Source organism: Pogona vitticeps, chromosome 2 (assembly GCF_051106095.1).
Source record: "Pogona vitticeps strain Pit_001003342236 chromosome 2, PviZW2.1, whole genome shotgun sequence".
NCBI lineage: Eukaryota > Metazoa > Chordata > Lepidosauria > Squamata > Agamidae > Pogona > Pogona vitticeps.
This window is the reverse complement of record NC_135784.1, coordinates 293689019-293977376: the sequence shown is the minus strand read 5'-3', so window position 1 is coordinate 293977376 and position 288358 is coordinate 293689019. Positions and strand designations below refer to the sequence as shown.

Sequence of the window (288358 nt, the reverse complement as noted above, 5' to 3'; positions counted from 1 at the left end):
AAGAAATCAGAGATACAAAAACAAGAGGAACTCATTGAGAAAATATGGGAAGTGGCAGAAATGGATATTCTATCAGAAGTGTTGAAAGACCGTCCAATACAAAAGGCAACTGAATGATGGGATTGATTATATAAATAGCTTGAGTCACCAGATAGTGCTTGAATAACATAGAATTAAACTAAGATGTAACTGTAAGTTGAAACCTGGAGGGCAATCAAATTGTAGAAAGGCGAAAAGTCGACTTGATATCGCAACATGAACAAACAGATTGGATGACAGTACATTTTGTGTTCTCCTTCCCCCTCTTTTCCCCCCATATCCCCCTCTACCTTATCCCTAATTTAAAAAAAAAACATTAAAAAAAGAAGATGACGATCACAGAAATTCCATGTAACACGTTTGTTCTTGAGTGACCATAATCTTGGGATTTTCACTGCTTCCTAAAATCTCTCAGGCTCTAGTTTGTATCTGTAAACCGCCATGATGTTTCTGGTATAAAGATCTCTAAACCAGATCCTGTGCTTATTTGTTCAGATGTAGGTTTCGTCCAGTTCAGTCAAATGTCTTGTTAAATAAGCACCCAGAAGAGTACAGTCTTGTACCTTTTTTACAGTAAGGCTGATGTTTTTCATACATTCCTTTTATTTTGTGATTTGTGTTGATACAGACTATGACTGAGGAATGGTACCCACCCGAAGAGATCAGAGCTAATAAACCTCCACCCAGTAACATCATATTGGGTCATGTGATTTACAGATTGATGGGATTGTTCTATCCTCCAGAGCCTGAGCCACCTCCACCTGTATTTTCTCCATTTCCCATCAAGGGATGTATTTTGGGAAAACTCTTTAGTGGCAAAAGCACTTGTTTAAAGTTCTTAGAAAAAGGTAGGACTTCCCCCCCCCCCTCCGTTTTTGTCTAATTTTTCATGGTTTCTCGTTTCTCGGGTTTTTTTTTTTAGAAATGTGTTTTGTTGATTGCAAATATTAGTGGAGCCAACCCTGCAAAATGTGATCTGCTTATAATCCAAAGAAAATTAAACATGCTTAGATGCTATTGAGAAGAACAGAACTAAAATGTTGGATGGATCCATAATGCCACTCCCTAGAAGCTTCTACTACTTCTTATCGTGCTGAATTGTACTGCTCTCCCACCAGTCACTACTGTGAATGCCTGGAGATCCATAGGGGTAGTACAGTGGTGCCCCGCATAATGAGCGCTTCGTTTAACTACGAATCCACATAGTGATTTTTTTTGCGATCGTTTTTGCGATTGCATTGCAATGTTTTAAATGGTAAAACATCGCTTTGTGATGATCAGTAAGCTGTTTCGCTTACTGATTTTCGCATAGCGATGTATTTAGAACAGCTGATCGGCGGTTCCAAAATGGCCACCGGGTAAATAAAATGGCCGCCTGCTGTGTTTTTGCCTGGATTCCTCGCTTACTGGGCAGCGAAAATGGCGGCCGTATGGAGGATCTTCGCATAACGGTGAGTTTGTTGCCCATAGGAACGCATTAAACATGTTTTAATGCATTCCTATGGGCTTTTTTGTTCCGCATAGCGACAAATCCGTACAGTGGCGATTTTTCCGGAACGGATTATTGTCGCCATGCGGGGCACCACTGTATAAGATGTGAGTGCAAAGGTTCAGTGCTGCTTCATATACTGAGCTAGTGCAGGTCTGTCTCTGTTTCATTTATTTCATCTACCAGTAGCTTTCTAACATATCAGACAAGAGTCATTCCCAACTATACCTCTTTTTAAATTATTGTTAATACTGGCAATGCTGGCATTTAATCTTGGGACCCCATGATAGTTTTGGGTTCCCTATTTCAAAGCAGCTAGCTTAGGACACAACAGAAACTTGTCCATCAAAGCCAGCAGGTGTTCCTCGAGAGTATCTTAATGCGTTTTCCATAAAATAAGATAATGTCAGTTTCAAAACAATCAGTAGTACTCTTTTGTGCTTCTTTCAACTATACACTTATGACAGCCTGATTTTCTCTGTTTTAGCTTGCAATATCCAAGCACTGTCGATTGATGCACTGATTGTAGAGGCTATCAAAGCCTTTCATGAGAACGAAATGGCGAGTGAAAGCACTGTGATTCAAAGCTGCAAAATAGAAGTGCCTTCCTTGAATCAAATTGCTGTAAGTCTTAAAAAATTATTTGTAATGAATTGCAGCCCATTCCTATGAGTGCAGCCAGATACCTAATTCACTGAGATATTAAACCATAGTTAAAATTCTCTAGTTTGCTGGGTCTGGACGACACACCATACTTTCCCCCTTTGTGCAAACTCAGTAAGGAGTTCTGAAGTGTTCACTTCTAATTTCAGTTGATCATGGTCCAGTACTACATCCAAACTTTGGTCTTAACTATGGTTTATTGAAACATGTCAGCTTCAAAAACTATGGTTTGATGCTGGCTTTTTAAAGTTAAACCAAAGTTAAGAGTATGTACAGTATGTTGGGTCTGGACATTCATTCATTCATTCATTCATTCATTCATTCATTCATTCATTCATTCATTCATTCATTTTTATTTTTACCCCACCTTTTTCCTTAAAAAGGACCATCATTAAAAGACAATATTTAAAGCTAAAAACAGTAAGTATACAAATACTTAAAAGGGCCAATCAAATATCACTCTAAACATTGGTAAGCAAACAATACCAAAACCACATTCAAAGCAGTAGGGCATAATGCTCCATTTAAAAACCCCGCTCGGGCTGCCGGTCACTGAAAGAAAGCTTGCCTGAAGAGAAAGGTCTTTGTCCGCTTGTGGAAGGCCAGCAAAGATGGGGCCAGCCTTGCCTCCTGTGGGAGGGAGTTCCAAAGTCCGGAGCAGCAACCGAGAAGGCCCTCTCCTGTGTCCCCATCAAATGTACCTGTGAAGATGGTGAGACCAAGAGAAAGGCCTCTCCTGATGATCAAGTTGCATAATCAGAGCAAGTTGGAGTTAATCAAAAGTAGAAGCAAAAAGTATTGAACTCCACAAGTGCAAGGACAAGAAGGAAGAAGGGGGATGAGTGAAGTCAGGGATGGAACGTACCTCTTGAGAGCATAATAAACGAATTTATCATTATGTTTAAACATATGCCAATAAAGGTCTTCTTCTTCTTCTTCTTCTTCTTCTAAATGCATGCATTCATTTGTTTTGTCATATGGCTGTCTCTGATGAAGCTGATTTTGCACCTTTTTGTAGTGTTCTAAAAACCTGCTTCACTCAAGATGATGGGATAAAAGGAATGTGTATGTAAGGGACATTGATGGCTCTTTCAGCTTTTTACTGCTTTTATATCTTGGGTGAGAGGAACCTGTCAACCATTTGCTAGATCTCTTGAAGACAGAAGTAAGCAAGGTGGTACCTACAGAGGTTTTGAACTATGATTCCCATCACCCTAGAACCATGTTCTCTTCCAGCTATTGCTGATGGGAATGATAATCCAAAGGTTAGAGGTAGCTACTGCTCTCTAAGGTATGTCTTCTTTATGTCTGAGCAACAAGTTCTTCCCTGTTTTGAAAAAATGTAAAGAAGGCACACCTTAGACCTATATGTTGAAAATCAGTGCTCTACTGGATTCTGCCTCTGACTTCCCCATAAACAACAAAAAGTCTTATGCCACCTAAAGACTAGCAGGTTTTGCTCAGCATAAGCTCATTTTACCTGCAGCCGACTTCAGCAGATGCACAGTCTTTGGAGGGAACTCCAAAACACGAAGAGATTTTCGGGTACCTTTCCATTGTCTTGCAGCCACACTCTCTGTCCACACTTTCAGACCTTTATGAAAAGAAAACCCCAAAAGGAATAATTGTTTCATAAAAATCTACCTGGACCTTGAATAAAGGCTGGAAAGGCTGAGTAGCTGTGGATCACAAGTCAAAAAGCAGGATTTTTGACAATACGCCCCTTGGCCACTTTGTAACTCAAGTAAATACAAGGAGTCTGTATCCCTCTAGTGAGAGCCTCAAATTTCTTCTTGGTTCAATCCAGCAGGCATCTTGTTACAGTACATTCCTAAAAATGCTGCATAATATGCAATGCTCTGAAGTAAGGCTCCAAAACTTACTTCTGTTTCACAGCAGGAAAGCAATATGCTAATCGTTTGTTTGCTTCCTTACCTGTTTGTTTGTTGGATTGAAAAGGTCCTGAGGGAGGCTTCTAGGGCTTCAATTGTAGCGGTAAAAGCTCACTACGACACAGCAGAAATGAACCTCAACTTGCTACCTGCAGAGGAGCCAAAAGGTAATGAAATCAATGCGTTTACTTCAGAATTCTAATGTGAGGCCATGGCTGGTCTAAAGTGAAGGAGCAAAAGCAGGCTGGAAACCGACCAAGGTTGGCAGACCCTTGGGTTGCACCTGCAGTGAACTAGTATGAAGGACAAATGCTTTCCAAATTTTCTTCATCTGCGTTTGTGCAAAGAACTTGAAACTTCAGACTGTAGATGTGTTTCCAAAGTACAGTGGTGCCTCGCTTAACGATGTTAATTCGTTCCAGCGAAATCACTGTAGAGCAAAAATATCATTAAGCGAAATAAAAAAGCCCATTGAAACGCATTGAAAACCCCTCAATGCGTTCCAATGGGCTGAAAACTCACCATCCAGCGAAAATCCTCCATAGGGACGGCCATTTTCGCTGCCTGTAAAGCAAGGAATCCATCCAAAAACACAGCAGGGAGCCATTTTAAGCAGCTGGTGGCCATTTTGAAACCCGACAATCAGCTGTTTTTAATCGTAAAGCGAAAATCGGTTCCCGAAGCAGGGAACCGATCATCGTTAAACGAAAAAAAACCCATTTAAAACATTGTTTTTCGATCACAAAAGCGATCGCAAAAACCTAATCGTCAAGCGATTTCGTTGTAGAGCGGGGTAATCGTAAGTGAGGCACCACTGTACAGATTTAGTGCGGAGTGCTGTGGCAGTCGCTGCTTGTTACAGCTTAGAGTTGGCCTATCTTGCAGTCTCTGTTTCTGAATTATCAATTGATCCCAAGTAGGCTTCAGTTTGCTTTGTCATTTTCCTCCGCATTCGGGCTCAGATGGAAGGTTCCATGCTGCCAAACCTGACTGAGATGAATCCCATACTTCTGATATGGACTTCAGCCCACTTGTGTGCCCTCTCTACTGTGGCTGACTGTGGTAATACTATGTGCCCATGTGGGATGGGGTCAGTTCCCTTCATTCTCAGCAGGTTATCTTTTAGGATTTTTGTGGGGAGGGGGAAGAAGAACTTTAGGGAAGAGGCATGTCTGGCCTACAAACCTAATCTGATCCACCAGGGTCACCAAAATGCCTCACAGACTTTCCCATGTCAGACCCTCTCTTTAACTCCTCAGTCCTTCAGAAGGTAAAATGGGACTGGTGGGGGCCACGGGTCTCCAGGGAACAAACCATCATTGCTCCCACCTCACTTTCTCAGAAAAGGACCTCAAGGATCTGTATCTCAAGGTTGTTCGATAAGAAATCCATATGATGCCCTGAAAATTAACATTTTAACTTATTTGTCTGTGTGCAGGATTCAAAATTGCATAGAGCAAGTCAACTCCCATTTAGAGTAGCACAAAAGATGGATCTCTACAATATGTCTGAGCAGCAAATGCTATATCTAAAAACTCTGTATGGAACACAAGCTTCACATACACGTTCCACATTAATTGCTGGGAAATAACAGTATGCACAACCAAGTATTAGTTTTATCATGTATTGTTGACACATGGGCTGATTTGGGTGGTGAAATTGAAGGTAACTTTCTTCATAGCCGTGATGTACAGTACCTCTAATGGTCATGAACCTTTGCATGGTATGGAGAATTATATTTCAGTATGGATAAAGTGTTAATACTAATAGAAATATGATTGCTGTTTTTTGCTGTTCCTAGAAGCAGAAAAATCAGGCTCTATTCAGCTAAATGACCAAGAAGAGATGGGTGACTCTGAAGATGAATTATCCAACGTATGCCATTGGATCTTAATTTCCTTCTGTGTAGCTGCTAAGGTTGAGCTTGACCAAAACATGAGACTTGGAGGTGGATAGTAGAGACATTATTGTCAGTGGTACATCCACCCATCTATCTGAGTGGAGTTGTTTCATTTTTTTTGTACCGTTATCATCTCTGCTGAATCAAGTGTTTCTGATGGTTGAAAGACTGTCCCGTAACTGATACAGCAGATTTGTTTTTCCATTGCTCTGGAAAATAGCTTTTAAGAGTGGTTTCAGTTTACTACTAATAATTCATGGAGTCCCTTTCATGGAAGAAAGGTCAGATACCAATTAAATAACTAAAAATCAAGTGAACAGAACCCTGAGAATTTCACCTAAACCTTAGGAAGAATTTCTTATTGATACAAGCTGCTTTGGTGTAGAACAGACTCCCTTCCAAATGGTGAATTTGTTAGATGTTTTTAAATAAATGGAGTGATTGCATTTCGGTGATGCTGTAACAGTGGATTTCATACTTTGTACTAGAAGGCCTTTGAAGTCTCTGTCAACTCTTGTGACTCTAGCTTGTGGAAGTTTTTGAAGTACTGTATGACAAATATCTGCAAAACCATTTATTTAAAAAGTGCATTAGTTTCCCTATAAATGGAGTATCTGTAAGAGAAAAAACACATTATATCTGTGGTCTTAAAAGTGATTCGTTTTAATTAATTTATCCTCTCTTTTAGCTGCTTGACTATTGTGTAGACAATATTTTCCCAACAAAAAAAAAATCTGCTTATATACCGCCCCATAGCATTTAAAGCACTCTTTGGGCAGTTTACAAGTTAAGTATGCAGGCTATAGATTGCCCCCCGCCCCGAAGTGAATATTCAATGTACTGACCTCAGAAAGATGGAAGGCTGAGTGAACCTTAAGCTGGCTACCTGGGATTGAACCCTGGGTTGTGAGCAGAGTTTTGTCTGCAGTACAGCAGTTTAACCACTGCACCATGAGGCTCTTGTGTATTCCAGCAGAATACATGTTTTGCATAGGTCAAGGCCCAGTCCTTTGTAGAGCAGATGTACCAGCAAGAATTTTCATGTTCATGAAGCTTTTCTAAATTTTGAAAAATTCAGATGTTGATAATTGTGGCCCCAAACAGCAGCTTTTCCAAGTGGTAGTTAGAGTTCAGTGTGGAAGAAAATAGAAACCCCAGCACAAATGGAAGGCATAGAGAACCCTCTGGTTCAGACTTGGGCCATGACAGAAGGCTAATGAATGCCTCTTTTCCTGCATGCTGCAGTTCCTACCGAATTTATGGCCCTCTTCAGCCATTAAAGAGAAATCAACTACACAAACAATATAAATCCTAAGGAAAGAGCGTTCACTGTCATGGCCATCTGTTTGTGGTTAATGCCTTTCCTAAGAAATGCTATCGGTTGCCCTTGTTATGTACATTTATGTTTAATGCTAAGATCTTTTGGCAGACATTTAATCTTTTATTTGCCACTTTTATTATCAATTTTAGTATTATTGACTTTTCAAAGAACGTGACATTTTAATGTTGAAATATTGGAATCAGTTATTTATTTACTGATTGTTTGAGGCTTCCTATAGTTTTAAAATGTCCCAAAGGTGTTTTTGTCAGCTGTGTGGTTTATCAAATAATGCCAGAAACCTGTTTGCAGTCCCAGAGTGTAACATCCAGTGAACATAGTGCTCTGGCTTGCAGTTGCTTGAACTGGAAATACCCAATGTGAAGCAATGGGTCTTCTGATTGCAAAAGATGGAGTGAATAGCACAACTACTGGTGCAGTGGATCGTTGCATGAATAAAGAGAAATGAAATGAAGAGGATTTTGCCCAACTTAAAAATAAGTAGCATTACATGCTTTTTAGCCCTTAGTTCTCAAGAATCAACTTCTAATCTTAAGCTTGTCTCTATGTTTGTTTCATTGAAGTGTTGCTTTATTGAAGTTAGACCTTCTGACAGATAGGGGAGTGTATGCCTGTTTAATTAAATTATTTGATATTTCCTATGTTCACCTGTCCCTTTTTCCTTTTAATTCCCCCCTGCCTATAAATTTCCCAGCTTTCTATTCGTGCTCAGCTTGGTGCAGGAGCAGAGATGCTGCTGAAGAGAGGAAAAAGTATTCCAGATGAATTATTAGTTGGCATCATGGTGGAAGCTATTAGGTATGAAGAAGACAAGTCTGAATAACTGTACTTGGATGTGATTAAGTGTGATGCTTGGTTAAGGTTTTCTCATCATTACTCATGATGACAGCCAAATTATTTTGGCAATAGATCTTCATTAATATAACAAGAGCTACTTGTGGTGGGTATAATCAGATAATTTGCATCTGAGGGTGGAAATCATGACACCACGGCCAATATTTTTAGACAATTTAGTTTTCATGATCCCCTAAAAGGAACACCTGTACTGTATTCAAAAGCATGAGAAAGAAACAGATGTTTTCAGGATCCTGTAGATAGAGTTGTAGCATGATAAGCAGGTTCTGTGAAAGCCCTGCCATTCTTAGAAAATAATATAAAAATCTGCCCTGGCCCCTGATCTGCAGCTGTTTTCCATGCATGGGCACATATGTTGCCCTCATACAAAGCAGACAGTAATGCAAGGAATTGCTGAAGCAGGTGTGCCTGTTGCTACCTAGAAATACAGAAGCTATTTAAGAGACTGTATTGGGTAGGAAGAATAACACTCTTAGCATGCCAAAATCTTGAAATTTTTGAAGGAGTCGCTGTGTTAGTTTGTGCAAGATTATCAGGAAAAAAAAAACCAGCAAGAGACAAAACATTGTGGCACCTTAAAGACTTACGGTTACATTTACATCTTTTTTCCTGCACTGTCCATAAATATTGGTGCATAACTCTGAAGAAGTGGGATTTCATCCACAAAAGCTTGTAGTTTGTTCAAATTTTTATTGGTCTATTAAAAGTATTAACTACTCTTGCGTGCAAGCTTTCGTAGATTAAGTCTGCTTCCTCAGGCATAAGAGTGGGACTAGTTAACTGTCATATTTATACATGGTCTCATGACCAGATGAGGATAACAGATAGCAAACAAGGTGACAGTGGTTTGTTAGTAAAGAAACAGACGATTGTGAATAATGTCAGTTATTGGTCTACAAAGTAGCAATAGCATAGCTGACACAAGTAGCAAACAGAGCTAACATGTAGATATGGCACTGGGGGATTAGAAAAAGAAAGAAAAGGAAAGCTAATTATGTGCGTATGTGAAAACCAGAGGCCCGGGCATGAGAAAGGCGCATCTTTGCTCACTTTTGGTTTGATTTTGGTTTCCTTTGGGTTTAGTTTTACCCTTGCTTTAGCGAAATGCTACTTCTTTGGGTCTTTTTATTTTAGTGTTCTATATTCCACTGAAACTTTAAAAATATTTGATATTCCCTATTTTAACATGGAAGAAGAGTTGTGGAAAATAATAAACAGAGCTGACACAATGCTTAGTGAACCTTCCAAATATGGTTAATATTTTGTTTCTCCTGTTTGCTTGTGTGTGTGTGTGTGTGTGTTTTTCCTTCCCTTTAGCCGATTGCCATCAGAAAAAGGTTGGATCATGGATGGATTTCCGATGACACTGAATCAGGCCAAACTGCTTGAAAAGGCTTTGACGGGGCGAGACCCAGACCAAGCAGAAGCTAATGCTAAAAACTTGCGAAAACCTGCCTTGGTTGTAGACCCAGCAGCTCCAAAAGAGCCCCCTGTCCATCTCCCAGGGCTCGATTTTTCTATTTTATTAGATGTTTCAGACTCGGCTGTGCTGGATCGGGTGGCAAGTCTGAGATGTAAGTTTAATGTTCAACGCATGTAGTACAGAAGGAGTCCTTGTAGACAAGAATCACCGGTAGACTCTGGAAAGGGGCAGATGGGTAAGAAGGTATGGCAGGGACTAGGAGAGAGTGAGAAATTTGCATCCATTTATTTTAAACTTAGACTATACTAAAATTGTGAAATTTCTTCATACTTAGGAGGGAAAGAATTTTTTTTAAAAAAATTAACACAGGAAATACCAGAATGAATAGGCTTGTTGGTCCAGATTCAGAGTCTGAATAGTACTTAGTTCTCAAATGCCGCAATCTTGATTCGTTCAAGTGGGTTAGTGCTGAATTAGTATTATAGACCCATTTCATTCTGGGTAGTCTTCAGCGACTACACAGTAGGCAGATGCAACATGTTCCTTTCCATGCTGGGAAACTGCATTTCTTGCAGAGTTTAAGAGATCCGGGGGGGGGGGGGGAGAGAAAAATCCTTTCAGTTTGTTTATGAAGTCTTGCCACCATTTATACATTTTTCTTAGAAATTCTTTCCTCAAGGAAGAACTTTGCAAAAAAAAAAAAAAGTAAATGCAGAAGAAAGCAGAACTGGCCAAATTCCTCATCCCTAGCATAAACCTCCTGCAGGCACATCGGCATTTTGCCTTTCTTCTTATTTTTTAAATAGCGCAAAAAACCTCTTGAGAGTTCTTGGGAAAAGCTAATTACAAAAATGCCCTCTAGCGAGGCTGTAATTAATATCAGATCTCATTCAAACCTTGAAAACAGTGTTATAAAAGGGTTCTTCCTGGATAGATCCTTATTTTGATATTTTGCATCCAACAGCTGACTTCTTTCAAATTGCGCAAGAAAAAGGTGAGCAACTGTCAGGAGTTGAACTCCACAGAAGAGAAAAAGTAGAGTCAGTGAGAGGTCAAATGCAGCACCGGTGAGTAAAAAGCAACTGATTGAATAACTTCAGTATGGTAGGTTACAGTGGTTAGAGTGTCAGACTCTTTTTGAGGAAATCCTGTTGGAGAAATTAACAATGTAGCATGCAGCCTAACACTGGGTTTCACCGCCTAGCATTAGTATGTCTTGCCGCTAACCTATTAGCAAAGTCCTTCTTCACAGGCTTGAGACAAGCCCCTGTCCCCTCTTCCTTTTTGTTGTTTCTTCTTCTCCTTTACTCTTCTCTGGCCCTGTGGACAGTGTGGTGAATTCAGCCTCCCACATAGTTGTGGCTGCAATTTCTTTCTTATTCTTTTCTTTATTCCTCTGATGGTAACCAAAGTTCCACAACTGTAAGTAAGGATGTTTTTCTTTTCTATTTTAAGTACTTGTAGAGTGATTTTCATATCTAAAGAGCTAGTCGCTGTGAGAACAGAGAGGCTGGGATTTTTAGCTATTTTCCTTCACAGTTTCCCTGTACTGCAGCTTTTTTTTGGGGGGGGGGGACACGTTATGCTCTGCTAACTAAAAGGAATTAACCAAAATTCTTCCAATAATTCCTTCTTCAGCTATGCAACTAACTGAATGACTTTAGGCTAATGACTGTCTTGCAGCCTAACGCCATAATAACAAAAAGAAGAAAATGGCAGGGGCCATGAACTCCTTTCAGGAAAGGCATGATTACACTATGCAAGATTCCCCTCCCCTGTTCATCAAACAACCTCCCCCGCAATGACCAGATAGGCGGGGTATGAATGAATGAATGAATGAATGAATGAATGAATGAATGAATGAATGAATAAATAAATAAATAAATAAATAAATAAATAAATAAATAAATAAATAAATAAATAAATAAATAAATAAATAGACCTTATATTGAGTACAAAGATGAAGGGAGAATAAATGGAGAACGAAACCTGTCCTACTTTGTTGTGAAGGTACTTAGAATTTTACAAAATGGCTGAAGTGTAGGTCTTTCATGGGTTTTTTCTCTTCTAATTTTTCAACCTTTCAAGTGCTAAACTGCTTGATCAAGCAAACAAAATGTTTAGACAGGTTTAGCACCTCCCATGTGGCAAAAGTTGTCCAGTAGTTCATCTCTCTTAGGGACTTCCAAAGGAACTGAATGGTGTGAAATGTAGTCTGAGAAAAAGAAGGACTCCACCACACAATTCTTAAATAAACGGTGGTGGTTTCTGTCACAAAATAAGGTGGTGGCCACCACAGTACAAGATCTGAGATAGATATTAAACAGATTCATGGAGAATAAAGCTGTCAATCACTGTTATGGATGGAAAGAGTACTAAATGCCTCATTCTTGTGGATCTTGGCTGTGTCAATGTGGCAAGAAACCTGAACAAGGAATTTTAAACCTCAGTGAGGTTTGTTGTCAAGTGTGAGGCAAAGAGCTGTCTCCCTCCACCACTCCAGCATCTCTGTCATGTGCGTAAAATATCTCTGGTGTCCTTTCCCTTTAAGAAGCAAAGCATTCACACTGACAGCACAGAAAGCCTGGCCAGTTGTTAAGAAAGATGTGAATAACCCATTTAATACTTCTAACTCTTAAAATAACGTCACAATCTTTCCCATTTTGGCCACTTGTTGCAATATGCACAACATGTGAATACCCTAATTTTGGATGGATGGGAGGAGTTGGGAATTTTACATAAATATGTTGTGGGTATTTTTTGTTTCGTGTTTTTTGTGCATAACATTATTCTTGCTGACTCAAGAACTAAAGCCTCAAGAAATGTCTTTCAAGACTTGCTGATGGAGTGAAGAATGTTCCAGTGCCTCGTCCTTATCCACAAAGATGGGGCATGACAAGATTTGTGCTCTGTCCATTACCGTCTGGAGTGTTAGAAGCAAGGTGGTGTCATTCTCATTTTGAGGGCTGCTTTCCAGAGCCATCTGGCTCCCCACTTTTGAAATAAAATGGTGGACTAAATAGGCTTTTGGTCTGATCTAGTAGATCTCTTCTAAAGTTTCTATCATGTCAGCACAGTCAATATACCTGTTTATTCAGTTCTTATTTGGATTGTGAGTTCCTTCTTGATATTTGACCTGTGCATTTTTCTGGTTACACAGAATTGTAGGTTTCCTGGAGGCATGGCCCAAATTGGAAGCCTGGTATTCAGAGCAGCAAAATATACTGATAAAGATCAATGCAGAGACAGAGGAGGATCTTTTGTGTCAAAGAGTGAAAGACATTTTAGTGGAACAACTTGTTAAAATTGAGAATCTGAGTAAGTCAGTCACATCATTACTTGTTTCAGGTGCAAATATATGCATTCCAGTAGTCTGGCTACATCTTTAAAGAACAACAAATAAATAAATAAACGTGACTCACTATCACCATATGACCATTTCTTCCTTTTCTAGAGTTTTTGGATAATACTAAGTTGTAACTTGATCCTATGCTTACAAGAACCAGGTCCAGAATCTGGCTTTCCATAAAATCATACAGTTGGAATGGAGCATAGAAATAGTCTCTCTGCAATCCATTTGTAGAACAGCTGTGACAGACAACCATTCAAAACAATGGAGAGTCCACCAGCCACTAAGTGATTAGTGTTCCCGTATTTCAATTTAACGGCGTTCCGTGTCTAGTCGTGCTGGCCACGTGACCACGAAAGATTGTCTTCAGACAAACGCTAGCTCTTTGGTTTGGAAACAGAGATGGGCACTGCACGCTAGAGTCAGACACGACTGGACAAATTGTCAAGGGGAACCTTTACCTTATTTCAATATAATTCTCTTTTTTAATATATAAGTTGTGCCCCTTTATAATTCTAGAAGTTAGGTATATGCATGCTTTTCAACTTTGAGGGCCACCTTCCTATTTTTCCCTTTTTCATCTTTCTAAGTGATTGCTTCTCTTATTTGTCTTTTTTCAATTTTTGTTTCTGTCTCTCTAAACATTCTGCCATCTTTTGTGTCCTCTGAAACCATTTTATGCATTTGATTTATCTCATAGATCTTTATACACTTGGTCTATCTGCAATAGATCTTCCAGGCTATTTTTAATTAATTCTGCTGATTTTCTCCCCTTATCTTCCTTTAAAACTCTCCTTCAAGGTTAAAATTGTTTCTCCTAGGTTTTCCCCATTAATTTCCTCCGGTCCCTCTTTTGATTGGCATACACCAGCCACCACCCTTTCATTTCCTTGTTCATTATTCTCTGTCTCCTGTTGACTATAATTCTTCTTCAACTGCTCCTTGAATAATTTTGCCTCTTCATTGTGGGATCTCACTATTTCTCAGATTGCTTGAAGGGTAGATTTTCTTTCCTCCCAAAATTGTCCTTGTTGTGTCATTATGTTCCAGCTGTCAAAAAATTGTATTCCGAGTTAAAATTGCCCAGATGCTTCAAGTAATCATTCCAGTTCCATTAACCTTGAATCCAGTCTCAGACGTAGAGAGTTCTCCCCGCCTAAAGACTCACGGTCCCATCCAGTTCAGCACCCAGGATACAGTTTATAAGTTCCGCTTTGGCTAGACTAGGCATTCTAAGGTTAATTTATCTGTAGCTCAGTTCCATCTTCAAAGAGAACAGGAATTCCAAATAACTATAAAATGTTCAAGGTCATTGATTCTAGGCTTTTTGCCAGTGCCTTAGATAATTGTTACACATAGCATAAGCAGGTTTTGTTTCCCAGAGTTGTTGCCTGTAATGTTTCCAGAAAAAAGATTCTTAGGTTTACAACGACAAATTAATACTGAACGTCTTTCTTTTAAGCATAGTTGAATGTCTAATTAATGTCCAATTTATTTTCCTTGCGTCTCCCTGTGTCTTCTCCTCTCACCAGCTTCTCCGCAGCTCAATTGGTGATGAAGACTTATGAGACACTATTTCTGCCATTGGAATTGTCTCATCCAGGGATAGTAAATGAATACCGTTAAAAATGTTTCTTACTCAGTGGTAACACAATGTTAATTAGGCTGATTTATTGCTTCTTCATTCCCGGCTGCCAATGACTTGCAACCAAGCTAGTTCAGCTGCTTGTTTCCGACTGCTGGTTGATTGGGGAGTTTCCCCGATCAAACGTGGGTAACCGTCATTCCCCCGTAATCAACAGGCTTTCCCCCCATTTCACGACTTCTTCGGGGTGATTTTTAACCCCCTGGGGGGTCCCAAACAGGTTGGAATTCAGCCCAGCAGATGGAGCTCCATCCTCTTGCTGCTGTCTTGTCACAGCATCAAGCCAGAAGTCCTCAAAAATTGTCTTTTCCTGATGTTAACCGCCATAGTATACATTTTTCAATGTTGTAAACCATCTTGGTTCCTTTTCAAGGAGGCAGGTGCGATGAAAATGTTTTAAGTAAATAAATAATGGATGAGGATGAGATCCTGAATGAAGTGGGCTATCGTCCAGAAAAGATGATGCTGTGATAAAGGTCCTAATTCCTACATTTTACTTTTTATTTTATTTTATTTTTTTATTTTTTATTTTTTTTTTTGCTTATTGCAGTCATACATCAGTTCCTGCAAGGTAGTTTCTTCATCATGATCTCCGTGAATGCACACTAATGGGCAGTCTTCAGTGCTTGCACAAATCTTCGGAACCTTCTAGAGCTAAAAAATCAGGAGATTGTTAGAGGCTGCACCCTCCCACATTGCCTGTTCGTGCCTCTAACAGTCCTCCCTCCGTTCCTTTTTTTTGCCACCACTTAAGATGTATCTAGGCACTTTATGGCCTCAAGGGGCCCTTTTAAAAAGTGCCACAGCTGCAACAACAAACTCCCCATGACAGATGGACACTCCTTTTGCCTTTTTTGGCTTGGGAAGCAGCACAAGCCTCAATCTTGCCAGTACTGCTGTGGATCCACAAAGGCTGCCCTTTGGCACCTACTGGACTGTCCAAAAGTTCACCTCTGGAAAGCCTCCCTTCAGGCCCCCAGTAATATGGTTTCATCTCGGGATGCACAACGGCTCCAACTCCTCAGCCCACTCTCTCATCATCCTTTTGTAAGCCATCCGAATCAAAGTCTGTGAAACCGAAGGATTCGGCTCCAAAGATCTCAGTCCCAAAAACTCTCCTTCGAAGTTGTCGAAGAAAAAGCATGCAGCTGACTCCAAACCGGCATCGCCAAAGCCTTTGCAATAGTGGGCTCTCCCAAAATTGACACCTTCCCGGGATGGAGCCTAGCTGCATGCCGCCCTGCCTCACCCCAGGTCATTATGGAGACAATCTCTCTTCCATCTGATGACAACATTCCTCAAGCAGGAGATCATTCTCCTTCCCGTATATTCAGTCAGTCCCTGGACTGGGCCCGGAACCCTCCACTAGGTCAAGCACAACTGCCTTCCTCTCCAGATTCCTCCTCATCTCACTCTTCCTCTCCTTGCCACTTGGTTATTTGCCCACCCACACTGGTATGATCCTACCCTGAGGCTCCACCAGCCTGGGCCTCAGCTCCATATCTGAATCACTGGTACTGAGCTTACCAACTGGAGAAAGCTTTTAGAGACTTCCTAGTGGTGGCAGGGGAACTGAGGGAAGACTATTAGAGACTACCCATTAGTGTGAATTCACAGAGATCCACTCGAAGAACCATAGTTGCAGTAAGTAACCTGCCTTCTCTGTTGTACTGATAAAATTGCTGTATATAATAGACATCCACGGGGGAGAATTCTCTGTTGAAGGAAAACAGCACAAGTGCTTTTGCAAGGATCTGGAATAGTGCTTTTATTAGTGCATTGTAACTGTGGCTTTTCTGTCATCCTGGGAGATAATCCTGAAATGGTCTTCTGGCAACATGAATCCTCCAGATATATGGCCTTGTTGATTGATCTCTATGTATTTTACTACTGATTTTACACTGAAGGAAAAGAAAAGGAAAAGAGAGAAGCTGAGAAACTGCAAGAGGCTATCCCACCATTGCCAGAAGAGGCTCCTGTGGTTACCCCAGAGAAGGTGGAGGAAGTTGCCATTGCTCCTCCTGTAGAAATACAGGTATCACCTTCTCCATCACCAGATGCTGATGGATCTAAAGGTCGGTGAAGCATAAGTACATTTGGAGATGGGTGTATACACATTTGGTGGGTAAAGGGACTAGTTTTCTGCTTCCAGGGCCTGTCAAAAATGTGGAAAAATGAAGTAAAGTGGAAAAAATATTGGAAATGTCCAGAATTTCACTTCTGGTTTTTTTTTTTAAATGAATGGAGGGGGGTACAAACACTGGAGGAGGGGTGACTCTTATTTGAAAGCAAATCATTGCATCAAGAGGCTTCAAAAATGACAATTCTCCTTCTTTGCTGGAGAAAAATCAGGGTTACATGCCGAGGGATCCAGTGATTTTTAAAAAAGCCTTATAGGCCATCTGCGGCCTCAGGGTCATGCTTCAGTCATCTATACTGGCTTAAGCTCAGGAATTATAACTAGAGCTCAAATTTTTCTAGGTGACAAACTGGAATTCATTCCTTAATTTTCTAGGCACCAGAACTTGGAACATCTCTTTTACTTCTCAGTAGTTCTTGTTATCTTAGGGGGGGAAACCCACAACAGTAAAAAAAAAATCAAAAGACCCAAACCCCTCAAAGATTCGGATTCACCCGGAGTCTTTCGAAATTGGGGGAGTTTATGTGTAAATCCTTTCCCCAGTACTTTCCATTTATTGATAAACTGATGACCTAGCTCTAACTGACCAGCTAAGAAATATACCTTAACATTTAACGGGTGCATCTTGATTTCTTCTACAGAATCTCCTCCAGCAGAGACACCTGTTAAAGGTAAAAAAAGAAAGAAAGACAAAGGAGCTAAAGAAAAAGAAGGTAAACCAGGTAACGTAGAATGTTATTTTATTTTTTTAGCACTGTTTCCCAGGTAACCACAAAATAAAAGCTTTTACTTTCATTTTTACACTCCTCTGTAAAAATAGGATTGGCAAAGTTTTTATGAGATGGGTGAGGATGCTTGCCAAAAGTAAGCCAGGGCATTCTACTGAAGATGCTTACATTGGCTTCTTCTTTTCCAAGCCCCCCCCCCCAATCATAAACCAAGTGACAAATGTCAATTAATAAGAACACAGCTTGTGATCCACTATCCCACTGTGGGTGCCAGTTGGGCATCATCACCCTTTTCTTGATGCCTGCCCAGGGCTTCAAAATGGAGTGAGTACCATAGGCCTAGCAAACCATGTTATATCACTGGCAGGATTAAAGAGAGCTTAGGGAATCACAGGTTGGGCTAGGCATGCTGTTTAGGGATGGGCATGAACCTCAGTTTGGAGGTTCGTGCCAGTTCATTTGCAGGTCACCATAGGTGTTGCCCGTTCCCTTCCTCCACCTCCCCAGATGGATCCCCACTTACCAGCTGGCCCATGCTCCTCTGTTCCTCCTCTTCGGCTGTTTGACCAGTCCCTGCCAGGAGCACAGGCTTCCCTGCCCTGCCTACTCAGACAAGGAGGCAGGACAGGCAAACCTATGCTCCTGCCAGGGACTGGTTGAGCAGCTAAAGAAAAGGAGGAGAGGAGCGCACTCCAACCGATGGCCAGGAAGGCAGGGGATGGGAATGTGTGGCACCTATGGTGCCCTGTGTATGAACTGGCACGAACCCCCAAATCAAGGTTCATGCCCATCTCTAGTAATGTTTTAAAAATGGTTTTCTTTCACATTTTTAACATATTAACCGCTTTTGCAAAGTCAAAATGTTTTGCAGAACCCTTGGCATTCAGTGTGAGTTGGATTGAGCCTGCGGAGACTCAACAGGGACTTTGACAAACTCCCGTAGTCATGCAGGAGGAGCATGGGAGTGTACATGTTTGCCATGACAAGTTGTTGCAGCATCTGGTTTGGGTCAGAGCAAGAGATAAGCTGTGGAGCCGGGAGGCAGAATAAAGGAAATGAAGTCTATGGGGAAGCTTACCGGTTGTTTGCTGTGTACACAGCCAGTCTTTGCAGAGCAGTCATAATTATTCCTATGGGAAAGGATGAGTCAAAGGCTCTTTTGCTGCTGCTACCCATGGGTGCGAGGCAATCTATGAATTGGAACGTTGGGAAGGAGGTCACAAGCCTTCGAAAAGTTGTACACCACAGTTGGGCAGGGTAGTTCTCTTAAATAATAATGAATAAAACATCTGTTTTTAAAAGACTCACTCTCTAGGTCAGGATATTTTAAAATTCTGCTGGTATTTCAGCCTGCAGTCCAAGATTATCCTTAGAACAGCGGTTATGTCTGATGAATGTTTCTATTTGGGGTTACAACCACCACACTTATAAACAAAGTGAGAACATTTTTATAATAATAATCTGAGAACTACAGAGCTCGAAGGAACCTTGTGGCTCATTGAGTCCAACCCCTGTCAAGGAGGCACACTAGAGAATCGAACTCTCAATGTCCGGCTCCGTAGCCAGATACCTAAACCGCAGAGCTATCTAGCAGTTCTACCATGAGTGGGTAGGATGCCCATATTTGCTTGCTTCCCCACCTGCTAACTTGAGGCTAGGCCAAGGCTCAAATGCCTGAATAACAGAGTACCAAGACTAGGCTCCATGCTTTGGTGTACTAAGCTAGGGGATGCAAAAAAACCATCATCATGACAGCATCTGCACATGAATGGCTTAGAAACAAATCCGAAGCTTGCTCGCTAGTGGGGAGAATGGAGGACTGGAAGCTGAATCAAGTAAGAGCTCTTCCAAATTGGGCAAAGGTTTTTCTCCTCTTTTTCTGGGCCGTTCTGTGTTAGTAGCAAAGGAGCACTAGATCTTACTGAGATTCCCATCCAAACCTGCACTTTTCAAAGTCACTCATTCTCTCTTAAGGAAATCCTGAAATTTTTTAAAAATTATTTTTTGAAAATCAATTTCTGCTACAGCTTCCCTGCTAGGGCTGTGTTTTTATACCTAATTGGAACCTTAATGACAAACTTTGGACCAGGAAGTCTGACCATGGAATGAATTTCCACCCATTCACTTCTCTGAAACCACTTCCTTCCTAAGAAATCCTTATAATATTATGTTAAAAAAACCAATTACTTGCTGGAGCTTCTTTTTGGGTGCTTTTGTTTTGTTTCACACCTAATAATTGACTGTTTCTGACAGAGAACCTCGAAATGAATAGCAAGAAATGCCACAGCACTAAACTCATCCCCTCGAAACAAACTTATCCTCATCACCATCTTTATCTACAGAGAACAGGCCATTATACAATTTAATAAAAAATACATTAACATTACTAAAAATGCAAGCTTATAAAGGTACTAATTGTTGAGGGTGTACAAAAATGTAAGTAGTTTTATGTGGTCTAATGGACATCGTCATATTCAAGAATTTCAGCACATCTTAGAGCTGTGAAGCAAACTGATGAAAAGAGATGAAGAAAAACATTTAGGGAGGACTAAATAATGAGATATTCAAGATCTTTCTTACCCTCCTGGGGAAAAATGCAGTAAAAAAATCTATGCAAAATAGACTTCACCTTGGAGGTGCTGCAGGGGCAGCATCTCACAATATGTTCATTGAGATCTAATTGTATCTGTCATCTAATAAATTAGAGGGAAGAACATTAAACTCCACCAAGAAAAAGGCCTTCCTGTATTTAGGAAAAGTTACTGACCCTAAGTAAGGCATTCCATGTTTCTGAAGAAGCCAAGTGGTTAAAGCTCTCTTTGGGCAGTTTGCAATATAATTATGCAGACTACATCTTGTGCTCCCCTGCCCCATGAGCTGGGCATTCAATATAGCAACTTCAGAAGGATGGAAGGCTGAGTTAACCTCGAGCTGGTTACCTGAGCTTGTCTAGATTGAACTCAAGTTGTGGGCAAAGTCTTGACTGCAGTATTGCAGCCACTGAACCACAAGGCATATCGGCCCCATTGACTTAAAATTAGCTGCCATTAATTTCTTTGAGAAACTGTATGGTATAAATTACATTTGGAAATGAATAAGTAATAAAGGCACCTAGCTGGAATTGTGTGTAAAATCAACCCTGAATGTGTTGACTTAACATGAGTGTGAATTCAGAAGGAACTTTTGTATATGGTCAGTAGCAGAAGTGGTGTGTAACAATTTCTGCTTCATTCTCAGGGCTGCCCTTAAACTTGTTTTTAGAATAAAAGGCTAGCTATGGGAAATAAAATAAAAATGAAATACAATTGCAGTTGGTATTGTGCAGTAAAATATTAACCACTATAATAAACCCCAGTCAACGAGCTGATAGTAAAGGATTGTGCAATTTGTAGTCCTAAACACCTGTCAAGCAAAAGGTTCACTTTTCCTGCAAACACATGTCGGTACTACACTGAAAAAAATACAGCTGCCCAATAAAGCAGGGTGTTCAAGGAAATCAACCAAGGTTCATTGATCATAACCTGTTGAGATAATCCTAGGTAAAATGTTTTCTTCGTACTAATGATATATTCACATTTAAGGCACTCCGCGAGGAAAAGGACAGGGGAAGTCTCTGTCACCTTCACCTGAAGATGTATTGCCTCCTGCTCCTGTAGAACCACCTCCAATTAAACCGGGATCAAGTGAATGGGTTTACATAGATGAACCACTTCCCCAAGTAGGTCATTCCAAAATCCAGTCCTTCCTTCTTTCCTTCTGTTCTGAGCCCTTTGCTTGTTTGCCTTCCATTTTTAGCAGAAAACATGTAAGATTTTTTTTGAGTTCTTGAGTTCTTGTTCTTGAGAAAAGCCTCAGTTTCGTGACGGACACTGTTAGGAGGCTCTTCCATGCCAAGAATTCCCTACCCAAAGAAATTTTCCTGGTGGCAGCTGTTATTTTGTTGCAGTGAAACCAACAACAACAACAAAAAGTCTTGTGATACCTTCAAGTTTTATTTGCCATAAACCTTCATGGACTGTAGCCCACTTCTTCAGATGCTGCATCTCATGAAGATTGCACCCGATAATGTGGGCAGCACTCTACAAAACTTCAGTCAAATAAAGCCTGTGAATCTTTCAGGTGCCATGACACTCTTTGTTATACCATCTTCCCACACCAACAACTCTTACGAGACTGTGACTTTGTGTTAAGTATCCCTGCACACCTTAGCTGGCATGCATTATCAAAGAGACAGGTTGTTCAGATCTGTCTATCCTCTTTCTAAAAATGAGTGAATATTTTGTACCGTTTTTTCCACATAAGAATTTATCTCTAAATTTCAAGTGGAAAAGGAAAAAAAGATGTGGTTTTAAGACCAGACTATTGAGGCTAAGGGTTTGAGTCTTGGTTTGATTTCTTATGTATTGAACTAAGATTGTCATGGTGAACTAGAGTGGTCACTCACCCCACCCCAAAAGACACACCTTTAGCATCTATATGTGCTAGGCAAATAGAAGATGTTGGAATGTTTCTACATTTGCATTTAGCTGGTGAAAATGAGGGAGCATTTCAGTTCAGTTAGAAATTTCTTCGTATTCAGGGCTGGAAAAGCCTGAGGTTGAATCATTCAAATGCAGAAGAAAGAAAAGCTGACAGATTTTCTAGCTTCTTCACTCTCACATCTAGTGATACTTAAAATGTGCTGCCTAAAGTTTCTGTTTTAATTTAACTTGTGGCATGGCCCTTTTTAAAAAGAGGCCCTCAGACAGGATTAGAGAAAGTGCCTGAAACAAATGACATGAGAGAGGAAGGAAGTTGTCATAAAGAAGGGTTAATTAGCCAAAAAAAAAGATGAAATAAAAATGAGATTGTAGCAGTTGAAGGACATGTTAAAGTGAAGTCATGCTGGTAAAAGGTATGGGTATGGGTTTTGAGAAGAGAGTTTGTAAAATCGCAAGGAATGTGAGAGGTTTTATGAGTTTTTTGCCTGCATGTTCCACTCTTTTATCTTCAACAATAATAGAATTCATGCAAGTTAGGCTGAGGGATAATGACTGGCCCAAAGTCACCCAATGAACATCTTGACTGAGTTGGGATATGAACTGGATTTGAGTGCAGTGCTTTGGCAACCCAGAAGATGATTTCAAAGAAGGGAACTGAGAGCTTATGTACATGGCTAGGGTGGAGCGAGCTAAATCGGATTGCTAGGAAGTCTGGTGCGCCATTGGGTTGCAGGTATGGCCACTTGGGGGCAGTAGGCTGGTTATCTCAAGCAAAGTGCCTGGGTAGTAAGGCCCTAAGAGGAGACAAAATATAATGTAAGACCTTCATTTATTCTCTTTGCTGCTCCTTTTCCTTGAACATGTTAGTGAAGTAGCCTAATTGGTAGATATTAGATACTTAACATCCATTTCTTTTAAAAAAATATTTAACAGGAAGTGCCTGAATTTTTAGTTCCTTATTGGGAAACGGTGGAGAAGACATATGTGAAGAACATCAAGGCTACACTTGGACACCTCAGAGCTGAACAGCACGTTATCATTTATCACCTGTCAGATATAAGGTGAAGTGAATGGGATTTCATGGCATGAAATTCCTCATGCAATTCCTACTGCCTTCCTCTGTTGAATAAACCTTTGACTACTTTTCTTTTGACCGTTGACAGAAAACATTTCAAGGAATTCTTGAAACGCCCTGATCACAAGCAAGAGTTTGTAATTCAGTGGCAAGCCGATTATAACTCTGTGGCTGATGACCTGTGGGATGATGATGAAACAAAAGAAGAACTGCACCAAAGAGTTACTGTAAGTAGAAGTAAACATTGGGAGATAAATTGTTGCATTTTGTCTTTCTCCTAAAACGAACAGGGCGGAGAGAACAGCATCGTTGACTGTAATTCCCAAACAATTTATTTTGAAGTAAAGCCATTGATGCCTTTTCTGACTTAGCCCATGTCCAGAAAAAAAAATGCGCAGCAGTAAGAGTAGTCCTGCTTCAAATGTCCAGTAAGAAAGGAATTATTTAAGCCAGAGGTTGAGCAAAGCATGGCCTGCCAGATGTGGTTGGACTGCAACTTCCAACATTCCTCACCACAAGGGAACAATGCACCATTTTCCTATGGTTGACGGAGCTTGCATGGGAAAGTACAAAAGTCTAAGTAATAACACAAGAGTAGGAGGATTTATCCAGGAATTGAGATTAAGGGAGGGTAGTTTTAGGGAGATAAGAAGTGTGTCTTCTTATGACGCAGGGAGTGTTAATCTGGTTGGTGATGCACCATATTGGTTTATATTATATTTACCCTTTCCCTTGATTCCTAAAATGTTCAGATAGAAAAATTAAAATGTATAAAACAGAATAAACATAAACATATAAGCAACCCAGAATTCTTCTGCAAAGGTAAAAGGTATTTAAGCAGAATAGTGGGCAATTTAAAAGAAGGCAGAGTGGGGTTATTTGTTTCGTACCAACAATGCACCAAAGACTACACCAAATGACCTTGTCTGGGAGGGCATTCCAGAGCAGGACACATTTCTCCCATGCAGCCATGCCCTCATTCTTATTTGAGAGGGGCACGAAGAGGAGCCTTTGATGGAAAGCTCAATAGCAGAGTAAATAATTTGCAAAAGCAAAAAGAAAAGGAAACAGCTCCCACAGCAAATCAGCAGCAACATCTGCATTTTTCTTGGTTTCTACTTAGAATGTTACTGGACTCTATTAATAAGTTTCTCTGATCTGATGCATTGATTTCTTTTGTATCTGCCACTTCTAATCATTCAGTTGATACACTTGTTGGTTCATTCAGTCACATAGTTCGACAGAAAGTACTTTTTTGAAGAACAAAACACAAATTTTGCTCAGTAATTGAAAAGAAGCAGTGAGATAATGATACCTTATACATTTGTTGGCCAAAATTTTGTCCAGTGTGTGCTTTGGGGAACTGCAGAAGTTGCTGTAGCTAATGGCAGCTGATTGACAAGGTTTCAGGCTATTGGGCATGCAACCAACAGATGACCAGCATCTCATCAGTCAGCTGTGGCCACTTCCACAATTCTTCTTGCATTGTGCATGAATGTCATATAGGATTCCAGCAATGGTCAAACAAAGGTATCAGAGTTCACCTTACAAATATTGAGAGACCCACCATGGTACTTCGACTAATATGAAATTAATATTTTATACCCAGTTTACTTGCTAAATTCCTCCTTTTGTGGTACAATTTAATGAGAAACTTCAAGTCCCAATAGATTATTTGTTTCCAGAGAGAGGGTGAGGCAAGGAATGCTTTTTTATTCCATTGAGATTTCTGCACTTTGTGTACCATTTCTCTGCAGCAGTGTGCATAAATCTAGTTTCCTTTCCCTTTGAAAAGCAAAGCACACATAAACATAGTAAACACAGAAGAGTTGGCCGGTTCTTAAAACGGATGCAATTAACCCATCCAGTGCTTATGATGCTTACCAGTTCACACAACAAAGCATCCGTGATTGTAATTCTGAGGAATTTGTACAAATTCTACAAGTTGTAATAATTGTATGAGAAATCCATCTGTGCTGTCCTCTGAAGATGCCGGCCACAGAGACTGGCGAAACGTTAGGAAAAACAACCTTCAGAACACGGCCAAAGAGTCCAAAAAACCCACAACAACCATTAGATCCCGGCCATGAAAGCCTTCACAAATACAATAAATCCCTAATTTATTTGACCCCGTAATCACTATGATCCTCTATGTATCAATGCAATTGTTGTTTTTATTATTTAAGTTCAAATTTCCAACCAATAAAACAATGTATGTTTTCCCCCCTCTCTATTGGAGAATGCCAACAGTACATGGATTTAACTGCTTTCTGGTATAGGAGTGTTCAGAGAATTTAAGGAGATACACTTTCCTCTTGGGGGTGATGTAGTGTAATGGGAAGGCTCTCCAGATTCAATCCTATTTGAAGCGCCCGGGCTATGAAGGGGTGCAACTCAGTCGTAGAGCCCATGCTTTGCATTCAAAAGATTCCTGGTTTGATCTTAGTCATCTTCTGATATTGTTTGAAATGCAGTCTTGCTTCTTGTATTCTTATGAACCTTATCAACCTAAATTCAAATGTGTTTAGCTGTTTGGTTTTAATTAATGAAGGTACAAACAGTACACATTTCACATTCTCAGAGACTGTCTTGTTACACAAATTGAACGGTCCAGCCCTGCATTAAGAAATGGCTTTGGAGCTAAATCTAGTGAACGCTGGTTTTTGATAAGTCCTCAAAAGAAGCCTGGATAGTGCTAGCAATTTGTCTAGATTTCACAGTTGTAACTACAAGTTGGAAAAGTTACTTTTTCCTCATAGTCTCTGGGATTTCTAAAATATCCCATTTATATCTTGCTGAATAATATCTGGCCAAAACACGAGTCTAAGTTAAACTTGAGGTGAAAGAGAACGAACACTAGAATCCAGCCTGCACCTTGGTTTATACAAAGCTTATCTCTGAAGGCACACAGCTTATGTGGCTGCTGACCACAACACCTGTTTAAGGTGCTGGAGGGTGGGAAATTTGTGGTATCCTTCTGTCTAGGAGCTTGGTGAGTCAGATGATGGAAGAATGAGTGATCTAAAAGGAGCAAAACATGATGTTTGGTTTTGGATGAGGGAGCCAAGTTTCCACATTGTGGTGTTGGATGGCACCCATTCTTCTAAAGCGTCTCTTTCTGAGCCTGTCATAAACCACTGAATTGCAAGAAACTGAAATAAAACTCTCATCCATTAATATCTGAATGGAAAAATAAACTGTACCAGTGTTCAGTGTGTGACTTTTCAGGTTATATACTGTAAAGGAAGAGAGATAACAGTGCATAATCTTTCCCCCAAATCCCATGACCTTTTGCTATTGTTGGGTTTACTGTTACCATATGGCGAAGTCTCTTTTTATGATCATTTATATGGACTGAACCTGTATTTTTACCTTCCCTCTGTCCAGTTCTTGCCACTGGGTTAATTCAGAAGTGCATTTAGAAGTATAGACTCCATACTGCCGGAGGGACTAAGTTAAAAAGTCACCATGTGGCAATGGGGAAATATAGCAACCCATTTACAAAATGCCCAAATCACTTTGCCAAGCATAAGAGAAAATAATCACTGGAAATACTGGTTGCTATATTTAACATTCCATGACTAGTCAAGCAATCACAACTTATATTTTCTAAGCTAGTTGGCTGAACATATATTTGTGTCTTCAGGTACAAATAATTTATTTTACAAGTTTGAAAATAACAATGGCGGGGGGAGCAAAAAACCCCCAAGTATTTAAACAAGAATTGCCAGTGCCACAGATATTGATAATAACATTATAATATAATTTGTTGCAAAACTTTGAAAAGGAGTTTTAAATTAGAAGATGAATACATTTTAGTTTCCCAATAAAAGCCATGTTTGGAAGTAAAGCAGAGTGAATGAATGCATGCATGCATTTTGGAGTACAGTAGATATTTATATTATGTAACTGATGCTTAGCACATAAAGGATGAACTATAATAATTAGTTGCAACAAGAGTAGGCCCATTGAATCAATGGGACCAGGTGTGTGAACTCCTCTGTAAGTTCCTTTGACTTAATGCACTAGTCTACTTGCAACTTACTGTTGAATTTTAGCCTATAGGTGAGGACATGAATGTTTCTGTATATGGCCATTGCTGATTCTGAAACTCTCACTGCCAGTATTTTTGACATCTAAATTCTCTCCAATCTTACTTTTGACATTCCACATCCAGTCCTGCACACTTTTTATATTCCTCATCCCCTTTATTATATAATGTGCTAAGGAGAAGTGGGCTGTGATGCATGAAAGCTCATGTTATAACAATCTGTTGGTTTAAAGAGTGCCACAGGACTCTTTTAACAATTTGGAATTAAGTCAAAAGCAAGATTTTACCTTCTTGTGTACCATGGGAACAAAACCCTTGTTTGCATTGTCTAGAGATCTATTTTCACTATATCGTATATTTTGTTTGCACATGTACATGTTTTTATCTTGTTTTCAAACGCAAGACTCCATGCAATGGTTTACATTAATTTAGATATGAATATTTAACTTCATATTTGTGTTCTGTGGTCAAGATTCAAAAAAATAATAATTTGTGGGGTGAATAGCCATGGGGATAGTGATATCACTGAACTAGGCACTGCTTTAAAATAAAAACGATGAGTATTATCATTTGAAAATGATTTCATTTTGATTGTTTTCTAGATTTAGAAAATGTCTTAATAGGAAACAATCACAATGTTCTCATATAATGTTCAGCTTACATGGTAGCCTCTAGGTATGTTGAATTCTCTTTGTCTCTATAGGTGTTAGAACTGATGAAAAGGGAAGGTTTGTTGAAGAGAATACCATTTAGCCTTTTTTCTTGCACCGCCACCCAGACTTCAGTGGTCACTGCCTTTGGCAAGTTGAGAGTGCTGGTCCAGGCTTTGCTGCTCTACTGTCTTGTCAGGAAGATTTAGTGGAAGGATGAGTGAGCAGCCAAGTAGCATCGCTCTGCTAATGATAGATGGTCCATGGAGAAATCGTGGGTCAGAGGTTTTGCTCTTCAAGCATGGCTCTTCATGAGGCTGCTGGGCAGGGTCATCAGAGGGTGTGGGGCATCGTGTCACCAGTACGCTGATGACACACAGCTCTACATCTCTTTTACTCCATCTTCAGTGGATGCCGTCCAGTCCCTCCAGTGCTGCCTGGACACCGTACTGGAATGGATGCAGTCAAATGGATTGAGGCTGAACCCGGACAAGACGGAGGTCTTGAGGGTGGGTGGCCCTCCCGTCAGTGGCATAGGTGACTCCCTTTCTTTTGGAGGGACGACCCTTGCCACAAAGAGTGAGGTCCGCAGCTTGGGGATACATCTGGACCCGGCGCTAACCATGGAAACCCAGGTGGCGTCCGTGGTCCGTTCTGCCTATTTTCATCTATGGCGGATTGCCCAGCTGCGACCATATCTTGATCGGGGGGCCCTCACTACTCTAGTCCACGCGCTCGGAATCTCGAGACTAGACCATTGTAATGCACTCTACGTGGGGCTGCCTTTGAGGCTCATGCGGAAACTCCAGATGGTCCAGAATGCACCAGCCAGGCTTATTAGTGGGGTGAGAATACGCCAACATCTCTCCCCCACTCTGGCTGCGCTGCACTGGTTACCTATTCATTTCCGCATTGACTTCAAAGTATTAATGATTACATATAAAGCCCTAAACGGTTTGGGACCTCAATATTTGGCAGATCGCCTCCTCCCACCCAGATCTACCCGAGTCACCCGACATAGCCAGCAGGGACGGCTGAGGGGACTGACGCCGAGGGAGGCCCGGAAGGAGAAAACAAGAAACCGGGCCTTCTCGGCGGTTGCCCCTCGGCTGTGGAACACACTCCCCACGGAAATCCAGCTGGCACCCTCGCTGGGGTTTTTCAAAAGCCAATTAAAAACTTGGTTGTTTAAACAGGCCTACCCCCCAGTCAATTAAGTCATTTTCCTTTTCTCTTTCTCTATCTTTTTTTCTTTTTTCTTTTTTGTATACCACCATCTTGGAAACCTTTTGTTTAGAACTAATTAGTATAAATGCATTTTATATGTTTTTTAACTTGTTTTAACTGATGTAAGCCGCTCCGAGTAGATGTTGTCTAGAGGGGCGGGGTAAAAATCAAATAAATAAATAAATAAATAAATTATTTCAGCTTCCTTAAAGACAGCAGAAGCTACTGGTTTGGTAGAAATGGAAATAGTCCCTTTCAGAGAGTTGAAACAGCAACCTAAATATCTCAGAGATGTTTAACTGTAGTTTGTATCTCAAGGTGTGTGTTTTTAGGGAGTGAGATGTGTCTGACAATGGGATACCTTTGTTTTTCACCTTTTTAGGACTTGAGAGATCGTCTGTGGGATATTTGTGAAAATAGGAGGGAAGAAGCTGAGCAAGAGCGTTGCGAAATCATGAGCAATGGATGGCTGCCAGACCGGATGGGGCTGCTGATGAACCATATTTTTTCACTTATGCAGGTCTAGAATTTTGTGTGTGTGTGTGTGCGTGTGCGTGTGGTGTGTGTGTGCGTGTGCGTGTGCGTGTGCGTGTGGTGTGTGTGTGTGTGTGTGTGTGTGTGTGTGTGTGTGTGTGTGTGTGTGTGTGTGTGTGTGTGTGTGTGTGTGTGTGTGTTCTAAAAAGGAACCAAGGGGCCAAATACTTGGATCTAGATCTTGGCATCACTGTGGTTTGCAAATTCCTGACTGAAGCTAGAAGTGACTTAGTAAATTTCTATAGCCATATAGCTACAGTATCCTCCTCTGCTTTCTTGCATCAGTGAGGTTTATCCTGCTGCTGTGATGCTTGCGATTTGCAGTCTTGTTATATTCTTGGACCCTGATTGAGTTGCAGCGAATTTGTCTGCGTTCATGCATCCTGAGACTAAGGCTGGCCATTGACCATTTAAATCTGCACTGCTCTGTGAGCAGAAGCCTATAACAATTCGCATTAGGTTGTGCAAGGTAACAAGGGGTGTTGCACCTTCTACATTATTCCTGAACTCGCTGGTTTGGCAGGGGGCATACAAAGTCTAGCCTGAAGAGTGCATGCATCCCCAGCAACGCTTCCCCAACATCTCCAATTTATTATTATTATTTTTCATTTTAAAACGGTCTCTCATCTCTTGTTTTTTGTCCTCCCGCTACGCCCCGCCAGCTGATTTAAGACCTCAGGAGATCTTTATTCTAAACTGGAAATGACTGCCCTGTTGCTTTGCTTTTCCTCTGCTCCAGTTCACTTTGTTTTTGTCCTCTCTTGCTCTGTCTCTATTTTGCTTTTGCTTGACCTTGTCTGGATCCCAAGGCTGTCTAACTTGGCAGTGCTCAGGTCTGACACTGAGCTAGAGAGGACCCGGCCTGAATCTTTGATCTAGTGATCGTTCTGCACAATTGCTCTTTTACACTATGGTGCCCTCCTCCACTTTTTGAGACTGTGGTTTTATGAATTTTCCCATGAATGCACAGGGCCGTTTTGGTGTTTCAGTTGTATATTTAGAGGCTTCTGTTCTAATAATAAATCAAAAAGGATGACAGGTGCATAGTGTTTCTTGTCTATACTCTAAATGGGTAGATCTTTTGAACCTGGAAAAACCTGCTTCATGCAACTGTTGCTTTACATTTAAGGTTATTTATAGACCAAGTAAGGAGTATTGAATATATTTTTGACTTAGGATCATACCAGAAATTGCAGGTCTATTTCCCAAACATTTGCTTGGTTTAATCATAGCTAGTCACCGTCTTTGCACCCAAATTTGACAACATTGTTTGAACTACAAGTTCCAGAATTTGCCAGGCAATATGTCCAGTAGCTGCTGGCTCGTGGATGCTGGACTCTGTAGTTTTCAAAGGTAAATTTTGCTTCCACTAGTGGTGACCTTGACTACTACTAATTAGGCTTTATTCTTAATATGAATTGTAAGTCATTATACAAGTGTTTAACAGTAAATTCTAGTTAGCAGTAACCAGCATAAACCATAGTTACCATGGTACAACCAGCACTTCAGGCTGATAATGGGAGAGACAAAGAGAATTCTAAACCATCTCAACAGCATCCACCCAAATATATAATTCACCATGGAAAAAGAAATAGAGGGCCAACTCCCTTTCTTAGATGTCACGGTCCTACGTAAAACTGTCCTCCTATTGAGACACAAAGTCGACAGAAAACCCACCCACACAGACCGGTACCTACACAAAAACTCCAACCACCATCCACGACAAAAAAGAGGCATAATCAAAACACTGTTAGACCGTGTAAATCAGAACTGTGAAGCTCAATTTCTCAGCACCAAACTCAACCATCTGAATTGAGCCCTACAGGCGAATGGCTATTCCAAGAATGAAATCAAAAGAGCCATCAAACAAAACAACAACAACACCAAACTGAAGAAGAAAAATAGGCACCCACAAATAAAGTATTTCTGCCATATATCAAAGGGGTCACGGACCACATGGGGAAACTTTTGAAAAAACACAACTTACAAACAGTATTCAGACCCACTACAAAAATACAACAAATGTTACCGTCAGCAAAGGACAAAAGGGACCCCCTCACCACTGCAGGAGTATGCCAGTTATCTTGCAGTTGTGGACAGGTATATTGTAACCACAAAACTCAGCATTCACACCAGAATCAAAGTACATGAGAGACATTGCAGACTAACACAACCGGAAAAATTGGCAGTAACTGAACATGTCCTAAAACAAGCTGGACATGAAATTCTATTTCAAAATACTGAAGTACTGGACAGCACCAGCAATCATTATGTTAGATTGCACAAGGAAGCCATTAAAATCCACAAACACCAGCAGAGCTTCAACAGAAACAAAGAAAGTTTGAAACTCAACAAGGCCTGGCTCCCAGCACTGAAAAATACAGCCTGCAAAAAAGATCAACGAACTCTACCCAGCCACAAGGACCAGTGATTACTGCACGCAAAAGACCAGCTAACAACACCCATCAATCACAGTGACAGATCATCTCTCCCCCCTTATCACAGCAATACCTCCACAACAAAAACACGCTGAGCACCATAATCACCCAATCTCCTGAAAAGGACAAAAGCTGTTCCTACAGCTATAAATACTCAACTATCCAACAAGCTGCAACAGAGCACAGACAGTGTTCTGATTCCTGTCCTCTGAAGATGCGGGCCACAGAGACTGGCAAAACGTTAGGAAGAACAACCTTCAGAACATGGCCAAAGAGTTTGAAAAACCCACAGCAACCATCAAAGACAATTGGCTTTTGAAATGGAAATCAAGGTCCTGAGTACAATCTGATGGCTAACCTTTTAAGGAACCCCAAAGAAAAAAAGCCATGTGGTTCTAGTGTTAAATCTAAAATCAAGGTTGGGTCATACCTTTATTGGGCCACAAACGTTTTCAGGCTAGCTTTTGAATTTTCTAGGAGTCTTAAACAGGTTGGGCACCGCAGAAAACTGGGGAGTAGGGGAAGTTCCAAAATTATTTTCATCAGATGTTAACGCCAGATTCTTCTAGTTTAAATGGAAGTTCCAAAGTGAAGATTGCAGCCTTGGAGAATCAGCTTGAAGCATCAGGTTCCACTGCATGAGATGGAAATGTCCATCTGCAATCACTGCATTATGTCAAAGCATACAAGCTTCTATTTGGCTGGAGAGAGGCATCCAGATGCATAGCAATCCTCATATCAGAAAAGTTGGAGATTAATTAGTTTACACAGTAGGTTGGAGCCAAATTAAGAGTCAGTTGGAGCCAAATTAAGAGTATTACCCAGTAGTTAGAGAGAGATGTATTCCTCAGAGATGTGCAGTCCTTGAGTTAAAGTACATCTGGTTGGAGATCCTATCTGCTCAGCTATTTAGGTGTCTTCTGTAATAATCATAATATTAAAAAAACAGTCTGATCTTTGTGCTAAATCCAAAAAGCAAAACAGAAGCAAGATCCAAAAAAAGTAATAAAGTCTTCCAAAGAGTACATATTCAGATTCTCACCAGTCTCTAGGAGGTCTGCAACAGCTATGGTGCAGGCAGAACTCTATATTGCTCTGGCATGGGTAACCATAGCATTAAGGGGCCGCTCTTCATTAATGTTCAAGAGGACAGTGAGACTTGCTGGCACGTTTACAACCCAAAGCAATAGCCTTCCATACATTTTGTAGTAAAGCACATGTGGTGGGCTGCCATGTCTTCTAGAGGAATAGAAATGGAGTTGCTGCTGTACCATCTCTATCCAGTTTAAATTGAGGCATAAGCACCTTATGTCCTAAAATTATTTTAAGATTGGAGGCATTTGTGAATCCATTCCCCCTTAATATATGTATAGCTATTTGATGCCTTAGGAATTACTTCGTGTATCACCTCTTAAGGTTGCATCAAACACTTGATTGAAATGTTTGTTCCTCTTATATATGTGTGTGTGTGTATAACACAGGCTGAAGCAGACCGTTTCCAGGATACCAAGAGACTTCTGCATGACTATTATAGAGGAATGGAAGGCAAAATTCCAACAGAGACCAGCACTGAATTTACCAGGATACCCTTGATAGAACTAGTTGAAAAAGAAACATCTGGGGAAGAGGGCAAAACTAGCAGGTGATGTGAAAAACTACTCTGCTCCATCCCCTCCTTTTCTCTCTTTCTTAATCTGTCTCTCACACATTCTCCTTCCACATAGTCTGCCTTCCCCAACTTGGTATCCTCAGACAACTTGTGCAACCATTCCCATAAACCCATATGGGTTGTGATATTATGCAACATGTAACCCAACACATCTGAAGGGCACCAAAATGAAGATTAATATACTGTATACGAATAACATTAATTAGCAGGGGAAGCTGAAAAAACAAAGATATAGCTCTTATACATATCTCTGGATAAACTATGAATGTCAACACCCATCGCACTTGTGTTCATGGTCCATAGATGTTTGCTTGTGTGTGCATCTTGCACAACCACAGAATACATACATGTAATTGTGAATACATAGACAGTACACAGACACCAGAATATGTACCTTTCAGTCACATATTCTCACAAAAACAATCTTACACCACCGCCCCCCCCTTTCTCCCCTGCCTTCCTTTCCTGTTATCTGACTGCTGCTACTCCATCAGAGGCACTGTTGTTAGGCTATCACTGCATCCGTGAAGCTTTGGGAACACAACTTTAATAAAGCTTTGCATTCTTTAGCTTGTAGACTCCATACAACTGGTGCGTGGCAGGGCTCAGCCGTGATGGGTTTTCTGAGGACACCAGAGGGAATTATTTTGGTTGATCAGCTGGAACTGGGAACAGACCACTTTCAGCTAATTAGATTTGTAGTGGATCATGACTAGGTTCAGTGAAGCTAATTCTGTAACGAAGTCAGAGAAACGAGGTTCCGTGAATGCTTTGGAACCTTTTGGAAACCACTTCTTCCCAATTGGTTCCAGTAGAAATGGAGAGAAGAACTGCTGGATAGCTCAGGAGCTTAGGTCTCTGGTTGTGAAGCCAGGGGTTGGGAGTTCAATTCCCCACTGCGCCTCCTTGAGATGGGCTGGACTTGGTGATCCATAGGGTCTCTTCCAGCTCTGCAGTTCAAAGGTTATTATTAATTTAGATTCCAAGAGGACCAAATGGGGGAGGAAGCAACCACTGGTAAGTCAGAGAGTATCAGAAGGATAATCCTTCCTCTGTATCCAGTTGTCAAGTCACAGCCCATGTGCTGCTATCGGGAATATTCCCCAGAGGCATGAAAGAAGCTTGTGGATGGAACCCAATGAGTGGCAAAGACTGTTTTGACTGCTGTTTTCTGCAGGGTTTAATAGTTCTCTACCAGCAGAAGAGGACCTCTCTTTTGTTTCTTCATCTGCCATATTTGTGCCTCTGGTATCTACACAAAGGTGCTCAAGTTCACAGATAGATTGTCAGAAGTAAAGATTATTGAACTTCTAAGATTATCTATAGGGACATGCACTCCAGCACAACCCCAAGCATTTACTTTTGGGGACTGGGCTGGAGTGATTCCCCAGCAGATGGAAGGGTGCTTTAGAGCAGTGGTTCTTAACCTTTTTGAAGGAATCACCCCCTTGAGCCATTGAGGAAGTTATCATGGCCCCCCCTCCGGCGGTGGCGCAATGGCAGTGCAGGAGGGGGCAGTGGCGGCAGCACCGGATCCACTGCCTGCACCAGCTGCTCTGGATCCGCCTGCCGGATCCGCTGCCAGCACTGCGGCTGCAGCCGCCTTCTCAAGTTTGGCTTGCTCCATCACCCCTGTATTGCCCCCCTTCTGTTCCTTCACCCCCGCATCGCCCCTTTTTGTTCCATCACCCCCCTGAAAAATGAAATCGCCCACTGCGGGTCGATATCGCACAGGTTAAGAACCACTGTTTTAGAGCCTCGTGGCACAGTGGTTAAACTGCTGCCAAAACTGTGCTCACAACCTGGGGTTCAATCCCAGGTAGCCGGCTCAAGGTTGACTCAGCCTTCTACCAAGGTCAGTAAAATTAGTACCCAGCTCACTGGGGGGGGGGGGGGCAATGTGTAGCCTGCATAATTAACTTGTAAACCGCCCAGAAAGTGCTTGAAGCACTATGGGATGATATATAAGCAGCCCGCTTTGCTTTAAGGAACATGACTCTTATTGAAGCAACACTCTGGTGTGATCAGACACATGCTTTTGCAGCTGTCTGATATCATCCTGGGTCTGTAATAAAAATACATATGTGAAGTTTGAGACACGGATAAGTAAAGTTATGTATTTCTCTCCCTCTCTAATTTTTTTTTTGGAAGAATCCCTATGATTGCACACAGATCTCCTTCTCCAGAAGTCAACAGGGAAAGGATCAAAGCAATTCCAGTTAAATTCAAGGAAGATCTCTTTTCTGAGAGTGCCATATTTAATTTTGGTCCAGACGAGAAACTGATCACTGAGACGTGGCACAATATTGTAACAGCAATATCTAATATGGTAAGGAAAGCCTTGGCTATCAAGTCAATTAAAATAGAGACCTACAAGCTATGTATGCCTAGGTTGGAAGTTTTCTATTTTTAAAGCTATTAGTTATTAACAGTCATTGACAGTCATGCTACAGGCACTGAGTCTTCTTCTAAAACACTGTCTGTTCAAAATTTGAGGTGACTGCTGAAATCCAGTCAAAAGAGGCAGAGGAAGAAAAGGAACGACTTCAGCAAGAAATGAAGGAAAAAGAGCGCCTGAAATCTTCCCAAGCCAACACTGGCAAAGGTGGAAAAGAAGGGAAAGGGAAAGGTGGAAAAGGAGGAAAGGAAGGGAAAGGCGGAAAGGAAGGAAAAGGTGGCAAGGAGGCCAAAGGAAAAGAGGGCAAAGATGCCAAAAAAGGCAAAAAGAAAGGTAAGGAAGTTGCAGCGATGTGAAGCGGGGTCCTGGATAAGCACAATCTCATTTAACAAAACAAACAATGACAATCGTGGCTTCTGGCCATCGTATCATGCATGGTTAGCCCTGGGGCGCCATGTCCAGTCCCAAAACCAACAAAAAGGGGGGGGGGAAAGACACAGGTAAGGGACATTTCTACACCAAACCATTCCCCATCTTGTTAGCTTGCAGAGTTTGGAGTGTTATCTCTAAAAAGCAATTTGGTATTCTGTGTTTTCTTTTATTTTTTAAAAAAGTCAGCTAGCTTTATTTATTTATTTCTTGTCTTTAGCCAGGTTTTTTTAAAGTACCTTTTGAAATATACTTTTTGGATGCCTAAAAATCCCCTCCATTTTGCCTCCAGGAGCATTTTAGGAGTAACAAGTAAAAACTAATGACGTTACCACCAATTATATTATTTCTAAAATGTCACGTTGTTGGAAATAACCTCCAAAGTAACACATATGAGAGTCAAACTAGTCAATGTGCTTAGCACATTTTTAGAAAAGGTTCTTGTTTGTTAGTGTGTCTGATTTACCCCACCTCTGTTGTGCAGTGGCTAGAATGATGGATTAGGAGGACCCCATGGGGTCAAGGGGACTACGGGCCACTGTTAGGATTGTTACTTACCAGTTCTGGCTTGACAGCACACAACAAAAATGTGCCTTGCATTCCATTTTACTCACATCTTACTGTTTTAATTATTGTTTTAATTCTGGTCATCAATTTATGTTACTTTTTTGTAGCAGCTCAGAGTGGTGGCTTGCCATTAATGGATGGGGTAAAAATTAAATGAGTGAGTGAGTGAATGAATGAATGAATGAATGAATGAATAAGTAAGTAAGTAAGTACATAAACAAGCAAACAACAAACAAATAAATATCTTGCTTCCAACACTGTTCCTCTTCCCCCAAATTCTGCTTCCTGCTATCAGCAACCACTATCCATGAAGGTTCTAAGGTACAGAATCCATTTGTATCACCAGCACATAGTATCTGTCACTAGGAGAGCCAACTGGTAGACTGAGAGACAAATTTTGAAACCCGTTTATGCCACTCAATCTACTCGCCATCCCATTTGCAGGGAGGGGAACCAGAAACCGTAGCTATTGGACATCAGATCAGGTTTTTATCTTACCACCAGTAGCACCTGGGCCTGAATTAATTTGCTAGTCTCAGACAGAGTTAAAGGAAGAGCCAAATGCCAACAGACCCAACCCATTTCCAGGCCATGCTCATAGCCACAATGGGGCATAGGCCCTAGGCTGGAAGGAATTTGGGTTTAACAGACCTTCAGCTGATCATTCCTTGACTATCTTGGGTGGTTAGGATTGCGCCCAGACACAGCTCCCTCACCCGGTATTCATTAACAAAGGCACAAAATGAAGAATCTCTTGGGGCCGAACATCCTGATTTAAACAATAGGGATCCTTCAAGAGGCTTTTAATCTCTTCAACTGACACCAGCTTTGCAGACATGATTTATGTATTGCATTTATGTCCTGCCTTTGCTCTGAGAAGTTCAAGGTAACATACTGTATATGTATCTTTTGCCTTGCAGGCTCCCATTCTCCATCTGTGATTGAAGCAACACCAGTTCCGTTGTCCCCAGAAGAGTTAAAGAAGCAAGAACTGAGGCTGAAAATGAAGCAGGAATATTTTGCTGCCCTGGACCGTGAGGGTATGGCATGCATTTCAGTCATGTAAATTCAGGGACCTTTCAGTCAGTAGGGGTTAAAGCTGAAAAGTAGCGAGGAATGAAGGCCACGGATTGCCTAGAAATCTTTCACGTGCTACAGCAACTTTTCATTGAGCACACTACAGATGTCACATCTGACTGTAGAAATAAGCCGTAGGCAAGGATGAGTGATATTTTTATTAAACCACCAAAAAAATCATAAACATAACTTGGCCCTGTAGAAGTTTTCATTAGGCTGGGCACCACAGGTGTAGAAGGGTCAGAAAAGGTATAGAAGTTCCAAAAATCATGGGCAGATACTCATGCCAGAATCCTTTATTAAAAGTTAGGTGAAAAATGTGGGCTATAATATCAGATCAGAGGTTTAGTATTCAGATTCCACCTCTGGTGGTGCGGTTTGCAATGTTTCTCCCAATCCTGTTAGGCAGGGGGTTGCCTTTCATTCAGCATTTCGAAATGTGCTTTTAACGGGGGAATCTGATACACAGATCTGACTGCAATCTTTGGAACTTTTAAAGGTGGTTTTTTTTCCTAAATCATCCACAGCTCTGTGGTGCCCAGTCTGATGAACTCCTGTATAGGGTCAAAAGCTCGCTTATGTTTTTGATTTTTTAGCAGTCTAATAAAGATATTTATTATTTATTTATGTATTATTGCAAAATATTTTTACCCTGCCTTTCTCTTTAAAAAGGACCCAAAGCATCTTACATAATTAAAAACACAATATTAAAAGCTGAAAATAGTAAAATATTCAAGTATTTAAAAAGAATTAATAACATTATATTTAAAATGTTAGGGGAAAGCACTACTAAAACAGATTTAGAAACAACAAAATGCAAACCATCCCTGACGGTCAGTTTCTAAGAAAAAGCCTGCTTGTGGAAGGATAGAAAAGATGGGGCCAGTCTGGCCTCCCACGGGAGGGAATTTCAAAGTCTGGGAGCAGCAACAGAGAAGGACCTCTCCTGTGTCCCTAGCAAATGCACTTGTGAGGGTGGTGGGACTGAGAAGAAGACCTCTCCTGAAGATCTTCACCCAGGCAGGCTCATAAAGGAAGATACAGCCCTTGAGATAGCTTGGACCCAAGCCATTTAGTTCAAAACAACACTTTGCATTGTGCCCACAACTGGATCGGCCGCCAGTAGAGCTACTGTAAGAGGAGGGTTATGTGATCCCTGTAACCAGCCCCGGTCAACAATCCGGTATTACACACCTTTGCCTGGATTGTATACAAGGATCACATTGCTTTTTTTCCTTTATAGAAATAACTGTTGACCACCTGTAGGACTAACCACACTTTATTGCTTGGACACAAGAATTGGAACACAGTGGAACCATACAGCATATAGCTTGAAGCTGAATTAAACCCTGGTACAGGAAGGCATATAGGAAAGGATTCTGGAAAAGCATGCTTTCTTCTTGGAAGTAGGGAGAAGCTGGGACAGGCAGAGAAACCACCTTAGTCATGGTTTGACAATTACATAATGTTTAATTGGGTTCAGTTCAAGCCATTTCAGAGCATGGTTCCGCATGATTTTTTCACCCAATCCTGAACAGTGGCTTAAATATTAAGATACAGTGCTGATCATGACTAATGAAACCAACCCATATTTTAAGTCTAAATAGGATTCTTGTTGACAGCAATTCAGAATTATGCAGGTCAGACTGTTGTTTCCTAAATAATGCCTCATCTAATTCTTGACTGCCAAAGCTATAAAAATGATAACAGTGTGAGCATTTTTTTGTTAATTCTGTCCCAAAATGTAAAACAGCTGAAGCTGCAAAATCTCGACTTGAGCTCTTAAGAGTTAAAGCACTAGCCTTTGTTGAGGAACTACAATCAAAAGCGGAAGAAACATACAGGAATATGGAAAAATGGCTTGGAGAGAGATACCTGGCTGAAATGTCCAGGTAGGAAAAATTTAATTTTGATAGTGATTATTATTATAAATTAGGGCAGGAACATACATAGCACACAGCCTGCACACTGCACCGCAGGGGCCAAAATGTGGGCCTCCAGGACCCTTGGGGGCCAGCACCTCTTCATTCCCCCATTTGTTTAATTTCTTTTTAACTTTGGAGAGGAAAATTGGCTCTGGAAGTTCCTTTGTTACTTAGGGGGGACAACTTTGCCAGGTGTTGATCACCCCCCCAGCATCCAAGTGGCCCCACGACCCAAAACATTTTTATTCTTCTTCGTGGACTCTGTGAAATCACACTAATGGGTTAATCTGCGCTTGCGCAGAAGGCCCCGGAACATTCTAGAGCTTAAAGTAACACTTTTGGCTCCGCCCCCCCAGGCCCTAACAGCCATTCAGTTCCATTTTTTCCGCTGCTGCAGTTAGGTCTCCTAGCTAGAGCTCCGTGAAATATTGGAAAGATCTGGAAGATTCCTGAGATTTGGCTCCGCTTTTATGCTTCAAGGGAAGTACTTTACTTCGTCTTATTATTAGGGGAGTTTTTGGACTGTGTCTGAGATTTTCCCTCGCTCCCCTACCCCTTTTTCCCCCCCTTATTTCTGGGACTGTTTTTCCCGCCTTTTTTCTTTTATGGCCTCCAAGGCACCCTCTTCACCTAAAGTTACTTTTAAAAGCTGTGCCGCCTGTTCTAAAAAGATCCCTTCCACAGACGGCCATCGTTATTGTTTGTTTTGTCTTGGGGAGTCCCATATCCCCCAGACTTGTCGCCATTGTGAACGTTTTACCCGGCAAGGCCTGAGGCTTAGAGAGCAACGTCTTCGAGCAGCGCTCTGGGAAAAATCCCTCACCGCGCCTGCTATGGCGGCGTCATCTGCGCCTGCAGATTCAGCTCCTGCACCTGGCCCTAAAACTCGGGCTAATGGCAAGCCAACTACGTCTACCAAGAAGGCTTCTAAGAAACCCAAGCCTCCTAAGAGTCAGGCCACGGCCGCCATTCCTCCCCCGCCGTCTCCTGCGGCCACTCCTCAACTCCAACCGTCGCCCTCCTGCCTGCTCTTACTCCGCAATCTCCTATTGAGATTCACTCCCAGGCGTCGTCAGTAGCCTCTTCTCCACCATCCTTGCCACCGCCGACCGATACGCCGGATATACCCTTCTTTCCATCTCCTAGGAAGAAGAGAGCCAAGACGAAGCATTTGGAAACAGCCTCTGGAGATTCCCGGTCTCCGAGCCCCTCGGGACCGAAGGTCTCCCCCCACGGGGCTCGACATTCTCGCCCCAAGAAGCCTAAGAGGCAGGAGGCTATGGAGGACAAAACTGCTCCGCTCAAACTTTCCAAGAGCTATTTAAGAAAATGGCGGAAGCAGATGCAAAAGCTCTATGACCCGCGGCTTCTTTACAGCCTCGCTACGCGGAGTTCCTCATCCGATTCCTCGTCCTCCTCGTCGGTCTCCTCCGATTCTTCGGTACCGTCGGTACCGTCGCCCCGCGATACCGACAGGGGCAGACGACGACACGTCCAGTCGGTACCGTCTCTTCACGATATCGGAGCGAAAGGGTCTACATCGGTACCGGGAGGACCTTCCTCCCTAAGGAAGACAGAGCAACGGACCACTGCCGATGGCTGTGTACCGCCTCCAGCCCCGATACCGACCGGTATCCCACGTCGTACCACCACCGATACCGGAGCCGGTACCGCGCCACTCGGTACCGACGCGGTGCCACCTAAACCGAAGCGTCCTCGCGACTCGGTACCGGCGAAACCGCGCAAGAAGAAACGGCGCCACGTTTCCTCTGACTCGGACTCTTTTCAATTGGATCTCCTCGATCCCGATACCGATCCCGATACCGATCCCGATACCGGGCACGGTACAGGACACGGTATCGATACCGGACCGAGGGGCAAGAAACGCTCTAAACGAAGAGGCAAATCGATACCGGCCCCCGTTTTTCCCATGCTGGAACTCCCATTCCCCCCGTCCCTCCCTTCTGATCATCCCGAAGACTCCTCCTCCGAATGCTCATTTTCGGATACATCGGCTCCTAATGATAACACTCCGGACTCTGCCATCATTGATAAGAACCCGGTTTCTCCTGCGGCCGATTTTCCTAGCTATTCTCAACTAATACATAGAATAGCCTCCGCTTTGGAACTCCCTGTCGAACGTCCGCCGGAAACGGTCCCCGACAAGGTATACGGCGATATCGATGAGGATCAGAACTTACCCATGCGTCTAGCGTTCATCCCTTCGCTACTGCGAACCCTAAAGCAACCTTGGGACAAACCTTGTTCTACCCCTCAAATGTCCAGACGGGTTGAGAACCTATACCGGATTCAGGGATCTGAACTGGACTTCCTTGTGAAACATCCCGCCCCCAATTCCCTTATTGTGGACGTCGCACAGTCTAAATTTCGGCCTGCATCAGCCGCATCCCCCAATAACAAGGATGGGAGGAAAATGGACATATTTGGTCGGCGTTCATATGCCTTCTCATCTCTAATCGTGAGAGCTGCTAACTATGTCGCCGCTATGGCGGCTTACCACCAACACTTGTGGGACTTGGCTTTACCATCCTTACAAGCTGCACCTGATGAGCTGCAACCGAGAGGTCTCTCTCTTCATCAGGAGGCATCACAACTCATTCGTCAGGAACGGGTCACGGTTCGTCACATTTTGGATGCTGCATCCCGTAATCTAATGACGGGTATTGCCATGAGGCGGCAGGCATGGCTTAAGTCTGCGGCCATTCCTGAAGACTCCAAGGCCCGTATCCTTGACCTCCCCTTTGACAGTTCGGGTCTTTTTGATCCCAAGACGGATGAGATCCTGAAGGGTCTCCATGAAGCGAAAAAGGCTGCCAGATCCTATGCTGCTCAACCGTTCTACAAACAACGCTACCCATGGAAGCGTCCATCTTTCTCCCCGGCTATGCAGCCAGGGAGATCCTATCCCTAGAAGCAGAGGTATTCTCCTTCTTCCGGCTACACCACTAGACATGACCAACGACACAAGACACGTGCTCCCTTCAAAAAGGTCGACCGTAAGAATAAACAGGGCCTTTGACTGCTCTACAGCCATTTCCTCTCCTTCCTCCGCCACCCGCTTGTCTCCTTTCCTCTCAAGTTGGCTTACCATCACTTCGGACAAGTGGGTCCTTTCCATCATCGCTCGCGGTTACGCGATAGAATTTTTGGAGACGCCTCCTCCCCGTCTAGTTCTTACCCCACCATCCGACCCTCTAAAACAAGAAGTATCCACCCTGTTACGAAAGCATGCAATAACCAGGGTGTTTCCAAATCCTGCCAATCCTGGTTTTTTCTCCAGATATTTTCTGGTGACAAAGCGGGACGACTCTTTCCGTCCTATTTTGGACCTCAGGCGCTTCAACAAATTCATTGCCTATCGCCGTTTTCGGATGGTAACCTTGGAGAGGATTCTGCCCCTCTTGCGACAGGGCGACTGGTTCGTCGTCATAGACCTCAGCGACGCCTATTTCCACATAAATATCAGGCACGACCATCGTCGCTTCCTGCGTTTTTCGCTGGGGTCAAGATGTTACGAATTCTCCGCTCTGCCTTTTGGACTTTCCACCGCGCCCAGAGTCTTTACGAAGTGTATGGCCCCGGTGGCGGCTTTCCTGAGAACAAGGGGCATAGCCATCTTTCCATACATCGACGACTGGCTACTGGTTGCACACTCCAGGCTTCAGGCGGAGCGTCACACACTTACCGTGCTCCACCTCCTCAAAACTCTCGGACTGCAGGTAAACTACAAGAAGTCTGTCCTTGTCCCCTCGCCCGTTGCCTCCTACATAGGCGCCACTCTCGATGCTCGGACCGGCCGAGCATTCCTACCTTTGGAAAGGGCGCGGAAGATGGCTGTTCTCATCAAGAAATTTCGCCCTCTCCATCATGTCACCGCTCACACTGCTCAGAGGCTACTGGGCCTTATGGCCTCCACCACTTCGGTCATCCCTCATGCGAGACTGAAGCTTCGTTCGCTGCAAGTGTGGCTCCTGTCACTCTTCAATCCCCTCTGGGACTTCCCCAAAAAGAGACTCTTGGTGTCCAAGGAGTTGTCGGAGCAGCTGAAGTGGTGGCTCAACCCCGGCAATCTGTTTATGGGACGCCCTTTTGCTCCTATTGCCCTACAAACTCGCATCACGACAGATGCCAGCGACATCGGCTGGGGCGCCCATTGTTGCGGCCTGCAAGTCCACGACCGATGGTCTCCAAAGGAACTTGCTCTCCACATCAACAATCGGGAACTTCTCGCCATCTTCAAGGCCTGCCGGGCGTTTCTGCCCATCATCAGGGGCACAGCCCTTCAGGTTGTTTCGGACAACACGACGGCTGTCGCGTATGTCAACAAACAGGGCGGTACCCACTCTTTCTCCCTCCTGTATCTTGCTGTCCAGCTATGGGAGTGGTGTCTCCAACATCATGTCTTTCCATCCGCTGTATACATTTCCACTCACGACAACATACTTGCGGATCGGCTCAGCAGGACTGCTGTTACCATGCACGAATGGGTGCTGGACCATGCGGTGTTCCTAACACTCTGCGAGCGATGGGGAACTCCCGTGGTGGATGCCTTCGCCACTCACCTCAACACCAAATGCCCCATCTTCTTCTCCAGGGGCGGTCACGGCCCGAATTCGCACGGCGATGCTCTGATGGTGGCGTGGAGCAACCACCTTCTCTACATGTTTCCACCATTTCCTCTCCTACTGAGAACACTGGTGAAAGTTTGCGACGACAATGCGAATGCCATCCTGATTGCTCCGTTTTGGCCGCGCCAACCGTGGTTCGCGAGGCTCATCTCGAGGGCGGCGGAGTACGTCAGGCTACCTTACCTTCCGCACCTGCTGACCCAGAACGAAGGGACAATTTACCACCCGGACGTGCAGTCACTCCACCTCACCGCCTGGAGGATAGTCCCACGGTAGCTCACGTCCTCTCCCATTGTCGTAAACCGTCCACTGACACCCTGTACGGGAGCAAGTGGAAGGCTTTCCTGAAGTTCACCGCTTCTCACCAACTGCCCGCGTCGCCGACCACGCTCCATACTGTGTTACAGTTTCTGGCTTACCTTTTCCAGATGAACCTGTCTCATTCCACCCTGAAGGTGTACCTTTCCGCCATCATAGCCCACCAACCACCAGAGACGGACAGTGCTCTGTTATCCAGACACGCGAAGATCAAACGTTTTCTTCGAGGGGTTGTACGCCTTCGTCCACCTACAATTAATCCTATTCCTCAGTGGTCCCTCCATACCGTCTTAAACTGTCTCTCAAAACCACCATTTGAGCCACTTGCTACGGTTTCGGAACGCCTCCTTACCCTTAAAGTGGTTTTCTTGGTAGCTATTACGTCAGCTAGAAGGGCCTCTGAATTGGCTGCCCTGAGGACCGACCCACCTTTCTTGCAATTTTTCCGAGACAAGGTGGTCTTGTACCCTGACGTGTCCTTTCTGCCCAAAGTGACCACGGATTTTCATGTCAAGCAGCCTATAGTCCTGCCAACCTTCTTTCCCCAACCTTCTTCTCCGGTTGAGAAATCCCTCCATCTCCTCGACGTTCGTCGGGCGTTAGCCTTCTATGTTCAACGGACTTCCTCGTTCCGTCTCTCCAAGCGCCTGTTTGTCTCTTACCAGCAACCCCATAAGGGTCGGGAAGTGTCTCCGCAAACTGTATCCAGATGGATAGTTCAGGTCATCCGTCTGGCCTATGAACTGGCTAAGAAGCCTCTACCGGCATCTGTTCACGCCCATTCTACTAGGGCTGTTGCGGCCTCCACAGCCTTTCTCCGTGGAGTCCCACTACAGGACGTTTGTAAAGCCGCCACGTGGTCCACGCCTTCCACGTTTGCATCCCACTACAGACTCGACCTGCGAGCCAAGGAGGATGCGAGGTTTGGCCGGGCTGTCCTGTCGGCTGTGCTGCCGTGACGTTTTCCCTCCTCCTTCCAGAGGTAAGCTTGCTAGTCACCCATTAGTGTGATTTCACAGAGTCCACGAAGAAGAAAAAGAGGTTACTTACCTGTAACTTTGGTTCTTCGAGTGGTACTCTGTGAATTCACACGGCCCGCCCGTCCTCCCCACTTTCCGTCACGGCTGTCTCGCCTTTAGAGCAGCAGCGGAATTTGGGGAACTGAATGGCTGTTAGGGCGGGCGGACCATGAGGTCCTGGGGGGGCGGAGCCAAAAGTGTTACTTTAAGCTCTAGAATGTTCCGAGGCCTTCTGCGCAAGCGCAGATTAACCCATTAGTGTGAATTCACAGAGTACCACTCGAAGAACCAAAGTTACAGGTAAGTAACCTCTTTTTTTTCAATAAGAAAATGAAATATTTTCCTTTTTTTAAAAAAAGGATTTTTGGAAGAAAAAAAATGGCAAGGGAGGTTGCTCGTCCCTGGTCATTGTGATGCTGCTGGGCTGCTAACTATAATTATAACCACTGCTTAAAGCAGCTGCAAAGCTGTTTTTTTGTAGCTAAAAATGGAGGGATGCCGGAATCTCCCCCCCCCCCCAGCAAAAGTGCAAATGCCAAATAGACATATATAAATTTTGGAGGAAGGAGTGGGCAATTAATTTCTAAAGGGGGCCACATGAAAAATCTGAACTGTGTTTGGGGGCCGAACCAAAAAACCCCGACACCGAGCTAACTCACCTGTCCTCCATTCCCCCGCGGCCTTCCTCTCCGACCGTCTTCCATCCCGTGCAGGCGACGTGATGCGTCATCATTTCACCTGCGCAAGGATTGCTTCCAGCCTCTTGAGCCGCAGGCTCCGCAGCCTGTGGCTCGAGAGTAACACTCAAAACCCACGAGATTCCCAGCGTCGGATCTTGCGAGTTTTGCTTACTGCCGTACTGGGTGGCTGGAGCCGGAACTCCAGCTCACTCAGCGACGACAGGCGGGCCGGACTAGAGTGGCTCGCGGGCTGTATGTGGCGTGCGGGCCGCACTTTGCCCAGGTCTGGTTTACTGAGACCTGTTCAGCTTTCCAGAATGACCATTCCAGTAGCTGCTATCATAATTAGCTATGTTACACAGGAATTTCAATAGCAGCAGCCTTGGTGCAGATGGCTTTTCTAGATGTGCTCCTAAAGCTCCTATAACTGCAGAGGAACTGACCATCCATACTGTCAAAGTTTTAGAAGGGTGAAAACTTGTCTCCTTTCAAAATTATTTTGTTTATAGTGTCGACAAATTAATTGAGGTTGCCCGAAATCACATTGAAACTTCTACCAGAATCCAGTACGAACTTGTCCTAGAAGGAACAGAGTTTTATATTAATGGAGATATAAAAGTATTTCCTGATCCTGTCCCTACACCTCGTCCTCCGTCTGTAGAGACTGCTACAAACGGTACTCTGACTATTTCACAGCTCAGCACTCTTCATAAGCAATTTCTACAGGTGGCACCTAAAGGTAGGGAAACACCTCCTTTATGTTTTTTGTAAAAAGAAATTAAGTGCTTGTGTAAGGATTACATTTGTGCCAATTGCAATGATACTTGCTATGATAGCAAACACCAGTATTCAAAGATATTTTTACTAAGATCATATAATGTGAAACACCGAGGGGTTGCTTCACAGCTGACTTCCGGCATTTGCATGTTTTATTCAATAATGCTCATACCAAGGAAACTATATTCAAGATTACAATCTACATTTAAGGAAGCCCCTGTCCAAATTTGGAGAAGCACCCAGAGAGATGGGATGTTTAATAGTGTTCTTACATATTGGGGGTATGGGGGGGGAATGTCTGTACCTGGTAGTCCTGATCTAGATTGGTGGCCTGCATTCTAGCTTCAGTTTAGTATTACTATAGGGAAGAGAAATGAAATGGAAGGACCATAGAACTGCACATTGTGGCCAAAATTGAATTGCGAATCATCCTAACATGAGTCAGACATATTGCACCAATGGGAAATTGTGTAATTTCCATTTATTATATAGGCCTATTTTAGGATGGAATTTAGTCCTATGCCTGTAACACATTTCTTTTGACATTTTGATAGTTTGACTAACTCAATTCGAGACAGAAGAAATGGGGAGGGAAATACTAGGTCTGACATCTAGAAGACTTCAGCCACTGAGATTCATGTAGAAGTGTATATAACCTTCAGATATTCTTGTCCTAAACCATTTATCAGATAATTGAAAGCAATTTAGAAGAGGAACCTATGTTTGTGGTGTGTGCATGGATCCCATTTTCAGTTCTGGTTAAACAGTGGGTTTTTTTCAAACCACTTCGAAAAGCTGACAATTTTAACCTTAAGTATGTATATTTCAGAATGTACAGAGTTAATGATTCATGGAAGATTTATGGGCAATGAAGCAGGCCAGTGGACTGCTAGAGCTCAGGTGATGTGAGTCACGAAGCAATTACGAAGGAAAACAAATAAAGGCACTTTGCTGTTTTTCTTATCAGCAACTAAAAGAGCAAAATGTATTTGCCTTCTGTGTAGCATCGAGGAAGCTGTTGTCTAGGAGAGTTATTCTAGGTATTAAAGAACATATTGAAATCAAACACAGAAGAGGTAGAAGTGGAATTTTCAGTTAGCTTCTGTGATAAAAATGCTGGGCATTTCAAAGAGAAAGCCACTCATGTTTGCTTAGCACTAGATGCTGTAGCTATGGTAGTATCCAGAATACCATCTAGTCAGGCTTCTTGGGATCAATTTGAGTTGTTGTGCCTTTTTTGGGGCAAGATGATGGACATTCATGTGGAATTTGATTGTCTAGATCCATTTCAATCTAGTTTTAGGCTGGATTTTAGGACTGAAAATGCCTTAGTTACAATGATGGATGGCTGCCTTAGGAGAGAGATAGGTGAGTGGCACCCTATTGATCCTCCTATACTTCTCAGTAATTTTTGATACCATTGATCATGGTATCAACAAATTTGGTCTGGGCTTGAGATAAGTTTATCTGGTTGTGGTCTGGACACCTTCTTTTTCCACCTCTCATTTCTCAATTGTTTGCTACAGTTGACTTGGGCACCTTGATTCCATTACACTTTGCTGTCTTGGAAGCATTGTTATTCTCTCAGGATCAGAATTTGTTCCTCTTCAGAGCTTCCTTCATCACCTGATGGCAGTCAGTCCTCTCTGGAAAGGCCAGGTTCAGAATCCTATGTCTCTAGGAGGTAACTGTCAGCTGAGACCCAACTGGTGCCACTATATCTTCATTTTGGCATCATTTTGGCAAATCTTTGAAGAAATTCTTTAAAGAGTTTCTTCCAAATAGTTTTAAAGGTATTATTTACAGCTGGAGTAGATTACTACCTGTTATGTCCCCAGTTAATGGCTCTGATTAGATTGGGGAGGCTTTCAATTTTAATACTAATGCAGTAAGCAAAAACAAACAACAACAACAACAAAAACAAACCAATAAAAGTAAAGATCCAGCAGATCACATTGTTTGTAAAGTTTTTCTTCAACCTTTTTTTTTGCAAAGCTGTAAAAAGAAAGCTGATTTCCCACTGATATCCCATTGCTTCAGTGGACCTACTCTAGTTGCAACTTTCAACACTATGTGACAGGATTTCAGCCAACTGCTACCAAGAGTTCCCATTGGAGGCTTTGAATTTAGCACCAATGTGGTAAAGGAAAGTGGGGAAACCCCAAAGGATCCTACTGTTAGTCCCTGAGAGTCATAATTTGTCAAGCATTGATGTGTAAATGGTTCCACCCCAGACAGAGTCACCACTGAGTAGATGTTAAAGAGCATCAGTAAAGAAACCTTAGGAAGAATCAGTGTCAATGGTTCCTTTGTACTTTTAAAAAGTTTTAAAACCACTTCTGGAAGAGAGGCAGCTTTCTTAAAATAAAAGAGGACCGAGGTTTAAAAAATATAATGCGGATAAACGTCCAGATGAAATCTATGCTTGAGTGGCAACAATTAGCAAAGAGGGGGGAGTAGTTTCTCTTAAGCATGTTTCCTGGAATGCTTCATGATATGTCATTCTTCTCATAAAGGGCGGGGGGGGGGTTATAGCTAAGCACTAAACCAGTGGTTCTTAACCTTGGGTTATTCAGGTGTTTTTGAACTGCAACTCCCAGAAACCCTGGCCAGCACAGCTGGTGGTGAAAGCTTCTGGGAGTTGCAGTCCAAAAACACCTGAGTAACCCAAGGTTAAGAACCACTGCATTAAACCATATCCTTTGGCTCAGTCCTTCGTATTTCCAAGTAATGAGAGGATCTTGCCTTCCTGCTGCAAGTCATTTTTTTACAGTACTGGGCTTAAATGGCCTCCTGATCCAGGCCAGTTTCATTTTGCACAAGCTTTCGTGGACTTGGAAGGAGGTCTCAGTAGACAGACATTTGTACGGTCATACGGAAGATGGAAGGACGAAATGTAGTGGAAATGCAAAAGGTCCAGCATGGCGAGGGTTAATCAATGGCTGTTAAGGGTTACTAATAGGCTTTTGAAGTCACAGATAGAGATCTTAGTGGTGGTCAGTAAGAGTCTATGTTAATGCTGTGACAAATTATGACTCTCGGGGACTAGCATGCCTCATCGCAATTCGTTAGGGTTTTAATGAATGTTATAGAGAAATGTGATAGCTATGATAAAATACAGTGATGCTGAAGTTATATTTAAACTGCTTCTAGCCATAGCAGCCCTGAAGCAATTTAAAAGCAAAAATGTGACTCCCAGCAACCGGAAGCATTCAAAGAAGAACCAGCAGTTCCAACAAACGTGGCTGTCAAAGTATCCTTGGCTAAAGCATGATCGTGACAAAGGCACAATGTACTGTGCATTGTGCCGGAAACACAATGTGGATTTAGAAGAGAAGATACACAACTTCTGTTCAGGGACTGATAATTTCACCCTTGAATTAGTCCGCGAGCACCACAGCAGCGAAGCTCATGCATGGGCCGCTTGTATGGAAGAAGCCAGTAGTTCCACCCCAGACAGAGTCACCACTGAACAGATGTTAAAGAGCATGAGTAAAGAAACCTTAGGAAGAATAGAAAACCTCTTCAGAACGTGCCACGCGATAGCTAAGACTGGGCGCCCCTTCACAGACCTGGACTGGATATGCAAATTGGATGATATGAAAGGGGTGGATATTGGTTCCATATTTAGAAATGACAAGGCAGCAAGAATCTTCATTCATTTTATTGCTGAAGCAGAACGAAGGGCTTTGAAAGAGAAGTTGGAAAAATGCAAGTTCTTCTCGCTGATCAGTGATGGTGTGACAGATGACACAGTCGTAGAAGCTGCCCTTGTGTACGTACGCTTTGCTTACCAAGGGAAGGTCCACTGCCAGGTTGTTGGAGTTCACTCAGTAGAGAAATGTGACGCTTCTGCTGTGAAAAATGCCATTGTCAACATGCTAGATACCAGCCTGCACATCAATTTGCCAAGCCAAGACTGGGCAAGAAAGCTGGTTGGCTTTGGAAGTGATGGCAGAGGTGTTATGACGGGACAAAAGGGAGTGGCAAAACTGCTGAAGGAACTCCAACCGTCTGTCCAAAGTGTGCACTGTCTTGTCCATCGCCTTGAAATGGCATACAAGGCAACACTCAAAAGCATTCAGCTGTACATCATTCTCACAACCCTCTTGAAAAACATGTACTATTTTTATCATGACTCTCCAATGAATAAGAGCAGCCTCAAGGTAGTTTATGAAGCTCTCAATCTAAGGCAGGCAATTCCTTCCCGAATTGGTGGCTCACGGTGGCTCCTTCGCCTGCAGACAGCTCTTCAGACTTTTCTTAAAGGGTACCCTGCAATTGTCCTACATTTGAATAAGGTAAATACTCCTTAAATTCATGTTTGCATTTTTTTTAAAAAATTAAAAACTGGGTTATTGCTACTTGGGTCAGTTTTATTGAATAGCCTTTTTTTCTTTTTCTTTCTGAGCTCCAGATAGCACAGGAACCATATTCTTCAAATCACCAGAGGGCTAAAGACTTCTTACAGCTCCTTCTGAAAAGTGACATTGTTAAATTTTCTCATTTCTTGCTGGATGTCATCAATGTCCTCAACATTCTGTCTCGTGTTGCTCAGGATCAGAACTCCTCTATCGCAGATGTATTTGCAACGATTGGGTCCACACTAGAAATACTCCAAATGTATCAAGCAAGGTTTGCATATAATTAATAAATACCACATCTGTAATATGTGACTCAAATACACATGGTACATTTCTTAAAAGTTGTATTTTTCAGATCAGGGCCAAGGGAGCGTCTGGTGGAAACTATCACACAGTTCCACAGTTACCATCTTGTGGGAGATGGCAATATATCAGCAGTTCGCATAGAATTGTTAAGAAATCTTTTGAACCAGCTGCGTGATTGTTTTTGTGATGCTAGTGAAGAGATTTTGAGAGCAAGCACTATTGGAAGTTTTAAACTGTGGCTAGACAAAATCAAACCAGGTACAGAAAAACCCAAAGTGATGGCAAAGTCACTACAGATTTGTGAAATGCTTTCCAAAATGTGTTGATTTTTCCTCTAATTAGCACTCAAATTCTTACAGAATTTGGTGAGGTGGAAGTGTCTGTTTTGACTAAATACTATGAGCCAGTTCTGGAACATGCCAACGTGAAGGTGCATGAAATTGAGACCGAGTGGAACATGTTGAAAGTGGAGCTATATAATAGGTAGGCTAGCATGAACACAGTCTTGTTGACATGCCAATTAATTAATAACATGAGTATGAGCAGCAAACTGAATTGCAATATTTATTCTTTCTAGATATCAAAGCATCCGGAGCTTAAATTGGGACTTGGTGAACACAGATTATTTTCATAAATATCCAAACATCCTGACGCTTGTAGATCTGATCCTGACCTTGCCTGCAGGTTCTTATGAGGCAGCACGAGGCTTCTGTCAAATGAAGGCAACAATGATGCAGAAACAGCCCAAGCTGATGTTGGAAAACATGACAGATCTCATAGTCATTCAGATGAATTCTCCAGATATCAGCAGATTTGACCCTGAAAAGGCTATTCAGTTGTGGAATATTTCTTGCCAAAGGAACAGAAAACTACAAGCTAGCCACGAAAAATCTGATTCTTCATCTGACACTGAAAGTCTGGAAAGGGAAAGTTCATTTGGCAGTGATTAGACATCTAACACTCTCACCATTCTGGAAGGCATTTTAGTACCATGACGCCATGTTACTTTTTTTTCAGACACAAAAATGGAATGTAAAATTTCAACCCAGCAAGGCCCTTGGGCCATCATGGACGGAGTCAAATTAGACGTTGAAGGAAATGTGTTTTTCCTTCACTTAAGATGTTTTTCCTTTCACCTCAAGATTTGCTCAGAGATATTTGTCTGAGGAATCAGATTTCATTCTTTTTTCATTCTTGTCAGTAGCAATTATGATCAATTAATGAAGTTAATAGAATGCAATATAAAATTAGGCAGTGCGGTATAAATACATATAAAATACAAATTAATTTACTAATTAATTACTAATTAATTCATCTAAGGTTGTAAAGCTTAGATAAGTTTATCAGATAATTCATTCAATAACAGGCAAAATCAGGAGCATTTGGGGTATCTAAGATCAAGTCTTCCATAGTATATGTTGAGAGGCATATTGTACACTGACATAGACATGAAGCCAACTGTTCATATTTGAAAAGAATTTTGTCAGCAAATTCCCCCCATTTTGTAAGGTGCATCTTGGTTCCCCAACTCCAGTCTGTAACCTACTAAGCAATCTCAAGTAAACTAGTTCTCCTTATGAACAAGGGCTAGATTTTCCTGGGGTTCTGTCCATTTTCAGGGTTTCAGTCATAATCCTGGCATTCATTTCTTCAAAAATCTAAAAAAAACAAACAAAAATCAACCCCACAACTTTCCCTTGATTTCAATCTGAGAGGGGTGGGATTTTAGCTGAAGAATGGACGTGCATATGATGTAGATACTGTTAGCTGCTACCTTTCTCTGTATATCACTGGGCTCAATGCCTGCAAGATAGCTGATTCTGTCAATCTCATACTTACCTTTATTGGCTAATTGCAAAATAAAGCACACTAAATGCAAGATACATGGGAGAAGAAAATCATGTCCTATGTCAAATAAATTTCTTTAATCATCTCTTCTAAATATGTACTAAACATATAATCCACTTTGATTCTTAAACCTAGTTTTAAAATCCAGAAAGACTTGTTGCATAAATATTGGAACACTTTATGTGTGGACAGGGCAATTTCAGAATAATGCAGGCTCAAATGAGAAAGGAATAGCTTCAAATTATATCTCACAGCAGTAATATTCATAATGTGCACCACAGCATTGTTTTGAGTTGTGTAGTCTTCAGCTGCCGATGCCAATAGCAAATAGGGACTGTCAAGAGACTGTCCAGTTTGTGCAGAAAATTCTGGTTATTTCTCCCCCATTGATACTTCTCCTTGTCCTCCATCTGAAGGCAGCATATGAACAAAAGATGCTGGCTTGGCATATGACTAGGATTCGTGAAGGAAAGAAAACTGATTACCATATTTTCCATGTATAAGACTATACTTTTGTCTAACATTTTTAGACTAAAAATTGAGGGTCGTCTTATACATGGAAGTAAGCTGAGGAGAGTACAAAACCAAGTGGAGGGGAAAGCAGGAATCAAATTGTTCCTGCAGCACTTTGATCCCTTTCCCCCTACACTTGCTAAGCCCGATTTAGATTTTTTAATTTTGGGTTAGAAAAGTGGGGGGGGGGTCTTATACATGGGGGCATCTTATACACAGAAAAATACAGTATATTGCAAACACTTTGTGACTATCTGCATACACAAACCTCCATTTTGTGATTTTCCCTGCCAGCATGCTACCATTGGTGACTGGCCAATCTCTGTCATTTTCACCCCTCTCAAGGAGGTTCTGGGGATAGAAAGTTTAAGGACTCCTGCAATATGGTGTTTGAAAAATATATTTCCCCCCCCCCAAAAAAAATAAGCAGTATCTTAATTTTAATTTATTATCAAAAATCATCATCATCATGTACTGTCAAGTCGTTCTGACTTATTTTGAACCTTTTCAAGGTTTTCCAGGTAGAAAATACTCAGAAGTGGTTTACTATTCCCTTCTTTTGGGCGCACCTTAGGATTGTGTCACTTGCCCAAGGCCACACAGAAAGACTCTTCTCGGATACACAGTGGGGAAACAAATTCTCAAACTCTGCCTTCACAGTCAGTCACCTAAATCACTGAGCTATCCAGCCAACTGGTTACTCCTAAGTGATGTATATATTCCTAGTGAAACTTAGGAAGATGTATCAGACATTTAATAATAGGTGAAAGAAATGTGAGAAGAAAAGTCAGATAAAATCCATATATAATACGTATGTTTTAGAAACAAAGAGTGGTGTTGATGAAACATTGCAGGATGTGTTTTACCATTAAACCCATTAACAGTTTTGTAGGATTGTGAAGAAGATGATAGTAATAAAAGAACATTTGGAGCCTTCTTGTAACAACTACAGTTAAAATAGCCTGTCGAGATCATGGAATAATGGAATTTGAAGGAATCTGCAAGACCATCAAGTTCATACCCCTGCTTAATGCAAGAATCCATGTCAGACATGGTAGATTAAGATTCACTGTGGAGAATATGGAGTGCTCTCTGTTGTCATGGAATTAACAGCTATATTTACCATATTTTTCTGTGCATAAGACAATACTTTTGTCTAAAATTTTTAGACTAAAACTTGGGGGTCATCTTATACACGGAAGTAAGGAGGGGAAAGGGATCAAAGCGCCACAGGATCACTTTGATCCTTGCTTTCCCCTTTTGTGCTAAGCCCCATGGGGCACTTTGATCCCTGCTTTCCCCTTCCACTTTCTTGCCAAGAAAGTGGAGGCAAAAAAGGGTAAGGGGAAGGTAGGGATCAAAATGCTTTGATCCCTGCTTTTCCCCTCCACTTTCTTGCTTCCACTTACTTTCCATATATGGAGGGGGAAAGCAGGGATCAAAGCAATTGTGCAGCACTCTTTTCCCCTCCACTTGCTAAGTGGGCTTAGCAAGAAAGGGGAAAGCAGGCATCAAAACGATGTTGCAGTGCTTTGATCCCTGCTTTCCCCCTCCACTTGGTAAGCCCTGCTTAGATTTCTTAATTTTGGGTTTGAAAAGTGGAGGGGACTACTTATACATGGAAACAGTACAGTACATTTAGAGGAAGAAGAGAATTTATTTACTTATTTATTTGAAATGTATACTTTTCATATCAGAATGCTATATAGAATCAGGAAGCTTTTAAAAAGAGTGGGAAATGTGTGCCCTTCAAATTTTGAACTACAATTCCTATTATCCCTGACTATTGACCATGCTATCGGGACTTGATAGGACTTGGAATCCAACAACAACTGGGTGGATGCAGTCTCCCTGCTGATGCTGTAGAAGTACTATTTTTTAAAAAATAAAAGTGTGAAATATTGTGATTCAAATGTAATATTTGCTGGTGAAATTATTAAACAAAATATATGTAGAGAGTAAATTTCTAAAATTTAAACGTGATTGATTCCTTGATGGAGTGGAGGAGAAGCATTATGGGGTTTGTTGTTGTTGTTATTCAAGCATGTTGAATTTAATTGATGTCTATTATTGACTTTGACTTCTCAAATTTATTAAAAGCAAGCATTTTTTGAGTATTATGCTTCTGACAAGATATTTAAAATGTAGAGCAATTTATTTCATACGCGTCTTTAGAAATCTGAGCAGAAACAATTTCATTTGTATTACTTCCGTGCAGAAATAATTATTCTTGCTGTTCTTTCACTGAATAGTCTCATTTCCTGTTGATATTAGATCTTTTGGAAACATGTCACAGGCTAGGGCAAATTAGCACCCTTTGTACACTGCTGGCTACTTTCATCATTATAGCTTTCAAAATTGTTCAGAACAGGCACAGAATTTGTTTATTTGTGGATTCAAGTGTTCCATTTTGCACTGTTAGAGGTGGGAGCGACTGCTTTTTGTCAACAAGTGCTACAGAAACCCTATTCACAGAAGATCCCACCCAGACACAATGATAAAAGAAAAGAAGAAAATAGACTTTGGGGAACATTTTAATGCAGCGGAATTTACAGGAAGGTTAAGAAAACCATGTGCAGAATGAAGTATCTTTGAAGTAAAAACAAGCTGAGAATATTGTCTTTCTTCCTTATACGTACACCAAGGAGATACCTTCTGCACTTTGTGCGTGACACCTTACATGGTCATGGCTCCAGAAGGTACCACATATTTGTGCAATCTTCTCCAGTCAATGCTGTAGATTTAGAAGTCTGCTATCTTCAAAATGCATGCATAGTTTGATAGCCTGCTGGCTAATGAGAAAGAGCTTGTTAAGAATTGCCATGGATCACTGTGCATCAGTAGAGGAGCAATCACTTTTCTCTTTCCTGCTCCCGGGTCAAGTAATTAACTTGATAAAGTTCCTATGAGATAAGGAAGATAATACATGACGGAGCTTGCATGCATTGTCATGCCCTTCTGCCTCCCCACCCCCAGCTACTAGAAAGCAGCATCTTTAACATAAGGAAAATAAATGCAAAACGTTTTTCCATTTAGGTGCACACTAGCCATAGCAAAATACTTCTTTGGTCTTTTCTAAACTGTTTGTGTGAAAGTTAGAGGGGTTCAACATAGCATAATCATTTCTGCCTCTTTCCATCCTCTTAAAAATCCACCCTGGGAAATCTTTAAATTGTTTGAGAATTGAAGAAGATACCGTGTTTCCCCGAAAACAAGACAGAGTCTTGTATTAATTTTTCCTCCAAAAAAAAAAAAAAAAAAGTATTAGGGCTTATTTTCAGGGGATTTTTTTTTCATGTACAACTATCTACATTTATTCAAATACAGTCATGTCACCTTCTGGTTGCTGCACAAGGGTGGAGGGTGGGGCTTCACTTAACTAGGGTTTGTTTTTGGGGTAGGGCAGTGGTGGCGAACCTTTTTGGGCTTGCATGCCCAAACTGGGAAAAAATGGGGTGGTGTCAAGGAGGTGCCTCGAGGCCCCACTCCTGATCCGGCAGCAGCAGCTCCGGATCCTGACCCGCCACCTGTTCAGGCACCAGCACTGCAGTTGCAGCCACCTGCTGAGGTTTGTCTGCGGGGGAGGAAGGGGGGAGTAGCGATCTGGTGACTTATGGCTTGCGTGCTGGCAGAAAGGGCTCAGTGTGCCAGCCGTGGCACGCATGCCATAGGTTCACCATTGCTGGGATAGGGCTTATATTACAAGCATCCTGAAAAAATCATACTAGGGTTTCTTTTCAGGTTAGGTCTTATTTTCAGGGGAACAGGGTACCAGAAATGGTTGCTTATTGTCTTATTAATCATCGGTGCAGGGCAAGTCATTACAGGGAATCCTTCCATATGTAGATAGAATGGATACATGCAAGTACAGTGGTGCCTCGCTTAACGATGATAATTGGTTCCCAAAAAATCATTTCCTATAGAAATGCATTGAAAACCGGATAATCTGTTCCAATGGGAACGGATTGCTGTCCTTAAGCAAAAATCGACGGTTCCCCAATTGAAATGCATTGAAACCTATTCAATGCATCTCAATGGGGGAAAAACATTACAACAAATTTAAAAAGAGTCGGAACAAAGTCAAATTACTTTAACAAAGGGTTTATTAAGTGCACTTATGATTTCAAGCATTCTAAACCTTTTAAAAACATTTTTAAACATTTAAAAAACAGCCAACATGAAGCTGTCAAAACCATCGTTAAGCGAAACAGGGGGACCCAAACTGTCATCGCTATGTGAAGCATGGTCCAAACATCGCTATGCGAAAATCGCCCATAGGAACCATCGTTAAACGGAGCGCAAGATCACTCCGAAAAAGTCATCGCTAAACGATTTCATTGTTAAATGAAGCAATCGCTAAGCAAGGCACCACTGTGCGGCATAATTGGGTGGGGTAATAATTAAGGGGAACCGCAGGAGGCACTGAGCAAGGTATTTCAATTTCTTCTCCTGTGAAATTTCAATACAAATCTTTCTTCTGAAGCTTCTGCTTGGTTTGGTGTCACTGGGTGGATTTCCTTCTTCCACATAGCAGTAGCGGGGGAGGTTGTTTTTGCCTAAATTGGAAGGAGATGAAAGGGTTAGCCTTCCTTACCATGCCTGCTGTTATCCTAGTTATTTTCAGTGCCCCTCCCCCCAGCTAATGCTATTTGCGTTGAAGAAACCTTGTGCACTAAATGCAAAGACAGATTGAATGTAACGTCTGATTTGGCCCACCGGTAAATAAAGAGCCCAGCTAACTTGAATCGAGAGCATGTGTGGTGCATTCATGTCATGTGTGACCATGTGTCCATTCCAAAACCAAACTCAGCCGTGTGTGATGTCTACCTGAGACACGGTGGCCAATGTGAAATACACATGCTATATGGTGCCTTAATTAAATCTTTCATCTAATCATTTTGCCATTGGTGATTTCCCATTATGCTGGTGTTTCTGGGAATATAGAGGGGAGAATTTTCTTGAGCAGAAGACGTCCCAGTATTGTTTATGCCTTCTCATCTCCTCCTACATCAAGAACTGCTAGTCCACTGCGCACACCAAGTGCTTTCTTTTGTGGTTTTTCAGGTGTTAGATAAGAACACCTTTGCTATCTGTGCAGTTGTGGGATAAGCAGGAAGTTGATCAAGGTTTTGGTCTCCCAGCGTGCATGGCTGATGTGCTTGGGGGCTGGGTTGGTTTTATGGAGGCTTGCCTTAAACTAGGGCAGCTTTTATTAACTTGTACGCATGTGGCAATGAACAACATACAGTTGTCCACTTCATTGATTAGAAATGCTCCATTTTAAAAATCAGTATAAATAAATTTAAATTTAACTTCAAAAGTTTGAGTCGTTCCTCCTCTAAGGCTGCTTGGCTTGCACATCTATGTGTAGTTTTTCAAAGCTGTGGTGCATGTGGCTTCTTTGTTTAAAAAAATAGAAAGTTGAACTACTTGTAGCAGCTTTTATTCCTGTGCTGATAGATTATAGCTTTCTAAAGATCATTACTTTACATGCAACCTCCTTTTGAACATAGCTATATAACTTGCTTATATAAGATCAGATTTGCCCAACTTCATTTATTTCTTATAATCTCCTTTTGTCCATTGAGATCAAGGCTGTGTACATGCCTTCCCTCCATTCATGCTCAAAACACGCTTATGAAGTACATTAATCTGACCTCCTGGAATCTAGGTGAAAAATTATCATTATTTAAATGGATGTTTGTGATTCCACTACCATAAGCAAACTGCTATTTGATGATGGCATCCCTCTTAATGAAGACTTATGAAACTAGTCCTGTAGTCTCTGAAACTCAAGGCCACAAAATTGTGGGCCGCAAAAGAGGTCTGACATTGGAAACCTCCTCATCTGGGTGATAAAAAATTCTTCTGCCATTGCTTTTGCATTGCCAGAGTTCTGGCACTAGAGAAGGCCACAAGATTATATGTACAGTACTCTCTTCTTAGATGGTCGTTGGTTAGTGACAATGATATAGAGTGTGCATTTAAATTTTTTTTTTAAATGCCAGAGTGTGGAACTATAAATTGCAATTCTTCGTTGTAGAGGTATATGCGCCATCTGATCAAGAAGCAAAAACAGAATAAATGTTTGAACTGATATTGTGATTCATTGTTTATATTCTCTTCCTTTTCTAGGTTTAATGCCAACCAAAACATTCACTGACATTATTTTTGACCTGGTCACTTTGAATCTTGGCTCAAACATGCTTCCTGATACCTGGATGCACCTCTCTATTTATGATGTGAGTTTTGCCATTCCTTCCATTTTCAAACTGTGGAATAAAAACAGGTTTCATAGATGACAAATGTCCTTGAGGACTGATTGTTTGTGGTGTCAAAGCATATGTTTCTGCCATTTCTTATACTTTGCTTCAGGATTCCTCTGAAATCTGATTTCTCAATCATAAAGGACTACCTGAATCACAAGGTGATTTCAGTTCTAATAAACGGTTGTATAAAGTGTCTGTTTTTGGCTTCAGTTTTTTTTGCAGTGTTGACTAGATAAACACTTCTAATCTTTACAGTTTAGAAAGATAGGGAATATTGCTAGAAAAAGAGGCATTGCATCTCCTGTTTATCAGGGATGTATACATCCCATTTGACATAAAACGGGCATTCTACTTAGGTACATTTTAGCTAGCGTTTAGATCTATTTTGTTGGTGACGTCTGCTGTGTAGCCATCAAAAATCTTTTTTTTTTCATCTTGTTGAAATATTTAAAGCATCTTATGTCTCAGTTCAAATGTAGACCTTCTACTGGAGCACTAGCCACTGTTCAGAAAGTCGACTTCTAAAGATTAGAGGTGTAAAAAAGTATCCTGTTTTCAGCTATACTTTGTAATTGGTATCCTAGATCAGCCATTCTCAACCTTTTTTGGCCATGCCCATAAACGCAATATGAAGCAAATATAGCTTGAATCAGAATTGTGTAAGTCTCATGTTGACCCTTATGAAGTGATGTGCGAAGAATTGTTTTCAGCCCATGGCCCTGTTCAAATGTGCCAGGTCTTCTCTGAGGGCCATGAGGCCCCATTTGAGAATGGCTGTACATTTATGCCTCATTTTCATTTTCTGCCTAAGGAAGTACCACTGTCATGCTGATAACCTTGTCTAATATCTCCCTCTCCCTCTTTGAAATACAGTAAAAGTTATTAGAATGAATTGACCCCCTTAAAGTCCACAAACCTGGACATGATGATTTCATCTGATTCTGGAATTTAAGATGGGTCAAGCCTGGTTAGTACTTATATGGGAGACAAACAGCAAATACAAATCCATAGCTCAGGGGTACGACACATTCCCAGGTTCAATCTCCATTATCTCCAGGTTGAGCTAGAAGAGGTTTCTAATGAAACCTTGGCACACTATTGCAGTTCTTGGGCTAGATAAACCAATGGTCTGAATCAGTAGCTGAAAACCTGTTGCTTAATGTGGCAGGTCAGACTAAAGCAGGCCCACTGACTCAGTGAGGATTTGGCCAGTCAACTCCTCTATACGTTCTCTTCAGTCAAAGGGGCCTATTCTAGTTGCAATTTACTTCAGCATAAGATGTTGCAACTGGAGGAAGCTCACTTGAATCAATCGAACGTATGAAGGAGTTGATGCACCGATTTGCCACTGATTCAGTGGGCCTACTCTGGTATGGCTTACTACGCTAGGCAATAGGATTTCAGCCAGTGTAAGACCACTTTCTATGTACCTTCTTTTGACTATGCTAAGAAAGTTGAGTTCACTGGATATCCACCATTTTATGTTACAGTTACAAAGCCTGGCATCACTGCTGACTGTTGAATCAGACACGGTGGACTGGCGCAGGTTCTTACTAGCTGCTGCCCAACCGTGGCCTATGCCTTCTGTGATGGAGCTCCTTGAAACACTGCAGAGGTTCCAAGCCATGGATATAGACGGATCGGGGTTTGTTACACAGGAGGAATATGAACAGGTTTTAGTGCTTTTTTTGTTCTTCCATCTTAAGCATCTATGGCTGTGGATCCTGGGGAGGGCAAATAGCCATGCAGTCTTCTCTGGCTCACACTATGACTGCATGCCCTAGATACCCACATACTTCAACTCCCTCTATCATAATTTTATGGTGGCCAGCACAATCTCATCTTAACCTCTCACTGTGTGACTCTAATTTTTTTTAAAGTTTTCTGCTCCTGATGTTTGTCATTTAAGCACACTGATTTGAGAATATGTTCACTGAATGCAGTATGGTTCATTTCAGCAAATATACATAGGACTCTTCTGTAAAAGTGGTTTGTGGTTCAGGGAGAATATGGGCAGGAGTGTGGGCGTGAGAGAGGGTAGAGAACGGTGGAGGAAAAATGAAAGCAAAATGTACAGTGCCTGTTACATTAAACAAGATTTGATAAATTAAATCAATTCATACTCAACCTTTGACAGAGACATATTTCAGGTTCAAATTTCCCCATCAGTGCGTCCACCCTGTTTTTCAGAAGGCCCACAAAGTAGTTAAGGATGGAGTTCTACAAAATAGCTGAAGTCCAAGCAACTCGGTAATCTGTCACTTTCTCCCTGTCTAATTGGGAGGAGCAAAACATTCTCCTACCCCACCCTCAATAAGATATAACACACTCAACCCAAAAGGTTAATCCCTGCATTCTTTTCAGAATGCTTTAAGCTGAGAGGTAGGAGTGGTCCTCCTCGCCGTTGAAAAAAGCAAAGAATTTGGGGACATCTTAAAGGCTGGTGAGTTTTGTTTGACACAAACTTTCTTAGGTTGCCCATCACTTCATCGGATGTACCAGATGAAGTGGCTTATAGTCTATGAACACTTATGCCAGTTAAAACATTCTAGTTTCTAAATTACAGGCCACTTTTTGTTCTTCTTACAATTGACTAATATGACTAAACCCTTCCCAGACACAATGTTCTAACTTAAAGAATAATTTGAAGAGAGTGAGGGAAATTGCCTCCTCATGGCCACATCTCTATGTTCAGCTAGAATGATCTTGACATATATGTGCTTGCACATCTGTCATGAGAACAGAATATAATTTCTGTCAGCATTACATACCTATAAATGGCATTGGCATGCATGGGAGGAAACAACCAACAGAATCTTAAATGTTTACTAGCACAGATTTAAATACAGTGGTGCCTCGCTTAACGAGCGCTTCATTTAATGACGAATTTGCTTAGCGATGGCTTTTTTGGAGCGATCTTGCGCTCCGTTTAACGATGTTCCTTATGGGCGATGTTTGGGACCATGCTTCGCATAGCATTGACAGTTTGGGTCCCCCCTGTTTCGCTTAATGATGGTTTTGACAGCCTCATGTTGGCTGTTTTTTATATGTTTAAATATGTTTAAAAATGTTTAAAAATGTTTAGAATGCTTGAAATCATAAGTGCACTTAATAAACCCTTTGTTAAACTAATTTGACTTTGTCCCAACTCTTTTTAATTTGTTGTAATTTTTCCCCCATTGAGATGCATTGAATAGGTTTCAATGCATTTCAATTGGGGAACCGCGTTTCGCTTAGCGATGTTTCCTATGGCGATTTTCGCTTAAGGATGGCAATCCGTTCCCATTGGAACGGATTATCTGGTTTTCAATGCATTTCTATGGGAAACCGCGTTTCGCTTAGCGATGTTTTCCCATAGCGATGATTTTTTTGGAACCAATTTAAATTGTTAAGCGAGGCACCACTGTATATATATGCTAGCATGTGCTTAGGTTGGGTGAGAATCTTGTGCCCCTCAGGCCCAAGGCTGCTTTTGTGGGGACCACAGTCCCCCAGAACCTCCCTTCAAAGAATGTGTAAAAGTCGCAATTTCCACTCCTAGACGTTTAAAGCTAAGCACCTGCACCTCTCCTGCCTTGTTTTGCCAAAACTCCACCCTCATTTTTTATATAAAATTCAAAGTGGACATCTGACAACTTCCTGTATTGTCCTGGCAGGGGAGGAATAGGTTGATGTGGGCTGTAGTGGTTCTGGGGAGCGAAATCAGCACCCACAGCCTGGGCACTAGTTTCAGCTGGCTAAAGTCTCATGGCATGTGTTTCTCTCTACAACATGAAAGCACCATACAGTTTCCTTTTTTAAAAAAAGGAGATTTTCTTCAAAAATTTTTTAGACTGCCTCTTCTTATAAGGTGTTTACACCTAAGGACCATGTTGCATCTTTTTTGTGGGTCTCTGTGGATACTCTGAATATGCACACAAGAGTTTATTAACAGCAATGACGAGACAGTTCTAATGATCAAAAGGCAGGCTACTGCTGCCGAGATGAGTAAGTGATCATGCTTAGAATCTGGGATGACACGCTTGGCATATACATGAATTCAGGCCCATAACTAAAAGGCGAAATCCGAAAAAGATGGCCTAAGCTTGCAGGGTTGCCTACTACAAGATGTAGCTGCAAGGCTTATGGGCTGCTCACTACCGTTGTCTAGAGGGAACACAGCTTGTTAGTACTCCCTCACCAGGACCTTTTCTGGCAACAATTCATCATGCTGATTACTATCTATAAACTGGTAAGTGTTAAACAGGTTGGATCTTCATGTCGCTACTCTGAACCCCGTGTTCTCTTTTAATTATGAGATTTCATCCAGACCAGCATTTGTCTTGCTTTAAGCTATAGATCCTGCACGGACCGTATCATTTATTTTCTCTCAAATCGGGACAACAGCTGTAGTTTCAAAAAGTAACTTTCCCAAGCTCTGGTTTAATTCCATTATGAGTGTTGCATAGCTACACTTAAATATAACACAAAGTTGCACACGTGGTTGTGAAATTTGCACCACGCCAAAAGTCATGTCTAGCAAGCAGTTCCATAGCTACAGATGCACAATTAGTTGTGCAATCAGTTGTGCAATTAGTTGTGTTGTGCAACTAGTTTGTAAGATCAGACACTTGGGACACCTAGATGTAACTCCCTGTAATCTTCTGCAGGCTTAAATACACTGTGCCAAATGTAGTAGTATTTCATGTAATGCGAGTGACACAAAAGATATCTGGACCACAGTCCGATGGATTGCATGTTATGGATTGTGGTCCAGATGTCTTTTATGTCACTGTTTTGCTCCAGTGTTTGTATTCAAGGATGGGTTGTGTGTGTTCTTGCCACACATTCTAAAGTATGATAGAGTTCAAGAGCCTTGACAAGTGATAAGACTTTCCCGCATTAGTGACTGAGCAAGCTGCTCCTCTTGTCTTCACTCTTTCTCACTGTTAGGGAAAACCACGTGGCAATACTATCAATCAAAAAAAGGAAAACAGCCCCTTCATCTTGTGGCAGCAGCAGCTAATCAGAGAAAGGAAAACAAACAATCCTCACTAGGAATGGAAAAACCACAAGATGCAGTTCTCATTTTTACACCCACCTACACAATGCTGTGGTATCCTGCATAGCATGGGGAGAGATTAAAAACATACATACCAATAGCTCCAGAGTTAACACAGGAAGTAGGTGAAATATACATCTTCTTGACTTAAACATACATCTGATGTGTGGGCTGGTAAATCTGAGTTTTTTAAAAAAAACCAAATAAACCTCTTTTAGGGTATAATTTATGCTATTCTATACAAAAAGTTTAAAATAAACTGTAGTAATTTATTTCCCCAAAAATTGCCTGAAAGTAGTGACACTTCAGTGTAATCCCAAATAAATCATATACAATTGATATGGATCTAGATACTAAATTTGGTGTAGTGGATAGAGTGACAAAGACTCAAGAACTGGGTTCAAACCCTCATGCAGTCATGGAATTTGACTAAAAGACTGAAAGTGGTAAAGCCATGTCTTAAATATTTACTTACCATGAAAGACCTATTAGGATAGCTGTAAATCAGTTACAAGTTGAAGGCACATAATAACAACAGAGAAGAGCTTAGACTGGTGTTTTGTTTTTAATTACCACCAACCTGTAAAGCTTCCTTCTGATTTGGGTAGCTTTCAAATCAATGGCTTTTAGTTGCACCACAATTGATGTTGGAAACACAGTTTTGTTTGCTTGGCTTTTTTCCAGAAACCTGAAAGATAGCAGCAGTATCTTTTCCTATACACAAGGAGTTATTTGATGTCAGTCTGGTTTAAAGCATCATTAAAAAAGCCTGCCAGACATTATAAATTCCTACAGAAAGGTGTACACAGAATAGGTACAGTCAGGCAAAAATGCCTCCATCATACCAGCTTTTTTTTCTTAGGAAAATGATTATCTGCAGCCAGTGATGAAGTTTTAATTTCTCTGAACACGGGACAAATATGTTAAACAACTCTATTTCTCCAACCACATGAAATACCTTTTTTACATGTACAGTGTATCCATGATCTATAAATGTCTTCTAGACGCTCTTCCTGGGATGTAGTACTCCAAATACACTGGAGATCAGAAACCTAATACATTTACTCATGTAGGATTTACAGGCTTCAGATTGCATCTACAACACTGGCTTACAGTTCAAGAAATTTCAACATCCCTAATTACTGTCTTTCCTTTCCTTCCATCCTACTGCCATATAGGATGATACACATCTCTGTCTTTCAAATTATGAGTCTCAGAGTCAATGGAGACAATGTGCTTAGCGCATATTTAGAAGCAGTGCTCTCTTAGATGGTGAAACACATCTGTTTTGTCTGACATGTACTTTTCCTTAGCTCTGTATCTCACCTTTCAGCTTGTTTTCTGACTTCTCATTAGAAGGTAAATACAGGGTTGATTTGCATATCTGATTGCTGAGGCACACATCTCTAAGGAAATCCTGTGTGTACGGAAAAGCACTGCCAGTTTAACATCATCTCTTTTCACTGCTTTAAGCATTTCATCTAATTTAACCTTCATTCCTTGTCTCTTCTCCCTGCCATTGGTTGGAATTCACTGATACCTCTTGCCACTTTTTCCTGTTCTTAGTTTAGCCCACCCTATATCAGAAGATCTTAAAGCTGAACACCATCGATGAAACCAGCTTTAAACCACCTAAAACTATTTAGATAATTCGAAAAAGAAAATGTGTACTTGAAAATAAAAAGCGCAACTGAAAAGCAGTCTGTCTGCTACAACCTCTTGGCTGCTGTTGCCCTGCGCTCAGAAAATGCTGGCAGGAAAGAACCAAGGGCGCTGTGATTTCTGCCACATCACAGGGAGCCATGCGCCTCTCAAAGTCCAAGTCCCAGAGGTTGTTATTCATCCTCATGGACTCTCTGCCCGTCTGGTGCCTTCCCAGTACGCTGAACTGTAGCTCCCAAAAACCACATTGAGCATAAGACAGCTGGCTGTGGGAGGGATTATGGAACTTGTTAGTAAAGACACCTGAGGGACAGAAGACTAGAGAAAATTGGTTTAAAACACTGGTTCTTAACCTTGGGTTACTCAGGAGTTTTGGACTGCAACTCCCAGAAGCCTTCACCACCAGCTGTCCTGACTGGGGTTTCTGGGAGTTGCAGTTCAAAAGCATCCGAGTAACAAAGGTTAAGAACCACTGGTTTAAAACAGTACCTGTTTTTGTTTTGCTTCTGTTTTAGCTCTAGCAATCTTAACAAGATTTGGATACTCTAGACAGGTGATGGGAAGTCATTGCATGCTAGAATAGGTTACAATGTTGGTTCATTTGGGTTAAGTCTCTCTGGACCAGAGCATCCCCCCCCTTAGAAAGTTCACTAGTGCCTACTGTCATCCTGCCCTGTGCTTTGACCCTCTCTTAGCAGAATTCTAGGTATAGAATGAAGTTAAATGTTGACCTCTGACGTCTGAAGCCAGCCTTCACACATTTCCTTTTCACATCCACAATTGTTGAATTACCTTTTTTTTCCTTTATTTCTCTGTTTTGCTTATAGAAGCAGAATCACTGACTCATATTTCTTTTAATGAGTCATTTACTATATACTGTAGTTTTGAAAAGGATGTGTGCACTTTGCTACTATTATGTTAGCAATTGGCAGTTTCGCTGAGTGAAAAACTGTCTAGAAATAAAAGAGGCCATGAAGGGAAAGGAGGGAAATTAATGATGAATGCTTTGCAGATTTGCTCGGTATAACAAGTTCTTACTCTTGCTGTTTGTGACTTAGCAAAGAAATAAGTTTTTGCTGTGGCTCCAGATAGAAACATTTCCCATATGGACCCCCCTCCTGTTATGTGCTGGTTTTGCAAAATGCCTCCCCCCAATGTCATTGTGTATATGCAAGCACATGTGTGTTGTAGAAACTCAAGAAGGATTTTTGAGGTCTCCAATATCTTATAACATGTATTTTCACATTTCTGTTTTGTTATTTTCTCTAACATACAGCATTGTAAAACTCAACTCTTTATGTGTGATTTGCATACACATATTACTTTTCTGAAGGAAAAATCATATCAAGTAAGGTACAAAAATAAATAATAAATGTATGAAATTGCAATCAAAGGATATGTATCTTTGCTAGTGAATGCACTGAGCCTTGACAGGAAGGATTATGCCAATCTATAGCTTTGAGCCACTTTTGAAAGTGAAGAAAAATCTAGAGGCATGATTCAAGCATAGGAGTCTCAGACCAATAAACCATCATTTATCAGACCAAGAACAAGTGCTGTGTCTTTGTGCTTCCTCTGTCCCTTCTCTCTGTAACTCTTGTAGTCAAACCACCATTTCCTTTTACATGGAAACCAGATAACTGTGGTTTAATCTCTGACTAGAAATGAGGATATGAAATCAAGCTTTTGCAACTGGGAGGGCTGTTTCCTTCAAACCCTTATGATGGACTGAATAGACCTGAGGTAAAAAAATTTACATTTTTTGCCACAATGTTGTAGTGCATGAAAGTAACTTTTCCAAGCCATGAAACAGAGTTTTGCAGGGATCCAGCAACACCTTTCTCATATTTTATGAATGTTACATTCTTAAATTGTGCATAAGGTGGAAAACATGAACTGTATTAATCATAACCCACGTTTAATGTTTTTAGGCTGGTCTATGGTTCAAAGAAAGTGAAGATTTAGTAATTCCAGAAAGTCTTACAGAACCTTTACCATTTAATCGTCAGGAGCATCTTCTAAAAGTAAGTATCCCATATTTACAGACCACAATGTAAAGCAGAATTGAGCCTAGTTAAAACCACCAACTTCAATGGACTCAAAAATCTGTATGTCTTACCTTGTTGGCTATTGTTTTGTTTCACTATGGGCCACCCTGTGGTGGGGAATGAGATTTGTGGCATAGCTTGAACATTTACCTTTTTGGTGATACCATCCAGAATCCCTTGGCCAGAATGGCCCATGGCCATGTTGACTGAGGGCTCTTGTCCAAGAAAGGAACTTTGCCATTTTCTGCTTCATCGTAAACACAAATATATCAGTCTCCTATTCAAATGGCTGAGGTGTAAGATCCATTTAATTTGAGTTAGCAGTTCAAAGGGCCATATTATATTCCCAAGAAAAAGACATGTAGAATCAGTTCTTTGAAAAAAAGTATTATTATTTTCTTTTAGTTGTCTGAAATCTCTTTCCAGAAGTTTAAGATTCACAATAAAGTAGCTATAAATTCAACCTCAAAGAAAACAAGCAGAAGTTACAAAAAAATTATAACCCACCCTCTTTTTCCCAGCTCTTCCTATCACAGAATAATTGAGTTGGAAGGGGCCTATGAGGCCATCAAGTCCAGTGCCCTGCTGCACTTCAGGGCAGTTTCTTTAGTAAGAGGCGAACGATTTATGCAATTTGAAGAGAAACCAGAGGACAGCTTCTGCCTCTACTCCTAGCTAACATCCTAGAAGGCTGTGGACGGTAAAATGAAATGAATGCTTCTAGAAGGCCATAGACTATAGGATTGTAAAAATATAGAGGCCTGAGAATAGTAGAAATCAATCCCCTGCCAAAGCAGGAAAGGCAGTAAGATGTATAACATCAGAGATTGAAATAGTTCCTTTTAAAAACTGCAGCTCTTGTAATGCTCCCAATCAGCATTCATGCCTGTAGGCTAACTGCTTTCTATGCACTGTTTGCAGTCAGCTCTGCAAAACCCATGCTTTCTCCCAATTATAACACTTGCCCAGAATCTTGCAGTTACCATTTCAGCCAACGGATTTCAGAGAAACTGCCTTTCTGTATGACTAGTCAATGAGCAAAGTCATTCGTTGTTGTGTTCTCAAAGGCTTTTGAGAACCTCCAGAACACGGCCAAACACCCTGAAAACACCACAACAACCATCAAATTCATTCATTGTTGTTGATTTTGTTTACTATTCTTAGTGTGGCATTTGTTTGATTCTTTTAAAATATTTGTATACATGCTAGTTTTATTTTTTAAACACTGTCCTTTAATGTTATAAGCTGCCTTGGGTCCTTTTCAAGGCAAAAGGACGAGTAAATATATTATGAATGCATGCATGCATGCATGCATGAATGAATGAATGAATAAATAAATAAATAAATAAATAAATAAATAAATAAATAAATAAATAAATAAATAAATAAATAAATAAATGAGCTTGTGGATATGTAAGCAAATGTTTTTCCTTAGAACGAACTCCAGTGCTATAAGGGATACCGACTACTTTTAAAAAATGAAATCTTAGAATACAAGGCACTTTATGGGGTAAACAGGCATCAGTTGATGGGTCTAAAATCCAGACCAAACCTGGCCAAACAAGTATATAAACTGAGTAAATAAATAATATGGCAATCTCAATCCTGAATACATTTATCTAGGGTTCAGTTTCAACTATTCTCTCAAAAGTGCTGCATTTGTATAATGGAGTCTTAAATATTTTCATAACAAATGGAGAGAGAGAAATATGGAACCAATATGTTCCCTGGTGGGTGGCTTTCAAACATAATGTGGTTTATTATGCTGCGATAAAGTGTGTTTGCATTCTGTATTAAGTGAAATCTCTACTACCTCTCAAACAACTACCTATGTTTCCAAGCCTGGCACTAGATTTGGCATGATGCCCAGCTCACTGGGCTTATCTGATGGTGGTTAGCTGGCAGGCTGCAACACTTGCAAGCCACACTGAATAGTATGTAGTTTTAGAAGAGGTAGCAGTGTTAGTCTGTGCAAGCATATCAGGCAAAACCCAAAGAAACAAAACAAAACAAAAGACAAAAACATGTAGCACCTTAAAGGCTAACTATGATATTTTAATGTGAGCTTTCGTGGACACGTCGACTTCATCAGACACCCGGAAACAGAATAAAATAATGGATGAAATACCAGTTTCACAAGTAGAACATTCTAAGTCTTTATTGGCTGTAGGTGCCACACACCCAAGACTTATACAACCAATGAATATTTAGAATGCTCTACTTGTGAATCTAGGGACGTGGTGGCGCTGCAGTTAAACTGCAAAGCCTCTGGGCTGCAAGGTCGAAAAACCAGCAGTTTGAATCCACGTGATAGAGGGAGCTCCTGTCGCTTGTCCCAGCTCCTGCCAACCGAGGAGTTCGAAATCATGTAAATGTGAGTAGGTAAATAGGTACCACCTCAGTGGGAAGGTAACGGCGTTCCATGACTAGTCGCACTGGCCATGTGATCACGGAAACTGTCTACAGACAAATGCTGACTCTACGGCTTTGAGATGGGGATGAGCACCGTGCCCTAGAGCCAGACATGACTGGACTAAATGTCAAGGGGAACCTTTACCTTTACCTTTTTTTTAATTGTGAAACTGATATTTCATCCATTATTTCATTCTGTTTCTATATGTCTGACAAAGTGGATGTGTCCCCAAAAGCTCCCATTAAATATCATAGTAGTTCTTCGTGGCCTCTGTGAATCATACCCTGGGTGATCCGTGCCTGCACAGAGCCTCATTGGAAAGTTCTAGAGTTTCTGCGGTAGCAGAAAACACATTAGAATAAGACCCCTCCACCCTTGTACAAGTACCTTGGCGCCAAGGCTCCCCTTTCACTTTTCTTTCAACCGCCGCATTGAGAGCCTCATAATTCTGTTTCTGTGAGTAAAAGAGAAAAAGAGTTTTTTCTTGATTCTTTCCTGTTATCAATCTTTTTTCCTTTAAACTTACATCAAATTCATTATCATCAGAGATTTTTTTTCTTTCTCCTTCGCTCAGCCTCCATCCACACCACACACACCCATCATTGCTTTTTCTCCTCAAATTATTTCTCTCCTATTCATGGCTCCTTCGGGCCTGTTTAAACACTGCGTGGTCTGTGATAACAAAATACCACTCTCCAATGGCCACGCCAAGTATCTTTTTTGCTTAGGAGAGGCACACCAGACGTCCTCCTGCCAGCATTGTCAAAACTTCAAGTGCGGAGTTCTCCGTTCTTGCTTATCCAGATTAAAATTCCATCTTTGGGAACAATCCCTTCAGCCAACTAAAATGGCTCAACCTCCTTGTAAGGCCACCTCACAAACCATAGCAATGGAGAAAGCTCTTTCTGAAGCCTCAAAACAACATCCATCCCACTCCAACGCTCCATCCACTTTGTCTAAAATTTTAAAAACCCATAAATCGAAGCACTCAACACCAAAATCCTCGATATTGAAGCCCTCCACTAAATGTCAAATGTCCACCTAAGCCTCTTCAGTCCCAGAGCCCTCTCCACCTAAAAGACCTCAACAGCATAAATCTAAAGCTGCAGTCATCTCTCAGCAGCCTCAACAAACCACCGAATCAATCTCTATTGGTTTGCCTTCTGACGATGACGGAATTCCCTCTCATCAACCCTGCTCCCAATCGCTGGAATGGGATGACAAAGTCGATCGATTAACATCTTCTCCTCCCAGTCCTCAACACTCTGTTCTTTTTTTCTTCTTTTTTTCTTCTTTTTCATTATATAAAATCCATCCATGTTGATTTAACATCGTGCCACCTGGGTACAGCTTATAATCATTTGTTTAAACAACGACCATACATATTACACTCCTAATCTACACAACGTCCTTCTAACCATTGATAGAACAAGTCCCATGTTTGATAATATTTTGTATCTTCTTTTCCTTTGATTTTCAGTGTTAGTCTATCCATTTCAGCCCAGTCCAATATCTTTTTAATTGTTTCTTGATCTGTAGGTGTTTCTTCCTTTTTCCAGTACTGTGCATATATAATCCTCGCGGCTGTTAAAATATGCAGTATTAAATATACATTTTGTTTATCAACACTTTCTGGTATTGTACCTAACAGAAAGAGCTCTGGCCTAAAGTCTACATGCTTTTTGATTATTTTAACAAGCCATATATATATTTTATTCCAAAAGTTTTTTGCTTTATCACAAGTCCACCAGAGATAATAATAGGTTCCAGTTTTTTTATGACATTTTCAACATTTACTTGGCCTATTAGAATACATCTTAGATGATCTGTCAGGAGATAAATGCCATCTATAAAACATTTTATATAAATTCTCTTTATAGGATGTTGCCATTGTCATCTTATAGTTTCTAGACCACAGCTCTTGCCATTTTTCAAAGTCAATATTGTATCCAAAATTTTGTGCCCATTGAACCATTGTTTCTTTGACCTGTTTGTTACATAACAGCACTGATGTTACCTGTCTGTCATGGGTTTGGAGGGAAAGTTCCATCCTATGGGGAGTGGAAGGCGGGACATCAGGAGGAGGGGCTGTACTGTATAAATATGTGATGCCTGTGTGGTGAAGAGTAGATGCTGAGACAGACTGTGAGACACTGGGTTGGGACGAAGCAGCAGCTGGGGAAGAAGAAGCTGTTGTGGGAGTCTGGGTGTCTGACAGGGTACTACTGTGTGTCAGAGTACCAACCTGATAAGTTCAGGTGTCTGTGGGTTAGCCAGAACTGATGGGTTCAGGGTCTGTGCTTTAAGTTAAAGGTTCTAGGTGAACCAAACTGTATGCTTGTGTGTGTGAGAATAAGCCACGTTACTTTATTTTATTCACCTGATTGTTTTATTTACCCTGTTTGTATTTAAAATAAACCTTATTCGTTTGTTGTTTAAAAATCCATCCCTGGTCTGTGTGACTTATTATAGGGAATGGTTGGTGGCAGCTTAGTAACTGTGTGATAGATCCCAGTAGGTCTGGGTTTGTCACATTGATTGGTGTCCAGCGTGTGGGATACGACTGGTCCAGTTGTCCAGCGGTCCAGCAAAGCCTTGGCAAGTGTGCCCAGAGCAAGGGGGGTCTAGTCAGGGACAGTCTGAGGCGCGTAGGTAATCTTCTAGGTGTACCTCACGGGGAGGTGCACTAGTAGAAGAACGTGCCAACTGGGGAGACTTAGATTAAGGTGCTCTGAGGCAGCCTGATTTTGGCGGGAAAACGCTGAGGCAAAACTGCGTAGCAACAGTGAGCTAGCTTGCCAGCTGAGAGGCCCAGCAGAGGGGGGTAGGCTCTGACTCGATACTGTTGCAAATTTAGTGCTGAAGAACAGCAGCAATCTCTAGGAGAGCTGGTTCTGAGGCAAGAAGGAAAAAAGTGGTCGTTTTATTTTGAGGCTTGACTTTTTAAAGCAGCCTGTTCTGAGGGGGGATTATGCCCTTGACTCGAAGTCAAGTAACAGACATGGGTGAAGTGAAAGACCCCCAGATTGACCAAGGTTCTGAGGATGAATTTGGCTCAGTGCAAGGTGACAGCACAGGAGAGCAGGACCCAGAACTCAGAAAATTACTCCTAGCCCAACAGCATGAACTGAGGGTGAGGGAAATGGAGGAAAGGGAAAGAGAGAAACAGCGGCAATTTGAAATAGAGAGAGAGAGAGAGAAAATTGCTCTGGAGAAAGAAAGAATGGCGTTTGAATTAAGAAAACTGGAAATGATGAACCAGAACAATAATAATAATAGGGATTCTGAGGGAGGCCAACTGTCTAAGGCTGACCTGAAGAAATTCCCTGTGTACCACAAGGGAGATTGTCCTGAGGTGTTCTTTTCCTTAGTGGAAAGAGCGTTTGTGGACTTCTCAGTGAGGGAAACTGAGAAGATGACCATCATGCGTTCTTTAATCAGTGGTAGCCTGGCTGAGGTTTATGCCGAGATGCCTGAGGAACGGATGAAAGATTTTGCAGAGTTTAAAAAACTGGTGTTCGCAAGACATGGGATAAATGCAGAGCAGCTGAGACAAAGGTTCAGGTCCCTCACCAAGAAGCCAGAACAGACTTTTACCCAAGTGGGGGCCCAATTGGTGAGGCTGCTTGAGAAATGGCTGTCGCAGGAGGGAACAGAGACCTATGAACAGCTTAAAGACTTGATAGCCCTGGAACAGTTCTATTCAGTCCTGCATGGGGAATTGAAATTCCAGGTGAGGGAAAGGAAACCGAAATCTGTGGCAGCAGCCGCAGAGATCGCGGATTTTATCTCCCAAATAAGAAAGCCCTTGGGTGAGGGGAAATCTGTAGGTAAACCCAAAGAAACCTACAGCAAGTACTCTCAGGGACCAGGGAAAAGCCAGCAAGGGGGAGGGGCCCATGGTGAAGGGAAGCCCTCAGGCATGAAACCAAGCCCTCAGAATTTGGAGGGAAAACCCAAACAAGAGGAGAGAGAATCAAAATACACCAGAAAATGCTATTTCTGTCAGGGAAAGGGTCATCTGATCTCAGAGTGTGAGAAATTGAAGCAGCTAAAAGGAATGGTGCCTCAGAATTCTAGTGGGACCAAGCCAAAAGCTGTGTTCTGTGTCCAGAAAGAGCAAGGCTCAGTGTCACAGAGGGAGCCTGTTGCCATAGCTACTCAGTCTGGAACAGCTACCTCTGCTGATCAGGCTGAGGAAAATGGTCCTCTGGTGGAGGTAAAGCGCTGCTTGCTGATAAAAACAGATTCTCAGTTGTTTGAGACAGCAGGGGTGGACGTAGGAATACTTGACCGTCAGTATAGGGGGCTGCGGGACACTTGTTCCCAGGTAACCCTGTGCCATCCAGATATCATCCCTAGGGAGTTTATAATCCCAAATGAGAGCATGAAGGTGGCAGGGATTGAGGGGCAGGTAATCTCTCTGCCAGTAGCTGAGGTACCTGTCAACTTTCAAGGCTGGAGGGGAGCTTGGCGCCTAGCAATTTCATCGACTCTGCCAGCAGCCGTGCTCGTGGGAAATGACCTGGCTGAACATGTGAAACGGGTGCTAGTGATTACACGCTCACAAGCCACCACAGGGACAGTTCAGGGGGGTAATGATGAGCCAGAGACGGAAGCAGAGGGGAGTTCAGAAGCTGTGGTGGAAACCTTAACCACAGACAGCAGATTTGGACAGGAGCAGAAGGCAGACGCCACTCTCCAAAAGTGTTTTGAACAGGTGACTGACGCCCAGCTAACACCTGAAACCCCAGTGAGATTTCTGGAGAAAAAGGGGATTCTGTATAGAGAGACCCTGAGGAATATCTCAAAAGGGGGAGATGGGATCAGGAGTCAGCTAGTGGTACCTGAAAAGTATCGCCCCATGATCTTACAAAGGGGTCACTCTGACATGTTTGCTGCACACTTAGGAGTGAACAAAACACAGCAGAGAATCACACAGAATTTCTACTGGCCTGACATAGGGAAGCAGATCAGGGAGTTCTGTAAACAATGTGATGTGTGTCAAAGGCAGGGGAATAACCGCGACAGGACCAAAGCAAAGTTGTGCCCTTTGCCTGTGATTGACACTCCGTTCAAATGCATAGGGGTGGATATTGTGGGACCTTTGCCCAAGGCCACAAAGAGGGGGAATAGGTTCATACTAACAATTGTGGACCATGCCACAAGGTATCCTGAAGCCATACCCTTGACAAACATCGAAACTAACACAGTGGCCGATGCTTTGGTGGGGTATATGTCCAGGATGGGATTTGCCTCAGAGATAATCACAGATTTGGGAGCATCGTTCACGTCAAAGCTCATGAAACGCTTATGGCAAATCTGTGGAATTAAGCACAAGGAAACCACTGCTTATCATCCGGAAAGTAATGGGTTAACTGAGAAGTTCAATGGGACTCTAATGCGCATGATTAGGGCTTACTTGGCAGAGAATCCAAACAATTGGGACCAGAAGCTGCAATCCCTTTTGTTTGCTTATCGATCAGTGCCACAAGCCAGTACCGGGTTCAGTCCATTCGAACTTCTATTTGGGAGAAGGGTGAAAGGGCCCCTTGATTTGATCAAACAAAATTGGGAGCAGATCACCCAGGATGACCCACAAGACGTTGTGACTTACATAGACACCTTGATGAATGACCTAAAGCGAAATCTAGAGCTGGCAGCAGAAAACCTGCAAACGCAGAAGGTCAAACAGAAAACATGGTATGACCGCAAAGCTAGAGAGAGGCACTTTGACCCAGGGGAGGAGGTGCTTTGGCTTAGGCCCTGCAGAGAGAATAAGCTGCAGCTCAAATGGGCAGGACCATATAGGGTCATTTCCAAGATGTCAGACCTGAACTACCTAATAGAGCAAGAGGAGAACCAAGCAAGGAGGGTGGTTCACGTGAATGCCCTAAAACCCTACTACAGAGGGGAACAGAGGGTTTTATTCGCGATAAAAGCAGCTGAGAGTGAGGAAGCTGAATTACCCTTCTGGGAGGGTAGAGGGGAAGTAAAATACAACCCAGAGGAGGTAAAGATCAGTCCTGCACTCACCCAAGACCAGCAGCAAGAATTAAAAATGCTGCTTAGTAAATATCAACAGGTGTTTTCCAACAAGCCGGGGATAGTGAAGGGAGTGATGCATCGGATCCATACAGGGGATGCACCCCCGCAGGCAGTATCCCCATACCGAGTAACGGGACCCTATAGGGACAAGGTGCGGAAGGAGCTGGACGAAATGCTGAGGGAGAACATAATCGTCCCCTCTTCTAGTCCTTGGTCCTCTCCAATAGTCCTTGTGGACAAGCCTGATGGGAGCATTAGGTTTTGTGTTGATTACAGGAAATTAAACCGTGTAACCACTCCTGATGCCTACCCAATGCCCAGGCTAGACAACCTGATTGAAACCATAGGGGGTTGTCGGTTCATCTCATCATTGGACCTGGTAAAGGGATATTGGCAATTAAGAATTGATCCCAGGGATCAAGAAAAGACTGCCTTTTGCAGCCCTTTTGGTCTCTATGAGTTTCGAGTCCTGAGCTTTGGTCTCAGAAATGCACCAGCCACATTCCAAAGGCGGATGGACCAGACCTTGGCAGGGCTCAGTGACTTTACAGTGGCCTACATTGACGACATAGGGATCTTCAGTAATACCTGGGAAGATCACCTGATACACCTGGAGTTAGTGCTGCAGAGGTTAAGTGCAGCAGGGCTAACAGTAAAGGCCAGCAAGTGTCAGCTGGGTAGCCCAGAAATAAAATACTTGGGTCACATGGTAGGGGGAGGAATGATAAAACCCCTGGAGGCCAAAATAGAAGCTGTTCGTGATTGGCCTAGACCCAGCACCAAGAAAAAAGTCAAATCATTTCTTGGGTTGGTGGGCTACTACAGAAAGTTCATCCCGAGGTTTAGCGAGATTGCGGCTCCGCTGACCGATCTGACGAGGAAGAAGGCTGATGACCGCATCCCGTGGACCAGCGACTGTGAGGCGGCGTTCCAGAGGTTGAAGGAGGCGTTAATCAACTATCCTGTCCTGCGTGCTCCAGACTTCGACCGGGAGTTTATCATCTACACCGACGCGTCTAACAGCGGGGTAGGAGCAGTTCTGTGCCAGGAGGATGAGAATGGTGACCAGCATCCAGTGTCCTACCTGAGTAGGAAACTTCAAAAAGGTGAGAGACATTTGGCAACCGTGGAGAAGGAGTGTTTGGCCATAGTCTACGCGATCCAGAAGGCCAAGCCTTACATCTGGGGAAGACATTTTATTCTGTGTACTGACCATTCACCATTGCAATGGTTAAAGACGATGAAAACCCACAATAGCAAACTTATGAGGTGGGCTTTGAACTTACAGGACTATGACTTTGAAGTGAAGGTGGTCAGAGGGTCAGTGAACTGTGTTGCTGACGCCTTATCAAGAAGACCTGAAGACTGAAGACGGCGAAAGAACATGGACTATATGTATATAATGAAAACAAAAAGTTAAAATGTACCTGGTTTTGAATTTGGTTGGTATTAATAAAGGTAAATTGATGTACTGTATATGGTAAAATGTTTAAATGCATATTTGCTATGGTTAACTTGGAGTGTAAGTATATGTAAGTATTATATGGTATGTATAAATGTTGTTGTGTATTTTATGCAGGTTGTTTTTTTGGTGAAAAGCACTTTTAGCTTTCCCCCTACAAAACAACTTTTAAAGAGGGGAGGTGTTACATAACAGCACTGATGTTACCTGTCTGTCATGGGTTTGGAGGGAAAGTTCCATCCTATGGGGAGTGGAAGGCGGGACATCAGGAGGAGGGGCTGTACTGTATAAATATGTGATGCCTGTGTGGTGAAGAGTAGATGCTGAGACAGACTGTGAGACACTGGGTTGGGACGAAGCAGCAGCTGGGGAAGAAGAAGCTGTTGTGGGAGTCTGGGTGTCTGACAGGGTACTACTGTGTGTCAGAGTACCAACCTGATAAGTTCAGGTGTCTGTGGGTTAGCCAGAACTGATGGGTTCAGGGTCTGTGCTTTAAGTTAAAGGTTCTAGGTGAACCAAACTGTATGCTTGTGTGTGTGAGAATAAGCCACGTTACTTTATTTTATTCACCTGATTGTTTTATTTACCCTGTTTGTATTTAAAATAAACCTTATTCGTTTGTTGTTTAAAAATCCATCCCTGGTCTGTGTGACTTATTATAGGGAATGGTTGGTGGCAGCTTAGTAACTGTGTGATAGATCCCAGTAGGTCTGGGTTTGTCACACTGTTCATCCTCCATTTTCCAGTTTAAAAGGAATTTATGTATTTTCCTAATTAGTTTATCATCTGATGTTAACATTACTTGGTCCAAAGTTGTCTGTTCTTTATAAAAGTCATAGCAACCCTTCCGGCTTTTACAACTCCAGCCTCCCAATATTTTCCCGCTAATCCAGAGGAGGGAAATCACCTTGACTTTTCATGTCACCAACCACCTCCTAAAGGTTGACAGGTGACATCTCAAACTATATCTAGATGGGTCGCTTCAACCATTCACCTCATGTATCAGCTGGCACGCAAGCCATTCCAGAAGGTGATTTGCCCTCACTTCACGAGAGCAGTGACGACCTCTATGGCATTCCTACGTGGTATACCTCTTCCAGATGTCTGCGCTTCTGCCACCTGGGAACAGCTGTCCACTTTCATCTGGCATTATAGATTTGATCTCTGGCAGAAGTCTGATGCGGCCTTTGGATGTGCTGTTCTAGCCTCTATCTTGGCGTGACACCTTGCCTCTGGGTAAGACAGCTTTTTAGTCACCCAGGGTGTGATTCACAGAGGCCATGGAGAAGAACAACAGGTTGCCCACCTGTAATTGTAGTTCTTTGAGTAGACCTCTGTGATTCACATGTCCCGCCCGTCCTCCTCTCTGTCACACCATTCTGCTTAATGTAGCAACGGTTGACACAACTGAAAGGGCAGCCTTGGTGCCAAGGTACTTATACGAGGGGGGAGAGGCTTTATTCTAATGTGATTTTTTGCTACCACAGAAGCTCTAGAACTTTCCAATGAGGCTCCGCACAGGTGCAGATCACTCAGGGCATGAATCACAGAGGTCCACTCGAAGAACTACAATTACAGGTGGGTAACCTGTCGTTAGTCTTTAAGGTGCTTTAAGGTCTTGTCTTATTTTGTTTTGATTCTTTGGATTTTGACTGAAGAGTTTGGTCTCTGAGCTCTCTGTTGTTCTCATTACTTGTCATGCCTGTGTTGTCGGGTAATTTCCAAGATGAGTCAGAGGCTAATAAAGACCTCTCCCGACAATCCAAGAGAAGACAAACAGAAAATATTATAAAAATGCTTACAGAACGTAGGCTGTTGTTCTCCCCACCTGAAACAGAATCACTTGCAACATACTTATTACATATACATGCACTTTTCCCCATGGCTGAAATGGTAAATGAGGGAGTGATGCTAATGTTGTATGTATCTCTGAATGGGTCCTGACCACTTGTTAATGAAATTAAATGAAATCTCCCATATATCAGTTCATCGAAGCCTGTTTCTCTTTACAGTTTATCTTTACGTTATTTTCTGATCCTGAAAAAGACCCTCCACAGCTGAACTATACTGAGATGCTCCTGTATTTTGCCTCCAACCCTGATGCTATTGAAGGTGTCTACCAGGCTCTCAGTGTTGCAACTGGAACACAGATCAAAAGGAAAAAAGATAAATTCTCAACTATTCCCCGTTTGGTAAAAGTGTTGTTCTTGAAAGTGACAATTATCTAGTGTTTGTTGTCTTATTCCTTAAAGTCAGACTCTTAATGGTCCTTCCATTTAAGGTTTGTTTAAATACCACAGCACAAGGATGAAATGAGAATGCACTGCTAGTGCTCCATATGTGTTTTTAACGCAGTCATGATTTATTTTCCAGTACTGGATTGATTCTACACTAACACCTTAGTCTGGAACTGCTTTCTTTCACTCACTCTTCCCCTCTTCCCTTTCTGGCGAGTCCAGGCACTGAGGTTTTCAACTCGTTGCATTTCAGTGCTTTCTAACCCTATCCTTACTCTATCCTAGAAGGTGGCAATCTCTTAAATCTAAAATCAAGTGTGCTACCATGCTCTTTGACACTGAGCCTCATGGCATGAATAAACTGCAGAACTGCAAGCATAACTTTGCTCAAGACCGGGGTTCAATCCCAGGTAGCCAGCTTAAGGTTCATTCAGTCTTCCACCCTTCTAAGATTGGTAAATTGAGTACCCAGCTTGCAGCAGTGGGGAGGGGGATGTACAGTGGTGCCCTGCTAGACGCTTACCCCGCATGACGTCGAAATCGCTTGACTATGACATTTTTGCGATCACTATGGCTGCTTTCCGGTTCCGCAAAATGGCTTCCCTCTCTTCTCAAAATGGCTGCCTTCTGGTTCCGCAAAATGGCTTCCCTCCGCAAAAGGGCTTCCCTCCCTTCTCAAAATGGCTGCTTTCCGGATGGAAGCTTCGCATTACAGTGATTTTTAACAGCTGATTGGCAGTTCTCTATCGCTGGACGATGAGGTATTTCCCCCATTGACGACGATTTCGCTTAACAGCGATTTTGCTGGAATGTATCATCATCGTCAAGTGGGGCACCACTGTATAGCCTACATAATTAAATTGTAAATTGCCCAGAGAGAGCTTTAAGCACTATGGGTTGGTATATAAGGAGCATGCTTTGCTTTTTTTCTTTCTTTTTCTTTTTCTTTTCCTGGTAGGGGCTGGTAAACTACTGCTGATGCCTTTCAAGACTGCTGTACCTTTAATTAATAGCTCTGAAAGACTATTGAAGCCTTTCAAGCTTAGTTTAATTTTCTTCTTTTAACCTCTGTGACCCTTCAGTTCTGGCTCAAATACACAAATAGCCTACACTGACTGCCTGTTAACATTTTCAGGGAGGGTACCCTCTGCCCCAGTCATAACTCATTTATGCCATTACTGTTGCGTTCTCAAGTCTTTGTCTTTTTCCTATTTACCTAAAACAATCCTGCTATTTTGCTATTCTGTAAAAGAAAAGAAAACAAGGAGATATAAATATTAACCTCCTGGTGGCAGACTTTATATCATATTCTTCACAAAGGCTGTATCAAAGATGGATCATAAAATGCTTTGGATGCACTTGTGAATGCCATGCCACCAACAGGAAGGTCATGACATCAATCAGATATCTCTTCTGCTCCTTTGAATCTCCATTGTGTTTATGGAGAAAGGCAGCGTCTGACTATCTTGTTAGGCCACTTCTCTGCAGCCTTTCAGAACAACCACTCTTAGATTCCTTGTGAGTGAAACAGTTTTGAAACCAGTTTGTGTTTCTAGCCTAGACATGGCCTGGTTGGGTTTTCCACTTTTAAGTAAATGCTGCATGCAAAGTCTCATCCAGAAGGGAAAAAACTATGGAATATTTGGGGGGGGGAGAGAGAGAAATGTCATTCATCTTTTTTTTAGCTCACCATAGAGCTTGGGAAAGTTCCTTGAACTCACGACTCCATCCTTCTGGGGGATGCTAGCAGTTGTAGTCCAAAAAGTAACTTTTCCAAGTCCTAGATCAGAGCCGAGAGCAGGAGGCCCAAAGAGAGTTCACATTGTCACATATTGACCACTCCTCCTGAGCCATTCCTATTTCTATGAACAGTAGCGTAGTATTTTGGTTTCATTTTATACAACACCATTGGAAGCTTTATGGCATTATTCTGATATATACCGTATATATTTTATATAGATTATCTTGGATTGGACTGTCAGCAGTCTGTCTGATCCACCAGAAGCCTTTATGAGGCTGCCTTTCCCAGGCAAGCTGCAATGAGTTTCTCTTTTGCTTGGCTACACTGCCTCTCCTAAACAGAGGGTCTTGCTGTGAAACATACACACGCTGCTCTCAACTTTATCTTTACTAGTAGGTGTGCTCAGGAAGGTGGTAGCATCAACCCCTCTTAATTAATATATTGATAGTCAATGAACTAGCATACAAAAACCGTTGTGATGTGTTGTGATCTTCTTCCCCAGTTTACTCCTTCCGCTGAGCGGCTAATAGCAAGTGATGCCCATGATGATTTGGTGGAGGAGGAAGCTGGTGAAGAAACTGAGGATGAAGACGAAGACAAGGAAAAAGAAGACGAGGCAGAGTCTTTCACCAATGAAGGAAACATTTCTCTGGCTACACTCCTCAGAGTGTTCCGGCATGAAACAAACAAGGCTGCTGACAACCACAGATTTAGTGGTTATCTAACAGCAGAGGACAATTATGAGGTGGGTTAATTAGCCACCGTTAGTTCCAAATACATATTGGATTAGCTTGTGCCCTATAGGTTACATGGTGAATCCAGGGGCTTGTGGTAAGTTACGTATCAGTTGTTAAAAGTTAACAGGAACATTGGAAGCTGAGTCAAAAATACCTCATGTTCCTTCTGAGATGAGTTTTTCGGGTGTAGGATACTTGAAATGTGCATTATGTAGAAATTTATAGAGACTGGTCACCAAAGAGGGTGATGTGAATACAGCAAATTAGAGTTCTAACACAAAGGCCACTAGCTGAAGAATAAGGAGCCCTTGTCCATTTCTGTCTTCTCTAGCAGTTGTTGTTATGCAAGTCCATTTCCCCAATAAAGTAAGCCGTTTGTATTTTCTTTCAAAGCATTTCATTAAGGTATACAAGGATCTTGGTTCTGAAGCGCTGGAACCCATCCCAGTAGCACTTCTTTTGAAGCATCCTTTCATGCAAGACTTAATTAACAATTACCAGGGATATAAACTTCATGTGAGTATTTTTTTTTCCTTGTAAGTACTCGGTACTCAGAACCTTTTAATTTTCATTGTTCAGAAGATAAAATGTTATAGAGAGGGCAATGTGTACAATGACATTTATGAGAACAGTTTGCTTGGGAGAGTGAAGAGAAGGCATCACTCTAGGTCATGAGTGAGCATCTGTGGGGTTGGGCTGCGACTCCCATCAAGCTAGAGAGTAGCAATAGATTATGGAAGTTGCAGTCCAATACCATTAGGAAAGCTACAATTGCCAACCCTCATCTGGGACAAGGCTGAATAATCTTTGATATTCATCTTGAACTGGCACTGTTCTTGCCAAACTACTTGCTATATAGGTGTAGTTGATTTACTTATAATTATTTAAATGTGCCTGGTTGGATGTTTACATTGCCCTAATGCTGTTTTAAAGCCTTTGTTCCCTTACTAGCCTCTTCTTGACACCATCTTCCTCCTTCTCATTTGCCCTCACTTACTTTTGGCTTTGCTTCTGCTTAGTTGGCTTTGTGATAGAGTCTGAAGGCACCTTTGACATCATCTCGTTGGATGGTGTCATTGACAAGACTAAGTGGGACATCATCCCCAATTAGATTGCATGATGGAAGATAAAAGCAGCCAAGGAAACAAGAAAGTGGAACATAGAAGAACAGAATTTTAGAACCATGGCTATTTTTTGCCATGAATGTTAAAATTGCAGAGAGAGAGAGAGAGAGAGAGAGAGAGAGAAGGTCGTGCTTTTTGATATTTATGGAGAAAATGGTTTGAAAAAGGGTCAGGGCTTCTTATTCTGAATATGTGCTGCTCCTGCCAGTTGAAGCAAGTGTGCATAATCAATATGTATATTTTAAATCTAGAAAATGAATTAAAATTTTGTTTTTTTCTATGGTGTGCAGTAGGGTCTCCCAGGTGTGCCCTATCTGTTTGCTGCAACTTTCTTCACTATGTCCTGCCTCAACTTTGCCTCTGACTCACCTCCGTATTTTCCAGGTCGAAACTAATCAACTTCAAATCACATATTACCTGCTCTAAGGATTATTGTCAATCATAATATTTAAGACTTAGGCTGACCTAATATGGGAGAAATCAGGGTTGATTCTATGAGTTAGTTTCCTGAGGAGGCACATTGCAGTTGGTGAAGCTGAGTAATCTATAGGTACTTTGGTCAAACAGCTTATTGGAACCTGAGGAAACCAGTGGTTTAGCTTTCCTCTCTGAATATGATTTGATCAATTCCTTAGAAAGCAATGGGTTGGCAGCTGAGTGAACTAAAGAATGGTATGAGTAAGGGTCCAATAGGACCCCGTGCCAAGCTAGTAGGCCTGATAAGATGCAACACCCAACACAGCTATGTGGCCACCAAGAATGCTTTCTAGGAGCACAGTGAAAGAGGGAGAGAGAAACAAGGACACAGTCATGTTTCCTTTCTTCCTATTTATGTTAGTCCTATAAAAGGCAGAGATGCAAATTTGTCCACTGTGCGCACAGACAATGCATTAATTGGTGAAGCATGCATGTCTTTTCCTCCTTCATGCTATGATGTTTTCTCTCCCTTCCGGAGAAGATTTAAAATAATCTTGAAATAGACATTGCTACAAAGAAATGGGCCATTTCCAGAGGGAGGTGCATACTCATATAACCTTGTCCAAACTGTGAATACATGTACCTAGATCAGTGGGCTATTAACTGGCCTTTTCTTTCCCATTCTATACTGTTCCTTTTATGTTGATGAATGGTAGTGATGTAATTAGTCATTCATTTGTTGTGTTCCCGGCTTGTCAGGTGGCAAGGGAGTCAAGAGTTTTATTTGACCTGTCCGGACCCTCTTTGGCCAAGTTTGAGTATACTTTGCCTAAGATAAGCAAATGCCAATGGTAGACTCTGCCATAAAGGCAATCAGATTAAGACTGAGGAATAATTAACGTTAAGTTTTGTTGTTGGAAAACCAGGGTATATAGAATGTCCTTATTTACATGTTCAATAGTGAAAGGGCTGGGTTTTTTTTCTCTCCAAACCACCTCAGACAAAAGACAATGCAAGACAAATGTTCCCTTTTAAGAAGCCAAGCAAAACAAAAACAAACCCCACAGAGCTGTGCTCTTCAGAGATCCCTTCTCAGATAAGCTGAGCAAAACCAGGGTGTGGTTTGTAAGATAGAAGCATTTCCAATTGCAAAGCTAGCAGCATCAGAGAAGGAGTATGTTGCTGAGTAATGTAGCACGGTTTGTCTTTGTGGATTGAACGCTGCCGTGACCTGCGCACTTGCCTGGTCCTTGATCCTTGTTTTTACAGGCCCCGGGCAGGCAGCAAAACCAGGAGAATTATGAAAGCAAGACAAAGTATACACAAATACAAAGAATAAACAAATAGTTGTGGATTTTTCGGGCTCTTTGGCCGTGTTCTGAAGGTTGTTCTTCCTAACGTTTCGCCAGTCTCTGTGGCCGGCATCTTCAGAGGACAGCACTCTGTGCTCTGATGTCCTCTGAAGATGCCGGCCACAGAGACTGGCGAAACATTAGGAAGAACCACTTTCAGAACACGGCCAAAGAGCCCGAAAAACCCACAACAACCATTAGATCCCGGCCATGAAAGCCTTCGCAAATATATAGACAAATATTTAAATTGCCCATAGGCTTCCTTTATATTGTACATGCATAAAGTCAGTTGTATACCCTGACAAATGTCTAAATACAAGTTGATATGACTCATAGAAAATCACTCCGTTGTGGAAGGTGGCAGATTTCTATCCCCCAAATAATCATCAGGTTTTACCTGCATCTATCTTTTAATTCTAGAGTTGTCAGGTTTCATACTAAGGCTTCCATTTTTTTTAATTTCCAGAACTGTTGCTACAGTACGTTTTTGAGAAATTGAGAGAATGCAGTGTTTGTTAGCCTGCAACTCTAGCACATTAGAGACAATGCATGTTCCTGTACTCATTGCAGCAGAAATACCATTTTCTCAGAATGAGGCTTGAAAGGATTAGTAAAAGTAGTACAGTGGTTCTTAACCTTTGTTACTCGGATGTTTTTGAACTGCAACTCCCAGAAACCCCAGCCAGCACAGTTGGTGGTGAAGGCTTCTGGGAGTTGCAGTCCAAAACTCCTGAGTAACTCAAGGTTAAGAACCAGTGGAGTAGTATTAAAAGATGGCGATGCAAGGTACCACAGAGTCTGATTGCTATCCGCAGAGGAATGTTTCTGACTGGTTAGCAGAGCAAAGATAAAGAGCAGCTGATGGATTGCTCACCACTACTATTGCAAAGAGAAAGGGGTAGTAAAATAGGTTACAACTATAGGACTGCTACTCTTTGGGGGAAAATATATGTAAGTGTTCTTGATTTGCTAGGACAAATCTTTGACAGTAAATAATTCCTGCTGTGACTGATTTTTTAGAGAGGTATGCCTTTTATTGGATATTTTTCTGGTGTAATAATGATGCACAATACTGTATTTTTCAAATATTGTATTTGCTAAAGTTTTTTCTTCCTGTTTTAACTACCCATGTTTCCTTGGCTAATAACAGTTTTGAGATGAATGTAGCAGGTGATTTTGCTTACAAGACATTTGTCTGACACATACGGTTCAAGTAGATGGCAGTTTTATACACGCACACATACACACAGAGTCATTTTCACAGTTGCAGCCCAATTATACTGCCTGCTGCTTGAGAAAATGTACCAATATAAAGCACTAGCCATCAGAAGGTACATTTCTAACTTATTTTAGTCTTATATGGGCTCAATGTAATGGCTTTCTCGAAGAATTTGGATCACTGTAGTTTGATGGAAGTGTGGACAGAAGAAAAAATCAATTTGTGTTCTCCACCGCACCTCTTTATATGTGTGATATAAAGGGCACACATTGCCAGAAGCACCCAACCTGTTTGGCCCCGACAGGTGTGTCTGATGCCGGCTAGGAGGCTGGGGGTCTGTGCTTGTGTGCTGAAGCCTTGACCAACATCCCCGCACATAACAAACAAAACACAGATCTAAGCCTACACCAGGGCAAAGATATTCACCTTTTCTCCCAGCCTGTTGAGAAATAAGAACTGTATGTTAAAGGGGTGGTGGTAAAAACTTCTCCTCCTCAGCAGTTTGGGGTGAGATGACTGTTTCTTCCTTGCTGCCTGCAGCGGGAGAAGAGACATCACCAAAGTGGGATCAGCAGGATCAGCTTTCATCTCTCTGAACCCATGGCTGACTTCATTATCCCGGGGAAGTTGACATGGATGCGAATTGACTTACTTATTAACATACTTTGTTTCTTTCACGTTTGCATCACTGGCTAGTCAAAGTCCTTTGATGCCCTAAAGATGTCTCTAAACCTGTAAAATAACAACAGGGAAACAGCGACCAGAAAAATAGAATATATATTAAAAAAGTTAAACCTGATAATGACATCCCTATGGGATAGAAAACAAAAAACAGGTAATACAAATGAAGCAAATGTGCTTAATTTGTATCATTTTAATAGTTAGAAAGAGCAGAGTCTCTTGGTGCAAATTTTATTACCATTATTTTCAGTGTTTTAATGGCGGAGAACACATGCAATCAGGTTGGCTGTTGTATTGCTCAAAAACCTGCCTCCCATGCAGCACTTAATCTTTTGCTGGTGCCAAATGAAGGTTAAATACCAGCAGGACTTCTCGTCCAGTGGAAGCATCTCCCCAATTAAAACCCAAACTAGATTGACATTATTTGTATTATTCCATTAAGCATGGATGCAAATCCTCCCCTGCCTCTAGTGCAACATAGGTGGCAGGCTGATAACCAGGAAGGCTGCAGCAGAGGTGGGGGAACCACTTTCCACCCTTCCCTCCCCAGAGCAAAATGCATCACTGGAATTTGCATTTGGAGGAAATTCCCAGTTGGTACTATTTGGGAGTTTCCTTTCAAAAGCAAGTTCAAGCACTAACTTTAGATAGAAGAGGAGTTTTCCACAAGGTTATGGAAAAGAGGAAAAGATTAGTCCCTTTCATGCACATGCTTGTTGTGATCCTGATAATGATCAGCCATTTTCTGAGCTGATGCTATTTGAACATACACACACACACACTTAAACTGAACATTCATTGCAAATGTCACATCTAGTTCGGCCCTATGTGCAATTGGTGATTCACATAACTACAATAATGCTTAAAACCAGTGAAAATGTCCCCTTTTCATCCATTTGATGGCATTTGTTAGTAAAATGTGATGTAGTTTCACACCATGGACAGCTTCTATGCCTATAAGAATGGGTGCAGTGGTACACCAGCCATAGCTGTGAAAAATGGATTTATCTTCCTGGTCACTGTGAAAAGCCGGGGAGTCTCCAGCTTCAGAACTGATTCCAAAAGCATACCAAACCCAAACATTGGAGTCTTCAAGTCTAACCCTATCCAACACACTTCACACGGTTTTAATCTCCCTCACTATTGAAGTTGCACTGGGGCATTTGGGGAAATTCCTTGGGGTTGTATTGCTTCCTACCCCCACTTGTCAGAGCACAGTGACTGATGTCTTGCCCAGGCATTCCTCAGATTTAGAGCATAGGTAGAGAGTGTATTTTTACTTCAACAACAGCGGTCAATGATGTTTCCCTATGATAATTTTAACTATTGTTGTCACTGTGATGCAGGGATACAGCATGGCATCAGAGTGTCTATATTTTTCAGGGAAGTTAGTCTTCTGTTGTTCATCTTCGCATTGAAGCACCTCTATATGCTCCTCAGGGAAACTCTCAGGTCCCAAAAGCAGTTTCAGAAATACGGACCTGATGGAAATCTTTTCTTACCTTTTTCAAGTATTGAGGAAGAAATGAGTCACTTTGAACAACCTTAGAACTCTGCGCTGTTAATAGCTAGGTTCTTGAAGTGCTGTTTTTCCTTGAAACAAATTCTCCTTAATTCTGAGTCAGAAAAGGAAAGAAAGAAAAAGCAAAAAACTTGCCCAATCGTTTATTTTTTATCAGAAATACGTCTTGTGGAACAAGTGATGATTAATATATAGTGGTATGAAATTATCAGGGCGGTTAGCTTGCTAGACACATCCTTGGTGAACTGTTAGTAAGAACTGTGTTGTGTTCATTTCTAGCAAAGTTCTCCCGCACTGCATGGCGCCTGTACTTCACTCTTTCATATGCCTCCTTGGTTTTGTTCCTTTCTCTTGGGTTTTTCACAGATGTCCACACAGAATTGCACACATGTACCATTTACACTTGGAGGCCCTACACAGAGACATCACCACATACTCATACTTCCCAGTTGTAGTTATTTTTCTCACCCACAAAACCAACTTTGATAATAGATACACACATTTCAGAAAAGGTTATCTTCTCTCGGCCCGTGGAGGCCCCGTCACTCATGTTTCAGCACTCTATGAATTACAATCACACTGGCTCTCATTTGTGTTATGGTAAAGCAAATCCAAAGCTTCACATGGACATCATTTTTCTTGGCTTACTTATAAATATTTCAAGGCATAGGAACTCATGACATTAACTTTCTGTATATTATGTAGATTCTAAGCAATGATGATGCCATTGCAAACTGTTCAGATACCAAATTTAGCATGCAGGGAGAACTTTGTGTTTAACTATATATGCTTCACAGAGAAGATTAATTACAACGTTGATTTGACTAGTAGAGTATTCTTTCCATTTACTCAATTTGTTTTAATTTAATATGTAGACTGCGAACTAGAACAGGACTTTTTTTTTGTCACAAAGATGGGATCCAACTTGGTTAGATAAACTAATAATAAATAAACGTACTGTACTTTATTCTCACTCAAACCAATGGGACAAATGTAATTTAATTTAATCTTCAGGCCATCAATTATGTTACCAACTGATCTGATGAAATAATTCATGTCTAACAACGGGAAATGTTCTGCAAAAAATATATATATATATAGCGCCATGGGGATTGGCCCACCTTGTGTGCCTTGCCTTTGGCTCAATTCTACCACACCTTTCTTTTCTTAGCATCCAGACTACCCAGCAGCTAGCCAGAAATCGTCACTTTGTGCTGCTCTGAGCCTTTTCTGCCTTCCAGTTAGCAAATCTCATGTCCTTCCTCTCTTCTCTTTCATACCCCTTAGTCCCTTATCTCTTGTGTTTTCCTACTTCCCTAATTCTCTCCTGTGCCCTATAGTTCTCTCAGTCTTGATTCTCTAGTCAGAGAGGGCAAACAGGCACGGAAAATACCCAAGTTCAGAGGTTTTTTGTTGGTTGGTTGGTCTGTTTACCTGTTTGTTTTTTTGCAGACAATTTACGGGACAGATGGAACGCTCCCCTGGGTCAGGGTCAGCCACCTGGCAGGGTTGAGCAAATGGAGTGCACTGATGATTGTGCTTAAAGGGTTCAAATAGTAGGATTTTCCCCCAAAAATAACAAGTCTTAAAATAGGAACCAACAAAGGTAGAGTTATTGGTTGGTTGTTGCATACCTAACCTGTTTATTTGTTTGTCCATTTTGTTTTGGTTTGTTCGTTTCAACACCACAAATTTACTCCTATATCAATATTACTGGTGGAGGGAAAACTGATTAGTTTGAAATGCAGATAAGACAGAATCTATAGAAAATAGAACCTTAAATTACAAATGTGCTCGATTCATACTTATTTTGTTATTTTAGACTAATAACTTTGTAATAAAGTAAATTTTGTCCTTTGAATATTTTATACTGTATTTCATTCATACATAGCAGTAGTTCCCAACCTTGGGTAACCTGGGTGTTCTTGGACTGCAACTCCCAGAAACCCTAGCCTGCACAGTTCGTTGTGAAGGTTTTTGGGAATTGCAGTCCAAGAACACCTGGGTTACCCATGGTTCAGAACTATTGGTATACAGCTACTATAGTATAAGAAGAAACATTCAATATTGATTGTGAGCACCAATTCTGATAACAGACAATGTTAAGATAACATATAGTTGTCCATACATATTTGAGAAATCATATTACAGTTAATAACACTGTTAAGTATAGGGTAGTAGCATCATAAAAGTCAATTTGAAATGTTATCATGTCCTTGTGAGTGTATTTCATGAACCTAATCAAACAGTAGTTTTCCACTGTGGAGAAAATATATTAGGGATTATAATCAGTTTTATATAAGTTAAGCATTTATCTCAAATGTGCGTAAATCGGCATTCCATATAACCCACAGAACTGGTTACACAGAATATAGTTAAGTACCCACAGCAGTCAAGGGATAATGTGATAATGGTAACATCCCTTTAACAAATCTTTCTTTTCTTCCCGTAGGATTATAAAATTATTCTACACACAGTGGATCAGACACATGGAATTAATGGAGATAACATCATTTTATAAAGAAGTTAAAATAGAGTGGGGGCAGTGGAATGCTGAAGATTTTGTTCCAGTACAAAAGAAATGTTTTGGGTTAATCTTTACTGAGTTGTAGAAATGTGTCCTTTAGTTAGAATAGTAGTAACTTGTATTCTTTCTGTTCTAAATAAATATTTGTGTGACTTAAGATGATATATTATTTCTAACTGGTGTGCTCAGTCAACAGACACCCATGATGAAGACTGTACAGTTTTATGCAGAGAACATTATTAATTTTTTAACTATTTGGGGAGAGTAGTGATCCCAAAAGTAATTTTTCCTATATCTGCTTTTAGAAGTATACATACTCCCTGGAGATATATATATAAGGTAATGTGTGAAGCAACCCCAACCAAATCCCACTAAAATAAGTAATATGCATTCGTAGATATATGATTAGATTCAACCCATGATTTAGGAAGTGACATTTCTGTAGTGCACTGTTTTGATAGAGCACCAACATAGCACTGTTTTGATAGAGCCCCACTATAATTTGTAGAATTTCTGCATGAATGTTCAATGCTGTTCTCTGGGTTGAATCAATTGACTTCTCATATTCAGCCATTTTCCCCACCTACAGACTGCCATTCCCTTCTTCATTTTCAAAACCAACTTGTGAAATGTATCGGCAACACTATATACGATAAAGGCAACTTTTCCTTGCAGTAGCAAATTGTATGACTACGATAGCATGGATTTCACAGGTTATTGGATTTAACAACCAATAACATTGTCCTGAAGACTTCACAACTTGTTGTCTACCTCCCTTGGGAAAGCAAAACCAATGGATTTATCGGCCATATCGTGAACTGCCTTTGGTTTGGTAATTCCCAGGCTGCTCAGGACTGGACTATGATTGCCACAGATTGATCAAAGCCATTTCACTTCTTTTCAATCAATTTGATTTTGAAAGCCAAGTTTGACTCAGATTAAAGTGGGTGTGTGCAGAGGGGAATCTTATACAGTATATGCATCTCCTGCTAATACACTCTACACTTCTGATTTACTTCAGACACTCCAGCATTTTCAATAAAGATCTACCTTATAATAATAATAATAATAATAATAATAATAATAATAATAATAATAATAATAATAATAATAATAATAATAATAATAATAATAATAATAATAATAATAATAATAATAATATAATTTATTGTCATTGTAAGTATATACACAGTATACCATACAACGAAATTCACAGACACCCAGAGACCAGACACATGCACACACATAACATTCCCCAAACACTCCCCACCCACTAGAAGTCCCCCACTAAAAATACAAACATGTACACTTATAAAGACTTATAACCTTATTGTGCCCCTCAGACATGCTGAAACCTCATCATCATCCTTGTTTTAACTCATTACCCAACAGATTTATCTCATTATCCTCCAGCTCTTTCCTTCTCTTGCTATAGCCAAAATGAGTCAAGTTCATTTCAGATACTCTGTATTCTAAAACCATCTTCATACCAAAGGCTGTGAGAATATCATACTATTTTGCAAGACTTGGGCCTGCTAGTGGATAATGGAAAGGGAGCAGCAATACACAGAGAAGCTGACGAAGACCACTTAGCAGTGCCACCAGCCATATTAGCTCAAGGATTTTGCTCAAACAGTTACTCTCCAAAACTCTCCTTACTCTGAGGGCACAAATAGCCAGTTAGAATTCTGCACCACTCACTCATTGGGCTCGAATCCTCTGAATTTAAGTTAAATTTAATTTAAATTTAATTTAAAGGCCCACAGTTGAATCTACAACAACAGCTTCAGCTGCAGGCAGTTTGTCAGCTGGTCTTTTAAAAGAAGGCGAATTTTAAATAACTGATGCGGTGCATCAGCAATAGCCTACATACATTCTATATGCCTATACTATACTTTCCTCACCCTCTGCCAAGCAAGGCAGGGAAACTTGACATTATCCTGAAGTGGCTCGCTTATTATGCCACTTTACAATATTCACAGGAGCCATTTCTGTGCGGTCAGGCCTAATTAGATCACTAATACCTAGGCCAAGTGTTCCTTGTTCCTAGTGCAGCCATACCCTGAGTCATATGCCACTTCACATAGGCAAAAGAAGTTTAATTCATCTCTAAATCAAATCAGAATATAAGCTGTTGAGGTCATAATACTCCAAGTTAAGATAATCAGTGGCATGTCTTATTAATGCTTCTGTTAATTATTACGTGCAATGCTATTTAGTTTCTTCATTAAAATGAGATAGAATATTAGCCCAATGATTTGCTTTTGAGCAGTTTCAACTATAAAACAATGTTCTGGCAAAAAGGATAAAAGAAATGACTCAATGTACTACAAAACATTAACACTGACTTTGTATCTCTAGCACTTTTTTTTACTTCCGTTATTTTCCTGTAGTGTTGATTCAGCCTTTTTTTTCCTCAGCCATTTTGAAACATGTGAAAGTATGCCTTGGTAGAAAGTGTTTAGCACTGTGCTAAGCTCTAAAGAAAGTGTTTAGCACAGTCGAAGGAGCTGCATGCAAAAATTAGTAAATGGCCAATTTGTCAAAAATGTAGACTACAAATATTATGCAGCAACAAATGTTCCGGGTGGTCTTGCCTCACGTTCCTCTGAACACGCTTTTATACTGACTGTCTCTACAGCCAGTGATCAATTCAAACCCACGAATATGTTGCAAACATATCACTAAGCTACTGTACATTGTTCTGCTGGATTAATGTCAGCATTTTCAGCCATAGGGTGAACTAGTTCAGATCTGAAATCGTAGATAACACTTGACTTGATTCTGCCTTTGGCTGTGAACGTGACAATACTTAACCATAAGATGTCCTGATTTGGCTAGCCAGATTTAGCTCAACACAACTGCTCTCACTCTGTGCCTATGCAGAAAACAAATCCCTGCTGTTCTATGACTGCAGTGATAGATGTTTGGTTTGGTTTTAATAATGACAATGCCCAAAATACATTGGGCTGTTCAGAGAACTGTCATCCAAAAAAGTAATATTTCCATACTGCTGCTTTTTTTAATGAAGCAGATATGTGCACTTATTTTTTTTAATTTATATCCTACTGTTTTTACTGAAAGTGCAAGTTGTTCTCCCCATTTCACAATGCCCACGTCAGCCAATACTAAGGTAGCGATGATTGACTGCCTTGCCGTTTCCCAGAGTGGGTGAGTGGTAGTTAGTCTGTTGCGGTAGAAATAACCAAAAGCTGGTAGCCCTTTAACACAAGCATTATTTATTTATTTCATTTGTTTATTTTAAATATTTATATCCCATATTTCTCCTAAAGATCCCAAGTCGGCTTTGGCACACACGTTTGTAATCAGATGCATCCAATGTAATTTTTAACTTTAAAAAGGTATGCCCTGAAAGAACCCAAAATGAAAGAAATACACATTTTTTCACTGTATACATTCTAGGAGCCTGCGCTGCAGCATTAGGTGATTGAGGGCTTCCATTTTTGTTCCCTACATTGCTCCAGAGTGACGTTATATCAGGGGTACATTGATTAATAAGAATGATGTATCATCAAGTCAGTTCTGACTGTATGATGATTTCCAGTGGTTTACCATTCCCTTCTGGGCATTCCAGCACGGGACTCTTTGCATAAGGCCACACTAGATGGTGTTTTTTTTTCTTCTGAAGGACACCGTAGGTCACCGAACTCCCAACACGTGGTTTGCGACCAGATGCTTCAACTCACTGAGCTTTCAGTGGGCATAATGGTAATTAAACCATTAAATCACACTGGCTTAGCCCTCACTCTTTGCTTGTGTGCAGGCATATATGAGAATATAAACCTTTATTATTTCTATGTTTGCTGCCCTTTCTGTTAGAATAAATATACATGTTTGTAATACTCCATGGCTTTGGAAACAACACTTGTCTTAGGGCAATCCATCCTCACCAGGTGGAGCAGTGAGATGAAAACTCTACCTCTCAGCTTTCGCTGTCATGGAGAGAGGAGAAGACACAAGAATCAGGAAGTGCTGGCCAATCGCAACATCACCCTAATTCCTTCTTCTGATGCCCAGATTATCTGTCTCTCCTTCTTGCTTATTAAAGTTGGCCGCAAGTTTCCTAGAGTTTGAGAAAGTCATACTTGCTGGACATTCTAAGCCCCAAAAGTAACCTTTTTAAGCTCTGAAGGTTCCAAATCAGAAGTATCCTTTATGGTATGATCAGGTATACACCCTTCTAGCTATCTGACTTCCATCCTTAGTTGTTCTCTTCATCTTCTACTTTAAGTAACAACTTTACTGTCTGCACTGTATGTTGCAAGGTATCCACAACGAAAAATAAAAAGAATCACAAAACTGCAGGTTGACACAGAAATCTGTTTTCAGATATGTAAAACTTATTTTTTTTTAAAAAATGTATCTGCAGGGTTCCCTCATCCTTATTTCTGTCTGGAACAGGAAGCATATATAGCCCATTCTAAATCTGTCCAAGACAGCTTTCAGACTGCCTACAAGACTCCTTGTCTGTGTTTTACGTGACACACTTAGGCCTGTGGTTGATTCATTTGTTTAGAACAAGTTTACCAGAAGAACCACGGGTGTGCATTATCAACACAATGCTTGCAAATGCAGCATAAAAGCAAATGGTTGCGGTCTGCCTATTTCTCATGAATCTAGATCAGAGCTCTTTTAGAATTCTGATAAATAACCAGAAAGGGACAGTGGTGTTCTTTGAGGCATTTCAGGTAGCAAGTGGCCTACATCCAATCAAATAATTTAAATCAGTAGCTGCCTGAATAAGAATCAATTTAGATGTTAATGGGAATTACCCCAACGAACCCAGTTTTCTTTCCATAATTTCCCCAAGATGCATGCTCCCATAGAGTTTAAAATCATCATCCAATTTTAAACTCTCATCAGACAAAGCACGTTAAATGCAAGATACACTGTTGAGGAAAATCATGTACTGTGGCAAATGGACATCTTTTATCAATTGAGGGAGCACCTCTTCTAAATGCATGAAAGTGAACATCTAGTTCATTGGTTCTCAAACTGGAGAAAGTGAAGAAATTCCAAGGGGATCATGACAGCGTGACATCTTCATAGAGGAAAATGAAAACCTTATCTCTTGTTGCAGCAGCCTATCCTTGTTTTCCCCCTCCCAGGAAGACTCTGCCATTTAGAGCAGAAGTGTGACCAACCTGGACTGGGAAAGGCATCTTCCATCACCTAACTATACAGATAAAGATCTCTTCCTAAGGTTGTTGTGGGTTTTCCGGGCTGTTTGGCTGTGTTCTTAAGGTTTTTCTCTGTGGTTGGCATCTTCAGAAGACAGGAGTCTGAACTCTTGTCTGTGCTCTGGTGCAGTTTGTTGGATAGTTGAGTTGTTATAGCTGTGGGATTAGGTTTTGTCCTTTTCAGGAGATTGGGTGATTATGGTGATTAGCGTGTTTTTGTTGTAGTGGGAGTATTGTTGTGATAGGGGGGAGAAATGATCTGTCACTGTGATTGATGAGTGTCATTAGCTGGTCTTTTGTGTGCAGTGATCACTGGTCCTTGTGGCTGGGTGGAGTTCATTGACCTTTTGCAGGCTGTATTTTTCAGTGCAGCCCGGAAAACCCACAACAACCATCGGATCCCGGATGTGAAAGCCTTTGAGAATACATCGCTTCCTAAATCTTTCATTCCATACTGTGACAGACAACACACTGAACTTGCATGAATGTGAGTCTATCATTAAACTGTTGGATATATTTAAAATGCAGAAGTCATTTTTCAAGGTGAACCAATATATGAGGAGGCATAAGGGTTATTTTAGAGGCAGAGGACAGTGGCCTTATCCAGCTGTCAAGGTGTTATCAGGAACGTCGTATTTGTTACTGGAGATAAGCATCCCTTTTTGGAGCAACATGCATGCAAGATTGACACATAGATCTGGAGCAAGACCAATGGCTACAAACAAGAAACCACATACAGTACTGTACTGACATGTAATTCTGCTGATATGCGTGGAATGACTCTAGACTAGAGCAGACAAGCAACTGCTACACCCTGAGGTTTCTACTGAGTTAAGGATTTCATTTTCATTGTTTTGCTTTTGCCTGTCAATAAAGACAGGCAAAATGGGGCCTGCTTTATAAGACCTTTTCAGAAAAGAGCAGTGGCCATCCTAACCCAGCACCATTAATATGCAGCCGTTCAAAGCCACCCTTTTAAAAACGAAGCACACAATGCTCTTTGTCCTTCCACCCCAGAATAAAGAGGCAAGACTCAAGTGATGGGATGAAACAGGGCCATACTTTATTGACCGTAGAACTTCCTTAATACGTAACCCAATTCAGAACTTGAAAGGAGGCCTGCTGTAGTCCGGAATGCTGTTGGCAGCGGAGGTCTTGCAGGACCCCTTTTTCATGACAATGAGTGAGTGTCCTGCCCCGAGGCCGTGGAGTCTGACCACCTCGAGGCCTCTAGCCCCCCGTCTATTGTCAGCCTTTCACCTGGAGGCATTCCCCACCACATCTCCCCCCCCCCAACCATAATCTTGTGATCCACAGCTCTTGGGTTTTGGACACGCTGCATCTTGCCTGTACTCCACAGGAAACTCACTGATCCATTTTCATTCCACACTAGCCGCGACTGCAGAGTACTAGCACAGCTATGTCCCCTGCCTGTCATAGAATCACAATTCCAAACACAGGCCCCTTTTGCAAGTCCAACAAAAAAAATCTCCAAGCCCAAATCCAAGAAATGGACCCAATCGCTTCTGAACAACTCAGGCTTCTGAAGCCATGTGTCCGGATGCCGGATCACTGAGCCAAGCTCTCTGCACACCGCTCTGCATCCTTCTCTATTCGCAGTCCAACAGCCCTTGTTAATGCACTGTGCAGGACAGTCAGCCCTCCACACCATCCTGCAGACCCTTGTGGACCAAATAATGTGGGTGAGTGGGTGCGCAGCTTTCATTGCACGCAAGTCCTTCACTATGTCAATTACCAAGGACTTGCCACTGTCCTTACCTAGGTCATTCCCCCCTAAATGTATCACCAACACGTCGGGGGGGGCGGTACCCCAGCAGAACATTTTAGAACTGCTATACTGAACTTGCCTGACAGCATCCCTCTCCGTCCTTTCCACTCTATAGACCATAAAACTTCCACTCTAACCACCCAAATCCAAATTATGTCCTCATGCCATTCTTTCTGCATAATGCGCTGCCCAAATGATGAAATTATGTCCAATAATCAGGATCTGTTTCTGTTGGCTGATGTCCTGCATACCTGTAATTAAACATACAAACAGCCAGCAACGAGCCTACACCTGTGGCATAGGTCGAACATATAACTGTAATCTATCAGAGCACCATTGTCCAATATTTTTAATGTCGTCTGGGGTTTACCCCAATGCCAATGCTGTAGAGGCTGCTCCTAACCTAAATGAGTGTGTCCCAAACTACCAGCCATGCAAACAAATACAGTGGTGCCTCGCATAATGGGCACCCTGTTTAATGACGAATCCGCATAGTGACGATGTTTTTGCGATCGCTTTTGCGATCGCATAATAATGTTTCCTATGGGAGAAGTCGCTTTGCGATGATCAGTAAGATGTTTTGCTTACCGATTTTCGCATAGCGATTTTTCCCCAGCTGATCGGTGGTTCCAAAATAGCTGCCGGGTAAAACAGAGATGGATTCCTCGCTTACCGGGCAGCTAAAATGGCCACCGTATGGAGGATTTTCGCTTAAAAGGTAAGTTTTAAGCCCATAGGAACGCATTGAAGGGGTTTCAATGCATTCCTATGGGCTTTTTAATTTCGCATAGCAACGAATCCGCATAGTGACGATTTTTGCTGCACGGATTATCATCGCTATGCAGGCCACCACTGTACTCTGTAAAGCCCTATCTGTCATTTTCCAGAACTGGTATTTAGTGAGGGGGCAGCCATCGCTGTGGCAGAAGAAATGCCCTGCTCTCCACTGCTTGAAGGGGGGCATATTTCTTTAATAGAATGCTGTCGCAATGTGACATTAACTCCTTTCCCCTTCTGATCTGCCTTGGAGCATCTTATACGCATACAAACCTTGCTTCTAACCACTTGAACATCACCTTTTTGCAATCCAGCTTGCGTCCTGTCCTCTCTCCCTGCGGCAACTGCCTCGCTGACCCGCAGAGCACCAAAAAGATGCCACCAATGACGCTGCCTGGAATAGTGTTGTTTCATAATTGTCCTTACACAACTTGACCCAAGTTCTAACAAGCTGTTCTAAAATAGCGGGGGTAAAAGGAAATATGACATTGGGAAGCCTAACTCTCTCTTTGCTCCATCCTTCTGACATTTTTCTTATGTGGTAATCACCTGTGTAATCTGGGTAGCCTCACACTTTCACATAGTAGGCCAAGGCTGACACCCTACCCTGTATAGAAGTACTGTAGTCGCTAAAGCCTTCCTGTGTAGATGTATTGCAAATTGTTGCAGATGCTCCTCTGGGGCAGGCCAACTAGTTTGCAGACCAGCTTTACCTCTAAACTCTTGAAACCCTGTACTCACACCTGAATACCCTTTACGTGTCCATGGCCCCAATGCCATCCCTATTGCCCGCTCTGCTTCATCCCGCCACTTAACCAGACCTCTGGAGGAAGACTCTTGGGACACTCCCTAGCTCTTGGAGCTAACTGCCCTAACCTCTCCAGCTGTTGACGTAACAGGGCTTCATAGGATGTGTCTTGCCTGCACCACAATGTTGAATTGCAGTGTATGTAATGTGAAGGCCCTGACTAGCCGCATAACCCGCTTGGATCGGGAGGACAGTGAGTTAATGATGTGAACAACCACTTGGTTGTCACACCAAAAGTGGACCACTGAACTGGCCCACTCCTCTGACCACAGCCAAACTGTGCCTATGATGGGGAAGACTTCAAGGAAATTCAGATCTCTTGTGAGATCTGACTTTCTCCTTAAAAAGGATCCAAGGCGGTTCCTCTAGGTAGGAGAATGGCCTGGAATTATACTGTCTGTCTTTTGACTGCAAGCCTGTTGACACTATCTTAGCTTCCTATTAATGTGTCAGTGGTGAGATTATTAATGTTAAAGATTGTGAAAATTACAGGACCGACCAAAGCAGATGCAACGATGACTGCAGAATTGCAGTTATGGCCACACTCCCACAGGGAATAAGAAGTGCTGTTGGAGTGAGTTTAGCTTATATAAAATTTTTAAACACTATTCAAAGTTTAACTCTTTCAAGTCAAGTCACAGGCCAGATACAAATTCTCTCTCCACCAAAGCTGCTCTTGGTCGAGAAGACAAACTTCTGAAATTACGTGTGGTTATTCCTCAAGAACCTCTCTATCTTTGCTTATCTGGATTTACTAAATTGCCAAGTCACTTTTGTGACTTTGGAAGATCTACTATCCTTGTATAGAAATAGGAGAGGCAGTCCTAAATGGGTGTATTTAGAGTCTGTAGGCCATGTATATATATGCATGTATATACATACATACACATTTATATCTCTTTAGATCTTGCCTCCGCCCCCCCAACACATTCCTCTTAGCTTCCTGTTTTATGATGCACCCACTTGCTAATGTGTTTTTCATGCTTCCCCTTGCATGTGGTTGTCTTATCTAAGGGTTCTCTCTAGAGTGAGGATATAAAATAGCAGCCCAAGCATGTCTTTCTCTGCTTTAGTCTCTGTCTTACAAAAAGGCTAGAAAGTATGTAAACTCAGGATGATGAAGTCAACACTGTGTGCTTGCTTCTGGATTCTTCTTCTTCTTCCAGCTGTCCCTGCAGACAGTGGATCAGGTGCATCAGTAGATTATGGTGAGTCATTTCATATTTTTCTCAATAACTCTGAAAAACAAATGCCTGACATTTGCAAATTTTTCATGCAAAGTGAGGGAGAGATATGACATTGTTTTTGCACTGATGGTGTCCTTTTTACCCAACCTCCAAAGAAATCAAGAGGGGGTATATGTTTGAATGAGAATTGCTCTTCATGTTAAGCAACCAAATCAGCAGAACAAAAGAGGACAGGAGGTTTGGTTGGGAATGAGAAGTATTTAATTTATTTTATTTTTATACCACTCATCTACCCGAGACCACTCTGGGTGGCTTCACAACATAATCAAACAATAAGACAATGCTAGAGGTAAAAACAAAATCAACATCTAAACATCATAGAATAAAGCTTTAAATAAAAAGAGAGGTTTAATGGTTATTTATACCCTGCTCTCTGGGCCAAGAGTTTTATGTTCACATTATTAAAAATGACTGGCATGTCTGGTGTCTCATATCTTAGGATCTATGCTTGTGAAGAATGAGTATCATTCCAAGACTTGGCAGTTGTCTTTAAATAATTAGTAAACCTGTCTCAGTCCTTGCCAGACTTTCTGTTTCCCGCCCCCCTTTGGAAATCTGTATTTTGTCATTGATTGTGTGTTTGTGTCTTGTAGTTACAGTTTATAATTGGGGGGGGGTCTTTTCTGAGTATGGCAACCTAAATTGGTAGAGATTGGACTCAGCCGAAGAATGGAAAAGTCGCCTGTTTTGAAGGTAACGGCCCAGAATACCTCCAATTGGAATATTCTGGAAATTGTTGTCCCTCAAACGGTTTTTAAATGTTTGGGTTCAGCACTCCAGTCCACAATAGAATTGAAACAAGGCAGTTTTATTTCCCCTGTACTATATAATGCTGTTAGTTGTTTAACTCCATAAGAGCAGCTCCTGAATTTTGTCAAATGCTGAAAACAAATGCAAAGTTAGACTCAATGAGCAAATATTTGAAGAAAGTCTTGTGCCATGAGCTGCAAAATAAGGCTAGCTTTCTTACCAGTTATTGGAAGCCAGAAAATCTCATTATTTTCTCCTCAAATATCAAGATTTCCTGACAATGTGTGTCCTGTCTTCTTAAATGATTGCTACTATAATTAAGGTAAGTGGCAGCAAAAGTGTGAAGTGTACTGTCTGTTTTAAGTAAAGATGTCCCTGAAAGAACAAGGAAAGGAAAATCTGTTAGTCTCACATACAGGTTTCCAAAACTTGAATCCTTTCTATCCTGAATACACAGGAAAATGCATTTTTTTTTGGGGGGGGGAAATCTTCAGAAGCAAATCAAACAAAAATCTTCCCCCGATTTCACCAGCCGAACTAAATAGGTACAGCTATTTCTATCATGGAGATGGTGGTTGTATCAGCCTGCTGTAACTGTCAAAGGGGAGAGCCTCTCAGAAAATAAAAAGCTGGAATTGCCATCAAAATAGCTGAATACACAGGGGTTAAAGCCTAGACTTGAAAGCACTAAACAATAAAGTCCTGAGCCTTTAAGAACAAATTGGCCAGTCCCCTCATCTCCCTGCTAAGCTTCAGTATCGAAAAGTCTCAAGTTCTTTCTATCACAGATATGAAAAAACCAATGGTGACCTTTCATCTACTGTTGTAAAATGAATTAACACAAAATTCTCAACCATTCCTACCAAGAAAATATTCAATTCAGATCCCGTTCTATTCCATTTAAAATAGAACGCCTAATACTTTTTACTTCACTATTCGGGTGATTCCTTTGGAGTGAAATCAACACTGTTGTAGAAACAGCCTGTTCAATTTAGGCATATGACAGCCAGAAAAGCAAAAAGATGGGGAAATAATATGGAAATGTTAAAAGGCAAAAATTCTCTATTTCACCCAGATACAACCCATTGTATATGTTCATTTACTAGTTTTTTTTTAAAAAAACACCCTTTAGTTCTGAAGGTGTAGAAAAGATGGAGTAGGCACAATGCAGAAAGTACATAAAATGTGTCTCTTAGTTAAAGCAAACCCAAAGAGTTGATTTGTAGGCCATAAGAATAAATGAAAAAACTCTAAGCAATTTCACTATCTTTTAATTCTGCCCTAAAAGAGATCTAGCTTTCGTCGTACCTATTTATGACTTGAGTCTTTCTTATAAGCTCGTTTTGCTAGAACAGGGATGTGCTTCTCCTTGTGAGCAATATGTGGGCAATGTAAAAAGGTATGAAAAATAAGCCTAGAGCAAGGACATGCGATTATAGCTCTCTAGATGCAGTTGGGTTGCAACCCCTGTGATTCCTTCCCACTGTAGTGGAGTGTCACTCCCAGTGGGAGCAGAGTACCACAGTTGTCCTTCAGAACATGGTTTACGTTTCAGCAACTTATCCATTAGTCATCTGTTTGAATCCTGGAAAAAGTCCTGGGTCATAGCTTGCAATCAATTACCTCCCTCCCCCAACCCCCAGCCCAAAATTAGTCCGAGAAAAGCCTGAATAGAAAATCACATTAGTCAACGTTTTAAGCAATATGAGTGAACACTCCTGAGATAACCTAGCTTCATGTAGTGTATCAGTGCTTTCATGTAACATCTCTCGCACTTCCTGGCCATGTGAAGATAATCTTTGAATTCACAGTATTGACAAAAGTGCTGTGCAGTCATTCTAGAGATTCTTGAGTCATATCAAGAGATTGAGTTTTTGAAAGTTTTCTTACGAAAGTGAGTTCCGTCCTCTAGAGGTTTTACTGACAGCATCCACACCTCCTCAACCTGTTATTAGTAAGCAAACTGTACATCGATTTTTATGTGCTATATCCTGCCTGTCATTTGAAAGAGTGAAGAAAAAACACATCATCCAACCAACCAACCAACCGACCGACCGACAATGCAATCCTGTGCCTGTCCACCAGAAGCAAACCTCAGTGCATGTGATGAGGCTGCCCTTACAAAAGTGTGTATAGTTTGATGACAACAGCAACAGTATCATTGATTTTGCAAACATGTCATCTAACCCACAATTTTTAAGGACTTGATTTTTAATTGTTGATTTTTTTATTGTACATGGTCTGCCCCCATGTACCAGGAATACTGAGAAATGAAAAGTATAACAAGAACAACAACATGCTGTCAATGCGATGCTGATTAATGGCAACCCTTTCCAGGTTTTTGTAGGCATAGAATACTCTGAAGGGGTTTACCATTCCCTTCTCCTGTGGGCGCTTGCCTTCTGGCTATAAGTCACTTAGCTAATTTAGCCATGGCAACCTTAGAAACTGCAGCAAATGAAAACAGGGCAACAATTAATTGTTTAGGGTCTGTTACCAGAACATATGCTTCTCCCCCCCCCAGGGGGGGGGGAGCTTGGAGAAGGAGAAGGTGCTTTGGAAAAGGGAATTCTTGAAATTATTGCCCAGAAATAAAACTGCTGGATTACAGAGAAGAGAGAGAGGGAGGACACTCAAAGCATAGGCCAAGAAAGCTCTCTCTTACCACCTCTCCACTGAACATCAGATAGGGTAGCTGCTTACACACACACATGATAAGAAGCAGGACAAGCAGATATTGACTGGCATAAAATGGTATGTACCAATTTACTTATACAGTACAGATACGGAATTAAAAATTAATTGTATAATTCAAATAGAATTATAATTTGTCTCACTTGAGTGAAGAGCTGAGCGACCAGGTGGCAGATGGGGCCGATGACTTTGCTGCTGTTTGTGGACCCCAATGTTCTTCCTTGGGGTTCTAGAAATCAGACTCAGGCTCCACAGCCCTCCCAATGGAAGACACCTTCAAAAGGATTTTCCCCTGACAGTCCTTCACAGAGAGGCAGCCCTCCATGAAAGAGGTTATCTGGCCACCTTTCCCTCCAATCATGGTGAGAAGTGAAGGCCAGCTTTTCCTATTTAAAGGGAAACAGAGAATCGAACCGTCTGATTTTAGAAAAAGAGAAGGCAGTGTTTCAATGCAATGAGCAAGAGGGAATTTCATTTTCAAAATAAAAAGCATTTCTGGTAAATTGTTGGACTGTATTCCATATCAGCCTACGCTTCAAATTAGCAATGATCATTGAATCCCTGAATGGCTTTTTAAAGTTAAGATAGTTTTTAATGTTACTTGCTTTTAATTATTCAATTGTATTTTAATTAGCATGTAGCTTAATTGTAGTTTTTTTTTTAGTGTTTAACTTATGTTTTTAATTCTATTCTTTTTAATACTGTAAGCCACCTTGAGCCCCGTTATTGGGAGAAAAGATGGCCCATGAAACAGACAAATAAAATAAATACATAATTGAATTAAACCATTCATTTTATGGTCCTTTCTCCTCAGGTATCTGTGATGACGGTGAAATAGACACCAGCTTTGAGTGTTTCACTCAGATCATCGCCCCCTTAAAGATTTACTTAATTTGCAATGCCACAAAGGCAGAGGTCTACCCGAAGGATGCTAACATCACCTTTACTGTGTAAGACAATAAACAACCTCTCCAGTGCATTAAAATGTGGTTGCTTTTCTTGAAGAATTGTTTGATGAAATCATTTAATAATGCCAGTGTTCATTTTCCAGAAGGGCAGCAGTCCCCTTCTTTTTCCTCCCTTCTCTCCATACATCAGTATCCAGAATGAATCAAGTCTTGGCATGCAAGACAGTATCCAATAGTGCTGGGAACAATGGGGAACTGCCTTAGTCTACCTAATGGCAGGGACGGCTGTTATGGCAATAATAATAATTTATTTATTGTCATTGTAAGTATATACACAGTATACCCATACAACGAAATTCACAAATTCAATAGCTGGCATATTTGGAATTACAACAAATTGCTCCTTTGGAATGGGGTCACTGGTGAAGTGGATTAATTTAGACATTGCATGGAAAAAAATTGCAGCTTGAGTTTGCTGATTATGTGAACGGTTCCTTCCTTTTGCATTGTCTTACATGGTTTATGCTTCTTGGAACCTTGTCCTTCCTGGTTATCACTCAACACGGTAAAGGTTGGGAGTTTTGTAGGATTACAACACCACATTATTGTTTTAAAACCTAGATGGGAAGAAAACAGTAAAAATAGAGAAGAGTATATTGAATGCTGGTAGCTATGGCACAAAAGCATCTTGATATTCTCTTTGAGTTGACATATATAAATAAATAACATACAGTACCCAACATATTACCATATGATCCTATAAACATCCTCAATCTTCTCTGATTTTGGAAGGTCAACAGGATTGGGTCTGTTTCCTATTTGGATGCAAAACCACCAAGGAATACCAGGAAGGGTTAGGAAAGAATTCCCCTTGACTCCACGGAGCGCCTGGGCCCATCAGAGTGAACAATACTGCGCTAGATGGACCAAGCATCTGATTTAGATGCTACCTATGCTCCATTTTCAATTTCAAATATACAGTTTCCTAAGAATATATCGGCCTTCTTTAATGGCATGCATCTACATACTGCACAGCGCAAATACTTGACAGCAGTAAAACATGCAGAACTCCAAAAGAATTGCCAAAGGAAATATATAATCACAAGTTGGAGACAGAAGTGAGAAGGGAGATATTTATTTTGACAGTCAAAAGCCTAGTGTGGAGGAAATTTAACATGGAAGTATATGAGACAGTAAATATTTGGAGCAAAAATGCCAGTGTGGGGAGATGCAAGACAAGTAATCTGAGATGTTGAATACCAAAGTCATTTTTCCATAAATGGGATGAGAAGCTGTAGATAGACTTGGCATCATGTTTTATAACTCTCTGAAAATCATAACTAATAATGTTATACAACAAACATTATGCCCATCGTCCCTACATGGTCTCCTCTATACATACACAAAACAATCAAGAAGTAACTTTAACTTATTATTTTTTTATTATTTAAAATATTTTTATCCCACCTTTGGCCTTTAAAAGGACCCAAGGCGGCTTAGAAAGCTGAAGACAATGAGTATACAAGGGTGGTTTCCTAGGTTTCTGGTATTAAAAAAAATCCCCTACCTGTAGATGGTTGAACAAAAAAAAGTTAAATGCTGCAACACAAAATATGTTTATTTCATTGAACTCAGTGGTATTTACTTCTGAGAAAACCTGCTAAGAGAATGATGAACTTAAATTTGCCTGTGGTTCTCAAGTATGTATGTCAATTTCACAAGACAGAAGCTCAGTTTTGAAATTGCATTTCAACATTATTATCCCACACAGAAAGAGTCAATGCAGAATGAAAACCTGGAGGGTTAGCAATTGTTCTATGAGTGCCACGGATATCATATCTTCGGTAGATGTTTGCTTGATCATGATGCTGATGAAACAGCAGTGCAGAGACTGCCAGCGAATAATGGTAAAAGATATCGGTAAGCTCCTGCGGGGTGATTCTTGTGTCCATTATTCGTAGTTGCATGCAGGTTTTATAGCAATTCAGGCCAGTGAAAATCACAGAGACTCGTGACTAGTTGACAGTTGCTAGGTTTCACATAGTTTGTAAAGCAACTTGGAGTGTATATGCAGACACCAGTATCTGAGGCATTTGTTTTCAAGACTAGGGACATGAAAAAACATTGGTTTCATTTTTATGATGCTTCTTTAAATATCACCTGCTTTCTAATCCTATTTTTGTTCATATTTGCTTGCTTGCTTGTTTATTTAAACTATGCCACCTTTCCTCTAGAGCAGTGATCCTCAACCTTGGGCCTCCAGATGTTCTTAGACTACAGCTCCCAGAAACCTTCACCACCACCTCTGCTGGCCAGGATTTCTGGGAGTTGAAGTCCAAGAACATCTGGAGGCCCAAGGTTGGGGACCACTGCTCTAGAGCACTGGTTCTTAACCTTGGGTTACTCAGGAGTTTTGGACTGCAACTCCCAGAAGCCTTCACCACCTGCTGTGCTGACTGGGGTTTCTGGGAGTTGCAGTTCAAAAGCATCTGAGTAACAAAGGTTAAGAACCACTGCTCTAGAGGATCCAAGGCAGCTTACAGTTGTTGTTTAGTTGTTAAGTCGTGTCCGACTCTTTGTCACTCCATGGACCAGAGCACGCCAGGCCCTCCTGTCTTCCACTGCCTCCCGAAGTTATGTCAAATTCATATTGGTTGCCTCAATGACACTGTCCAACCATCTCATCCTCTGCTGTCCCCTCCTCCTCTTGCCTTCACACTTTCCTAACATCAAGGTCTTTTCCAAGGATTCCTCTCTTCTCATGAGATGGTCAAAGTATTGGAGCCTCAGCTTCAGGATCTGTCCTTCCAGTGAGCACTCAGGGTTGATTTCCTCAAGAACTGATAGGTTTGTTCTTGGTCCACATACTGCTTGAACTTCTGGGAGTTCTCGGTCCACATACTGCTGAAGCCTACCTTGGAGGATTTTGAGCATAACCTTGCTAGCGTATGACATGAGTGCAATTGTACGGTAGTTGGAGCATTTTTTGGCACTGCCCTCTTTTGGATTGGGATGTAGACTGATCTTTTCCAATCCTCTGGCCACTGCTGAGTTTTGCAAACTTGCTGGCATATTGAGTGTAACAACTTAACAGTGTCATCTTTTAAGATTTTAAATAGTTCAACTAGAATGCCATTACCTCCACTGGCCTTGTTGTTAGCCATGCTTTCTTTCTAAGGCCCACTTGACTTCGCTCTCCAGGATGTCTGGCTCAAGGTCAGCAACCACACAATCTGGGTTGTCTGGGACATCCATATCTTTCTGGTATAATTCCTCTGTGTATTCTTGCCACCTCTTGATGTTTTCTGCTTCTGTGAGTTCCCTACCATTTTTGTCCTTTATCATGTTCAGCTTTGCACAAAATGTTCCTTTTCCCTTTCTATTATTTTCCTTTATATCTTAGCACTGTTCATTTAAGAAGGCCCTCTTGTCTCTCCTTGCTATTCTTTGGAAGTCTGCATTCAATTTTCTGTAACTTTCCCTATCTCCCTAGCATTTTGTTTCCCTTCTCTTCTCTGCTATTTGTAAGGCCTTGTTGGACAGCCACTTTGCTTTCTTGCATTTCCTTTTCTTTAGGATGGTTTTTGTTGCTGCCTCCTGTACAATGTTATGAGCCTCCATCCAAAGTTCTTCCGGCACTCTGTACACCAAATCGAGTTCGTTAAATCTGTTCTTCACTTCCACTGTGTATTCATAAGGGATTTGGTTTAGATTATACCTGACTAGCCCAGTGGTTTTTCCTACTTTCTTCAGTTTAAGCTTGAGTTTTGCTGTAAGAAGCTGATGATCAGAGCCACAATCAGCTCCAGGTCTTGTTTTTGCTGACTGTATAGAGCTTCTCCATCTTTGGCTGCAGAGAATATAATCAATCTGATTTCGATATTGCCCATCTGGTGATTTCCATGTATAGAGTCACCCTTTGTGTAGTTGGAAGAGAGTGTTTGTGATGACCAGCTTGTTCTCTTGACAAAACTCTATTAGCCTTTGCCCTGCTCCATTTTGAACTCCAAGGCCAAACTTACCTGTTGTTCCTTTTATCTCTTGATTCCCTACTTTAGCATTCCAGTCCCCTATAATGAGAAGAACATCTTTCTTTGGTGTCAGCTCTAGAAGGTGTTGTAATTCTTCATAGAATTGGTCAATTTCAGTCTCCTCAGCAATGGTGGTTGGTGCATAAACTTGGATTACTGTGATGTTGAAAGGTCTGCCGTGGATTCTTATTGAAATCATTCTATCATTTTTGAGATTGTATCCCAATACTCTTTTGTTGACTATGAGGGCTACTCCATTTCTTCTATGGGATTTTTGCCCACAACAGTAGATATGATAATTGTTTGAATTGAATTCTCCCATTTCCATCCATTTTAGTTCACTGACGCCTAGGATGTCAATGTTTATTCTTATCATCTCCTGTTTGACCACCTCCAGCTTCCCAAGGTTCATAGATCGTACATTCCAGGTTCCTATGCAGTATTTTTCTTTGCAGCATCAGACTTTCCTTTCAGTTCCAGGCACGTCCACAGCTGAGCATCCTTTTGGCTTTGGCCCAACCACTTCATTAGCTCTGGAGTTAATTGTACTTGCCCTCCGCTTTTTCTCAGTAGCATGTTGGACGCCTTTCAACCTGAGGGGCTCATCTTCCTGCATCATATCTTTTAGCCTTTTGTTTCTGTCCATGGAGTTTTCTTGGCAAAGATACTGGAGTGGCTTGCCAAGTCCTGCTCCAGGTGGATTCCGTTTAGTTGGAACTCTCCACTATGACCTGTCCGTCTTGGGTGTCCCTGCACGGCATAGCCCATAGCTTCTCTAAATTACTCAAACCCCTTCCCCACAATGAGACAGCAATCTGTGAAGGGGATAGAAGCCGTATATACCTAAAATTGCCAAAGAAAGCCTTTAATCAGTGATGACTTGCCACTCCTGCTGATGTCACCCTGCTGCAGGTGCAGTGCCACGTAATAGGATTGCAGCCAGTTTCTTGAGAAACAGATACTTCAGCTGACCATCTCAACACCAGTGAAAAGTCTTTTCCTATCCCTTTTCAGCATAGAAAATGTATATTGTCCTGGTGTACCTAAAAAAAAAAAAAGAATATTTAAAAAAAGTCTTAAGATCCCATTCCATGAGACCTTCCCTGATTCAGGAAATGGTTGGTTTTTAATTCTGATTGATTTCTCTTTCTGTTGTCATTTACAGTTAAACCTGAACCGCCATTTGGCTTAAGAATTACACATCAAGAAAAGGCGAATGAATATTGTGTTGAGTTTTCAACTCCATATGTGGAAGGATCATTCCTTCATAACAAATTGTTGTATGAATTAGCCTACCGCCAGGAAAACACAAGTAACTGGATTGTGAGTACAACTGTGTTATTTGCAGAGATGGACATGAAATAAACCACAAACTAAACAGCCCAGTGAACCCGGCTGGTTTGTAGTTCTTTTCCTGATCTAGTTGAGGGATCTAACTAGCATTGATAGGATTTTTCCCAGCCCTACATGGAGCTTGCTTGGAACTAAAATTGGGCTCTTCTTCAGTCAAAGCATGTGCTGTATGACAAAGCCACAGCCCTTCTTCAATGAGCCTGTGATGGGACTAAACTGGTTAAAAGTGGTTCTTGTGGAGCTTGGGAAAAATACTTCTTAAATTACAAATCCTAGAATTTTCTGGATAGCTCAGTGGATAAGGTCTCTGGCTGCAAAGCCAGATGTTGGGAGTTCAATTCCCCACTATGCCTCTCTGACAAACGTTGGACTTCATGATCCATAGCATCCCTTCCAGCTTTACAGTTCTAAGATTATTCTGTTATTATTATAATCCCCTATCAAGCATGATCTGACCAGTGAGGCCCCAAAAGGAAGCATTTCCAAGCTCTCCATAGAGATAAACACACATTAGCTTCCTGTGGTTCTTTATGGTGACATTTTATAGGGGCTGAGATCATACGGCTCTTCTGTACTCCGAATGCTGATGAAGGATCTCTGAAATAAACTGACCTTCTCACTGCCAACTGGATTCCCAAAGAAAGAAAACTTTGGCATAACAAATGTTTGGTTTCATTTTTATATACGTAAATAGAGATGGACCAATGGACAGAGACTTTCTATAAGTGCTTTTTTACTTTCCAACTTCTAAAAAGTCATTTTTATCCCTCCCTCCCACTCTTTAGACCAGAGAATCTGAATATATCCCAATAAATCTTATGGGAAAGGAATTTCAGCCTGGGATGACATATGAAATGAAAGTCCGGTCAAAGCCCAAAGGACCTTATTACAAAGGCTCATGGGGTGAATGGAGCACATCTCAATACTGGAAAACCTCCGCTGAAATAAGTAAGAACAGAATTTTATTTCATTTGTATTGCAAATTTAATTTTATTGCAAGTACTCTTATAATGACATATATACTCAATAGTATACCCAGTAGGTGGCTTGTGATCAGACGAAGGAGACTCCCATCTCTGTCTGCAAGCCACCTATAAAATAAATAACAGATAAATCAAAATCTAGTGAAGAACCACTAGTGCAATAAACCAAGAGCACAGCTCTCTGGATAGTTGAAGAATCTTGGTAGGCATAGGCCTAATGGAAGTCATATGAAGTCCTTACTGAAGAATGAACTGTCAGCTTAGCCTGTTTCTGGGTAGTCCCTGAAATAACAGGAATCAGAATCTGTATGGGTGTCACCCATTGTGCAGTCCTCCTGCCACCTGGGAATGATGCTGATCCCACACCCTTGGAGCTGAATTCATCCCAGAATTCATCCTAGAATCCCTTAAGTGTCCTGAAATTGGATCAGACTCAAGGCCCAAATTATCCTTAAGTACCAAGGAAAATATTAACTCGGTGAGCAAGGAACACTAACAGCACAGAAGCATCTCTCCATGCATGCATCTTCTGCTTTTTGACCTACATGAAACATACATGACAGTGAGTGCAGTATAAGCTGCTTCAACAGCATCAGAATCAAGAGAAGTTATGCTATTAAAAAAGAGGGGGTGCTGTTTATATACTGCCCTATAGCACTTAAAGCAGGCTGCACATTGCTCCCCCAGCAAGCTGGGTACTCATTTTACCAACCTTGGAAGGATGGAAGGCTGAGTGAACCTTGAGTGGGCTATCTGGGATTGAACCCCAGGTCATAAGCGATTTTGGCTGTAGTGCAGCAGTTTAACTTGTAAAATGTACCACCTGTGCCCTGGCCAACTGCTGCTGTACCAGTTCCCTGACACCCCAGTATAAAGCTGGCACCACCCTGCAGCTGAGGGTTGTTTGGGATGGCAATTGGTAATGAGGTGAATTAGAATATATCCAGAACTATCCATATATGACATTATTCAGTGATTTCTGAGGATTTCTGGATCGGGATGCATTTCCCTAGGGGAAGCAGAAGTCTTGAAGTTGCCTGTAGTATTTAAAGCTCTTGGGCAACCAACCGGTCTGTCAGCTAAACATTTATTCAACATGGGTAAGCAAAGTGAGCAAGTCCTACAGTTTACAGAGAATAGTCCTCTTGTGGAGGGAGCTCTCTGTTTGAAAGGCTGACCAGTCCAAGACTAATTGAAAGAGGCTTCAAGAGGGAAAGCAGAGACCTTGAATTTGCAGATCCACAGTGAGTAGCTAGACAGTAGACTCAAGATCCCCACACGTCATCTGGTCAGACTTCACCGCTGAGATGAAAAGTCTCATATTTCTGTTTAAACTCTAAAAATTATTTCTACTTTAGCATCTGTGCCGTGTCACCCGTGCGAGCCAAGAGGTGAGGCTGAAGAGCATGACGCCAAGGGAGGCCCGGAAAGAAAGAACTAGAAACCGGGCCTTCTCAGCGGTGGCTCCTCGTCTCTGGAATAACCTACCTCCGGAGATTCGCGCTGTACCCTCGCTGGGTACTTTTAAGAACCAACTAAAAACATGGATGTTTAGGCAGGCCTTCCCTTCCAGTTAATTCCTGTCCTCTTTCCTTTTTTCTCTCTCTTTATTTGACTTATTTTTATTTTTCCCATCTTATAGAATCATCTAATTAATTAATTGTTATAAATTTTTTAGAACTTGTTATCATTTGTTGTAAGCCGCCTAGAGTGGTCGAAATGACTAGATAGGCGGGGTATAAATAAATAAATAAATAAATAAATAAATAAATAAATAAATAAATAAATAAATAAATAAAAACTTATGCAAATTGGCATCCTCTTTCGTTCTTTTTCTTTTGGCGATGAGTGCCTTCTTTTTGCTTATGTGTACGTAAATCGTGTCCAACATGCAGATGAAGAGACACTATCATCTGCCATACTGTATCTGCAGACAGCAGGCTAGCTCAAGAGACACAGGGCAGGCTGCCTGGCGCAACCCACTGTGCCCAGAAACTTCCCTGAAGTTCCTAGGATCCTTTTTCAAAATTTCTTCTTTGCTCTGCCTAATGGTAGGGCCGGCCCTGTCTATTTTATTCATTAATTTCTTTCTTTGATTTCTGTCTTGCCTTCCCCCCCCCCCCAATGGAGATGCAAAGCAGCACATGAAACATTTAATATCAACAATAAGTTAAAACAAATTAATTAACAATGGTAGAATACACAAATTAAAAACATGATTTAAAAACGCTACATTTTAAACAACTTCCCTCATCGTGATTGCCTCCTGGACTCCCAAAAGCTTCTCTAGAGGTATGTTTTCACTTGCCACCAGAAGTAAAAGTGAGAAGGGACTCCAACAGATGGTGGCTTAGAGTCGTCTTCAGCCCTCCATTCCTTGATGGTTTCAGTCATTGAATTGCTCTTGCGATAAAGAACGTCCTTCTAATGTTCAGTTGAAATCTATATTTCTGTAACTGAAGTTCATGAAATCTATTCTTGGCCCCAATGGGAACAGAAATCCCCTCAGTGCACACTTTCCATCTGTGAGACTTTCAGGTAATTGAAAAATACAATAAAGGCACCCACAAACTTTTTGTCTTTAGACCAAATGTCAGCCATTTCCTCAATAGGAAGGGTTTCCACATGTAGCTCCACACATTTTTTTTAAAACAATCCTGGATGGTATGGCAGTCAGATATTGCATTAGAATTTGAGTTAGGTCTAGGGAAAGGGTAGAAAACAGGCAATGTTAAGGCTGTTATTGCAGCTTACGAGCTCCCACACCTACTTTCTTGCCAAAAAGGAAGAGGAAATCGTCCAGCCAGAAGCTTCAAGAGGCCAAGATTCTTTGCTCAAACAAGGTGACCTTATTTCTTGATTGAAGAAAGGATAGGTCACTGGAAGTGACTGGTGCAGCTTCTGGATGGGATGGAAAATGGCCCAGATCCTCCCAAGCTCCTTAGGGAATCTGTTTCTTCTCAGTGTCCAGAATAAAGGTTTGGAAATCAAGGTTTCATAAAACCTGTTGTCTTAAATGGGCGATGAGTGCTAGCTGAACACTTTCAACCTATGGGGTGAGCTAGCGAGCTAGTGCTTCAGACTTGAGGTGTCTTTGTTTTATAGCACTGAGCTGGCTGATGGACGGGAGCTGAAGGGATAGAAGAAGAGGTAAGTTGACAGAGGTTAGTTCCAGGAAGCCATGATAGAAAGATGCTTCCTCATCTCCCACTCTCAGCCACAGACACATTTAATGTCACAGACAGTTTGTCTATCAATGAAGAAGCCATATCCAAATGTTTCAATGTTTTAATTTGTTTTCCTAGATGATTATACCATGATTATGACGACAACATCCATTGTGGTATTCCTTCTACTGTTCGTTCTAATTGTTCTGGTCCTAGTATTTTGGAAAAACAGGTAATACTCAAAATCTTTAACCAAAAATGGGTACTGTGGTCCCAGTGGATTTCCTGGGTCTTTTTTCATACTTGTCCTGTTGACAAGTATGAAAAAATGGAATGTTTGCTGGCTGAGGCAAAGGTCAAGCTTACCTCAGCTCCATATATGCTGGGTGATCTGTCAGCTGGATCTTACCCTTAGCCCTCTCCAAGACAGGAGATAGTCTGGGAAGCATGGCTTCAGAAAAATGACTGCTAACTAACGTTGTAAAGATTAGCCAAAAAAAGGGGGTATAGTGGTTTCTTTTTTCTCCTTTCACCCCAAAATACTTTTTAAGAAAATTTGTTTCCAAGAAAATTGGACAAATTTTAAAAAATGATTTTTTTAAAACTCAAAATGATGACTTCAATGTTCCAGACAAGATGCCCATCTATTTACTGCACAAGAATGTCTTTTAGACCAGTGTAATAGATACTTATGCAAGGCCATGTACAGTGTCAGACCATATAGTTCTTGTGGACTGACTATAAGCAAATCCTGGCTGGAATTGCAACTCGCAAATAGTACCAGAGCAGAATACTGTACATTTCTGTGTCTAGGGGGCACTGCCAGTGTCCGAAGAGAAGACGGAAAAATTTCCATTTCTTCTTTGTTCAAGGCTTCCTCTTGTTGATATAGTTGGTGTTTTTATTTCAGTCCTCTTTAGTAGGTAGCATCGGACACCTGAGATGTGAGGGTGGCTTGTGACAAGAAGAGGGGGCACTTGCCCCTGAAAATTTGGAGTGAACTCCCTTGTCCTAGTCTACAAGCCATCCTGACTGAGTTGGTTGCCTCATTCTGTAAGGCAGCCCTGCCTGTTAATATGAAGGGAGTGCTACAAATATGTATATAAATTTGGATTCAGCTGTGCTTGAGACAGAAACTGAGGAACTCGAGCCCAGAAGTACCCAGAAACAGGAACTATCTTCCTATTTTGCCTAGACAGGGAATGGAACTAATTGTTGCTGGTTTTGTTCGCTGCTCATCCTTCTCCCCCCATTCTCCTCTTCCATGCATGTCTGGCTTCAAAGGTTTCATTCTCCACAGGCAGTCTGGAAATTAGGATAATTAACAGCTGGCTTGGGGGTTTCTGGCATATTAATTGGTTCACCCACTGAGGCTGCTATTGAAACACCCCTAATAAGGAGGAACCTCCATGGAATATAATGGGATCCCTGTAAATAATCATAAGTTTGCACAGCACACCAGAATAGTGTTGGTGGGGAACCAAGAATTTAAACTTAACACATGATTTAAATTTAAAATAAGATCTTTGATAAATATTTACATTTCACATCTCCAGGTTTACAATTCTTAAACCCTTAACCATTTAATACTTTATTCGTACAAAATATCAAACTGTAACAGGCCTCACCTCATTGTGTGAGAGTGGGGAAGTTTTGTTTGTAGGTTTTCTCTGTTGTTCATTAGTACCGTTTCACATGATTGACACCACATCTCCCTGTAAAGCTGCTCCTCCTACCTCATTTCAGATACTCCTTCAGAAGAGGCCCTTTTCTTACTCCCACCCATGCACATTGGGGGAGATGTGAGACGGGGCCTTTTCAGTGGCTGCTCCCAGACTACTCCCACCACTTCCATGTGCGACTGGGTTGGCCCCCTTCCTTCTGTTCTTCTGCCACCAGACAAAGATACCTGCCTTTGGTAAAGCCTTGAGCCACTAATCAGGCTACAGAAAGAATTTTTAATAGGAGACTTTGCAGTTTTCTTTTAAAAAATACCTTCTGGTGTATCTGTTTGCTTTTTGTTTGTTTTGTTTCTAAATTGTTTGAAGTTTGATGATCTTTTTGATTGTTCTACATGGTTCTTTGGAGAAAGATGGGATATGGAATGGAATGGAATAATATTTGGAACAGCCCACAACTCCTAAATTGAGACAGTGTTACGGTTTTCCTAAATCAGAAAATTATTGTATTGTATTATTCACGATCACTCTTATTACCTTATCTTCTTTTCCAGGATCAAACCCATTTTGTGGCCCACCATTCCTAACCATGAGAAAACTCTGGATAAATTTTGCAAAAAACTAAGAAAGGTTTGTTTTTTCTCTTTTCCCCACCCCCTACTTCTGTTACAGAAAAACCTCTGTAAGAATGATGGGGACTGTAATTTGAATGGCAAAGTAAGGATTTTTCTTTTTCCCAATGAAGTCTACAGGCATGGGAGGCCTGACTGCACTCAATAATAGAATTGTGTTATTAACATTTTTGCTTAGTATCTCTACAGTGACTAGGAGTTGATCACTTACCTGATCTACTCATTCCATATAATTGGATGGTAAACCTAGAATACTGAGGTAGCCGAAGAGACAGAATCACATAATGCTATAGCTGCAGCATAGGATTAATTTAATGACTCTTTGTTAATAACTCCCTATAAACTAAAAACCAGAACAGCATTCAAAAACTTCTATAGGAAGGTTTCTCCCTTTGTGCTCTTTTTTTTGCACACAGTTTTTAACACAGGGGAGCTTCAGAGGTAGTAAAAGGATTGTATCAAATTTTAACCTGTGTTTGGATATGATGATGATTAAAAGGGTCAAAATTTTATAGCATAAATTACATTCACATAAGGACAATGACATCATCATCAGGAGGAGATTATAACAATTAAAGAGTTCCTCCATTAATTTCAGTGCTGACATGACTTGACAGCAATCAGTTTTATTGTGTGCAAGTTGGGAGACCACCATGATTGAAGAAGGAACATTTTAATTAACTGTAATCTCCTCCTGTCAGATATTGGCAGAAGCAAACTGACAATATTTAAAGAGCTCTTGCTTCAGTCTTGGGGTTTGCTTGATTTGTAAGACTGCTTGCAGGCAAGTTGTGGGTAAATCATGCAAACCCTGAAATAAAAAGAGAAATTATTTTATTGCCAGCAGTCTCCACTTGCCAATGAGATAGCTGCCCTTATATGAATATAAATTTAAGCTATAGGCTTTTGGCCAGTGTATTTCTCTTAAAATCCCATCAAATTTTATTATCAGCTGTTTACACCAGAGCTGGGAAATGTACTTCATTAGCTTAATTTTCACACTGAATATCTTCTTATTCCTGTAGAATTGGGATGCAAGTTTCTTCAATCCAGAGAGTCTAGGATATGTCCACATCCATAAGGTGGACAGCATTCAGGCCAAATCAGAAGTGGATCATCTTCAGCCATCATCACTTCTTTTGGATGCTCATGTTCCACAGACGCTTAGTAATGGGCTGGAACAAAAAAATAACCTGGCTCATATCAATCAGGGCTGGCTGAAGCTGGCTCTGCTATATGAAGGAATGAGGCCAGCAGAGCTGCTGACCAAGCATTTAGGCAGATGTAAACATGTGCGTGGTGATGACACATTCATTGATGCCAACGTGCATGACGAGAGAGCTGACAGTAGTTCTGACAGTCAATGCAGCGGTACGGATGATGTCAGCAGCTGTTCCACTTCCTCTGTGGATGCAACCACCCTATATGAATTGCAAGCAGATCCTTGTCACCAGAGTCATGCCAGTAGTGAGACCAGGGTGCAAAACATAGAAGAAGCCTATGTTACAATGGCAAGCTTCTCTGAAGTCAGAGGTAAATCATAAGTGCTAATTTGATCGGGGCCCAAGGAATAGCATTTTATGCACTGCAGGAATTCACAGCTAAAGAGACAGCTGTGTTAGTCTATTGCAGCAAAGCCAACACAGACATGTGACAGCTTAAAGAGTAAACATTTCTATTAGTGTGTGAACTTTCAAGAACAATAGCCACTTCATCAGCTGTATGGAGTGTTGCCCAGAATTTCAGATATCTGCTCAGCACACCTGGTTGCAGCTGGGATTCTAGACAGTGAGGTGAGCTGGAAATTGAGCACAGAAAATTACTATCTGTAATCAGTTATGTGTCATGTATGGTGTGTGATAAATCAGACTTTTATTCTCTACTGACATTATCATTATTATTTTAAAGGTGTGGCCCCACTTCTAATATTCACTGCTCTGATTTAAGTAAAGTGTGTCCAGGAAGGATTCTGTTTTAAACACCATTGTAGCAAGACTGGTCAAAATGCTGCCTGCCTCTTGATTTTCAAAGGGAAGATACTGTAGATCAGGTGGAATTCAGGAAGCCTGTCTTCTATATTTCTCCCTAGATAGTATTTATAATTTTGCTGCACGGTAACAATATTGTTACCTTGATAACAATACAAGACTACATATATTGTAGTCTTGTATTGTTATCATCAGAAGAGAAAAATCCCTGGAAAAGCCCCTGATGTTGGGAAAGTGTGAGGGCAAGAGGAGAAGGGGACGAAAGAGGACAAGATGGTTGGACAGTGTCACTGAAGCGACCAACATGAATTTGACCCAACTCTGGGAGGCAGTGGAAGACAGAAGGGCTTGGTGTGCTCTGGTCCATGGGGTCACGAAGAGTCGGACATGACGTAACGACTAAACAACAAAACAATATTTGCTGCTATGTTGTCATTGGATTGTACTCCTGAAAATAATGTTTTTGTCCAAGCAAAGTGACCAAAAGGCAGAGAGAAGGACAGTTCTTTTCAATAACAAATTGTTGTACTTTTGTTAGTGGTAAGCTGAGTCAGAGCGATTCTGCTTCACAGCCCATCTTCCATTTCAGTTTACCGTTAATGATCACACAGGGACTGACTGTGCATTGATTTGGAGACAGCATCCATATACAGACACAGTACAATCCACATGTCAGCCCACAGACCTTCTTTCCTTCTTTCCTCCCTCCCTCTGCCAATCCTCGTATGGTTCACTGCTATGCTGCTTATTTTTTTAAAGGGTTGCACAGTGTTAGGGAAAAGGCAACAGCTTCCAACATTCTTCATAACATACATAAAAATATACACACATATCATAGAAACATATGTAGTCTTGTATATATTGTTGTTTCTATTTTATAGCATTAAAAAATCCCCATGTAGAGGTGATCTAGTGCAGTGGTTCTTAACCTTTGTTACTCAGATGCTTTTGAACTGCAACTCCCAGAAACCCCAGTCAGGACAGCTGATGGTGAAGGCTTCTGGGAGTTGCAGTCCAAAACTCCTGAGTAACCCAAGGTTAAGAACCAGTGATCTAGTGCTAAACTAGTATATCAATGTATCAATGCAATGGCTTTATTCAAACATTTAAAAAAAATTCAAGATACTTGGAGGACAGATAGCAGTGGAGGTTGTTCCTGCAGTTCCCTAAACATCATGCCTCAACTGCCCACATCACCACAACATCATCCACAGACGCATCCTCCATCCTTTTGCAGAAGGAAACAACTGATCACACAGGGAAAAGTCTTTTCCAATCTTTCCAGCTTGAAAAAAGTAGAAGCCCCCAGTGGCAGAGAGGGGAAAAAACCAACTGGGTTTCCCCAGGTTGGGAACCACTGGATAATTTGTGGCTTTTGCACTTAAAACTTTAATTCCAACATGAACTGCTGCTCTTTTATTTTTCATATGGTTTTGTAAAATATTCATTCAGGGAAACTGTGATATTAGCAATGATTATGCACTCTGAACCCTTACACAACATATGTAGCCGTGTCATATAGACATGTTATACCACTCAGGTGTAAATTATTTCTGCACTGAATACATCATGTTTACGGATTATGATTTTTATACATTGATATTCATGGCTTTAATATAAATAAAGTAAAGCTTTCTGAGCCTGGATTGACTCAATATGTTAATGGCGAAATAAATAATCTTTTTAAAAACAAATGTTTTGGCTTCAATGTTAGTCAGTAGATGCAATTTTTATTCACATTGTACCTCTAACATTTACTACTGAGTTCCAGCTACAATTTTGTACAGTATTCTGCTCCACATTTCCATGCAGGCGATTCAGCCATTGTATCAGCACTCCGTGTAATCATTTACTGACAGAGCAAGTTGGACTCTGGTGAAAAAAATGATATAATCCATCCACATTGTTTTAGTCAACCTAAGAACAAGTTCTTAAATCTGGAGGGACATTTGTGAATGTAGCAGTCACAGAAAACTAACTGAGGTAAAAAGAAAGTCCCTTGAGCTAACATTGTATCATTTTCATCTTTACATCCTTTATCACTGCCGGTTTCCAGGAAAGAGCAACATGTGATTTCTGCATTTGCAGTGGATTGTACCTGCTGGTGAGTTAGCTGGATAGCTCAGTGGTTTAGGTGGGAGTTTGATTCCCCACTGTGCCTCCTGTTCATGTTATTCAGTTGAGGAACCGATATTAGCTGAAGTAAGGTGCCCTACAACCTCCAGATTGGTCCTGCTCAGCTACAGGCACAATGACAATGGTATCATTTCTTCCTTTACAGAAATCTTCTAATGTATTGAAATTGGGTGTCGTATAAATGCGGTGCTACATGGATGTTATGTGGAATGCAATCACATTATTATTACACAGAATGCAAGCCCAGCATGTCAGTCTAAAGATCTATTTGAAACAACAACAACAAAAAGAAAAACAGTCTCATTTCATGTAATTAGATCTTCCAAGCATTTTTCATCATCACAATGAAGTAGACGTCGGTGTCAATTGAAGCACTGACGCCTGCGTAATAGTTCATGAATTCATCCGTTGTAACCTAAATGGGGATGTATGAAAGGAAAAAGAACACATTTATTCTATTGTATTATTAATACATACAAGAACTGGTAAAGGAAACGGCTCCTGTGGGGCATGTAGAGAATTTTGACTTTTTAGAAGGAGCCTAATGAGGTCAGGTTGTAGCACTGGTGGTAGAACCTCTTCTTAAACAAGCAGAGGACATGAAAAGAGATTTCCCCATGCAGCATCCCAAAGCCATTCCTTCCCCCACCAGAGAGGAACATCTGGACAGGAATGAACCCTAAGGGCTCCTTGTGTTCCAGCCTAAAGGCAGTATGTGCCCAATTCTTCTTCCTTCTCCTAGCTATTTTAGATCATGGAAGAAGAGTAGGAAACCTTGGCAAGGTTATAATAAAAAGGCAACATCAGATGACCTCCAAATTCCATCTGAAGCAGAATAATCTCAAAATAAAAGCCAGATTTGTGAAACACCTCTTGCACTATGCAGGGGTTATGACTCCATGGCCTTATAGGCCCCTTTCAACTCGCAAGAAAAAAGGCGGCACACATCCTTCTTCCTGAGGGTGGAAGGCATGTCCACCCAATGAGCAATCCATCACTCCTCCACTTTGCCACAGGCAAGGATACAGGAAGAATCAGAACATCAAAAGGTACAGGTGAAAAATATTGTACTGGAAGATGAAATTGAGATATGCCCCTTCCCCACAGAATACCACAACAAAACACACACACACAGCCTTGGATGCAGCAGGGACTATGGCATGTATCAATTTCCAGCAAAGCAGCCATGTTAGTTTGTTGTCAGAAAAACAACAGTCTTGTGGCCCCTTAAAGACTTCCACGTTTCTTATGCCGTAAATTTTCATGAACTACTGTACGATGCACTTCATCAGATGCAATGAAGTGCCTTCGTAGGATCCCCACTCCATACCGTTAAGTTTGGTGTCTTCCATTTCAAGCTTTCATGGCCTAGCGTGTACGTCACATTCTACTGCTTTTAGTGTTTTCTCTTCATTCTTCTTGACTAGATCTGATTGGCTGGTTGTAGACAACCTGATTATTACAATGGAACCACTCTTCTGTCAGTGTTTACATGTTTCACTTACCTGTCCATCTTTATCATAAGGTGAATCAAAGTTATCTAGAAAAGTCCTAAAAACTTGATCTTCTGACCATTCTCCATTCTGGTACTTGGGGTGATGTTTTGCATTGTAGAGTCCTTGTAGGTCTTCAATTGTGATCACACCGTCCCCAGTTCTGTCCAGCTTTCGAAAGGCTTGCATAACAACTTCTTTCCTTGCATTTGACATTGGAGGCTAAAGAAAATGGAAAAGGAAAACATTAGCAAAGTCATTAGAGGTGCCACCTGCTGGCGACATCTCTCCAATGCCACTACAGTACTGCCCTTGCAGTACTTCTCCTTTCTTAATTACACAAATACACTAAATGGCAGACAGAATCATAGAATAATGGAGTTGGACGGGGTTTGTTGCTTTTAGCGTCTCTTGCTAACCTCAGGTCTTTTTCAGCTTTTGGCTTCCTAACACCATCCCTGCAATTCTTTGCCACCTGATTATTCTTCTTCGGTGGCCTGCCCTTCATTCCACTGCCTATAGGTGTCCATTTTTGTTTTGTCCTCCCTGGGCTTTTTGGGAAACCATGTTGGTCTTTTTTTGCTGTCTTCCAATTGTTTTTCTTTTTCTTGTTGCAACTGTCTGTAGTTATGCTTTTAAAATATGCTTTTTAAAGAAATTCTCACCATCTTGGACTCCTTTTTATATTAGGATCTCCTGCCATGCGACCTTACTTATCACTGCCTTGAGTTTATTAAAATTGGCTTTCTTGCAATCCAACATACATGTACAGGTTTGCTTCCTTTGAAATCAAGAACTCTTGGTATAACATGGTCCCCGTTTCTGAGAATTCCCCTTATTCTTCCACTTTTTGTAGAACACTATCAGCCACACAATCCAGTAATTTCCATGATTGTTTTAACAGTTTCACAGCACAGAAGAGTAAAAATGTATACTTTGTTCCACAAAAAGAAGACTGTAAATACGGTTTCATTGTGGTTTTGTGGATGTGAGAGCTAGAGAGATATAATCAGAGCTTTTAAAAAATAGGTTTCTGAATCACAGCTCTTAGAAATCTCCTGGAAGATAAGGGATTTTGGGACTTGTAGTGAAAAAGGTAACGTTTCAATGCTCTGGGTACAATTATATAGCCAGACTATTTAACCAGAGCATGAGGAACAGATAATTTCTTATCTATGGAGCTCATTAAGTGATGCTGAACTATATAAAGTACTTATTAAAATATGTTTGCACTGCTCTATATCTGGCAATCTAAGGACAGGTACAGATGATAAACCTATTTAAATCTGTTACAGACCAATATAAAGCAATTCAAGATGATAAAACACCAATGATTCTAATTTAGTCGCCAGCTGAGTTCATGACTTCCTTATAGAATGTGGTGTAGTACCAGTGGGGTCTTGACTTGAGAACTTAATCTGTATTGGAAGGCGGTTCTCAAGTCAAAAAGTCTGTAAGTCAAGTCTCCATTGACCTACAGTGCATTGAACACCGATTAATCCCGTAACAGGCCGTTTTTGTTCCATTTTGGTTTTTTTCTGGTCTGTAAGCCAATTCTCAGGCTGCAAGTCAAACCTAAATTTTGTGGCCAGAGAAGTCTGTAACTCAAAAAGTCTGTAAGTCAAGCCGTCTGTAAGTCAAGGGTCCACTGTATATAATAGTGTAGTATATAATAATAAAGGATGTAATAATAAACTAGTGTAGTATATAATAATAAAGGGCGTATCTGTCTATCTGTCACAGCCACAACTCCAAACCAGGAAATTAAGACATTTTCCTTGGCAGGACCCAATGAAGCTGGCACCTATCCTCTTGAAGCCTGTAGTGCTATCCAGCAAATGGGTCCCACAAACCATGCGGCAAGTCGCTCACCCTGTAGTCTTTCCACTAAGGTGTACCCTCATGGCACCAGTGCATTCAGTATGATGCCAGGCAGGTGGACATTATAATTCCTAAAATGCAATGGCATGGGGAAATGGTTTTGTTGTTTTTAAAAGAAGCTTACTCTTAATGTTAGGAGAAATTCGTCAAAGTCAATTGTTCCACTCCCATCTTTATCAAAGGTTTTGAAAATCCTTTCAGCTTCTTCTTTTTCTACCAGTACACCATAATCATGAAGGCCTTTCAAAAATTCTTTGAAATCAAGAGTCCGGTTGCGGTCATCGTCCATGATGTGAAAGACCCTGGAGAAAGGAAGGCCGACCGTGAAGAGAACAGTGTATATATGAAGTATGACTATGTATGAATATAAAATACGAATGTCTATGATTACAAAGCATGAATATGTGAAGAGAAGAGGAATACGATCACAGAGGTGGAGAGATGGATGAGAATAACAGGAAAATTTAGGGTGGGAAAACAGAAAGAAAGAAAGAAGTCAAGGAGCTTAGCTGTAGACTGCTCCTGTTTCAAAATTTTACACAGATGTTTCATTTGGATTGAACTGCAAATTTCAATTTGCAACTGAAATTTGAAATGTCAAGGTCCTGAATAGTTTTATATCAAACTTTTTGTTATAAAAACAAATGCTGTCATCTCATGATTAATACAAATAATTCCCCTGCCATTTTTTCTGTCTGAACATATGATCAGTAGTAACAGAGCTCATAATGCTCTGATATCTTAATCAATACATGTGCCGAGCTAAGCCAGGCACGGTTAGTGTTGGATACCATTGAATTGCAGTCAAGAGCATCATTTAAGGAGGTCCAATGTTTAATCTTTCAAAAAAAAATGTGATTATTTATCAAAAGCACATACAAAGTGGCTGATCTAAGGGAACTGAATACTGTACAGGTAATAAACCCAAATAAAGGAATGATGCTGGGTAGTTAATGATAACTGAAAAGTGATAGTTGTTTTTGTGGACCATTGCTCACAATGGTGGGAGAAACAGGGTGCTGTAAATTCTAGCCCAGTCTTTGGAGAACTATGGGGCTGATATGCCTGAAGCACCTTTTACCAGCTATGAACCAACTGTGACGAGTTCTCCTGGATAAAACGTGGTGCAGCCTCGGAAGACTGTAAAGAAACAGCAGACACCACACAAAATGGGCTGTTGATGTAATGAAGCATGCTGTGGCCATTTGGAGCACCGACAGAGTCTGTCAGTCTGTTTCCAGCCATGATTCCACACCCCAGTTTAATCTTCTGGTATTCTAAATGAGTTCAGGCCAGGGAACCGAAAGGACTACCAACTCTTCTCCTGCAAAAGGAGTCATATACTCTATATAGAGATGACTAGGCGGGCTTCACAGTCCCACCAGCAAAAGAAAGGCAGGCATTGAAAACAGGGGTTTTTCCATTGTGGCAACTCCTTAATGACACTTCTTCCCAGTATGATCACCTCATGGCACCACTTTTCTTCACCAGGTATGAGGCATTTATTTGCTATCTTCTAATACTGGATTTACTCTGCCATTGTTTATATGTGTTATTGATAATAATCTTGGATATATGGGGGGGTGCCTATTATGTCTTTTTTGACAGACTAATAGCTGAAGAATGGTGGATGAATGCTTGTAGTAAAATGAAAAGACCCTCATGTTGGGAAAGTGTGAGGGCAAGAGGAGAAGGGGACGACAGAGGACGAGATGGCTGGATAGTGTCATTGAATCTACCAGCATGAATTTGACCCAGCTCCGGGAGGCAGTGGAAGACAGGGGGGCCTGGCATGCTCTGGTCCATGGGGACATGAAGCGTCGGACACGACTTAACAACTAAATGACAACAACAAAAACCAAAACCATTTGAATCAAGGGGGAAGGGCCACAAACCATGCTCTCCAAACAGACTATTCTTAAAACATATGCACACAAGCACAATTCGAACATATCGAATATATACGTATCTGAACCCTGTGTCCCTCTCACGCCACAGCATCCACTTGGGGCCTATGGCTATCCTGATCTTTCTTCTCTTTTCTTCTAAGAAAAGCAGGAGTTGTAAAGTGAGTTCAGCCGGGTAGAATGAGGTCCATACAGTCTGTACCAGGTTCAGGTAAGTTATTCTGCCCTCCCTCTCCCCACTGTGCAAAGCTGGCACATCTTATCAACATCTGAGCAGCTTTTGAAACAGGAGAAGGAAGTTGCCATATGCTGGCTGCTATGCTTCATTAACTGCCTGCCCTATGCGCGACCACGAATTGGCTTAATCTTTTACCTCATATGCTCATTTTACCTAGCAAGGCCTTTGATGCCCGCAGAACCCCTTGCCAGACACTGAAGGCGCAGCCGCTCGACTGGATCTGTGGTTTGCGCCAGTTTCTTCTTGGCCTGGATTGCCATCTCCCGGTCGTGTCTTGCTGTGCCAGGCATCTGGAAAAAAAAATAGGTTGGAGGTACTGCAAAGCTGATATGAGATTTGTGGGCAGAGATTATGGAATGTGTTTCTGACATAGAAAAATATATCTATTACATTTACTACTGACTTTTAAATGGTTACTCTCTCCCTCTCTCTTTCATTTCTTTCTAAGAAAATGTAAGCCTTTGAAGTGAGGGAAGGAAGACTGTAAATTTACCAGATTAATTTTTAAATGGCACAAAGATAAGCATTAATTTCTACCGAACAAATTGCTACCAAGGACATTCCAGGAAGCACTAGCAACCCTACCCACAGAAAACAACAAGCTTCACTAGAGCTCTATTTGCTAAAGTGGAGGCAGGTTTTTCCCTGTTTCCTCTGGGCTTAGCTACAATGCTCATAATAGATGGGAAAGAAACAGATTTTCCTGGGAACAGTATATTCTTGCTAACCGTCCCTGTTGTAATTCAGCGTGCCTGAGGCTACTTTGGCCTCAAATAGACAGTTAAGAGCTACTAGCTTTACAAAAGACTGGCTCTTCATGTGTTGCTATGTATCTATCCAGCTGCCTGCATTTTGGAACTGTTGTAGTCAGGGGGGATGGCTGTAGGTCAATAATGATAAGCACCTATTATTCTAAATTTAGAAGTACACCATAGAATGTGTGTGTGCGCGTGTGCATGCGTACACACACACACATACACATACACACACGTGCGCGCACGCGCACACACACACACACAGAGTGTTACTTATATAAGCCAGAAAGGACATCTAACAGATAATGTTTTAAAAACAAATGTATAAACAAATGCACCCTGTGGATAGTGCACAGAGAATTCTTTCAAAAAAGAAAGGTTGGAATGCTTTTTAATGAACTTTTAGAAAGGGTTTTGCAACTACCTCATCATATCTCTTTGAAAAGCCGTGGTATAAAACTAGAATTTCAACCTTCTGTAGAGAGTGTGTGGTAGTGTGTGGTTATTCTGTGTTTTATTCCTTAACAAGTTTGTGTGTGAAAAGGAAAATAAAGATGGTGTAAGCAGTGGGAAGCCAAGGAAAGTTTAAAGGCTGGGAGATGAGAGGATCTGGGTGAATCTATAAAATGCAGGAATGAAGGATTGCAGCAGCATAATGAAAGTTTCATGCAAAACCATCTCTGGATAGAAATTTGCATTTGATTTTCCCACAGACGTATGATTGACCTTCAGAGAGAAAGAAAGGATAGGAAATGGGTTGTAGTGCTGCTGCTGCTGCTGGGAGTATTCTAAACACAGGATCATGTGTTCTTATGTTCCTGAAATTACTAAGGGATTATTGACACTGAGATTCTACATTCTATTGTGTTTCAATCTGATCGTATTTTAATCTAGTGTTTACTGCTTTTATAAATGTCTGTTCAATAATTTTGATTTTCTACTATGCCTCCCTGACAGGGCCTGGACTCCAAGATCTATAGGGTCTCTTCCAACTCTCCAGTTCTAAGATTCTTATATATATAAATCATCATCATAATTTGATCCTGATAGATGCTAAAAGAATTCTGATGGCAACTTTTGTGATTCCCAAACAACCCACCTGTTTGTGCCCAGTAGGGGTGGAACAGGTTCCTTCTCAAGAAGAACAGAATAGGTAAATATCTGTAATTGTTCACAAACGTTTTATCATGAATTGGTGACATTAGAAACAGCTTTTTTGGCATCCCCCCATCTGTTCCACCAACAATTTTCTAAATGCGCCAACTTTAAACGTTGCTAATGCTTTTAATGCGAATAGGTAAAAATCGGAATGATACTGACATAAATTAGCCAGCCTGAGCCAATCCACATTAGTGAGGGAGGAAAAATATTTTACCTGTATTGTCTGTATCCTGTTGCCTCTACCTGAAACCACGGACGCTGGCTGGTTCAGTTTGGAATACGTAGGTTGGTCTCTCTCCTGAATTTCTTCTCCTGCCCACACCTTTCCCCTCTGATTGGATTGCTTGTGGTAATTGATACTGGCCCAAGAAAAGCAGTGAAGCCTGACTGGAGGACTTCCGTGTCCATTCATTTGATGCCTTGTTTACCAACCCGCCACCCAGCCCAAAGTTTACTACCTTGTTTCCTAGGAGATGTGGACTTGCTGCGGAAGGCCGAGCTAGTCTAAGCTGCCAGAGGCTTTGATTGTTCAACTGGTTTGGAGGTTTAGAAGAGATAGCCGTGTCAGTCTGTGCAAGCATATCTGGCAAAACCTAAAGGATAAATAATAATAGTAATGTACAAATAAAATAAAAGATAAAAAACGGTGGCACTTTAAAGACTAATTGTTATATTTTATTAAAATAAAAAGGAGTTGTGAAGTCAATACAAAATGTAATACAAATGCAAGAGTAGGGGATACGATGGTTGTTGTGGGTTTTCCGGGCTGTTTGGCCGTGTTCTTAAGGTTTTTCTTCCTAATGTTTCACTAGTCTCTGTGGCCGGCATCTTCAGAGGACAGGAGTCAGAATTCTGTGCTCTCTTGCAGCTTGTTGGATAGTTGAATATTTATAGCTGTGGGAATAGCTTTTGTCCTTTTCAGAAGATTGAGTGATTATGGTGATCAGCGTGTTTTTGTTGTGGCTGTATTGTTGTGATAAGGGGGAGAGAAGAAGATGCCCGCCACAGAGATGAAGATGCCGGCCACAGAGACTGGTGAAACGTTAGGAAGAAAAACCTTAAGAACACGGCCAAACAGCCTGGAAAACCCACAACAACCATCAGATCCGGCCATGAAAGCCTTCGAGAATACAGTAGGGCAGTGGTCCCCAACCTTGGGCCTCCAGATGTTCTTGGACTACAAGTCCCAGAAGCCTTCACCACCACCTCTGCTGGCCAGGATTTCTGGGAGTTGAAGTCCAAGAACATCTGGAGACCCAAGGTTGGGGACCACTGCAGTAGGGGATACCTTTATAAATCACTAAAAATTATCATACAATACACAAGCTTTTGTGGATCAAAGCCACTTCATCAGGTTTGTACCAGTGTCCCTTTCAAAGAAAGGTCAAATAGAAAGTTGTGCGCACACAGAGTAGAAAAGACAATTTGGCACAAACTTAATTCTGATTAGTTTCAAATGTACCGGTATATTGTAAAGAAAATATATCAGTAATTTATAAAACATGTTTGCAAGTCTTAGAAATAAAGTAAGATGAAAAGATACTATGCATACTAGCACTAAAATGATGAAAGCAGAAAAAGTATATATATATATATATTTGTTGTTTAGTTGTTGTGTCCGACTCTTCGTGACCCCATGGACCAGAGCACACCAGGCCCTCATGTCTTCCACTGCCTCCCAGAGTTTGGTCAAAATATATACATACAGCAACACTATTATCGCCTGTTCATAAAGCAGATTCCCAGAGGTGTTTTATGAGCTCAAGTTTACTATATATTATCAAAACTTTCTTTGGTCTTTCCAGAGAAAATGAAAATATTAAAAGATTCCATGCCTTCATGAGAAACAGTAATGGTGTGATAAGCAGTAGCTTTCTTGCTATTCTGTGCCATACATATAAAGTGTGAAAAATTCAGTTAATTATCTTATAGAAACATAAACTATATTCTAACAGTATAAGAAGTAGGACTGTTTGAAATATGTGCAGCCAATAGAATGGGGACAAGGCTACAGTGAGAATGAAGTTGCAGTTTTTCCTGATTTAGAGTTATGATGAGGTACAGAGAGGATTGCCAGCATATTCTTGAGAAGCAACAGGGAGCAAAGAATGGAAGAAGAAAATGTATTTCAAAGCAAATCTTACTGTTATAGATGGATATAGATATTTTAAGCATTTAATCAAGATCACTGCATTTTTGAAAAAAAATTAACTCCAAGGAAAAATTGATATGCAGATGGTGAAAATAAATTCAATAACATATTCTCTTATTGAATTGTCTGTTTGTGTTTATGGAAGTGATTTCATCAAACGATTCTAATTCTAATGTTAAATACATTTTGGGTCTCAATAATTAAAACTTAAACAAAAATGCTGAACATTTGAAACTCTCTTTAGTTTGAAACCCAGTTGAAATCCAATTTGCAAATTACATTTAATTTCAGACAGTATTACATTAATTCAGGTAATATGGAAAATAAAGTACAGTGGTGCCTCACTTGACGATGATAATCTGTTCCGTTCAAATCGCTGTTAAGCAAAATTGTCGTCAAGCGAAAGTAAAAAACCCATTGAAACACACTGAAAACCATTCAATATGTTCCAATGGGCAAAATACCTCATAGTGCAGCAAAGATCCTCCATAGGGTGGCCATTTTCCGGTGCCTGTATAGCGAGGAATCCGTCCTAAAAACAGCGGGGAGCCATTTTGCACAACAGGCAGCCATTTTTCGACCCGCCGATCAGCTGTTTGGAAATCATCATAATGCGAAGAATCGGTTCCTGAAGCAGGGAACCGATTGTCGTGAAGCTAATTTTCCCCATAGGAACATTGTTTTGCGATCGCAATAGCGATCACCAAAAAACCCATCGTAAAGTGGATTTGTCATTTAACGAGGTAATCGTTAAGCGAGGCACCACTGTATTGCTCAGTAGTAACAGTAATAGCACACACCATGCTCCTACTGCATGAAAGGAGATTGTTCGACTAGAACACTGAAAACTGCACCTGAAGCACAGACAACGTAGTTTTCAACAGCTATCATCCTTGACTGCTTGGTAGGTCAGTGATGTAGGCATCTGACTGCAAACCCAAAAGTTGGAAGTTCAATTCCCTCTGTGCTTCCTTGACAGGTCTGGACTTGATCTATAGCAGGGGTCCCCAACCCCCGGTCCACAGCCCAGTGCTGGTCCGTGGGCTTCTTTGAACTGGGCCATGGACACGGCTCCCCGCCCGCATGCACAGGGGGTGTGACGTGCTTGCAGAGGGGCGTGTCATGCTTGCGGTTGGGCGTGTCACGCTCATGCCAACCATTTCCCCAGCGCCCCTCGCAGGAGAGCAGCGCTCCTTCCCTGTGGGGAAGCTGTTGCAGGGCAGCCCGCCCAGGAAGCCCTGATGGGCGGCCACCGGGCTTGGTGCCACCCCACCCAGAGTGAGTGGCTGGGCAGGCGCGTACACGTGATCCTACTGCTTCCTGCCCAGACAACTCTTCCTGGGCGGGAAAGGTGGGCCAGGCCACATAGGGGTGCTGCTGCTTGTCCATAGACCTTCCGAGGTTCCAGGAGGACGACTTCCCTGTGGCTGCCAACCCCCGCGTGCGGCTTGCCTTCCGGGGCCTCCCGTCGGAGCCTCGCTCCCGCCCTTGCAGCGGCGGCTCTGTTGCTGAGGGCGGCCCTGTCCGGCACCCCTCTCCTCCTCCTTCTCTGGCAGGGGAAGCATCCCCCAATGCCGGAGCCCCACTTCCCTCGCTAACGGATGGCATGCAGCCGCATGGGCGGGGGGGAATGTGCCTACCTTGGCTCCAAGATGCAGGCTTTGTGGTTGCTGGAGCAGGAGCAGCCCTGCCTTGACTGGAGGGTCCAATCGGGTGGCTGGCATGAAGGAAGCGGGGCGCCTTCAAGGGGTGTCACTGGCTCCGCCTCTGCCGGGGGCCACGGGGCCGTTGGGCAGGTAGGGTTGGAAAGAGCCGATGCGGTGACGTTGGCTGGCACTCCAGGCGAACCCTGCTTCCTGCTCGGGGAGACTGCGCGTGGCTCCGAGCACACGCAGAGTGCCTTGTTGGTCAATTGGTGCCTGTCATCTGGAAGAAGACGGTCCACTGAGAGCTGCGGACAAGCCTTGGCTGCGGGGGGGTGTGTGTCTTCCCAACCTCGGGGAACATTGAAGAAAGCAGAACCAGAGGAAGACCAAAGACAAAGTGAATTGACTCCATGAAGGAAGAAGGCTCTAGGAGAGGTGCAGGACCGTTGAAGACAGGTTATTTTGGAGGTTACTTTTTCACCGCGCCCCGCCCACATGCACAGAGGGTGTATTGTGCTTGCAGGGGGCATCATGCTCGCGGGTGGGCATGCACGCAAGCATGATACACCCCTCCGCAAGTGTGACACACCCACCCTTGAGCACAGGGGCGCCCCCACCCCCCAAACAGTCCATGAATGGAGCCTGCGCCCCCCCAAAGAGTTGTGGACCAAAAAAGGTTGGGGACTGCTGATCTATAGGGTCCCTTTGAGCTCTTCAGTTCTAAGATTATTATTTATTATTTAAAAGAGGCAATCTATGAAACCTGGAATGAAGGTGGGTTTGAACGGTATCTATACTGATTAGTTTTTTCAACCAATCAGCAAAAGTTAAAATTAAGTGGAGCAAGTCTACTCACTTTTAAAACAACTGGTATAGCAGAAGAGCCATTTAAAGCTCTCTATAAAACGTGTCCAAAAAACTCCCAAATAGCCGCTGAAATTAGACACTATGCTAATTGAGTAATCCATATTCAAACCCCATAGCTTTTCTGGCATTTTGTGTATATGTGTTTCCATATTGTGTATTATTTATAAAGAAGCTGGAATATCAAATTTTAACACAAATATTTATTTTTAAAACTACAGCTGGTATGTGATGAGTAGAAATTATGTTCCTTGCATAATTATATGTTGTAAGCCACCTAGAAAGTGTTCCAGCACTATGGGGAGATGTATAAGTTGAAACAACAATTTTGTGATTACAGAACACTAACACTCACAGAAGCAGAATGTAACAAAGTTAATTTTAATTCCAACTAATATACAGCATTACATTTTAATTTAATTTATAAGTCAGTAATTCATTTTTCTCTTGTCAGATATAAATAACAATCATGTACTGGAAACAAATATACATCTCATTGTTCATGACTCAAAAACCCAATGCTATTGTGTTTACAAAACCGTCATTTCTCTTATTCCCATTTGGAGAACAACAGCCACCTTACCATGAAGCATTAACAGGATACGGAACCAACTAGGGTTTTTTCATGATTACAACAGCTAGAAAGCCATATTCCCAGATTTTGTGCTGAAACAAGAAATAAAACATTCTTATGAACAGCACAGAAGTCTCAATTACATAACATTCTTAAATGCTCAAAAAAAACCCTTATCACCATTACAAATACATAGACCACCACAGAATCTCAACACATTTGAATCTAAGTACAGCTAGTATTTAAGAAACTGACATTGATCAGAAAAAAAACTACATTCCTGTGTGCTATTTATTTTAGTGGCTCATTACACTACTCTAAGCAAAAACAGGAAAATAAGTTTTCAATACTTTTATTTCTTCTTGAAGTTCCATAGCAGTGTATACAGAGCAAAACACTGAATTTTAGCGGTATTTTCATCATGCAAATGCATGGTTCTGTGACCACATTCCTTTGAAAATGACCCCAGAGTCCCCAGACATTTACTAGTTCAAACTACTATGAGCACAAACACTTTTACCTTCCAAAGGCAATTACAAGGAGGCACAGAGTGTTATTTACAGTGTCAATGCACCTCTACTGGTATTGGAAATCATGCTACAAAACCCCATAGCAACTAGTTTCAGCAGGGATTTCCAGGCTTCTGTGGAAGTCTCGAGTAAGATTCTTATGAGAAATGAGAAACGTCTGCTAGCTTACAATACAGCACTTGAGCATTCAAAATCTTCTGTCAAGTCCTTGTTGATCTTTCAGAGTCTCACTGAAAACTACTTTTCATTAGTTCTCATTAATCAAAAACAATGAACTTTTACAAACATTAATATCTTGCTGGAAGAGATCCAAAGGTTTAACAGTTCCAACTGAATTTGAAGGTTGAAGTAATTTCCTTATCTTTAAGGAATATTGTTTAGCTCTCCCTGTGGTAGCTAGAAGATTTTTCTAAGTTTTAATATTAAAATTAAACTGATGCCAATATAAAACTTCCAAAGTTTCCCCTAAAATGTGTTGGTTAGTTCTAGGTTCACTGCATCATTATAATATCATCAACATGTGCAACACAAAAATCTTTATCATCATATTACTAAATTGTTTCCTTTTAAAGACATTTCTGAAAGCAAAACAACTAATTTCCAAACCTCTATAAGCACTGGGATTCAGCATCAGATCATTTACTCCTAATCTTGTGTAAACTATATGGTATTGGAAGGAATTCCAATACTGATGGAAGTGGTATCACAAATCATTGTAAAGAGAGAGAATATGCTTTCAACAGACATTCACTTTCAACATAAACTTAAGATGTCAGTTCATGGAACACATGTTTCCCCCCTCAAAATGAAGGCCATACACCTAATTAAACATTCCAAGAGACACAGATCAGTCACCACTGTTCTCATTTACTTTTTCTTTGTACATACGTGACATGACCTAATTATGCAGTTTACTGCCCTGCCCTAATGGCCAGTAGCCAACAACACAAACTATTGGCAGAGGAAATTTAAAAAGTATGACATCACATATTGTTCATCTAGACATTTAATGGAAGAAAGCAATGGCAGCTCCATAGTTCTATATGACAACAATTAGTTAAACTCTATAGCTGGAATCCTGCACTGTTAGGATTCTTAAATTCAACCGAAATCTGTATAATCTGAACTGCCTGCATGAACTTCAGCTGTTACTCTTTGGAGTATACTGTACTCAAATCCTTTGCTTTCTTTAATATCTAGGACAAATTGTAATTTGGTAAACAGATCCTCCTCCTACAGTATATGAAACATAAGTCAGAACAGCTACTTAATGAAAGGTTATTCTAACTCAAGAAATCAAACAATACTGATAAAATTACAAATACACATGTTTCACAAAAGTCACAACATCACCAGCCCCATTTACCATGAATACTTTCCCAAATCAAATTAATGAAGCCAGTTACATAGGTATTTTTTTGTCAGCACTATTTGCTATATAAAATTTCTTGAATGGATCTAATTTGAAAGGGCAAGCATGAAATCTTCAGCAGCAAAATATCTGTACTAATCCAGGCATTGTACCTGGGACACCACCTATGCTGTTTACCAATAAGGAATAATACTGCGATAAACGTTATTTTTTCTTCAAAACAAAATGTCTACCTAAAACTATGTAAAGGGTACATTATTTTTAATGAGTTGTATGAAGTGAAGATTAAACCATAAAATATTCACAGCCACTAAACTGATCCTGATTATACTGAAATAGATTTTCAATGGCACCTATATAAAGTATTCACATGTTTTGTGACAGATATCTTTTTTTATGCACATGCTAGCATATATATATTTAAATCTGTGCTAGTGAACATTTAAGATTCTGTTGGTTGTTTCCTCCCATGCATGCCAATGCCATTTATATGTATGTAATGCTGACAGAAATTAAATTCTGTTCTCATGACAGATGTGCAAGCATTCCAGAAGATAAATTATTTTGTACATATATGTCAAGATCCCTCTAGCTGAAGGATCAAAGAGCCTCTGATCTGACCGCTGTGGCTTTTTCCACCACGCCCAAGGTTTGACTACAAGGAAGCCCATAAAGTTGCATCAAACTCTTGAGTAAACTTATGAACTGCATTCATGAAGCTACATTATGATATCTTAAAAATCAGGTATTATGTTAAGCTATCATAAAAATCAGAAGCTGTTCAAAATGAAAAGAACATCCAAATAACCTTCAGTGTATAAAAATGAGAACTCTCACTGAGCCCAACATTCATTTATTTAAAAGTGAAACTACATCAACCCATTAACAGACTAAGAATTATTTCCCTGATCCAAACTAAAAGACAAAATTATAAACCTTTATGTATCAATGGTTGCCAACACACTAGCAAATTCTAGCAAAGGGGCTTCTAAGGATGTGAACATAAAGGTCTACAGTTCAGAAGAGATCATACAGAAAATATGCCAGACACTACAAGGCAAGAACTATGGCTCGCATACCTAGTTTCTGGCATTCCACTCCCACCAACCCCCACATCCCTTTTCCCTGCATCAAAGACTTCCTCTCTTGCCACAGTACCAGTTCTGGTACTAGGGTAGCAGTGGTGAGGTGGCTTTTGAAAAAGTGGGAGCAAGGTGGGAAAGGCACAGCTGAGATGGTCCCCATATCAGAAACTAATGCTCTTGCCCATCAGAAAATGAGCAATTAATTATACAAAGTGCATTTTAAGGAGGAAAGTTCCTTATTCACCACATTCCATTTTCTTTTTTTGTAAAATGAGGTTGTTTTGGTTGCAGAATATGTTACTGAGAGAGCTTTCCCCAAAGCAGTAGACTGGAGACTCGGAGTTCTGTGGGTTTAAACGTCATCAAATATCCGGCTTCGTGACATTGACAAGTATCTTCCACCAGGTTGATACCTACAGGATACATAAAGAAGTTGTGTTTAGAAGCTACCTTTTAAAATTTATGAAGCTATAGACCCCTTTAAAAGGAAGAAGAAACTACAGAAGATATGTAATGGAATCATGAACCTGCTACCTCCAAATTTGTATTTTAATTTTGTTATGTAAAACATAGAAGATCTAAAAGTGTAACTTTTATTTAGAATATTGGACTCTGGTAATACAATTTACACAACCAATAAGAGACATATATATATCAAATCTGGAGAGTTATATCCTCTAAATAAATATCTGCAATATAGCAATTGGTTCCCCAAAATTAGAGAGGAAAACAATAACTCACTATTATTTTTAAGGGCAAAATGTGTATCACATCTATCCACTATGTCACAGATTGAGGCAGACAATACAAAAATACAAAGAAAATAATCTGTTTTGCTGATGTTAATAACAAGGATATGTATTCATTACTTTTGTTATCTCATGGAGACAATGAAACATACAGTGAGAGAGCTGGGATCAGATTTTTAAGAACTTTTATTATTTTCATTATATTTTATAGTTTCGCTATAGTTATAAAACATTTTAGTCCCCATAAGAACATAATGTATTTCAGCAAATAACATCTATAGCTAAAGTCACAAAATATTGAAAAAGCCAGTTCAAAACAAAAAGTTGTGCCAGTTAAAGAGGAATGAAATGTATCTACTTGACTTCCAGATACCTTATAATATCGTAGAGAAAAGCATTAGGGTCAGGGATCAACAGCCCTAATCCTGACGACACATAAATACATAAATTTTCAATAGAGAAAATAGTAGCTTGGCACAGATGTGCATGCACATGGTCCAAAACACAGGAGCCAGATTGCCAGCTAGGGCTGATTACATGGATCATGTAACCCTGCTGTTGCAGCAGCTCCATTAGCTGCAGAATCATTTCTGGGCATAATTCAAAGCACTAATTCTAACCTATAAAGCCTTAAGTGCCATGGGTCCAAGTTATCTCAAAGAACGTGGCCTCCCATTATGAGCCTGTTTGGGTATTAAGATAAATTAGGAGATGCCTTTCTCTCAGTCCCACCAGCTTCACAAGTTAGGCAGGGACACAGGAAATGGCATTCTCTGTCACTGCTCCCAGACTTTGGAACTCCCTCCCATAGGAGGACAGACTGGCCGCATCTTTACTTCCGAAAGCAGGCAAAGACCTTTCTCTTCGGACAAGTTTTCCTTCAGTAACTGGCTGCCTGAGTGGGATTTTTAAATGGATTATTATGACTTATTGCTTTGAATGTGTTTTAGTATTTTTTTGTTTACCATTTCTCAGAGTGGTGTCTGTCTGTTCCATTTTAATATGTGCATACTTATTGCTTCTAGCTTTAAATATTGTCTTTTACTGATGTGAGCCATCTTTGTATATTCATTGTTTTTAGCTTTAAATATTGTCTTTTAATGATGTAAGTTGCCTTGGATTCTTTTTAAAGGAAAAAGGCAGGGTAAAATCGATCGATCAGACGATCGATAGACAGATCAATAGATAGAATTCTGTGCAATGTTCAAATCTCTCCAGCACTGTAGTTCAGTCCCATCTTCCCACTCCGTACCAGATTGTTTACGGAGAATTTGATCATGCACTTGAACTGGCATCAAGAACATTCACAAAAGGCACGATGGAAAGATCAACTCAGGCTTGTACAATGGATTTATGCTACCTCAGTAGAAACATGGTTTTCTTTCTTTGAACACCTCTTTCCCTTCACAAACCAGGCTTTAATTGATGATTGGTGAAATGACTGAATAGAGTTTCTTAGAAGCTCACAAATAGCATAGGAAGATCTTTTCCCTTATGCAATAAGCTAACCTATGACTTGAGGGATTGAAAGTAACGTCTATAGCTGAAAGTTTAAGGCCATGTGCCTCCTGTTTCTTTGCTGCTGATTTTGCCCCATCATTTATGAACACTCTGAATATCTCTCACCTTCCTGAATCAGAGTCAAGAGGATCATCATTAACTGAGTCAGCATTAAAATCCATAGGCTCTGCATCTTGGAGAAGCTCAACTCTGTCCCTTTCATTCCTCCCATTGGATCTGGTATACTTAGAGGCCACTGTCAAAAGAAAAAATATTTTTAAAATTTTTGAAAATATTTGCAATAACTTCATTATCTATAAGCAAATATAAGTCATTTTAAATATGAATTTTAAATATAAATATAAATTAATCTAGTACAGTTATTTATATATAATTTTCATGTCCAAGTTAAGCCATTTACAGTAATACATATTAGTACTCGAATCAACTCGGAAAATATAGCTAAGGTTCACTATACATTTTTTAAAATTTAAGACAGTGATTATGCTAGAATCTCTAAAATGTCATTTTGTTAAGTAAAAACTTATATTGCCTTAAGGCTAATTTCACAACTTCCGACAGCGGTCAGGTATCACCACTATCATCAATCCAATGTGGTACAGTGTTTTTCTCTTAGTGCAAATTGTAAATGGAAGGCCATTTATGGGAAAAAATCTTACAGATTTTGCAAGAAACATTCACAAGTGAATTGATGCACTGAATTTTCCAACATCAGTTCTTGCTTGTAATTAAAAAAACACACACACACACAAAAAAACCCTAGACTAGCTGACTTGGAAATAGGTAGGAAAGAAACACATTGTCTCAGAATAAAGATTTTTTTGGGAAAAATAAGGTATTGGCCACATAATAAGGTGCTAAAAACCATTAATTCCTTCTACAGATAGACATCTGTATTCATATATCTGCCTACTGCTAAGCGGCTGTTTTCAGTCATTTTATAATTCAGAACTACAACTGTATGGGAAACTAGAGATTGGGCTGAAAAATTTTCCACTGACAAGAGAATTGAGTTTGATTTGAAACTGTGATGTTATGTAGTGGTTATATTTTTCTAGGCACTGTATCTAAATTTTTTTAAAGAAGATATATTTAAGAAATAAGACAGCAAATATCTAGGCTGTATACAAATATATATTTTCAGGTAGAAAGGTGATAGATTGGGGAGGGGGAGCCAAATAGCAGTTGAGTTTTCAGTGGAGCTTACACAGCCTAGATACAGTCGTGCCCCACTTTATGATTGCCCCGCATTATGATGAAACCGCATTATGACGACGCAAAACAATTATCTGAATGGGCTTGTTTCGCTTTGTGTTGATCAATTCCCTAAGCAGGGAACCAATTCTTTGCAAAACAACAATTTTCGGACAGCTGATCGATGGTTTCAAAATGGCTGGCGGGTAAATAAAATGGCTCCCCACTGTTTTCTTGGATGGATTTCTCGCAAGACAGCCACCGAAAATGGCCGCCCTATGGAGGATGGATGGTAAGTTTCCAGCCCATTAGAACGCATTGAAGGGGTTTCAATGCGTTTCAATGGGCTTTTTATTTTTGCATTACGACGTTTTCGTTCTACAGCTATTTCGCTGGAATAAATTAATGTCATAATGCGAGGCACCACTGTATTCGTTGTCTGATTTCTCCCTCCACTGCAGGTAGCTGGAATTACACCAAGAATGTTCAACTATTTCCTGCCTGTACAGTTTGAAGAGGGTTCCAAGATGAGTCAAAATAAACTTCAAGGATGCATGATTACTCATATTCTAATTCAAATTTCCATTGTAAAATAATCACAAAAAAGGGTAATTACATGTCACTTGTTACCCTTGAGGAAGAACCTCCTCACTTTATTTTTGTTGTTGTTCAGTATCTATGATCCCAAATATAAGGCAATCCTCTGCTTCCACACTGTGGTGGGATGTAGTACTTTCAAATAATAAAATATTATTTTCCAAGCCTAGCCTAGCTACAAGGTTATGGACTTCACAATGATGGCAAGGCTAATAGATAAGACAAAAATAGCAAGAAAACAAACACCTGAAATTATAATATATTCATAAGCACATAACTTTGAGGAGTTACTCAAAAGGCTTTTTTTCTTCTTTGTTCAGAATGCATATTATCAAAATTAAAGCAACATGTCTCCTGCCTATTAGTGAGCACTAATAAAAAAGTTTATTCCGTTTTTTCAATATGAATTTGCAGTTGAGTTTTATCAGAATGCCCAAGATTCAAATGAAACCATCCATAATGGGTTGGAAGGTTGTACAGTCAAAATACAAAAACAAGCAGTGATCCTCAAATTGATGAGGTGAGTCTTCACTTTTCTTAAGGTGAGCCCTAAGAAACATAATGTGTTAGAGAAGGGGTCCCCAAACCCTAGTCCACTGCCCGATACCAGGCTGTGGCCTTGGCAGGACCAGGCTGCGGAGACAGATCTCCCAACCCCACACGCATCCCGCCTTTCCGTGCATGTGCACAAGTGCTCCCTGCCCACCTGCACATGCGTGCAACTGCTTCCTGCCCACCTGTGAGCGCACCCTGCCCACCTGTGCATGCATGAGCATGTGCCCCCGCCCCCGCAAGTGTACCCTGCCCATCCGCACAAGTGTACCCTGCCTACCCACAAGCATGCCTCACCCACACATGCGCGAGCATGCACCCTGCGAGCACGCCCCACCTACCCACAAGTCCAGGGGTGCCACACACACCCACAGACCCTGCCCCTCCACCAGTCCGTGGTTTGGAAAAGGTAGAGGGCCACTGTGTTAGAGGAATAAAACCTTCCCCGTAACATGAAGTTAATCCTAAACAGATTGAACTTCAAGAAAATACTGTATTTGCCGGCGTACAAGATGACTTTTTTGGCCCCCAAAAATGCCTCCAAGTGGGGGGATCGTCTTGTACGGCGGGTGCACTTCATTTGGGCCAGGGAGGAGCTGCCGGCAGGGAGGAAGGAAGGCAGGCGGGCAGGCAGGCAGTCGGTCGGGATGGAGGGAGGGAAGCCTGAGCAGCCAGAGCCCACCACCGGGCTGCCCGCCGCCCCGCACCACTGAGCCAGCTGTGCGCTCGCTTGCCCGCCACCCACCCACTTCCCCTCTTCCTCCTCTCCTCCCACCACCCACCCAGCCTCTTCCCTTCTTCCTTGCCATCTCACTGCTTGAGCCAGCTGCGCTCGCCCGCCACCCACCCCTTCCTCCTCTTCCTCCCACCGCCCACCCAGCCTCTTCCCCTCTTCCTCGCCCTCTCAGTGCTTGCGGCAGCTGGCGCTCGCTTGCTCACTCACCACCCACCCGCTTCCCCTCTTCCTCCTCCTGCTGCCGCCCGTCCAGCCTCTTCCCCTTCCCCGCCAGCGCAGCAGCAGAGCCATCCACTTTATATTTTGCGTGGAAATGTTGGGGGTCATCTTATACGGCCAGTCGCCTTATACGGCGGCAAAAACAGTACCTAGCACACAAATTTATTGCAAATATTGGGAAATACCTAAGAATACCAAAGCTGGACATATTTAACAGCAGCGTGATACCAAATACTACTACTAGAGATGGTATGTTCTTACATCTTGTTGTATTTGTCTCTGTGAAGCTGGACTCTTTTTGGTCTGCTTGAATATTTCTATTTCTGGCAGAATCTTCACGGGTGTTTCCATATCGTTCCTTCCATTCCTACACACACAAAAATCAGAACACACAAACATACCTGAATGTACATTTTAAACAGTCTCTAACAGTAGAATTTTTAAAAAATATTCTTCTTAATGTAATGCTCCAAAGGCAAGTGAAGATGATCTTCTTTTAGACCAGTACAAGATCACAAAAACTGCTAGCTTTTGGCTCATATGGAACTTCACTATTTAAGGCACCAGTTATTTGTAAATAGTGCAGAAAAAAATTAAAAAAGTTTAAAAAATTATGGCTAGATATTTATGCCAATTTCAAAATGAGGGCTGAAAAGTTAAGGCAGGCATGCTGGTTTTAAATTCCACCTCTGAAAATGTTGATTAAATTGCCTCAACCTTGCCAGACACAGACCTCCCTTGCTGAAAGAGCCTTCAAAATTGTGAACATCAGATGTTTCATACAGAATGTATTTCTACTGCTCCAGTATAAGGTGTACTAATCTGGCATACAGTTAAGTCATACCTCTGAGACAGCAACCTTGTGAAGACTAGGGCATAATCAACTCTGCACAGGTCTGGACTGCACTTTAGAGAAACTTCTATAACTTTTAAACTTGCTACAGAGGTTCTAATTTTGACACTGGATACTTCTATTGGCTGGGGTGGAGAAAAAAGGGCAAGCTACATACCCTTCTCCTATTTTCACCATCTTCCTGTCTTTGCCGTTTTCTTTTCTCTAGAAGAAGAAATATTTTCATTTACATTTATAGTTATATAGGGAAAAAACAATTTTAAGATACTTTCACTGATGCCACTGATTTTCAAAAACACTAGAAGTATTGGGAGGGGTGTAAAGAGAGCTCTGTGAGGCACTATGCACTTCTGTTTTCATTTGGAAGAAATGTGGCAGCAGCTGCTTCATAAATCATACTCATGCTGGATTTCTCTGCTATTACCTTTTCTTCATCTTCTCAGAGGAACAACATAACAAAATGGTTGAGACATTGTGATTGGGGTACAACAGGGAATGGTGATGATTTGTTTTCTCACACAGTCAGGAGTGAACAAATGAATCAAGAGTCAAGAACAGTTTCAAACATTTGTATAGTAAATATACATGGGGCGGCGTGCTAGTGTGATTGGCAATTGAAAGACTGGATGACTGATTGACTGCTGTAATTAGAATGTAGTGGAGAAGAGTATGGTCTTTGTGCCTGTTTAGAATTTTGATCTGAGATTTAGAGAAACAAGACTGTTTTGGAGTCCATCAGGAGAAGTAGTTTGGACTATAGTTTATTAGCAAAAGTCTACCATGGGAGCCTAGAGCAGGGGTAGTCAACTTCTTGCATTCCAGATTTTTTGGACTACTGCTTCTATAAACCTTTATCACTGGCAGTGTTTTCCCACTGTCTACCAGCCATAACTAGAATAAAGATGGGCTGAGTGGTGGATTAGATGAAATACACACAAATGACTTGTCTCAATTTATTTATTTGCTCTATTGTTGTTGTTTAGTTGTTAAGTCATGTCCAACTCTTCGTGACCACATGGACCAGAGCACTCCAGGCCCTCCTGTCTTCCACTGCCTCCCGGAGTTGGGTCAAATTCATGTTGGTCGCTTCGATGAATAGATTTGCTCTATTAGCAAGCACTAATTTAGGACTTCCACTGCCTCGCCTGCACTCAATGAAAAAGAAGAGTCTAGTTTGAGTTATATATTAAAGATACAGTGGGGTCTCGACATACGAACGACCCTACCTGCGAACAATTCAGTTTACGAACCCGCCCTATAGGGGAAATAAGGACTCGACATACAAACTTCCCTCGAGTTACGAACAGGAAAAAAGTGCCCCCTCCCTCCCCTTAGAGGCTTCTGGAGGGGAAAAAAGGGTCAGAAACTTAAAAATAAATAAAAGAAAGTCACTTACCAGGCCTTGGAAGCCCCCAAACCGCAGAAAAAAGAGCAGGAAACAGCTAAAAGCCCACACCAGACGGGAGCCTGGCAGCCATTTTGTGCTTTTCCCCCGCTCCTGCACCCCCCTCTCCCCGCCTATCAGCTGATCGGCTGGCTCTGAAGAGGCTTGGGGAGGCTTGCTCAGCACTTAAAAAGCCTGCCTGTGTGTCTTTGTGCTGAAAAAATCAGCACAACATGCTTTAAAACATGATTTAAAATTGGCTTCGTTGAAAAAAGATTTCTAAAGTGCTTTGCAAACTGTTCCCTACCTTCCTCCTCCTTTCCTGAACCTAAGGGAAAAAAAAGAAAAAATATCCCCCTCTAGTGGCAGAAGGCGGAATAGCAGCTTCCCATTAGTTTCCATGGACGGAAAAGAGCAGATACAGATTAAATGGTTTTCAATGCATTCCTATGGGAAATGCAGATTCAGCCTACAAACTTTTTGACCTAAGAACCACCTTCCAATATGGATTAAGTTCGTAAGTCGAAACCCCACTGTACCTCACAAAAACGCCTCGGTGCACCCTCTCAGCAATTTTATGCACATTTTTAAAAGCGTAGGAGATTACATGGAATGATGTTAAACTACTGCAAAACAAAGATACACTGTTTTACCTCTCCTGATTAACTCCTTTCCTTCATCAATTAAGTCTGAGGTCATCTCATTGTCTCCCATGAACTGCTGAAATCCCAGAAGATTCAAACATCGAGTCCCTAAACTGATAAAAAGAAACAATAAAATGTTTCTTTCACTGAAAAAAAGTGAAGGAGTGATTAATTAACAACAAGCAAAGATAGAAAACAAGAGGTTCCATAAAGAGTATAACTGTGGGATGCTGAAGTGACTCCTTCTTCTTATTATATCGTATCTCCTTCTGTCATTTCAGCAGAAGACTGGCTACACGATTTCCCCTCCTGCCTCTTCTCTGTTTTCTTCATCAGTTAATGAATGGATTTCGACATTCAAATAAATATGCAAACAGTGAGGAAGTGTGAGACTGTGAAATCTCAGGTTTCAGATATCATCTACTGATCTCATCTGGAATAGAACTCTGAAACTAACCTGATTTCTAAACAGTTACTCTTTTAAGTGAGAACTGGGTCGTTGAAAATGGAAAAAGCATACAACAGGTTACCCTCTCTTGATTTTTGAGGATCAGGTTCTATCCTTCACACCACCTTCACACAGTCCACCAAAGCCCTCCACCTTCTGCATTGCCATTGCAGGGAGAGATAATATGCAAATAAATCTAATTCTAACCTAGAGTAAATTAAATGAGAACATAAAGGGTACATGTGGGGAAAATGCCAGTTCTCAAAATGTAAGAATGCAGTTAAAATTAGAAAGTAAAAATATGAAGAGAAAATGTCCTTTTAAAGGATACAGTGGTGCCTCGCTTAGCGATTGCCTCGTTTAAGGATGTATTCGCTTAGCGATGAGGTTTTTGGAGTGATTTTGCGCTCTGTTTAGCGATGTTCCCTATGGGGAAAATTCACATAGCGATGTTCGGGACCTTGCCTCGCTTAGCGAAGACAGTTTTAGGTCCCCTGTTTCGCTTAGCGATGTTTCATTTTCGCTATTTTTAAAGTGTCTTAAAAGGTTCAAAAACGGTTTTAAATGTTTGGGATCGTTAGTGCACCTTCTAAAACCTTTGCAAACTTAATATGGTTTTGATCTGACTCTTTGTTAATTTTTGGTGAATTTTCTTCTCCCCCATTGGAAAGCATTGAACTGTCGGTTTGACAGCTGTCAAACTTAGGTTCAATGCATTTCAATGGGGGGAAAATTCACCAAAAATTAACAAAGACTAAGAACAAAGCCAAATTAAGTTTGCCAAGGTTTTAGAAGATGCACTAACGATCCCATGCATTTAAAACAGGTTTCAAACATTTTAAGACACTTTAAAAATAGCTTTTGACAGGTCTGTTTTCACTATTTTTAAAGTGTCTTAAAAGGTTCAAAAATGGCTTTAAATGCAGTTTCCCCACTGGAATGCACCAAAACTACCTTGTTGTCCAGCGAAGATCGCCCATAGGGAAGCCATTTTGCGAGTGCTGATCAGCTGTAAAAATGGCTGCCCTGCGAAGCATGGGTCTGGAAAACAGAGGGCAGCCATTTTGCGGAGCCGGAAAAATTGTCGTCTTGCGAACGAACGGTTCGCGAAGCACGGACCTGATCGACGTCAAGCGAATGACTGTTTTGTGAATTGCTATAGCGATCGCAAAAAGTCATCGTAATGTGCATTAGTCGTTCAGCGGGGTCGTCGTCTTGCAAGGTACCACTGTATTAAGGTTACAACAGGCAAGAGTGCACTGGGAGTGAGGGCAATCACATGATTTGAGTTTTTCTGAGTAGCGATTTGACTCTCGGCTTATATCAAAACCAATCTGGCATTTATGGAACATATGTAAGACACGTAGCTCAGATCACATGAGCTCAGTAAAATATGAGACAATATCCCTATTATGCAACAGGTTAGGTAGCTTACTTTACATTTTTGTGGTATTTATTCATCTTAACTGCTACTTCTTAAGTAAATCAAGAGGCTTATTTTGTTGGTAAATACTGAATCTGCAATTATGAACAGATTAAATTGGGAGCAAGGTGGAGGGCTGTAGAGGAAGCATAGATAATTAAACACTTTAAGTATTATGCTGATAAAAAAGTTAATGTTTCCATTCTTGCAGCAGAGATGCTGCTGAGAATTGGCCAAATCTAGTATGATGTACAATTTATCAGGGAAGATAGAAATTTCAGAATGATCAACATGCAAATAAACAAAACAAGACTGAGGAACTTGTTACATACCTGAAATAAGTGGCAATGCAAAGAATGACAACCAGCATGGGATAATAGATATAAAACCCATCTGCAATGAAGGATAACACCTTCATAGACCCCATTATCTGGGAAACAAAAAGCAACAGAGGTTATTACGACCCTACCTTCCCCCCCCCCCCCAGTTTATTATGACGTTATTGATGCAGCGCCCATCAACACACTTAGAGAGCTGTGCCTGGGTCCACCTCCTCCACCACTCTGCCAATGCAATCAACACCAAATATAAACAAACGGGTCCTGCTCATGTGTAGGCTCTACCCATAAGCAGGAATTTTCTGGTTCCACAGCCAAATACTTAAACCACTGAGCTATCCTGCAGTTGTATTTCAGTTTATGTTCAATTTAAATAACTATGAATAATAATGATTCATGGAGAGGTCCTTCTGGAATTTATCCACAAATTGAAGAACTTCTACAGTGACAAAATCATAAAACAGACATTTTATATAAGTAGGCATTTAATTTTATTGTTAGGTGTTGCTATGTTATAAATCTATCACTGGCCTAAATAACTAATTAAATACAGTAAGCATGGTGCAAACAAAATTTAGTTTCACTGGCTTTAATGGCACAATTAAGCTGTCTAAGATTAATTAAGAGCTACACTTCAGAAAGATGGTAATTAAAAATGTAACAACATGTAGGCAGTATTTAAAAATATGTGATTAATGCTAGAAAAAAACATAACAATGGGCAAACAGGCACAAAAATGTAAAAAATAGCTTCCTCTAACCAGTAGAAAAGAGCCACCAGAAAAATTAGACTAGGCACAGCCAGTTAGAAATCCTAAGCTGAAATAAAATGGGAAAATGTTTTAGCTAATTCAGTAGCAAGGAAGGAAGATGATGAAGTTTTCAATTCACTACAGTCCTCTGAAGATGCCGGCCACAGAGACTGGAGAAGAGACTAGGAAGAACAACCTTAAGAACATGGCCAAAGAGCCTGAAAAACCCACAACAACCACAGTATGAAATTCATTCTGCTTCTACTCTTACACCGTATTGTAGAAACACATATTGTTTACTTACAGATGTATAGGCAGTTGGCTGATCAGTTGTTCGCTTAGAAATTGTTGAATCCATATGAGTCAAGCCCAAGAAATTCAGACATAATGGAGGAGTCAAACGGCAGAAGAGCCTGCATAAAATAGTTGGCAGGTTTGAAACAAATTTATTTGCTTTTGCCTTTTATCTCTACCCTCTATACTACTGAGACTTTGTTATAGGCAGTTGGCTGACACTGTTATGTATTACCAAGGTGCTCACAACTCTTGTAAGGTTTCACAGGTATATGAGATGTTTAATGCATGGTTTATACCATATTTTTCGCTCCATAAGACGCACCTCATTTTTAGGGGAGGAAAACAGGGAAAAATATTCTGGTAATTTCGGCATGCTAGGCCCATGGAGGTGGAGGGAACCTCGGAAGGGTCTGAGAGTGCCTTCCAGGACCCTTCGGAGGCTCTCCCTGCCTCCCGCCGGGCCAGTGGGGGCGAAATCACCAGCTTCCAGAACCCCTCTGAGGCTTTCCTGGAAGGTTGCAATTTCACCCCCGCTGGCCCCGCAGAGGGTGGGTGGGTGGTTGGAGCCTCCAAAGGGTCCTGGAAGGCACTCTCAGACCCTTCCAAAGCTCCCCCCACCATCCCCCCACTGGGCCCCAGGGAGCGCTGTTTTACAATATTCGCTCCATAAGATGCAGACACTTCCCCCCTTTTTGGGGCGGAAGTGCATCTTATAGAACGAAAAATATGATAACTGCCACCCCTCAGGCAGTTTCCATGGTGAAACAGGGATTTAGACCCAGATCTCCTGAGTCCAACAGTCTATTCACTACACTATACCAGAACCCACTCTGACATAATCAGCTAATGAATTCTAAAATTAAAAAAATATATGTACCAGTATAGGGGAATATGTGGCCGTCAGAGGTTGCTGCTGTGTAATTTCACATCCCTTACAATTGCAGTTCAACAATTTCAGGAGGGCCATACTTTCTCCATCCCTAAAAGATATATTCATGCATGCACAGTGCAAATTGTGAATCAGAGTGTACACCTCCCTGTGACCCAGTCCATTCCTGAATAATAGTACACAGAAGGGAGCTCATGGTGGGCTGATAGCTTTTAAAAACTTTCTGAGTTGATTTCTGTCTAAATCTGTGATAGCTCTGTGTGTTTCCAGATCTCAGTGAAAACTCCATTCCCACAAATAAAGAAAATGCAAGTTGCTATGATCAGAGAGGCTACATAGCATCACCAGTTTTGGGGACATGGTAGGCAGGAGGTTTTCCTCTTGACCACAGGGACCTCTCCAGGAATTTCCTGAAGGCTAGCAGGCAGTGGTATTTGTACCATCACAAAGGAGAAAGAGGCAGAAGTAGGGAGCAAAAGAGACAAGACCCTAGTGCACTAATTCTGACCTAGCCAACCAAAGCCCCTACAAGAGGAACACGTCATTCATCCACTTTTAAAAACACACATATAATCAATCCTAGTAGTTTAGCTAAGGAAATTAGAAAATAATAAAAAGAGAGCATACTGGGACACAAACCCTAGCTAGCAATGACAACACTAGTCTTTTGTTTTGCTGTACACCAAGGTAAAATGGTTGGTGCAGTTGACAAAAAGATACATATAGCATGCACTGAACTCAGTCTGGGCTCTCCCTAGTGCTTCAGTGGTTGAATGTCAGGTGAACATCTTGGCCATTATTGGGGAGATCAGCTGTCACCTGCCTTCTCCTCTGATGCCAGCAATTCATACATTTTATTTTTCATGGTGTCAGTTCAAATTGCCAAATACTTTTGGTTAATTTTTTAAAAAACCTCACAAATTACACATGTAATACAAAGAACCCACAGGGACAGTACTCTCGGTGGGCAACCAGCATTTTTCACTCTGCTCTGCAGTTGTTGCCGAATTGCACAATACTCTTGATTGAGTCCTTGCATATTCATCTGAAGACAATGCATATCCCTGAACTGGATGCTTAGGAGTAGGCAAGTTGATAAATACTGACAGACTGTATTGTCTTCTACTTGGTGGACAGCTCAGTGAGTTAGGTGTCTAGCTGCTGAGCCAGAGGTTCGCTTCCCCACTGTGCTTCCTGAGAGAAGAGCCAGCCTGTTTAGCCTTGGGCGAGTTGCACAGTCCCATGATGCCCCCAGAATAAAGGAATGGTAAACCCCTTCAGAGTACTCTCTACTTAAAAACCCTGAGAAGGATCGCTATAAGTGGGAATTAACTTGATGACAAACAATTATTGTTACATGATTGATCCCTATGCAAGCACCACCATGTACCAGCAACCACACATTGTCAGGATCCAGATAACTGCTTGCGAAATGGAGTAAGCAAACCTTGGCTTTCTGTTAAGCTACTGGAGACCCACTACCACACCTTAGGGACAGGACATTGATGACTGTGCCATGGTGCCAAAGAAGTGGGAGACCATGGAAAAACTGAGTGGAGTTTTAGGGTAATTTTGGAAGTTGTCAGGGAGAGCAGGAGTATCAAAGCTGGATATGCCTGCCCCCTTCCACAAGTGGATATCAGGATCCAACTTTTGTAAATGAGGGAAATCAAGGGCTACAGTACATTCTGGATGTTTTGGGGTTATGAGTAAGATCCAAAGGTATTATATCCAATTCCTTCTTTATACTTCCTTTAATTATTTAAGGTTGACCAAATTAAAAAGTAAATTTCTACTCACATGCCACTAAAGAGCAAGCTATATGCATCTGTCTGATGGTGCGAAGCTAAATAATAATAGTTGAACACACGGATCCTGAAGACAGTAGAGTAGACACAAATACTAAGGAAAAAGATGGTAAAGAAACAGGCCATCTGCAAAACAATATACATAAATGTCATTTGCTTTCCATATATACTGTACATATGCTGGAATTTGACAACTAAAGGGCAAAGTACATAAATACAAGGTTACAAATAATACTGCTCAGACTGCATGGCAAGAGGAATGTGATCTTTAAACACAGATTCAAACATTTTAACAAGACATAGGAATAGGGATATTCACATTTTCATTATTTTATTTTTGCTTCTAATGAAATATACACTACAGGAATATGGCTGCATAAAAGTGTGTATATCCTTCAGCATGTTTTCTGATAACAAGAATACAGCCATGAGCTCAACATGTACACTCTGCTTCATACTAACCTTTTTCTCCCCATAACTAGATGGTCATGCATCCTATCACAATAGCATTTGTGAACATAATCTGAGGATTTGGTGACATAACAATTTTATGTTTTCATAAATAAAAGCATAAAGCTTAATTCTAAAAACTCAGAAATAAGTTAATATCCTAAATTTCAACATTGTTCAAATATTATCTATATTTCCATTTATTTCACACTATCCCTAGAAGCTGCCATACCAGATTGATGCATGGGGCAGTTGGATCAAGTGCCTGATGTTGAAAAGTCAAGGCACTTTCAGGTTCTTACAGGACGATCAGGGGAGTACATGCAAGCATTCATTAGGCTTTACACTGATATGAAGACTGCTTGACCTTAGTAAGAAAGAGGAGCAATTGGATCTGTAACACAGAATAAAGTTCTTAAAATAGTCCACAGTACTGTGGAGAGTAGTAGCAATTAAGCCTACCCCTTTATTTTATGATTATGTTAATAATCATAATTTAGAATGCAGAACTGAAGAACCCTAGGTGATAAGACATCCAACCTAGCGTATGAAAAAGTGCATACTTTAAACATACAGTATAAAGTATATCTATACATATGAAGTATATATGATCTGATATTCCACACAACATGTCCAATAATCTCATTGAAGTTGTCCTGTAGATATAGTCCAAAGTATTCGGAAGCCAAAGCCTCTATCCATGATCTAGAAGATATCAAGCATTTCCTGTTAAGCAGGATTATGGGCTATAGTGGGTTTTTTTTTTTTTTTTTTTGGACTTATATATCGCCCCATAGTGCTACAAGCACTATCCGGGCGGTTTACAATTTCATTATAAGGCTACACATTGCCCCCCCCAGCAAGCTGGGTACTCATTTTACCGACCTCGGAAGGATGGAAGGCTGAGTCAACCTTGAGCCGGCTACCTGGGATTTGAACCCCAGGTCATGAGCACAGTTTTAGCTGCAGTACAGCGTTTTAACCACTGCACCACGAGGCTCTAGTTAAAATATGGTATTAAAACACAGAAGTGTAAAACATCAGGAAACTGACCTCTATGTAGAAATAATTATAATTCCTTTCTGCTAGTTGAATGAAGACTGCAAACAGGGAGAGAACTGGCTTTGTGCTGAAAAATGTGCATTCTGACCACACAACAATGACTGAAAACATGGCTAAAATAATGGCAAGAACTCTGTGAAACCATGGTCGTAGAAGACACTCCCAATACCATTCTGGAAAGACAAAAGATGTGGAGGTTAGAAAGCAAACATTATAAGGGGATAGAAAGAGAGATAAATTTATAAAAATTACTTCAAAATGGCTGGCCTCTTCTAACTGCAGCTCTAGAAATGGTTCATAGTTACTAAGATGAGAAAAACAGTGGAAACAGAATGCTGGAAAAATACAGAGGTACCCGAATCCCCCAACTGTTTGCTGCACTACCTAACTATACAGGCCCCTGTAAGTCAGTGGGTGGGAGGAGAAAATAAAGGAGAACAGTTTCTAAGAGCACTCTGTAATGAATTAGACTGAGCCTTTTGGTTTTATTATATCACTTCTAGTTGTTATTAAGCAGACTATATTCAATTATCTCCATGACAGCACATACCAACAGTTGGTGTGTAAAGATACTGGGTGATCTTGTTTTCTGGTTCTTGAGACTGAAAAGTATGAACAAACTGATGGGTGGAACTGGTTTCATTTTTTGCTACATCCTCCAGGTAAAACGCTTGTTCTAAAAGAATTCCCCACTGGACCTGTGTGCGGCGATGCCTTTGAACTGAATAAATTACCTAACAAAACAAAAATCAATGATATGGCTGTTTATGGCAGTAAAAAATAGCAGGGCAAGGTAGAGAGATATAAATCCCATATATAAATCACTTAGATAATTCATTATTTTCCTCACAAGTGGGCACACTTTGCCATCTGTACATACAATAAGGTAAGGTAAAAGTAAAAGTTCCCCTTGACATTTAGTCCAGTCATCTCTGACTCTAGGGGGCGATGCTCATCCCCATGTCCAAGCCATAGAGCCAATGTTTGTCCGTAGACAGTTTCAGTGGTCACGTGGCAAGCACAACTAGACACAGAACACCGTTACCTTCCCACTGTGGTGGTACCTATTTATCTACTCGCATTTACATGTTTTCAAACTGCTAGGTTGGCAGGAGCTGGGACAAACGACGGGAACTCACTCTGTCATGTGGGATTCGATCTTACGACTGCTGGTCTTCTGACCTTGCAGCACAGAGGCTTCTGCGGTTTAACCACAGCGTCAACATATCCCTTATACATACAATAAACACACATCCAAATAAAACTGGTAATCATTTTTCCTGGACAGCAATGGTTAAAGCTATCAATTTTGTCTTCTGTAGTATCTTTTCTTCCACTGTGAGTTGTTGTATTTCATACTCCTTGATTGCTGTCTACAACTCTCTCCTGCTTTCCTAGTAATGTCTGAGCTGAGCATCCTTACATTCCAAGCATCACCATGTAGACTTTACAAAGCTATTAGTTCAGATGATCAAGTGTTCTAGTGTAACAGACAGAAACTGTTTGGAAAGAACACAGAAAGAGAGGTTACTTACCTGTAACTCCGGTTCTTTGAGTGTTCATCTGTGAATTCACACTAATGGGTTTAATCTGCGCCTGCGCAGAGGTCTCCGGAATATTCTAGAGCTCAAATATGCATTCGCCAGGACCGCCCCCTTAGCACACGTGGTCTGCCTGTCCTGGCAATTACCTCAGTTCCCAAACAGCCTGCCGCTGTAAAGACGTGACAGCCAGAGGGGAGGATGGGTGGGAAGTGTGAATTCACAGATGACCACTTGAAGAACCAGAGTTACAGGTAAGTAACCTCTCTTTCTTCTTCGTGGTCATAAAATGGTAGAGCTCTCCTCACATCAAGGAGGTGGAGAGAATGCTCAAGGTCCATCATTGGTAATGGGAAGAAGGTAGGTAATATGATAGGTTGACAGACATGAAAATCAGAAACAACCTTAGGAAGAAAGGAAATATCAGGATAGAGTGTAACCTTGTCTGGGTGAAATTGAAGAAACGGAGGGTCCACTCATAGAGCTGCAAGTTCAGACACTCTACGGGCTGCTATAATAGCCACTAGAAATAAAACTTCAAGTGAGAGCAGATATTCAGATGACGTTGCAAGAGGTTCAAAGGGTGGCAAGGTGAGGCGACAGAGAACAGTGTGTAAGGACCACTGTGATGGTGGGAAAGGTCTGGATGGTCCCAAATTAGCAACACCTTGTAGAAACTGCTTTAGAGTAGGAAGTCTGAATAATGAGGCAGCAGCAGAGCCTTTTGTTTGGTACGCTACAATCGCTGAAATGTAGACCTTGAGCGTGGATAATGAGATGACAATCGAAGAGATAAGAAAGGAAAGCCAATAATGCTGGGAGAGTATTGGGGCAGTAGAGAGGTTGAGTGGTCGAACTCGCCATAAGAGCATCACCAAGGGAGCCTCAACCTATGCCCGCTCTGGAGAAACACCAGGCACATTTGGTATTGTTTGTTGTGGCAAAAACATCTATTTCAGGATGGCCCCATCTGTTGCAGAGGTGGAGGAATATCGAGTCGTCCAGAGACTATTCATGCATCTGAGAATGAAACCTGCTGAGAGTGTCTGCTAGTTGGTTGTGCTGAGTGACTATGTGGATCGCTATGGGAACATATGGTGATCCAGGCACCATTCCCAAAACCGGACCGCAAGCTATAGGAGAGGCAGGGAGTCTGTTCTGCCATTTGTTGTTATAGTAGAGCGCTGTGGTAGTCAGTAGTCACCTGTACTGCGGTGCCGGTAATGAGAGGCTTGAAAGCATGGAAAGCCTTGAAGATTGCAAGTAATTCGAGGTTGTTGATATGGAGTGTTTTATCATATGGAGAACAGGTGGCATGAGCGTGTAGGCCTCTGCAATGCGCACCCCAACCGATAGGGGTGGCATCAGTGGTAATTTAAGTTGTCAATTGAAGGGGTGCAAACGGTCTGCCGAGAAAAAGGTTGACCGGAGTGATCCATCAAATCAACTGAGTTGCAAGTTTGGGAGTGACCTTAGTGGGTGGGTCGGAAAGGGGGTCGAACAAGGAGAGGTAGCAGGCTTGTAATGAGTGCATTTTTAATCGGGCTTGCTGAATGACTGGTGTAGTGAGTGTGATAAGGCCGAGAAATCATTGTGCTTGAGGGGCAGTTACAAACATGTAAGGTTGAAAATGCGTGACAAGAGAGTGCATTTTCATCACTCTTTCTTGAGGGAGAAAGACTCGTGCATTCCGTGAATCTAGAACGGCGCCTATATAAGTGATTCTTTGTGAGGGGGATAGGATGGACTTGTTCATGTTGACTCTGAGACCCAGATCCGCTAACAAAGAAAGAGTACGAGCAATGTCGTTTAGAGCCTGGGCGTGCGATTGGGCTACGAGCAGCCAATCGTCAATGTATGTGAACACTGAGATTCCCAGGGTGTGAAGGAGTGCTGCCACGGGAGCCATGCACTTCGTAAATACACAGAGACCACGAAGAAGAAACCAAATTCATCACCAAGTTTCATTACCAAGTACAAGTTTCTTCCCACATCAAGGATGGGAACCTCTTTCACATGCTGAACATCCTAGAAAAAATGGATTTAAATAAATATAATATGTACACTTCAGCTAAACTACCTATATACCTGCTTATGAAGCTTCACCAGGCTTTTCTCTGATGGGTATGTATTTGGCCTTTCTTCAAAGTCTTCATAGTCATCCATATTTCTACCCATTCTTTCCTGATACTCAGTAGGACACTGAAATTTAAAAAAGATAGGTATCAAAATATGTTAGTAACACATATTGAAGCCAGTCTGTTTGACAAATACAGCAAACAGCTACAGTATTCAACTGTGCCCAGGCTCATTGCCTACTAGCTTCCGCCTCCTCTTTTCTATCCCATTGATTTTACTTACCATTTCTAATATTATACTTGTTTAAGGCAGGGCTAAAATATTTTAAATAAATAAATAAATTCCTAGAGGGGTAGCCACATTAGTTTATAAGTAAGAGGCGAAAGGTGGGGTAAAAATATTTTAAGTAAGTAAATCAATCAGAAGAAGTCTCTATAGCGGTCTTTTCAGGTGCAAGCTTTATGCTGCCTACCACATTTTGTGTGACATTTGATTTTTGATGCAAGTGTTGTTGTTTGCTGGAATATAAAAATATTAACTGATCCCACTCTAGCTTTCACTTTTAAGTTCTTTTTTCCACAGGAATCTGTCAATAGTAGTTCCCTAATCTACTGTTACTTCTACACTTTTTAAAAAGTAACCTGTTGTAGCATCATGAGTGTGTGACTGTTGACAAGTTGTCAGACATCAAATGGTGAACTTAACAACATGGCACAACATACCGTCATGCTTGTCATATGGGACCTTTGAGGACAAATAAAAATGTTCTGCTCTTCTCAATGTGAAGGAGTAGAGGAAAAAAGGATAAATTCTGTTCAGGCAACTAGGTCACCATTTTTCCTGCCATGCTGCAATGATAATTTCATAATTTATAGACACTGTGTTACAAAGTTCAACATTGCTGAATTTTTATAATTACCTTCTTCAATATTGTGTCCACACATTTCCTCAAAGGATGGTTGTATTTGATGCTTTCATTTACTTTGCGCACCTCCTATTTGAGGGAAAGAACAGAACCATTTTTCTCCACAGATCTAGTTGAGTCCCCTACTTCTATTCATGCACAAGATGAAAAGGTATTAAACTTAAAATATTTTAGAAAGTAATATCGTATCAGGACTTCTCTCAAGCTTCCAGCAATGAACTTTATTCAATAACTTCCCTTTGGAATCTATTTTAATGCAAAAAAAGTGAGAAAAAGTAACTTGCCCTACACTGAAGTTATTTTCAGGACAGTTTGCTGTCCTCTGAAGATGCCGGCCACAGAGACTGGCGAAACGTTAGGAAAAACCACCTTCAGAACACGGCCAAGATGCCCGAAAAACCCACAACAGCCATTATTTTCATACCTCTTGCTATTTTTTGGGTTGTTTTTTTTGGGGGGGTTGGTTTTGCTTCTATAGAGGTTATATTCGACAGTGACAGCTGGAATTCATAGAATTCATAACCCCCCTGGATCTATATGGGCTAGCTAGAAGGACTACACATGGTCTATAATTTACTTACCCTTCTTAGGAGGAATTAAAGAGTGCACAGTATGACCCAGTTTGGATGACTATCAAAACTATGGGATAAATTACTGGGATGAGATGCAGGAATCTTCAGTGTTATGTATTCCTTCCTTAATCTACAAGTGCTAAACACTACTTTCACTTTTTACTAAGCCACGTTGCTAATGATGTATGAAGTGGAGACTGTGTTTTATACTAACTTCAGACAGTAACAACAAACCCAGAGGATTCAGTAAATGCCCCAAGCAAAAGGGTCCTTGCATAAGCACTGCACTGGGTGCAGTGTAGGATGTGTCAGGTCAATTTTGCTGCCAAGAAATAGCTAGCCAGCTGAACAGACTTACCTCCATGATGTCTTCCAAGTTTTCTTCTGCATCTGCCTTTTCAGTCATCAGTTTAGCAGCCTTAAAGTAAGTCTTCATGAGAAGGTAGCCCTTCTTCGCTCCATTCCAGTGAGATCGTGGAATTTCAACCAGGCCATACCCTAACAGCAAAACTAGAAGAAAGAGACCCCAGGTGTTTGCAGCGGCTATTCCAATTGTTTGAAGTTGATTCCTAAAAACAGACAAAATGACCCGGAGCTTTCATATGCAATAATTAATCAAGGCCATTGCACAATCAATATTAACACATTTTAAACATTATATAAAACAATGAAACACAGTCTTTCTTCCACTGCTTTTTTACTTCTCATTTAAGTAAAAATCCCTTTGCTTTACATATGTACTGCTGGCAGGAAAAACATTAAAAGACAACAGCAAACCAATTAGTTATAGAGGAAGTGCTGCAATACAACTCTCAGAATATCTTAAGTGCAAAAGAAACATGATGTGAAAATTTATTAAGCCATCAGGCAAGCTACTGATAGCTGATCTGGAATATTTTGCCAATATTAAACTGTCTAAGCATGGTAGAACAGAACCGGTTATGCACTGGAGAGGGTGACCAGCAGGTTTGACAGACCCTAAAGGCTTGCAAAATTATGATAAAGGGAGGGGGGAATAGGCTAACATGTTCAGTGTCCCAAGATAACTCTTTGCTGCATGATTGTGGTGGGAGACAGAAAACCAGAGAGGAATAGAGTTTCAAGGACAACATCACAGACAAATAACACAAACAGTAAAGAAGAATCCTCCTCACTAAAGTGAGGTCCCATATGAATTCCACATGAAATGCTGAAATATTACAATTTCAACATGAAAATATTAAATGTTTCATTTTAAAACAGGGAAAATGTTACAACTGTTGAAATACTGAAGTGCTGAAACATGACAATACACCTTTTCAGATATGAGAAATAAACCCACTTTCTCAAGAACTGGGACCAGAAAACAAATGGCCTCCAAATACCTAAATAAACCTTTGTCTGGTATCACTTGTTGGATAGTCCCCTCTAACAGAGCAACTGGGTGCATATTAATTCTGAAGTATGCCTCACTTCCTCAGTGGGGCTTATTTCCAGTGTGTATATATAGGATCCTACCCTTCAGATAATTACAAAGAGCCAATTACATGATAGGTTGGAGGCTTCTTGTACAAATAATTTGGGCATGTTTAAAGTAGAGTTATGGTTTCATGACTTTTTATTTCTGCCAGAAGAAAAATATGAACATCACATTTAACTGAACATGAAATTGAAAAAGAAAATAATGTTAAATTGAACTCCATAGTGTACCTATAAACAGTTCAGAGCTAGAATCAATTTTTTAAAAAAACTATTTTAAAGAATTTGAACCAAGAAAGCCATTTAAAGAATTTGAACTAAGAAAGCTTACCACTGCAAGTTGATCTTTGGATTGATAGCCACATATATTAAGAATGCTCCAAAAATTAGAAGGTATGTCCCATAATAGATTGCATTTTCAATTAGTGCTGTTTTAATCTTTCCCGTAATGGAAAAGCCTCCTGATCTAGCATATGATTGCATAAAAGGTAAAAGAATCCTAGGAATGAACAACAAAATTAATGATGCAAAAGAGTTTCAAGTTACCTATCCATCCACATTCTATATAATTTGGCAGAAACAAGTACAAATATAATCAAAGGTCACAGAACATATTCAGCATGGTTATAAGGCTGAAACTATTTATCTCACAGGTGGACTGAATAAATTGCAAGGTAAAGTTACCTCATGTAACATTTTTTAAAAATGGTCTCTGGCAGTTCAGAATTTTGGAAACATGTTATTAGTAGCTAGGAACAAATTCATGAGACCATCTGTAACTAGAAAACACATCCTACAGAATCTTAGGTGAAGTGAGAACCTAATCATCAGCAGAGACAAGCTCCTTTCCCAGATCAAATCCACCCCAAACTTTAAGCAAGTTTATTCTGTTTTGATGGAGCCATCAAGCAGTCTTCCTAAAATACTTATATGCAATTTAATGTTAGGAAGATTGTTAGTTCTTAGCCTAAACTTAGCAAAAGTTCCAGCACAAGACATCAATATCCAAAGAGTATACATTAAACAAGTTTAATATCTTTGGGCTAAATAGTTTGAGCAGATTCAGCCATTGTGTAAATTCTCCCAACTCCTTACCATGTTAAGAACTGTGATGTCCAGTACACTACACGCCAAAAAACGGGCATGATTCCATCAGGAATATAACTCCATGGTTTGAAACATTCATGTTTTCTGTAAAAAGTTTGAAATGTATAAGTGATACACATGTTATGAGATAAATTTAATTTTTATTTCAGAAAACATAATTTTACTTCAAAGATCATGCTTAATTATTCCAATAAGATTATAATTTATTACAAATTAATACTGCTCTTAGTAGTGCTACATAAACTGAAGGCAAATGGGAAAAGGTATTACAACACCAAAAAGAAACCCAGTATGGTGTAATGAATAGAATGACAGAAAACTGGGTCCAAATCCCTGCTTGACCATGAAGATTCACTAGGGGAGTTTGGCAATGATGAAACCAATCCTTAAATATGTGACAAAACTTGTAAACCCAATTACAGTTACCATAAAATAGATATGACTTGACAGCACATAACATTTACACAAAATGCCAATACAGTAGGTGCTTGCACAGCATGAAGGGGAAAAACACTTTACACGTGTATGAAATTGAAATATATTATCTGTTGTAAACTGCCCAGAATGGCCCTGGCTGTCAGATAGGTGGTATATCATCATCATCATCATCATCATCATCATCATCATCATCATCATCATCATCATCATCATCATCATCATCATCATCTAATATATTTATTGTGGGCTTTGTATAGTTTCAGTTGCCAAGGTCAGGACTCCAGCCACACTTCTGCATACTAATTTGGTTCACTGTACATTGTAAAACAGTTCTGCAAATCACAAGACAAAGAACAGGCAAACTACAACTCCCATAAGCTCTAGCCACCATGGCCAATGGGCAGAGTTTACAGGAATAGTAATATTGAGACTGAGGCTGCTCTTTCTCTGAAACAGAGACTTGTTTTTTCCTTGTTCCATAAGGTAGCCTTGACATTTTCTGATCCCAATACAATTTTATGCAGAAAATCATTGGTACCTTGAAAGAGGAGTAGCGTTTTCTTGGTGCAAAGATGATCCACTATTAGTAGGAGGCGAGTATGATCCATTTACATCAAGTTTACATCGATTGTATATAGTCTAGAGAACAAAAGGAAAAAGTCAGCATTCACACAAAAAAGTGGGGGGAGAAATTATAGGGGACAAATTAGATATCTTTTTATCCAATAATCCATTATCTCCCCCACAACAAATTCAATAAAACTAGCTTCTTTACTTATACTATACATTTTTAAAAGTATAATAATATTTATTTTGCAATAGCATACTAACATAGAAGAAATCAGTTGAACACCACAGCAGAACATAGCACTGGATACTGTTGTCTACCCTCATCTATATCAGCAGTAATTATTGGCTTCCATCCTGATGCTAAGGAAAGTTTAGTGGTAGAGGAATGCTATGGTATCGAATTTCCCCAAAAATAAGGGTCATATTAATTTTTGCTCCAAAAAACACATTAGGGCTTATTTTCAGGGGATGTTTTTTTATGTACAACTATCTACATTTATTCAAATACAGTAATGTCATCTTCTTCTGGTTGCTGCACAATGCTGGAGGGTGGGGTTTCACTTAACTGGGGCTTATTTTTGGGTTAGAGCATCCTGAAAAATCATACTAGGGCTTATTTTCAGGTTAGGTCTTATTTTGAGGGAAACAGGGTAGTAGTTTTTCAAAATGCAAAGGGAACCAAATTCATATTCAGGAACTGTAGCCTGAAAGCAGAGAGAGTCATGACAATGGTGGGAATGTGTGAGCATATATAAAGAGGGGTATCATCCTTCCTCTGTTGCTAATCAAGCCTTTGTGAGATTAATAGAAAGGTCAAAGGACGATAAGGTGAATTTTCTTACAATGTTCCCATATTTGGAAAGTCTGAGAAGGCAGGGCTCCCAGTCACAGAAATGTTGTAAGCATGTTCAATCAAACACACTTACAGAGGGTTCTTTGGACCTTCATGCTGAATATGTGAAAGCCTAATTGGTAACCACGCAGGGGGATGCATACCTCACTACTAGCACCAAAGAGGGCTCAAGACTTCTCAAGACGTTCCTGCAGGCGATGGGTGCCATATAAAGAACTATAGGAGAATTGTCATTCCCTTTGTGCTAAGACAACTTAACACTGCCAAAAAAGGTGCAGTGAAGACAGGGTCGCAACTAACCTTTACCTGCCTAAGGTAAAGGCTGCTTGTCGAACTTACTTTGCTAACCGGATAAGCGAAGCGTCCAACCAGCAGGCGGAGTTATTCCATATAGTGCGCAACCTATCCGGAACTGGTCTGGATGATAGGCTTCCCCCTAGTTTTTCACCTGACCAGTTTGCAGCCTTTTTAAAATGAAAAGTGGAGGCCATTTGACGGGACCTCTCTCCTTTTTTGAACACAGTGAGTCGAGCAGAGATGTCCAGCGCTCCGTCTTGCCTGCTAACCCTTGACTCCTTTCAGCCTGTCACGCCTGATTCTTTGGCCAGAGTGCTTGACCACTGTCGAGCCACCACCTCCTCCTTGGACCCTTGCCCAGCCTGGCTAATCAAAGCAGCCAGGCCGATAACAACAGAATGGGCCACAACAATAATTAATGGGTCTCTCCTTGAGGGCAGGTTCCCCTCTGCCCTCAAGGAGACACTCATTAGGCCCATAAGAAAGAAACCTAATTTGGCGGCGGACGAAATTGGCAATTATAGGCCCGTCGCCAATATTTCTTTCATGAGCAAAGTGGTCGAGAGGGTGGTGGCTGACCAGCTTCAGGCACATCTGGATGAAACAGATGCCCTGGATCCTTTTCAGTCGGGCTTCAGGCCATGCCACGGTACAGAGACGGCTTTGGTCGCCCTGTACGATGACTTGTTGAGGGAGGCCGACAGCGGTAAAATTTCTTTGTTGGTCCTCCTCGACATCTTGGCGGCCTTCGATACCGTTAACCACAGTATCCTCCTGAGGAGGCTCTATGTGTTGGGTATCGGTGGCTTGGCTCTGGCCTGGTTCCGTTCCTTCTTGGAGGACCGCCCCAAGAGAGTGCAGCTTGGGGAGAGTATTTCGGCTCCGTGGAATCTCAATTGTGGGGTTCCACAGGGGTCGATCATCTCCCCAATGCTGCTTAACATCGATATGAGGCTGCTGGGTGGAGTCATCAGGGGGTGTGGAGCATCGTGTCATCAATATGCTGATGACACCCAGCTCTATATTTCCTTTTCACCAACTGCAGGTGATGCTGTCCTGTCCCTCCAGCGCTGCCTGGGGGCTGTACAGCAATGGATGCAGGAGAACAGGCTGAGGCTGAACCCGGACATGACGGAAGTTCTGAGGGTGGGTGGCCCTGTGGATGGTGGCTTGGGAAACTCCCTCATGTTTGGGGGGGTGGCCCTGGCCACGAAGAGTGGGGTTCGCAGCCTGGGGGTACACCTGGACCCGATGCTCACCATGGAAACGTAGGTGGCGTCGGTAGTCCGCACCGCCTTTTTCCACCTTTGGCGGATTGCCCGGCTGCGACCTTACCTAGACACGGAGGCGCTCACTACCTTAGTACATGCGCTCGTAATTTCTAGATTAGACTACTGTAACACGCTCTACGTGGGGCTTCCTTTGAAGCTGATGCGGAAACTTCAAGTGGTGCAGAATGTGGCGGCCAGACTCCTTACTGGAGTGAGAAAATACCAACATATCTCTCCTACTCTGGCCATGCTGCACTGGCTGCCCATCCGTTTCCGCATTGACTTCAAAGAATGCTTATGTATAAAGCCCTAAATAGTTTAGGACCTCGATACTTGGCGGAATGCTTACTCCCAACTAGTTCTACCCGTGTCACCCGCCGAGGAGCCTGACGCTGAGGGAGGCCCGGAAGGAAAGAACTAAAAACTGGGCCTTCTCAGCGGTGGCTCCTCGTCTCTGGAATAACCTACCTCTGGAGATTCACGCTGCACCCTTGCTGGGTACTTTTAAGAATCAACTAAAAACGTGGATGTATAGGCAGGCCTTCCCTTCCAGTTAATTCCTGTCCTCTTTCCTTTTTTATTCTTTTTCTCTTTATTTGATTTATTTTGCATTTTTCCCATCGCAGAATCATTTAATTAATTAATTGTTATAAATTTTTCTTGAACTTGTTATTCTTTATGTTGTAAGCCACCTAGAGTGGTCAAAATGACTAGATAGGCGGGGTATAAATACAATAAAATAAATAAATAAATAAATAAATCTATGGGTGTAAATACAACCATCACAATGGAGCTAATTTAACTTCCGATTTTGCTTTTAAGAATATAGTGAACACTTGACTACTCATTCGCCATTTTTATGTTTCAAATATTTCCTGCTGAAACTGCATTTTTTATAAAAATCAGTGTTTTGATGCAATTTTTCCCTTTGCAGAAAAGAATCATCACTGCCCTATTATTTATTTGCAATTTCTACCTGGAATATTTTCCATATACATGATCAATTACCATAAAAAGGAAGAGGTTAAAAAAATTAAATTCCTTACCGTAGTGACATCCAAAGGCAATATAAAGACCATGAGAAAACAAAGATGCCAAGCTAGTAGTGTTGCTACAATCACAAGTTTGTGCTGTTTTCTGAAGTCTCCATATCGATGTAGAATGATTAATGCCAGGAAAAAGACAACTACTATCTCAATGCCCAAAGCTGCACCACTCATTATTGTCCGTTAACTTCAACCAGGATGTAGAGCCCATTTATAAAAATGCCATAGCTACAAGAAAGAATAATTCAGTTATAATACACATATTGATTATAATTCTGTGAGCATCTCTAAGTACAAGTTTATTCCCACTAACAGCTAGCTACCTCTCGTCTGTCTTTTATCAGCACACTGTGACCAGGATCCAAAGAATAATGTTTTCTGTGAATGCTGAAGACATCTGGCTCAGCTATTTCTTTAAACAAACAAACAAACAAACAAACAAACACACACACACACACACACACACACACCACACACCACACACAGAGAGATCCTCCGTCACACAGCTAATCACATTTGAAACTGAAAACATGCAAAAGCAGCACACATGTCTGCTATTCATGCTTTTATAATTTTTTAAAGCCTCACTTCAACTTATTTCTCTTGATCCTGTACTATTATACTTCATTTTCTTGCCATTTCCCACAGAAAAACACAGTGTTCTAAGATGCAACTTTGTACTCCAACCATGACATGTAATACATGTTCAAGTGCTTAGGGTTCTAGACACACACACACAAAACGCTACATGAGTCTTATTTTATAACACCACTCTAAGGAGACAAACAAGGAAATTGTGTTAAAAAGTGATCTCCATCAATTGCTGGGAAATTAAAATGTTGAGTATCTAGCCTGGTACTTGTTTTTCCTGGAAAAGAGGTCCTTTGGCTCCCTTTCCAATGCAATTTTAATCAAGAATAAAGAGAAATGTCTCCCCCGCCCCCCAGCAGATCTTTGGCTTATCAAATATGAGTTTCTGTTCTTGATTAACAGTTCTGTGTTTATTTTTAGTTTTTTATATTTTCCTTTGTAGCTTTTTATATTTTACTGAATTTAGTTTGGGTTTTCTTATGTTTGATGATGATGATTCATACCCTGTTGTGTGCCACACCTTGAGGCAGAAGAGCAGTATAAAAAGAGTTTCACAAATAAGTCACAGGTTGCTTGACACAGAGGTAAATTCATCCATGGTATTCCCACTTGCCAGAATCTATTAAGCCATTATGTACTGACTGACAATTGCAGTTTTTTTTTATTTTATTTTATTTATATCCCACCTATCTGGTCGGTTAAGACCACTATAGGTGGCTAACAGCATAAAATAGCATAAAAAATTAAAATAGAAGAAACCTTAGGAGAGGGAGGAAACAATAGGAAAGGGAGAGGAGAGGGCATCAGGAATTGTCTGGAGGGAAGGCCTGCCAAAACATCCATGTTTTTAGTAGATTTTTAAAGATACCCAGTGAGGGTGCCACGCGAATCTCAGGAGGGAGGTTGTTCCAAAGGCGAGGAGCCACCGCCGAGAAGGCCCGATTTCTTGTCTTTACCTTCCGGGCCTCCCTCGGCGTTAGGCTCCTCAGCCTCACCTCCTGGCTCGCACGAGTGACATGGGTAGATCTTGGTGGGAGTAGGCGTTCCACCAAATATCGAGGCCCTAAACCGTTTAGGGCTTTGTATGTAAGCATCAGCACTTTGAAGTCGATGTGGAACCGGATGGGCAGCCAATGCAATGCAGACAGAGTGGGTGAGATATATTGGTATTTTTTCACTCCACTAAGTAGTCTGGCTGCCACATTCTGCACCACCTGTAGTTTCCGCAGCAGCCTCAAAGGCAGCTCCACGTAGAGCGCATTACAGTGGTCTAATCTTGAGATTACGAGCGCATGCACCAAGGTAGTGAGCGCCCCAACATCAAGGTAGGACCGCAGCTGGGCTATTCGCCTAAGGTGAAAAAAGGCGGAGCGGACCACGGATGCCACCTGAGATTCCATAGTGAGCGCCGGGTCCAGATGGATCCCCAAGCTGCGGACCCCATCTTTGGTGGGCAGAGTCATCCCCCCAAAAGAGAGGGAGTTTCCCAAATCCCCAACTGTGGGGGCGCCCACCCTCAGTACCTCCGTCTTGTCCGGGTTCAGCCTCAGCCCGTTCTCCTGCATCCATTGCAGTACAGTCCCCAGGCAGCGCTGAAGGGACAAAACGGCATCTCCTGCAGTTGGTGAAAAGGAGATGTAGAGCTGAGTGTCATCGGCATACTGATGTCACAAGGCTCCACAACCCCTGATGACCCCACCCAGCAGCCTCATGTAGATGTTGAACAGCATTGGGGAGATAATCGACCCCTGTGGAACCCCACAATTGAGACTCCATGGGGCCGAAATACTCTCCCCAAGCTGCACTCTCTGGGGGCGGTCCTCCAAGAAGGAACGGAGCCAGGCCAGTGCCAGGCCAGTTATACAGTATTATAAAGAGATAGTTTATTGTTCACTGAATGGAAATATACAAATCTAATAATATGTGTGTGTATATGTATGTGCGTATTTGCCAGTTTTTACAACAGAGCACAAAGGTGATATGAAAAGACTACCCTTGTCAATTTTCTTTCATCAAAAAAGTATTTAATAATAATTTTAAAGTATGGTTAAATCTCAGTGCTAGCTGTTCAGGTTGAGAAGCTATCAGTCATTAAAAAGCAGCTGGGGGGTGATGGTTCTACAGGTACCTTAGATAAATTATATATCAACAAAGGGAGAGCCTTCTTGGTTGTGGCACCATATTTATGGACTGCTCTCCCCAAGGAGATACATATACTAGTGTCGACATTGCAGCAGTTTGTATTTGCCAAAGCATTTTAAGATTAACAAGACTTTTATCAGCCTTGCTGCTTTCCTTTCTTTTCATATAAGATTTGGGTGTTTCGTTGTCTTAATTAATTGCTGTCTTAATTATATTTGTACACTGTCTTAGTATCCATATGGGCAAAGAATGGTTGAGAAACTTCACAGTAAATAAAGATCTGTTAAATAAGTACTCCGTATCTGTAAATTCATTCCCACAGGGGTATTGTGAAAAACAAGCATAACACAGTACAGACATCCATATGGGAACTGTTAAAATTATAGTTTCAGGTTTCACTCCACTCTGGACTTCCAAGACGAGCTGTAAGCAACCATCAGATCAAGATGACAATAAAAAGGAACACATATGCCCATGTCTCCTCTTTCCACACTTGCTTTTTCACCTCTCCCCTGCTGTAAACTCAATAGGTAATGCTTTGTTCTTTCCAGATGAAACAACAACAAAAAAGAGTATAAAAGCTTTAAACAATTTTAAAAAATAAGTTTCCTACCCATTTCTTTCCCTGATTCAAGTTGACCTCTCAGAAAATCCGATTTGGAGTTACATTTTCAGAAGTAGAACACCACTGCCACACATGAACTAGCATCCACTTGTCATCATTTCCCTCCCCACACCTTGTGCCAGAATCATGGTACACTTCTGAGTGGATCATCTCTTCCCTAACATATTCTTTTAAACATACGGCAAGAGAGACCTTTTTATATGGAATGAAGCATTAGAAGAGAAATGAAAACCACACGCCCACGACCGACCCCACCTCGCTGTCCAGGATCTCAAAGGTGACACACAGCCCGGGACCGTTTCCGCCTCGTCACCGAGTCCCACCTCAGAGCAAAGCAAACAACAAGGCGACGTGACGGAATCCTGCCGTGGCAGAAAAGATGCTCCCGCTTCCGGTAGTTGAGGAAGGAGGGAGAGAGATATATATGCCATTTTTAAAAGGCCCGTCATCATCAGCTTGTTGAAAGAAGGAAAAAATATGACTAAATCAACGCTTAGTCTTTAAACAGGAAGCAGAGCACACCAGAGGGAAAACAGGGCTCCATCCTACTTTGCTCCCTGCGAGGTTAGGTTTCTTACTTGCAGGGAGTTGCTTTCAATCTATGAGAGAAAACAAGTCACCTCCCGGGACCCATTCAGGCCCCTCTTTCTCGAGCTTTCCTCGGCGGTCCTGAGCTGTGAAGGGGTAAAAGCTGAGGCGAAATGGTGCCGCCGGTTCCTCAGTCCCGGCCTTTTCCCCGCTCTCGCCTGCGCCTCACCGACGGGAACCCCCGCTTACCCTCCGCGTTTCGCCGCCTGCTTCCTCCGTGAGCCCTTTCCCGGCGGCTTTCTCCTTCCTTCTCCTCAGGCAGAGGCCCGGCTGCCCGGCAGCCAACGAAGGAAGCCGGCTGACAGGCAAGCCGCCGGCGCCTTTGGCATTTCCTGAGGGGCCCAATGGCCGCCCGCCGAAATCCGAGTCACGGCTCGCCTTCGGGCGCGCGAGGAAGTCTGGCCCGAAAGGGGGGGGAGGGGAGCGTTGAAAAAAAAAAGAATAGCCCTCGCGCGATCCTATGCAACACCGAGAAAACACTCAAGCCGTCCTCACGCCGCGGGACTACAACCCCCAGGTAAGCATTGCGAAAGTAAGGCCCCTCCCCCTGCGCGTGCGCGGAAGGGCGGGCCTCCAGGCGCCCCCGGTGCCCGAAGCGACTACAACACCCAGGAGCCCTTGCGAAAAAGTTTTGCTTGGCGCACGTTCTTCTTCTAGTTTAGTGCAAAGGGGGAGAAAGTAAGCGTGCGACCCAACGTATTAGCAGCGCTTTGGGTTAGCATAGTAATTTTACTTGATCGCCAAAAAGGGACAAACGACGTTTGTTGTCCGGTGGTCCGAAACCCTTCCTCGGGCGAAGATGCAATAAGGCGCAGGAAAAACTGCGGAAGCTATGCTCTGTTCGTCGTCGATTTCAACCGCGTATGGTCTGTGGAGCCCAGCCTTGTCCAAAGGGAATGACAGCAGCGGCTCTGCCAGGTTGCAGGCAGGATTCCTGCTTGGACATGCGGAGGCTTTATTTTTTTATTGGCGTTGGTTGCTGTTTTTTGATAGTTGATGCCACGTGGATTTGATTCACTAAGAAGTCTCCAATCCTATGCAAACCCACCTGGGAAAAAATGTCGATGAAACTTCTCAATAGATGTACATACAATGTTCTTGTTTTGAAATTGACTTGTATTATAATTGGTGATCTGAGAACTAAATTCTCAGTCCTTGCAGACCTATGTTGTTATGATGTGCCCTCAAGCTGCTTCCGACTTGTGGCGATCCTATGAATGAGCGCTCTCCGAAATGTCTCGTCCTCAACTGCCCTGCTCAGCTCTTGCAAACTCAAGTCCGTGGCTTCCGTTAGGAAGTCAGTCCATCCCATATTGGATCTTGCTCTTCTCCTCCTGCCTTCCACCTTTCCCAGCATGATTGCGCTTGCCAGAGAATCCTGCCTTCCCGGGATCTGCCCAGAGTGTGACAGGCTTAAATTTTAACCTATGTACGTGGGCTTTGTCCACGAAACTTCACATTAAAAAAGTATAAAACAGTCTTTAAGGTGCAACCACGTTTTGCTTTGTTTTTTTATTTTCCCTATGGACGGAGCATATATTCAGTATGCTTGTGTGGGGTTTATGAGGAGGGAAGCGATATTTTGCTAATAATTTATTTATTTAATTTAATGTATATGCCGCCCACACTACCCAAAGGTAATGTTGATTACTAACGCGCCTTCGGTAAAATTGCTGATAACAAAAGAAGGTTCGAAAAGCTTTTACTCCGCAAGGTACTACAATTCCCAACAGCCATTGCGAGAGGTGGGAGAACGTTAGCCCGGGCGGCTGAGCGCGCGAGCTGAATGTTGCTGGGTTTCCGGAGGTTTTTTTTTTTTTTGTGTGTTGGAGCTGGTGTTGCAGCAAGGCAAGAGGCGAAGTGTGGGATCTGGAAAAGCGGCGGGATCGGGGGTCCGCAGCTCTCCGTGCATAATCCCCTTGGAGCAACATGCACAGGTAAAGTAGGATGAGTGCTTGCAGACCCGTAGTGTGGGTGCAAAGGCAGAGAAATAATTTTAAGCGTCAGCGGATCCCGCCCAAAGCACACAGTGGGTTGCGCGCGTATTTGCTTCTCTCCGGGTTCTTCCATCCAGTTAAAGGCTGCCGTGGACAAAATCGAGAATAGTCCAGTGAGAAGGTGTAAAAAGCGATGCACACATTCCTGCTGCAAAGAATATGTGGATTAAAAACATTTCTTTTTCAAATTATTATCATGTATTATACTGATCTAAAGGCTAATCGTGTCGTGAGTAAATAATCCAAAGTGGATGGGCAGAAGGCTACTGAACTTTGCTTAGAGCGCCAATATTTTATGAATATTCATATATATTGCCAGGGGCTATCAAAACGTGAACGTTTCAAAAGTAAGAACCTGGGAAAAGTGCCTTGTTTTTGCATGACACCTCGCAGGATTCTTCAGCTAGTGTGACCACTGGGAAATCAGGCATGGCTTTCCAAAAAATGGCTTTTCTAAGCTTTGTTGGAAGGCAACTAAGGCAGTAGCTGTTCCTAAGGCCTGCTTTTTGTAGAAAAAAAGCTTTCCTTTCAGCCGGATTGAAAACCTGAATGTGGCAACCAGCAATTAGACATTTAAATCATAGCATTAGGAAATGTTTTGTTTGAGCGAAATGATTCAGAAGAAGTGATCCCTATTTCTGCCCAATGATAGAACATGTGTCTTAGATATATCATCATCATAATGTGCTGTTAAGACAGTTGTGATTTATGATGAGCCTTTTCAGGATTTTCCAGGTAGAGAATATTCAGAAGCGGTTTACGTTTCCCTTCTTCTGGAGCCACCCTGAGACAGTGCAGCTTGCCCAAGGCCACACAGGCTAGCTCTTCCCCCAGGAGGCACAGTAGGGGGAATCGAACTCCCAACTCGTGGCTCTGCAGCCAGATACCCAAACCACTGAGCTATCCAACCGCATCTCCTTAGATATACCAATGTATTTATATAATCCTGATTATCTTTCTTTAAAGACAGGGTGGTGGCAGTCATACGTACATTCTGAACATCATGTTTGTGGGAGAAATGGGTTCCATTCAGAACTTACCAAATTTACTCTTTGGGAGCAGAAAGGTCTCTGTACAATCAATGTAACTTGAAAAACCAGCTGAATGCCATTCTTACGCTGTAGTCACTACAGAATTTTTGTTTTGGGTGATCAAACTGTTTGGGACCTGATGTAATGTTTTCTCAGATTAAAACACCTATATGTAAGTCTTTTTCTCCATCTCCTCTAAGTCATCTCTTAGCTGTGTGCTGCTTGCTCATACTCTTTCTGTGCAAGAGCATTTCTCCAGAAGGCTGATCGAACCACCTGTACGACAACTTCCTTGTAGGATCTGATTCAGGGCACAGTGTTAGGCATGCAAGAAGAAATCTTTAGTTGCAAACAGGCCATTGTTCTAGACAGTTTCCAGCAGGTTTCTTTGGGTAGACACAGATGTCACAAAGAGTCATTATATTTACTTTTGTATTTGCCTGAAAGATCTGACAACCATCGTTGGAAATTGTGACCGCTGGCCTCCAGAATTTTCTGGTGCAGAAGATATCTCTCTTTTTAATGTCATTTATAATGTCCTTGTACAGAATACATTTGTGGATAGTCTTACATTGGCGTTCCTTCCGTTGCCATGAAGAGCAACCATTGGAAGCTGTGCTATACAAGGAATGCTTTTCTCTTTTCAGGAAACATCTCCAAGAAATTCCAGATTCCGGTAGCAACGTCAACACAGGTTTCGCATGGGGATGGCATTCCAGCAAGACTTCTGAACTGCTCTCAGGCATGGGGGTATCTGTCCTCAAAGATAGGTTAGGCAATGAGAATACTCCCCAAGAGCTGCTGATAAGTGTGAGCCCACCAGCCAAGCGACAAAAAGTGAAGGACACAGAATTTGTGATCGCTCGCCGACCTAGATTGCTCCGAGAGCCAGCAACAGGTAAAGAAAAAGAATATGCAAACATACACGCATTCAACTAATTGGTAATAACAATTAAAATAATAGTAATTTCCTTTTAGTTTTCATAGGGAGCGTTCATGTTAATTGTGGCTAGAGTTGTTTCAACTAGATAACTAAATCGTATATCTAAAGAAACACAGTTTATGTATATTACTTAATTTTGTTTCAGTCACCTTATTGTCATACAGAAAGTTTTTGTGTTCCCTTTTAACTGGAGCCCTTTCTTTTAAGGGCCCACTGTTTCTTTGAGAAAGAAAGAAGGGTGCAGAATTCTTCATAAGTTGCCAACAATGCTAGACTATCTTCCCCTGCTTTTAAGGTTGCAGAAATCTATAAATATTTTGTGCTTTCAAGTCAATTCTAACTTACAGCACCCCTTTTTCAGGGTTTTCCAGATAGACAATACTTGTTCCCTTCTTCTGGAGGTGCCCAGAAACTGCAGCTTGCCCAAGGCCACAGGGCCGGTTTTTACTTCTGAGAAGCACAGTGGGGAATTTAACTCCCAACCTCTGGCTTCGCAGCCAGATACCTAAACCACAGAAAAATCCAGCCAGCACAGAAACTTTATAACACACTAGAAAATTGGCTTAACTAAACAATGGTTGTTGTGGATAGAGTTCGTTGACCTTTTGCACACTGTATTTTTCAGTGCTGGGAGCCAGGCTTTGTTGAGTTTTAAACTTTCACTGCAGACTAAAACAACCAGAAAAATTGGCAGTAGTTGAACATGCCCTCAAACAAGCTCGACATTAAATTCTATTTCAAAATACTGAAGTACTGGACAACACCAGCAATCATTATGTTAGACTGCACAAGGAAGCCATTAAAATCCACAAACACCAGCAGAGCTTCAACAAAAACAAAGTTTGAAACTCAAAAAGGCCTGGCTCCCAGCACTGAAAAAAACAGCCTGCAAAATTGGTCAATGAACTCTACCCAGCCACAAGGATCAGTGATTACTGCACACAAAAGACCAGCTAACGACACCCATCAACCACAGTGACAGATCATCTCTCCCCCTTATCACAACAATACCTCCACAACAAAAACACGCTGAGCACCATAATAACCCAATCTCCTGAAAAGGATAAAATCCCACAGCTATAAATACTCAACTATCCAAACAAACTGCACCAGAGCACAGAGTTCTGACTCCTGTCCTCTGAACATGGCAGCCACAGAGACTGGCAAAACGTTAGGAAGAAAAACTTTAAGAACACAGCCAAACAGCCTGGAAAACCCACAACAACCATTGGATCCAAGCTGTGAAAGCCTTCGAGAATACATTAACTGTGAACCTCTTTCTACTTCATGGTTCAGCATGGGATGTTCTTTTTTCCATGGACTATTCATTTATTCTGAAAAATTATAAACCAAGAAGTATTTCAAGGCAATGTATTAAGAAGTAGAATCTTTTTAGAAGAATGCTAAAACTGTAGGTGTGCCATTATGGACTAGGGAAAAACTTTGCACATTCTCTTTACAGTGAGGTTTTCTCTTAAAATGTTTCACCTAATCCAGAAGATGCCTCCTAATCCAGTTCCCATTCAACAATCTAAATAAATAAATAAACTGGGGTCCTTTTGGGCAATGGTAAGAACATTCTAATATCTGAATCACTGGATACTGTGTTTCCCTGAAAATAAGACAGGGTCTTATATTAATTTTTGCTCCAAAAAACACATTAGGGCTTATTTTCAGAAGATTTTTTTTTCATGTACAACCATCTACAATCATGTCATCTTCTGGTTGCTGCACAATGCTGGAGGGTGGGGTTTCACTTAACTAGGGCTTATTTTGGGGTACGGCTTATGTTTCGAGCATCCCGAAAAATCATACTACGGCTTATTTTCAGGTTAGGGCTTATTTTCGGGAAAATGGGGTAGCACAAGTAGGGAGAAACACTTTTGTATCGTGTTTAGAAAACTGGCTTGCAAGTCAATAGTACTAACCAACCTTGTGTTGAAGTGACTTGGTTGGTAATGTGGGAACAAGTACAATCCAAATCTTTGCTGGACCAGTGATAGTAGAAGTACTGTGTATCTTTAAGAAGGGTGTGGTGAATATACTACCTCTGAAATGTTTCACTTGCTTTTTCAAAATGTCAGGATTTGAACAAACAAACTTCCAAGTCTTTTAAAATAATATTAGGACTTGTGGCACATGTGCATGTTCACACTGAGGCAACATTTAGCAACGCACTGGAGGAGATCATAATAAAATACAGCTTTCTAGTAGCTAAATGTGACATGATAAAAATAATTGGCTAATGAGCGATGAGATCATCTGTTATGAAAGCTCCATTGCTTCTCCGTTTTATTTAAAAGTCAGTCACATGAATACAAATGAATACAAATGACATGCTATCTATAAAAACTGCATTAAGAGAAATGAACATTATAATTATTTACTTTTACGTATAGTTTAAATTTTTGTAAAACTTCTCCTTTTCCAACCCCTTAGGTATTTCTTGGGATACTTTGCCTGATGAACTGCTGTTAGGAATCTTTTCATACCTATCATTGACTGACCTGCTAAAAATGGCTCAAGTTTGCCGGAGGTGGCACAGACTTTCGTAAGTGGCAACTGATTCCTTTAAATCAGGGATCAGGGAACTTTTTTACCTTTTACCCCCCCAAATTTTTTTATATACGCCAACATTACCCCCTTGATTTGAAAGGAAGGAAATCATACATTATTTGAATTCAAAATCTTACTGAATCTATTCAAAATTACTTTGAAAGCTTCAACTTAATTGAAAACTTCAGATTTTGGAGAAATGATGTTGCTTCATCTTGGATATGAGAGCATCAATATTGGGGCTCTGCTCATCCTCATTACCCCCAGGATTTTCATTTTTACATCATTTGGGGTAATTTACCCGTTCCCTGACCACTGCTTTAAATGAAGGACTGTTCTCCTCAGCCCCGTCACCTGATTTCCCTCCATTCTTGGCTCCTCAACTTTCTCTTCTGCCTCACACTCTTTCCCGCTCTTTTTCTCCTCTACTCTCAGTTGGGCCACTGCTGGTCTCAGCATATACACTGTCTTGTATCCCTCTGTTGTGGGTGCTGGAGGGGATGACTCACACTCCTCTTTTCTGTTGAGAAATGGTTCCTCCTCACATGAGTATTACACAAATCAGCGATTTCTGATGAATATCTGTTGTTGTTTTTTTTTAAAAAAATTCATCCCTTTGTCTAGTCCCAACCTCTGGCTCTGCAACCAGGTGCTGCATCTCACTGAGCTTTCCTTTAGCACTGGAATAAAATGTACACAAAATGGTGCCTTAGTTAATAACGGAGCTACTTCATCCTATGCTGGCTGCAGCATCCAGGCCAGCCTTGAGGAGAGACCCATGTTAAAGCACATTAAAAGCCATCTAGTCCTGAGCTTACCATCTGTGAACTGCAAACGCTGTGATGATATTTGTATGAGTGCTCTGCTACTACAGTAGAATTAGACTGCATCCTAAATGCATCTACTAGTCAGTAAGCCTCTTTGGACAAGCCTCTATGTAAACATGTTCAAGTTTCGCAGAATTGAAAACCTGGTCATGTTAACTTGTTATTCCTCAAACCTTTGACTTACTGTATTTGCTAATCAATAAACTGATTTTTAATTTTTTTTTCCAGGTTGGATGAGTCACTTTGGCAGACTCTTGATCTTGCTGGAAAAAATCTGCTACCTGGGGTGATTGGTCAATTGCTGCCATTGGGTATAACAGCCTTCCGTTGTCCCAGGTCCTGCATTGGGGACCCTTTGTTTAAAACAAGCAGGTAACAATGTTCTGAAACAAAAGTGTTTTTTTTAATGTTTCCTCTGTATTTGGACCCTTGCTTATCTTCTGAAGAGTTGCCATCTTTCTTTTTGAAGAAGAATGGCTGGGAATCTTAGGCTGCTCATCAGGATTCGGTATACTGTAATCAGTTGGATGTGTTTGTGGAAAATCGGTTTGGCATTAGATTCCTGTTCAGTTGCAAGGTTTGATACTGGTCTTGCATAACTCTCAATACAAACTACTTATTGTTTTTGAATAAAGCCAGCAATACTATAAAACATGCACCACGCTAGGAGGTGGGAGTGAACTGTTTTAGACCTAAAATAATAAAGATTCTACCATTTCATACTGTAGATGAGTATTAATGATGTCACAATAAAAACAAATGCACTCCTTTTGTTATAAGTAGAAGCTGGCAGAGCAAGGAGCGAACTGAAGGAAAATTTCTATCTCTGTTGTTATGCTTTTTCTCTTGCAGGGAGGTTTTTTAATGTAAGGAAGAATTCATAAATGTAGTGAATATTTATTTGTATTATTTAAATGCCACCTTTATCCCCATAGTTGACCCAAGGCATCTCACAACAGATAAAACAATAGATTTAAAAACACCTTTAAATAGATTTTTAAAAACAATTAAATACATCTTGATATTTAAAAAAAAATAAGTTCAAAAACAATTCAAAAACATTTAGATACCTATAAGTTAAAAAAAAGCGCATTCTTTTGTTACCTTACTGCTTAAAAGCCTGCTTGAAGAGGAAAGTCTTTGCCAGATGACAGAAGGACAAGACTCAAGGGGCCAACTTGGCTTTTTCGGGGCAGTGCATTCCAAAATTTGGGAGCAGCTGCTGAGAAGGCCGACTCCTGTCCTCACCAAACAAGCTTGGGTAGGTGGTGGAACCAAGAGAAACGCCTCCCCAGCAGATCTTAAAAGCCGAGAAGGCCCATATGTGAATATCTAGACATGTGGACGTTTATAGGGGAAACCCCAAAATGTTCTTCTCCTAACTCCCCCCCCCCGGGAAACCTTATTTTTTATTCTGGAATAAGTGAAAAACTTATGTTCAATCCACTCAAAGCAGGTAGTCAGGATATTTTTTTAAAATTTCAGATAATTTATAGCATTACGTTTTGATTTTAAAGTTTAATAATGAAAGAGTGGTAATTCCTGTGAAGTAAATAAAGTCATGCCTCGCTGGACGATTACTCCGCTCTACAACGAGGGGGTCAAGTGTTTTTAAAAAATGTTTTGATTATATTTCCTTCTTCCTTCTCCACTTTTTAGACCTCTTCGAGTGCAACATATGGATTTATCCAATTGTACAATAAAAGTTGCAGATCTCCAAAGTATTCTTAGCAGGTGCCAGAGTCTACAAAACCTCAGCTTAGAAGGGCTAATACTTTCTGATGACATAATTAAGTGAGTCACTGTATGTATATATTTAAATTATGCCAGATTTAAATTAATGGTTTCTGAATTGGATGCATTTCAAGAATGCAACAGTTAATGGATACTTTTACAGGGGTGGGCACATTCTTACAGAGCATGATCTGCCCAGCAGTAATTATTCACCATATTGCGGTAACCTTCCATTTAAATGACTGTAACATGTTTAGGCAGGACCATTAATGACTGGATCTTTGTACAGTCACTTTGGTTACCAAACATTGGAAGTGACTTGATGTCACATAACATGTTCAATGTGGGTCCGTCTTTTAAAGTGTTTGCAAAAGAGGACCACAGGACTACTTAAGGTTACATGCCAAGTGGACTGTTTTTTTCTTAATATCATTCAGACCTTTCTTGAGGCTAGAATGCTTAGTATCACTCTGCTGGCGTTCTGTATTAAGCTAGTTTGAGAACATTCTAACTGCTGCTAAAGCCCTCCCTTGCAGAAGGCCCAACAAGAGCAATGTACAGTGGTGCCTTGCTAGACGATTACCTCTCAAATGGTTTATTCGCAAGACGATGAGTTTTGCGATCGCTATAGTGCTTTGCAAAACGGTTTTCCCTATGGGTGATTTTTGCTGGACGATGTTTCGGTCCATGCTTTGCAAGACTTTTTTTGGGGGGGGACCGTTTTTCGCACGACAACGATTTTGACAGCTAGGTCCGTGCTTTGCAAAACAGGTGTTTTCGGGACCGTTTTTCGCAAGACGGTGATTTTGATAGCTGATCCGCGCTTCGCAAAACGGTTTATCTATGGGCGATTTTCACAAGACGACGACTATTTCCCCCATTGGAACACATTAAATGGATTTAAATGCGTTCCAATGGGGAACTGCATTTCGCAAGACGATGTTTTCGTAAAACAGTGATTTTCGCAGAACGAATTAACATAATGCGAGGCACCACTGTACAGCCACATTGGTCTTGTTTATGTCATGGTCATTTTATCACTGGGGTTGGTGTAGAGAGGCTTACAGAGTGACCTGGTAGCTTGATATGGACATGTTCAGACACTGTTCTCTCCCCTTTTCAGAAGTATAGCACAGAACTCCAGCTTCGTGCGACTTAACCTCTCTGGGTGCTCTGGGTTCTCTGCAGAAACTTTGGCAGTGATGTTGAACAGCTGTCCCAGGTAATAAAAGTGCATTCTGCCACAGGAGAAAACAGTGTTAACATTTTAACCATGGCAGAAGATGCTCCGGCTAGATTTTTTGGTAGAAACTAAACCACAGTCCAGGGATCTCAAGAGAAATGGAAGCAAATTGATATGCTTCTGTTTTCATTTTCATTTCAGTGTCTAAGCAACTGAGGCATCAAGTTGCTTTTTAATTTTTTAAAAAAGTATTCTGAGTTTTTTTCTCAGATTAGAACATAGATGCTTAATGGAATGAAAACAACAACAGCAGTCATGCACTTTGTAAGTACTGTAGTATTTGTTGGGAATTAAGGATTACTTTGATCTATTTGCTGTATTGATAGTTTCAGTTCTGCTTGCATATGTTACCTATACTTCATCCATCCTTAATAAGTTTCTAAAGGGAGTATTCAGTTTTTATTAAAACCTGTTGCTTCCTTTATTGGGAAACAGCATTTCTGGCTAAGTCCAAACCCATTTGTTTGTACGCTAAGTGTGATTAGAGTTTTGTGATCTGGAATTCTTGTAACAATGCTGATTGCAGTTTCACTTAACAATAGAGTCCTGTTGGATTAGACTGACAGTTCATCCGTTCCTGCACTGTTTTAACCAGATGCTATGGGGAAGTCATTGAAAAAGATGTGGACATTATCATCTGTTCCTGTTGTTCCCTATGGTAGACAGCTGTCTGAAATCTTGGTGTTCAGAGGCTGTTTGGATAGTAGCTTTTATCCCCATGGATTTATCTAATCCCTTTTCACATTAACTGTACTAGTGGCTATCATTGCAGCTTGTAACTATAAATTCACTAAGCACTGAGTGGGCAACTTCCTTTAGACAGTCCTGATCCACGCCCACACCATTTTCATTGGTTGGCCCAGTTAGACTGTATCTCTTTTAATCTGTTAAAGTGATGGGTTTGTCTTGTATCTTCTTTTTTTTGTATAGCACCGGAAGCAGGGATGGGAACTTCTAGTTCTCCAGATGTTTTTGAATGTATATTATCTCAGCCTATCCCATTGGCTATCCTGGCATGATCTTCTGGGCACTGAGATTCAAAATAGCAGATGGACCAAATGTGTAAAGACTTCAAGTACTTTCTAAATAAGTGCACATTTTGAATGAACATTTTTCTCAATTGTGTACAGGTTGCAAGAGCTGAACTTGGCCTGGTGTGACTTCACAGTTGATCATGTAAAAGCAGCAGTTAACCATATTCCCTCACAGATAAAACAACTAAACTTCAGTGGATACAGACAAAATCTGCTGATATCAGGTGAGATAGTAGCTTACCATTCTCCCTTTGGAAATAACTATAAAAAACAGAGCTGTTTCATTTAGGATTTAGGGATGCCTGTTTCTGGAACTTTATTTTCTATCATAGAAATTTACCATGAATTTTGAACACTTCTTCAGCTATACTTGCCTAAAGTAAGTAATTTATTCTGTTGGCACAAATGATAAGGTATGTGCACATATTGTTTCTGCCTGCAGTGGGTTCTCCACTTCGGGTTTGTTCCATTTCTGCAAATGGATGTTTGTGCATACCTCTTTCACCTAAAGAAAATCAGAAAGAAAAATATACCACCAGATTCATAGGAATGTAGGAAGCTCCCATAGTATTAAGCAAGAGATTCCCGATTGATATAGATTAGTAAGTTTACACTGACAGGCAACAGGTCTCCAGAGTTTGAGAGGAACCTTTCCTAGCCCTAATTAGAAATGCCATGGATTTAATCTGGCTCATGCACACATAAAGCATAGGTGCTACAAATGTGCTATGTGTAAATTGCTTCCAGCAACTTCTGCCTTCTAACCAAGAACATATGGAATCTGATGGTTCATTGTCTGCATGGAAGAAACAGCAACACACAACTTCTGGATGGCATGTAGAGGCCAGCTGAGAAAAATCACTTGCTTCAAACCACTGGCTTTGTAACATAAGTGTTGATGTGGGGTGTATTTTTTGAGTGACTAGACAAATGCGCATCGGGAAGTTCTTGGGGCTTCGAAAAGACATTAAAAATCAATCAGAATGCAATTCCAGTGATGCTGTTGGAGGGAGTGGAGAGTCTGCTCTGCTTTTCCAGTATAGTATATACTTTAAACTGAAGCAAACTTTGAAGAAGAAACTAGAGTACAAAGTTCTGTGAAAATAATGTGCTGATTCTATTGGGCTTTTTGTTTCAGATATCAAAACATTACTGGAGAGGTGCAGTAGTGTAATCCATTTAGATTTAAGGTAAGAGTTTAAAAATGTGATCAAGCACTTCTTAACTGATATCTTGTTGAAATACTGTGTTGTCTAAAAATTAACCCCATAGTTAACTTATCACTTGGGACTTTCAGTATTCTGTTGTTGAGAGGAAGCTGAGCATTGATTCTTCCCTTTTAAAAATTATGTGCAAATTACTGCAGATAGTTAAAAACATATCCATTTGAAAGATGCACATATGCTTAGCCAATGGGGGAAATGAGTAACTTAGTTATGCCATCTGGCTTAACGTTCAGTGGCTTCTTGTTGGGAATTAATAAACCTGAGCTTAGATTTTTCAGGAATGTGGTCAGAAATCCAAAAACTTGTTAATTGCAACTGCAATTTAATTCATTTGCCTTCTGCGGTCATAACAAAGCAACAGGATTTTGGCCATTAAAACAAATGCATAAAAATGGATAAAGTGCATAGGGAAACAAACATGCATTTCTGTATGGGGGGAGAGGAGGAATCTCACCCACCCCAAGCTCTATTCTTGATTGTAGGTAGCTCACCTTGTAACACCAACAGGTCTGGGGAGCATTTGGCCCTCTACATGTTTTGAGATTATAGCTTCCATAATCCTTTAACACTGGCCATACTTGCAGTTAAAGTCCCAAAACATCTAAAGAGTATTCAGTAAAACCTGTTGAGGGGCAGGCCAGCCTCTCAAAGCATATAAATCTTCGGGAACAAAGAATCCTTGTTTTGAAGAAAAAGAAATCATTTTACATTCCACATCTATAAAATAGAATCTATAAACAGCCTTGCTTTTTTAGCTAGTTGAAAAGGCTAGGCTTTCTCTCACTGGATAGAATGAGGGAAGCCACTAATGGTGAAAGGGGACAGAAAATAAATGCCAGCTAATTACAGTATGATGTGATGCCATCTTTTGCCGTGATGTATATGTACTGAAGCAAGCAGCAAAAGCATACCCTGCTGCTCAGTTTAAGTAATTGAATTTATAAATTTAAACATGTTTAAATTTATAAATTTAAACATGTTTATAAGTAATCTGGTGAGGATTACATTGTTTTTATTTGGCCTGAAAAGTCATATTTTGACTTTTTAAAAATGTCTTTAAATAAATGTCTTATTTCTGCTTAATTTTGTAATAAAAGTGATATTTTGGTCATTGGCAATCCTCCTGACAAGCCAGCAAACAACATGAGGGAGACAGATAGTCTCGAGGCCGACTCACTTAACCTAATTGGCTGCAGCAGTTAAGGAAAAGATGCACAGTTTCAGTAGGTGAAACAAGTTATGGAAGCAGAAGATATGAAACAAATTTTATTATTGATACTCTGAGGTATGACAAGCCTGATGAAGTATTTCTTTTAATATGTGAAACTCTACAAAAAGTGAACAGTTCCACTATTGCTATGCTCTTCGTCGATTCTATGAAACTACTTGACCAGATGGTGTAAAAACAGGAAACGCCCTCCTCTTTGTAGCAGACACCACTCCACACATGACTAAGGCAGCCATGGGACTTCTTTATCCACATGCATTGCACATAGATTATACAGAGAGACTGAAGAGATTTGAAGCAACTATCCCAATGTAGATAATTTCAAATAGGAAAAAAAAATTCATTAAAGCTCCACTTCAAGTACAAAAATTCAATGAAATCACTCCTGCTTTGGCTCTTCTTCCCCATGTTGTGATATGTTGGGGGACTTGGCTGGATCTGGCTATCTATTGCACAAATTATGGTTCCTTGCACTGGATAGCGAAAAGAATTGGACTATTGTGAATCTTGCTCCTTCAAGATTATACAAGATTCCTTTTCTGAAACCTGGCTGGAAGCTTGGAATATATAAAATTTCAATGGATTATCAAGAGCAGTCACCCACCTTGAAACCGTAGGAATGGAACTTACTGATGCACTAAAAATTGTGAAACAAAATGAGGTGATTTAAAGTGAGCAACGGGTAAAGTGACTGAAAAAAATTAGTGATAAACTGTAAAGTGTAATCTGGGTTATTCAAATTCGTACAATAAGTAACATTATAAATGGAAGCAAAAGTTGATAAAATTGAGCCAGAATTTTCTCCAGATGAGTCAGCTTTTTTCGAATATGTTCCTATAACTTCTTTAATGTCAAACAGTTTCTCCAGATACAATGATGACCTCAAGCTGCACATGATCATCTAATGCAATTCTGCTGTTGACAAAAACTAATTCAGATATGACTATTTTGCCCTCAAAATGTTCATTTGATTTCTTCAGGACTGGAAGTGAAGAATAATTAAGGTCATAAATGCTTCCGTATTTCTGACATTTTTAGGTCATAGAAATCTGCACCTTAATGATAAATGTACATGGATAACTAAATTAATTTGAATGAAAAAAATCCAGAAATAGATTTCTGCTTTAACCACTGGTTCTTAACCTTTGTTACTCAGATGTTTTTGGACTGCAACTCCCAGAAGCCTTCACCATCAGCTCTGCTGGCTGAGGTTTCTGGGAGTTGCAGTTCAAAAACACCCGAGTAACAAAGGTTAAGAACCATAAGCAAAACTAGATGTGTGGAAATTGAAGTCTAATGGGAACCTGTAAAATGTCATTACAGTGACAGTGTTATGTTGAAGCCCGATTGCTTTCAGTATTTCCACCAGCTCCCTTACCTTGAACATTTGGGTCTTAGTCGATGTTATCAGATATCACCAGCAGCCTTACTGTGAGTAAAATTGTCTTCTAAATTTAATTAAGGGGGGATCATTGTTATCAAGCCTAATGGCACTGTCTTCTGAAAGATAGTGGCTCATGATAGTAAGTGGTGTTTTAAAGGTGTCAAATGATTATACAAACCTCTGACATCACTTACTAAGTCTTCTTTCTTACCCTGTCAGACCTTCTGTTCAACATACAGAGCAAGCACTGTATTCTGTGGAATAAGAATGAATAAGCCTGTAGCTGTTAAATGTATCCAGATGCATTGCATTAAGAAATTAGTGCAGGCATCATTTTTGTTGTGTGGTTCAGCATACAACAGAGAATGTGTGTGGGCCTGGGGCATTTCACCTCCACAAGTTATGCGATTCAAGTCACATTGGCATAACATGGAATTTGGACTTTATTACAACAGTCCTATGAAGTAGGCTAGACAAAGAATTAGTGATCTGCCATTATACCATACGGCTTGCCTTCAGTGTTTAAACTTCTTCCCCCAATATATCTGTATTGGTGGTGGTGGTGGGGTTTTAAGAAATTACAAGGTTGTTTTAAGGGAACAGTTGGCACTCCCTGACCCAATGGCAACATTCCTAGGTACAGTTCTGCATGCCATCAGTAACGTTTTAGTTGAAAGAGGAAAAATACGCTAACTTGTGCACAATCTCAGTGCTGTCCTTGAGCAATCATAACCACAGACCCTAGAAGCACTATGGGAAAACAATTAGTCTGTTTCCTGTACAGTGTGTGCTGCTCCTCAGTTTGTACTTCAGATGTGAAGAATTGTACTGTCCAGTTTCCAACTCTTCTGTTCACATATGTTTTCTTTCTAGGGAACTTGGTGAAATACCTACACTGAAAACGCTCCAAGTTTTTGGAATAGTAACCACAACGTCACTACAGCTGCTAAAGGCAACACTTCCTCACATAAAGATCAACTCCTCACAATTCACAACTATTGCAAGGCCCACCTTTGGCTGCAAGAAGAACCAGATTTGGGGGATTCAATGTAGATTAAGCTTGAAAAATCCAGTTAGCTTCTAATGTGGCATGAAGACTTTTTCAGCTGCTAGCAACAGCTATGATGGCATTGCAAAACCTGGACTGTGGAGTTCTTCCAAAGTAGTGTTTTAGCTTCACAAATTGCAGTGAAGTCTACTACTGCTTAAACTGAGATGGTTAACGTATGGACAAGTGGCATCAAGTGCCTTACATCACTTGATTTTTCTACACCAAATGCATTTTTACCGAAATCTATAAAAGGCATGCTAATCATGTATAAATAGTTATTGCTTAAGTGGTATGTCTCCACCCAATTTCTGGAAATGTTATTTAAAGGCATTGTAAGTAATTTTTAGATAATAAAACTACATTTTAATATACTGTTTCACTTGCTTGTAGTTTATCTGTGGTTACACACATACAGCTGTTGGACTGCTGCTGTAATGAGGTTTCATATTTCAACTACAACACTCTACAACAAACGGATATTTCCTTTTTGGGTTGAGATACAACCTTGAGGCAGTTTAGATAATCATACTTTTCTGCTTGTACCAATATCGTCTTACTACAAGAACAACAACTACTGAAGATCTGTCAAGGAAGCGTCTCTTTCCAAAGTCTCCATATGAAGAAAATTCAGATTAATGGCAATTACAGAATGCTCCAAAACTATTTCTTAGCTAAAGATGAAAACTTTCTACCCCAAATTTGGAGCTTTGGTTATTTTAGAAAATAAAAAGATCCTCCTGACTAAAGTGATGGAAAACATAAAAAGCTACAAATTATTTGGCATATTGTGTAGGATAATACACAACCTGCTTGTTTAAACATGTTTCTAAACTACAGATATTCAATTTCTACTTCTCAATTTTCCCCTAGCCTGCTTAAGGTTCAACAGCAGCTGTTGGATATTGATCGCAAAAGAAAGGGAGGTGAAATATTCCCTATTCCCATCTCAATGGAAATGCAATTCTCCCCCATCCTCCAGTTTATTAAAGTAAATAATAGCCTTCCAAATCCAACTATATTTGCTGGCTGGGAGAGGAAACAAGCAAGCTGAGCAGCATTAACAACAGGTACTGTACATAAAAGGCGTTTTAATCTTACTCATTTGTCCCAGTTCAAGCGCTATATCCTATTTTATGTTAAAGGTAGCCTAGTTATACAGGTACTTCTGCCAGAGCACTGGCCAATGGATTATTTAGATACAAAAATCTCATTAGAGTACTACTAATTAGATTTGCATGGCACTGTGTAGGAGCAAGTAAATTTTGATTTAAAAATTAGTTCTGAAAAAGAAGTGCCTGTAAAAGCACTAACTAGATAAATACCAGATATTAACATGAAATACTCTTCAAACCAGCAAGACACAAATAAAATACTTCAAAAACATAAACTCACCTTTATTACACTGAATTACAAACCACGGCATACATTATTTCTTAGTAAATCCAAATTTCAACATCTTTAATAAAATGAATCCAGCTTGAAATATTTGTAAGAACAGTGATATATTGGAATTAAACAATTTTGAGAGGTTTTAATTGCATTACGTTGATTCTGGTATTTGAAATAATTCCAGTTGTTCTAGCCTACTATATAAATGGCCTTGTGACTTTTAGCCCAAAGCAATCTAGGGAACTCTTTAAATAGAGTAAATTGTCTTTCTATAGGTTGTCTTGCTTTCACAAGTTTATGCTGTTACTAGAGCAAAAATAAATCTTTGGCTGGGAGATCTGCAATTGATCTCTCAGCTCTTGAGGGGATTAAATGCAGCTAGGGAAGAGCAAACAAATCTATTGAAATTATTTAAAGCACCTCTACTCTTCCCAAGCTAAATCCATCCCCATGAGCTCCTGTTCATTCTCTACATAAGCAACAGGATCGTGGTGGTGAAACTGTTGGAAAGGGATAAAGAAAAAATACGTTAAGCAAATCCAGAGCAATTTAGAACCCTAAAGAGAAACAACAGATTATAGGAGTAGAGATGTGACCACCTAGCACTCCAGTCTGCTAGCCAACAAATCTGAAAATAATCTGGATTCTTCAACCAACAATTATTCCCATGTTCTCTTTCTCCAATCCCCATTTCCCAGAGCCATAAAAGACTTACCAGAGGAGGGGAGACAGAGACTTTAAAAGCTCCTGCCCACACAGGAAAGGCTCCATCTCTCCACAGTGTACCAAGCATAAGCTACTGAAGAGAGATCCTGGAAAGACTTGTGTATCTAAAAACCATTAGTTGCCTACTAAACCCTACTCACAAAAAAGGCCCTTTTTTCCTTTTGGCTTAGAAAAGAGGAAGCTGATTAAAGTGGCTTTTTGGGAACTCATACTACTCAAAAATCCCCCGGTGAAATTTTTAAAACATGTCTGATGGGAACACTCCTCAGGTTCACGATAGTTGTGTGTTCCAAATCAAGACACCCAAGAACACTTCAAATGTGAAATCTTGTATCTCTGTAAAAACCATGTCAGATAAATCACCTCAAAAGACAGATACCATTTGGACTTTTGAAAGGCTTACAGTATATTAGAACTATTCCTTTTCCCCCACCGGTTTTGTAAAGCCACTTGCTGATTCACATTTTATAAGATCGGCAATAGTGTCAATCTTTCCATTTAATGCTTCTTAACCATTCATTATGTTGGCACAGTAGAAGCTTTTGGTCCAGTAGAAAGCTGGACTGAGCTATCTTCCCCTCACTTACATGCAGGCAGAAAATGCAAGGCAGCACTACAGAAATGAAGTATCTCTGTACATGTGACACATACCGGTATGTAGGAAAATCACATGACATATCCCTTCATAGGCAAGGAATACAACCTGATTAGGTTCTTCAAGTGACACCATTTTGCAAAAACACACTCCAAGTTTAAATTTAAATTTTACATTAAACTCACAAAATATTACAGCTTCAATCATTTCACATCTTTCTTAACTTCAAATGTATAATTTCAGAACACTTTCATGCTCTGTATTTTTTTCTCTTGCTGACAAAACTATTTATGTCAGAACTAGGAGGCTACTGATCTCCACACTCCACTACAACTGCCACCACAGACATTCAGAAATCCTACAGCATTGGCTTCTAGGTGACATATTCTGTTATACTGGAGTTGCAACACAAGTGCATCACTGCATTCAGGCCTTTAAAAATTTACACTTGGAAGGAAACCTCACTGATCTCTATGTAACCCAAAGTTAAATAACTTCGAACAGAAGCACAGCCAGCACAGCTGGTGGTGAAGGCTTCTAGGAATTGTAGTCCAAGAACACCTGGGTTACCCAAAGTTGGGAATTACTGCTCTAACACATCATTTCACAGCACATAGAATTTAAGTAAGAGCTTTCAAACTAACTTTAGTTTCTCATAATGTAGTTTAAAGAGCTGGGAAATCTGTATATTTCAATGTAAGCAATTTACTATTACTCTGCCTCCTAAATAGCTTATCCACAGTCCTATAAAACAGTCTAATGTAACTTATCTCAGTACTATTTCTGAATTATCTAACTTTTGTCTTCATGTCCTGAAGATGAATCTCTGTTCAAGGTTTTACCTATGTAATTAATGAAAGACTCATTCATTTATTTACTCACATTGAGGGTCCATTACTAATACTGCAAATGTAAATGTATTTGGCAATATTCTTTGCAATCCATTTGCACTGTACCTAGGTTGAGTTAGTGTCAATCAATCACACTACTAAATACCTAGAGCGTACCATACAATTAATGTAAATAAACAAGGTAGAACAAGTGGCTGTGTCACATTTCTATGGTTTGTTGTACTTTATATTCCCCCCAAAAAAGAGCCCCCAAAATATGGCATTTGTTCAAATTGGTCACATCTGTACTTCTTTAAAGACATCACAAACAGGTTTCACTGAAACAAGTCAGTGCTTTTCAAGATGCTTGGGTATCTATTTCACAATTGGAGATTACATTTCTATTTGTACCTGTTTAATAACACACAAACAGCCTGACAAATCTGAAATTTAAAAAGGAATGATACAGTGTACTTTCAGTACATTAGCATAGGCCATTTGTTCCTCTTTGGAGTGGTGTGGGAAGCCATCTGCCTGTCCCACCTGGGAGGCAATATCATCTAGTCTGCTATTTAGGCATACCACTCTCCCTGTTCTGCCTTGGGCCAATCAGCAGCACCAGCTGGTCCTCCTGAGGCAGAGCTGGAGACGGTACTTTTCTTTCTGGCTTGCACATAATGGATGTAATCAAATAGAATGAAGTTCCCGATTTCTTTGGAATGGAACATATTGACTAAGATCTGCTATGAATAGAATCACAAGGCATGTAGTGAAAACCCTTTTTCAGAAGATACTTCTGTCTGATACGAAAAAAGCACTACGAGAACTAGATACTTGGGATTATTTTAAGTGTGTTTCACTTTTGCCAGAGAAGAAATGCAATACATCACTTAAACTGAGGAAAATAGAACACTGGTTTACCTTTACGAAGGTCCATTTGGATTTGCAGGGAGGGAGATATCCAGGAATGGATTAATCCCCTTCCTAGACCAAGGCAATGTAACGAGAATAAACTTAGAACACCTTAACAGACATAATCCACAAGCTCCTCCCAGTTTTCCTTCCCCAGCTAGCAAGAGAAGAGTTGAACTTGATAGGGAAGTTAGTAGAAAATATTAGAAAATGACAGTGAATTAAGGCAGAAATGAAGTCAACAACCAATTGGGTAGCTCTGGATGTTTCCTCCACACAGACTAGAGTTGACCTTCACTGAGGTAAGTCAATGTTCCATTTCCAGTCTGAGGGAAGAAGCCATTCAGGAATGGGACCTCCCAAGTGTATTCTAGGTCTATACGGAGGGAGAAGATCCGATGCTTCAGAAACAAGTTGTTTCTTATGATTGTGAAAGAGTGGGTCCAAGTAGCTGCTTCACAAATTTCTTCCAGGGAAGCATCTGGAGAGAAAGCTACAGAAACGATGGAATGGGCAATGATAGGGACAGGTTTCGGGAGGTGAGCAATCTCATATGCTATACAAATAGAAAGGTATATTTCTTCAAGGGCATGGTTCTTTCGACACAAATCTTAACCGCTTCTTATGTCAAGCTTCTGCCACTTTTTTGCCAACGGGTGATTAGGACTGGGGTAGAAGGAAGGGAGAACAATATTTTAAGGGAAAGTTGAATTAGATTTAGGAATAAAGAAAAGGAAGTTTGAAAGGAAGGAGAGGTATAAAAGGCCACAAACAGGAGAGAGAAAAAGCAAAGCCTGCCTTGAGCAAAGGTAGGAGAAAAACTGAGAGGAGCTTGTGGAGCATGCATGTTAAGCTGAAGCTTTCTGATTTTTTTTCCACTAAGAATTTCCCCATTTAGATTTCTGGTAGCTGTAGCCAAAAAAATCCAAGTCCTCAGAGGAGTTTCAATATACACATGTGCCTTGGCAAGTTTCTCTGTACAGTGACATTGTTAAGCATGATGAAGAAGGGCACAACTGGAGCTTTCTAAGTTCCATGGGAACTACAAGGCATTAGAGAAATGGTAGTCTCTCTACACATTAGGTTCTACAGAGTCACCTCTCAAAAAATCTACCAAGCTCTTTTACAACAGCCAGCTCTTCTAAATTCACTCCCCCTGAGCTTCAGATGGTATTAATACATTCCTGCATAGCTTTTTCCCATAGAATAAGAATAAGCTTTAGACACCAGGTATTCCGGATTTAAGGTGTGACTATTAAACTGTACAAAAGCTGGAGGGAAGTTCATTTCTAACATCTCTCTCTCACACACACACAAAAAAATAGAAAAGCAAAAATTGTTGGTGTATACAAAAGTCATTTCATGTGTGAGTACTGCCTTTTTAGCTTAATTATCTTTGATATAATTTTAGAAACTGATGTAATATATATACATAAAAAATCAAGACATTTTGCTGACTTGGTACTAGGCTGCTTCAAGAGAACTGTACAGTTTAATATCAATTTGATTTTAACCCCTGCCTTGCTTTTAAAAGCATTCAGTCAAATCTATTAAGATTTTTAAAAGTGTTGATAGACCTTTTGAGATGTAACCTTTAGCTAACTTTCTTATATGATTCAATAAGTGATAAACATAAATTTCCCAAGAATTTCTCAACCAAAAGGAATGAAAAATCACTTCAGTATTTGCTTCCCAAATGCCTTTCTAATCAGAAGAACAAATTTCACATCTGAAATAATGCTGTATCCCTTCTTTGTGATTAGAAGCTTGAATGCTTTCACTTCTTCATTCTTCTAGCACAACAGTACGCAGTGCATCTTCTGTGTTGATCAATATTGATGCTATTGCTCCGTCATTGAATTCAAATGAAGTTCCTCCATCTACAACCATACAGGCATCCCAACAACGAGATCGGATGCAAACTCTGAAAATACATTAAAAGAAAGCTACAACAAAAAACTAATCAAGTGAATAGTTCCTCTTCAGATACAACTGGAGCTACAAGCAGAACAATCTTTGAAGAAGTGAAGCTGGATAATTCCATCATGATCAGTCTTGTTTACTATGGAAATACATGCTATACTTAGCCCAGCATCAGAGAAAGAAAAAGCCACTTCTACCTTATAAATTTATTTTTCTCACAGATAAGGAAGTGTTCAGCTCATGGAAGTTTCCACCTTGAGTTGGTAGGACTAACAAGCACTTCTAGAGTATGTGAGGCCTTTTGCAAGATCTTCAACAAGGTTATAGAAACAGGCAAGGAACACAGCAGCAATAAGCAACTTGCTCAGGGTGGAGAAGAAGCTGCCTTCTTTCCATATCAGATACTAAAAGAGGAAGATGTTAAAAGATATTAATAATAAAATATATTAATAATCTTCTAATATCTTCTTTTATTAAAATATATTAAAAAGGCAAGGCATCACTCTGGAAGATGAAAAGCTCTTTCCACTGAGAAACTGTGCTGACACAAACAGTTGTATGTATTACTACGAGCCCTGAACAAGGATTTTTTACATGTTTTTCTTTACAGATGCTACTCCCTGGAGATTGCGGAGTGTGCCTGCTAATTCATTGGCAAGTCCATAAAGAAACTCTAGTGTGGACCAGTGAGAGGTTCATAAGGATTCTGCTTTCTTAATTGGTGGCCAAAATGCTATTGCATAAGTTGCACCCATAGAAAGGTGGTGATATTACTGGTGGGGAGCAATTTTCAGTAACTAAAGACTTGTTTACCCTATCTCAGTCTTGTCAAATTCAAGAATAATCTGTTTCGATTGCCATCACCAGATGACAATGTCACAACAATGCATATTACTTGTGAATCAGATAAGCTACAAAAGAGAAGAAAGCTTTAACTACCAATCAATATATATCATCCAATCATTTGCCTTTTTCTTTGTTCCCAAATTTCTTAAGAGTGTTACTAAAGAGTGATATTGGAGATCGAGAAAAACAGCAGGGGGACAGTACAGGAGTCTGTTTCAACTAACAGATCTGGCTCTAGAGAGCCTCTCAGAAATGTGCATGATGTTGTAGTGATAAACTCTGATTAAATCTTTTGGAAAACACTGCATTTAGGGTTGCTTATGAGAACTATTACCTGGCTGAAAGTTGCTTCTGTAATAGGGCCAAAAGGTTCATCTTCTCATGCCAGTTGCTGCCTGTAGCAATCACCCTGCCTATGCATATGTATGAGTGTATCAGCATACACCAATAGGAGTTGTTGGGAGGCGGAGCTAGTAAAACTTAAAGGGAGGGGTAAGGCAGATAGGAAGTTAGTCAGTGGGGAGTTTGAAAACAGGAATGTGGACCTTAGAGAGAGTTAAGTGTGGAATAAGTTGTTACAAAACTACTGAAAGCTTTAACGCCTTTTAGGAATTTACTTATGTGAAACTCAAGATTTGAGCTGTATCCAATAAACCTGTTTTTGTTTTTTGTTTTTTGGTTAAAAGTTACGTGCAGTATGAACCTCAATCTTTCCAAGTAAATAATGTTGACAGAGATAAGCTGGTGGCAGCGTAGATAAGAACGTGGCGTGGGCCTCAGATTAGTGAAATAATCCAGGGACATGCAAGGGGCACATCACACTGCCTTTTACCCAGAAGGCAGAGCAACAGGAGAGGGAATCACGTGAACCCAGTCTCTTGATTCGCAAGGTAGAAGAATGCCACCCTGTATACCTTTCTCACAGCAACAGAGTTGTGGGATAAGAAAGACCTCTGTCTTCCAATAAAATAATGCTTTCTCAGGTCCTCTTACTTTTGTTCTCTCCTGCATATTTTTTTCTTTCTGCTAAAATGCTCTGAGAAAGCTTTGCCTTTCATAATCATGGTAAAAACCAAACTGTAGATCTTGGGAGAGATCACATCTCCTCCAGAAGTGCTTATTGGGCCTGCTTCTGTTTTTTGAGAGTAGAAACTTCTTTGAGCTCAATAATCTCTTGCCTACAAGGGGAAATTAATAGGAACAAAGTGTATTAAAAGCAGAGGCATTGTATTCCCCAAGCACACAGGGTGAGTATACATGACCAACATACTCAGGATGTATTGGAAAAATACTGTACAAAGCTAGACTTTCAGTCACATAAATACAGTCTCAGGGTTGGAATGTGTGCCTATATAGTTCCTTTTAATTAAACAGCTTACTCCACATAAAACATATGATGAATCCAGACCACTTTATATCTACCAAACAAGAAGATGGCAATCATTTGTTGTAGATAAATAACAAAGGTATGGATACAGTAACTTAATGTTCCCCAACCAGGTGCCCTTCATTAACCCTACCAAAGGACAGAGATTATGGGAATTGTAGTTTAAACCATAGACACAGGACTAGGATGAAGAAGGTTGTTATAAACAATTAAATCAGTTTTCATTTGATGAATAATGTGCTAACTTCCCCCTTTGCCTACTGGACACTTATATGACAGCAATGCCAATTATCGTTTTCTTAGGTTTGTGAAATGAACATATAGATCCTGTTGGTCTTCACATAAAGACTGCCTAATTTGCCACAGCTAAATTTGGCTAACTGACCCAGTGTCAACGTGCCCTCAATTGCAGGCTTGGTCATGCACTTGACTGCACAACTGAAAACTGCCACTTCATGAATTAGCCATGACAACTTATGCAAATCTGACACAAACACCAAGAGATTCCACCCAAAATAGTAACATACTTATTTCAATCAACTGAGTAGGAGTTCAATCTCCAGACAAACAATAATCAGTGTTCTTAAATTTTGATTTAAGTAATGAATTGAATTATGTACTACAGCTTATACTTACTTTGAAGCAAAGCCCCGTTGCCGACTACTTGAAAAAACACGGTTTGAAATAGGTTCGCGTATACTAAAAAACATCTTGGGTTCCTCTGGACTATACAGCAGTGACTCATTATATCTATTTGTTACTGTAAGTAGAGAAGTTAGACTATCAACTTCTACAAATTAGCAGCAGTCTAAAAAAGTAAACTACTAAATCAGTTGTACTGATAGAGGCCAAATATTTGTGCTTTTATTAACACATGAGTTATACCAGAGCTGTAGAGAAGGTACTTTTAAAACCCCACTCCTGGAAACTCTCAGCTAGCATGAGTAGAGGCCACACAGACTGGGATCTGAGAGCTATAATCCAAAGTGGTATCTCCCAGCTATGGCTTATATAACGATAATGAAAAGCACAGAAACATGACATGGGCTGGAAAGTACCACAGGGATCTCTTGAGTCCAGCTCTCTGCCAAAGCAGAGAAACCCTACTTAAAGCATCCTTAATGGTGATCATCCAACCTCTGTTGTACAGCTGCTTGGAAGCTCTTCGTAATGTGGGTCAAAATTGGATCTTGCCTCTGGAGCTGCAGAAAACAAGCCCACTCCATAGTCCACATGTCAGTTCCTCAAATATTTGAAGATGGCTGTTTTCTCACTTCTCGGTCATCTCTTCATAACACTAAACATTCCCACTCAACATAAAGAAACACACTTGCTTACAACAGTTATTTTTCTGCTATCTAGTTACAAGGAGTTTTAAAACAGATGTTGGTCAGCCCCATTCAAGATTCTGCTAACAGTATACTGTAGATCAATATTCAACCTACATGAAAATTAAAATGTTTTAATGGTAAATAAGGCCTTTAAATGTAGAGTGTGCAAACTAAATACAGTGATGCCTTGCTTAGCGATTGCCCCGCATTACGACGAATCTGCTTTACGATGAGCTTTTACCCCATTGGAACACATTGAACGGGTTTCAATGCGTTTCAATGGGGTTTTTAATTTCGCTTTACAATGTTTTCACTTAACAGCGATTTTCCTGGAACGGATTATCGTTGTTAAGCGAGACACCACTGTATATAAAATAATGTTCATTGTTTCTGTAGATACATTGAGACGTAACACTAAGCAAGGGAACCGTATTTGTTTAGCTTTCATGCTGGTGACTATATCTGATAAGCCAATAAGTTTAAACCCCTTGGCTTCTTACATCTAAATGTGGCAAACAATTCTTAAATATTAGGTAACAAACAACAATGAACAGAGGGTTGGATTCAATGGTTGTGTATCAAATCTCATGTTAGTGTCTACTGGATCTCCCCAAGGGCCTCAAATCAAAGATACAGGTAGAAAATATAGTGTACATGGGGATATAGTTTGATTACAAACCGTGTGGCTTGGGAATGAAATAAAGTGGTGCCTCGTATAACGAGCACCCCGTTTAATGACGAATCCGCATAGCGATGTGGATTTTGCGATCACAAAAGTGATCGCATTGCGATGTTTCCTATGGGGAAAAATCGCTTTGTGATTTTCCCCATAGGCCCCATTTCCCCCCAGCTGACCGGTGGGCGCTTCGGAGCGACCGCGGGGGAGGCTTCCCCGGCAGTCGCTCCGAAGCCAGCGCCGCCCAGCTGGGGGGAAATGGCCGCCCACAGCATTTTCGCGCTTTGCTTATCGAGGTGGCGAAAATGCGGCCGGATGGGGGATTCTTCGCTTACCGGTTAGTTTTTCCCCAATAGAACGCATTAAACCGAGTTTAATGCGTTCCTATGGGTTCCCACCCTGCATAGCGAAGAATCCGGATAGCGACGTTAATCCTGGAACGGATTAACGTTGCTATGCGGGGCACCACTGTATATTTGTACTTCATATATCTTTCCACCCTGGAACTAAGGGGAGGCCTGCCTTACAGGGTTGTTGCAAGGATTAATTGGGTGTGTTGGAAAGAGATGCATATGTATGTGTGTGTGCGCGGATGCATGCATGCATGCGCGCGCGCGCACACACACACACACACAAAATCCCATAAAACCCTACATAACAAAATTCATAGCAAAATATACCCTAAGGACCCTTTCAACTCTATGATTCTATGAAACATTAAAAAGAAAAAAATGCCTGAAAACTTAAGTTATGGTTAAGGCAAATATACGGAAAAGAAGTCTTACCTTTCTGTACTAGTTCCTTGCTCAGTGGAAGGTCTAAGTTGTCGTAACTTTTAGCTATTGAAATGAAAAGACAACAATTACAGTATTGGTGAGATGCAATTATTTTCTGCATTTTAAGTTAACAAGTACAGTATCAGGGAGGAAAGCAACATAGTAACAAAACAAGAAACCTAAACATGTCTGAATTTATTGAAACTTGACATTTCTAGTAAAGTTTCTTTCATTCTTGAATGATTGATTTGCAAACAATAACATAAATAAAAACATATGTGCTGTATTTGTGCTCCCACCTTTCAGACCTTTCCATATGCCTGAGGCACAAACACTTATTCACACTGAGAGGTTTAACATGGATGAAACTGTATTTTTAAGTTAAGTATACAGTATTTGTTTTATACCTGTGCTTTAAAAATAAAATTGTCAGGCATATAGAAGGATAACCCCTGCTGAACAAAAATCAGTATGACTTTTTCAAAGGTAAGTCTTAACTCACTGTTCTTTCAGAATTTTTAAAAAAAGTTTCAATAAACATGTGGGCAGGACTGATGTAGTAGACACAACTTATTTTGATTTCCAGAATGCTTTTGACAAATTTCCCCATTGTTTTGTGAAGGAGAGGAAGAATTTATCTTTAACTGCACTCATCCTCAAAAAGAAAAATTCTTCTTGATAGCAGCTACAGTACTGATAATGTAGCCAGATTTTATGCAGCTGTTAAGTTCCTGTCAGAGCTCTCTAATAAACAGTTTAACCCAGTCTAAACTCTACACAAATTAAACTGGCCAAAATCCTATTCCACAATTACACAGATGCAGCTCAAAGTTAAGTGTGCAGTGCTTGCACTAGTGCTGAAGTACTATCTCCAAAGCACTTCTACCAACATATTGCACAACCAGTTGTGCCATGGACATGACTGATTACACAATTCCATAACAAGATTTCTTGTTGCTTAGTGCAACACCCAGCACATTTATGCTCAACTTTACATTACACTGGCATGAACAGGATACTGCCCACTCTTTTTATAAAATACTGTATATATCTGTGGTGGTGACTAGTCATAATAATAATTTTTTATTTATACAGACATTCCTCAGCAACGATTCATGTGCAATTTTACCAAGACCTCTCATGGACTAAAACTGGCTAAAGAAGAAGAAACAGATAGTAGGGGAGGAAACGGTCAGTTCTTTCAATTGAGGGATGTGAGCAGTGGGATTTCTCAGAGATCTGTACTGGGACCAGTGGTTTTTTAACTTGTTAATAAATAATTGGAAATTGTGAGTGGGCAGTGAGCAGGCCAGGTTTGTTGGTAACACAAGACTGTTCAGTATTATAAGAACAAAAAATTTTTTTGAAGACCTACAGGAGGAACACGCTAAACATGGTGTCTGTACATTAAAATAGCAAATGAGATTCAATGTAAGCAAATGCAAATCAGAACAGGGGAACTCCTATTTGACACCCTGGCTGTTGGCGTCTGGGGTCCTCAAACTTCTGGTTTGTCCCCTATGCTATTTAACATTTATATGAAATCACTGGCAGACATTGTCTGGAGTTTTGGGGTTTGGGGTCACCAGTATGTGGATGACATCTAAGCTGTTTTAGTTTTAGATCAGTGACTGGTGTCAATAATGGACTAGATGAGGTGAATAAACTGAAATTTAATCCAGACAAGTCAGAGATGCTCCTGGCCAGTCAAAAGGGAGAGCAAGGAAAAGGGTTACATTTACTCCAGTTCACAGATGCACAGCTTGGGGGTGCTCCTGGATTCATCTCTGAACCTGGATGCCCAGATTTTGCCTGGTGCCAGGAGTGCCAAGGCATAGTTAAATTAGTGAGCTAGCTGTGCCCATTCCTGGGGAGGTCTGATTTGGTCATGGTAACACATGCATTGGTTACATCCTCGCTGGATTACTGTAACACCCTCTATGTGGGGCTGCCTTTGGAAAGTGCTTGAAAACTTGAAAGGATCCAAAATACTGTACACACAGTGTTAACTTTGGCTGGCTACAGGGATCACATAACCTTTCTGTTACAGCAGCTCCAGTGGCTGCTATCCCAGTTCTCACAATTCAAAGTGCAGTTTTTAACCTATAAAGCCATAAATAGCTTGGGTAAAAGCATCTCAGGGACCACGTCTCTCTTTATGAGACTGCATGGGTGTTAAGATCATTGAGGGAGGCCTTTCTCTCCATCACACCACCTTCACAGGTGCATTTGGTGGGTCTCCTTTGTTCCTACACTCAGGCTCTGGAACTCCATCCCATACAAGGCCAGGCTGGCCTTTTCTTCTCTTCTCTTTTCTTTTGGCTGTTCTTCCACAAGCAGGCAAAGACTTTTCTCTTCAGGTAAGCTTTTCCTCAGTGACTGACTGCCTGAGCAGGGTTTTCAGGTGGGTTGTAGTACCTTACTGCTTTGAATGTGTTTTGATGGTCCTTAGCAAGCTGGATTTTGAAGGGGCAGAGGAACTAGAGACCAAATTGCTAACATGTGCTGGATTATGGAGAAAGTCAGAATGTTTCAGAAAAACATCTACTTCTGCTTCATTGACTACGCAAAAGCCTTTGACTGTGTGGACCACAGCAAATTATGGCAAGTCCTTAAAGAAATGGGAGTGCCTGACCACCTTATCTATCTCCTGAGACAGGAAGCAACAGTTAGAATTGGATATGGAACAACTGATTGGTTCAAAATTGGGAAAAGAGTACGACAAGGCTGTATATTATCTCCCTGCTTATTTAACTTATATGCAGAATACATCATGCGAAAGCCAGGACTAGATGAATCCCAAACCGGAATTAAGATTGCCGGAAGAAATATCAACAACTCAGATATGCAGATGATACCACTCTTGGGCTCCATGATCACTGCAGATGGTGACAGTAGCCACGAAATTAAAAGACGGCTGCTTCTTGGAAGGAAAGCAATGACAAACCTAGACAGCATCTTAAAAAACAGAGACATCACCTTGCCGACAAAGGTCTGCATAGTCGAAGCTATGTTTTTTCCAGTAGTGATGTATGGAAGTGAGAGCTGGACCATAATGAAGGCTGGCTGCCGAAGAATTGATGCTTTTGAATTGTGGTGTGGGAGGAGACTCTTGAGAGTCCCCTGGACTGCAAGGAGATCAAACCTATCTGCTTTGAAGGAAACCAAGCCTGAGTTCTCACTGGAAGGACAAATCCTGAAGCTGAGGCTCCAATACTTTTGCCATCTCATGAGAAGAGAAAACTCCCTGGAAAAGACCCTGATGTTAGGAAAGTGTGAAGGCAAGAGGAGAAGGGGACAACAGAGGATGAGATGGATGGGCAGTGTCATTGAATCTACCAACATGAATTTGATCAAACTCTGGGAGGAAGTGGAAGACAGGAGGGCCTGGCGTGTTCTGGTCCATGGGGTCATGAAGAGTCGGGCACAACTTAACGGCTAAACAACAACAAATATTTTTAGTATGGTATTTCTTTGATCCTTTTTAATATATTTACTAAATATCCTATATAATATATTTACAAAATATGTATATTATACTATATAGTATATTACTATATATAATAACATTAAACACACTTTAGATATTTCTGCTCCTGTTTTTGTGTTGAAAAAAGTTCTACCTAAAACTCACCAATCATCAGGATTTCTTCCACAGCCTGGTTTGCTATCTTGTTGATATTAAATGACCTGAAGACGAAAATAAAATGCCTTCATAAGCATCTAGACCAGTCCCAGCTGCAAGACATTCTCTACCTCACTCCAGCATTCTTTTTCTCATTTTAAATTATAATTAAAAAATTAATTACTGAGCATCACTTTGGAAACCAGGTGGCAGGGTTGTTGTTTAGTTAAATGGATATTATATGAACATTTTTATTCAATTCTTTGCTACATCTGGCATAAAAACCACCTGAACCTTATTCATCTGAACATTAAAAACATATCAACAGTATATTTTACTTCCATCTATTATCATATTAAATATCCTTAACACTGTACTTAAGGAGTCAGGGAGACAATGTACTGTACTTTTTAATTAAGCTACATGTATCAGGGTTAAGGCCTGACAGTTATTTCTTTACATAAAGTGATATTGTTCCACTACATCTGTACCACGCCTGTCAGCATTTACATTGGTTCTTGGTATTTAGTAAACACAAACAAGTGTCAGCTGTGACCATAAAATACTAAAATTACAATCTAAATTACAACTTGCTATGCATACCCATTAAAACAACCTTTTCCCAACCGTGGACCAGTTGGGGGCCGGGGTCCATGTGCACAGGGGTGTGGTGTGTTCACATGGGGGTGTGTGGCATGCTTGCACCGGGAACCCTCCCAGACTGAATTATGGCACTGGGAGCCATCAAATGGCAAGAGGCAGAGCAGTGCTCTTATCTCTGTGCCATTCCCATGCTGCTGCTTCATGCACTCTGAAAAGTGCTTAGCTGCACCTTTGCAAATCATGAGAACAGCACAGGGGTTGTTCCAGCTCCTGTCATTTGACAACTCCAATCCCATAAATTGGCCTGAGAGGTTCCTGCCAAATTTTGGAACTTAAAGAGTCTGACTTTCTTTTCCAAAAGTCCTATCTCTTTCAAGACCTGAATAGCTCAGTGATTTAGGTATCTGGTTATGGAGTCATAGGTTGGGAGTTCAATATCCTGCTGTACCACCTTGTCGGGGCTGGACTCAATAATCCACAGGGTCCCTTCCAGCTTTGCAGTTTGAAGATGATGATGATGATGATTAAAAGTAAGTTAGAATAGGACTGCAGTTCAAGAAAGCTCCATCAAATTCACGAACTGGTCCTTATGGAAGTTAACACTCACTAACCACATTTTCCTTTCTATAAAAATTCCATTTCTCCTTTTGGAAAACATAAAGAAGTATTTTAGAAACACACCAAACTTACCAGGCTTTTGATCCAGTTCCAGTGCATATATTAAGACCTGAACTCTTTTGTTTCTCCCATGGACCATCATCAACTGATATTTCATAGTAAGAGGCCCTATGAAGGGAGAATTTAAAACTGGGTTTGCAGGACTTATAGTTCACCCTGAATGAGACAGAACACAGCCCCACATCAGGCATTTACCAATCCAAAAAGGCCCATTTCAAACATGGCTAAAATTTCACAATTAAATTTTATATCTCAATTTTAAACAGAAAGATCAAGATTTTTTTAATGGTTTTAAAATCAAGTTTCAAAAATTCAGCGAATTGTTAGTACAGCAGAAAGCCATTTTGAAAGCCTTTTAGAATTTTCAAGTGTGATATTGTGGGTTCTTTTGTTAGCAATATTTCCTTTGCTGGAATATGAACACATGCAGCTTTTAATGATTTCTCCATAAGTGTATATGTCATTAAGATCCAAAAGGAATTTTGAGAATTATTTGTAGTGGCAGAAAATCCCTCATCATCTGCAATCTATCCAAACGCACAGTCGTTCAATCCATATTGCTTTGGAGCTGGCCTCAGATCAGGTTATAGCATGAACTATAATCTTTACTTTAATTACATATCAGTTACAACTGCACTTCTTTATAGCTATATATGGCCATTTTCATATTTTCTGCTACTATGTAAACACTCTCCAAGTTTAAATTCCATAAAACATAAAGTGTCTGGCACCTTAACCTTTGCCTTTGAATCATTTTATATACCACTTCATCAGTTAGCCCATTTGTCGCCTACACTCCATAGTCCCAGAGCATCCTACCAAAAATGAACAGTAAACCGCCTCTGAATATTTTATATCTAGAAAACCCTGAGAATTGTCCAGCAGGTGGTTGGACACAATGGCCTTATAGGCCTCTTTCAACTCTATTATTCTGTGATTCTATGATAATCCAAGAATCAAAGGTACACATTAGTAGTAATAGTAATAGCAATAATAATGATGTCTGAATATAGCTGTATGAATTAATAAGTAAAAGCACAGTAAGTCTGATTGCATATTTATGTTTAGGCATTGTGTAAAAGTGATACTCTGGAGCTGACATTTAGCATACCTGGATGCAAGAGATTCTCCAATAAAGACTTCATTTAATGATCTTACTGGCAGGAGGTGTGGTTCAGAAATCTGAGATTCTGTAGACATAGGCAAATTACACTGATGAAATATTGGTTAAGAAGATAAAAGTCTTGAGAAATAGTTAAAGAATCATTATTATACAGTATGCATATGTGTGTGCGTGTGCATGTGCGCATCTACAAACAAAAATCATGAAAGTTTAACAGGACTAGAAATTCCACATTTACAGACCTGATGTTGACAAACTGTCCACTTATTCAATAGATCCTGCATCTATTTGGCATACATTCAATGACATGAAGTTAGTATTTTAAGATGAATCAGAAGCTATTTCACATTGAGGTGGGTTGAATATATTTTATCAGATAAATTATACTTACTATGATCCTGAAATCTTCCATTAACATGAGCCCTGCTATGCTGTTCTTGACTCAGCTGCTGTTCATGCAAATCAACAGGAACAGGGTTAATACCAGTGCCTTCAAGATATAATCGGATCCGCTGTCGCCACTGCCATCTTTAGAAGGAAAAAGTGGTAACAAAGGGAAAAAAATGAAATAGGTGACATTTTTAATAAGCAAGCAGTACATGAATGTCAACCCATGTAACCACATTAAAGAAGTCACTGGATGAAATTCTATTGCATTCCCCTAGGCTTTGCATAATTTACCACAGCTAATTGAAGCTAACTGATGAATGTTGGGATGTGACTTGTGTACCTGACCACATGAACACTTGTTTAACTAAGATGTGCCCTAGCACCTCGTCAGTTAGCTACAGACAGTAAAAGCAGGTCACACAAACTTTGTGAACAACAGGATTCTGGCCATTAAATATCTAGTTGTAAATTGAGCTGATTGTGGTTAGAACTCAATACGAGCCAGATTAAGTTTATAAATGTTAGGATGCACTATTGCCACCTTTCTGCTGCTGGAATGGTGGTTTCACAGCACTTACATGAGCCAAAAAACAGCCTATGTTACAAAAACCAGAACCTGTACCTATCACCATAACCCCATCAGCATAAATTTCAGTGGAGAACTGTTGCCATTTAAGACACTGGCGTAGCTTTTGCTCTAACACACCAGTTGTGTGAGATATGGTGTGTGTGAGCAAATGGCTAATCCAACATCTTAACTTGCAGCAATTCACCGCTGAACGTCAAAATAAAGCAATCGCTGTTGTTTTATAACCAAATCTGTTATAAAACATCAATGTCTTTAAAATGTGCATTTATTCCAGCAAATGTTACACATTAGCCAGAAACATAATGCAATCACCAGTGTTAGAAATCTCTGTTGTCTTACCCAACTGATCACCTACAATATGCCTATGTGCCACCAGAAAAATGTGAAGGTTTCTAGGTGTTACATTTAAGCATCCTCCTACCTAGCTCAGCCTTTATATTGTGAAAGTTACTGTATACAATATTGCATTCAAAGTCAATCAAATGTTACTATATTTATTCTCTAATTTCTCAGAGGAAGTAATAATGTTATTTTGTATCTTTAGTCTACTGGTCCAAATATACTCCCTCATTATAACATCATGCTATAAATTAATTAAATTTCAAAAGTTTTCCTGAGTTGATAAGGACAGATCACATGGTATATATTTGTATATAATGCTTTACTGGTAAGTAAACAGCAGAGTTTCTTCACATTTTATCCTTCTGAATCAATAAGAGATTATTAGAAAGATGCTTAACTGGTAAGTCTTAGTACAGCATGGGAGGGGGCGGGGAGGAACTAAACAACTCCATGATAAAATAAGGGTTTTCTTCACAAATCTTTCCTATTGAGTCAATTCACCACCACGTAGAAGACAGATAATGCAAATAGGTATTTACTGCTAGTTTTATCAATTTACAAATGGAATCTGCAATGATATACTGCAGATGTCCCTGTTCCAGATAGCCACACCATTCCTCAAGTTGTTCCACTCCATTCTCCTTCCCTTCTATGGTCACTAACAGCCTTCAATGTATTATAACGTGGGCATTGTTATGTCCTCCCCAGTTATTTTTTTACTTCTGCAAACAATGGATTTCCCTCAAACACACTGATTATCTCATTTTTCAGTGGTTACAAACTTGTCAACTCTGATCCAGATGAGTTCCTGGTGTGATTTTCATCATTTTGTATATGAAACAGTTTGCTGAAGAAAACTTATTTAACACTGCTGATGTTTTCCTACACTCTCCATTATGCAAATATCCCACTGTAGCTTGATGACAAACTGGATTAATTTATTCTTCTCATAATCCAAAATCTTGATAATTTATTGACTGATTTTCCTAAATATTGGCTGAAATCTCATTGTGGTGCTATGCAAAAGGTATAACTTTCAGAGGCAAACTGCCTCCAAATGCCTCTTTGGACACTGTTTTTCAGTTAAGTTTGTTTTTAGAGTTCTAAATGGTTTTAATCATTCAATGTATTTTAATCAGTATTATAATTTAATTGTTTAAACGTATAGTTTGCTGTGTTTTAATTCTATTCTTTATAATACCGTGAGTCACCTTGAGTCCCCTTATTGGGAGAAAGGTGACCTATAAATAATAAAAATAAATAAATTAAGAAATCACCACAAACATTGCATACTGAGCTATGCAACTCAACAGACAATAGATAATATTTACAGATATTTCTTAAATTGAGGCAATCCACCTCTGAAAGTTAAAGCCTTCTGTGTAGCGGCACAATAGGATTTAAGCACTGCCTTTAATGGGATTCATTAAGGAGGAGTATGCACAGAAGCAAAGAGTAAGCATTGACTGGATACAGCAAATCTTACATTAGGGCAAGGCTGGCACAGATCAGTTCTGTAGCAGTACTGTATGATTTTACACACACAATTTAAAGCTCTTTAAAGACTATTGTCTTTAGATATGTAAACTCAGACTTACCTAAATTCACCTCGATAAAGTTTCTCTAAGGCATCTGGAAATGAGTATGTGTATCGTACAGGTAAACATAAGTGGCCTTCTGATCTAGATAAAACAATGTAAAAATAAGATATTAAAAGTATCTTGCTACAATCCTCAGACAGAACTCTATTCTCTCTCATTCATTTTAAAAAGGGGAATAAATAGTATACTAGATTATAGGAACAGGATTCTTAGAATTATTTATTTTAAACTACAAATCTTATAATTCCCCATTCTGGAAGTTCCACCTGACAGGAAGACATCTACAAATCCTAAATGTAGCTCATTTGGGGAAAAGGCCAAAAAAATACATTACCTACCTGTAACCATAGTTCTTCTAGTGGTCTAGTGAATTCACACAAATGGGTTGTTCAGCGCCTGTGCTGAACTTCTCAGAAGATTCTAGAGCTAAAACTAACAATTTAGTGGGATGTTCCCCCACGGGGCACATGCTCCTCCCACCCAAGATTCCTCTCAATTCCTAAAATTTGTCCGCCGGGCAGAAGAGTCATTTAATATAACCCGTGATTGACAGAGGGGAGGACGGGTGGGATGTGTGAATTCACAGAGGACCTCTAGAAGAAGTATGATTACAGGTAGATAACCTCTTTTTCTTCTTTGTGCCCTCTATAAATGCACACCAATGGGTGACTAGCAAAAGTTTCACTTACCAGATGGTGGGACATCATGGTAGGAAGGATGCCAACACAGCTCTGCCAAATTCAGCATCACTGCGTGCTCTCACATCTAGACGATAGTGTCTGACAAAGGTTGATGGAATAGACCATGTTGTAGCATGACAGATGTTAGGAATCTCAATTCCATGCTGGAAGGCAGTAGATGTTGACAGCACTCTAGTGGAGTGTGCATTCAGTTGATCATGAGGTGACTTGCCTGACAGTTCATAAGCCAGAGATATAGTCTGGCTTATGAACTGGAAATGGATTGTGACGAGGCTGGGCCTCCCTTCTGAGGACCATGGAAGCATATTGTAGATTTTAATTGTTGCTTTTAACTTGTTTATGCACAATATATTGTGAGCCGCCCTGAGTAGACTTCTGTCTAGAAGGGCAGGATAAAAATCAATCAATCAATCAATCAATCAATCAATAAGGCCTGTTAGTTTTTCTGAGTCTTATTTCTGTCAATATAGAATGCCAGGGAGCATCTTACGTTGAGCATGTGCTCTAGAGGAGATGATGGTGATTGGAAAAAAGATGGTAATATAATCGGTTGATTAAGATGATATTCTGAAACAATCATAGGTAAGAAGGAAACATCAAAATATAAAGTCACTTTATCTGGATGAAACTGGGTAAAAGGTGGATCAGAGCGGAGGGTAGCAAGCTCACTGGCTCTTTTAGCAGAGGTTATAGCCACCAGGAAAGATGTTTTCAAAGAAAGCAACTTAAGGTTAGAAGAAACCATTGGTTCAAATGGTGGGTGCATGAGAGCATTTAGAACAATTTGCAGTGACTTTTGGGGAATGATACTTTGGCATGGACGAATATTGTTGAGTCCCTTAAGAAATTTCTTAACTGTTGGGTGAAAAAAAAGTTTTGCTGAGCTAGGATTATCTGGTTGATGGGCAACGATGGCTGATGTATAAACCTTTAAAGTAGAAAGAGAGAATGCAAATTTGAAAAGATGGAGTAAAAAGGCAAGTAGTGTTTTTAATGGAACAGGTATTCCAGGTAAGTTATTTGATTCGGTGTACTTGAGAAAGGCTTTCCATTTGTTTACATACAGGAGCTGGGTCAATGGCTTTCGAACTCGATCCAAGACTCGCTTCAAGGCCGGAGTATCCTCCATGCTGTCAAATTCAGTGATGGGAGATCGGGGTGGTAGACCATCCCATCGCTCTGTGTCAGCAGGTCCGGAACCAGAGGGAGTCGGAATGAGTCCGTTGACATCAACCTGAGGTGAGTGAACCACGGCTGTCTCGGCCACCAGGGAGCTAGGAGGATCGCGTTTGATTGGAAGTGCTGAATCCTGATGATTTTTCTCTGAATGAGTGGTATCGGTGGGAATAGATAAAGCAGTCCCTTGTTCCAATCCATCATAAATGCGTCCCCGACAGAGTTTTGGTCTGCTCCGGCTCGAGAGTAGACCTCGCACTTACTGTTTGCATTTGAGGCAAAGACATCGATGGTTGGTGTTCCCCATTGGCCACATAGTTGGTCGAAAATGGCAGTACAGTGGTGCCTCGCTTAACGAGTGCCTCGCTGAGCGATGAAATCGCTTAACGAGGCGCTCTGGGCCATCGCTGGAGCATTCGCTCAGCGATGGCCCCTATGGGGATTTTTCGCTTTGCGATATTCGCTAAGCGATTCGCTTAGCGAATATCGCATAACGAAGCGGGGAGAACAGCTGATCGGCGGTTCCAAAATGGCCGCCGGAAGGTCCACGCCGCATTTTCGCGCCCTGCCCTCGCTTACCGAGGGCGCGAAAATGGCGGCGCTATGTCAGAACCTCGCTTAACGGTGAGTTTTCAAGCCATAGGAACGCATTGAACAAAGTTCAATGCGTTTCTATGGCTTTTAAAATTCCGTTTAGCGATGTTTCGCTATAGCGAAGGCACCACTGTACTTAGAGACCATTCGTGAGTCCTTGAGGTCATATGGCTGAGATGATCCGCTATATGTTTCTTGTCCGTGGAAATGGGTACAGCTGTGGGAAAGATAGATAAAAGGGATGTGGTGGTGCTGCAGGTTAAACCGCAGAAGCCTCTGTGCTGCAAGGTCAGAAGACCAGCAGTTGTAAGATCGAATCCACGCAACAAAGTGAGTTCCTGTCGCTTGTCCCAGCTCCTGCCAACCTAGCAGTTCGAAAGCATGTAACTGCCAGTAGATAAACAGGTACCACCTCGGTGGGAAGGTAATGGCATTCCGTATCTAATCACGCTGGCCACGTGACCATGGAAACTATCTATGGACAAACACTGGCTCTACGGCTTGGAGACAGGGATGAGCACCGCACCCTAGAGTCGAACACGACTGGACTAAATGTCAAGGGGAACCTTTACCTTTTTATGGGAAAGATGTGATGTTGGTAACACCACTCCCACAGGTCGATGGCTAAATAAAGGAGGGATAAAGAATGTGTGCCTCCCTACTTGTTTACATAATATAGTGTGGTTGTATTGTCCATAGCCAATGGCACCACTTGACCCTCGATGATTTGGAGAAAAGCATGGAAAGCTCTGATGATCGCTAAGACCTCGAGATAGTTGATGTGGAGTAACTGTTCTCGTTTCGTCCACAGTCCATGTCCATGTCACTTAGATTGGTCTGCATGTGTCAATTTCGAATGGCTGGAGGATGTTTTGGTTGGTACTGAAGATTTGGGAAGAACTGTTTTGGATTTATGGGATTGACATCAATGTTGTGGAGAAGGTGACTGATTGTATTCTTGTTGAGACGGGGACGCGTACTGAACACGTTTCTGTTCATCGAAATGAGGATGATCATAGTGGGACTGTATGAAATATGGGCTGAAATATTGATATGGAAACACTGGAAAGGGGAAGTATTCTCTGTACGAAGGACCATGCCATGGTAGAGAAATATGCTTTTGTTCCTCCTGATGTTTCTTGGGAGAACAATGGTCAGATTCAGAGCCAGACAACTGGATGTTGATTGCCTGCCCTGATGCAGGGCTGGAATGGGCCAAGGCCAGGCTGGATTAAGACTCAGCAACAGAAAGGCCAACATTGGGAGACAAGTTGCATGTCAAGGCGGGGGCCTGAGACATTGATGGTTGTGTCTCCTCTCTCTCTCTGAGGTACAACCATGCGCCTCCCTGGATGATTCCTCTAATATTGTAGAGTTGCCTGAGGTGGTTTGGCTTGCTTCGTCTTTTTAGTGACCAATTTATCCTTTTTCTTTACTAGATCATGAGCTTGAGATGTCATTTACAAAGTTGACGTTGACTTTAGATTAGCAGCCAATTTGGCTTTCTTGGCAGTTTCCTTGGATAGTGGAGGCGGAGTTGGTGGGTCGGGAGCTGGCTGTGTTGGAATATGCCGCTCTACCGATGCAGTTGGGGGTGTCATTGTCTCCACAGAAGCTGCAGGAGGATTCACGGCCATTTGCCAAAGATATGATCTTAGCCTTTGAAGCCTGAGTTTTAATGCCAATTTTACAAGCGGTGCACAAGTGAGTTGGGTGCTCTTCACCCAAACAAAATAAACACCTCTCATGGCTATCGGAGAGTGGAATTTTGTTAGCGCAACTAACACAGCGCTTAAAAGGGGGCGGTGAGGCCATGAAGTGGGGAAAAAGACGGAAAAATCTATTGAAGAATGCGGAGGCGGGATGTCAAAAATATGGGAAGGCAAAAACTGAAGTAACTTACAGGGGAACGTTGATTAGTTGATTGAAAATAAGAAGATTCAATTTAGATGAGAATCAAAAGGGGAAGTCTTGAATAATATGTTGCAATAGTTAGAAAAATTGTTTGATCTTTCAGAAAGTCCGATCAGCTTGGCGGAAAAAAAGGAACTGAGGGGAATCTTGGGTGGGAGGAGCATGTGCCCCATGAGGGAAAATTCCACTAATTTTTTTTTTAGCTCTAGAATCTTCCGAGAAGTTCGGTTCAGGGACATAACAACCCATTTGTGTGCATTCACAGAGGCCATGAAGAAGAATGTGGCCTTGCTAGGCCTAGCTCTGCCGAACTTCCTGTTCAGAAAAGAAGCTCCCAACTAGCTGAGAGGCAACTTGTCAATTATTACACAAAAGTTGCCAAATATATCAAGGCACCCTGTTTTATAACAAAACTTGTTTTGGAGTTGATGTGACTTAATCTGAGCTTTCCATTTAATCAAATGACAGAAGTAGTAACTGATGCATTGTAGACAAAAATGTTTCTAAACAAGATTACTCTTATTGTTTCCAAGTAAGAATTCTTGATGATTACAGCCTGAAAGAGCAAAGAAATGAAAGAGGACTCAGTAAATAGACAAATATTGAAAGGAAAATGTTTCAATCAAGCTAATTATGGTACCCGATGCAGAATTCAATATTTCTGTTTCTAAGAAATATTGTACAGTATTATTATATCATAAATAACACACTACATGGGATGTTGTTGTTTAGTCGTGTCCGACTCTTTGTGACCCCACAAAGAGTCCATGGGATTCTTCTACATGGGATAGAAGAAGACAAAGACAACATAAGCAGCTCTGGTTGGGCGAGGTTTTCCTTTGTGACTTCGAAAAATCTAAATCTCCATGTAACTTTCAAGAAGCACACAACTACTAAAATACTATGGCTTAAATTCTAGTGCTTTAATTTACACAATGACATCATTGGACAGGGTGGTTTTTCAGAAAATACATTTTTCAAATCTGGCCCGCAAAGATAACAAGGCTCCCTTGGAACCCTTTCATCTTGGGGAAGCCATTGGAAGCAGCTGGAGGAAATATTTAATTTCTGAAAATCATTATAGCAATGGTGGTAATCTTCCAAAATGAAATACTTCCCACATCTCACTACAACCACCAATAGTTTTCACATCACAAAAGGAATAGGGAGCTTCTATGAGAAGAAACAGAATTTTTATTTTAATTTCTGAAAAGCACCATGGCTGATTACACCATCAGTCTTACAAGGCATAAGTTACGCTACTGGATTTCAGGCACTAATTCTCAATACTTGTTTATTAGTGAAACAACATAAACTAGAAAGGCACACTTCAAGGATACCTTATCCTCCACCCTCCTGGAAATCTGTGGTGATGTTTCAACTACTGAAGATGAGACATTTACCAAGTTAGAGTATCATACGATGAAGAACAAAACCTTTATGATAGACATACTTATTTTAATGAAAATATGTATCTCCTAAGCCAACAATCTAATACCCAGATACAGGATGGAGACTAGATATTGAATTAATGAGTAGAGAACATAAAAACAGAAATGATACACAGGGATAAAGAACGGAAATATATCTGTAATATAAATTGGAAGACAATTCCTATGTGCTATATTTATTCCTAAATACAGGTGTTTTAGAAATGGATATACAAACCTATAATATTTAGAATATTGGGCAATCAGACCAGTTAAATTATTTGCTCAGTTAATGGCACAGCACTAGCTGAAACTAATCTTGAAATTTATATACTGTAGAAACTAATCTTCTGCCTAAGCTATTCTTAATCAATACAACCATTCCGTTTCTTAAGCACACTTGCAGAAGTTACAAAAAATTATGAATGATGGGGAAAAGAAGGGAAAATGTAACATGTATTACAAGGGCTATCATCCTCCTGATTATTTATACAGGAATAAGTGCAACTGTGTAAATGGCAGCATGAATTGCTGCTAGTTAATGACTCAATGCCTGTTTTCTAACTTAAGCATGCTTTAAGGCTGATGAAGTGATAAGCAGTGGCCGTTTTTCAGGAATTAAACATTCTCTATTTCCGTTTCAAGGCTCATACAGCTCCATTTAATCCCTCTTATTGTTGGAAAGCAATGGGAGTTACAGGACAGGAGGAGGAAATCTTTAATTGCAAAAATTCTTTGCCCTATTTATACCACTGCACTTAACACTAGTGTAAGAAACCAGTAGGATTCTAGCCTATGTATTTAATAACAGAGAACTCCTTTTTACATGTATAACAACAGAAAACGTCCTATACATACTTACAGTACTAAAATAATTATGAGACTTGTAATACTGCATCTTACAAAACAAGAGATCTAAAAATTTTAGGCTCACCTATCTGGGTCTGTGTTTATTCCAATAACTGGTTTTAATCGGTCCAGTACCTTACTGGCTGCTAGAAGCATTGTGCCATCACCTAGGTGGAATATATCCTTTAAAATCAGATTGTTTTCACATGTGAAAATATATACATTCTGTAAATATCAAACACACATCTTTAAGCCCTTAAACTTTAAACCTTTTAGTCCAAGCATGGAACAATGCATGTTGATGAAGAGCAAGTTGTTAAGCAATTTCTTCAAATATGCAACCAAGATACCTTCTAGTGGCTGAATCCAGTAGTAAGTCACAACTAGAGTAGGCCCATTATATCAATAGGGATGTGGTGAGTCAACTCCTCTGTAAGATCTATTGATTGAATGGACCTACTCTACTTCTGACTTTCTACTGAATTTCAGCCATTGCAATTTAAGACAATAAAATTAAAGTCTGATCCCTATGGAGCGAAAACAACAGTTTGCCCTTCAGATATCTGAAGAATGCAATCATATTCTTTCTTTTTACTGCTGATCCTCACTTCTTTCAACATTTCCACATAGGATGTATTTTCAACACCACTAATTACCTTTTACTAGCATCATCTGAAACCACTCTCACAAACTCCTGAAATTCTTATATACCTGAAGTGTGGTTTCTACAACTGGATTTAATATGATCTCTGACCAATACTAAATATATGCAATATCAACTAACATGTAAATAGTTAACTGGTTAGCTGCCAGTTAAATATACCTATTAGAAAAGTTCTGCAGAAACATTCCAGCTCTGGTATTACAGTACCATGAGTGGTGCTGTTTTTTTTACATGAAATTTCAACAAAATGAATGTTTTTAACAAAATACACTTTTTATAAAATACAAACTCTGGAAAAATTTGACAAGTGAGTCCTAGGAGAGAAATTTATTTAAAATCATACTACCAGCACTAAGTCAACTTCACACAGCATCTCAGTTGAGACCAATCTCTGAGCAAGGAAACTAATCTTTTATGCTATACAAGTATTCACTCAAATTTACTGTTATTTCAAATACACTCCCCCACTCACAAGTTAATACCTCCTGCTGCTACAATAGCATCTGCCCACCGAACAGTCTCTTCATCATATTCTCTGCGTTTAACAAGTCGGACCTCAATCTTCTCATTTCTGAAGATTAAAGGAGACATAAGTGCTTGTTACTTACTCTTTCATGGCTTCAACAATGTACATTTTCAGATTAAAAAGCTAGTTTGTCCTAATCAGACTAGAAAAGGAAGCAAAGTTTGAATACTGAATACAGGAGTACAAGCTATTGACAAGTAATCTGATGCAAAGTATCTATGACTTAATACTAAGCTGTTGTTATAGGTTCATCAGTGGTCTCCATGTGCATACAAAAGAAGATTTAACACAATATTTTCCACCCATTGCTATTTCCTCCATTATATCTGAAATGCTAACATAGGATTATACATCAATAGCAACACTGATATTGCAACACAAATTCAAAAAAACTTCAGAAACATAGTTATGGTTGCCTAGTTGATTAACTGCTACAATGGGTGGCCACAATTAAGAGAACACCATACAGTTAGACTAGAGTAGATAAAAAGCAATGATTTTTAAAAAATCAAATTGATTTAGATTATTGTTTACATTTAAAAATATTTTATCAAAATCATCAAAAAATCTTTTATTTCTTTTATATAATTATTTTATTTAAATCATGATTTAAATCAATTTGATTCAGATCAGTCCACACTGAATTAGACTCATTGTTTCTTTGCAAGAAGCAGCACCAACTATTCTTCTGGACTATATGATACTTCTAAATTCAGGATCTTAGGTCAGCAAGTGTATCACTCCTAACAGAAAATGAAATTACGAACTAGTTTAGACACGTAACATTGTCCTTTGAGCATTTAAAAAACATTTCCTAGATCAGAACTATAATAGTATTTTTAATACAACAGATATAAGGATAATGCAAACTTCTATAAAGCTCCTCTCTGAAATTACTTCTAAGAGATTACAATCACAATTCTTGATACATACCCTTACCTTAAACTATCTACAACATGCTCCACATTTTTTGTGTGAATGTGATGTCGCTCTAGTAGTCCAGTGTAATTAGAGCCCTTTAAAGCAAGCTGTAAAAGGCAAAAGCACAATTAGGTTGAGAAGGAAATCATTACCAAACTATGACACAAACAATTGACAAATGTAATTTTAAAAAGCTATAAATGATAAATTTAAGAATGTGAAAAATATATCAGGCATGTCTTTATTAACTTAAACAAATACTATCAGAATTTCTATCAATACACATTGTGTTATTCAAATAAAGAGTTAGTTAAAAGTTTGAAGCATTATTGTTGTAATTTAAAATTCCAGTTTATATGTAATTCTATTCAATACTATCCATGTACATTCTGGAAAACCAATAAACAGCAAATATTAGAATAACTTATCTTACATTTATCTTTGGCTACAGTTGTGGAAAGACTGAGTTCATAAGCAACTGTTGCATCTGAATAAATTTCATCTTTATCAGATGAAATGTGAATGGGCTACAAGCACCGCAATATACCCACTTTTGTTTATTTGTTTGTTTGTTTAACTTATGTGCTGCCCACACTACCCAGAGACAAAGGTCTCTGGGCAGCTTACAATGATTTAAATGCAATAAAAAGATAAAACAATTAAAATACAGTACTCTAAAAATTGCCATCAGGACCCACAGCTGATATTATTTCAATTAAATATCTTCTGGAACAGGAAGGTTTTGACCTGGTGCCGAAATGTTATCAACAGGAATCTCACTCGGGATGGTGTTCCATAGACTGGGAGCAGCCGCCAAAAAGGCCCTTTGCCTACAAGCCATCCCTCTTACCTTCCTGAGGGATGGATCTTTCAGGAGGGCCCCCTGGCTAGATCTTAATTGCCAGGTAGGTTTATTCCCTGCACCACATAACTTGAGAAGCTGTAGCTATTATATAATCTGCCCATTATATATAGAAACAAGAAAACTATAGTTATCATTTTATCAGAAAGCCAGTAAGCCATCAGCAATTTCCCAATTTGGAAGCAACAGTTCACACTGGCTTCCTGGCTTGTTTTCCTACTCAAAATATGTGGCTGAATCACATTAAATCAAATTGGGAGAGGCCGCGATGCACCACCTGCCTCCAGGCTGAACGCTCAGAGGTCAGGGTTTCCTATCTGTTGAGGTCCATTTCCAAGGCCTTCAGATCCTGCTTGCAGATATACTTGTATCACACCTGTGGTCTCCCTCTGGTGCAATTTCCCTGCACTAATTCTCCATATAGGAGATCTTTTGGAATCCGACTAGCAGCCATTCTCACAACATGCCCAAGCCAACGTAGACATCACTGTTTCAGTAATGCATTCATGCTAAAAATTCCAGCTTAATCTAAAACTACTCTACTCGGAACTTTATCCTGCCAGGTGATACCAAAAATGTGTTGGAGACAATGCATATGGAAAGTGTTTAGCTTCCTCTCTTGCCGTGCACAAAGGGTCCAGGACTCACTGCAGTACATGAGTGTGCTCAGGGCACAGGCTCTATAGACCTGGATTTTGGTGTATGCCGTCAGCTTCTTACTGAGCCATACTCTCTTTGTGAGTCTAGAGAACATGGTAACTGTTTTGCCAATGCGTTTATCCACCTCAACATCTAGGGAGAGTGTGTCAGAGATTGTTGAGCCAAGGTACATAAAGTCATGAACAACCTCCAATTATTGCGTGGAGATGGTAATAGAGGGAGGTGAGTCCACGCCCTGGCCCATGACTTGTGATTTCTTCAGACTAATTGTTAATCCAAAGTCTTGGCAGGCATTGCTAAAGCGATTCATGAGTTGTTGGAGGTCTTCAGCCGAGTGGGCAACAATGGCTGCATCATCGGCAAAGAGGAAGTCCCGCATGCTTCACTTGGACTTTGATCTTTGCTCTCAATCTAGAGAGATTAAAGAGCTTTCCATCTGATCTAGTCCGGAGATAGACATCTTTTGTTACAGTTCCAAAGGCGTGCTTCAGCATGACAGCAAAAAAGATCCCCAACAGGGTCGGTGTGAGGACACAGCCCTGTTTCACTCCACCTCAGATGTCAAAGGGATCTGATGCTGAGCCATCAAAAACTACAGTGCCCTTCATTTCCTCATGAAAGAACCTGATGACGTTAGGGAGTTGAGGTGGACATCCAATCTTGGGAAGTATTTTTAAAAAGCCATCCCTGCTAACCAAATCAAAGGCCTTTGTGAGATCTTATGCTTATCAAATGATTATATTGTCATAACATTTAAAAGCAAGTATCTGGTAATTCAAACATTCACACCTATCTAAATGCTTAACAGCTTGTTTCATTAAAGTGGGAAGAATGGACTCTTCCCATGCTTTTGCCAACAATTACTAATACATTATAAACCATTCATTGTGACCTACATTCAACCTTGGTCCTAATAAGTAGTTTTACACTATAAGGAAAACAACATGAATTCAGACCTATACTGCTCTCACCACTCAAGGGTTATACAACTACTACAATTTCTCTTGAAAAACTAAGAACTATCTGCCACAGTCTTATGCACTGATGAAAATGGAAAGATACATGATAGTGATGACTTCTGGCTTGCTGCTGTGACAAGACAGCACTAGAATGTATCAGTTCTAGCAGTAACTTTACTACAACCCCAGTTATCATAATGTTAGTAAACTGAACTGAGAATATGATTTAAACATATAATGTGTAGCCTGTATAATTAAAATTGTAAACCGCCCGGAGAGTGCTTGTAGCGCTATGGGGCGGTATATAAGTCCAATAAATAAATAAAATAAATAAATAAACATGGGATGGATTGACATACAATAGAATTTGCAGAAATATTCTTCCTTACTATAAGCATTATATGGCAGACTGATTGAAATCATTGACTATCATGTATCTTTTTTAACAAAACATTAATTTTTCAATCGATCTACATTTAATCATGCTTGTTAAACACATCGTGTTACATGGGTTACTTACAATCATTTGTTCTTTGCATCTTGGTGTCTTCTCAGTAGTTTTAGCATACAATATTGACTATTTTATACATATTTTCTTTATATAATTGTTTAGCCATTTCTATCTCCACATTTTCTATATGTCTATATCATAACATAACTAATGTATATTAAGTACTACCGTATTTTTCGCTCCACAAGACGCACCTTTCCATAAGACGCACCATTTTTTTAGGAGAAGAAAACAGGAAAATATAAAATATATAAAATATATAAAATAAGTCAAGTTAATAATCCCTTTTTAAAGACACTGTTAAATATATGGTATAAGTATAAAAAGAATTTATGTTCATCATACTCTCCATTTAGATTAGTGACAGAAATAGAAGATTTTCCTACCAATATGAAGGTGTATATGGATCTATTTAAAGAAGAAAAAGTGATTAGACTGAAAGATTGGTTGTATAAAATGAGATCGATAGATCAAATGAAACAAGTATTTCAAAACAAGACTATTTCATGGTTGAACTATGCACAACTGGAAAGATGGACTAAGGAATGGGCAAATAAATATAATAAAGGTAGAGAACACACAAAATTTGAGCAATTTTTACTTTCATATGAGGACATTCAGATGACTGACTCAGTAAAAGGTACAGTGAGTAAAATTTATTCACTTTTTAATTTAGAGGAAGAAGAAAGTGAGAAAGAAGGATTGAAAATGGTGTGGGAACAGGATATTGGGAAAAGAATAAATGAAGAAGAATGGAGGAGGATATGGAAAATGAGGATTTTAAGATTGATGTCAGTAAGAATAAAGGAAAATTTTTTTAAACTTAGTTTAAGATGGTATTTAACACCGGTAAAATTAAACAAAATCAACACCAGTCATCCGAATGTCTGTTGGAAATGTGAGAAAGAAGTTGGTACATACTTTCATATGTGGTGGGAATGTGAAAAGGTACAAAGTTTTTGGAGACAAATTTTTAAAGAATTAAGTTGTATCTGTGGAAAAGATATAGAATGTAAGGCTGAGATTGCTTTGTTATCAATATATGAGAATGTGGAATATGACAAAATGATTAAAGAATTGATAACTAATCTAATAACAGCAGCTAGATTGATTATTGCTAGACAGTGGAAATTAAAGACTGAATTACAAATTGAAGAATGGTATAAAGAAATATGGAATATAGCATTAAATGATAAATTAACTTGTAATTTAAAGATGAAGAAAGGAGAGTTGAAAAAGAATAATTTTTATGTAATATGGGGTAAATTTTTGGAATATGTGTTAATAAGGGGAAAAGGGAGAGCTCCAAATCAAGAATCTATGCAGTTCTGGAGAGGAGGACAATAGAAGAAGAAGAATGAGAAGAAGAAGAAGAAGAAGAAGAAAAAAAAAAAAGAAGAATATGGCAAGAGGTCCCGTATATGGTGGTGGGGAACACTGTTATTGTGTTGTAAGTGTATATGTTTTATGTATATGATTTTTTTTTGTTATAGTTAATAAAAAAAAAATTCAAAAAAAGAAAAAAGAAAATATAATCTGTTTTCTTCGCTCCATAAGACGTAGACTTTCCACCCCCGTTTTGTGGGGGAAAAGTGTGTCTTATGGTGCGAAACACGATGTGTTTAACAAGCATGATTAAATGTAGATCGATTGAAAAATTAATGGAATGTGAATGCTCAATATATATATATATATATATGGACACAGTTCAGTACTGCAAGATATACTGTATATAGAAATCCCTCATTTGTGGCTGTGCTTGGTAGAAAACCAGTGGCACAGCTGGGAAATTATAAGCAGAAGCCTCAGACTTCTGCATGAAGGAAGGTTTAGAAAGTCTATTTCTGGTTTGTCTAAACAATCATTTCCTAAATTTGTCCAAAACAGAAAACTATAATCTAGGAACTATAATAATAAATATTCTCATACTACGGTACCTGAACTAAGCAGTTCAGTGTAACTACTTACGGTTCTTGCTTTTTTTCCTTCCTACTATTCAGAGGCAAAGAGAGGCCACTTCTGCAAAAGCAGAAGTATGGTGACACCATTGGGGGTATAGACAGGGAAGAAACATGCCATAACTTGCAGTGTGACCAAGTTCTCCTGCTCGGTAGCAGAAAATATTGAAGAGGGCCTTTGCCAAATTCAGTTACTAGAGTCCACTGCCAAACATATCTGGGGACTTCTTTGTATGCACCAAGAAATTTAAGTGGAGTTTTTCCCCGTTGTACCATACCACTTAGGGGGCTAAATGTAACTAATGATCAAAAAATAAAGAGTTACCAATGAAGCCACTATGGCCAAAATTCTATTGTGAAATATCATGCATGGATGGGGAACTGCTGGAATGTTTAACATTTTTCTCTCCATTTGTCTAAGAAGCAAGTGTCCAACAAAGGCACGTCCATGTATGTGACAGACAGCTGACAAGATTGTGCATATTGCTAAAACAATTCTGGTTTAAAAGCTTTAAAAACTTGCAAACCAGAGATGGTAAAAAAGTTGGGAGCCTTAAGGAGATTTTTTAAAAAAAGTAAAAAACAAAACTAAGCATGTGAAAGCAAATCAACAAACTTAGAGAAGGGAGAAACAAAATTGTCCATACACTTCTTTTTAAGGATATCCTTCTCAGTGAGAACACTTCATTGTAATTCTCTGTAGCCTCAGAATGTTGGCTAGCTAGCCTGTTCAGTTGACTGTAGGCATTTTGAAGGCTGAACAGAATTACAAATAGTTGCTAGACTAAACTGAGAGAATATAATCTGAATTGTGTCAATGTTGCATCATTATGTTAAGTTACACTCTTAAAACAAATGCTGAATATATCATGAACTTACTATTATGAATTAGTACTACAACATTTGGAAGAAATGTTGTGACTCAATTTAGTGTTAAATCTGCAAGAACACAGTGTGGAAATCTGGAAATATAATGGAACTGGGTTGAAAAATGAAATACAGAGCCATCTGCTTCTCTGAAAGTTGATCTATGAAAATCCCTCTAATGTACCAGATTATATTCAATGGGCAAAGGAAAAAAGCTACACTGCAATGAACTACATAAAACAGCCTAGAATGAAATTGAGTCATTTGACTAGTAAAATAAATTTCTGAATTAACCTTTGCATTACAGCATCCCAACAGAATTTACAATTTAAATACTACATTACATATAGTTGCTTGTAAAAAATAGGAAGTATTTTCTTTACTTTATGAATCCCAAAATATTTTGTAATTATCTTGTTACATTTAAAATTATATTACTACAGAAATCAGTAGCTGATTTTTTTAAAACGAGTAGCCTTTTGTACTTTCAAACTAAGCCCTTTTAATGCCTTAGGTGTTGTAGCTTGAAATCATGTAGGATTTTACATGCGTGGGCATGTGGACAAGCATGTGAGTGTGAGTGCAGGAGTGCACACATGTGCTCCTTTGGCCCTCAAAAATGTGGAGCATATATGATGTGGCCCTCCTGCTGAAAAGTGAGGAGACCCCTGATTTAAATGATAAGCTAGACCAATGTTAACACTTGTTCTATTTAGAATGCAGGCCTACCAGTTACAGCATATTGCATTGAATTCCAGCTTACTGGGGAACTCTGAGCAGCCACTTGCCTTATAGGCAGCACCTTATTTTTTAAAAAACTGTGATAATAGTAACTGAAAACCACTTTAATAGATACAGGTCAAGCATACATTGCCATCCTTGGAATGTTATTTCAGTTATCAGTTTTTTAAGCTGACTGACCAAAGAAGTAAATACGATCAAACAAAATGTTTCTTCTCTTAGTGATGTGTCCGAAAAGTCTCATCTCTGTATCAAAACATAATATAAGAATTACTATTAATTCCAGGAATTATGTATATGCAAACAAATGCAGTCTCATATGTCCAGCAGGACACGTTTCTAAAAAAGAAACATCATGAGGTCCAAATTTTATTTATGCTATCCTGTTCTCTCCTTTGAAGATCCTGAAATAGGAACATCTGCGGAGGGATTAAAAGAAATTGAATCAGCCTGACTTATGTAGAAAAATTCTAATCTACATATAATCATTAATCAGATAATACAAACATGGAGTTTTCAGTCTCTAAAGGAGCAAAAATTTAATATTTATTGAACACCACCTCTTTCATTTACTTATTAAACCATAAAATGAGGGTGAGTATTTAAGCAAAACAAAGTAAGTAAAATTACTCTGTTTAAGTAAAACCTAAACAAAAGTGGTACAACTAGCTGAAGTATGAAAAGAACGACTGTAAATCCAAAAGAAATGTCATAGCCTGCATGCTTAGAATCTTGAGATGTCCACTCATACAAAATGTTAGAGATGAACAAACTATGACCATGTCTGATCAAGTGGGCTATAATCCACAGAAGCTCACACTGAACTAAATTTGTTCATCTTAAAGTCAATAAAATACAGAACACAGTTATTTCCCTCAAAGAGGGCTTTGCAGTGATGAGGTCGCTAGTGAAAGGATCCTGATTTTTCTGCTCATTAGTGTAAGATATCATAGCTTTAAGCATATGAATAGACACAGCACCTGATATTAAATTCCAGTCAGATTCATGGAGGCACTGCTTATAACATGTTTTCAAAATATTAGGGCTTTACAGGTGACAAGCAATCAGAATGGCTAGTAGAGTGCCATAAGCTCCACTCAGATGGTCATCAAAAGTAACTAGGAAAACGCATTCTGAATAATTTGAAAAATCAAACCTACAGAAAAGACAAGCTTATACGTTTAACATAAGCTGCAAAGTTGCACACTTAAAAGAACTACTATCACAATCTCTTTTACCATTTGAAAAACTTGAGTAACAAGTAAGAACTCAATAGTACCATATTTTTTATGCAGATATGTGGCCCTGCACCACAATCTGCACAAACAATCATTAATGGTTGTGTGAAAATACTGCTCAAAGTAAGTTAATTCATAGAAATAGAGATGGGAAGGCCTGGCAGAGAAAAAAATGGATAAAATGGGGGGAGAGCTTTTTCCCCATTTTTTCCAAAGCTTTTTCCCCCTGAATTTTTTTAAAATGGAATGTAGAATATGTTATTTTACAATGATAAATAGTATATCTATGACATGGATTCAAACTATATAACATGAAGGTCTTAATGAAAGACTTCCAATACTTTATGTATTTAAGTTCTCTGAGAGACAGAAACAAATTATGGTAGAAACAAATTATTTTGAAGCTTAGACAAATGTTTGTAGTTTATCAGCTGTAAAGCAATGCGTCCACATGGTTTAGAAACTGAATTGGAAGGAACTCTGGGTAGAGTGGGCGGCATATTAAATAAATAAATAAATAAATAAATAAATAAATAAATAAATAAATAAATAAATAAATAAATAAGCAAGCAAGCAAGCAAGCAAGCAAGCAAGCAAGCAAGCTCTATCATATGTATATCTCAGTCAGATGTCTGCCAGGGTAAAGAAGGAACCAGAAAGATGCCCTGAATTTCAACATTATCAAGAACTAGATGATCCTGCCAAGGGCATAAGTGCAGTTGATACAATACACAAGAGTGGGCTGTTTTAATCACTGTACGGAGGAAAAAAGGCTAAAATCAAGTTCCCACAGGTACTTAAGCATTCAGGAAACAAATGTTTCCAGTTAGCTATCTAGAACAATCTGCTCAGTGAAACACTGTATACCCTAGTTTGCTGTAGTAAATTCAACATTTGCAACATCAAAGCAGTATATGTCTCTCCCATGTCGATACTTCTGTTTCACTTCTGCTCTTTCTACTGTATTGCACAATACACAATCCTGCACTTCACTGAAAAAAAAGCAGTTAATCTAAAACTGTAGTTTGGAGACCCCTTTATTTAGAGAATAAGGATGCAATCCAGGTCAGAAGACCAGCAGTCGTAAGATTGAATCCACGCAACTGAGTGAGCTCCCATCACTTGTCCCAGCTCCTGTCAACCTGCATGTAAATGCGAGTAGATAAATAGGTACCACCACGGTGGGAAGGTAACAGCGTTCCGTGTCTAGTCGCACTGGCTACATGACCACAGAAACTGTCTACGGGCAAACGCTGGCTCTACGGCTTGGAGACGGGGATGAGCACCACATCCTAGAGTTGGACATGACTGGACTAAATATCAAGGGAAACCTTTACCTTTTTAAGTTCCACAGAGCTCAATTAGGCTTACTTCTTTGTGGTCATGTATGAGATTGAACTATAAGGGCCCAACTTTTCCTAGAAGCAACAGGAGATAGTACAGTGGTGCCCCGCTTAACAATTACCCCGCTCCACAACGAATCTGTTTAACGATCGCAAAACAATGTTTAGATAGGAAAAAACCGCTTTACAATGACCAGTTCCCTGCTTTGGGAACCGATTTTTCGCTTTATGACAATCAAAACAGCTGATCGCCAGGTTTCCAAAATAGCCACCTGCTGTGCAAAATGGCTCCGCACTGTGTTACAGGGAGCAGAAAATGGCCGCCCTATGGAGGATCTTCGCTGGACGAGCAGGTATTTCGCCCATTGGAACGCACTGAACGGTTTTCAATGCATTTCAATTGGCTTTTTTATTTTGCTTGAAGACGATTTTGCTGGAACGGATTAACGTCATCAAGCGAGGCACCACTGTATTCTACTATGCAGAACAGTTTATTGACATAAAATGACATTAAAAAGAGCAAATATTTCTTTTTTTAGAACAGGGGAAGGTACAAAGTTTAGGTCATTAAAGAGCAGGAAAAACTGTGCGAGTTCCCAAACTAGCACCACATATTAACTCCTTACTGTGTAATCTTATGGAGAATCATATTTAATTATCTGCAACTAAGTGTTTTGAACCTTGATGAGATTACCAATCATCTCCTTCACAGACTTAAAGTAGCTTTTTAACACTAAAAGAATGATAGTTTTATGGATACGTTTTTCACGATACTTCACTGCATTAAAAACACAGTTATATGTAGCCTCTTTCATTTAACTCATTTTCTCTTATAACTTCAAAATAAATACCAGTCCTATAGGCCACAAATTTGTTGAAGCAAGTCAGTGCCTATACCAAGCAATTTCTAAACTATAAACTCATCAACAGACACCAACTCAAGTATGACAGATGCCACTTCATTGGTTTTAGACTACCATTAAGATGGTAAATCTGATTTACTGTAAACAAGTCTCGAGTGATGCACATTAGGATAACAATACTAATTTCACATATACACTATTGGAGTCTTAATTTGCAGGGAAAGAGATATAACATTTTTGTGGTAACTCAAAAAAATTAGTCATCTCGGTGCACAGCTGTGGTGATAAAGGAATATTGTACAGTATCTTGGGATAGTTAGGAAAAAAAGAAAATGAACTGTCAATATAATAAACCCACCATAGATTTGTCTTTACACAAATTGATGGTTCAACTATATCTGAAACAATGCATGCAGTTCTGATAATTGCACCATACAATTTCCAACTTTATGATAAAGTTGGAGATGCAGAAACAACAAAGTGCTCCAACAGATGGAGCAATTTCCAGAGTTTAAACATGATAATATGTAGGATTTTAGCTCAGAAAACAGGATAGTAACAGGTGACAAGATAGTGGAGTATAACATTTGAATAATGTCAAAGAAGTGGATTTTCTCCTTTTCTCACAGGGGTCATTCAATGAAGATGAGTGGCAGGATCCTCTCTCACCTAGACAAATTGAAATTCACTGTAGCTTTCACAGGGCAACTGCCTCACATCATGAAGTCAGTGTAGACATTTGTTGCACACCATGTTGCACAACAAACAATGCCTACACTGACTTTAGAAGCAATCTGCCTCCAAGTTATCCCAATTGTCAGTGCTTCAGTTATCTGGCTGCAAAGACAGAGGTTAGGAGTTCATTTCCCCAGGATGCCTCTAGAAGAAGGGAATGGTAAAATATTTCTGTGTATTCTCTACCTGTAAAATCCTGAAAACGGTCACCATAAGTCCGAATTGTCAAGGCATGTTATCATCATTTAGGAATTTAGAATGATCCCACCAGTTCTAAAACTGATCTTTTCTAATTGTTTCTAATTTTGTGGTCCCAACAAAAGGGACAAAATGTTTACAAATGTTTACAAATATGTAGGAAGGACTCCCTATACCCCAAAGACCCTGTACAAATGGTTTGCCCCAGACAATCCAATGGTTAAAAGGATAGGTATAAAAATGCTGTAACTGATTCTCCTCATACTGTATTTTATAACTAGTACACAATTAATTATCTATTGTACATTTTAAATTACATTTCGTATATTTTAGCTATATAATGTTTTATGAGCTGGTACCTACCGTAATAAATAAATAAATTCATTTCATTTCAAATGCTTCCAATTCCAGTGTGAAACATGATTATTTTTCAGCTGATCTATAGGAAGCATGTACAAACATTCATCATTTGAATTAACCTCTCAGGCATACCTGTTGCTGTTATACAGCCATTATAAAAATAAAAAGGGAATGGTGAACCACTTCAGTAAACCACTAGAAAACCCTGGCAGGATCTCTGTAAGTTGATAGCATATAATTATTATTACACAATATAAGGAGAAAAATGGTATATTCAACAACCTCTCTTTATAACCATTAGAACTCTTCATAACTATGTGTTACAGCATACACACACAAAATAATCCCACACTCTGATGTCTGAAAAGAGTTGATGGGACCTCCAGCAAAACAGCAGCTTTAAATACTACTGGATTTGCCATCACCATGAGCAACAAGCAAAGTTCTGTGGAGTCATGGGGCTGCTTGGCACGTGCACGATCTGTCCAATGTCATTTCCCAGTACAAGCAGACTATGTCTGAGTATACACTGATGCCTATGTGTGAGTATACATTGATGCCTCACTGATGCCACAAAATAAGATGCAAACATGGAAAATAATGCTATATAATGTTTAAGACTTACTGCAGCATATGCTTGCATAGATTAAAGCCAGTTTTAGCATACAGTACTGGTAGATTAAAACCACAACACTTTATCGTACAATGTTCAATATGTTAAACAACTCTTCTAGTTTTGATGCAACAGCTTCCTACATGTTCACCCTCCTGGGTGGTTTTTTTTTTTAAAAAAAGGACATGAAATTCCTATATTTTAATGCTAGCAAGACAAATAAGTCCTAGATCAAATCAAGCCTGAATTATTTCTGGAGGTTAAAATGTTGAAACTGAGGTTGTCCTATTTGGGGCACATAATGAGAAAGGCAGGATTCTCTGGAAAAAATCAATAATGCCAAGAAAGGTGGAAGGCAGTAGGAAAAGAGAAAGACCAAATACTGTACAAGATGGATTGTTTTTTGAACGAAGCCACAGGCTTCAATCAGCAGGAGTTAAGCAGGGCTGTTGAGGGCAGGACATGTTGGAGGTCGCTCATTCATGGGGTTGTCGTATGCCAGAGGTGATTTGACAGCACATAAGAACATTACAGTCTCAACCTTTCCCCAGCTATGAAACATACGCAAGATTCTCACACTATCTTTTAGGGTCTCAGATAATATGGCTTCCTGAGGTCCAACAAGGTGCCTACCTGCCATGTGCCCCCACACCAGTCTGACCGTGTGGGCTGCTATATTTCTTCCTCCTTTCCAGGGTTTACAGCAAGGGAGAAACTAAAATTAACAATAGAAAAGATGGTTGTCCATTCCCTCTCTTGCTGGGCAAGGCTTTCCCTCAGAAAGCTGTGTTTCCATAGACCCAAGAACATTCAAAGGGGTGACCGCAGCACCTGCTGCCCAGAGTGGCACAATCTGCAAACCCCCAACTCTCTTTCTCCCCCCACTTCATCCCGAAGGACGGGTCCAGCAGAGCCCGGAGGGAGCTGCACCAAGCCACTCACCAGCTGCTTGAGGTCCTCCTCCGAGAGCCCCGCGTATCGGTACCGCTGCTGCTCGAACTCGTACCGGGTGGTCTTGGCCACCACTACCACCCGGGCTGGGCGGAACCCGGCGCCGCCGGCGACCCCCGAAGACGAGACGTCGGAACTGAGGCACCTGTGCGAGGAAGAGGCCGGGGACAGAGGGGGGCAGGGAGGAGGAGGAGGAGGAGGAGGAGGGGGCGACGGCGAAGGAGACCCTCGCCCCGCCAGCGCCGACGGGAGAGGGAGCCCGAAGGCGGCAGCGGAGGGAGGCGTCGCCGCCGCCGCCGCCGCCTCGGCCAAACGTAAGAGGCTGGGCGTTAAGGTGAGGTGCCGCCGAGGCAGCGCAGGGGGCTGGTGTCGCCGCGAGGATTTGAGGAAAGCGCGGAGGGCGGCGCAGGAACTGCCGCCGCTCAAGTAGCTGGGCAGGCAGGTCATAGCCCGCGCTCGGGAGGATCCTCCGGGAGCCGCCGCCGCCGCCGCCACCACCACCGTCGCCGTCCCCAACAAACGACGGAAAGGAGCGGGCACTTGGTTTTTTGTTTTTTTCTCCCCTCACGTTTGGAACCCTCACGGCGCAGCTCGCGCTGGGAGCAGGAGGGCAGCCGCCGCAGCAACACCGCGGGCTCGCGCGCCGTCTGACTGACGCTGACACACGAAACGACACCCCCTCCCTCCCACTACTCCTCGCCCGTCCGCCCTCCCTCCTCTGCTCGCGCCCGGCTCCCCGCCGGCGCAAGGCAGGGGGAGGAAAGAAAAAAAGGAGGGGGCGGGGCTCGATTTGGCTCGCGCCGAACTCGGAACGGCCCAGAAAGGCAAGCGAGGAACGGTCGGAGGCATTCTGCGCCTGCGCGGCCTTGTACCCCGCCCCGCCCCTGCTCCACCCCTCCCTTTTCCTTCAAGCAAAGATCCCGCTCCCACGCGTTCTGAGCTCTATCAGCCCAATAGTGGGAAAGAAAGGCTCTTTGGACGTCCACTCGCTCTTCTACGCCTGCGCTTATTTCGACCAATCAGGAAACAGCTACAGAGCCGAGCTCCGGAAGGATGAAATAGATGGAGGGTAGACTCGCTTATCTATACAGTATTTTGTTTCAGCCTTAGGGAAGTGTTCTTTATGCGCATGCGCTCGAGTGCTTGCATTTTTGTTGTTCCCATACTTGTAAGTTAAGCATAGAAATAAAGCGATAAAGGGTTCTTTTCTACTCAGAGCATAATCAAACTGAATTTTTTCCCCCACATGGTGGATGATGGTCACCAACTAAGAATCGGGTCAGACAATGGGAAAGGTACATGTCTGATCATATTGCCAAGAGATGCTTTGCAGGGAGCAATCTCCTTTAAATAAACCCTTCCATCTGTTGGAAAACTGCTCTAGTCCAGCCACCACCCCCCTCCACAAAGTAGTAAACATACAGGTGTACCAGAAAGATCCAGCCTGGGCACAGATTGGAGTCCGGTTGGAATGCATTGTCCCAGATGTCATATGATCACCAAAAATAGATCACACTGGACAGCTCCACATGCAGTCCAAAATATTATCTGTTTCCCAGTTTGATCACATTAAGCAAATTCGTAGAGTATAACTGGATGCTGGACTAGGCAGGATAGATTTTTGGTCTGTTCCAGCAGGGCTGTTATTGAATTCCTATTCCATGTTTGGTGCATCTTTTTTGTGCAAAATGTATAATAATCTAAAGACAGAAGTGCAGATACTGCTGGTTTGATGCTAGCTGATTTGAAAGGTTTAATCATATCAAAATACTAAAGAACACGTTTTTCAGAGCAGAAATGCATTTGCATCCATTGCCTTTAATGCAATATTCATAGTGCAACTTATTTTACACAGAGAAGTGTTATTTAAATGAAGTAATTTTATTGATACTGGTTTTGCAGAATTTGGCCCTGTTCTGAATAGACTGAAACACAGAGCCAGAGAACAAGCTGTGGGCACATGGGGCACCCCTTCTATGGGATATGAGCCATATTATTGCACATGCATTACTGGCTAACTGAATACCCCAACCCACACAGAGAGCAACACATCTACCTGCAAACATCTGTTTGTACATTCACATTGCATCTGCTAGGTAGGATTAGCTGTCTAAGGCTACAATGCAAAACAAATTTTGGCACAAGTATCACTCCCTCACTGATAAAAATATTTGTGACAACTGCATGTGTCATTTTTACACCTATTGTTTAGATAGTTAGAAATAACACAGTCAGTAATTCATAAAGTGATGACTGCCATCAATATGATGAGAGAACTTAAGAGTAGGATAGGCCTCTTCTTCAAATAGCCTTTAAAGCTGGTCTATTCCCATATACATAGCTTATTTTCTGTCTTTTTTAACATGATTCCATAAGGACTAGAACCGTTCTCACATTCTTGTTTTGAGTTAAAGGATTCATGAGCAGACCCTTTAAAGTGCATCTTCCATGTATTCTCAGAGTTTGAAGTTGCCTTGGGGACGTTTCTGCTCCATAATCGCACAATAAATGCTGCAGAGAACTTCATGTGCCAATGGGGCAGGGCATTAAATTCATTTTAACACGACAGATTTCCATTTTTGTTTCTTGGACCAGAGGTAATGAGTTGTCACGAGCAGACCACAGGCTGTGTACGGATCCACTGAGAATGATCTAGAGGAGGGCAAATGAAACCACTGGTTATTCCACAGGACAAATAACATCAACATACTTTAAGAAAATGTTATTGAAATCCAGGTTGTTCAGACTGCAGTCCTAAACACTTAGAAGTAAGTGCCATTAGAGGCCTACTAGTAGTTAGACTTTCACCTTGTGAAGGTTATACCGGGACCTGAGGGACACAGGTGGACATCTCACGATGCTATGAAGCTTACTTAATGTATTTCAGCCAAGTACACTTCTATAGCATGGTCTACTTCACAGACGTTGTGAAAACAAAGAGGGAAGACAGATAGCCACAAACATGACTTTGAACACATTGGAGAAAATGTAACTAAGTTATTTGTAGATGAGGATTGTGATCTCACTGTTTTTTGCTCAAATGTTTTCTGTTTTGACGACAGGATTGATTTTTCTTGGTTTCAACTACGTTTGTGCAATAGGCAGTTGAAAGGGTTCGGGCAAAACTAATCGCCAGTATACTGAATCATTTGAAGTACTTTGTGTCAGAAAACTTTTATCTCTAGAAAAAAAAAGAGTTGCAAATACCACAGTGTTAAATGAAGTGTGGGCTTATTGTTTATAGTTTTAGGAAGAGTGTTTGTGAACAAGTGCCATCTTTTTTTGTTTTGTTTTTGTGGGAACTTTTATTAAAAACTGTGGACAGGGAAGAAATCTATGTTGGTTTCATAGGTCAGTATTAGGCCAGTAGTCATTAATATTGCTGGACATATGGAGCTTTCTTTGCATATCATCAGTGTTCTGTCCATAGTCCAGTAAAGATTAGTCTTAAATCCCACACAAACACAATGGACTTGACCACTGATTACAAAGGCTACACTTCTGAAATGACACAATTTTAAGTCTGAGATATTTTTTGCGTTCTATCACTTACTCCCAATTAAATGTGCATAAGAATACATGTTTATCTGGACTGAGCCTACATCTTAGGTTGTTAACCATTCAGGGGGGAGGGGGGACAGATAATACTAGTTAGCAGAAAAACAAGACAACAAGGATAAATCTACAGAGCTGTGTACAAAGCAGTGCATCACTATCCCTTGACTGCCTTAACTTAGTTACTAGATCCATCCTTAGTCCCCACCAAATAACAGATTTTTTTTTTGTTTTCAAAGGCTATGGACCTTAGCCAGTTTAGCACTGGCCTAATCCATGGTGGTTTTAAATGTCTTGCATTGTGACCTTGATCTGTTAGGAATCATGCTCCATTTTCAATTTGTCCTTCTCCGTGGGTCAAAGCTTATCCATGTTTTAAAGACATGCAATCTAATTTGACAGATTTACTGTATAGATAGCAGTTTGTGGATTTTCTGCCTCCTGGCCCTGGCTTGCCAAGTACATAGACGATAACAAAAATGAGAAAGATCCCTGTACATCCAAGGAAAAAACACTGTATCTTATTGAAGCTGGAATGTAGGCAGTTTTATCAGAATGTCAAGGATTGTCCAACAGGCAATTTTTTCAGGCTAAAACAAAAGCACTCTTGGGGAGGGGAAGCTATGGGGATTTTGAGCATTCATGTCTGCCAGTTTTTTAAAAATCTTGTTCATATCTTACCCTTTCTATGTATCTGTTATAAGATATAATTATGACAGCTGTGGCAGAAAGAGTGGGTTATCCAATGTAATGTAGGACAGAAACAGAGGTTCCCAAGTTCCAATTATTATGAGTTTTCTCCTTCTCTCTTTCTTTGTACAGACAGAAATATACTGAACCTCCTATACATATTATAGCCTTGTGACCCAATTGTTCATATTTGTGTGTGTGTGCATATTTACTAAATACAAGGTTACATATGCAACTTGTTTTCTTTGTTCATGTGAAAAGCACTATAGTGCAATCAATGAACATATCAGATAATTTTCATCTAGTAATGGGCAACATCAAGAGCGTTTGAGGCAGCTAATGTCTAGTCAGCCAACTCATGGAGGAAATACTAAGGGGCAGGCTGATTCACATTTCCCCCCATTAACCATGTGATGCAAAGGGAAATGTGTATCAACCCAGAGTACCCCTCCCCCATATCTGTAGTTTTCCCCTGTTACCACTGGGGCTCCTACTTTTGAAAAAATCGATCCATTCACAATAATTAGGACAGAAAAGCCACTGCACCAGCACACACTCAGGGAACGGTGAGCAAAGCCCACCACTAAGATTTTCTTTCTTTTCTTGAAACAACTATGGGTGAACAAAACTTCTCTTTTTAAAAACAAGCAGCTTAGGAAAGGTAAGGGGGGGAGGAAGGCCTTGTTTACGGCTTACTATGCAGTTCCCTTTTAAAAGCACCACCTGCAGGGCTGTAAATAAAGCTGCAAACAACTTGTAAACAAGGCTTCCTCTCTGTCCCTGTGTGGCCAGTTAATGCATAGAGAGCCAGTGAAACCTGAATTCCCTGGTTCAACCTCACAATGAATGAATGCAAGTGAATTTGTATTTCCCTTGCTGTGCAGTCATACCCTGAGCTAATAAAACTGGGTTCTTCTTCATGAACGTTTATGCCATTATGATCTGTCAATCTTTAAGATACCCCAAGACTTCTGTAATTTTTGTAGCCTAACACATCAGTCCCACTGGAAGTTGTCTTAGTCTGAATCTAAACCCTGATGGAGTAAGCTGGGAAATATAGGGCAAGCTATATTATTAAGGTAAATCCAGCTAGGCTTGCTGGTTTCTATCTATCATGCAAGTTCAAAAGGCATAGAACATAACACAAGATGACAATTTTAAGACAGACAGGAACTGTCTTGAAAATGATGCTTTCTGAAGGAAGACAGCAAGACTGGACTGCACAGCTTACTGTGATTGAATCAGGATTAGCTCGCATGGAAGAGAAACAGAATGAAGTGGACAGACAGAGTAAATAAAACAGAACTATGGGTTCCTGATAACAGATTGGGGAGGGGATAGGATTTTAGTGCTCACTTGTAACCAAAGGCAAAAGGAATTTGGACTGTTAAGGTAGATGGAGCCGTCAGGAACTCTATCTCTCCACTCTCTTATCTCATGTTTATGCATGTACACACAGAGAGGGGGCAAGGGAACTGAGAAGCCCATCAACAGAAAAAGAACTTGCACCACACCATGGACCTTCCCCAAAGGCCTGTGTCCTTGATTATCATTGTCTGCTAAACTTTAACTGTATCTCTAGAACTGTGTCAGAGGCCTTTGCTTGTCAATATGATTGCTTATCTGGCAGTTTGGCATTTGGGTTGGATACAGCATGCAAACAAATTTCAGCCTTTTATTGCCTTCGTCTGGGAAGTCACACAGAGTGTTCAGAACTACTATTCTCGTTAAAAGGGGAGCGGTTCTGCCTTTTGTGCTGATTTATTTGAGGGGAGGAATAAATGCCCTCATACTGGTTCTTTAAAAGGAATCGTGCCTGAGGTTTTATGGGCAGAAGTCCTTTTATTGTTCACCTCCCATTAACATTGTTAACAACACAGTTGTATGTATGTTTATTTGAAAGCAGAATTTAGTAGGTTTTTTTTTCCAAAAAAATAACTACTGGATAGAGACGTGTGGAAATACATCAGGTCCACCAAGGTTTGTGGTACCCAGTTAGAAAGAGAACAAGACCAGGAATGGAACAAAGATCACTGTTAGACAGTGGAGTTACAAAAAGCAGATGATGATGATGATGATGATGATGATGATGATGATGATGATGATGATGATGATCATGATGATGATGATGATCATCATCATCATCATCATCATCATCATCTAATAATAATAATAATAATAATAATAATAATAATAATAATAATAATAATAATAATAATAATAATAATAATAATAATAATAATAATAATAATAATAATAATAATAATGGAACAGGTCAGGAACCCAGGCTGGGAAGCATACTGAGGGGAGAGGATAAGCACAATGACAAATCTACACTTTTCCAGGAAAGGAATAAAGGTAGAGAGCTTGCATCCATACTGGATTGATTGTTCACCAGAAACCAGCAGAAATGGGCAGAGCAGAAATGGGTAATCCTTTTGCAGGAGGGGGTGCAGAAGTTCAGGTGATGCCCCTCGCCTGCCTGTTTTCCAGCAAGCAACAGCTTGCCAGTCTTAGATTGGGAGTCATATTGGAATATCTCTCTCCCACACCACATCTTTCAGAAGCAAGCAATGTCCAGAGGTTGCTTGTTACTGTTCGTGTAGATTATTGTGATTAACAGTGTAATAATTGTGTATTGACTTAGAAATACACCCAGCTGCATTCAGTGACATTTAGTCCTTTGCCTGTGTGCCTAGGATCCAAGTCTAAGACTTTTAAATTAAAATAAAGAATGTTAGCTGTTTTCTTTAAAAAATGCTAACAGTATTATAAAAATGTTTTAAAATGATCTGCTCAGAGAGGTTCCTCACCTCAAGAAAAAAGAAGTGACTGCAATTTCCTGCTTTAATCTTAAAACGAAAGATGTTTAAGAAAGGAAACTGACAAAAATGCACTCTGTCATCTCATACAAACATCACATTATATTTAGAGAAGAAAATATCCCCAGAATGCTATTAGACAACAACTAAAAGGGAGTGGGAAGAAACAAGAGTGAGCTCTGGCCTTTTTCTTAAATGGAAAGCTTTACTACAGTTCTTGAGCAGGTCTTAGTCACTTCCCTTCCAGCATTAAAATACTGTACATAGCAAGTGGCTGAGTGTTGTACACTGCAATTTAGTATAAGCAGTTTAGAGCGGATAGGAAGAAACCAAATGATGCGTTTATCATGCTTTTAGAAGAGGTGCTCCCTCAAGCAGCGAAGGACATCTGTTTGTCATTGCATGCAGTCTTCCTTCACCAATGAGACTTGCATTTAGCACACATTGTTTTGTAATTTATTTATTTATTTATTTATTTATTTATTTATTTATTTATTTATTTATTTGATTTTTATCCCGCCTATCTGGACCAACGGTCCACTCTAGGCGGCTTCCAGTATAAAATCAGAAAGTAAAAACACTGTCAGATATATAATAATAAAAATAAAAATAAAAATAAAGTAAAGTCATAGGAAGCTAAAACTAGGGTTAATATGCAAGTTGGATAGCTGAGTCATGTCTCCCCCAGGAAATTCCATTGTGGAAGGAAAAATGGATTAATTATGAGAGATGGACATTCCCCACAACATCTAGTTTGACCCATCTATCCCATGTTATCAAAAGCAAAGAAAAAAAGGAAGGCCTGCTGCTTATATACCACCCCACAGCACTTAAAGCACTCTCTTTTTGGTTTACAATTGAATTATGCAGGCTAGACATTGCCCACCCCCAGCAAACTGGGTACTCAAATAACCAAACTCAGAAGGACTGAAGGCTGAGTGAACCTCGAGCTGGGACTGAACCTGGGCCATGTGCGGCATTTTGGCTGCAGTACTGCAGTTCAACCACTCTGCCACGAGGCTCTTCGTATCAGATATGTACATATTCACTGAAAAAGGTTGGCCATCAAGATCAGGCATATTGTGTTCTGCACAGCTAGAGATATTTACAACAGAGCAAGAAGCCTAAGGTTAAGTCCACTTACATGGAAGTACAGTACTTATTTCTAATAGGTAGGCTTAGACTTGCATAACGAAGTTTAAATGCAAGAAGATCTAACCAGAACATTTCCCATCACGACCACTTGGTCCTTGTAGTGCAGCGGTTCAACTGCGGTACTGCATCCAAAACTGTGCTCACGACCTGGGGTTCAATGCCAGGTAACCAGCTCAAGTCTGACTCAGCCTTCTATCCTTCTGAGGTCAGTAAAATGAGTACCCAGTTTACTGGGGGGGGGGGCAATATGCAGCCTGCATAATTAAATTGTAAACCACCCAGAGAATGCTTTAAGCACTATGGGGTGGTATATAAGCAGCACGCTTTTCCTTTTTTTTCTGTGTTGAGAAAAATTGGTAACTATTCTGCCCCCATTGCAAAATACTACCCATGTTTACCAAACAAAAGGAGGTGCTACCAGGACAGACTTATCTAGCACAATGTCCATATTAAACAATCCTTTTTCTGTCCAGATCCCCAAATTTGCATCTTAGAACTGCAGAGCTGCAAGGGACCCTATGGATCATCCAGTCCAACCCCTGTCAAGGAGGCACTGTGGGGAACTGAACTCTCTACCTCTGGTTCTGCAGCCAGAACCACTGAGCTGTCCAGCAGATGCACCACTCTATTGTATCCTACAATATATTTTTAAACTTACTTTTACTTTTTAACAAAGTGGTAAAGAACCCAAAGCGATGCACTCCTAACCTCTCTGTGCCATTTTATTAGTCTCTAATCTTAGGTGCTGGTGTTTTAAAGAAACATAGAGATTGGTAAGAGCCTTTTCTCCTCTAGGAGTGTACATCCCTGAGTTTGGGACCACATCACTTGTCAGATCATCTTCCCCAATGTCATCTGCCCAACCCACCAGATCTTCTCAGACCAGGCTCCTCCATGTAGCCACCGTGAGAGAGGCCTGAAAGTAATCTACTAGAGGTAGGGCCTTCTCTGTGGTGGCACTGAGGTTATAGAATCAGCTCCCAGAGAAGCTATGTCTGGCCCCTTCCCTATATTCATTTAGGAGGCAAATGAAAACATTACTTTTCAGGGAGGCTTTTCACTTCAACCCTGGTTGAATGCCTCGCCTCCTATTCTGCTTTATTATAAAAATCTGTTTTGGTGCCACTGGTTTTTATGTTTTTATGCTATGTTATTGCTATCTGTGTTGTAATTTAGTGCTATTGTTTACTGAGTTTGGTTTTAACTGCTTGTAAACCGGCCAGAATAGTGCTTCAGCACTAATGGGGTGGTATAGAAATTAAAATGAATTAAATTAATTGAGAATGAATGAATGAATGAATGAATGAATGAATGAATGAATGAATGAATGAATGAATGAATGAATGAATGAATGAATGAGCCCACAGCAGTGCAGCACATTCCCCTCTACTCCACTATAAGACCACATCCCATTTTTTTCCATGAAGGTGGATACAGGTTAGCAGAAATCTTGTGCAAATTATAACTTGGGGTTTAAAGAGACTTTGTATGAGTTACATTAGGAAAAATGGAAACTCTTCTTACCGATTTCACTTTTGCTCACCGGAGTCATTTCTTCATTCTCTTCCTCGTCACTGTCACAATTTACCGGCAGAATGTCTGGCTCCGATTCCACCTGGTTGGCCTCACATCCCTGCGTTATAGAGTTTCTCAGGGCAACAAGACGGTGGTGGATGGCTGCATATAGAGAACTGACATCTTTTGAGCTTGCCTGCAAAACACATAGCAGGAATGGATTCATTAGATACTGTTTTCTGATGTGTCTGGGGAAAATGAAGCAAACAGAAGAAATAAAGAGAAAAGGAGAGAGTTCTGAGCTGAATCAATGATAGACCTCTTCATCAATCTGGTAAACTATTGCATGATCCCAAGAGGATTTAAAGCAGTGAATCTGTATCTCTAGCAAAGGGGAAATGTGCTCTCTCTTTTTGGACTACATCTCCCAGAATGCATAAAAACATAGCAAACTGCCTTAAAATTTATCAGACAGTCGGTATAGCTGGCTCAGTACTGTGGAAACCAACTGGTAGAGCTTCTCCAGCATTTCAGCAAAAGCATTTTTCCACCCTATCTGAAGACAGTGGGGATTGAATCTGGGACCTTTAAGATCCGAGACAGATCCTCCACCACTGGGCTGTATCTTCTCTCCTAGCTAGACTACTAAGATTTGTTGGGTTTTGTTTTTTAAAAAGGAACCTTTTTCCCATTTCACTGGAGGACTGGATGCATGTGCCTGTAGCACACATATGGGGTAATATTTCACAAAGGTGATAGATATATTGATTCATATGCACATATACCGAGTCTATATAACCTTTCTCTCCCAATTATTTTTTTCACAGGTGGGCTTCTACAGTTGAAAGATAACTAATACAGTGGTACCAGCTCCCCAGCTAGACAAACAGTGGCTGAAATCCTGTTGCAGTTATGCAAATGGAATAATCTTTAGAGGCAAATTGCTATAAGTTAAAAAATCTCCATAAATCATATCTGTTGCACCCCAGATTATGTGTGCAAGAGATTATATCTATGGAGATTTATTAACCTATGGCAAAACACTTCCAAAAGGTATGGTATTTGCATAACTCTGCAACAGGATTTCAGCCAGTTTCTTCAGGATACAGTAACTTGAGGACTAGAATTTATAATTTTGAAGTGTGTCCTATGTTGATTTAATATAAATATGAGCAGTTCTAGACTAACATACTCAAGTGGTCCTAGATCAACTATCTCTGGAGGCAAAAATGATGGAGGCTGTCCTACTTTGGGCACATCATGAGAAGGCAGGATTCTCTAGAAAGGACAATAATGCTAGGGAAAAGGAGGCAGCAGGAAAAGAGGAAGACCAAATAGAAGAGGGATGGACTCCCTGAAGAAACAACAGGCTTTTGTTTACAAGAGCAGGGCTGTTGTGGACAGGATATTGTGAAAATCACTCATTCATGACATCACCATAATTCAGGGGCAACTTGATGCCACAGAACAACAATAACAATGAAAAGTAGCACAGGAGTGGTGGAAAGCGGATGGTAGCAATGGCTGTAGAGCTGTTGCTGCTGAGCAGCTCAAGTCATTTCTGCATGAATAATGGACCGAGCAGCAAGGACCAAGATGCAAATCTTTACAGCTGCCTTACTAATGACGGAGATGTTCCAGCCAAGCTATCCCCTTGCCCTGAATAGCATTATAGTCGTGAGTGTACCCACTTTGTGTTGAGAGCATATGTCTTCCAAGAAAAGGTTTTTCAGTTTTCTGTTGCATTTATCATGCATAGGAGTCAGCTTTCAGACCAGTCAACTGCACCCCTATCTAGATGTTGGGTCGCTTACCACTTTGCTCCATGCACTCGTAATCTCGAGATTAGACCACTGCAATGCTCTCTACGTGGGGCTGCCTTTGAGATCTATGCGGAAAATCCAGATGGTGCAGAATGCGGTGGCCAGACTTCTTACTGGGGTAAGGAAACATCGACATATTACTCCCACTCTGGCTGCCTTGCATTGGCTGCCTGTTCGGTTCCACGTAGATTTTAAAGTCTTAATGCTAACGTATAAAGCCCTAAACGGTTTAGGGCCTCATTACCTGACGGAACGCCTTCTCCCACCTAGATCTACCTGTATCACCCGATCTAGCCAGGAGGTGAGACTGAGGAACCTATGCATAATCTCCTGCAACAGCAATGTCAGTAACAACGGGAGGCTAGATGCAAATAATGCTGCATAGGCTTCAGCATGGAAAACCGCAAATGGGGTGGCATTGTACTATGATGTGGAAGGCAATGGAAAATGAATGGCATATATCTTCTGAGTATACTCATGATGAAACAGAAACTTAACAAGAAAAGAAAGGAAATGAAAGACAGGCATTTAAAAAGACAAAAACCAAAAAGAATGAGATCTGATTATGAAAAGAGTTAAAGGTCTTTGGATATTAAAAAACAGAACAAACAAAATATTTATTTTACTTGGCAAACTGCCCAGTCCATTTTGCCCTGTACGGTTAGTTTATGGCCTTCTTCGGGGGCAATCATTTGTAATGTGTAGTCAATACCTTTTAAAGTCTAAATTACTGGTGTAGTTTCAAAACTGAAATACACCTATATTTCTGTTAACATCCTGAGATATGTGTCTCTTTTTAAATAGTCGGATATTTAACATGACCCTCGGTGCTCAGCAGGTTTTTGATGGCCAGAAGATGCTGAGAACCTCTTTGACTGAAAGTTGGAGTAGGAACATATGGTGTATATTGTGTCAGCAAAAAACTACAATACAGTAAAGGAAAAGGAAAGGATGGACATACAGTATAGATCTTTAGTGTGCATAGGAGTCAACTAAATACAGACAGATACTTGGTATATTGTGTTTAGTTCAGGCAGTAATGATGGAACATAGTATTCTGAGTTCTGCTGTATGACATGGAGTCACAGACTTTAACACAGGATGCTAAAGAAAAGATAGAAGCCTTTAACATGTGGATTTATTATAGAATGCTAAGAATTTATCTGGATCAAGAAGGTGATCAATGAAAAGAAATATGAATGTGAATTAATAAAGACAAAAAAGCACACAAAATGCAGAAAATGGAAAAAAAACTAGACTACTTCAGTCACAGACTGAGAAATGAAAAGTACAGAGTGTTACAGCCAATTAAGGTAAAGGAAATGGGAAAATAAATGCAGGAAGGGAAAACCCTTACTGCTTGAAAACCCCGGAAGACTGTTTTGGAAGCGGCATGACATCAACATTTCGAAATGCTACATCTGAAGTCAAAACAGTGATGATGATATCCAGTCTTCAGCTGGGAGAAGAACAAGAAAAAGTATTTCTAATTCTTAAAGCAATAAAGTCAAGTGGAGGCACAGTTTAAGTCTCTTAAAATACTTTCTGAAAGTTTTCATTACAGTTTCATAAGTATTCGCCTTGTTGTAGGCCCTCTGGGGGTCAGACTAGAGCCAGGATCTTGTTAGGCACTGACAGAATGGAACATAGCCAATTATGCTGGATTCCCAGATTTGTCATAAACTATATAACAATGACAGTCCACCCTCTAGTGGTGCAAAGAGAGAAAAAATAATCAGACCATTTCCTCCATGGGTTTGTTGTGCAAGCAGTTTGATTAAACATGATCCTTCCCTCTAGATAGGAGGAAAATATACATTTCCTCCAGCTAATCTGTTTTCCCTCTGACAGTGGAATTTCTTCAGAGATACTTGCTTCAGCAATTAGACTTGCAAACTGTGTCTGTGTTTAACTCCCAGTAACCAATCAGAAAACAAAAGTGAGCTAAATGCAAAGATATGCAGATTCAGAAAAACATATATTGTGCGACACACAGGTATTTCCCCACTTGAGGGAGCACCTCTTCTAAACACATAGCAAATGTTCAATCTAGTTTGACTCTCAAATTGATGGTATCAGCACAGCTATCCTAGCTTCTCTGCTGCAAAAAAACTACCCTTTTGAGGGTAAGACTTTTGAGAGTCACAGGACCCTCTGCAATGTCATGGGAGAGAGTATACAAGAGGTTCCACAGAAGTGGAAAAACTGGCAGAAATCAGGAAATGATCCCAGAATGCTTTGAATTCATGCTTTCAAATCAACAAAGCAACTGTGTAGATGCATACCAATACAAGCAGAAGAATATATCATTTAACATTTTTTAAAAACTGTTTTATTAACTTAGCCTAGTGACAAAGTCCACTGAACTCAGCAGTAGGTTTTACTGAGTAGAACTGCCTTTGTTCAACATAATAAATCTCATTTCTTTTCAGATCCTACCTGTATCAGAAACACCTTAACAGATGAGTCCTCAAGGTCTGTTGCTGTGATACATAGACTCTTCCGGTTTGCTCTCTCTATGATCATCTGAGTCCATAGTCTGGTGTTAAGGATAAGCCTCATGCTTCCTTGATTTCGCATGACTATAAGCAGGAGAAACTGAATATTAAAAAGAAAGGCAGGGAAAATGAAATCCCCTTCTTCTTGACACAGATTTCCCTAAGAGTTCTATAAAACTTAAAAGTTACAAAACTCAAGTTATTTAAATCCATTATGGCTGCTGTTGTGCCTTTGAAAGAAAAATGTTGGTGTGTGTTTTTTCCTGGAATTATTGTTCACCAAAGAATCTACAATATTTTGAAATCCTCCTAACATTTGACATCACAGAATACAATGCACTTTAGGATAATAATATTCTCATGATCTGATACTCACTTACCCAATATTTGTAAGTTCACTGAATAGGAAGTAACGCTCATTAATCCAGAATGTTAATTATACAGACATTTTCAATTCCCTAAACTGAACTGCTGTGTCCCAGCTAGGTCAGATTGATTGAATCAATGAGAGTTCTATAACTGTTGACTTAACAAGTCAGCGATTGATTTGACAGGCCTACTCCAGCTGGAACTAGCAACTGACCCTGTGGAAGATCTCCAATGTTGTGGTATGAATGGATATTTCTGTAGATCTTCAAACAATGCCCTCCCAAATGGACTGTATATCAGAAGGGGTGCAAATAGCTGCCCGGAGACTCTTGTAGAGTGTGGGCAGCATACAAGTCAAATGGATAAATAAATAAATAAATACAGCACCTGAAATGTTTCTTGCGAAAGTGCAGGTCAGTAAGTTGTTTCAACTTATATATCACCCTGTAGTGCTAAATGCTTTCAATGAATTAAAAGTAAGTTTCAAAACCTTATTTGATTAATTGCCATCTTAACTGAATTAAAAGTCTTTTAAAAAGAGAGAAAAGACTTAAAAAGGCAAGACAGACATTCTTTGTTCACTGACACACTGGAAGGAATGTCTCTTCTCCTAAGATTACATCAGTTGCCAAAGCGTATACTGGATATTTAAAAATAAAAGGAAAAATGGGTGAACTTGCATGATCACATGACAGCTTTAATAAGGTGAGGCAACCAATGTACCTTTTCAGTGTAACTCTTTTACTCCTTATGTCAAATAGGTGGGACAGAAACTGATGCGAAGTCCATTGACAGAACATGAGAATCTTTAAGGATGTCACAGTGGGACTTTTCTTTACCTGCTGGAGTTTGCAAATTAGCTTACTTGTTTTTGTGATGGGTCTTCAGGAGCTACACTTTGGATTCTTTTAGTAGCAATGATGTTAGAACTGCAGAACTGAAAGAGACCTATGGATCATTGAGTCCAGCCCCTGTCAGGGAGGTACAGTGCGAAATCGAACTCACAACCTCTGGTTCTGCAGCTAGATATCTAAATCACTAAGCTATCCAGCAGTTCCGCAGTCTGATTTCAGATGCACTGAAGACTTATGCCAAACACAAGACTCTTTTATTGTTTTTCCTGCAACAAAGAAACATAGTATCTACTGAAAATAATTAGTAAAAGATTTTCTTGATTCTTTGCTCATCTACCTAAAGAAGGGAGCAAAGAGGCTCTATGTGTGGCAATCAGTCTCGTTCACATCTGGGCTAATTGTCTTGTCTTGTTTTTTTCCCCAAAGAAAATGGCTGAAATCCTGTTCCACAGCTACGCCTGTGTAATTTAAACCTGTGCAAGCAGTAGAGCACATTGTGCCAAGGTGTAAATAATATTCATGAAGCAGTTACATAGGTGCATTGTGCAACAGTCACACCATGAACTGTGCAACCAACTGTACAATCAAATTGTACAACATGGAATGCCTGGGTGTAACATCCTGTACACTTCCACAGACATAACCTTTATGTTAGAAGGATTTCAACAGGCTTTCATTATTTTAGCCATGGTAATGTAATAAATGGTTTAGTCAATTAAAGCTCCTTGAATTGATTTAGTAAAACATTATTTGGGTGAAATCTCTTTGTGGTGTATGTATTTTAAATCCTTTAACAACAACTGAGAACTATGATAGGCACTATTTGGTTCCATCTGTGCATTTGTTCCATTAATAAATGCCTAAAGGAAGAAAGGAGGTGAAGAACGACATTGATTCTTACCCAGCCTGGTCTGCAGCATTCCACACGGGTTGCTGGATGTGTCGTTAAGCCTCAGGGCACCAGTGCCTCTTTCAATCCAGGACAATGATATTTTATTAAATAAAAAAAGCTTGCAGTTGATCTGAAGTTGAAAAATGTAAAAAGAAATTGTCAAGCAGTGCACATGCTTTTCCCTCTAATGAATGTTGTTTACTGTATAAGTACTGCAAAATTATTATTATTATTAGTGCTACTATACAGTAAATTATTATTTGTAATTAATTCATGTAAGAAATGGTAACATAATGATCTTGATAGAGATGGGCGCAAACTGGTGGTTCAGTGGTTCATGATGGTTTGTTTAGCAGCTGGACTGCCCCTCCTCCTCCAGCAGGCGCCCATTCAGAGGTCACACCTGGGGGAGGCGGGGCAGGGAACCCAAGCCATAGCCTCTGAGTGGGTGCCCACCGGAAGAGGCAGGGCTTTCAAATGCTGAACACCTGTTTGGCCACTAAATGAACTGGCACAAACGGCCAAATGGTCAATCTCTATCATGATCATTATGTAACCATTTCTGGTATAAATTAATTAAATTAATTACTGACAGTTCATGCCCATTCATGAAGGAATGGTAAGGTATTCACTGGCAAACTCAAAAACAAGAGGAAGGACACAAAGTTCTTCCCAGAGAACATTTCTATTCCCCCCCAATTTCTGGCAAGAACAAAAGCATAAGAGAACCTGTCAAAGTTCCTCAGGATGTCTTGTTGTTTACAATATCCCAACAATGAAGTATTCATGTTCAGCAGACCATGAGCATGAATGAACGTGCAAAGTAGTCTCAGAAGAGACACATAGTTGCATACAATGATCCCCATCAATGGGAGTTTCACATTCCCCCAAGAAGCCTCAAACAGTGCCTTTTCCAAAAGTATGCTCACATAACAGTGTACAAGGGGTCATCACAATCCAGCATGTGAGGAAGCAACCTACAGCGTTCTCATCTCTAGCTAGGTCAACAATTATGTGTCCCAGCTGGCAACAAGTGGGTGGTCTTGCCTCCACCCAGCAGTTGGGAATGTGCATGTAGAGTCCTCTTGTAAAAACAGTGGTTGCACCTAGGAATCATTGATGGAAGGGCATGGGATGCTGTGTTTGGTCTCCCATCCCCACCCCATGCAGATACCCAATCTGCATAATCATTGCATTTGGAGAGAACTTCATTTGAAATTCTGTCTGCAGGAGATGCAGAAAGTTGGCCTGTAGCCAACTAGGCATGCTAAGAAAAGATTTTTGTCACTCAAGGAAAGCCATATCTTGAGTGGAAGTATCCTGCTTAAACCCCAGTGATCATAGCGTTTACCTTAAAGACGTGACAGACCTAACGGTTGTTCCACCATGCGTGTGTGTGTGTGTGTGTGTGTGTGTGTGTGTGTGTGTGTGTGTGTGTGTGTGTGTGTCCAACCATACTTGGACTTAAGTGTTCAACTTTGTTGACAAGCTTGATGAATGGCTCTTGGAGCTGGGGAACCAAAAATAACCATATACGTATGTGTTGACTGGAATCAGAACTGGCCACAACTTTATTGGCTGCAGCTGCCAGTAGCTCTGGCACTAGCGTAGAAGACGAATCCCACATCAGTCTCTCCAACCAGCGACTGATGCAGCCCTCGTGCCAGACACAGGATTAACCCAGGGATGTAAGCCAATAAGTAGCTCTGTCTACCCCAAGGAGTGAAAAGTACATGCCAGTCCCCACCTGGGTGTGCACATAATTTTCCCACCCATGCCCTGTGAAAGGACATCATCTGGAGTGGGCCCACCCTTTATTGCTTTGATCCATCCTCATGCTTTTGAACATAATAGAAACATTCTCCATCAAGTGATTAAGACATACCTGCAGCACATTGTATTCTCCTTCCTCTCCTGTTGTAACATCAACTTTCTCTAATAAATATCTTTGTGCTGGTTTGTTAGATGTAGAAGCAAGAGCTAATTCAACTGGTGTGGCATCCTTGGCAAAAACAAGCACTATAGAAGAAGAAAGGGAATAACAGAAATCCTGTTGTTTCTGCAGGAGGAGGTATTTGCAAAATTAATATCTTAGACGTAGCCCATTTATCTTCAGACTGCCTCTGATTCAAAATTTAAAAACTTTTATTAAGGTATTATTAAACACATCTGTGTTTTTATGATTTTGGGGGCGATGGCTCAATATTACATTATGCTTTGCATAAATTTTTATCTTCTATCATCTTGGATGTCTCCAAATTAAAAGGGGAAAATGTATTGGAAAAGCAGCAGGGCTGAGGAAGGCCTTTGCTAAGACCCTGGGGAGCTGCTATGAGACATAACCATTTATTATTATTTTATTTTATTTTATTTTATTAGATTTCTACCCCACCCATCTAGACTAAAGGTCTACACTAACCATAAAGCTGGGCAGGATTTTGTAGGCCATTTTTCCAAAATTCCACCACCACCTCTTGATGTGCAGAATTCAAAATTAGCTCTCTCTTATAGTTCACTGTCCAATCCCTGCCTGAAAACTACACCAAGGGAGAATTTACTGCTTCGTTAACTGTTTCCCTTACTCAAGCTGTCCTGACTGATGGGAACACAGCAAAACCCACAGCTTACCATTAAGTAGTTTCTCTCAGTGTCCAACTGAATCAAAGCACTGAGAGAGCTTGGGAAAATTTTATTTTATTTTTATTTTTTGAACCACAGCTTTCAGAATTCCCTATCTAAGTTGGGTAAGGGATTCTGGGAGTTTAGTCAAAAATGTATTTTATTCTCCAAACTCTGGGCTAAAGAGACCAATGTCCTTAGTAAAAATATTTTCAAAATTCACACTTCCCTATAGCAAGCTGTATTTAATGTGTTGGCTTTACAATATGTTCAGTGTCACAGATAGATTGATGAAAGACAGGCTAAATCTATACCTGTCATTCTTCAAGTCTGGTTCAGGATCCACTGTGCACTTACTCCAAAACAGTGCACAGTGGATCCTAAAACAGCACTTGCTTGCATTCAGAAGGTCCCAAGTTAATTCCCTGTAATCTATGTTTTTTTCTGTTTTTTTTTAAAGATTGAGAAGTAGATGACGTAAAAAGTGCCAGAGAGCCACTATCAGATAAACTAGACAGACAGAATACACTAACCTAGTACTGATTTGAATTGAATTTGCTCTTTGCTTTTAGGTTATCAACAATGAACACAGTAACGCTCATTCAAAATCTGGCAGTCACGTGGTGCAACATGGTGACATCAATGCTAATCTAGGAGACACCACCTACGTATCCATGGAGAGCTGGTATGAAAACTTATTGTATATTTGGATTCATTTTTACTGTTGTGCTTACCTTCAGAACACAGCTCTGGGGATATCTCACGTCTCTAAGATAAAATGGAGAAAGACATTTTAACTGAAGAAGTAAGAACTAGATTTAGGAGTGTGTCAGATGCTGATGATACTTGAAATAACGAATACCATCATAGGAAACATAGTGGAATAAAGACTGACTGTTAACTAATTCTAATAGGTTATGGTCCTAGACTCAGCAACAAAGGAGCAAGGAAGATTGACTTTAGCAAGTATTTTCCAGGCTTTTTTTGAAGGTGAAGTGTTGTGTTGTCTCCTCACTCCCCAAACCAAGCGCATTGCCAGCTAGAGACAAGACTGCTATTTTGTTTTGCTCAGAGGCAGAAGGATGGATGCTATCAATGAATATTCAGGAAAAAATCTGCCTCCACTTAACAAAATATGACTTTTCACCATGGAAATTAAGACTGGAAACACATTTGATGGCCCAAGGGACAAATGATAGCATAATAGAGGTTCCCCCCCATTGAAGCAGACAAACTGCAAGACTGACTATAGAAGGGTTGCATTTCCTGAGATTGGATCCTTAAAGAATTCTCTACTGAGCAACTGCTTGTAGTCAGAGACTGCAAATCTGTCAAAGCGATCATAACAGCTTTGGAAAATTCATTTGAATGTTCCAGTGCCAAGACATTGATTACATGGACAGGACAAATGATAAAGTTGAAACTGCACTCAAAATTTGACTGTGATTCCCACGTAAGTGTGCAGTTAACACATTTTCCCCTTATCTCAGCCTGTGGAAAATGGCCCTTAATGATATACAAAAAGTAGCCTATCTATTCAGAACACTTGGAGATGTTTTTCAAACTTTTACATCTGTTATGGATATGAAAGATTTTTCTTTTGAACAAACCCTTTCATGTCTTAGAGAAGAACATGCATGTGAGAGAGCTGGATGCTCTAACCCAGCCAGTGCAGCCAGTGAGTCTATTTCCTATAGATTCTGTTGCAGAACAGAATCTATAGGAAATCCCCACCCCACAACCAATCAGCTACTTGTTGGAATTGTGAGAAAGATCCCCAGAGGCCATTTAGCCAATGACAGCTCTCCCCACGTTGAACAAAGAGCTGAGAAAGAGAAGAATGCAGCTTCTGCCATTCACCAGAAACAGAGACAAAGGGAAACCAAGCAGGGAATTTAAACAGAAGTCATATATGGCTTATGAAATTACACAGATTTCTCAGATGACTGGTATTTCGACTCAGACTCCAGTCAGCATTCAACACATAAGAATTTTTCAAAATCTTTGACTCAGATGTATCTGTACAGTTCTGCATAGCTAATGGAGAATCTGGGAAGATGTTGAGCAGATGCCAGCAGCAGAGGGCACCAAATGGAGATAACCTGAATGGAACTTGAACACTGACAAAATTACCACCAGGCAAGAAGACAAGCGGGTGCTGAAGAAGAAGCAAAGTGCACATGGAGAAGTGGAGCATCACAAGGCAAGGTTAGTTGCCAAAGGTTTTCTGCAAAAGGACGGAGAAGACTTTGTTGAAACCTTCTCTCTTGGTGGAGCACCATACAAGCGCTCCTGAGCACAGCAGCCTCCAGACAGAGTAAAGTTAAATACCTAGATATAAAAACAATGCATTTCTACATGGAGAGATTAAAGAAGGGATGTACATAGATAAACCACCTGATTTTGTGAACCGGAAGCACCCAGATTTTTTTCTAACTGAAGAAAGGACTTTATGGATTGATCCTGGAATGAAAAACTGAAGAAGATGCTACTGCAACAAGGCTTCAAGTAAGGTGAAGCAGGTCAGAAACAAAGATGGACATTTAACCTTCATTTTGGTTTATGTTGACGATCTCACTGTAGACACACACAAGGAACAAGAATATAAAGAAATAACGCACAAACTTAGTCGGGAGGTAAAGATAAAGAAGCTTGGAGATGCTACCTTCTATATGGACATTCAGATTGAGAAAGAGGCAAATAGCTCATATTTGCTGAACCGAAAATTAAAGATAGTTGAACTTATCGATACACTAGACGTGCAAGATTTCACAGCATAGCAACACCTGTGCAGACAGACTTTCTGAAAGGCAGAGAGGAGAATGACCCTCTGCTTAAGAATACTCAGTACAGAACAGCTACAGTGTAGGAAAGTTTTTGTACCTGACAATGACTACCTGAACTGACATTGCCACTGCTGTCGGGATAATGAGCAGAAAGGTTAGCTCACCTGCACAGAGTGGCTGGGTGGCAGTCGAGAGAGTAGTCAGATACCTGAAGGGAACTATGGGCTTTAAGCTAAAACTGCCAGCCAGCAAAACCCCAAAGCTTGTAGGGTCGACAGATGCAGACTGGGCAGAATATAGCACAGGTCATAAGGTCCACTAGTGGTTTCTGATTTATGTGTGGTGATGGTCCCCTTTCATGGGCTAGTTGTAAATAAAGTATTACAGCTTTGTATTCGCGAAGGCTTTCACGGCCAGGATCTAATGGTTGTTGTGGGTTTTTCAGGCTTCTTGGCCGTGTTCTGAAGATGGTTTTTCCTAACGTTTCGCCAGTCTCTGTGGCCGGCATCTTCAGAGGACAGCAAACTGTGCTCACATTTTGCTGTCCTCTGAAGATGCCGGCCACAGAGACTGGAGAAATGTTAGGAAAAACCATCTTCAGAACACGGCCAAGAAGCCCGAAAAACCCACAACAACTATTACAGCTTTATTTTCCAGAGTCAGAATTTATTGTGACATTAGAGGTGACATGCAAATAACTGCTATGACTGGAAGAGCTCCTGACAGACTTCGGAATAGAGCAGGAAGAACCACAGTCTGAGAAGATGAATGTGCACACCAAACACATTTTGTGTGAGGTACCAACTAGTGCATGACCTGACCAAAAAAGGCATGACTGTAAGGCAAGAAGAAACTCTGCTCCCAGGATGTAAAAGTTATAGTGAGCACTTTATTCCAAATTAAAAGCCCAACATGTTTCAGCTTAGCCTTTTCAGATTTCTTCAATGAAACAGAACAGAAAAAAACATTTATAGCATCATTTTTCGAGGGACAACATTTTAAGCATTTCATACAGTTAAATTATAATATTGTACAATCTCTAGTCAAATGTATTTGCATATATATAATTTATAATTTAAACAATTCTATTAGCACAGCACATTCCATATTAAGAATAAAACTTTATTGCATGTTATTGGGAGAAGACCAAAAAACATTGTGTGAATATTGAACTTTTGTTAGCTATATTTAGAGAGACTTTTTGTTTATTAGGTCTACGTCCAGCTCCTTTGGAATGAATAATGTCAAATTGTGAGAGAGGAACATTTTTATGCATAGATAATTGCACAATTGTGTTACAAGGCTAGGCAGGTGTGCATTAAACTGCTGAAAAACCAATTCCAAGGGTGTGGGGAAACAGCAGTGAGTCTATAAGACTGGGATAAAATCGATCTCTTCATTGAAGTCTCCAGTGTATACAGCCTTATTATCCATTCTATCTTCTTTCTAAGCAAAGCCTTCTCATAATGTGTAGGAAGAACACCTAAGCCTGAATTTTTGGTGTTTTTCAGAATGATTCTGCTCAACAAAGTGGCTTGCAAGGGGAGTTTGCATTTGTTCATTTCTGATTGTATAAGAACAGATGTAAGAGGAAGATATCTAACATACTGAAAGACTCCTCTCATCCGGGACATCAGCTCTTTAAACTATTACCATCGAGAAGGAGATTCAGGGTATTGAAAGCAAGGACAAGCAGATTCAAGAACAGCTTCTACCCAAGTGCAGTATTGAGTTTAAATGCGGGGTCATAAGTTTTTGGTGGAATTTTAATTGCTGGGAGAAATGGGGTATCTATATTTGTATGGTGAGTGTTGTGTATATTTTAAAATTTTTTTGTAGTGGTGTTGTCCAGTTTTACCTTGGGGAAGAGCACCTCATTTCGTTGCACCCACTTGTGAGTGCAATGACAAATAAATTTCTTATGTCTTATGTCTTATGTCTTATGTCTTATGTCTTATGTCTTATGTTATTTAGATGCTCCATTATAGGAATCTTAAGGAGTCTGGATGTTTTTCCAACATAAAGTTTATTACATTGGTATCTGGCGGCATGTACTACCTCCTTTGTGTTATAGATGTTGTTCCTATAGCCTAGGATTCAGAAAATTTCAAAGACAACCAGTTTTTCATCCATCATTTATCACGCTTGCCACTAAACGTGTCCCTAAATTTTAAGAAATATGTTAAAAGTGATCACAATTGTTGGAATATCTTTTAAAACGCCAAGTTCTTCAAGAAGGAAAAGTGGGGTAATAAGATTTAAATATATTGTGCTATCAAATGAATGTAAATATTAGCACTACTCAGATTACATGGTGCTACACAAATGTTGTCAATCCATGCTTAGACGAGTCAGTTCTCATGTCACTCCCACCCTGACCAAGAGGAAAATCTTAAATACCTACCAAAACTCTTTCAACTATGTTTTCGCCAAACACAAAGTCAGAATGTCTACTGCTTGACAATGTCCTGCTGTGAGGCAACTGTTTCCTGTAACCAAAAGGAGAAAACCACAAATTGAATTGGGGCGGGGGTGGGGTAGGGTGTAACTATTTAAACTATTCCTGGACCAAATCTGCGTGCTTTTCTTCTCCTAATTACAGTAAATGAGTCCTACCATGATTTCTAATGCTAATTAGTGCATGGACGTCCTGTTAAAATTGTTCTGCTTTCCTAGAACACATTGTTAGGAAATTAGCCAAGATTGCTAGGTTGCAAACCTTCACGTTGTCACACTCACAGTGAAATTATATTTATAATACAGTATAAAAATGCAAAGCTAAGAGAATTTACTTTTCTGAGTACAACCCATTAGCCAACGTGACCAGTGCCCAGATGTTTCTGCCTAGTTCTGCCAGAGCATCTATACATTTGTTGTGATACTGGCAAAAAAGGTAAAGGTAAAGATTCCCCTTGACTATTTTTGTCCAGTCGTGTCCGACTCTAGGGGGCGGCGCTCATCCCGCTCTTCAAGCCATAGAGCCAGCGTTTGTCCGAAGATAATCCTTCCGTGGTCACATGGCCAGTGTGATTTAGACACGGAACGCTGTTTACCTTCCCACCGAGATGGTACCTATTTATCTACTCGCATTTGCATGCTTTCGAACCGCTAGGTTGGCGGGAGCTGGCAAAGGAGGCCTCTATGTCTACAGTTGTGCAGCTCTCCAAAGCATGATGTAGTCTCTGAAAATCCAAGCCAAATTAAACTGTTCGTGTTTAAGGTGTCAAAAGACTCTTTGTTATTCACATTATTGAGAAGCCTGCATGGCTGAGTTTGTGATAATGTGGAGAGCCTGCATGTGTACAGCTGAGCCCCAATGTGATATCCTGGTCAGAGTGTTGGTTGAAGACTTGTGAGATCCAGATTTAAGTTCCTTGTGGTGGCGCTGTGGGCTAAACCGCAGAAGCCTGTACTGCAGGGTCAGAAGATCCGGCAATCGTAAGATCGAATCCACACGACGGAGTGAGCGCCCGTCGCTTGTCCCAGCTCCCGCCAACCTAGCGGTTCGAAAGCATGCAAATGCGAGTAGATAAATAGGGACCACCTCGGTGGGAAGGTAAACAGCGTTCCGTGTCTAAATCACACTGGCCATGTGACCACGGAAAGATTGTCTTCGGACAAAAACGCTGGCTCTATGGCTTGAAGAGCGGGATGAGCGCCGCCCCCTAGAGTCGGACACGACTGGACAAAAATTGTCAAGGGGAACCTTTGCCTTTTACCTAAGGAAGGTCTTTAGGTCACCTTGGGCTGGTCATTCTCCCAGCCTGGGTCATCTCACGGGGTTACTGTGAGAATGAAGTCAGTGGGAAGTGAGCCACGTATGCCTCCTCCAGCTGCTTGGAGAAAAAGTGGATTATAGCATCACAAATCAACCAGTCATGTCATCTGCAGGCTCCTGTTCCTCATGCTGTCCCAAAATTTAGTGTCCATGGGTATCAATGAGTGGAATAAGGAAGCAAAACCCCATCTTGTTACCTTCTTGAAATTCCCTTCTTCCCTCCTCAAAATCTGAAATTGTACTCTCCCTACCTTGGTTGTAATCATTCAACAAAAGACTATTAAGTAGAAATAGTGAAAGAAGTCTGTTGTCTTCCCATCACAATCAGGCAGAATGGCCAGTGATAGTCCAACTCATCCAAAGTAAAGTAAGTACAGTAATCAGTAAAGTATTTCTTTCTTTCAACTATTTTTTTTCAATAATGGATTTCAGTTAACTTACCCTGTTGTTTTAGGGCTTGAAAAATGAAAAGAGAAAGGTAGTTTCTCTGGGCCATCTGTCAAGGAATAAGTGTCTTCAGATGCCTGGAAACAATAGAAGAAGAGGTGGAAAAATACAGACAGATCACAAATGGAACATAATTGTCTAGACCAGTGGCTTCCAACGTTGGATCCCCAGATGTTCATAGACTGCAGCTCCCAGAATACTTCAGGACTAGTTGTGCTGGCAAGATCTTTAGAGAGTTGCAAGCCAAGAACATCTAGGGACCCAAAGTTGGGAACCAATAGTCCAGACCAGTGATTCTCACTCAACCTCCTATTAATTCGTGTCTCATAGAACCAGTGTCCTACCAGGAGACAAACAAAAGCCCATGTTTTCAGAGAAATAGTACACTTCTATGTTTACAGGCATCCTGTTACTATATGTGTCATTTATGGTGAGTGGGAGTGCAGCTGGGAAAGGTACTATGAAATATCAAAAAGTCACCAGTGATCAATTTGTAAGTGAACAAGAACCACTTGCCTAGATTACCATCTAGGAAAACGTGGTGTTTAAATCTGGGCAATTGCAGGATCAAAGCTACATGTGGAAGCACTCAGAATCCCATGGTATAAAATATTATTAGTCATATATGAAACTAAGTATCACTGTACTTTACCTTAATGTTCACTTTATGTTTAACTTCCAGAACATCACCAACACATGTCTTTTCCACCAGTCTACTCCTAGGGGCTTGTGGAGGTTGTAAAATGGCAGGCCTTAAAACATCCCAATGTACATTTGTTGATGGAATATCTTGCAAAAGAAATAAGAGGTGGAAGTTTATTTTTATTATAATTTTTGGATGCACATCTTCCTTTTACATGCAGTATGTTTCTTAGAGTAATCTGTTTCATTGAACTAACACAGGTTAAAACTAATTATCATGTTAATTGGATTTCTAAATTATTTTCACTGTAGGCAGTAACATGATTTTAGGATTTTTCAGATTTTGCTTATTTGCTTTTAAAGCAGATGCATACTTTTTTCCTTACCTCTGTCCACTACAACTGCAAAAAGATTTCCCAGATTTCTAAAGATGACATGTGTGTGTACGTGTCTATATATATGTACGTGTGTGTTTGTGTACACATGCATACATATATATACTGCCTGTCCCTGAAAATAAGACAGGGTCTTATATTAATTTTTGCTCCAAAATGCATTAGGGCTTATTTTCAGGGGATGTTTTATTTTTTTCATGGACAACCCTCTACATGTATTCAAATACAGTCATGTCATCTACTTCTGGTTGCTGCACAAGGGTGGAGGGCAGGGCTTCACTTAACTAGGGCTTATTTTTTGGGTAGGGCTTATATTACAAGCATCCTGAAAAATCACACTAGGGCTTATTTTCAGGGAAATGTGTGTGTGTGTGTGTGTGTGTGTGTGTGTGTGTGTGTGTGTGTGTGTGTGTGTGTGTGTGTGTGTGTGTGTGTGTGTGTGTGTGTGTAGGACCTCACAGTGGGCAGCTGGTAAAGTAAGCAGTATAGAACATGGCTGCATGGTGGGTTTAAAGAGAACTGAATATATATATACCCTGATCTGCACAGTACGAGGTCCAGGGCCATATTAACTCATGGCTGGGCCCCTACACTTTCAGGTATTTTGCGCCCCCTCCAGCACTTCAGTCTTTCACTCCACTACAGCTGACAGTCCGCCCCTGGTCAACTGATGGACCCCTAGTGCCTGTGGGGCTCCTAGGCTTCAGCCTAGTCAGCTTTATAAATAATATGGTCCAGGCAAAGTCTCAGTGGCTTCCTGCCATGCTCCTTCCATGGACATAACTCAAGAGAATTGCTGACTCAACCCTGAGCCACCTACATTGGTATATGATATCCTGCTATTTAATGTAGGAACCTCCTTAGCACCCTATTTCACCCACACCCAATCTTTACACAGGGGGTAAGTGTAGGCAGAACTTGGAAGAGTTACTGCTTTTACTACACTATCCGGAACTGGGGAATGCTGCAAATTGTTCAAATTGGGAGTGGTTTCCTATTACATCAAGCTCATACAATTATACTGGCTCATAGAAGGTCCAGACTCCCCTTGCCCCCCTCCCCAAGCCCCTCCCTCTCTTGGTAAAGGGATCGAGGTCAATGGGACCCTTACTGTCTCTAATGATCAGTGACTGGCGATAGCAAGTGTTTTTCCTAGTCTCAGTTGGCATGTCCAGGAACTAGACGAGTCCCTCTATCCTCCCTACTCTCTGCATTCTTAGCAACCATTTGCAAGTAATCAGTGATCATGACAAGTCTACTTACTTTTTTCTGTTGCTTTCTCATCAGCATTCTCTTGCAGTAACATGGAGCTCATGAATATATTATTCCTTGTCACTGTGGAAGAAATGTTTGCCCAGCAAAGTCAGGTTTTTTTTTCTTCATCCCACTACTTTTTGGTACTACGATTCCCAGAATTCCCTATTCAGCATAGCCACTTCTTGGGAGATACTGAAAGTGATTGTCCAAAACGGCAACTTGGCAAAACATTGGTTTTTCATTACTGAAAATAATGTGATTTGTATTCTATAAAACTAAATTAGTGCTTGATAAAGATAAGCCTCCTGACACAATGGGTGATCTGTAATACTGAAGGCAAGACTCTGCTCACAACCCGAGTTCAATCCCAACAGGCTCAGATAGCCTGCTTGAGGTTAACTCAGCCTTCCATCCTTCCAAGGCTGGTAAATTGAATACCCAGCTTGCAGGGAAGGGGGGGAATGTGTAGCCTGCATTATTAAATTGTAAATCACCCAGAGAGTGCTTTAAGCACTATGGAGCAGTATATAAGCAGCACACTTTAAATTAAGAAAGTGTTGACTAACCTGTATGAAGACACTTTATATAGCTAAAAACACTGTTCTGGTCCCTTCTGCTGATTTTATGTATTCAGTGTACTCTGTGTTTAAATTTACCTGGTTGGGACAGTGGAAATGTCGGAAGGATGGTAAAAGATGATGATCTCACTCGTTTTGGAGAAAGTATCATTTCTGGAAATACAAAAAGGAAATAATTATTATATAAGTTTACAAAATGTAGCTATACCTGGGTGCAAGCATAATTATAGATGTGCATTTCACTTGTTATAAAACCGGGCCAATTGTAGGCATGATATTTTTTTATCTTGACACCATCCATTGTATAACCCTTTTAGTATTATGCTGTGACTCCCACCAACCCATTGCAGGTTGTGAAGTTCCCTTCTTCCATCCTTAAATCCTTAAATGAGGCTGAAGAGTTCTTGAACACAACAGGGTTTATTGAACTTGGATGGCTTGAAACACATCAACATTTAATGTCCTCTTTCACCTTTGTGAGAGCTACTGTCTGAACCACAGTTTTAAACCTGTTTCAGGCCTGCATGTTTTTCTCAATGCACTATAGTGGCGCCTCGCATTACGATTGCCCCGCATTACGATGAAACCGCATTACGACGATCTTTTTGCAATCGCAATTGCGATCGCAAAACGATGGTCTGAATGGGGTTTTTTCGCTTTGCAATGATCGGTTCCCTGCTTCGGAAACTGATTCTTCACAAAACAACGATTTTCCTCCAGCTGATCGGCGGTTTCAAAATGGCCACCGGGTAAATAAAATGGCTCCCCGCTGTTTTCTGGGACGGATTCCTCGCTGCACAGGCACCGAAAATGGCTGCCCTATGGAGGATCTTCGCTGGACGGTGATTTTCAAGCCCATTGGAATGCATTGAAGGGGTTTCAATGTGTTTCAATGGGCTTTTTATTTTCGCATTACGTTTTCGTTCTACAGCTATTTTGCTGGAATGAAGTAACATCATAATGCGAGGCACCACTGTATTTCCATTTTATAACTATATTCTATTTTCCCCACACTGCCTTTTGAGTTGTCTTCTGGTTCTCTGGTTGCCTGCCTATGTCCTCTTTTATCCTATCCTTCTTCCAGGTCCAATGGAGAACTTGAGGTGATGAATTCAGCAGGTCTTAGGGAGTAGCATGATGGTCTGTCAACAGGGACCTATAGGCCACTCTCCCCATTATCACATAGGCATTTAAAGCTCACTAAATCCTTTCAAATCAATGAGAACTAAAGTGCATTGGCCAAGACTTCATTTGAGTCAAGTTCAATGAACAGAACAGTTTGGTAGGATGTTGCTCTAATGCAAAAAAAGAAAACTACATCAGTGAAGAAGGGTAAGTGACCATACCTCTATGCAGTTGGGAGTCAGAGGATTGAAAAGAAAAAGATGAAGACCTTGCCCGTTTTCTGGAGCAACCAATGGAAACTGAAGAGGAGGAAACACAATATATCCTTCTCAACTGGAAATACAAAATGAGTCGCAGCAATGAGTTACATCAAAACGGGTGGCAAATTGTTGAACCTCCAGCTTTTTTTTAAATTATTTTTTGGCCCATAACATACCATTGATGGTGCTGGGTGGAGCTCTTTGTAACTGTGAGCAAAAACATCTGGAGGGCCAATATTTTCTCACCCTTGCATTAAAACAATCCGAAAATCCAGCAAAAGGATAGATAAATATGTCAATGTCTTATGATGATCAAGAGGCAACTGGCAAATCAAAGTACCTCTCTAAACAAGAGAAATTTATTCTAAGTCCCAGTAGAGAAAAGCAGTGGATCACTCTGTTGTCCTTCTGCACAACTGTGGTGGAATTACTCGAGGCTGTGGTCCTCCAAAACAGATACAGTTAAAGCCTATGATTAGGTGTGTCCTTAGCTTTCAACTGTGAAAAATATGGTGGCATTTTCCATTAAGTAGGTACAGTGAAACTGCTTCAGCGTAGAGGGATTGGTGGGGAGTATTAGAGGTTGGAAAAGTCACTTGTTGGCACATGGTATGTCTCAGGTAGAAAGAAACAGATAGAGAAATCGAATTCCCTGCCTCCTGCACCAGTTCCTAGCATGTAATTGCCAGATTTTTTTTAAATCTAAGGATAATAGCTGTGCCTTGGGGTGAATCAGAATAGTGGTATAAATCACAGAAGGCTGATAAACTCCCAAAACTTAATTAAAGCTCAAATTTCTTTTTTCATCCTTGGAGTATTAGACCCAATAAGAATGCCTTTATTGCAGCTGAATATAAGACATTGGGCAGAACTGTATTGCAGATTTACACTGGCTGATTCCATCTAGCACCAGAGCCAGTTGCCAATAATTAGGAAATCACTACTTGCAATTATGGTCACATGCCCAGTCACATGAGAAACAGGAATAGAACTAGCAACTTATTTATTTATTTATTTATTTATTTATTTATTTATTTATTTATTTATTTATTTATTTATTTATTTAATTTATATGCCGCCCACTCTACCCAAAGGTCTCTGGGCGGCTTACAACAATTAAAATTCAACACAATAAAATATAAAATGATTAAAATATGATTAAAATACAAATTAAAATTTAAATTGCCATCATCAAGACCCACAGTTAATGTTATTTCAATTAAAAGCCTTCTGGAACAGGACGGTTTTGACCTGGCGCCGAAATATCATCAGTGTCGGCGCCAGGCGAATTTCAGTTGGGAGGGCGTTCCATAGTCTGGGGGCAGCTACCGAGAAGGCCCTTTGTCTAATCAATACGAGATGTTACCAGTGCATGTGTAACTGTCATGAGACTCCGCTCGTCCAGGTAGGGCCGTAGCTGGTATAATTTCCACAGTTGAAGGAAGGCGCCCCTGGCCACCGAGTCCACCTGAGCTTCCAAAGTTAGACTGGGGTCCAGGAGCACCCCCAGGCTGCGGACCCTGTCCCTTAGGGGGAGTGTAACCCCATTCAGGACAGGGAAATGGCCCTGCAACCTGTCCGGCAAAGCACCCACTAACAGCACTTCCGTCTTGTCTGGATTGAGTTTCAATTTATTAACCCTCATCCAGTCCATTATCAGGTCCAGACACGAGTTCAGCACAGAAACCGCCTCACCTGGATTGGTGGAAAATGAGAGGTAGAGCTGAGTGTCGTCAGCATATTGCTGACTCCTCAGCCCAAACCTCCTGATGACCTCTCCCAGCGGTTTCATGTAGATGTTGAACAGCATGGGGGACAGTATTGAGCCCTGAGGTAATTAGTGGCTATTTGCCATGGCAGTTTATGCTGTTACACTTACACTGGTGTAAATTCCTAAAAGGATTTTAGCCATCAAAATTTATGGCATGCTTAATTTTATATAAATACAATAAACATTAGGTTTTTTTAACATGTGGAGACAGAACTGCATAGTAATTATTTCCTGGATATCCATGTGCCAGGAAATATTGCATCATTTACACTATGTTCATCTCAAAGAATTTAATAAAACTCATGATTACCATTTTCAGTCTTGCACACAGGATCTTCTGCAGGTCTCTGAAGAAAAAGAAATATTAGTTAGATATAAATGAAGTCTTAACAAACGTCATATATTTTAAGAAGACACCTTTAGCTTGACTTAATGTTCTGGGTGTCTGAACATCATTCACTGGTCCTGAAATTATAGTGGAGATTATCCAAGATTTTCCTAACTTCATAGCAGAACAGAGCATGAGGTTCCAGAGCAGAGGAAGGCAACCTGCAACCTTCCAGATGTTGTTGAACCAAAATTCCTATAATCCCTCTCTCTTGGCTAGGCTGCTTATGATTGATGGGACTTGCAGTCCAGCAGTATCCAGAAGGCCACATGTTGCTCATTCTTATTCTAGATTAGTGGTGCCCAACCTTGGGTTCCATATATTCTTTGACTATGACTCCCAGAAATCCTGGCTAGCACAGATAGTGGTGAAGGCTTCTGGGAGCTGAAGCCCAGAAATGTCTAGAGATGCAAGGTTGGGAACCATTGCTATAATGGATAGGTTTGCCATGTCAGTAGCATTCTTCTTCATGAGATTTCAGGGCCAAACGTGAGACCAAGAGCTGGGTCCTTGAGATGTTATAGAAGCAGGACAGGGTAAGAGTTGGAAAGGAGCTTCATACTGGTTCTGGGCCACCTATTTATGGATGGAGGTATGAAAGGAATCGGGCAAATGGGCACAGAATTTGGGAAAACCCTAATGGACCAAGTAACATGGTGACCGAGAGCCAGTGGGGGTGGGGAGTAGAATCTTTTTTAGTAACCAGCCAAGTGGCAAAATATGTCCTGCAACTGCTGTGGTTTCCACCATTCTTTGCTAGGGCTCTCATTCTGTGCTGATTTAGTCTACTGTACATATTATATCAGTAGAGTTTTTCCAAGTCCTATGTAGATGCTGGGGCTTGGGGAAAGCTCATTGCAAGTCCACAGGGAGTTTTTTGCTTCAAGTGGCATGTCGGACCACAGCCTTTTTGGTGTGCTGATGTGGTGGAAGCACAACATACATGCAGAGACCTTTGTGTTGAGCTAATAAGCCATGGTGCTAGCTAACAATGTGTGGTGATGGATGTCTAGTCTTTAAAACCAACTCACTCACAAAACCCAAAGTTTCTCCTTCCCCAGTACTGCTCCCTCTGAGATTTGTCTCCCATCTGAAGATAGAGGGAAGTACTGAGATTCTCTGAGATGCTGTTGCCGTGATCCCACTACGCCTTCATGTTTATTTATGAACCTGAGATATATAGTCTGAATGAAGTGCAAGAGGAGAAAACAAGAGCATTTACCTTGTAAGGTGGTTCCTTCTTGAAAACAAAGGCGGGTTGTGCAATCACTGATCTTTCTGGAGGAAGAAGAAAAAAATCAAGCTAAAAATGAATGGATGTAAAGAATGTTACGTTCTGATTACAATCATTGGGAAATGAATGGGAGAATACAAACATAATGTATGCTCCTTCAAGGGTCATGCTTTATTGGTACCAACCAATCATAATTAAATTAAATTAGATATCATTAAATTAGATATCAATAAAACTAAATATATAAATAATAAAATAAATATCAGATTTGAACTACAAACACTTCATTCATATTTAAACATTTTAACTGACTTTACTGTAGCGATAAAAGTAGTAGTTGGTTTGTCGTAAGTATTTGCATAATAATCTCTCTCTCTGTGTGTGTGTTTCTTGGTTCATTTCTTTATCATGACCTTCCCTTATCTTATATTCATACAGAAATTGTTTCCCAAATTTGTGAAGCTTTGTCTTTTACTGCTTGGACACAGGGCCTCATTAGGTGAGGGGCTTAATCTATATCTAGAAGTGGTGCACCGTGAAGAGGAAAAGACTGTCTGTTTGTTCTAATAGGAATTTGTCTCAATCATCTTTTAGCAAATTAGTTTGCTTTTTCTTTGGAATTGGTCTATTAGGAAATAACATGGCTTTCTTTGCATGTATTGTCGAATTTTTGCATGCCTAGATGAATACAGTAATGTTGTAAGACAAGGAAATGCAGTATATATTTGCTTTAATATTGTTGTTGCAACTTAGTAACACAGTGCCTTACTGGAAGTAACTGTAGGGGTTAAAATTGAGCAATGATGGAATTATGACTCATACAAATATCATGAACACTCGGTTATGTATGGAACTATTTAAAGGAAAGGAATAATAAACTATTTCTCCTGAGCTATTAATGCCAAATTAGAGGAACAGAGGTAGAATTCTGCATAGCGAGCAAGTTATTGATAACTCAACCACATGTTTAAAGGTGGAGATAGAGTGGACTATGCTCCACAACGTTAGAATCTGTGGAGTCCTCCCACAAGATTTCTATAATTTGTGTGAGCATCCCACAAGAGAAACATAGTGAAATGCTCATTGATTCACCACACACAGAGTTAAGGAAACTTATATAGACTCTGGTTTAACTAGCAAACCCATACATGTGGGAACATTTTGAAAGAGTGGTCAAAAGCAGAACAAAGATTTCCTTTACAGAAAGTCTTAAAGCAATCTTATGCATATTTAGGCAGCAATTTTATATATATTTACCTGGGAGTAAGCTCCACTGAAATCAATGGGTCTTGCTTGTAGTAGACATATATAATGTTAGCCCATATGCACTCAGAGCAAATGGATGTCAAACATGTTCTGAGTCACACCTGTAAAGCAGCCATTCTCAAAGGGGGCTGTGTGCCCCCCTGGGGGGACCTGACACCTTTGAAGGGGGCCACAGACAATTCTTCACACACCACCTTATAAGGCTTGTTATGCAACTTAAACAATCCTGATTCGGCCTATAGTTCTTTTATATTGTGTTTATGGCTGTGGCCAAAAAGAAAGAAAAAAGGTTGGGAATGGCCACTGTAAATCTGTGAATCACGGCACAAGCACATCTTGACATAGATTGGGCTAAGTAAATAACAGTGACATAGAGATATTCAGCATGGGAATTTTTATTGGGCACATAAGAATTAAAATATATCCAATGATTGAACTGGAAAACAAGACAGACTACAATAGAGGCGCACAAACAGGAATAAAATACATCTGCTTTAGAATTGTATGAGGGAAATATCAACTAAAGGGAAGCAAAACTCTCATGACTGCAAAGGCGAAACAGGAGAAAACAATGAGGTCCAAAGCAGTAACAATAAAAATCTTTCCACAGATAAACCCACAGAGGAGGATTGATGGGGAAACTACCAATGCTTGGGGAAGGTACTGCCAAACATAGACTTCGGGATAATAGAAATCACTTCTCCTTAGTCTCATTTGATTGTCTTAAAGTTGGAGGATTTTGGAACTCCATCTGGAGCAAGGCAAAGAAATGGGAAATCTTGGACAGAGATCCCAAGAGAGCCAAGGCTAACGAAAGTTCTAGGACAGAATCAGGAATTTAGGACAGAAATGTGGGCTAGCAGGATTTCCTGGGATTGAGAAAGTAGATCCATTAGGCCAGCTCTCTAGAAGAGTTCCAGCATTTAGTGAAGTTAGCTCTAAAGAAGTTGATTCCTTCCTGATGCCAAGAAGCAGTGACACATCAGCAAACACTAGAACGGGCAAGGAGTGCTGTGCCATCTGGCTACTGCTTGGAGTTATGAGATGGTGTTTTGCTTCTAATCACTGTAGGCTGATAAAGGCATGATGGAGGTGATTTCTTTCCAATAGGATTTCATCCTGCCATAACTAGATCCATGCTTGAGGGATATTCATGCCTAGTGAGTTGCTGACTGCATTATCTACACTCCTTTGAATGGAGTTGTTTGGAGTTATATTTCCTGCCATTTTTCATATTTTGCTGGCTTATTTGATCATCTCTTTTCCTAAGGTCCTGGCAGAGAGGTTGTTCAAACCTAGTCATTTGGTGACATTAAGCTTGCACCATTAACCTCTGTGTATATTTATATGAGCCTACAAATATTATGAACAAAGCACTGTGTGCCAAACCTGTGTAATCAAATATTTCCGGTTCGCATAAAGTTGGGTACAGAAAGATGTGATGTATTATTAATTATAGCACTACATATGAAATAATATTATTTTTGATAGAAGCTGCAACACATTTGTCCAGAGGTTGAATAATATATTTCTCCCAGCCTGAGCCAATGTGTGAAGCTGAACAAGGAAGCATATGTCTTCCCCATCCACCCAACACATGGACCTCCATTCAACCATCTGTGTTTATATGTACATTCAAGAAGGGAACACCCAAATACTGTCTATCCTTGTACAGTACCATTAACAACACAAGAAAGATGGAAACCAACCACTGTGTCTGCCTTTGTACACCTAAGGATGACATTCAGACAGCCTATTTACAATATACTTATTCAGAGGAAGACTTTTGTCTGGCTCAGCCCCTTCTCTTCTAGAAATAAAAATTGCTGAAGTGAATGTTCTTTTGCTTTGTAGCACTGCTTTGTTCAGTGGATTTTTTAAAAAACAAATGATGCTGTTAACACTTCTGGATTAATGACCACTGGCTGAAATCTAGTTGCTCATAATAGTAAGTCACACTAAAGTACGCTCTATAAATTCCATTGATTCAAATTGGCTCATTCTAGTTGCGGCTTACTTTAGAGTAGTTTCCATTTGAATCAATGGAAGTGATGGAGTAGTTGATTTATGAGGACCCCAGTGATTCAGTGGGCCTGTTCTAGTGTAATTTACTATGATGCTGATTAGATTTCTAGTTTGTTTTTAATGTCTCAGTGGAATTCATTTTTTTCATTTTTACACTTGTGATTATGTTATTGATTATTAACACTCCTGACTCCTGATCTCACACCCCAGTTGTTAATTTTTCACTAACATCCAGCTGTTTTAGCAGATGGGGAATGTTTTTCCTTCTTCGCCTATATGTTTGTGTCATAAATATACTTGCTTCTTTGTCATAAATAGCAGATTTTTTAAAATCCTAAAATAAGAAATCACCCAAATTTCATGTCATGCATTGCCAGTTTAGATGACATACACTTTCACTTTCTCATTTTCATCAGAATGGTGCTGATTGTTCAATTGCTGCATTCTCATCATACATGATTCCTTGTGGAGGAATCTGGTTATACGTATTTTACAGGGCAAGCTTTTTGATAAGCAGTTTTGAGGAGTCTGATTTCTTTTTGCGCGCCCAGAAATGTTGAGAACAGTTCTCAATAATGCATTTTGAAAAGATGTTTCCATCAACAGGGAAAAGCAATCATCTACAAGTCCTTATCTGAGAACCAACATTGTGTTCTAGTCATCTGCAGAGATCAAGGCTTAAGTTGTTTGCAAATATTTGCATAGCAGTGACCACGTAAGCCAGTATGTTTTGCACAAAAGGATAGTTGTGATGGAGGGAGTGGGAAACAGACAGTTGTGCTGGTTTCCAAGGAACGGGGGGGGCTGCTTTAAAAATGCTGTTTTGTAAACATCCCCCCCTGCAGAATGATGTGGGTACCTTTATTGATCCTAATTATTCTTTGTAATTATGCCAAGGGAAATTAATTTTCTTATTATAAAAATTAACCAACCCCCCCACATCATCTGTGCTCTTTTTTTTGCCAAGAAATGGAAAAGTCATCTGTGATTAAGTATCTGTAGACACATAATACAATAAACGCTATATCATAAAGTCACTGTTGACCACTAGCACCATATTTACATGGCTTGTTAGTTGGCTCAGTTCTTCCAATAAAGAAAGAATTGACCTCCAAAGTCTTGACAACATCAGCTATTATTTTTCATTGATGGCAATCAATGATGGCAATTCATACCTCATCATGGTCAGAACCTAGAAAAGTTCACATTTTGGAGCAGCAATGCCTAGAATCCTCCTGTAAGTATCAGTTGTAGTATAACGAATGGCTTTTCCAAACTCTTATGTTGGTTGAGAAATTGGAGTAGTGGAAGACAGAAAAAAAAGGGTATATTAGAGGAACCCATTTGTCACCAGGAGGGTAAACCTGAATCTGCCAAGCATTTGAAACATAACTATTTTTAGCTTCTTCTTCTTCTTTAGTGGCTTGTATTTCTGCATCAAAATTGCAATGTACAACTATGTGAGCTGCAAGAAAATCTTCATTTCTCGTCAATAGATCATTCATGACATAGAGCTGAGCGCATGAGATGATACGCACTTCAAAGCCAGCAGAGAGCAGTAGTGGACAGTTCATGTTAACAGTTTTCTTTTTAAATTGGCGATTTCAAGTTTAAAGCCCTGTTAATCCCTTCATTGAAGCTTCCGTTTTAACGAGACCACCTTTGATAATTGTTCTTGGTAATTTTTAATGAAGAAGTGTAATGACATTTCCACATCTCCTCCCTTCAATTTCTTTTTTTAGAAAGCTTTAAAAAAATTAATATTTTTTTAAAAAATGTATTAGGTTCACCCATCTTGTCATGAAAAACTTCAGAGGCGGAAACTAAAGACTGTAAAACATAATGCATTCACAAAAACAGAAACAAATGAAAAAAAATCAACAACAAGAAGAGAAGAGGAAATGATGTGAAAAACAAAATACCAGACTTGCTTAGGCCAGCTATCAGTGAATTACTGTTTACTGAAGCTGCAAGGCAATAAAGAGGCTGCCAAGAACTGCAGATCTTCTGTGCCAGAACAAGGAGGGGAGGGAAAACTTTGCAATAGCAAAAGCTCTAAACTGGGAGGAAATGAGAGACTGTTTCTGACTGGCTGGTTTCTGACTGGGGGGGGGAATCAGGAGACTGAGCAAGCAAATCATATTAATAAACAGTAACGGACTTGTTTCTGAGCTGGAAAAGAATAGTGAAAGACACTTCTCAGCTGTGTTCTAGAACTAAGGCCCATGCCTCCTTTGAAAAGGATATTAATACAACCTACAACTCCGACATCCATCTATTTTGAAACTCTAGCAATGTTTCTCACTGGGTTCCACATGCTCTGCATTTTGATGGCTGCATCTTTATTCTCTTCACAAGTAACATATTCAGAGCAAACCTGGAGCTTAGGACATTTTACTTTTTTTGGACTGTGGCTCTAAGGTGGGATAACTGATGGTCTCCTGGCTGAAGGATTCTGGGAGTTTTGGTCCAGAAAAGGAATTGTGTGCAAGTCTTAAAAAAAAAAAAGAATCTGGGGAACAACCAAAGAGAGCATAATGGGGAGCATCATAAATCCAGATGCAAGTGAAGAAATGGGAAGTAAAAAAGCACATGCTTTCAACTAAGGCTGGCTTTCGGATATTAGCGGAAGTGGTGCTTCTTCCTCAAGCAGCTAGCCAGGACGGTGAAGAAACGAGAGAGAGAGCAAATGGCTGATGAAGTAATTTATTTATTATATTAAGGAAGGAAAGAGAAGTGGTGTTTGTGACATTTTCTGCCTCAGGCACCAAAATCACAGAGCAGTTTTTGAGTTCTCTGTAACCTGACTTATGGAAGAGGGCACCATTTTCTGCTCTGTCTCTGGCAGCAAAATGAGAAAATTATTAGTGAGGTAAGCCACGGGCTACGTAACAAGTGAAATTAGTCTAATACATCTATATATCCTGTATCGCTGACCGATTCTCATCTGCCAATACCCACTCTGTGACTATTCTTCTCTTCTTGACTGGCTTCTGGTTTTGGAGTGGAGCTGAAGACGGAAATCTTGTTACCGTTCGTAGCTCCAGGACACTTGGCTTCATCTGCTATTCAAACTGAAAACAGCTCACTCACCATTATAGAAAACATGTTCTTATCACGCTAATATAGCTCGAGAGGGAAATCCTTTTGAAAAAAGAAAAGAGAGAGAGAGAGACAGAAGCCTTTGAACCTGGAGAGAAATCTGATAAAGAAAAGATCTATAGACACTTGAGACCAAAAGTACAGAACAGAAAAAGCACTGCCCCGCCCGAGATGGAAATATACAACATTGGTCTCATGTGCTTGTAATGGTTCACCTTATTTGGGACATAAACAGAACTGGGGAAGAATTGTACAACCAACATGGCCAGGGGCCATGGCAACTGGCCCCCCTGGAAGTTGTCACACACACACACACCCCAAAAATTGGGATCTATCCAATGTCCCAAGCTTGCTCGAAGGAAATGGGAAGGGCATGAAGCAGCCTGCACTCTCCCTTAGCAACAGTAGAAAGCATCCATAGACAGGCACCATTGTTACCACAGACCGTCTCCCTAAGGGCAGCTCCTCTCAGCTTATTCCATTGTCTCTGAAGGCACAGCAAGAAGAACAGATAGCGAATGAGGCAGAAGAAAGGGGTGGAGCAGGATACAGCCGCCTGCCTGACTCCTCATGGAGCAGGACACATCATCTGTCAGGCTGGTTTGGCAGTAACCGGTTAAGACCAGGTTGCTCCTGTCCAGAGCCGCTCATTCGCTTTGAATACAGGAGGTTGCTAGAAAAGTCACTGCAGAAGCCTGCCAAGTGTGCTGCCTCTGGCTGGTGAAACTGGAATATTCCACCCTTTTCTGCCAAGAGGAGACTGGGCTATGAATCCATCTGCCAGCCTCATAAATAGTGACGACGACAGACTAAGGCTCTTAATCCAGGTTTCTTTTCATTTCTTGGAACATATTGCATGATCCCAAAGATGCCACAAGCGGGAGACCCTACATTATCCCCTCAGCTCTTCATACTCTCTATATATTCCCCATTTTTCCCTTCAAAGAAGGACTATGTGGACAGCGTTTTCATTTTCCTGCCTCAAAAAGGCCCCTCTGGCAACCTACTTTCCTATTTTTACATAGCTGGTTAAGAAGCGGTTTTTATTTTACAAGGTGCCTGGAGGATAAGGGCTCAGTAGGGTTGTTTAATATGGTGGCTTTAGTAAGTTTTGTAGGCGCTCTCAATATAGGCTTTATGTTGATTTTACAGTATAAGGCTTTATTAGCTATAGCCTGCTTTGGGGTCACCTTTGGTGCCAAAGGGTGGGACTGAAACTGAACAGAGAAATATTCATGATGTCCAACAAAGGTATATTCAGTGATATCCAGAATTCTCTTTTGCTGTTCTGTTTAGAATGGAATAAGAACATATCAAGATTTAATTTGGCCATTGTTTTCCAGTAAAGTCAACTGAGCTGTATCTCCTGGCCTAATACGTGGATCAAGAGTATAGTTCACCTTTGGGCTTGTCCAAATTTTACAAAGTGTCTCTTGATTCAAACAGTTTATCAAAATATTTGCATATTTTAACTAATGCAGTCAGAAATGTGCAATTTTTCCAGAAACAATGTGCAAAAACACATACAGTATTTACAAAGTTAACATATAAACACTTTTATACGGTTCTCCCACTGTGTGAGATCATCAGGGGTTTTGACGCTTCATGTCACCAATATGCAGATGACACCCAGCTCTTTCTCTCCTTCCACCCCTCTGCAGGGGATGCTATCCAAACACAGCGCTGCCTGAACACAATGCTGGGGTGGGTGAGGGATAATCGGCTGAGGCTGAACCTGGGCAAGATGGAAATCTGGTGGGTGGGTGCCCCTAGTGTTTGCAGTCTGGGTGCTTCCTTCTCCTTTGGGGGGGGTACTCTTTCTGTAAAGGATGAGGTGTGCAGGTTGGGCATACTTCTTGACCCGGTGCTGTCAGTGGCATTTGCGGTCTGCCCCACCTCTTTCCATCTAAGGCAGATTGCCCAGTTGCATCTCTACCTTGACACCGGGTCCCTCACTATGCTGGTTCATGCACTGGCAGTCTCAAGATTAGACTACTGCAATGCCCTATACGTGGGGCTGCCCTTGGGGCTGTTACAGAGACTCCAATGGGTCCAGAACTCAGCAGCCAGATTGTTGAGTGGGGTTAGGAAATACCAAAACATTTTCCACACCTTGGCTGTCTTGCACTAGTTACCTGTTCACTTCTGTGCCAGCTTCAAGGTGATGGTGTTAACCTGTTGTTGTTTAGTCGTTAAGTCGTGTCGGACTCATTGTGGCCCCATCGTCCAGTCCTGCAAATAGGTACTCCATTACTATCAAACCCATGATTCCTGAGGCCTATTTCCAGCAGGTTCATGAGAGGTGGATTTTCAAACAATGTGGTCTCATACTGTTTCATCTGGTGGTGATCATAACATGGGTTGGTGGCAAGCTTTTTTGCGCCCTGGGCAACACTAACTACTGGCGCGCACCCCCCCCAACCAATTTTCAAAAACAGAAAAATTGTAGTTGCATTTTTTCCCAAGAAACTAGTCTGTATAAAATGGTGCCTCTCTCAGGTCAGTTCTGTGCTCCTCTGAGTTCAGTTCTGTGCCCCTCAGAGGTGATCTGTGCTCGAGGCAGACGCCGAGTTCACCTAGTGATACAGTGGGGTCTCTACTTAAGTACTTAATCCGTATTGGAAGGTGGTTCTCAAGTTGAAAAGTTCTTATGTTGAATCTGCATTTCCCATAGGAATGCATTGAAAACCATTTAATCCGTATCTGCTCTTTTCCGTCCATAGAAAGTACAGTGGAACCTCTACTTAAGAACTTAATCCGTTTTGGAATGGTGTTGTTAAATTGAAACGTTCTTAAGTTGAAGCAAAATTTCCCATAGGAATGGACTGAAAACCAATTAATCCGTTCTGGCTGTTTTTTTGTTATGTAGAGGTGCGTTCGTACATTGAAGCATTAGTTCCCATAGGAACTAATGCAAAGCTGGTTAATACGTACTCTACCACTAGAGGGAGAATTTTTTTTAACCTAAGATGACCTAAGGTTAAAAAAAGAGCAGGAAAGTTTTTTTTTCCTCTTCTTATCTTGGATTTCTGTTCTCAAGTAGAAGCAAAATTTAGCAAATGGAGCTGTTCTTAAGTTGGATTGTTCTTAAGTAGGGACGTTCTTAAGTAGAGACCCCACTGTAGCACCAGCCCTGCTCATACCTCATCTCAACTATAAACTGGTAGGAAGCCTGGTTCACTAGGTAGGAAGGTCTATTATAGGATGGAAACTAGAGCAAAATGTGTAGCTGACAGATTTTGGGAGAACGTGGTTGTTCAGGCACAGACCAGGTTAGAATAGAACAGGTTAGATGTGGAACACATGAGAGATTTTTCATCCTCCTATACTGTTTAAGTGACACAATTGTATGGATCAAACTGGTAAGATACTAACTGGTGGTCAGCTCTACTAAGATCCAAGTGGTGGGAATTTGGGGATTGTTTATCTCTAGCTGACATATAGAGAATAAACATGTCTTTAGTGGTTATGGTTCATTATTGCTTTTAAACTAGAGTTTATTAAATGTAAGCATCAAATTTCAACAAACGCAGAATAACAAGTGAAATCATGCTGAATCAGGAGGCGATTACCTAAAAATAATAATGGGGGAAATAATCTGGGATTGGGAAGGTCAGATTTGCATTATCTTCCATTGACTACATGTAGAGGTGAATGTGAATAAACTCAAAGTCGCCCCCCTCCCCATCCATAATTTTTCCCCTCTGCTGCTGTGACTTGTCTTTTTTTTAATTTGAATGTGTTTGCATTGATTCAGATGGCGTGATCACTTGAGCCAATATGGAGGCTTTGTAGCCATTGTATGTAAAGCCATTCCAGCTAGCTACACCAGTTGTGAGCGAGGCAAGGTAACAGGGAAGCTGGCTGCTTTTGAACCGTCTCCTCCATAAATCTGGTGCCTGTGTCCACTTTCTTTTCCCCTTCCCTTCCTGTGTTTTCTTTCTTTCTTGTAAAGACTTACTGCCCAACCAAAGGGAGGGAAGTGAGGAATCAGCACAGAGAGAGAGAGAGAGAGAGAGAGAGAGAGAGTGGAAGAAGTTATCAATCAGCCTTATTTCGAGCTTAAGATAGCTTTTCTCTTACTGTCCCTCCTGCAAATCTGGACAGCTAGAGCAGAAGCTGCAAAGAAGACTGCTGAGAACCAATTTCCTCCACACTGTTTTCTGACTCCTGTGTGATCAGCTGAAGTTAATTAACCGGAGCTAACCTGACTTCCTAGATGTAAATTCATAGTGGATCCATCTGCATTTTCCCCACTATGTAGTCGCAGCTTTAGAAAGATTCAGAATTAAAATGGGGCTTCTGCAAAGCAGACCAAATCTGAATTAGAACACTACCGAAGAGTCACTGGCAAATTAGATTGGGAAAGGCAGATAGCACAGACAGTTTGTCCAAAAATTGGTACTTTTATTCTCAACCTCCCCATAGATGGAAAATACAGTGACAGGAAGAATGAGATAGACTGGCGGTCTAACTTCTATTTATTGTGAAAGACTTTACTAGACACTTTAATTCCAGTGCTTTGCAAGAGGGACATTGAAATGATGAACAGATCCAGGGTTCAGTGTTTTTTGTTAGTTCTCCTTCCTGAGAACCAAGATGTCAAAACTGTTTTGGTGAAATCTGTGGGTCCTGCCTGGATGTAGCATTGGACAATTGCTTTAAAAATTCTGCGTTTTCGTCTGTTTGCCTCTGTGACTGTATAGTATGTTCAATACCCATTATCTACCCCCATCTCTGATTTCCTTGTCTTATAGCGTTCTGCAGATCACTGCTATGGCGTAAGCATTTTTCACACAAAACGATCTAAGTGACTGCCAGGTGGTCCAGAGAGAGGCTTGCCTTGGTGGACAGTTTAATCAACAGCTTAATAGACTTGCTTAATCCAAAGCAAAGTAGGAAGTTCAAAGAAGAATCAAGTAAAACGGGGTTACTTGGATGCAGGATAAATTTTCTGTGACTGTGGAGGAGTTCAATCAATGCAGCATTTATGTGCATGCAATTTATACCCCACCTTGTGTACAAAAGAAGATCTAGCAAATGGACGAGATAATACTATTCAAATGGACTGCTTTTGGTCAAAAGTAGTCTAATTATCTTAACATTTTAATTTGCAAACCCCTGTTGTTTAATTTTATCTGGGGTATCAAAGCCTAAAAGGCAGTTTTTCAGTCAGTCTGCTTGGGTCTTTTCCCCAAACTTTGTTCTTCAGTTATGTGAAAGGAAAGGTGGGGCCTTTACTGAAATCCAGTAACAAGGTCTCCTCTCTTTAGCCAACTTTTGTCCCATGAAGCGTTAAAAAACAACTACAGTACAGCCGTACCTCGATTTACGAATGCTTTGGTTAACGTAGTTTTCAATTTACGAACAGAAATCCATTGAAAACAGTGCCTCGGTTTATGTTTTCTTTCTGGGGGTTTTCGGTTTGTGAAGGAATTTTCTCCAGGATGCTTTGTTCCTGGAGGTTTGTAGTGCCGCCCCTGTTCCTATGGTAATCCACGTTTCAGTTTACGAAACGTCCGCATTACGTAACGGTCTGGAGAATGCATTAATTTCGTAAACTGAGGTACTGCGGTACTTAAAGGTGGCTAGTTTCTTGGGCAGTGGTGGACCTACATTTTGGGGGCCTTGACGCTTGAATTGTTGTGGGGGCCCCTTCATAACTAGCAACTAGGTCTGGGTAGCTACTGTTATCTTCTTCAGTGGAGTTGCTCCATGACAGATCACCACAATTTTCTTTTTAAAGTGTGGCCTAAAGTTGCCTCTGGGGGCCCTTGCAGGATTAGGGACCCAGAAGCTTAAGCTTTATTAGTTTCAGAGTAGAGCCGCCTCTGCTGCTGGGGCTTAGAACTCTGTCCCCTCACCTTAGTTGCACCCTGTTAGTGTCTTCAGACCAAAATGTTTCTAAGTCCGAACAGGATCGTGGAGAGCTGTTTCAGTTTAACAAATCATTAATGTGTTATTACTCCTGTGCTCTGTTCTGTTATTACTTCTGTGCTGTATTAACAGTTGGAAAAACACACCAATAAGTATTGCAAGGAAAATAGCTTATCTGGTATAAGGAAGCTGAATTCTGTAATGTATACCCAAGATAGATAACCATGATACCATGCAATTACTGAGAACTGCATTGTCATGTCAGGGGAGCCATCAAACTGCTGTATAATACATGGCAACAGACAGAGGTGGCTTGAATATAGAAAATGTAGGACCGAAAAACAAAGCAAAAAAAGTTTCATGTCCCTATTAAGGCGATCAGATTTATTCCACTAGGAAACATTTGGTTGCATAAAATTGCATCACAGTAAACCAGATCTGAAAATAATTAATTTGAATGAATTGAGAACCCACAGGACTCCCTTTTGCCCTGGGAAAGCCTTTGAGAGCCTCATGGATGGAGGGGAAAGCTTATATTAGTTTTTTAAAAACACTGCTGGGTCCCCATTGCAAAGATGGAAGCAATCCAGTGGCAATTTGTTTTAGTATTAAAGGCTTCTCCTCCCCCCATCCTTAGGTCCCCCAAGTCTTTTCCAGGGCAAAAGAGAGTCCCAGGAAACCTAGTAACCTGAAAGGGAGGGATAGGAAGTTTTTGATTCATTTAAATTAATTATTTCCAGCACCAGATCTGGTTTGCGTCAGCGTAACTTTATGAAGATTTTGCCCACATTGACCTTCTATGGATTACAAAGCACTTCCTCAGTGTACTCTAATCCACTGGTTCTTAACCTTGGGTTACTCAGGAGTTTTGGACTGCAACTCCCAGAAGCCTTCACCACCAACTGTGCTGACTGGGGTTTCTGGGAGTTGCAGTTCAAAAGCATCCGAGTAACAAAGGTTAAGAACCTCTGCTCTAATCCACCAAAGCTTATAGCTGAAATCTGACATTTTGTTAGATGTTTTGCTTTGTTTGTACATGCTAAAACTAAGTCTAGAAACAGATGTTAGAAATAACGCAGGATGAACTATCATGGGATGAACTTTTGCCATTCCTAGGATTATACAATGCTTGCTTTGTATTTTTATTTGTCTTTAGCATTTAAGCATGAGATTTGGTTAGAATCTGATTTCACAAACACAGCAGTGTCTGCCTATGTCATGTCTACTGAAGAGTAATGTGCTGTCCATTCTAATTATGAGTTCTTTCTGATGTCTGCTTCTGAGAGCTCAGAAAAGTTTACCTTTTAGCCCATAGCTCCTAGTCACTGGCTCAAACTAACTTTTTGATTCAACTTTTGGGTCCTAAAAAATAACTTTTCCTAAAATTCACATCAGTGCTCATCTAAGGAGGGGGGTTTTAAACATCATCAGAGGAAGGTCCCACTATGCCCATGGGTTCTTCCTCTTTTGGGATGGGCTGATCACTCTATTCCTTGTTTATGTCCACGTGTTCTTCCACTTGAAACATTAAAAATGTTTTATTTATTTATTTATTTATTTATTTATTTATTTATTTATTTATTTATTTATTCATTTATTCATTCATTCATTTATTTATTTATTTATTTATTTATTTATTTATTTATTCTTTTGTTTATTATTTGATTTTTATACCACCCATCCGGCTGCCAAGGCCGCTCTGGGTGGTTTACACCAAGATAAACAATAACATAGTGACAAGGGTAATGAGCAACATCCAAATAAAATAAAAGGTACTAGACAGATTACACTAAAAACCACATATTAAAAGCAGAATAAAATAACATGAGAATGAAAACATGGTGGCAGGTTGGATGTTAGTTATTGAAGGCACTATTGTATCAGGGTGTTCTAAAATCCAAGAAGGCCTGTTTTAAATAGTTTTTTAAAGGTTCCCAGTGAAGGGGCCAGGCGGATTTTGGACTGGAGACTGTTCCATAGTTGCAGGGCAAACACTGAGAAGGCCCAATTTATGGTTGTTGCTTTTCGGGCCTCACTTGGAGTCACAAGTCTGAACCACTGGGCCTGTGACGATCTTACAGGGTGGGCAGATCTGATCAGAAAGAGGCATTCTGCCAGATATCAAGATCCAAAACCGTTTAGGGCCTTATAGGTTAAAACCAGAAAGGTGTTACAGGTTATACTAGAAAGATCTGGATATCCCGGACAACCCAGTTAGTGCGGTTGCAGACCTTGAGCCAGACATCCTGGAGAGTGAAGTCAAGGGGGCCTTAGGAAGCATGGCTAACAACAAGGCCAGTGGAGGTGATGGCATTCCAGTTGAATTATTTAAAATCTTAAAAGATGACGCTGTTAAAGTGCTACACTCAATATGCTAGCAAGTTTGGAAAACTTAGCAGTGGCCAGAGGACTGGAAAAGTCTACATCCCAATCCCAAAGAAGGGCAGTGCCACAGGATGCTCCAACTACCATACAATTGCACTCATTTCACATGCTTGCAAGTTTAGGCTCAGAATCCTCAAAGGCAGGCTTCAGCAGTATGTGGACCGAGAAGTCCCAGAAGTACAAGCTGGATTTCAAAGGGGCAGAAGAACTAGAGACCAAGGGAAAAGGGGAGAGGAGAAAAGGTTCGTACCACTCCATTGTCCTACCAATACATCACTTTTTTAAAAGGACAAATGGGGGCTTGAGTTCCCCAAGAAATAGTAGAAAAAATTAATCAGTACAACAAAGGTATGAAAAGAATGGTATAGCTGGATTTCTTTTCTCATATGTGATCTAGTTAACACACTCTCTGCTTTAGCGTAAGGGTGGGTGATACCTTTTATTGGACCACTATAAAATCATACACTGCAAGCTTTTGTGGATAAAATTTACACCACTGTTAAAATCTTTTTTCTCTCATGCATTTTTATTGCAATCCATTTGATGTGTTTTGTCTTACTATTCCAGTTGCTATTGTCATTGGGGGTTCATAAATTGAACAATATTTTTGTGCAAGCTGAATTTGCTATCAAATAGTGAAACAAACTAATACATGAACATGCAATTCAGTCTAGAATATTTTTGGATGCCACTTCTATGCAATTCATAGGGAAGCTGTACATGCCTGTATGCTTAACTGTATTCTGTACAACTGATATATTAGTTCATGAAACAGGATATGTTTAGCTCGTTCTACTGACACCTTTCTTCCTGCCAACAATCCCCAGCTAAACCCAGGGCTTGCATAAACCTGTATAAACATAGTGGGGTTTTATTTTAGAAAACGTAGTCACAATGTCACAGTGTAATGTGAATATTATTTTTCATCCAGATGTGATTTTGCTATTGATTACATCAAGTATTCTGCCCCAAGGCCATCATGTTGGAATCAAAATTTTGAGTTCACCAGAAATATCACACCTGGGCTATGGAATATATATTAGCAGTGTTCTTCTGTTATGTTCTGAAAAGACATGGAGATCTCAAAAAACTTGGTTGATATTCCTCAACGTAGTATGTGGGTTCACACCATATTTGCTGCCTTTCCAGAAGCAGAGGGAGACCTTTCTCTTCAGGCAGACTTTCCCTTAGCAATTGGCTGTCTGAGAGGGGTTTTTAAATGGAGTGTTGTGCCTTGTCAATTTTAAATGTATTTTTAGTATTGATTTTATTTACCATTTTTAATATATTTGTTAAATTCTTTTCAAATGTTTGTATAATTACTGTCCTTAGCTTTTAAATATTGTCTTAATGATGTAAGGCACTTTGGGTCCTTTTTAGGGAGAAAATATTTTAAATAAATACATAAATAAATAAATATAAAGTCTGGTTTCTGGGTGTTATAGCTCAATGCAATAATTTTTCCAAAGAGCATGTGATGCTCTTAAATATTTATGATTCTTAAACTTGTTATCTTAAAAGTACAGGGTTACGCTTTGAAGCTAAACATTTACTGAATCTGAACATTAACAATTAACATAGTAAGAAATATATTCCAACATATGATGGAAACATTTATAGTAGCTGACTGTGTACTATTGACTTCCCACTGATTTGTACAATGAAGAGTTTTCCAGAACCCTGTATGTTGTTGTTGTTGCTTAGTTGTTTAGTCGTGTCTGACTCTTTGTGACCCCACGGACCAAAGCACGCCAGGCCCTCCTGTCTTCCACTGCCTCCCGGAGGTGGGTCAAAGTCATGTTGGTCGCTTCGATGACGCTGTCCAACCATCTCGTCCTCTGTCGTCCCCTTGTCCTCTTACCCTCACACTTTCCCAACATCAGGGTCTTTTCCAGGGAGTCTTCTCTTCTCATCAGATGGCCAAAGTATTGGAGCCTCAGCTTCCAGATCTTTATAGCCCTAGCTAAAGGTGAGGGAGGTGGAACCTGGGATCTTCCCTCTTCAATTTTCATGCCTTGTCTGCAACACAGCAACTGTGTAGCCGTTCATCTGTAAGAGTTTGCACCTGACAGCATGTGTCAAAATGCAAACTCTGGAAATGGTCTCTCCTTCCAATACATCATCACTCTTCTAGACTACAGAGACCTTGCCAGCCACAAGACCCAGGAGATTCTCAGCTCCTTGGGGATCACCAGGACTTTATGATCAACTTTGTATTACAGTTGATAAGGAAGGCTGAGAGATCTGAAGAGCCTCGTGGCGCAGTGGTTAAACTGCTGTACTGCAGCCAAAACTGTGCTCATGACCTGGGGTTCAATCCCAGGTAGCCGGCTCGAAGTTGACTCAGCCTTCTATCCTTCCGAGGTCGGTAAAATGAGTACCCAGCTTGCTGGGGGGGGGGGCAATGTGTAGCCTGCATAATTAACTTGTAAACCGCCCAGAGAATGCTTGAAGCGCTATGGGGCGGTATATAAGCAGCACGCTTTGCTCTGCTCAACTATTTGACATAATCAGGTGTCATACATCTAGAAACAGTTGAGGTTGCAAAACCTCAAAAAAAATTTTAAAAAAATGCCCTGCCATCACTCAAATTGCAATGAGTGTCATAACTGAGGACATCTGATGCTGGGTTCCTAACACTGTGTAGTCACTGCATTGCACAAGCTTTCAATGTAACATAACTGGAGGATGATCGAAGCAGCCCAGGTTCAAATGCCTCCTGAGCCACGAAACTCAGTGGATGACTTTAGCCTGCTCACTATTGCTCAGCCTGCCGTATAATATATTGCCTTACACTCCTGTAAAAGTAAAACGGGGGGGGGGGGGGGAAGAGACATCAATAAAGCAGTGCTCCCACAAAAGAGGGTGAATGTTCCAAACTCTCTAGAACCTTTAACTGAAAGGGGTGCTTGGCAGTAATGAAGAAATAACAGGACAAATGAAAATGATATTTAAAGAAACAGAGACTATGCATTTTCTATTCAAATCCATTGCTTGACACAACTGAACCAAACTTATTATGAAAAACATTCTGACAGGTTTTTTTGCATATGTCCTCACAAAACCTGAGGTTAATGTTCTCTGTTGCAGGGGACTGAAAGTGATTTTCAAGCAGAATTGACTTGAGTGAAAGAGAAAGGAAAGCATTATTTTTTTTCTAAGCAGACCTGGGGAATCTGTGGTGCCCCATATATTAAGGTACAACAAGTGTCATCATCCCAGACTGTTGGCCATGCCAACTGGGGCTTATGGGAGTTGGAGTCTTACAACATTTGGAAGACAAGCATTATTTTTTTTCTAAGCAGACCTGGGGAATCTGTGGTGCCCCATATATTAAGGTACAACAAGTGTCATCATCCCAGACTGTTGGCCATGCCAACTGGGGCTTATGGGAGTTGGAGTCTTACAACATTTGGAAGACCACAAAATGCTTGCCCTGTGGCTCTGAATTACAGCTGCAATAACCCTAAACTCTATCAGGCTCTGACAGTGAGCTTCATAAGTGTAGGTATGGTTCCATCCTGTCCCTTGCTAAACACATCTCTTTAAAGCACATCTACACCAGGACTTGACTTGTGGCTTGGACATAGCTAATGCACTAGTTTTAATTCTGCAAATCCACTCCTGGCTACTATGAAAACCTGGCCATCCTGTTACGTTACAAACATTAAAGCTTAACTATAAGTAGTGCTGCAGGCCAGCCTTCTCCAAGCTGGTGTCCTCTGGACAGGCCACATAGGCTGGAGATGAGGTGGTGTACTCCAGACTCTTCACAGAGCACCAGAACAGGGAAAACCTTTGTCACTGAGTTGAAGTCAGCAGTGTTGAAAGCAGTGGCTTTCTCCAGGCCAGGAACAATATCACTTTGACTGAGCACAACGCACTGAATTACTCCTCTTTAGCCATTTACTAGAGCTGGTATAGCTGAGTGGGTCAGAGCCCCTGTTGCGGAGCCAGGGGACAAGAATTTGCATTCCCACTGTGCCATCTGAGATCACTCAAAGAATGTCTAGTTAATGGAAATGTGCACCCTCTCACCTGTGTAAACTTGGGCAAGCTGTATGGTATCAGATAACTACAAGAGGGAGGGACTAGTAAACCACTTTGGAGAACTTTACATCTAAAAAAACCTGGGATCTCTGAACAGCCATGAGCAAGCTGCAGATCCAGACCAGAGCTGGCAGAAGGTTCTTTTTGGAATACAGCTGTCAGAATCCTTCAGCTGGGGAATTCTGGGAGATGTATAAAAAAAAATTTAAATTTCCCAAACCATGTTCTTTAAAAAGGCCCCATTACAGCACAAGGCACTACTCTAGATGCCAGTGATTTACAGTAGTTAATCAAGAAAAGCCCTAGTTTTCAGACTCTTGAGAAAAAACTTCTAATTTTTTTTCAGGAATTATAAACTTACATTGCAGAATGTGCTGCTGCCTTTTCTATTCTTAATTTTTCTTGGACCAACAAAGAAAGGCAACAGGAAAAAAACACTGATCCACTCAAAATATGGTACTAGAGGAGAGATTTGTGAACCACCAGAAAGAAACAAGTGGATCCTAGAACAAATCAAGCCTGAAGCCTCTCTACAGCAGTGGTTCCCAACCTTGGGTCCCCAGGTGTTCTTAGACTAAAACCCCCTGAAGCCTTTGCCACTAGCTGTGCTGGCCAGGATTTCTGAGGGTTGTAGTCCAAGAACATCTGGGGACCCAAGGTCGGGAACCACTACTCTAGAGGCAAAAATGTCAAAACTGAGGCTCTCATGATTTGGACATGTCATGAGAAGACAAGACTCACTGGAGAGGACAATACTGTATCTGTAATGTTAGAAGTTGAAGGCAGCAGGAAGAGGTGGGTTGACTCCATAAAGGAAGCAACAGACTTGACTTTGCAAGAGATGAGCAGGGCTATTAATAGGATGTTCTGGAGGTTACTCATTCATAGGGTCACTATAAGTCATGGCGACTTAACCCTTAAATGAGGGTTGTTGGTGGGATCTGATCATTTGAATACTGCTTTATTCCAGGGAAAACTATTAGTCTAACTAGTTTAATATTGTCTCTAGTAGCTCTGGCAGGAATTTTTCCAGTTTTAGATAGAGATGACAGCATTAAACTTAGACCTTCTATATGCACCACATGTTCACTTCCACTGACTTCCAGCCTTTCTAAAAGAATGATGATTAATATGCAGATCATGGAAGAAGCTTTTTGGAATAAAACTCCAGGAATCCCTATATTCCTCAAAATAAGTGATTCCAGTGCCCATGGACAATGAATCAAACAACCAACACCAAAACAAATGTACCCATGGTAGACACTGCTGACTGTGTTAGCCGGGATTCCCTGAGAGACAGTGTTCCACACAGTATTGTTCCTAAGTTTTGCATTTCATAAATATATGAAATTAAAATGTCTCAAAATAACATGCTTTACAATCCAAATCAAAAACAAGCATAGGATTTCACTGTAAATTTCTCCCACTGAAATTTCTCCCATTGAAATGAGTCTAAACAATGTTGAACACCGACATGTCCTTAGAAGACAAATGCGTAATCATACCCTTCATTTGGATCTTATTCTTCTTGGTATATTTAATCAGCATAATTTATTATGGGCAAAGGATGCAAGTTGTATTCATACAAAATAAGTGTGCCCTTTATTTAATGTTTAACATCACTATCCTTGTAACAGTTTGCAAGATTTGATCTGCAGACAAATGCTTGGCCAAAGGCAGGGCAAAATCCCACCTCGGGTGCACTTTTCCTTGTACACTTTGTACAAGAGTAGACCTACAATTTAGTCCTTTCCAGGCAGATGTGGGAAACGTATGACCCTCCAAGTGTTGTTGGACTCTTAATCTCCATCTGCCTTAGCTTGCACAGTCAGTGGTTAGGGATGATGAAGATGTTGGTCCAAGAACATCTGGAGGGCTACAGCTTCCCCACTCTTCTTCTAAGAGTCCTTACCTACACAGTTATTAACAAGGTCCTCAAGTGTCAGCCACACATAATCTTCAGTTTCCTTTCTTTAAACAAGCAAGCAAGCAAGCAAAAAAAAAAAAAAAAGAGCATGGAACAGTCTGTACTCATCCCCTGATTTGTTTGGGGTGCATTTTCGGATCACAGCCAGCAAACAAGCTGTGAATTTCAATAACCATGACAAAAACTGACCTCTGGAAACATATTTAAGTACATCTATGGAATTTTATTTCAAAAAACAAAGAAGAGCTTGAACTTGCAGATTTTTTTTAAAAAAAGTCAATACAATAAATTGATGAGATGGATTTTTGCAATTGGGGCAGGTGTGTTTCTCATAACCAAGTTTTTTAAAAAGTCCCACTGAGGTATTATTTTGTTTTTAAAACTAAAATTGACCAGGAAGACCCTTTCTGACATTACAAACATGGCTTTGTTGTGAGACATATTCGAGATATACATTGTCCCCAAATCATCTGTGTTAAGGTTTCTAATTTCAGTTCATGAAGTTGAAATCAAGTCTTTAAAATAAAGCACTTACTTTCATAGTTTTCGGCATGTTTGCTGCTGCCAAAATTGTATACCATGGGCGTAGTTCTTCTGATGTTGGCTGTTTGATTCATTGTCCATGAGTTACTGGAAGCTCTTCTTTTGATGAAAGATTTGCCCTTCTTTTGATGTTCAGAGATGCCTCGTGGGATAAGTACTGCTCTCTCCACATGAACTATCCCTCACTGAGTACCTACTTACTCTGTTACCAGCCGTTTACTCATTGTTAAAGTCCACATCTCTCTTTAAAAAGCACAGGAAGGTATTTTCCTACAGATCTTAAAAGTACTGTGGTGGAAAATCATTCTTCCAGACAGATGTTCAAATGCAACTTTGTCCACTCCTTATTCTGCGACAGGACAGATCCCCAGCAACTTCTGAATTTTAAAATGAAACACTTTCAGAAACCAAAGAAGGATAACAGGGTGTGTGTTCCAGCTCAGGAAAGCGCAACTACAGAAAGTCTGTGCTTTCTGTTTCTGACAGCTCAGACTAATGTATTTAAGAGAGGCAGGCCCTGGGGAGGAGATATGTAAAGCCAACACGATTAACATAAACTGGGCTGGGCCAATGAGAGCCACAGGATTTCGCAACAGCAAAATCGGGGATTACCTTTCCTGATCTCTCAGCTGCAGACCGGTGGAAAAAATGTTTTCCAGTTGAGAGGCTTTCTTCAGTCCGTAGCTTGACAATATAAAAGTAAAATCTTTTTGCAGCTCAAGAAAGGAGAATTTGTTCAGAATTGATGTTAAGGCATGTCACCTGTAAACCCTTGCTCTCCATCATTTCATTGATAAAACAGAAACACTAAGGATCATTGAAATAGTTGGCCTTCGGGATGTTTGGGATTATAGTCCCCACAGCTCCTTATTGATCCATAAACTGAGGAGGGCTGATGAGATTTTTAAGCGAAAACATTTGGAAGGGGCAACTGGTCCTCCCTGGAATACTGCTGCCCCCTATCAAGTGTTGTTGTTGTTTAGTCATTAAGTTGCGTCCGACTCTTCGTAACCCCATGGACCAGAGCACTCCAGGCCCTCCTGTCTTCACCTGCCTCCCGGAGTTTGGTCAAACTATCAAGTGTACATGTAACCAAATGCTCTTTCAGTTTGATGGATTTATTTCAGATACCTCCTGTCTAAGCCCTTGTTGTGCAATCTATCCGCTTCAAACAGGATTTTGCAATGGGTACAAATATCTTGGCTAGTTGAGTGCTTTACTTTGCTAGGGGCCAGGTTTGGCCCAGTGGGCTGCAGTAACTGGTTCCTAATTTATTACTGGAATTTTGGCATTTCGACTACTAGAACACAGTGGGTCAGCTTCCAAACTTATGTTTATACAATTATTCAAAAATAAAATAAAACAAAAATCCTCCAGCGTATGAATGAGATATTGTGCTCTGTATCCACAATTCAGAATACCAGGAAATGGCCTGCCTGATATTTCTGCACAATACCCTGCCTGTGTTGCCAGTAGGAAAAAGAATGCCACGCTTTGCGTAGCAAAGGGTAGCCTGAATGCTGGCAACACCAATGGCAGCAGTCAAGATAGTCCACAGGATACCCTCTTGTGCTATCATTCACAAAGTGACCACACCAAGAAAAATCTTGGAAGTGGACTCTTTTTTAATCAATTTACCACTTCTCACCCAAACACAAAGTAATTGCCATGGCTGTTTTTGGATGTCCTCCTCGACTCCTTAGCATCATCAGGTCCTTTCATGAGGGAATGAAGGGCACTGTAGTTTTTGATGGCTCAACATCAGATCCCTTTGACATCCGAAGTGGAGTGAAACAGGGCTGTGTCCTTGCACCGACCCTGTTTGGGATTTTCTTTGCTGTCATGCTAAAGCATGCCTTCGGAACTGCAACAGAAGGTGTCTATCTCCGGACTAGATCAGATGGAAAGCTCTTTAATCTCTCTAGACTGAGAGCAAAGACCAAAGTTCAGCTGAAATGCATGCGGGACTTCTTCTTCGCCGATGATGCAGCCATTGTTGCCCACTCTGCCGAAGACCTCCAACAACTCATGAATCGTTTTAGCAAGGCCTGCCAAGATTTAGGACTAACAATCAGCCTGAAGAAAACACAAGTCATAGGCCAGGGCGTGGACTCACCTCCCTCTATGCAAGAATTGGAGGTTGTCCATGAATTTGTGTACCTTGGCTCAAACATCTCTGAAACTCTTTCCCTAGACGTCGAGCTGGATAGACGCATTGGCAAAGCAGCTACCATATTCTCAAGACTCACAAAAAGAGTATGGCTCAATAAGAAGCTGACAGCATACACCAAGATCCAGGTCTATAGAGCCTGTGTCCTGAGCACACTCCTGTACTGCAGTGAGTCCTGGACCCTTCATGCACGGCAGGAGAGAAAGCTGAACACGTTCCATATGCGCTGCCTCCGACGTATTTTTGTATCACCTGGCAGGACAAAGTTCCAAATAGAGTAGTCCTAGATCGAGCTGGAATTTCTAGCATGTATACACTACTGAAACAGCGATGCCTACGCTGGCTCGGGCATGTTGTGAGAATGGCTGATGGTCGGATTCCAAAAGATCTCCTGTATGGAGAACTAGTGCAGGGAAATCGCCCCAGAGGGAGACCACAGCTGCGATACAAGACTATCTGCAAGCAGGATCTGAAGGCTTTAGGAATGGACCTCAACAGATGGAGAACCTTGAAATCTGAGCATTCAGTCTGGAGGCAGGCAGTGCATCACGGCCTCTCCCAATTTGAAGAGACTCAGCAGGCCGAGGCAAAGAGGCAGTCCCGAAATCAGCCAAATCAGGGAGCTGGACAGGGGACAGATTGCATTTGTTTTCAATGGGGAAGGGATTGTCACTCTCGAATTGGCCTCCTCAGCCACACTAGACGCTGTTCCAAGTCCTCCATACAGAGCACGATACCATAGTCTCTCGAGACTGAAGGATGCCTATGATGAATGGTTTAAATGGGAAGATATTCGTATATGGGATACACCCAAAGCACCAGAGTATCTGTACACAAGATATGGCAGCATCACAAAATCCGAGTTAAAGCAGAATAAAATTCACAGAATGATGTAGTGCTATAGATAGAGAAATGTGAAAATATGATGTGGAACTATGGCCGGAATTGCACTGGACTTTACACAAGTTTTGTATACCTTGTTGTGGCTACACTAATCTAATGCTATGTCTTTGTATTGTTTTCCCCATCCCCACAACCCCAAAAATCCTGTAGTTTCAAAGCAGGAGATTGGAATGTATGTGTGGGAGAGCAATCACAGAATAATTGGCAGCCCTTGATTCTAAGAGAAAGGTGTAAAAATTCCAAATCATGCTGTAAAGAGGCTACAGACTGCAGCTCCGAGAGGACTGGCATCAGTTCTTACAGTCATAGACCATCAATTTTCAGACTTGCTTATACAGTTTTTCTGCATTATCCATAAAAAGGGGTGTGCTATGCCAGAAGAAGTGGAATTTTCTCCATGATAGTGACAATGTTAAAGCTGGGATAAGCGTTATAAACATTACGTTAATGTCACTATTCAAAATGTCAGAACATAAAGATAGATCACCATTACACCACCTTCCCTGAGCAAACACAATATTCCTCACTCAGAGCAGGAGGGCCTTAACACTCTACTAAATGGCAACAGGAAGACCTCCAAGATGCCATTCAAGCATATGAATTTCAGCATCTTACTCACTGCTTCCAAATCTGACCCAGTGATATTTACACGGATAGGAATGAGAGGACTCCTGTTCCTGAGGTCACTCAGTTTAATTCAAGAATGTTTTCAATGTAACATGAAGACCTAGGTTCCAAGAAAGTGCAGCAAAAGTGGGACTCCCAGCAGTAATTTTCAGACATTTAAGAATTCTTGCCCCTGTTCCGCTGTTCCCAAATTCTTCCTCGGGATTAAAAGGAATTTCTGGGATCCCACGAACCGTAGGGAGGGGGTGGATCAGAAATGTTTAATTTCCAAAATGCGTCCATGGCCAATGCATCATCAAATTTGTGTGGTGCAACTTCACATTACTGTACTGCATTTCAGCCATTTTCTGTTGCCACTGTTTCAGTATTATTTTATTGGTGCAATGTTATTTTGTCTGAGCTTTTTGTGTTCTCTTTACCGACCTCTCTTACAAGGATAAGCTGTTCTGAAAGGTGCTTTTTAAATCTACTAAATGAATGTATGGATGGACATGATAACTGACATAATGAAGAAGCTATAAGATGTATGGGATTGGAGGCCATCTGACTGCACAAGAAGCCCTACAACTGGCACGTGATATTTTGAGAGTTGTAGTCAAAAAGGTAACTTTTCTCATTTCTGCCAAAGGATTTTTTCATTGCAAACAAACAAACAAACAAACAAACAAACAAACAAACAAACAAACAAACAAACAAACAATCTATCTATCTATCTATCTATCTATCTATCTATCTATCTATCTATCTATCTATCTATCTATCTATCTATCTATCTATCTATCTATCTATCTATCTATCTATCTATCTATCTATCTATCTGTCTATCTATCTATCTATTTATTTATTTAATATCCCACCTATCTGGTCAATTACGACCACTCTAGGCAGCTTACAACATAAAGTATATATATAAATACAAAGAAGATTATTACATAATAAACAAATTCAACAAGATAGAAGGTGAACAATAAGAGGAGAGAAGAAAGAAAAAATCAGGGATTAATTGGAAGGAAGGCCTGCCAAA

At 40.7% G+C, this 288358-nt stretch overlaps 9 protein-coding genes across 27 annotated transcripts in view; 5 read left to right on the top strand and 4 right to left on the bottom strand.

The window, feature by feature from the left end:
* The window catches only part of SPEF2 (sperm flagellar 2), an 87747-nt gene extending 35989 nt beyond the window's left edge, over nucleotides 1-51758 (top strand). For 2 of the 3 annotated variants that reach the window (XM_078384495.1, XM_078384494.1), the window contains exons 11-31: nucleotides 668-887; nucleotides 2016-2152; nucleotides 4151-4250; nucleotides 5885-5958; nucleotides 8017-8120; nucleotides 9495-9751; nucleotides 10565-10667; nucleotides 12761-12918; nucleotides 16502-16669; nucleotides 17376-17456; nucleotides 21044-21180; nucleotides 22877-23004; nucleotides 23107-23245; nucleotides 29329-29466; nucleotides 33400-33560; nucleotides 35739-35916; nucleotides 36084-36318; nucleotides 37902-38021; nucleotides 39812-39950; nucleotides 47159-47388; nucleotides 50580-51758. In XM_078384495.1, the coding sequence (XP_078240621.1) occupies nucleotides 668-887; nucleotides 2016-2152; nucleotides 4151-4250; nucleotides 5885-5958; nucleotides 8017-8120; nucleotides 9495-9751; nucleotides 10565-10667; nucleotides 12761-12918; nucleotides 16502-16669; nucleotides 17376-17456; nucleotides 21044-21180; nucleotides 22877-23004; nucleotides 23107-23245; nucleotides 29329-29466; nucleotides 33400-33560; nucleotides 35739-35916; nucleotides 36084-36318; nucleotides 37902-38021; nucleotides 39812-39950; nucleotides 47159-47388; nucleotides 50580-51742 (4170 nt within the window). In that variant the 3' untranslated portion in view covers nucleotides 51743-51758. Of the gene's footprint in view, nucleotides 1-667; nucleotides 888-2015; nucleotides 2153-4150; nucleotides 4251-5884; nucleotides 5959-8016; nucleotides 8121-9494; nucleotides 9752-10564; nucleotides 10668-12760; nucleotides 12919-16501; nucleotides 16670-17375; nucleotides 17457-21043; nucleotides 21181-22876; nucleotides 23005-23106; nucleotides 23246-29328; nucleotides 29467-33399; nucleotides 33561-35738; nucleotides 35917-36083; nucleotides 36319-37901; nucleotides 38022-39811; nucleotides 39951-47158; nucleotides 47389-50579 lie in introns of those variants that run through there. The other variant, XR_013541151.1, reaches the window with a different exon arrangement.
* Nucleotides 51759-51841: 83 nt separating this feature from the next.
* Nucleotides 51842-53774, top strand: LOC110080068 (uncharacterized). Its single transcript, XM_020795671.3, has 4 exons — nucleotides 51842-52061; nucleotides 52146-52354; nucleotides 52456-52579; nucleotides 52674-53774. Exons 1-4 carry the CDS (start codon nucleotides 52048-52050, stop codon nucleotides 53044-53046), a joined length of 720 nt encoding a protein of 239 aa, XP_020651330.3. The 5' UTR covers nucleotides 51842-52047; the 3' UTR covers nucleotides 53047-53774.
* Nucleotides 53775-56731: 2957 nt separating this feature from the next.
* Nucleotides 56732-93114, top strand: LOC110080074 (sperm flagellar protein 2). Its single transcript, XM_072992844.2, has 9 exons — nucleotides 56732-57156; nucleotides 60593-60699; nucleotides 62217-62399; nucleotides 69361-69453; nucleotides 81413-81592; nucleotides 83881-84123; nucleotides 84509-84631; nucleotides 91883-92036; nucleotides 92883-93114. The coding sequence occupies exons 1-8, from the start codon at nucleotides 57138-57140 to the stop codon at nucleotides 91985-91987; spliced, it is 1053 nt and encodes a 350-aa protein (XP_072848945.2). The 5' UTR covers nucleotides 56732-57137; the 3' UTR covers nucleotides 91988-92036; nucleotides 92883-93114.
* Nucleotides 93115-98271: 5157 nt separating this feature from the next.
* IL7R (interleukin 7 receptor) lies at nucleotides 98272-122658 on the top strand. 4 transcript variants are annotated; one of them, XM_078384492.1, is made up of 9 exons: nucleotides 102651-102740; nucleotides 105539-105655; nucleotides 107038-107173; nucleotides 108903-109051; nucleotides 112328-112485; nucleotides 113301-113463; nucleotides 116804-116897; nucleotides 118899-118974; nucleotides 120002-122658. In XM_078384492.1, exons 4-9 carry the CDS (start codon nucleotides 108919-108921, stop codon nucleotides 120518-120520), a joined length of 1143 nt encoding a protein of 380 aa, XP_078240618.1. In that variant the 5' UTR covers nucleotides 102651-102740; nucleotides 105539-105655; nucleotides 107038-107173; nucleotides 108903-108918; the 3' UTR covers nucleotides 120521-122658. The 4 variants fall into 4 exon arrangements, with proteins under 4 accessions (XP_020651369.3, XP_078240618.1, XP_078240619.1 ...); XM_020795710.3 differs by lacking the exon at nucleotides 105539-105655 and having other exon boundaries at nucleotides 98272-102740; XM_078384493.1 differs by lacking the exons at nucleotides 102651-102740; nucleotides 105539-105655 and adding an exon at nucleotides 106074-106283.
* Nucleotides 122659-122674: 16 nt separating this feature from the next.
* On the bottom strand, nucleotides 122675-131165 carry CAPSL (calcyphosine like). The gene is made up of 5 exons (XM_020795698.3): nucleotides 130750-131165; nucleotides 128773-128909; nucleotides 126599-126776; nucleotides 124606-124815; nucleotides 122675-123515 (listed from the first exon to the last, which is right to left on the bottom strand). Exons 1-5 carry the CDS (start codon nucleotides 130945-130947, stop codon nucleotides 123414-123416), a joined length of 825 nt encoding a protein of 274 aa, XP_020651357.3. The 5' UTR covers nucleotides 130948-131165; the 3' UTR covers nucleotides 122675-123413.
* A 4392-nt stretch (nucleotides 131166-135557) lies between these two features.
* LMBRD2 (LMBR1 domain containing 2) lies at nucleotides 135558-171103 on the bottom strand. Of its 4 annotated transcripts, none has more exons than XM_020795651.3 (18): nucleotides 170966-171103; nucleotides 166831-167058; nucleotides 163332-163432; nucleotides 162344-162439; nucleotides 161580-161747; nucleotides 160149-160359; nucleotides 159213-159287; nucleotides 158303-158416; nucleotides 155224-155407; nucleotides 154665-154846; nucleotides 153154-153287; nucleotides 150472-150580; nucleotides 149411-149508; nucleotides 147217-147320; nucleotides 145337-145383; nucleotides 144588-144693; nucleotides 141134-141263; nucleotides 135558-139171 (listed from the first exon to the last, which is right to left on the bottom strand). In XM_020795651.3, the coding sequence occupies exons 2-18, from the start codon at nucleotides 167002-167004 to the stop codon at nucleotides 139111-139113; spliced, it is 2094 nt and encodes a 697-aa protein (XP_020651310.3). In that variant the 5' UTR covers nucleotides 167005-167058; nucleotides 170966-171103; the 3' UTR covers nucleotides 135558-139110. The 4 variants fall into 4 exon arrangements, with proteins under 4 accessions (XP_020651310.3, XP_020651311.3, XP_078240610.1 ...); XM_020795652.3 differs by lacking the exon at nucleotides 170966-171103 and adding an exon at nucleotides 170444-170600; XM_078384484.1 differs by lacking the exon at nucleotides 170966-171103 and adding an exon at nucleotides 170177-170524.
* Nucleotides 171097-187399, top strand: SKP2 (S-phase kinase associated protein 2). Of its 2 annotated transcripts, none has more exons than XM_078384488.1 (10): nucleotides 171097-171293; nucleotides 174452-174702; nucleotides 177187-177298; nucleotides 178359-178502; nucleotides 179790-179924; nucleotides 180988-181086; nucleotides 182238-182365; nucleotides 183280-183331; nucleotides 185919-186026; nucleotides 186853-187399. In XM_078384488.1, the coding sequence occupies exons 1-10, from the start codon at nucleotides 171121-171123 to the stop codon at nucleotides 187061-187063; spliced, it is 1413 nt and encodes a 470-aa protein (XP_078240614.1). In that variant the 5' UTR covers nucleotides 171097-171120; the 3' UTR covers nucleotides 187064-187399. The 2 variants fall into 2 exon arrangements, with proteins under 2 accessions (XP_078240614.1, XP_020651320.3); XM_020795661.3 differs by lacking the exon at nucleotides 171097-171293 and adding an exon at nucleotides 172542-172713.
* Nucleotides 187400-188400: 1001 nt separating this feature from the next.
* On the bottom strand, nucleotides 188401-229600 carry NADK2 (NAD kinase 2, mitochondrial). Of its 7 annotated transcripts, none has more exons than XM_020795656.3 (12): nucleotides 228998-229600; nucleotides 216166-216254; nucleotides 215183-215271; nucleotides 214122-214203; nucleotides 207370-207453; nucleotides 204842-204978; nucleotides 204439-204517; nucleotides 203340-203483; nucleotides 202056-202111; nucleotides 198431-198484; nucleotides 196275-196398; nucleotides 188401-193406 (listed from the first exon to the last, which is right to left on the bottom strand). In XM_020795656.3, exons 1-12 carry the CDS (start codon nucleotides 229451-229453, stop codon nucleotides 193268-193270), a joined length of 1533 nt encoding a protein of 510 aa, XP_020651315.3. In that variant the 5' UTR covers nucleotides 229454-229600; the 3' UTR covers nucleotides 188401-193267. The 7 variants fall into 7 exon arrangements, with proteins under 7 accessions (XP_020651315.3, XP_020651316.3, XP_078240612.1 ...); XM_020795657.3 differs by having other exon boundaries at nucleotides 203340-203435; XM_078384486.1 differs by having other exon boundaries at nucleotides 216160-216254; nucleotides 228998-229019.
* Nucleotides 229601-230788: 1188 nt separating this feature from the next.
* RANBP3L (RAN binding protein 3 like) lies at nucleotides 230789-284137 on the bottom strand. 4 transcript variants are annotated; one of them, XM_078384490.1, is made up of 16 exons: nucleotides 283627-284137; nucleotides 270988-271084; nucleotides 262448-262503; nucleotides 261148-261184; nucleotides 259028-259105; nucleotides 257760-257834; nucleotides 257110-257181; nucleotides 255462-255598; nucleotides 254804-254886; nucleotides 252989-253073; nucleotides 248533-248566; nucleotides 247065-247198; nucleotides 245189-245309; nucleotides 243006-243148; nucleotides 238753-238939; nucleotides 230789-231658 (listed from the first exon to the last, which is right to left on the bottom strand). In XM_078384490.1, the coding sequence occupies exons 6-16, from the start codon at nucleotides 257830-257832 to the stop codon at nucleotides 231615-231617; spliced, it is 1113 nt and encodes a 370-aa protein (XP_078240616.1). In that variant the 5' UTR covers nucleotides 257833-257834; nucleotides 259028-259105; nucleotides 261148-261184; nucleotides 262448-262503; nucleotides 270988-271084; nucleotides 283627-284137; the 3' UTR covers nucleotides 230789-231614. The 4 variants fall into 4 exon arrangements, 3 of the variants coding, with proteins under 3 accessions (XP_078240616.1, XP_020651372.3, XP_072848938.2); XM_020795713.3 differs by lacking the exon at nucleotides 270988-271084; XR_012084555.2 differs by lacking the exons at nucleotides 230789-231658; nucleotides 270988-271084 and adding an exon at nucleotides 240558-240679 and having other exon boundaries at nucleotides 238762-238939.
* Nucleotides 284138-288358: the final 4221 nt, after the last annotated feature.

Bases quoted from the DNA above. Each gene is read 5' to 3' on its own strand.
- IL7R (XM_020795710.3), top strand. From the start codon at position 102,647: ATGATGAAGTCAACACTGTGTGCTTGCTTCTGGATTCTTCTTCTTCTT. The intron at 102,741-107,037 runs GTGAGTCATTTC...CTTTCTCCTCAG, and splicing joins AGGTGCATCAGTAGATTATG to GTATCTGTGATGACGGTGAA. The intron at 109,052-112,327 runs GTAAGCTCCTGC...TGTCATTTACAG, and splicing joins AATAATGGTAAAAGATATCG to TTAAACCTGAACCGCCATTT.
- SKP2 (XM_078384488.1), top strand. From the start codon at position 171,121: ATGGCCGCCCGCCGAAATCCGAGTCACGGCTCGCCTTCGGGCGCGCGA. The intron at 171,294-174,451 runs GTAAGCATTGCG...TTCTCTTTTCAG, and splicing joins CGCGGGACTACAACCCCCAG to GAAACATCTCCAAGAAATTC. The intron at 182,366-183,279 runs GTGAGATAGTAG...TTTTTGTTTCAG, and splicing joins ACAAAATCTGCTGATATCAG to ATATCAAAACATTACTGGAG.
- LOC110080074 (XM_072992844.2), top strand. The intron at 69,454-81,412 runs GTAAGTATCCCA...TTCTCTTTACAG, and splicing joins GTCAGGAGCATCTTCTAAAA to TTTATCTTTACGTTATTTTC. The intron at 81,593-83,880 runs GTAAAAGTGTTG...CTTCTTCCCCAG, and splicing joins TCTCAACTATTCCCCGTTTG to TTTACTCCTTCCGCTGAGCG.
- NADK2 (XM_020795656.3), bottom strand. From the start codon at position 229,453: ATGACCTGCCTGCCCAGCTACTTGAGCGGCGGCAGTTCCTGCGCCGCC. The intron at 216,255-228,997 runs GTGAGTGGCTTG...TGCCTTTTACAG, and splicing joins AGGAGGACCTCAAGCAGCTG to CTTGCTTTAAAGGGCTCTAA. The intron at 204,979-207,369 runs GTAAGTCTGAGT...TTCCTTCTAAAG, and splicing joins CTTTATCGAGGTGAATTTAG to ATGGCAGTGGCGACAGCGGA.
- RANBP3L (XM_020795713.3), bottom strand. From the start codon at position 283,708: ATGAATCAAACAGCCAACATCAGAAGAACTACGCCCATGGTATACAAT. The intron at 257,835-259,027 runs GTATGGTCACTT...TTGTATTTCCAG, and splicing joins TGACTCCCAACTGCATAGAG to AAATGATACTTTCTCCAAAA. The intron at 247,199-248,532 runs GTAAGCACAACA...CTTCTTCTATAG, and splicing joins CCCAGAGCTGTGTTCTGAAG to TGCTTGTTTTTGCCAAGGAT.
- CAPSL (XM_020795698.3), bottom strand. From the start codon at position 130,947: ATGAATGGACACGGAAGTCCTCCAGTCAGGCTTCACTGCTTTTCTTGG. The intron at 128,910-130,749 runs GTAAAATATTTT...TTTTTTTTCCAG, and splicing joins ACAGGATACAGACAATACAG to ATGCCTGGCACAGCAAGACA. The intron at 123,516-124,605 runs GTAAGTGAAACA...ATCCCCATTTAG, and splicing joins CTTATGATAAAGATGGACAG to GTTACAACGGATGAATTCAT.
- LOC110080068 (XM_020795671.3), top strand. The intron at 52,355-52,455 runs GTACAGAAAAAC...AAATTCTTACAG, and splicing joins GCTAGACAAAATCAAACCAG to AATTTGGTGAGGTGGAAGTG. The intron at 52,580-52,673 runs GTAGGCTAGCAT...TATTCTTTCTAG, and splicing joins AAAGTGGAGCTATATAATAG to ATATCAAAGCATCCGGAGCT.
- LMBRD2 (XM_020795651.3), bottom strand. From the start codon at position 167,004: ATGAGTGGTGCAGCTTTGGGCATTGAGATAGTAGTTGTCTTTTTCCTG. The intron at 162,440-163,331 runs GTACCAATGATT...AACTTTTTACAG, and splicing joins AACGCTACTCCTCTTTCAAG to AAAACATGAATGTTTCAAAC. The intron at 160,360-161,579 runs GTAAGCTTTCTT...GTCTGTTTTTAG, and splicing joins CCAAAGATCAACTTGCAGTG to GAATCAACTTCAAACAATTG.